General features: G+C 50.2%; 12 protein-coding genes and 4 long non-coding RNA genes across 52 annotated transcripts; 8 read left to right on the plus strand and 8 right to left on the minus strand.

The window, feature by feature from the left end:
* Nucleotides 1–824: 824 nt before the first annotated feature.
* Nucleotides 825–4,798, minus strand: LOC111853581 (uncharacterized). Its single transcript, XR_002840489.2, has 3 exons — nt 4,694–4,798; nt 4,335–4,470; nt 825–1,275 (listed from the first exon to the last, which is right to left on the minus strand). It is a non-coding gene; the product is annotated as an uncharacterized lncRNA (long non-coding RNA).
* Nucleotides 4,799–7,884: 3,086 nt separating this feature from the next.
* On the plus strand, nt 7,885–13,479 carry frg1 (FSHD region gene 1). The gene is made up of 9 exons (XM_023830607.2): nt 7,885–8,011; nt 10,268–10,335; nt 10,499–10,621; nt 11,807–11,864; nt 11,939–12,053; nt 12,277–12,381; nt 12,482–12,573; nt 13,025–13,135; nt 13,312–13,479. The coding sequence occupies exons 1-9, from the start codon at nt 7,950–7,952 to the stop codon at nt 13,346–13,348; spliced, it is 771 nt and encodes a 256-aa protein (XP_023686375.1). The 5' UTR covers nt 7,885–7,949; the 3' UTR covers nt 13,349–13,479.
* A 2,027-nt stretch (nt 13,480–15,506) lies between these two features.
* On the plus strand, nt 15,507–20,150 carry asah1b (N-acylsphingosine amidohydrolase (acid ceramidase) 1b). Its single transcript, XM_023830631.2, has 14 exons — nt 15,507–15,674; nt 15,913–15,959; nt 16,173–16,263; nt 16,382–16,468; nt 16,704–16,782; nt 16,889–16,963; nt 17,186–17,231; nt 17,392–17,536; nt 17,740–17,794; nt 18,019–18,100; nt 18,329–18,460; nt 18,618–18,741; nt 19,087–19,143; nt 19,263–20,150. Exons 1-14 carry the CDS (start codon nt 15,576–15,578, stop codon nt 19,350–19,352), a joined length of 1,209 nt encoding a protein of 402 aa, XP_023686399.1. The 5' UTR covers nt 15,507–15,575; the 3' UTR covers nt 19,353–20,150.
* An 85-nt stretch (nt 20,151–20,235) lies between these two features.
* On the minus strand, nt 20,236–35,945 carry pcm1 (pericentriolar material 1). Of its 11 annotated transcripts, XM_023830617.2 has the most exons (41): nt 35,820–35,945; nt 35,656–35,723; nt 34,391–34,526; nt 33,717–33,953; nt 33,099–33,353; nt 32,838–33,008; nt 32,506–32,601; nt 32,110–32,290; nt 31,574–31,683; nt 31,215–31,407; nt 30,951–31,116; nt 30,451–30,681; nt 30,194–30,363; nt 29,867–30,111; nt 29,680–29,783; nt 29,462–29,591; nt 29,235–29,384; nt 29,009–29,142; nt 27,397–27,567; nt 27,025–27,274; nt 26,714–26,859; nt 26,476–26,633; nt 25,977–26,154; nt 25,639–25,889; nt 25,245–25,403; nt 24,945–25,001; nt 24,270–24,442; nt 24,056–24,187; nt 23,784–23,904; nt 23,610–23,708; nt 23,417–23,517; nt 23,204–23,338; nt 22,926–23,123; nt 22,785–22,844; nt 22,484–22,616; nt 22,224–22,375; nt 22,059–22,125; nt 21,704–21,900; nt 21,290–21,382; nt 20,813–20,933; nt 20,236–20,743 (listed from the first exon to the last, which is right to left on the minus strand). In XM_023830617.2, exons 3-41 carry the CDS (start codon nt 34,496–34,498, stop codon nt 20,718–20,720), a joined length of 5,859 nt encoding a protein of 1,952 aa, XP_023686385.2. In that variant the 5' UTR covers nt 34,499–34,526; nt 35,656–35,723; nt 35,820–35,945; the 3' UTR covers nt 20,236–20,717. The 11 variants fall into 11 exon arrangements, with proteins under 11 accessions (XP_023686385.2, XP_023686393.2, XP_023686392.2 ...); XM_023830625.2 differs by having other exon boundaries at nt 30,194–30,339; nt 30,451–30,648; nt 35,656–35,869; XM_023830624.2 differs by having other exon boundaries at nt 30,451–30,648; nt 35,656–35,869.
* Nucleotides 35,946–36,094: 149 nt separating this feature from the next.
* Nucleotides 36,095–39,860, plus strand: fgl1 (fibrinogen-like 1). Its single transcript, XM_023830632.2, has 7 exons — nt 36,095–36,880; nt 37,244–37,415; nt 37,907–38,066; nt 38,140–38,237; nt 38,471–38,559; nt 38,787–38,974; nt 39,371–39,860. Exons 1-7 carry the CDS (start codon nt 36,812–36,814, stop codon nt 39,528–39,530), a joined length of 936 nt encoding a protein of 311 aa, XP_023686400.1. The 5' UTR covers nt 36,095–36,811; the 3' UTR covers nt 39,531–39,860.
* A 1,062-nt stretch (nt 39,861–40,922) lies between these two features.
* Nucleotides 40,923–66,104, plus strand: mtus1b (microtubule associated tumor suppressor 1b). 4 transcript variants are annotated; one of them, XM_023830729.2, is made up of 16 exons: nt 40,953–41,460; nt 41,687–41,799; nt 49,979–51,477; nt 51,770–51,968; nt 53,336–53,536; nt 54,946–55,062; nt 55,185–55,292; nt 58,652–58,845; nt 60,674–60,740; nt 61,111–61,325; nt 61,496–61,580; nt 61,661–61,713; nt 61,794–61,889; nt 62,041–62,157; nt 63,228–63,325; nt 65,277–66,104. In XM_023830729.2, exons 3-16 carry the CDS (start codon nt 50,077–50,079, stop codon nt 65,464–65,466), a joined length of 3,141 nt encoding a protein of 1,046 aa, XP_023686497.2. In that variant the 5' UTR covers nt 40,953–41,460; nt 41,687–41,799; nt 49,979–50,076; the 3' UTR covers nt 65,467–66,104. The 4 variants fall into 4 exon arrangements, 3 of the variants coding, with proteins under 3 accessions (XP_023686497.2, XP_023686498.2, XP_023686499.2); XM_023830730.2 differs by lacking the exons at nt 40,953–41,460; nt 41,687–41,799 and adding an exon at nt 42,991–43,291; XM_023830731.2 differs by lacking the exons at nt 40,953–41,460; nt 41,687–41,799 and adding an exon at nt 46,938–47,173.
* A 1,363-nt stretch (nt 66,105–67,467) lies between these two features.
* On the plus strand, nt 67,468–75,074 carry mtmr7b (myotubularin related protein 7b). 7 transcript variants are annotated; one of them, XM_023830611.2, is made up of 15 exons: nt 67,468–67,549; nt 68,193–68,396; nt 69,496–69,618; nt 69,999–70,161; nt 70,377–70,534; nt 70,795–70,923; nt 71,426–71,560; nt 71,654–71,786; nt 72,239–72,348; nt 72,492–72,617; nt 72,954–73,003; nt 73,421–73,621; nt 73,711–73,845; nt 74,010–74,139; nt 74,503–75,074. In XM_023830611.2, the coding sequence occupies exons 2-15, from the start codon at nt 68,373–68,375 to the stop codon at nt 74,773–74,775; spliced, it is 1,890 nt and encodes a 629-aa protein (XP_023686379.1). In that variant the 5' UTR covers nt 67,468–67,549; nt 68,193–68,372; the 3' UTR covers nt 74,776–75,074. The 7 variants fall into 7 exon arrangements, with proteins under 7 accessions (XP_023686379.1, XP_023686381.1, XP_072563605.1 ...); XM_023830613.2 differs by having other exon boundaries at nt 67,486–67,589; XM_023830610.2 differs by lacking the exon at nt 67,468–67,549 and adding an exon at nt 67,615–67,928.
* A 627-nt stretch (nt 75,075–75,701) lies between these two features.
* Nucleotides 75,702–80,385, minus strand: vps37a (VPS37A subunit of ESCRT-I). Its single transcript, XM_023830608.2, has 12 exons — nt 79,926–80,385; nt 79,620–79,694; nt 79,380–79,497; nt 79,152–79,252; nt 77,767–77,986; nt 77,543–77,613; nt 77,302–77,429; nt 76,895–76,953; nt 76,696–76,764; nt 76,388–76,531; nt 76,042–76,152; nt 75,702–75,971 (listed from the first exon to the last, which is right to left on the minus strand). The coding sequence occupies exons 1-11, from the start codon at nt 80,033–80,035 to the stop codon at nt 76,072–76,074; spliced, it is 1,176 nt and encodes a 391-aa protein (XP_023686376.1). The 5' UTR covers nt 80,036–80,385; the 3' UTR covers nt 75,702–75,971; nt 76,042–76,071.
* Nucleotides 80,386–81,210: 825 nt separating this feature from the next.
* Nucleotides 81,211–89,594, minus strand: LOC111853600 (zinc finger DHHC-type palmitoyltransferase 2). 5 transcript variants are annotated; one of them, XM_023830685.2, is made up of 13 exons: nt 89,496–89,594; nt 87,532–87,558; nt 87,043–87,137; nt 86,691–86,811; nt 86,487–86,556; nt 86,158–86,190; nt 85,584–85,704; nt 85,291–85,423; nt 84,874–85,000; nt 84,691–84,783; nt 84,423–84,541; nt 84,000–84,074; nt 81,211–83,631 (listed from the first exon to the last, which is right to left on the minus strand). In XM_023830685.2, the coding sequence occupies exons 3-12, from the start codon at nt 87,100–87,102 to the stop codon at nt 84,034–84,036; spliced, it is 918 nt and encodes a 305-aa protein (XP_023686453.1). In that variant the 5' UTR covers nt 87,103–87,137; nt 87,532–87,558; nt 89,496–89,594; the 3' UTR covers nt 81,211–83,631; nt 84,000–84,033. The 5 variants fall into 5 exon arrangements, 4 of the variants coding, with proteins under 4 accessions (XP_023686453.1, XP_023686452.1, XP_023686451.1 ...); XM_023830684.2 differs by having other exon boundaries at nt 84,477–84,541; nt 89,362–89,581; XM_023830683.2 differs by having other exon boundaries at nt 89,362–89,581.
* Nucleotides 89,595–90,031: 437 nt separating this feature from the next.
* On the minus strand, nt 90,032–107,278 carry micu3a (mitochondrial calcium uptake family, member 3a). 7 transcript variants are annotated; one of them, XM_023830677.2, is made up of 15 exons: nt 106,881–107,278; nt 103,030–103,177; nt 100,972–101,003; nt 100,714–100,792; nt 99,666–99,713; nt 97,997–98,079; nt 97,841–97,909; nt 97,246–97,287; nt 96,224–96,319; nt 94,593–94,687; nt 94,192–94,363; nt 93,376–93,484; nt 92,983–93,140; nt 92,459–92,524; nt 91,856–91,959 (listed from the first exon to the last, which is right to left on the minus strand). In XM_023830677.2, the coding sequence occupies exons 1-14, from the start codon at nt 107,145–107,147 to the stop codon at nt 92,459–92,461; spliced, it is 1,464 nt and encodes a 487-aa protein (XP_023686445.1). In that variant the 5' UTR covers nt 107,148–107,278; the 3' UTR covers nt 91,856–91,959. The 7 variants fall into 7 exon arrangements, with proteins under 7 accessions (XP_023686441.1, XP_023686448.1, XP_023686450.1 ...); XM_072707587.1 differs by having other exon boundaries at nt 92,459–92,527; XM_023830673.2 differs by lacking the exon at nt 92,459–92,524 and having other exon boundaries at nt 90,032–91,959.
* A 157-nt stretch (nt 107,279–107,435) lies between these two features.
* On the plus strand, nt 107,436–111,378 carry fgf20a (fibroblast growth factor 20a). Of its 3 annotated transcripts, none has more exons than XM_023830688.2 (4): nt 107,436–108,285; nt 108,742–109,692; nt 110,122–110,225; nt 110,432–111,378. In XM_023830688.2, the coding sequence occupies exons 2-4, from the start codon at nt 109,419–109,421 to the stop codon at nt 110,675–110,677; spliced, it is 624 nt and encodes a 207-aa protein (XP_023686456.1). In that variant the 5' UTR covers nt 107,436–108,285; nt 108,742–109,418; the 3' UTR covers nt 110,678–111,378. The 3 variants fall into 3 exon arrangements, with proteins under 3 accessions (XP_023686456.1, XP_023686455.1, XP_023686457.1); XM_023830687.2 differs by having other exon boundaries at nt 108,766–109,692; XM_023830689.2 differs by having other exon boundaries at nt 109,124–109,692.
* LOC111853603 (uncharacterized) lies at nt 111,062–112,309 on the minus strand. The gene is made up of 2 exons (XR_002840493.2): nt 112,194–112,309; nt 111,062–112,116 (listed from the first exon to the last, which is right to left on the minus strand). It is a non-coding gene; the product is annotated as an uncharacterized lncRNA (long non-coding RNA).
* A 130-nt stretch (nt 112,310–112,439) lies between these two features.
* On the minus strand, nt 112,440–116,792 carry LOC140583059 (uncharacterized). Its single transcript, XR_011985851.1, has 3 exons — nt 116,664–116,792; nt 114,774–114,813; nt 112,440–112,566 (listed from the first exon to the last, which is right to left on the minus strand). It is a non-coding gene; the product is annotated as an uncharacterized lncRNA (long non-coding RNA).
* A 28,256-nt stretch (nt 116,793–145,048) lies between these two features.
* tusc3 (tumor suppressor candidate 3) lies at nt 145,049–171,848 on the minus strand. Of its 2 annotated transcripts, none has more exons than XM_023830757.2 (10): nt 171,668–171,848; nt 157,445–157,614; nt 156,408–156,525; nt 155,332–155,472; nt 154,813–154,953; nt 154,254–154,343; nt 147,690–147,753; nt 146,716–146,790; nt 145,333–145,423; nt 145,049–145,200 (listed from the first exon to the last, which is right to left on the minus strand). In XM_023830757.2, the coding sequence occupies exons 1-10, from the start codon at nt 171,773–171,775 to the stop codon at nt 145,185–145,187; spliced, it is 1,014 nt and encodes a 337-aa protein (XP_023686525.1). In that variant the 5' UTR covers nt 171,776–171,848; the 3' UTR covers nt 145,049–145,184. The 2 variants fall into 2 exon arrangements, with proteins under 2 accessions (XP_023686525.1, XP_023686526.1); XM_023830758.2 differs by lacking the exon at nt 171,668–171,848 and adding an exon at nt 171,167–171,299.
* LOC140582823 (uncharacterized) lies at nt 171,762–172,588 on the plus strand. Its single transcript, XR_011985600.1, has 2 exons — nt 171,762–171,895; nt 172,346–172,588. It is a non-coding gene; the product is annotated as an uncharacterized lncRNA (long non-coding RNA).
* A 2,069-nt stretch (nt 172,589–174,657) lies between these two features.
* LOC111853580 (zeta-sarcoglycan) lies at nt 174,658–241,448 on the plus strand. 5 transcript variants are annotated; one of them, XM_072707274.1, is made up of 10 exons: nt 177,128–177,344; nt 200,665–200,843; nt 202,553–202,656; nt 217,078–217,272; nt 223,705–223,806; nt 229,580–229,667; nt 231,662–231,784; nt 232,165–232,237; nt 235,746–235,869; nt 240,361–241,448. In XM_072707274.1, the coding sequence occupies exons 4-10, from the start codon at nt 217,078–217,080 to the stop codon at nt 240,550–240,552; spliced, it is 897 nt and encodes a 298-aa protein (XP_072563375.1). In that variant the 5' UTR covers nt 177,128–177,344; nt 200,665–200,843; nt 202,553–202,656; the 3' UTR covers nt 240,553–241,448. The 5 variants fall into 5 exon arrangements, with proteins under 5 accessions (XP_072563373.1, XP_072563377.1, XP_072563375.1 ...); XM_072707273.1 differs by lacking the exon at nt 202,553–202,656; XM_072707272.1 differs by lacking the exons at nt 177,128–177,344; nt 200,665–200,843; nt 202,553–202,656 and adding an exon at nt 174,658–175,238.
* Nucleotides 241,449–253,790: the final 12,342 nt, after the last annotated feature.

The raw sequence follows: 253,790 nt of genomic DNA on the forward strand, positions 1-253,790 counted from the left end.
CTCAAACCCTAGAGGTTGCCAGCAGTGATGTCATCAATGACTAATTTCAACTTCCTGACAGAAAGTGACCGAGGCAGGCATCAGCTAGACTGATGATTCACCCCAACCACCATGCACCCCCCCCCCCGACACCGCCCTTTACACCTCCGTTTACCTGGGAGCATGCTCACACCAGAGCTCCCAGTTTCCACCCAGTGGCAGAGACCGCCCTGTAACCAGCACATTTTGCCTTGCAAGTCGCTGAGTGCAGAGTAGAACATGGGGTAAAATAAGGGAGAGCCACAGGTGAGGCACTGGAAGATGATAGGAGGCCAACTCCAGTAAGGCGTGAGGAACATCTCTGCCTTATATTAGCAAGCATAAATATTCATAGAGAGTATAGGGTGTCCCGAGTGAATAAAGGAACATGATGTGGGTGAACCAGAGGCTGTAGCAACTAAGAGACTGACACTGGGTGGTTTATGCATGTTAAAGCAGAGTGAGAGTGTGGTCACATACGCCCTCAATCAGTATTACGCAGGAACGTCAGCCGGTTAAACTGCAAAATGGCCACAGAGTAAATTATAGCTGCTGTCGGGACCAGGGTAACAATTAATAGAGGAACTTCAAGGTTTGTTTTCCTGAAGACTTGATTACTTGAGACCCGGCCTTGCCGTCTCCATAATAAATGTTAAATGTAAGAGCCGTGCTCTGAATTTGTCTGGGAAAGGTTTTGGTTCCTGTCTGACATTTGATCCTGCAGACCTCCAAAGCTCTACAGCATAAAGATCCAGGCCTTGATAACATCAGAAGATCATTTAAGGTATTAAAGAAGACAACACAGCTTTGAAATGCCTAAGAAAATGGTATAATTTTGTTAAAACAATAATACAAAACAATAATACAAACTTCTGGGCAGCTTGTTTTTCATCCTTACTGATGTCAGCAACATCGCAGCTTAATTTAACCAAAGTGAGACAGCAAGCGGGTTTGAGTGACAGCACGGCAAGTGGACGTGGTCTCACGGCAGGTGATAATAGCTCTGTTCTGTGGAAAAGCAACACTCTGGACCCCACACGCAATGTATAAGATGCCTCCACGGGAGCAGCGGGTGGATCTTTGTGTCCGAACCCCACGGTCACCGTGTCCCATGTCGGCACTACGGAAGTTTGCCTCGAGGTTAATTGCTTTCTCAGATTCCCGTCCACTTCCGCCAGCTCCGCCAGATAGATCAGCGACCGCCGCCTCAGCGTCGCTTGGGGTCTCGCTGTCAGGAGTGTAACAATCCAGACGTGTCTGTGGTAAAGCGAGCGGGCAGCGTGGTTAGTCTCACGGGGTCAATAACAGCGCAGCTTTTTTCATGTTTTGAGGGTGGGCTGACCATCTCTTTTCTCAATACTGGAAAAGAGTCATTTCAGAATCTTCTGTCAAATGCTTTCTCTTAATTAAAACCATCCCTCCTTCTCTCCTGTGGAAAGTGCAACACAGCTCAAAATGATGACTGACATGTCTTTGATTTGAAGATGATTACTTTGGTCACATTCTGCCGTTTCTTTTTAAATTTTGTTCTGGAACAATCTAGTGATTTCCCTTTCTCACGATGGGGAAGGGGGAGTCAGATGGGGCTGTTAATGCGTTTGACCACAGCACGACCGCAGAGCGTATGTTTATTCATCATCGCAAGTACTGTCAATCAGGGAAAGGCAGTCTAGGTTTTTGCTCCCTCCTAGCTGTAGACTGTCTGGTAGGAGGCTGGGAGGGAGCAAAAACCTAGACTGTCTGTAGGTCCCCGAGGACTGAGTTGGGAAACACTGGTCTATTGTATCACAGGGGCCTACCGCTTCCAACCAGAGGGCTCAGGAAAAGCACAGCCTCAGACACAGGACAGGAAGAGCACAGGACAGATGCACACACAAACTCACATGTTAGCACAGGTTCAGGACACACCTCTGTGCACACTGTGTACAGTGCTTGGAGAACTGCAGGTGGGTTATGTAGAGGTGTAAATAAGCATGCGTGCATGCATTTTTTTGGGGGGGGGGGGGGCTGCAGCCCATGGTTTTGTGTCAGATGTGGGGATTGCAGCGCCATCCGCTGAAACCTCTCAGGACTGGCCAGGATGCTTTTTAAACATCCATTAAACCGAACTGGCGAAGGCGATAAATGATTTACCTTCATCCCAGCCTGCTAGGAGGTGATCTTCACATACACACGTTACTGAGGTTTAAAAATACCCCCCTTGTGAATAATTCACCACAGCTCATTCACACGTGAGCAGGATGGCTGCCCTTCCACTGCCTGGAAGGAGACAACATACGTACGTGTTTCCATCCCTGTAATCCTTCACTTACGAACACTGATGAATTTTTAGGGGACTTTATTAACGAGATGAATGCTGTTTTCAGGCTGGGCCAAAAAAAGAGGTCTGCAGCCCACGATGGTTGATGGTTCCACAATTCGCTCAGTCTGAGTCTGACGCAGATAAAGGATTTCGGTAAAAAGACGCACTAAAATCCCACCTTTCTTCCCTTGACTAGAGAGCTACAGTGTCTTCTGCCCCCAGAGCCCTCCACCCCACACCTGCCTCCCCCTTGTCATTCCCAGCACCCCCATCACGTTGCCAATCCTGTAGTACTGGCTTTCAGATGATACCTAAATGGACAGCTTTACTGCCTCCTTATATGATACATTTCAGCATATAATACTTATTCCTGGTTTTAAATGGTCTCATCAGTTTTAAAGATTTAATTAAACTTCTCATTCTGTGCCAGCGCCAGTATAACTATTGCCTTAGTAGTCTTCAACATGTATACATACTTCAACATGTATACAGTGCCCCCTGGTGGACACTTTCAGTTATTTACACGAAAAACATAGGTTCTGGGAAACTGAAAAAGGGCGCAGAGACATAATTCAATAGTTTCTACTGTAGAGGCTTCATTAGAGTTGGAGCGAAATGTGTAATTTCTGTGAAAGATGAAGGGACTTTAATATGTGCCACTGATGATAAGAAACCACAGCCCGAAGATGCTTCTCTATTACTTTCCTCGAACAAATCACACCAACAAGAAAACATATTATCCCGAGAATGGAAACTGTTTTCCTTTCATAATTAATGCTGCTCCCCATTCGGTGCGCGTTCACGCAGCACTGAACCTGTGTCAGCGATCATAATTACCGCAGCCAGTCCCCCAGACCGCGCCGGGCTGAAGCGCGGCCCCGCGATTACAGATACCGGGTAAAAAGCGGAGGGCATAGGGAAATGGAACACGCATGGGCACCATTTAGTCTGTAATGGATGCAGACGCTGCTTTCCGGAATTACGTGCATGGAGTGAATTCTCTTTTTTGAGTCGGTTTTTCATTTGATTCGATTTATTTGTGGCTGAAATATGACAGGGGAATATGGAGGAAAAACTCACCGGATGGAGGAAATAGCATTATTAACATGAACAGGGAACAATACCTATCCGCTTGTAGCAGGGTAATACTCGGGGCATGCAGATGGGGGTCGGGGTAAAATCTAACTCTTAGGAGGGAGATAAAGAGACAGAAATACAGCGATTTCAGATGGAGAGAGACAGATGGGGAGAGCGGGGGGCGGGGGGGACTAACAGAAAGACACAGATTGACGGGGGTTGTGGCCAGGGGTGGACTAACTTCTCTGGGGGCCCTAAACTGACATAGAAGGGGGGGACATAAATGGGCCATTTAAGCTATTATTTTGGAACCGAAAGAGAACTGAGAGAGAATTAAAGATGGAATGGAACATGAGTAATATGCTAATCAGAGCGCGGGGTGCACGTGGTAAAACTTACCGATCAGGGTGGGGGCGGGAGAGCTGTCGGTAAAAGTCGCCGACCGGGGGAGGGGGTTTCGCACCAGCGGATCGATCGGACAAATTTAAGATATATGATGTTATTATATATTATAATAGTTTAACCAAAAATCGTAGGTAAATGGTTTGGAATGGATCTGAATTTGATCTGTGTTTCGTTACTAAAAAAAGAAAAACGACTGGAAACCAGCAGGGGGCTCCCTAGAGGGCGGGGCCCGGGGTTTTTCGCCCCTCCCCAAATACCGCAGGTATGCAGGTATGTCCTCCGGGAAAACAGTAAACTAAAACAACACCCTCTTCCAAAATGCCATATTATGTTTTCACTAACGACTCAAAACAGTTTAACTTAATGTGGACGTGAAGCCATGGGATTGACCGAGGGTCCCTCCAGGCAGCACGAGATGCAGGCGACCCCACAGACCAGCTGGAACGCGGGGAGAGTCCTGCTCGCCCGAAGGCTAGATTTCATTGCCCATTAACTGCTGCCTAACATGTCAGCGGTGAAGATCTTTCTGTACCTATGCTTGGGAACACGAAGTCCGGCTTGTACCCATTTGTCCGGAGGAGGATAATGACTGGTCCTCATGCCGAGGTCCGACAATCGGGGCCAAAGATAACACCACCTCTGCTTCTACTGTTTCTTCGAGCGTAAAACTGTTTAAATACAAATGTGAAATAAATTAATGGACACTGAGCCATAATAGATCAGGTTCTTTAAGATTAGTGACAGATTAGAAGACACGGATAGGTTCGGCTGTGGTGTCCAGCAGCAAACGTGTCCGGTGTGAAATGACCAAAGCGCTTCTCTTCGAAACACTTTCGTCTTGAGAAGCCGTTTGCCATGATGATATTCCAGTGCGTTTCACACAACACTGACCGGTTCCGAGCATCCACCACCGTCATTTCAGCGGGATGATGGAAAAGCGGCCGTGTGTTAAACCCGGGCTTCACCCTTCATTTTCAGCAGCTAAACGCCCGCGCGGCTCTCGCGCCCAAATTCAGCTCACGCGCGCAATCCGTGCAATCACGTCCGCCTTTCTCAGTGCACGGCTGCCTTCATATCAAGCGCCGGCCCAGGTTCCATCACAGATCCGTATGATCCGCCTCTGTGCCTCCCTCCAGATTTTTTACGCATGATCGTTTATTAACTACATGCTGTATTTTATTTTATTAAAGTACAAGGCATACACATTCAGCCCCAGTCGTGGGTTGTTTCCCGCCTCGTGCCCGTAGCTTTCGGGATAGGCTCCGGACACCCCAGACCCAGAAGGATAAGCTGGTTGGAAAATGGATGGATGGATGGCATACACATTCATGTTGAATGATATACTGTATATATTTTTTTTAATGTGGCTTTGTAACATGGGTGGTGCGGTGGCACAGTGGTTTGTGCTTCTGCCTCACAGAATGAAGGTCCTGGGTTCAGTCCTGGGTCTTTTCTGTGTGGAGTTCGCACACTCTTCCAGTTTCTGCTAGGGCCTCTGGTTTCCTCCCATGGTCCAAAAGTGTGCAGGGCAGGTTGGTTGGTGAGTTTAAATTGGCCATGTGGTGTGTTGGTAACTGCCCAGTTGGTTCCCACCTGTGCCCATTGTTCCTGGGTTCTACCCCTCCCCCCCCCCGACAACCTCTGTCGGGATTAAGCAATTTCAGAAAATGGATGGCTTTGTATCATATTGTGACATGGTTTTAAGCCTATTACATTCAGGCTGTGTCTGAATTAAGGGGGCATTTCTGGATTTCTTATGGGTCCCTGGACAGGGTCACCGTCAGTCTCTGTGGGAGCAGTCGGATTCTCCATGCTAAGCTGCCCCTGGTGACAAATCCAGGCACCAGGATAAAGAAGCTGAAAATACGATTTTTAGACACTGGCATTTTTCAGACTCCCTCGTACGGACTCTGAGGTCATCGCTCACACGCCATGTTTCTCCTCAGCCAGGAACCCGAAACAACATTATGTGCTGAGTGAAACTGACACAGGAAACATCTTACCTTCTAGCACCTTCTGTTATGCATAACTCCTGCCAGATGAATCTGAGTTCCAACGCCGCTTTCCATATGTGGGCGAATTTGTCACTTTTAAAGTGTTATAGTGCCCTTAATGAATGCCGTTAGAAACACATGCAGGATTATATTCATTCCTGCTCCGCTGATTGAGGTCTGCACAAGAGACAGACAACCCCAGTGATGGCACTTCTGCGAGGGGCCTGCTTTGGCCCTTTGCCCAGAGTGCCCAAAACCATCACCAGCTCCCTTAATGAGGACACACCAGTATTACAGATTCAAGCAGACTTTCGGCTTCACTGATGTTTCAGCCCCTGTTGTGTGAAAGCAGAGGGTGCTGCTGCTTGGCAGGTCTTATCCCCTGAAATGTAACAGGCTCTGTGGGTATAAACGTGCCAACGCGCTGCTTTGACGCATTCCGCCAGTGAACGTCTCCCACCATGCATTAATCATGAGGCCCACACCGGCACTTTGAGAACCTTCATGACTTTCAGCTGGAGCACCTTTGTGCATTCAGCCACCTCGGTAATCCTGTGATGATGAGAGAGGCTGGGGGTGGATGGGGAGGGGACACACACACACACACACACACGAAGTGGTGAAGTATTCAGCCCTTCAAAGAGGAAGCTTTCAAGATCTGTTATAGACGTCTTTCAATGGCACTGCCTAATTCCCATTTTTGCACGGGGCGGCACCTACCCATCTGCTCTGCCTTTCCACTGCATGCGCTTATTTCACGCTCTGCGCTGCGCTGGAGAACGTCACCCTGTGGCCACGACATAAATACATCTTAATTTCTTATTAATTACAGTTAAAAGGCGGGAGAACAGCCCTAAATCCAATACATCAGCAATTAATGGAATAGAGGGAGCGGGGTGAAATCTGGCTTGTGTAGCCGTCACCGTTCAACGCAAACCCATTTTATTACGGCGCGTTTATTAGTTCATCCCATAACCCTGAAGCATAACACGGATTTAATCATTCATAAGCTGTCGGTGGCTCTCATTCCCACTCGCGATGTCAGTTCTGCTCAGTGTGAAACGAACGCCGGTACAGTTCATTATTAGCGACAGATCCTGCTCCGTTTCATTCGTTTAAACTCCTGACAATGTCGCCAAGTGATTTATTGCAGCCTATTCGTTGCCTCCTGATGGGACCAGTCCCCGCTAATGGGGGATTATTAGAGGAGAGGTTTCAGTCCACCTACACGAGGGAAGGTGCTTTCAGCAGAGCCGACTAATTGCTTTGGCGATGACACAGAAAAGTCTAATCTAAGGCTACTTTTCAGGGGGTCTTCCAGAGAGGCCGGTTCCTAGACCAGCGGATCATCTTGCTTGCTGGAGATAAGTCGTGATCTATCGCAACAAGACGGATTCTGTCATTCGAATGGAAATGACGTGGGGGCTTGAGAGTGGATGGGGCCTGACAGAGGACACACTCTCAGGCCCCTAATGCAGCCAGACACTCGTGGAGCTTCGATCCTCAGCTGCTGTCACACTGGCACCGTGACACAAATGCCGCACCAAGCCGGAGGGACTCCAGAGTGACAGAGCGCATGGTGTGAGTCTGACCCAGGGGGCCATTTCAGTCCTTTTACTTGATAGCAGTGCTGGGCCGGCTGATGTGTGATTCATTGCTATATATTATGGCTCCAGGTACAATGTCCTTCATATGTTTTTACTAGGGTGATTAGATAATCCATGTCATCCCAGGCACCATGAGCTAGGACAGGGTTTGTAAACTACCATTTCACTTTAAAAGACCTAGATTTTATATAAGCACCAAGTTCTTGCTGTGTTCTGATTGGTCAGTCTCCTATAATCATGCATGTGTCACTAATATTAATGAGTCTTTCAATCAAGGGAACAAACCAGTAAAAGCAGAAGAAGAACTGAACTATTTAGTCAAGCACAGAAGCCTTAGTAGTTTGTAAACCCTGAAGTAGCTCAAAGTGTCTTCTCTGACATAGATTATCTGGTCACCCTCTCTTTACAAAACTCATGGTTAACATGAAATGGCGTGGAAGCCCTTTACTTTTTTGTATGCGGCCTCCGGGCACACGGGGGCGCTGTGATCCGACGAGTTTGACCATCTCCGACTAGCGTCGCTGTCCTCCGCACTGAGAGCTAAACATGGCGGACTATTCGAGAGTAAAATCGACGAAACTGGTCCTGAAAGGATCAAAGGATAAGGGGTGAGCTGAATATCTACCCGCTGTTGTTTGTTTAACAAGAATACCCCTGCTTATAGGTGTGCCAGTGAGGTAATAATAATCGAATGTTAATCAGTGGTTTGTTGACCTATACAATTACTCTTAGCAAGGCAGCCGTTACCCGTTCTCTGTTTCTGTGGTTGCTTTGACGAGCATGTTGCTATCAGGCCAAAACAAGGCTTATGCTTATTAAGGTCCGCGTTGTTCAGCTTTTCGGTAATTATTGGTTTTAAAATCAATAGAGTCACAAGAACGAGTGAGTTGGGTTATTTACATTTACTTATTTGAATATTTAGTTAGTAGTTGATGCGTTTCATTCAGTGGATTTTACTGTTTTTGCATTCCTAAATGTACATCCATTAAGTCTCAACCTTTATTGGTGGTCTTTAAAAAAGACTTACAAATCACTGAAATTTATAGGGGGAACATAGAGATTGCTGAATATTAATGCTTACTTTAAATTTATTTAGAAGAGGCCCCATAGCTTTTTTTGTTTGTTTGTTGTGTGAAGGTCATAATTATGTTTACATTCCGGGAGCCTTTATTTTTACATCGAGAGTCAAGTTGCTGAGATGCTGCTGATGGACCTGATTATCTTTATCAGGTGTATCTTGGGTATGACGTTAAACTGCATCCAGCCTTTCAAGCGGCCCTCCAACTTGTAGGGTAAAATTTTGGGGTTGGTGACAAGGTTGGCACTCCAGCCACCATACAAATGTTCACGCAGCTCCGAAATGGTAGGCAGGATTCTTTTCTGCTCTCCACGGGAGTAGTACTGCTGCAGCTGCCCACACCCACTGTTGGAGGGGGGGCTCACAGGAGCTCTTCCCCAGAGTCGTCATCGGGAACTGCATCCTTGCACTGAGGATTCTCATCGAGCGCAAACACAAATATCAACAGGGTTTCTTTGCAGCCTTTGTCGATTTTCGTAAAGTTTTCGCTTCGGTTGATCGAGCTGCCTCGTGGGGCATCCTGAGACTTCGCAGGATCCCCGCATAGTTGCTGGACATCATGGCCGGCCTGTACACTGGTACTGTTAGTACTGTGCAGATTGGAGGCAGAACCTCTGTGTTTTTCCCAGTGGATTATTGGATTTGCCAGGTGTGTGCTTTTCCTCCTGCTCTGTTCAGTGCTTACATGGATGGGGCGATGGGCAGGGTCGTGGCATCCAAATACTGTGGGGCATCTCTTGGTGAGGAAAGATTTTCGGATCTTGACTTTACCAACGATGCTGTGATCTTCCCATGGTCAATGGAGGCTCTAATCAGGGCTCTCGAGCGACTGAGCGAGGAGTCTGAGTACCTGGGCTTGCGAGTGTCCTGGATAAAAACCAAGATCCAGGCTGTTAATGACCTCTTGGGCACAGCCATCAGCAGTCTGTCTGTCTGCAGAGAGAATGTCGACCATATGGAGAGGTTCACTTACCACGGCAGTGACATTTCTCTCTCTGGTGACTCTTCCTGTGAAGTCAGCAGACAGATTGTGAAAGCATGGAGGGTCATGAGGTCTCTGGAAAGGGGTGTGTGGCGATCCCAATATCATTGCAAGGTCCAAGGTTTTAGAGTCCTGGTGCTCCCTGTCTTGCTGTATGACTGTGAGACATGGATGCTATCCAGTGAGCTGAGACGAAGACTGGACTCCTTCGGTACCGTGGCTCTTCGGAGAATCCTTGGGTACCGCTGGTTTGACTTTGCGTCGAATGATCGGTTGCTCAGGGAGTCCTGAATGAGGCACATTACCTGCATTATGAAAGAGCATCCATTATGGCACTATGGCCATGTGGCGCGTTTCCCTGAAGGGTCATTGCTGAGAACCTGAGCGGCTGGACCAGGCCAAGGGGACGCCCACGTAACACCTGGCTGCAGCAGATAGATGGATATTTCCAGAGGGTGGGAGTGGACCATGTGTTGGCCTAGGAGGGGTGCCAGCTTGGATGGCGATGTGATTCGTCGTGTGGTGGGTGTGGCAACGGGCTGTACCAGTCCATGCTCCTCAACCTGACCTGTGTGTTAAATTAGAGATTTAGCTAAGCTCTTCAGGGTGGTAGATCTTCAGGATCAGCAATGAGGAGCCCTGATCTATACACACACCGCAGGAGGAGTGCATCAGGGACCCAGATGTTTTGAGAATAAATGCTTTTATCAGAAAATATCAGCATATCCTGATTGTGGGAAAACCTCCTGTATCACACTAGGGGTTGGGTATTGAGAAGTATTTTTTTTACTGTTTCAATTGCAGCAAGAAGAAGAAACACAAGGACAGCAAGAGAAAAAGGAATGATGATGCAAATAGAATGGACATTGTTGGTAAAAAAGACTTAGAAATATTAATATTAATATTATAATATAGTTTTCTCTGTTAAACCTGACTGTTAATATTATCAGAATCTTGTGTCCTGTGCATATTTGAATGCATTCTGAAGGTGGGTACAGAAACCTTTCATATATTTTTTTGACTTCTTCACTCTAGGAGGCTGGTGGGTGGTTGGTCACTTCGGAGAAATCAGTGGAACCGTTTCCATAGAGATGCATGACAGCTCATACGTCCACGCTTTGGACACGGGGCTTTTCACTCTCGGGGCACCACACAAAGGTACAGCAGTGCATTCCAGCCGCTCTTTGTATCACACATCTGGGAAAGCGCCCTCTGTCATGCAGTACCTGTAACTACACCGGGCCTTCATCCTGGGCAAAAAAAACAAATCCTGGAAAAAATATTTCTGTTCAATAAAAAAAACCTATTTGACATTTTATCTGTTCAGTACATAATTGAGTGTGAAAGGACTTTTAGCCTTGTATTAATGTTCTATTTCTTGCAAAATTGTTGAGTGTGGAGCAGAAAATGCAGGAAAGTGAATCAGCCAGGTGCATTTTGAAGTTAGTGATTGATTTTGCATTGTTAAGAGCCAGTATTCAGACCCATGTATGAATGCGGGGAAAAAGTGCCACTTTTCATTTTCCAGCCCATTATATCACTTTTATAATGGCATTGTCATGGCAGCCAGCAGGCTTCCGTCTTGCCGTGGCCTGTGGGGCTCGCAGTCTGGGCCGCCTGAGCGTAATCAGTGCCAGGAGCCCAGAGAGTCCCGTTCCCGTGTGCCGGCAGACGGCGAGAAAGGCGCTTAATGGACATGTGCTGTCAGGACCATTGCGTCGCGGGATTTCAGGAGAATTTCCGGACCATTCATGTAGGGGAACTGATTGTGATAATTGCTTCCCCCACCTAATTGTCTGCTTGTCAGCGCCCTCGCCACGCTGCATGGCAGGGATAATTGGGTACGCTGCTGGGCAAGGCAGGGTGGGAGACTGCAGGAAGAAAAGGCATTTTCTTTGTAGGACTGATGTATAAGCTGGGAGGCCTCTGCAATGGAGAGTGGACGTGGCTAATGGAAGGTGACTGGTAGAGTTATTGTGGACCCCTGAGACTGCTGGGAGATTATTTCTTTGCCACTAGGGCCGAATTGATTCCCAGAGAGATTTAGAGTGCGCCCCTGCACGCCGCTGCCTGCATTTCAGGTGTTTAATTGGACTTTAGCGGTGTTTAGCACAGCAGTTTGTCACATTGACATTGTTTATCAGTTATAAACCTCTGTATCTTTGTTTCAGTGTGACATGTATATTTTTTAAAAGGACAGTGAACGTGTCCAGCAATCTGGATGTTAATTTTTGAGACCCTGGCCCTTGCCTTTTCCGCTACGTGAGCTTGAACTCCGAGGTAGTGTCTGAATTTCATGCCATGAGCCTCCATCTTTTAAAGCGAGTCGTTGTGCCCTTCCAGGGGAAGAAGGACCAGTCCCCCCAGAGCAGTTCACAGCCATAAAGGTGTCAGACTCCAGGTGAGACCTGCTGGCTTGTCCTCGTCGCTGTGCATGTGCCAAAGGCCCTTGACATACCTCCCTGTCACCTTCAGGATCGCCCTCAAGTCAGGCTACGGGAAGTACCTAGGGGTGGACGCAGAGGGCGTGGTGGTGGGCCGCTCCGACGCCATTGGGTCCCGGGAGCAGTGGGAACCCGTCTTCCAAGATGTAAGTCCTCAGTGTTTTTTAAAGGTGGTTGTAGTTTCAACAAAATACCTCTAGGTGGTATATTAGCAATAATAATAATAATAATAATAATAATAATAATGGATTGTCCTGACAGCAGCATTCAGAACTACTCACGAATTTGTCTGGCTTTACAGCTGGATGTTTTTACAGGACTTTTGGCCGTTTGATTACACTCATTCTTGCTGCTTTCCTACCTTTTCAGGGTAGGATGGCTCTGATGGCTGCCAATAGCTGTTTCATCTCCTACAGCGAGGACGGTGACATTGTTGCCAAGAGCAAGACTGCTAAAGACGAGGAGATGATAAAGGCAAAATGTTTTCCTGAGGGGGGAGGGGGATGGGGGCCACTCTATCCAGAGGGAGGGCATGCAGTAGGTCTGTAAACACATACCCTTTTCCCCCAAACAGATCCGCTCCTGTGCTGAGAGGGAGGCGAAGAGGAGCGACGACATCGCAGATGAGGACCGGGGGAATGTCAAGAGCTGCGAGATAAACTACGTGTGCGTACATCACTGTAGCGGGCTTGGAACCAGCACCCTGCTGGGCGTTTCTCACTGCTGTGTGTGGCCAGCCAGCCCCAGTGGGGTTCCTGGGCACCCTTAGAAACTTACCACCGACTGGCTACTCCTGGGTTTGTACCTAAAGGCAGTCCAGTCCTCGAGGAACCACAGACAGTCCACATTTTTGCTTCCTCCCAGCTCCCGGCAGGACAGGGAGGGAGCAAAACCGTGGACCATCTGCGGGTCCCCTAGACCGGGATGGGAAACTGCCTTAGGGTCATTAGAAAGAGCAACGGCTTCCATGTCTGCTTACCGTGTTGCCTCCTAGCCACAATGACCACCCCCGGGGTACTGGCCTGTTCCTGTGCGCCCCCCCCCCCCCTCACATTTCAACGGGGCAGTCACATAGAGTATGGGGCAGGCCAGACTAACTGAGCCTTCTGATTTGCAGGAAGAAGTTTCAGAGCTTCCAAGACCAAAGGCTAAGGATCAATGAGGGACACAACAATGAGCTGAAGAAGGCCAGGCTGGACGGAAAGTTCCACGAGACAATGCTCGACCGGTATGGGGATGACTCCCTTTTGGGGTGGGGCAGGTGCAATACTGATGGCCCTCATGCATATTAATTACGTCAGATGGGCGGCGGTTTATGTTAGACTGACCTGTCGGGTTGTGCTGATTGTCCAGCAAGGTGGGCCTCCTCTTGTCCTGATGTAGGTTTCTCTTTGTCATCCACAGGAGAGCCAAGATGAAAGCTGACCGATACTGCAAATGAGATTTCATGTTTTTATTTTTTTGTGTATGTTTTTTCCTCTTAAATGTTGTGTATTTTTCCCTGCAGTTTCTTTAAAATCTATAGTCGATGTTCTTTTCTTTATTAACATTAAATCTTTCAGAAAAAGTGAATTGTATTTAATGGTATTTATAGATTTTAAGTGGAAGTCTTTTGTGCTATATAATGTGAGCTTTTACTTATATTGAGGGAGGCTGTCTCTTAACTATTGGCAAAGAGCTCTGATTTATTGGTACATCTAAATGCAATTTGGTACAAGGAAGGTATTCAGAAAACATTTAAACCGTTGAAGACTTCGCTTTTGGGAATGTTTAGTTCATTAAATTCAAGTCGATACGTATTGACAAAAAGTGTGGGTCACTTTCTCTGCCGGATAATGGTGGGTTCTGTGAAGAACAGTTAAATAACGTGTTGTAACAGCCCAGATCGATTCGCTGATTTAAAGCTGGTTCGGGGGGGTTATCAGCCTACACATACAGGCAGCCATTACACTTAGATGGCAGCTCCATCACAGCCAAACCCCGCTGCAATCAGATGCCGTGTTTCCGCGCGCTGGGTTGCTTGCTCCATTTACGCTCCGCAGCCGGATCAATGAGACGCCCCCGGGGGGGTGGGGGTGGGGGGGGGGGCTGGCTCCTGTGTCAGCAATGGCTCCCGGCAGACGGCTGTGTGCACTGGCTCCTTGTGAGTCATGATATTATCGAAATATTCCCTGTTTGCAGGCTGCTGAGCAGTAAAACATCATTACATTGTAAATGTATAAAAGGCAATCGATGCCAATAGAGACCTTTACGGTAGTAAAACAATATGGGAATTATGTTACCATCTCGGTACAAATCTATTTTATAAGAGCCTGTTTAAAATTGTCCATATGAAACGTTAACGTAGTCTTTAGTTTACCTTTACATTACATTTATTTAATAGACATGTTATTCCAATTGACATACAAGCGAAGCAGATAAGCTTAGGTTCTTATCCTGCAGTTCTAGTCCTTAAATAGTCTAATTAGGTTCTTGCTTCTTGTGTAGCTCCTGCTCCAAGATTGCTTACGCTTGGGCATTCATTGGAAGTTTAGCCTAGCTGTACCTATGCCTAGCTGACCTCTTGACAACAGGCATGTTTACAATGTGCTATTTGCCTCGCTTGTGTGTCGCTTTGGCCAAAAACATGTAAAATGTCATTTGAGTTGCTATTATTAATTCCTTGAGTTGTGAAAAGGAGAGTCAAGGTGAAGTAGCAGCGTGTGGTTCAGAGGGTTACGTCTCTGCTATCAGAAGGGTGCTGGTTCACGGCCATCTTTGGCAAAACAGTTATGTCTGTGGGCCCATGAGCAAGGCCCTTAACCCCCCAGCTCACTGCATCACTGAAGGTGGCTGCCCTTCACTGCAAAGCTTGTTCTCACCTATGTGTGTGTTATGGAGAGCAAGATGGGGTAGGTGAAAAGAGAATTTCCCCACAGGGATCAATAAAATGTCATTGCAGTATTACTAAAATTATATTGTTCTATGATCCGATTAATCGACCAAGTATATTAACTGGAAGCAGCAGGTAAGTTTCACATCTACTTATATCACAGCGACTGTAACCTCCTGAGACCCGACCTATTCATTTATGTCCATTGTAGTGGACATTGTATTTTTGCATTTATTTTTTCACTGATGTTGGGAAACGTATTTATTCTTGTTGTGTACTAAAGAGGACATGCTGTGAAATTAAAATAAGAATAAATTTGAAAAAAAATCTAAATTCTAAGATGTCTTATTTCCTCCAAAGACAAATAACCTACAATTGAAGGACACTTTTTTCCTTGGGTCTCAGGAGGATATAACCGCACTTCCCCTTTGGATAGGAGTGCCCAGAAAGTGAAGTGGTGTAAACACAGAAATCTCGTGTCACATGATCAGATTTCGCTTCCGGGTTTCCTCCCATTTATCTGCTCCAGGAGGGGGGAATGTACACTAACGTTACTTTTTATTACAAACTACACCCATAATAGCAAAATAAATAATTGTGCTCATATTCAAACATAATGATTTACGTGGAAACTGTCATTCTACTCCACTATTTGTGCTTATTGTACGATATACTCGTGATCATGCGCGCTCGATGCCCCCCATTTCCGTATGGTTCAGTCCAGCACGGATCACTCCCACGGCAGATTTACGTGAAGCTCTTCCTTGTTTAGGTTGAGCTTCATCTGCCTGCGAAGATGGATCCTGCACATCGGCGTTGTCTGCATATTGTGGCGTTTGTCTGCATTTGTCTTTCGTACGCAGGCTGCTTCGTTTCCGCGCACTTAGCGCCTCCGGTGAGTCAGATTTAATCTAGTTTACGTTACTAATCAGCTAATCCTGTTGCTCAGCACCTGTCCTATTACCCACAAAGAAATCAGTTGAAATGATCAAGGATGTACTGTATTGGTCATTGTGCCCAGCATGGGCGTGACGCTTCTAGATTTGTTGTTCACTTTGGTTTTATTCACTTTATTTACTTCATTCGCTTTTTTAAATATATTTTTTTAATAACTTATTTTTGTTTATATGCAGTTTACGGAAGAATGCCGCACCGGCATGTACCCACCTAAAGGTCCAACGTAGGTATTACTTTTGCATTCCGTTATGTGAAATATGAGTTTTAAAAAACTTTTCTATAAGTCGACATGACTATGTTATAATAGTTACTGGTTAACTGCGTCCAGCTGTAACTCATGGGAATGGCCATGCTGTGTCATTGACCCCCCCAGGGTTTGATGGCGTTTGATAACCTTTTTGATGTGTTTTCTGATGCCTGGTTATTTGTTTATTAGGTTCAAAGGTGCAGTCACCTGGTATACAGTAGACCTCAACTTACCTCCCAGCAAGAGATGGGCTGCAGTGATCAGTGACAAAAAAGCTGAGGTAAGCATGTGTGTTTGTGTTTTCCGCCTTAGCAAGGCTGGATGCAGGCGTGATGGCTGCCTGAACACGCCCAGACAGTGACCTGACTGATTTGTCACCCCGGCCTCATCCCCTACAGCTGGTCGCCATGATCCAGGTGATACGCGACTTGGCCAACGCTTTCGTGCCCAGCGGGAAGCTCATCGATATTGTAGACAAGGACCTGGTGAGTATTATTGATAATGGTGCTATTTCTCATTCTGGTTTTTAGTTTGCCATCAGTGCACAAACCCATCATTACTCATGTTTCCTCGTCTCTGGATTACTGATCTGTAACAATGTCTAGTTCTCCGACTTTACTTTTCAGATATTTCCAGATCAGAGCATTGACTCTTCCCTTAAGCGCCCTTGAGAAAGTGCACAGTTGCGTTACTGATTGCTGCGCCTGCTTCTGTCGACAGCCGCTTCTTGTGGACACGCTGCCGTATCCTTTCAACGAGGAGATCCGTGGAATCGCAGCAGTTTCTGGGGTGCCTCTCGGTAAATGGAACAGAAACTGTTTCTTGCTTTTATAATCTTAGGACAAAGCTCACACCTTCCTGTGGTGCTCTGCTCATTCTTGACAGCATTCCTCTTCTGTTCACAGGAGAGGTCGTGCTGTTTAATATCTTTTATGAGGTGTTCACCGTCTGCACTTCAGTTGTGGCAGAAGATTCCAAGGGTAAGTACAGCCTTCTTACTGGAAAGGGCAAAGATTTCTTCAGAATGTTGGAAATAAGTTGTCAAGCGAAGATGAACAACATTACTTTCATAGATAACTGAAAAGGAGTGTTAGACACACAGGTAATAGTACTTGTATTTGCATAATTGAGTTGTAGTGTTTGTAATAATTAGATGTAATTGGAAAATTTGGCATTCTTCTTGATTTGCTCTCTCATTTCAGGAAGTTTGTTCCATGCTCGAAATCTGGACTTTGGGTTGTTTATGGGGTAAGTGGGGGTGACTTGTGCTGAAGATGTCATTACAGAATCCACCAAACCTGCTTATGGAGAAATTTAAAATCTCGAGAGCTACTGGTTATAACCTGGTCATGTTTTGGTCTCGCCCTCTCCAGTAAGACGTACTGATGTCAGTAATGTTGTTGTTAAGGTGGGACGTGAAGAATAAGACGTGGATCGTGACAGAGAAGCTGAGGCCACTGGTGGTCAATGTGGACTTCAGGAGGAACAACCAGACTGTCTTTAAGTCGACCAATTTTGCTGGCTACGTGGGCATGCTAACAGGCATCCGTCCTGTAAGAGCTCCCCTCCCCCGCTCTCAGTGGGTTTTGTGCATGATTACCTGTGCGCTTGGTTTGATGACTGTAGGGTGGGAAAAGTATCATTCCTATAAAGTGGCCTACTGCTTTCACATAAAGTTAAATGAACCTCGAGGACTATGAGCACAGTGGCGATGCATTAAGAAGTTGGCTAAAGACTTGTGTCCGGCCTCTTTCAGCACGTCTTTACCTTGACCATGAACGAGCGCTTCAGCCTTGATGGGGGCTACATCGGTAAGCTGTCCATGTCCTCCATACATCTTGCTACATTCCAGCCCATCTGTGACACGGTTTCACTTTCGTTGAGTGCTGTAAGGCTGATGAAGCAGTGGCGTACGTGCAGGACTTGTGGGAAATCCTTTCTGCATAGTGGGCTCTGCTTTAGCTGAACAGAGGGTCTCTAAGCACAGTGACCATGTTCTGGTAGTCATGACCATAGCCTCTTCATTCCCCATCAGGGATCCTGGAGTGGATCCTAGGCCAGAGGGATGGGATGTGGATGAGCTTCCTCACACGGTCTGTGCTGGAGAACGCCACCAGGTAGCCTCTCATCACAGTAGTACTCCCTACATGGGGCATTTGTTGTAGCTTGTGTTTTACCTGTAAACCTAATTTTGACCAGTCTGTCATAGTTCTCCTGTTGTATAAAGGCAATCACTCTTGGTTTTCTGTACAAGTTGTTTGTGGCTCAGGATAAAATCTCTGTAAGAGTGACAGACAATGAATCTACAGTAGATCGTGACTGTGAACTTCTGCATCCTGATTCAGCTACGAGGAGGCCAAGAAACTGCTGTCTCAGACCAAACTGCTGGCACCAGCCTATTTCATCCTTGGTGGGAACCAGACTGGTCAAGGTTGTGTGATAACCAGGTCCAGGACCCTCAGCTTGGACATCTGGGAGTGAGTAGCTCCACAACTGGCACTGTTTACCCAAGGGTATAATTTGGATAGGATTTACAACCCTTGCAAGCTTGGATGTTTAGAAAGTGATACCGGGATGCATCAGTTCCATGCTGGTAGCTACACTTCCTGAAGTCTCACATGCATGTGCTGTTAGGCTTGACCACAGCCTAGGAAGGTGGTATGTGTTGGAGACTAACTACGACCATTGGAAGGAGCCGCTGTTCGTGGACGACCGCAGGACCCCAGCCATGAAATGCATGAATCAGACCACACAGGCGGTGAGTGTTAACCATGCCTGGGAGGAGATTTGAGGTCATGGAGCTGAGATCCGGAGGTTTAAGAACCTTGAGGTCAATTGTTGAACCATTTAAAACATGATTATATAGGTTGCTGGTTGAAATCTCTGAATTGGCAGAGTAATTTCACAGGTCTTTAAGCAAGGCCATTAACCTCCACTTACTGCAGGGATCGCCGGACCCTCCTTTCTGTCAAAAATGTGTTTTAGGTAAAAGCACCTGCTAAATAAGTGTGCATGTAAAATTTATTTAATGGAGTTAAATGGAAAAACCTCCAAATAAACTCTAACATTGTGGTGACCTGGAGATCCTTACCTCTGTCCTTAGAATATTTCACCCAAGACACTGTATGATGTTCTTTCAACAAAACCAGTTCTGAACAAGGTAAGGGTGAAACTTACTTCTCAGTTTGGCGCAAATGTGTTAAGGACTACGTTATTAACACTATGGTCACCTTAAGTTTGACTGCTACCTATTTCTGCTTGCTTTGCCTTGCAATGCAGTTGACCACCTACACGACGTTGATGGATGTATCCACGGGCCTCTTGGAGGCCTACCTTCGGGACTGCCCCGATCCCTGCTCGCCGTGGTGAAGCACCCTTTGACAAATCTGGTCCCAGAGCAGCTTCAGTCTTGGGCAGATCATGGACTAGTGCTTTGGGTAGCTTGCTCTTTACTAACGTACCTCTCCCACACCTCAGGCTTGTGTACTGGCTGCTGGGACAGCCTCAAAGTGCCATGATGAATATTGTCTGAATTGTTTCTTTAATGAAGTCTGGCAGCAATCTATAGGTGGATGTTTTTCTGTCACTGAACACAATGAATCACCCCATATCCAGTTTTTACTATGGTTCTGCTTTCGCACATGGTGACCACAAAGGCCTTGAGCTACATCTGGCACTGGATACCTTCCATACTCATTCGCTGTAAAAAAAAAAAATCTCCCAGAGTCACATTTCCACAAATGGAGTATAGTTGGACATTTCTGGGTATATCTACTCATTTCCTTTTCAATTTGTTTAACATGCACTAAATATTATACTAATACAAATTAAACTTAAGTTGGACTGAGTAGGCTGGTTTCATAACATATCAAGCTGCAATAGGTACAGCACCTGGAAGTATCTGTGATCCATGTGCTTGTGTCCTTTGCTCTGAGGGTCCAAATTAAAGTTTGGTAGCATTACGGAGTGAATTAACACAGGTGTAGGGGTTGTCTGGAGTGTGATCAGCCATCTACAGTAGGTCAAAATAGGTCTTGTCTCACTTAAAATTTAGCCCATAGCGGAGTCTAACGATGTAGGAAAGCACTTATTCATGATGCAGTGTCTATGGAAATGATTGATTTATTGCACATCAAGATTGGAAATAAATTCTCAGCCACGTTGTAACTTGGTGTTTTCATGGCCATGGGGTCTTGGGATTGAGAATTAGATTAAAACCTTTCATGTCACACACAACCACAAAAGACAAGGGTCCATTTTTAAAACCGTCAAACATTTTAATTTCAAAAAAAAGGGAACAAAGGGTTTCAGTCCATCAAAATGATTCTACATGTTGAAAGCAGTACATTCAAGAGAAATGACAGACAACCCCAGGAAAAGAGGGGAGGGGGAATGCATCTAAAAATGTTAATTTAACTGCACGAATAAAACACCTTCACACTGCTGTGGGTATCGTGCCAGAGCAGCAAACGAGAGCAGGAAGACCTCAGAACCGTAGGTAACCATGAAAACGCTCTAAATAAACCTTGGAATTGAAAATGCCACGAGCTGCTTGTAGACGGCCTCTTAAACTAAGGCGGCAAAGACTATTATGAACCGTAGCAAGTAAAAACAAAGCCAACCTTCAATATTCGAGCCACATATTGGACCCTGGCCCTCCAGGGCTGATGTTCACCCCAGAGAAGTAAGCTGGAGATCCAGCTGTTGCCAACGTCAGTCCGGGGAGCCGAGGCTTCACGCACTCTGAGCGCCGACGGTCTCTGCGGGAGAAGCTTTTTGTAATACAGTTCAGAAAAAGAAAGACTGCCGAAAACCAGTTGTAACAGTACCTGGCTCTTTTAGTGCTTGAGAGTTTCCAACAAGAACGGTTTCCCCAACAGCTGTACTGAGGATTTCTGCTGACAGGTTGTTGTTTAGCTGTTCCTCAGCTATTCTTTTCTGAAGCTCCTCCTTTAAAAGATTAACGCAGATTACCACCCTGTCCATTCAAAGCTGTAAAGTAGCAGCAAATGCCAGTGTTCTGAAGGATGAACACACAGCTGTCAAGTCCACTGGAGAATGTAGATTTGACATTTAATCTGAAAGCTTTCAGCAAGTATCTGACTAAACTAAAACTCATCTATACAATGCAACTGCTTTGAGGTAAAATGCTGAACAAGATTTATATCAGCAATACTTTGTTTATTTCCTAACTGCTGCTTTCGGGAACAGGATATATTAGCAAGAAAACATCCTTTGTGACACAATGCTGGTCATAAGATCGGCATGTATACAAAGCCACATCCCGCCTGCGAGTTGGTCAACACCTTGCACATGACTGACAGCTGCAGGGGAAGATCTTCCACTTTGACAAAGTCATCTTCATCTGACTTCTGGCTTAAATTTCCAGACCCAACTTCCTGTTTGGGATTAGAAATAAACAGTTAGCTGAGCTTGTTCCACATGAACTCAGCCTCTTTACCCCAGGGGGTGAGTGGGGGTGGCAAGTGGCTCAGTGAGTAAGTCTCTGTGCCTGTGATCAGATGATCTTTGGTTCAAGCCCCAGCCTTGGCAGAACAGTCATATCTGTGGGCTATTCAGCAAGACCCTTAACCCCCAGCTCTAGGGGTGCTGTACATTAGCTGACTGGTAGCCTTGCTCTTGCTCCAGCTAAATTAGATGCAGGTGTTCAATCAGGTGACATGAAGGCCACCCCCCTGACCAAGGAGCCGCTCACTCACATGCTCATTAATGATGACAGGAGAGTCTGTGTCTGGGCTGCAGGTGGGCGAGCTCCAGGGTGACGTCCCCCCCAAGGCGGCCGGGGCGCTGCCGGCCACAGAGGCCCCCTCACCGCCCACCTGGGAGGCACCCCCATCCTGCTTCTCTTCCATCACTGGAGAGACTGTAGTCAGCTCTATGGACTCGGACCTTTTTACTTCAAGAAACAGAGGAACTCATTGATTCTCTAGGAGTTGCAGATAAAGCATGTTTTTGCCTCAAACCCCTAATGAAGTCCCTGTGTCATCTTCAGGGTGAGGATCAGCATGCCCCCCTCCCACCCTCACAAGTACACGTTCCTCTCTGGCATCTTACCAGCATCACTGCAAATGCTCTCATCCAATTTTTCCTGGCTGCTGTTCTCTGGGACGTCATTTGCTCCCTAAAAATGCATCTGTCAGTTTCAGATGTCCACGTCTCAGGTATTTAAAGTAACATTGTTATGAAAGCCCTCATGAAAGGTCAGAAGGTCCTAGCTACCTGCTCTTGGCCACATGACACCTCGTGGCTGGCCTGCAGAGATGTCTGCACATCGACAGGCCCCGTCTCAAACTCCTCCAGCTCCTCCTCTTCACCCTCATCTTCTCCACTGCCATAGTTAGTTAGGGGCTGGGTCTCTGCCTTTGACAGACCTACAGGGGGAAACAGGCTCAGAGTGACTGCTCAGACTACGTAAAACACAGCATTCATCTAAGCGCCTAAAATGGGTCACATGACAAAGAGGGGCAGGGCCTGCTTACTTATGGAGAGGGGCAGTCCAGTGCCATCCTCATCCTCGTCTTCCTCCTCCCTGTCTGAGGCTCCTGCGCTCCCTCCACACTCATTTGGTTGGGGGTTGTTGGCTGGCCCCTCCCTCTCAGTGTCATCTTGGTCCTTATGAGAGAAGATAGCAGATCAGGACGTCTGCTCTGCTACTGAGCCAGAGCCATAATGCCAAACAGGCTACAGCAGACATTGTTTGTACGGCAACAGGACCCAAGCACCCGGACCACAAGATAATCTATGAGAACACTGATGTTCAGACGAGGCAATGGTCCTCACTTTGTCTTCATCATGACTGGCAGGTGAGTGGGGCTCATCTGCTTCCTGGGGCTTGGCTTCCTGCAATAAGATTTAGCATGTTAGCATCCATAAGCAGAGCTGCTCGGTGAGCAGAGGAACGAGCCTGGTGCTACCGCCCACCTCCGCCTGCGGGCATTTCCTGGCTGTGGCCTGGGCTTTCATCCTGGCCTTCTGCTTCCCTCCCAGGCGGCTGCTGGCGTCGAGGTCCTGCATGAGGCGGAAGAAGGCCAGCTCATTGAACAGGATCTCTGAAATCTCCACCAGCAGGTCCTCGCCACACTCCTTTAGCGTCTGTCCAGCAAACTTTCTTAGGGAGTCCTGTGAGAGAGGTGGCAGGAAGTCACATGACAGACAGGCAACATCAGTTCACAAAGGAAGCTCTGATGGTTGCAACCTACCTGTAGTATGCCCCCTAGCTGGCGGTGGAAGAAGCGCACAAACTCCTTGCTGTCGTCATTGTGCTGGGTCAGCTCCAACACCATTCGCCTGACTGAGGAGAGCAGCTGGGGGGAGCACAGCTCATCCATGTGCTCCTGGAGTTGGGGGGTGGAAGAAGCCATGGTGAGAACACAGAATCATGGCGCATGCATAGCTGAGGCCTCATTGCTCACCTTCAGAAAGGGTATGACCTCCGTCATGATGGCCTTGATCTGCCTGTCCAGTTGCTGGGTGTCAATGTGGGGACAGTGGATGTCAGGGCTCTCGGAAGCACCTTTGGGGGGATGAGAGAGAGTTCAAAAAGTCTTGGCACTTTTAGTTGTTGAAATGTCTCATTAGTGTGAGGTAAACGCGGGGGTGGGGTACCTTCCGTTAGCATGGCCGTGGGACCCTCGGCCTGCTGCTGTGAGTGGTCCTGCACTTTCATCCGGGCCAGCGCCTTGTCCAGGTGGATCACCGTGGTGCCTGCACACAGGACAGGGGTCACGCCAGTGTGGGTCTCAGCAGGCAGCCTCCGCCACCAGCGCAGGCCACACTCACCTAAATCATTCTTGGCAAAGTGGTTGGAGGGGGTTGACTGGTTACTCTCATTATCCAAAGACTCGGCGTCATTCCGCTTTGTGCTCAAAGTCAGCTTGACGCCATTTTTTTCAGAGCCATCCTGCAACACGCCATTCGGCAAGAGGCATCAGGGAGAGACGATCTAAATACATCAAGACGACGACGACGACATCTAGCTGGGCTACGCCAACACACAGGCCCGGGAGCCATGGTGGCTCGGGCTCCCGTGGCTGTAGGGAACAGGGACTGACCGTGTCACTGGTGGCCAGGCTTTCGCTGGGCGTGAGCTCCAGGTTGGAGGTTGCAGCCCAGTCCACGGGGCCCTGGAAGAGGCTCCGCTCCTTCGCAGCCTTGCCTTCAGCCTGGTGCCTCCTGAGTATGTCCTGCCAGGAGGAACGACAAGCACTATACACAGGGCCGCAGGCAAGAACGTGCACCACGCTTTAAGGGCAAAGATCTCCTTACCTGTATGGAGAAGAGCGCCCTCTGCCGCAGGTAGTCAGTGCTGAGCTGCTGCAACTCATGGAACAGCTCGATGAGATAGTGTGGTCGGGACTCGTTCTGGGATATCAGAGCAGCCACCTCTGAATAGATGGTTTCCCGTAGTGCCTCGAACAGTGAGAGATCGCTGCTGGTATCTATGGGATGGAAGGTCACGTAGGTAGTCCTAGGCTGCCACAGCACGCTCAGAGCCTCCTCAGCTGCCTTGACCACAAGCTATCGCTACACATTCATTCTTACAGCCAGGCTGTTTTAACGGCTTTTGTTTCGAGTTGTTACATTTACCATTGACTGCCATCTAAATTCTGGCCGTGATTTAACTTGAATTAAAGAACTTAACTATAAATTGCAAAATTAACTGCCAACGATGAGTAGTCATTATACATTACAGCTAAACTAACGAAATTAAAGTCCACCAATAGACCGTGTCAAGATGATGAACACACTGATGCACACAACGAACCGTGACCAATCAACATGAGGCCAGGACAGAGCTCATTATCTCGAGGCAAACTCCTAGCTCAGTGGGAGAGCGGGACACAAACGGCCAGGGCGGCTCACGGCACTGAAGCCAGGCACAGACAGCAGGGAGCGCGATGATGGCGCGGCTCGCCTCAGACACACGTGGCGATTCATTACCTTGAGCTTCAGCACATGCAAAGCTGTTAGAGTGGACTGATGCTCTCCAAGAACATGCTGTGTGGAGCCGGATAGATACATGACAGAGAAAATAAAGATGTGTAGAAAACAAAAGGGGACCATTAGGGCTTGGGAGGGGCCAGCATCAGAACACCTAGACACTACATCCACTGACCACCCTAACATTAGCAGCGCTTAAACCATAACACAGATGAAAAGGGATTATGAGAAACTCCACTCATCTGATGATCATAGAACAGCTTTGGCACCGTGGCTTGGATCATGAACAGAAGTGTTTACCTGAGGAGATCTCGTTGGCCTTGAGCTCACTGGATTTGCCATCCAGTTTCTTTCGAGTCAACCTGTCCAGCAGGTCCTGATCGGGCTCCTTGGACCTGCTGTGCGAGGCCAAACCCTGGCTGAGCTCACTGCCACTAGAGCCTGCATCACTGTCCGGCCCTGAAGAAACAGTGCAGTCAGTCAGACTGCCTGCCCAGTAACACACAGACACCATCGTGAAACAGCATCTTTCCGGAGGATAAGAACATAAATTTACAAACAAGAGAAGGCTATTCGGCCCATCAAGCTCGTTTGCAGATTTGTTCAGCGGTGTGCAAATGCTGCCATCTGGTGGATTTTTAAGGATATTAAATTTAAAAATCCCACATGCATCCTTATGTTTCCTCACACCTACCCTTGATCTTGGTGTGTCCCTTGCCCCTGCGCCGCCTGCCCTTGGAGCCAGGAGTTTTGTCCCTGGAGGCCAGGCTGGCCTGGGCTGAGGCCTTGCCACCTGAGCGGAAGGTCTTGGTGACTGTGGTGGGGTCGCTGGGGTCAGGCATGCTGCTGAGGCTTTCCAGGGAGCCATGGGCCATTGGCGCGTGGGGATGCGGCTGCTGGCCGCTCCTCTGGCTAGGGGTGCCACCCTCGCCATCCTTCTGGGTCCTTCCACCGCAACGAAACAGGGATAATCATTAAGACCGCACATCTCATCTGGACCCACGCAGACAGTAACGCCGAATCGCACAATACCAGGTGTCCATGACACTTGCAGAAGCCCTGTCAAAGGCCTGCGAGAAGCCCATGTAATCCGTCTTGTTGGAGGCGTTGTGGTCAGCCGGCGTCTGCTGCTGCTCGCCCCCAGCCTGCTGCACAGGGGTCTTCGTGAAGCTGGGCCCCCCTGGTGGGAACGTCGGGTCGAAACCAAAGCCTGTCGCAGGGAGGGAGGGAGGCTGGGTGGGCCTGTTCACAGCACTGCAATGCTTCGACCGGCCTGCCAGCTTATAGCATCATCCCACCTGGCTGACATCTGCTGTATCCACCCCCGTTTTCCCCAAGCTGATAATATTGGAAGCCGTTACTCCAAATATGGGAAAGATGGTAAATGCTCAATGCAGGTTTAATTCCAAGAACAAAATGAACCAAATAATGAAAGTCTAATATCAGTCAGGTGTGCAGAGGTTAAAAAACAGAACAAAATGCAAACTTTGTGCAAATCTGGTATCATGGCTGAATGAGCGGGGATGCATACCGGAGGGCAGGGGAGAGAAGGGGGCCAGCCCAGGCATGCTCAGGAGGCTGAAGGGCAGGAAGGGCCCCCCGGACGCAGATGGGGTGCCTTGCTGGGGTTGCTGGGAGGGCTGCGGCTGCTGCTGTTGCCGGAGGAGCTCGTCCAGGGCGTGGCGAAGCCTGCAGGAGGACAGCACAGGTCAGGGTCCCACAGCACAGCCCCGAGGTCCTGTCCCATCAAACGGAGGCACGCCCCTTACCTCTGCACGTTGGTCTGTTGCCATGCCAGCTGCGTGTAGCACTGGTTTAGCTGGTGCATGAGCAGGTGCACCTGCGGCGAGCCCAGGTTGCCGGGCAACATGTTGTAAGGGCTGGTGATTAGGCTCTGCAGCATATAGGACAGTGTCTGCAGAGGGGGGGGGAGAGAGGGGCACATGGCTCATACTGACTGTGCCTAATGTCCCTGTAAAAAAGGGCGCAAAGTCAAAGCCAGTCTCAGCACAGCAAGACGGCCAAGCTCTAGGTGACGGGGCTCCTCGTGCCCTCCTCCGCCCCCCCCCCCCCAGCTCACCTGCTGGTCCTGCATGAGCGTGTGGCACATGCTGGTGCTGAAGTCCAGTTGCTTCTTCAGCTGGCCCACCTGCTCCTGCCAGTGGGAGCGGCCCTCCTTGAAGGAGCACTCCGAGGCCCAGCGCAGGTTCTCCTGACGCCGAGTTCCCCCGGGGCCTCCGGCTTGCCGCTGGAGCCGGGGCTGCGACCCAGAACCAGAGGCCGGATGGCCAGAGCTGTGCACAGGCGGAGGCTTGGAGGCTTTTGGGCCGCTGGGAGGCAGCAGACATGCATCTCATTAAAGGCATTATGTTATGGGCCACACTCACACCATCTCAGATGTCCCGTGTGAATGCAGAACAGCGGGCAGCCCCTCTCCCCTGCTCCCTGGTACCTGTTTCTAGATGTTCTGCCATTGTAGGCCTTGCTCTTTCGACCAGGGTACGAGACGTCCTCATTGGAGCTGTAGTCTCCCTCCTCCTCCTCATCTCCCATCTCAGAGGGGTAGCCTTCGTCATCCTCATTGAGATGACTGGGTGTTGATCCCCCCCAGGTGGCCATTGTCCTGCAGAAACGCATTTGGTGAATTACACTGCTCCAAAAGCAGGGCTCCAGACTGTGACCGTTTAGTCATATTTAGCAACCATTTTTGCAGACAGTGTGTGTAAATCTTATAACGAGGTGCACCAGTGCAACTCGCAAATATGCCACCATTTTTTTTTAAACCATCGTCGTGTACCACATGAAACACCTGCAGAGACAGAGAACTTTTCTTTTGGTTAAGGTTTAAGTCTATAGAAATGAATGGAGTTCCCAAAAAGATATGACTATATGGACTGTGTGTGTGTGTGTGTGTGTGTGTGTGTGTGTGTGTGTGTGAGAGAGTGAGAGAGAGAGAGAGAGAGAGAGAGAGAGAGAGAGAGAGAGAGAGAGAGAGAGAGAGAGAGCGCTTTCCCACGGCAGGAACTTTTTTCTCAGAACCAGGAATTTGTCAGTTTAGAAACTCTGTCCAACTACTTTGGAAGCACTTATAGCGACACCTCGCTGACTGGTTGCCCACTAGCACTACCTTTCCACAGAAGTAAATAAATAAAAATGAAAAAAGGCAAAAACTGAGCAGATGGAATTGTTTTTGTACCTTTATCATATTTAATACATTAACAAAGACTTTTTTGGTTGTGCCTCCATATTTCTACATTGGAAAATTTGCTCCATAACCAATATACTTGTCTAATATTGCCGGTGCTGCCAGTGAAACTTGCCAGCGCTTGTTAGTGGGATAAAGTTACATTGTTCTTTATCCTGTGGAAAATGACAGATCGATCTGCTGGCCAGATTTAATAATGAAATTAACACGTCGTGGATTGTAGAAGTAAAATACAAGTCTATGTCCCCATATGTTTGCGATCAATCCTCCCAATAACTAACAAATAACCAACAAAACTTGTTCATCATCCATTCTTTTGTAGTGGTGGTGTAGTTTCCTATGAAATTACATGTGAAGTGTAAACAAGCTTTTTGTGTGTCTCATGCTTGTTTAGTATAAAGGTCCCAGCTCCTGTTGTGTGTTTGAAAATGACATGAAAGTGACATGAAAGTGCCTAGGAGCTACAAAAGTTCTTGGTCCAGACAGCTCAGGAACTCAGAAGCGAGAACTGAATTTCGGTGAGAAAGTGCCACATGAAACACTCAAAGCACTACAGCAGCTGACAGAATAGCAGCTGAATCCCTTTGTACATTTATTATCCGGCGTTTACGTTTAAAAAAAAAAAAAGCACGATTTAAACTTAATGTTTTTTTCCCCTTCATAAGAACTACTTCACTAACTTTTTCCTTTAAAATAAAACACCACCATTGTTATTTCTGTTACCAAAGCATTTACCAGTAATACAGTTAAGATGGAAAAAAACATTAATGTGTTGCACTGAATGTCGATTTAAGTAGCACACCTAAATTTAATGCTAGTTAATCTGAAGCCCTGAAAAGGTTCTGACACGCACACGCACCTCTCATCCGGCGGGAGCCCGGCACGGCCCAGGCCGCTGCGGCGTTGGTGCTCTGCCATCAGGGACTCGAGCTGCTTGCGGCGCTGCCTCAGCTCCTCTCTCTGGAAGCGGCGGCGCTGCATCTCTGACCACAGCTGGGTGTAGGGAGACATTGACCTTTAGATATACAGACAGACACAGACCGAAACTGTATCCCCTTCGCAGGCTCAGAGGGCAGGCATCCTACCTCCTTGTCTGGGGCGGATGCATCCGTCTTGGGCTTCAGTAAATCCAGGGTCGCAGTGGCTGCTGAGGAGGTGGTCGGACCCACGGCCGGGGTGGAGGCCGCAGCAGGGACCTTCCTGGGGCCTTGATCACTCGTGCTGGACACGGATGACTGTATGGGGGAGGGACCCATTCAGTACAGAGAAGCATCTGATAGAAGTGCATCGTCAGGCACCCGTAAGCAAGTACCTGCAGGTCAGGACAGGCCCACTGCAGGTCCTGGATTTTCCCCTGAATCTCCATCAGCCTCAGCCGCTCCTCCTGCAGCCGTCTGAGCTCCTGCTGTTGCTCCCGCAGCCGTGCCTGATACAGCTCCTCCCTGGGAGACACGGGTGGAGGCCTGGCTGAGCGGCTGAGGGCCGTCACAGCCGCTCAAGCACCAGCACACGACAAGGCCCCCTCCTTACCTGGCTACCTCGGGAGGAGAGACTTTCACAGATTCGGGAGCATTGTTGGGCCGCTGACTTGGCCCCTCGTCCTCATTGGCCACGGTGCCATCAGTGTCATCGCTCTAGAACAAGCAAGCTCAAGCATCACTGATGACATCAGCAACCGCCCAGAGCCCTGCCCCCCCAACGGCACACAGGACCCCACCTGCACCATGGTCACCAGCTCCTGCAAATGTCGCAGCTTCTCCTTCGCGGTCTGCAGCCGGTGGACCTTCTGTGCAAACTCTGCATCCTCGTCCAGGCTGCTCCTGCGACTGGAAGCAGAGCCCTCACTGTCGCCATGCCGTGCGACCTCGTCGTCCTCGTCCCCCAGGGCTTCGTCATCCTCGTCCTCCTCCTCATTGCCATCCTTCACCTCCTCAAAGGGGCGGTCCCGGTTGTACTGGCACTCTGTGACACAGAGACAGTATGACTCAAGGGCAGTGCAGAGACCCCTGGATGTGACAGTGCTATGTCGGGGGCGGCGGCCCACCTATCACAGAGGGGATGTTGAAGCTCCTCAGGTTAGCTGCTGAGCGGTTGTTGATCTCACAGTCAGTGTTCAGCCGCCCATCATGGTTGTTAGAGGCACGACCGTTGGTGAGGCTGTTCACATCCATCCAGTTGCCAGGTGGGTTTCTGCTGGTAACAGAACAGCTTGTCCTACACACAGAACCACACAGATGTGTCACTGCTGCTTCAAGAACAACCCCATCCATCTACATTTACCTGTGTGGAAAATCAGCACACCTTATGTTGGTGACTGGCTCGTGGTTGTCATGCTCCGAATCAAATATGGTCTCAAAGATGGAGCCGTCCTGGCTGTCTTCCTCATCCTCATCACGGATGTTCTCGTTGACGGCATCCACCATCATGTCGGACGTCTGTTCGTAGTACTGCACCAGCTCCCTCAGCTCATTCAGGCGGGTGTGCACCTCCTTCAGCTTCCTGCTTGCACAGTAATGCCAAGAGCTGTACTTCCTGTGATGTCACAGGAAATGCTGCCAATTCATCTCTCTATGCTTATTCGCATTCAACGTGAGAAATTCTGCCTAACATTCTTTTCAGCAAATACCAAAATTACTAAACCAAACTAAACTACTTATACTAACCATTTTAATGACACATCTTTCCTCCTGAAGGTTTAATACAAATAGAGCATTTTCAGACTTCACTAATAAACTTTGCTCTTGGTATTCTATAGATATATGAGCAAGGAAAGTAATTTAACCAATTTCAGGTCAGTGTACCGGAGTTTGGCGCCTGGACTGATGTTGCCTTCAGCATAGGAGCCACTGGACTCCAATCCAGAGGTCACATGACTGCCGCCATCCCGGCCGAAGCCCATAGAGCGTCCCCCAGACAGTGAGGTTCTCTGGTCTGTGCTACGTTGAGACAGAATAGGGCCCCCTCGACCTGAGTGGGACGCCACAGAGCAAGTGAGAGACCCAACACCACCAGAATGGACTGCCCAGACAGCTACTCCTGGAAGAGCAAAGGCCTCGGCCTCTTACAAGGGTTGTTGTTCAGTGTCTGGTCTCGGAGCGTGTGCAGTTCCTGCAGGATCTTGTCCATGGTCTCCTTCTTGTCCTGGAGTTGCTGCAGAGTGGCACGCTTGGCACTGGCGAGTGTGTGCCTTCCCCGTGCTGCCTCCCTGGAAAGCGACAGGCTCTCCGCTTGCCTCCGGTTGTCTGGAACAGTCTTTGTCTGGGTGCAACATAACATGAAGGGTGAACATAACACATTATTCACACCGTCTACCCGTCAGCATCAAAGTCTTCCTGCAGAGAGCTAGACTCTTAAAATGTTAATTCAGCAAAAAACTAATTGCTTCAAACATGACAAGCAGCAAGAGAAAGTTCCTCCATGATACCTGTGTGTCATGAAGCTGATTGTGGAAACGCTGTATAAGGTCATTCAACTCATCATTCAGCTCTGATGTGATGCTGAGGCCAGACACGCTACCCGTCGTCTCAGTCACAACTGTAGGAGATGAGGAGAAGAAAAAAAAAAAGAGACCAACAGTCAAGGATAGAAGAAGGAAGATCAACTGGACAGTACTGGTGTCACAAAGAATCTAAACTGTATGACATTCTCACATCACCCTGGACCAAAGCACAATACAGTAGACAACATAACTGAGAACCCAGATATGTAGAATATTTGGACTGATACCTGGAATACAAGACATCTATTAGCTAACTTCATGCATCTTATTAATTGCTGTTAACCACTGCCTGAATGACTGTGTTTACAGTGTCGTGGGGGCTCTTCTGCAAAATTACAGATCAGGCGCATAAAGCAGACATAACAAGACTTCTATTAACCTAGGAAAAAAACATGCTTGCTATACAACAGAAAGTGTACTGGCCAAGACACGCAAGCTAGTAGTGAACAAACGAGACTCACCCGTGTCGTCCAGGGGTGGCATCTGCGGCATGTTGCTCTGGATGGACATAAGAGCGGTCTGCCGGCTCTTAAGGGCCCGCAGCTCCTCATGCTGCTCTAGATACTTTTTCAGAAGGTCCTGCTTCTTGCGGGGGTTCTCCAGGTCCTCCTTTGCTCCTAGCATGCGGAGGACATCCCGGCCCTGCAGAGTGAGCAGCAGGCATTCAGATTATCACGGTGAAGGATGGAAGGCTTGTGCTACTGATGACTGAGACCGTGAGGCTCCATTATGGGGTTTAACCCCCTAATGGGCTCCTAGGGAAGCATTCATATAACAGACCTGAGTGTCATTTTCACTAAAGGAAGAACTGCACAGGCAGATCTCCCAAGTGGCGGAGCCAGTTCAGGTGTACTCACCGCGGAGTGTCCGCTCTCAGCGTTCAAGGGTGTGAGGTCTGCCAATAAACTGGTCCCCCCTGGGGATGCTAGGGCGCGAAGGTCATCCTCCCTGGCCTGGGGGGTTAAGGGAAAAAAAACAAGCCATCGTTTACAGTATGCACACATGCCGTCTTCAGCACACGACTGGCTGCATGCGAGCCTGCTAGGTCACACTCACAGGCAAGGCAGTGCAGTTGAAACCCAACTGGAGCAGGAATAAAAATAACTTAGCCCAGATTTAGGTTATTATTCTGGGATAAGGAACACTCGCTCCTTAGACAAAAGACAATGGAAAAATCCCACATACTGACCAATGTTTTCTGCAGAAATCTCAAATAGGACTTCTCTTCTTCCTTCAGGTGATCGATGAGATGAGACAGGTGCTCGACATTGGCTGGGACATCAGCTTTCTCTGCCAGGTCATCTCGCATGGAGCTGGCCTTTCTGATGCAGTCCCGAATCTGAACCAGCTTGGTCACAACCTGACAGGGAGAGTGAGGCAAGATGCATTTAGAAGAGGGATGTACACATGCGAGCACCTGCACACCACCATGCACACACTCTGCCCTTACCTGACGGCTGTCAATCCCTGCTTCGCCCCTGCCGTCAGAGATGGGTGACCCTCGCTCCAGGCGAGAGGAGTCTTTGCGCTGCACGGATGAGTCTTTCCCCACAGAGGCAGTTGCCAGGGTGGCTGAAGTTGGCTGCTTGCTGTTGTTGGTGTTGACACACAGTGGCAGGAAGTTGAAGGGCTTCTTGTTCTCAGCCAGCTGCCTCTGGTTGTTTGCCGCCGTGACTCTGCCCTGAGAATCGCTCCCGATGCTCCTCTGCCAGAAAGACAGGCGCTTGTCAGCCGTCGAGGATTCGGAGCGCGGCGGTGAAAGGCTCTCTGCACTCACAGAAACAGCCTTCCTGACTGCAGCAGGCACCCTGATACCGCCTCACATTTTATACGGGTCTCGTCTAGGAGACCTAGATTTGAAAGTTCTCAACAGATGGCCACAGGTGGCCTGGAAATGTCCCACAAAACATCCCACAAACACTGAATATGCTGCCTTTTGTCCCCCTTCCATGAAAAAAAATTGTGTTGTGGCAGTAAATGAAGCACGGAGAGAACAAGAACCCTGACCTACATATTACAACGAGATTCCTGCTGTATGTTGGCCAGTTACTGGACCCTATCCCCCCACCTGGTCCAGGTCCGTGAAGTTGATCCGTTGCCGCAGCCTCTCCAGTTCTGCTTGTTCCGGAACAGACATCTGGGTGGCATATGAGTGCGGGGTGCGCGCTCGCTGGCGTCGCCCAGCTCCCGGTGTGGACTCTGGCGAGATGCTATTGGTCAGAAGGCTCTCTGCCGCCTCAGCAACCTTCTTCTTGTTCTTCTCAGAGGAGCGGTTGGCTTTCTTCTGCTGCTGTGTCCCCCAGTCCTGCCAAAGAGCATTCATCGATTCACACATACAAGCTTCAAGCACAGCTACCCACAGAAACAAGGTTAATACAGCTGGGCACAGATACTGGAGAAATGTAGGTCAAGTGCTTCACCCAAGGCTATGAAGGAGGACTCCATCTAAAAGGGACCTTCTAGTTGCTGTGCCACCTGCTGACCCATCACCCAGTTGGGGGGGGGGGGGGGGGGTAAAGGTGAATGAATTTCCACATATTGCAGCACTCAGTCAATAACTCAAAGTCCAACTTCTACATCAGGCAGGGAGTGACCCCTATGTAGTCCCACTCTCCAAGGAAACCTTATGCTGGATACCAACACCATAGACACAACACTGGCTATTTAAAAAAAAAGGGATCACCAGCCACATTGCTTGACCTGTTTTACCACCACCACCCCCCCCTTTACATTTCCTCATACCATGTTGTTAAGTCTGTCTTCCAGTCCCAATCCACCATTGCTGGTGGCCCAGTTGGCCAGGTCTTGGTCCTCAGCACTGTCATCAAACAAAGCCCCGCCTGTAGCCATCTTCAGAGTGCAAAGTTAGGAGCCAAGTCTGCAGCAACACACACACACGCACACAATAAGCATACAGGGCACCATGTTCCTGTATGACATATAGACCACAACTAAGTTCACTACCACAGTTTAACAGCAGGTACCATAAGCAATGTAAAGAAAAGCAAAAACACAGGGGAAACACATTAAGTTACCATATGCAAGCTTTAAAAAAAAAATGCTTAAAAAACGGAAACGCAGCTTGGCGTTTAGGTAATACAAAGGACAAAGAAATCAGAAGACGGCGCCGTTATGCCGACTTAAAGGCTCCCAGGACCACGAATCAAGTCATCTAGCGCAACCGCTGAGTGGGTTTGAGCCCATTAAAGACGCCACCACGCTCCTTTTGTTTACGTGCACCATGGTACCCAGAACGGAACCGTTACCTTCACAGTACAGCCAGACAGCAGAATGAAGGCGGACCCGGCGCGGCACCAGCTGTCCCTTCGCTCCCCGCGTCCCGTTTACCGCGGCAGCGACTCGTAACCCGCTAAAAGCTCGGCGGGCCGAGCGTCGCCCCGACGGGTAACGTTGGAGAGCCGACGCGGGCTTCGCGAGGCGGGGCGTCGTCATGGCAACACCCCCTCTACCCGCTAACCAGTTAGCTAAACGGCTAACACCCCAACATCCAAGCTCCCCATGTACTTCACGCCCCAAGCGTCAAACAACACATGATAGCTGGGCAACTCTGACCTAGTAGCACCGGCACGCGGCCCACATCCCGAATCTGACCCTCTAAACCCACCACGGTTACCGCCGCCTCGGCTTTCGCGTAACGCAAAGCTGGTTATCCGCCAGTGTCACCTATCAACATGCTGAAACTTACCGGTGGTACGTTATAATTGCTAAGTTGCTGAGCGAGGCTTCACGCGGCTATCGCGCGCCAGCAGCCCCGACTCAAACGGCCGGCTAGCCCAGCTAGCCTGTTAGCTAACAAAGACAACAAAGTAGCCAGCTGCCGCGCAACACAAACACACACAGGCTAACTCGCAAGGAAACGTGTGTAACCCGCCCCCTGCACCTACAGCCCGAATCAGTTATGCGTAAATTAATCACTCTGCTGAGAGATTGCGGACACATAAACACCGAGAAGTGCAGCAGTACACAACCACCTGAAACAATATTACCTCAGCAACTCTGCTTGTGATTATTTAGACCACCTCCTGTCAAGCCGGGGAGGATCGGCGCTGTGTGCCTGTGTCCGCGAAACAGAAACAAAGTCGTCAAATTACAAAGTCTTAAAGTACTAAACGTAAGACTGAATTTATACACTGTGGATAAGGGTCCGAACCCGTCGGGACAGCCGCCATCTTTCTGCTCAGGCGAGCCCGCGGATGGATTCGTCAGCGCCACATTGCCACCCCCCCCCTTACCCCCGATGTGGCAGTACACGTTGGGAAGAGGCACAGTCGTATGTAACTATCTCTAAATATGACTTTTTAAAAAGTGCACACGCAGATACATTGATCAGATGTAGCCTACACCAGAAGGGGTGCCGCTGAGGCCTGGGACTAGTTATGACGTCGGATGGATATCGGGGGTAATGCGGCTGCTTATGAAAAATATTTGAAGAGATTTTAAATATAAACGGGAAAAGTTATTTTAGGTTACTTAAGTATTAAAAGTGACCAATACTGTTTTACCAGCACTCAAAATTATAAAGCTTATAACTTTAAATATGAAATTTAAATTAAGTCATAGCAAAGTAGTGCGGATTATTAATATTAACTTTAGTAGTATCATCAGCCTTTGGCTATTTGTTATGTGTACAAAAATAACGGCATTGGGGTAAAGGTATTTAAGCAATAACGATTTGTCTTGGTGTAATCCGAAGATAAGGGCATAGTAACATTTATTCTTCGAAGTAAATTACATACTAAGAAAACTGCATTCTCGTGTATGAGCATTTCTTAAATGTGCCTTTATCCCATTAAATCACGCACCGCCCCTTACAGAATTCGAGCACTACATGTCACCTGTCTTATTTTAGCTTATATATTAAAACTGTCGGACACGGTACATAGAGTTCATATTGGATTGATTCGGACGGTCTGCTGTTTACGGACATCATTTTATCAGATCCATCTGAGCATTCCTGTGCCATGATTCACTGCTGGACAGCACCGCTAGAACATTACCCGATCGGCGGAGGGGGGTTCCCAGTGTATTACTGGGAGAGCTGGGAGAGCGGTTGGTGCGTGTTTTTTCCGTGCTGTCGATGACAAGTTCCGAACCGGTTTGAGTCTCGCAAAGGACAAGATCTGTCAGGAAGCCGCAAGGACCATGGGGATCTCCGGGATGTGGACTGGGCAGGTTCTCACCTTTATTTTCTTTGCGCAAAGTTGTGTCTCGGTAAGGAACTATTTTCAGTTCTGCTTCAGCTTTTGTTAAAGCCAAACTGTATTATTTGCATCTGTAACGCTACAGCGGTATTTTTGTATTAGTATTGCGAACACGAAATTTGCGATGCATTTGTAACCGGAGGGACAAATCGATAAATAGTTTTAAAGAAATTATTTTTCAGGTTGGACTGAGACAAAAAATAGGGCTGTCAAAAATTATATTATATTTTCACGTTTTACTGGCTGTTTAATACTTAATTTGTTCTTTGTTAATCATTTACAGGTCATGTATATAAATTTTACCTCTGCTCCCTGCCATATATCTGCCTTCCCTCATATGTCTATGCACGCCTGCTCGTATACACGTCTGTAGGCCCCAGATGAGTGTCTGCAGGAGACCATACGTCTGCGTGCACAGCTGCGCACCTTGCAGGGTCAGGTCGCTAGGCAGCACATCCTGCTGCAGCAGCTGCGTGACCAGGGCATTCAGACGTCTACAGTGGACAAAGATCCCATTGTCCATGGGGGGCCAGTGGAATACATTGGTAAGGGGGCGCCATGTCTTTGACACAATTGGTCCAGGAGGGCTGGTATCCTCGAGATTTTAGGGAATACATCTTAGTGAATGTCTGACCAACACCTGAAATGTCAGCCAGGGATAATATTCTATCCGAATGATTACTAGAATACTCAAATAAAATCTAGGATAAAAGCAGGAGAGGGTGGAGGGTGGTCCTGCTTGCCTGCGAGTGCCATGTGGGCTCTGGCTTCTTGCAATGCCCTTAATTCCGCTGTCCTGCCTAAACATACTCAGTCGGGGCTCCTTCCAAATCATTAGTTGCTCAGCCCGCAGCACTGACCTACATTCACCCAACAGCGGTAAAGAGGGCAATTAAAGAGGGCAATTAACCAAAACCGCACATGTAATTGGTTTCTGCTGTCCAGTCGGAATTTCCGAGGCCCAGATCAACTTGAGGTGTATGTGACCAATGACAATGAAAGCAAACCTGTGCCTTGTTTGTCGATGGATGTTCAGACTGCGCTCAGGCCTACAACGACGGGAAAAGGCAGAGCGGGTCCTATGTGCTTAAGCCCCTTCGGTCATCCTCCAGCTTCAATGCCTACTGTGACATGAGCGATGGCGGAGGTTGGACCGTTTTTCAGAGGCGATCGGACGGCAGTGTGTCCTTTGACAGGTGAGAGAATGCGTCTCTGTTTTTTTTTACGGCAGCAATTTGCTCTCTGACCATAAGAAAGCATTTCTTGTAGGGCCTGGGCGGAGTACAAAACAGGTTTCGGAAATCTGGCATCCCACACAGGAGAATTCTGGTTGGGAAATGATTACCTGCATTACCTGACATCTCAAGGTAAGATGCAATGACTTGGTGTAGGGTGTGTGTGGTTCTAGCATATGCTCCGAATGGGACCCCGTATTCGCTGTGGGTAGATCTTAGCGCACTCGTGCATGATCTTCGATATATGGATCAAATCACAAATATTTCAGTGTCTTACAAAAAGGCTCAGAAAATTAGTTATTTGCTGTAAATTGGCACAAATTCTCAGAAACACAAAGTAAGTAAACAGTTTTTCGCCTTCGCAGGGGATTACGCCCTCAGAGTCAATATGGAGGATTTTGATGGCAATCAGCGTTATGCAGTGTACAGAAACTTCAAAGTGGCCAGCGAAACGGTGAGCCTGTTTTCTCCCGCTGTCTTCATTTTAAACAGTATCCATGCTGCCCTGCATGCTGCTCCTCTGCCGACTGACATTGTCCTTCTGCTTAAGGTTCATGGTTTTTATAAGGTCACGAAAACTGGGACGCAGTCCCAGGCCAGGGACATGAATCAAAACATTGCTTCCATTTTAAAGCCTTAAGACAGAGTACATGTTCGGTAGTAAAGCCCCACTTTCCCCAGAACGGGTACCAGCTGCAGTTCGGTGAGTACTCCGGGACGGCGGGCGACTCGCTCGCAGGCACTTACCACCCAGAGGTGCAGTGGTGGGCAAGCCACCAAGGGATGAAGTTCAGCACGTATGACCGTGACCACGACCGCTATGAGCGTAACTGCGCCAGGGAGGACAAGGGCGGCTGGTGGTTTAACAGGTTTGCTCTTTTTAAAAAAAAATATATATATTTATGGTTAGTTGCTAGCCAAGGTGACCTCAGGTGAATTTAGCACATTTATACATGTCAGTGTTTCACAGTGAAAGTTAACACATAGCACAGGTTAGCTGGTTTGGCACTAAATCCCACAACCTTAAGATAAATGCAGAACATTATGGTTTATGGATACACAGTAGGCAGGGAAGCAGACTTCGTATGTGAATGTAAGTGAAAGTGTCATAGTACTAATATTATTAGCTGTCAGTATTATTATATTGCTGATTAGCATGGCTAGTTGGTTTTAATTCTGTAAGATTACTCATGATAAGAAACCTCTTTCATTGCAAGAAACAGTCTGGAGGTTGATCCTTGTGCTGTTGTTTGATTATCCTCTAGATGTCACTCTGTGCACCTGAATGGTTATTACTATCAGGGTCCCTACAGCGCAGCCACTGACAACGGCGTGGTCTGGTACACCTGGCACGGGTGGTGGTACTCCTTGAAATCTGTGGAAATGAAAATCAGGCCTATGGACTTTGAATCGGACCAATCATGAACCAGCATTTTATGTAACTCTCTTAATTTCATGATTCCTTAATTACTTACTGTATACTAATGATTATATTAGCAACACATATATAGTATATATTTTTATGTGCTAAAACTTGCTATAATTTGTGCTAAAACGTGCTAAAATACATCCATGTGTCTTTGTTCTAGTAGCAAATCATGTTATTCATGTTAGCCTAATCTCTTGGGAAGGTTATAGATTGTCCGTCATGCCCTGAGATCATGTGTTCTAGTTGGGCCTTCCATGCAGTGATCACTCTGATCGTTTGTATTTTGAATGTGACTCCTCTTTCTAATAAACTTGCTAAAACGTGAAGATACTCGTCACAGACATCCATACCTCAGATTCCATGGAGTTTATTCCTAGCTGTAGGATATTCCGTCAGTGTTTTAATAAACAGCCATGGTTTGCATGTAAGGACCAAGCGTGGTAGGGTTAGCTGAGCCCCAGGGAGCAGCGTAGTGCAGCATGGAGGGTGGGTGGAGGTATGAGGGTTGGGGGGGGGTGGGATCTAGCTGCATGGGGGAGGTGGTGTAAGCCAGAGTGACTAGTAAGGCAATGGGCATTTAAGCAATGCAGGTTAAGTGTGAGGTTTGGAAAAAAGGGACATAATGAATATATATATATATATATATATATATATATATATATATATATATACATTTATTGGAAATGTTCAAATGAAAGAAGGGCTGTTAACAGACACCTCATGTCAAAGTAATGTGTGGCACAAGGTAGAATGATGGTCAGGATGAGATGTATTATGGTACGATAAACCCAGGAATGCATCTCCCGGGAAACAATGACACCCAGGTGTGTGTTTGTGCTACAGCGGATGGACATTTATCATCACAGGTGCCAGTATCCTGATTATTATGTCGTCATGGAGAGCAGTCCTGCTTTGCACAGGGACATGACTTTTTGTCACGCCCCGTGATCAGGGGTATGGGCGATCTCGCAGTATCCGTCAGGCCAGATGGGGGACGGGGCCAGTTGTAAGGCTGGCATTTGGGAAATTTATTTTGTGAAGTTTTATCAAAGACAGCTGAGTCTTGCTGGAAGGTAATTGTTTTCCTTCCTGGACCCAACACACCTTTTCAGAGAACATATCCTTTCAGTGGAACAAAGGATGAAATTCAACACGCCTCTGCGCCTACATGTTCTACAGACTCTGGCTGGACAGTCTGATGGGGGTGCAGACAGAGGAAGATGGAAAGCAAAAACACCGGCCTTGCACATCCGATGATAACAACAGACGTTTTCTCTCTTACTTTTTGTGCAGTCAGTCCCTGTAATTAAAGCTTTTCATGTGTAATTACTGGGATAACAAAGAAAACAGTTTCGTTTAAAAAAAAACAAACTACTTCTGCTTGTCGTGAAGTGTGGTGAAAGAAGTGTTAAAACAATTTTGATGTCAGGATAGTTTAAAAAGTGCTGAACGATTTTGATCACGTAGCTTTCTGGCACTGATAGTATATGCTTCTCCTATACGGTTCGATAGTGTTTGCTTTCATATTCGTCCCTTGTCTTTGTGGGACGAAAAACGGTCAGTGAGGTTAGATGGTGCCGTTATCTACACAAAGAGGCGCTTCACTGGGGGACGGACTTTTCTCGTTGTCTTGGCAACTTGTGACTTTTGTTCATTGTTATATCCGCTTTGGACTAACGTACCGGCAAGACAAGGAGCACAGGCGCGACACAAAGAAGCACAGGGGACGCGCACTGTGTGCGCGGACCTAAGAGCATGAATGCGCGCGACTGACATACGGCCGTTCTGACGATTAGTCACAGTTGCCACTGTTGTATTTTGTATTTATATTTAAGTTCGTGAGTAGCGTTAAGTGTATGCTGACATTTTTATTAACGGAAACAAGGTAGACAGGGTTCATGCATCATACGCCATTAAGAATAAGAAGTAAGAAATGTGTTTTAAGCAGGGCTCGAGTTATGGGATATGTCATGTGATACAAGTATAAGGGCATAAAAAAAACAAAAGAAAAAAACAAGTGGAAGCCATTTCCACGGAGGGAAAGATGTGAAAACCATCTCTTTTAAAAATATATATCCCCCCTTCCCGCCTGAGTACCCCTAAATTGTCCTGTGTAATTTCACCCACTTAAAAAGTCTCTGGACTGTTTCAGGGCGGACTCCTACGTGAAACAGCCTAAGGATGCACGGTGACGTCACACAGGTATAAAGGAGGCTGGAAAACGCGGTGCTGTTTTCCTCCGCCGGACAAGCTGCTCTGATTTCAGTAAGTAACTGTCATACAGGCGACAACTTAGGCCTAAATCATGCTTTTCATACCATTGCCCCCCCTCCTCTGCAAAATGTATCCCGGGCCGCCGAATTGAAAAGTAATGACTGGGCGCTCCACGTGGTCGGAAGGGTTGAAAAACATCGTCTTAACCTTAACGATCAGATATACTCGCGTTGCCGGACTCGGTGTGTTTATGATGCGTCTCATGGTGATTTGCGGCGGTCCATGACAGATCGCAGCTGTCCAGTGGTGTATAGAGTGCCTGAACACCGGACATTACTAAAAGAGGAGATACCTAACTACTTAAATGACTGATGAAATTTAAGGCGCCCATTAAAGTACCACTTGAGTAAACGTCTTGAAGTATCTGATATTAGCGGCTTAAGTACCTTAATACTTAAGCTTGTATTAAATGCAGGTTTAAGTAAAATAGTACTAAACAATCCGCTGTATATATAATAGCCTTTTATATTGCAAAAGATTAACTAGGTGCTGTGAGAATGACAGCAATGTATTCCTCAGATGGCCCTGTCACTCCCGTTTAATCCCTCCTCCGCCCACATGCCCCCATACTCCACAATCTCTACACCACCACCACCACCCCCCCCCCATACAGTCTCCCCACTCTCCAAAAAATCTTTATAAGCAGCCCAGCTTTGTGTCACTTGTCTCAATGTTCTAATTTAGTTAACCAGATTTACATTTATGATTGACCTTTCGTGTGCCACCACTAAGACACACTGCTTCAGTTTTTGTACAATTTGTCTCTAAATTAAATAGCCCCCCAGATAATTACTTATATAATGTTACTGGGAAATTTCAAAAAGATTCATAAAATAGTTTTAGCGTTACTCTGCCCTCGAGATCCTTCCTTTGCTGCCGCTCAGCACTGTTGCTTTAAATTTGGTACGATTTGTCTTGAAATGAAACAAGCTGCAGATCTTCATCCATATAATTAGGGATGCACAGATGATATTTTCCAAATCGAGTACGAGTACCGATACTCGCTTCCTGGTACTCATCGATAGCATATAGGGCTGTGCGATGTCTAAAAAAATAATGACCTAAAATGTTTTTGACCGGAGCAGAAGTCTCAAAAATGCTTATAATGCCAAGAGAAACTCACATTAGCATGTTTGTGAGCGCGAGTTTATAATTCGATTTTGTTAATCCGTGTAAGTAAAGCTTTTAGAAACTGGTTTATGTTTGGTTAGCATCTCGTGACTGTTAGGATGTAAATCACACTATGTTTGTGTGTGTTGTGCAAACCGTTTAGGTGTTATTTAGCGTTCCATTTCAGGATGGTCGTTTTTTGTAGTATTTTTTTAATGGGGCACGCAGGCTGGGGGCTACCTTAAAAATATTGGGATAAACGATAATATTTTAATCCCTCCACTGATTACCGTTTTTTAGTCTGTGGACTGTGGTAGATCGGCGGGTTAAATACCTCGTACCACCATCACGGCACCGTTCCTGATCTATACTGGTAAGCGCTTCTGTTGTCACTGCACGAGGTTTATCGCTTGGCATTTTCTCTCCGTGCTCGTGTTTGCTGCACGTTTTGTTGTTGCAGAGTTTTGCTGCTGGTCGCAATCTCGTCGAACTCTGTTTGGTTTTTAGATGTTTAATTAGATTACCAGGTTTTGGGTTTCGTTGTTAACTTTGAAGTATTTCCATTCTGCATATAATTCGTCCCGTTTACTCTGCTCTTTAACTGGTCTCGCTGATACGTGGTATCGGTAATGGGTATCGGCACACTGTCACTCGGACGAGTACTTGTGTGCAATGTTAGTAAGATCCATTAAATATTTAATCGAATTCACAAAATCAAGGGTCTTTTGCTGTCATTCTTCCCTTTGCTGCCACTAAGTGGCGTTGCTTCAGTTTTGCTGAGATTTCTCTCAAAATAGTGACAAAACTACTATATGGAGTTCCATCCATCAAATGCCATTCTGCCTTATCACCAGTGCCAAAGTCATATGTATTCCCAGTTATTTGTGTTTTTTACTATGCTACTGTAGACAAAATTAGGTTGACCTTGCGAAATGTAATCAAATAATGGTTGTCAATAGCCATAGTGTATAAAGTACAGATTTTTTTTATAATTGAAGGTGAGTAGAAAGTGAAAGTTGCTAATATTGTTAATTGTCAAAGTATAGAGTACGGTAACAAAGTACAGTTACTCAAGTTGTAGAGGCTGCTTTCGGAGTGGGGTACTCCACACTGCGGCCCATCTAACCACCTGATCCGCTTAGTGACTCTGGGCTGGGAGTACACCAGTATTTGCTCTTTGTACTAATGTGGGATCTTCGGTGTGCATCTGATGGCACTATGTGTCGCCATGTAGAGTGCATACAGTTACATCAGTAATGCAGTGCATCACTGGCAGTTTGTTGGCTGCTGCGCCTCTTGTTGTATTAGAACAGGCTTTTAGGGCAGCGTTCCCTGACCACACTCTCTGCCTGATGCATGTGTGTGAGCCGCAGCCCTGATTAACCCTGACAAAATGCTGGATGCCATCCAGAGGGAGCATTTTAATTAAAGATGGGTGGCCCTTGGGGGGCACTTTCATGCACAGGGTTACCCAGCCTGAAGCCCAGGGGCCTCTGCCGAAAAGGAGCCCTGACCAACCCCGTTAATCAAACTTTAATCCTTTACTGAAGGCTGGTGACGGATGCAGGTGCAGCAGGACTCGGTGGGGGGGATTTATACCACGTGCGGCCTTGCCAAGTTCACCCTTGAGGGCTGTTTCTGGATCAGTTGCTCTGGCATGTGAACCTTGCGGGTCAGCTGGAACAGGCAGGGTGCAGTGTGAGCAGCAGGAGTGATATATAATGCACTTATTCCTGGCCATGTCGGTGCCTGCCGTGTGTTGCCTGTTCACTACGGCCATGTTGTCCAAACCATTCCTCCGGAACCCACAGACTGTCCACGTTTTCGTTCCAGCGGTAGCAAAAATGTGGACCGTTCGGCATGGAGCTGGGAAAGGGCAGAAGCGTGGACGGCTGGGGGCCCCTGAGGGTTGGGTTGGGGACACACTGCCCTGCTGGTTCCATCACACACAGGGTCCTGCTGGAGTGTGTGCAGGGGAAAGCTGATCTGATGTAACCGGACCTCAGTGCACGACCCGATGGGCTGCGGGTGTCTGTGTAGAGTTACCCTTCCCTCTGGGGTGAAGCAGGTTCTGCAGGTGAGTGCGATCTGGTTGTTAGGGTGCGTGAGGTGCTGTGTGCTGTCGGCTTCCTCCCCTTCAAGAATGCCCAAGCAGAGGCACAACTTCCATTTCTGCTTCCCGGCGGGTTCTTGAATGCAGTGATGGATCATTATTCTGCTCCAGGCTGCTAAGTGCTTGGCCTCAGAGGCTGTCTGGAGACTCCTGTAGTCTGGGTCTCCCTCTGGGTCCTGTGCTAACTTAGGTCTGTACTCCCCAGGGCCAAACAGATTCATTCATGTTGCTCCACCCCCACCCATCTTCCCCCAAAGTTTTATTTAACCACTGTTAATTAGCTAGCACCCCCCACCACTGAGCCACACTCGATCAAAACCATTAGGCAGCCTTTCTTACTCAAGTGCCAAAGGTTGTGTGTTGGAACAAGGTCTCCAGCTGGTTCACAGTGTGGGGCCAACGTGTCCGTTTGATGGCTGTGTTTAGGTTGTTCAGCTAGCGATGTTGGTCGTGTAGATAAGAGCTGAGCTCCCATGCCTGACTTGGCTGATCTTTGTCCAGAGCTGTCCTGGGGGCAGTGAGGGGGTCAGTCTGACCTCCATGTTCTGTGATTACTCTCTCCCGGTCATATTCAGTACTCCCATGTGATGCTCTTTGGCGCCCCCTAAAGTGAGGCTCAGTAGCCATCCCCCACCCCAGTGAAAGGCTTTAAGGTTCCATTTCTCATGCTTAGAAGTTCTCTTGTCAAACCCTTCATTACTGGTAGTTGGCGTCACTAATCCACCTGAAGGGGCAAAGTCTCATGAAGGAGACAATAGATTATTTTGGCTTTTAGCCTCCCCAGTGACTGCCCACTGATTAGCATTCGTTTCGCTGCTTTGTGACCATGAGCTTGAAGCTAACGGTTTAACGCTCTAGATCCCTCTGAGCTGGACAGAGGAACACCAGCCTCGCTGAGTAAGTGATGGCCAGGAGTATTAATCACCTTCATCAACTGACCTGGCATCAGCTTAACTTCAGACTCGACAGTGAGCTGGTTCCAGTTACTAGGGTTATTAAAGTCACATCTGTGTTTAATGTGACACTTTGGGCTAGAGGCAGAGGCATCGTGATTCTAGTGATGAGTGGCGAGACTTTGGAAGAGCTGTGGGGGGTGGGGGGGCATCTCATGGCAGTGTGGGTCTTCAGGCTGAGCTGGAGATCCTCCGAAGCCCATAGGTAGCTGAGGGTGAAGCTGTGTACTGGCCGACTTTACGTTTCACCCTTTAACCTGTTGCGCGGTTAAATATTAGAGATCGCTGTGAAGTGACACTGGCTACGGCTGAAACTGGACTGAACTGCTTAGGCTCAGGAGCTCAGGAGCTCATCACGACGCTGTGGTTATGTGTCTCTGTCCGTGTCAGATGTAGTGGGCCACCACACCCTTGAGTCTGCAGACATTCCTTGAGTCCAGCAGATGCCCTTTTAGGACCCGAGCTCGGTGAATGTTTTGCAGTGTGCCGCCTACCCGGTGGGGGGGTTAGGGGGGCAGCAGGGCTCTGCCACATTGTGGGGGTGTCAGTCACTGACTCAAGGTCGTCGAGGTGTGGCGGGTTCTCTCCTTTGAGAGCAGTGTGGCGGGTTCTCTCCTTTGAGAGCAGTGGCACAGTGCAGAGGGCCTGTGCTTGGATTGGACTGGGTTAATTTGTAGTTAAGGGGGGGGGGGATCTTACACCTCTCAGGTTTTCCAGGATTAATTTAATCTTCCCTGTTCTGTTGGTTCTGCCTGCACTCTTCCCCTGTATCCTGGTCACTTTCCAGACAGAGCTGCATTGCTGCTGCTCCACTGCCCCATTACAGAAAGGGCTGGGGGGGGGGGCTGTTCCCCGCTGCTTAGCGACAGTGAATGCTGATTCGCTGTGATGGCTCCAGGCCACTCCCACTAGCCGCCTGCCCCGGATCAGGTGATTGTTTGTTCTGCTCAACCCCGCAGAAAGCCGGGCTCCACTGGACCTTGAACCGTCGTGGCTGGCTGGGGGAACGGGCTGATCACAGCTGGCAGGTCGTAACCGTGTGCCGTGCAGACACAAGCATCCCCTATCCAGGGGCCCTTGCCCCAGAGATCTCGGTCTGTGTGCGCCTCGGAGGGTGGCCGGAGTGTCCCGAGCTGTGCCGGGTGTGCTCGTCCAGCCGCGGCCCGCCATCTGAGTCCTCTGCAGCCCGGTAAGTGTGTGTCGGGCGGCTGGCTGCTTCAGTGTGCGTGGCGGGTTCCTGGCTGTGCCGTGAATCAGCAGGAACTGCCGCACCCCCCTGCCCGCTGTCTGAGTTCCACTGGCTCCAGCTCCTTATTCCGTCTGTTGGTCTGGGTTTTTCGACACCAGTAATGGCTTCCTCCCCCGCTTCGTGGGATCATTGCAGTTTTCCGATTCAGGTTCCGGAATGCTTAGGGCTCGGAATCCAAACTGCAGTGGTCTGCCTAAGCGCAGCCTAATCCCTAAATCATTTTGTGGTTTGCGGGAGCCTTTGCAAGCCTGACAGCGTTGCCGGGATCTCTCAGGCTGCTTAGGGCCCAAGTGCTGATGAAGGCAGTGAGATCAGCCTCTGGCATCCAGCACCAGGTGTCCTTCTGATGCCTGTGACACCCAATGCCAGGGATACTGAACCTGCCATTTGTGTTTTTTTTTTTCCTGCCTTTTGAACCCTCATCAGTGATGGCTTCTCAATGAGGAGGAACCCAGCCAGCTCTCTCTGCATCTGATCGTGCTTTTTGCTTCTTTAGGTTCCATGCTTGAAGTGGGCCGGTACTCACTGGTACTCAGTACTAGCACCTCTTTGTTTTTGTCTTCTGAGTACCGGCACCTCTCAGTATCTGCTGGTACTGAATACCAAGGGGAGTTACTGGGTCCTGGTGCTGAATACCAAGGGGAGTACCCGCACCTGTTTTTCTCCACTTCAAGTATTGTGTAGGACTAGACAACTACCTCCTCTGAGCCTGTGTCTGTGACTCTCTGACTCTGCCAGCCTGCCTATACCCCTCATCATGCTTTTCTCATGACGTGTAGGCTCACACAGCTCGTGTGTGTGTGTGTGTGTGTGTGTGTGTGTGTGTGTGTGTGTGTGTGTGTGTGTGTGTGTGTGTGTGTGTGTGTGTGTGTGTGTGTGTGTGTGTGTGTGTGTGTGTGTGTGTGTGTGTGTGTGTGTGTCAGCCAGCAGAGTGGCCAATTTTAAACCCGCTAAAAGATTAATGCATCAGTCACCAGCAGGAGCTTCCAGAGGTCATGCGGTCTGGATGTGTTTCCCAGACCATGCCGTCCTGCTCACCATAAACGTGCCTGTGGTCATTGGCGGTGGGGGAGGGGACAGAGAATCGGCAACAAAATTCACACAGGTTAGGTAACCCTGTGGCAGGAAATGGCCGCTTCACTGCATCTGGAATCTTAAATTCTTAAAACTCAGTCTGTTTATTCCAGCTCGATGTCTCCAGCCCCCCCAGACCCGTTTGTACACTTTGGGGTAGATTATAAATACGTTCTCACAGCCTCTAAGTAGTGTTGTGTTAATATTTACACACCTGTGCAAATATGAGTACAGTTAAGTTTCTGCCCTCCCCCCCCCTAGCCTGTCTTGTATGTGAACTTGTCATCTTGTTGCTTAAATTCCCAGCTGATTAGATACTCAGGAGCGCCCCCTGGAGTCTAATGGTAGTTCTCCTCCTTGATGGCTCTTGGACATCTGCTTTTGTCATGCTCGTTTTCCTTTGGCTGAGCATGAGCATGTCGGCGATGTCGGGTCCCCGAGTGTCTGCAGAGTGCTGAAGGGCTGCCTGTCCTGTCGGCGTGTGGTTGTCGTATTTGGAGAACTGGTCACGTCTGTCATGCTGCCTATCTCCAGTGGGTGGCAGTAGACGTTGCTTCTGTGTGAATTTTCCGCTCCGGCTGCATAAATGTGCAGGCTACGTACTCATGCCCCTGCCCTCCCCAAAAACGCTGGAGCCTTGTCGGGGGTCTGACAGTTGTGTGCTTTATTGCACTGTCTGACAGTGACCGGGTGCATTAGGCTTGCTAAGGAGGGGAGAGGAGCTCTTTCTCCCGTCAGGGGGTGTGTAGTCCAAGCTGCCCCAGCCTTGCATGACCTTACCTCCTGCATCTTTGATGGAGTGCTTGGTGTCTCATAAAGCGCATTAGGAATTCATCATGGGTATCATGGCTCAGCTATCAGGGCTGGTGTGGGCTTGCCGCACTGACTGTAACCCGACAGCGTGGCTGTGACGGCCCCTCCCATTGGCACCTCGGGGATTTGGCGCGTCGGTCTCGTTACTCTCGCTGATGCAGTTAACAGGACAGAAATGGCTGCTTCCCAGTGGGCCCCACCCTCACCGACTCCAGTGTTTATCTAAAGGGCCGAATCGTCTTGGTAAGGCTTAACAAAGTCAGCTTTCTCAGCTCTCTGAATCAGAGTACTGTTTGCCAGAGATGCTCTTTGGAAATCACCACGGACTTTGACATCGTGCGACTTTAATTACAGGTTCGGTTTACATGCTGATTTTTATCTTTTCGCTTTATGGGCCTTGCTGCAAAAGCTGACGGGGGAGGTGGGGGTTTAAGGCCCGCCCCCTCAGAAGAGGCCCCGCCCACCACACCCCGCCTCCCGGAGATCAGACTCCTATTGTATAAAAGTAGTGACGTAGAAATTGGCCCGGACGTCATGCCAAATGAACATGGACACCCTATGTCCCGCTCAGATTGGGGTAATTGGCCCTAATGAAACTCCTTAAGCAGACTGAGGGGCTGTGCAGTGTTGCTTGTGGCCCTGGTGTTGCAGACAGGCATTAGCTAATTCAGCATGCCAACAGTGCGGCTAATTCTCTGGTTAGTTTAGCGCCCTGTGGCCTACCTGGCTTATCCATAGGTGACTGACAAACCCCTCATACAGATTAGTGATGTATCCTGTGTACATAACAAACCCACACAGTTGATTCCTGATTCATGGCTTTTTTTTTTTTTCCCCTCCCCCTCCTCTGCCCCCCAGATTGCTACATTTGCCTCCAGCCCTGCAGCCAAGTGGATGAATCCATAAAGCAGGCCTTCAAGAAGAACTGAGGATTGTGGGCAGAGGTAACTGTGAAAATGAGCCAGGTCCCATGCAGAGGCTTGTACCTGCCCCTGAGCCCCGGCAACCCGAACTGCGACGCTGCATCCTGTGAGGAGTCGGACTCGTTGAAGAGCATCAGCAGCCTGAGCGAAAGCATCCTGACCAGCCCGCTGGATGCGGAAACGTTGGAGTGTGAGGAGGGAGCCGGGCTGGGATCCGCAGCCTTGTCCTCGGGTCCTCGGGTGCCGTGGAAGAGCAACATCACTTTCCTGAAGACCGATCTTGAGGCTTGTAATGGCAACCAGATTCATGTTCTTCAGTTCGACCGTCCTGGCCATGCCGAAGGGAGCCCTCAGTGCCCACTTGACCATGTCCTGAATGAGGAGGCGGGAACACGGGCCGACACGTGTAACAAGAGCTCCGGTGAGGTCCATGGGGACTCTGCCATGTCCACGAGCTCTGAAGACATGGTGATGCGGAGGAGCGGCCAGAGCCTCAGCGACTCCGGCAAGCAGCTCAGCGACTCCCTGCTGGGCCGGTCCACCTGCTGCCCGGCCAGAGCCCCCCACATGGGGACGTCCTCAGCGACGCCCGACATCTGCGAGGGCCTTCTACATAAGACGCACATCTGTGACGTCCATAAAGACCTAGAGACTGGGGCGCGGCAGGAAAGTAGAGATGGGCGACTCCGCAGGGGCTCTCCTGCGAATAAACATCCCTCCAAGATGTCCTTTGAGAACAAGGACGATGGTGATCTGGCCCTTGACGCGGCGAGCTGTTCCTCACAGCCTCACGGCAGCTTGTCAGACATCCTATTTGGCGAGACCTTCGTATTCTTTGATTCAAATTCCGACTCCAGCTGCAATGCTCAAACCTCTACCCCCGTGCTGGGGTCAAGCAACAAGACCTTCTGCATCCCGCCTTTCGAGTGCCGGTCACATATTAGCCAAGCCGGGTCCAGCAGCCCGGCCCTGGGGCCCAGAGGGCCGCAGCGCGGGACGCCTCCGAATCCGGCCAGAGGCTCCAGGGTGCCGGGTCCCGCCCAGGGAGGATTGGCCAGGCTGGACTCGCGGAGGTTCCCCAAGCTGCCAGACCTCGAGGTCGCGAAGCTCAGGATGACCGCGAAGCCAGTCCCGGCTGGACCACCGAGCAGCGTCTCCGTAAAGGCTGCTGCTGCGGTGTCTGTCACAGGCCCTAAGAAGCCGCCTCCTGCGTCTTCAGCCGGCGCCGGTCAGTCGAGTGCCGGCGGGCCAGATCGGGGCAAACGGCGCCGCTCCTCATCTAGCCAGAACACTGCATTCCCCAGGAAAGCAGACGAAGCTCCCGCCACAAAATCCAAGCGGGGGGCGGCTTCCAGCCCACGAGGCTCCGGCCGGGGCCCGAGGAAGGAGGTGGGGCAGGCGGTGAGCGACAGGAACCCGGTCCGCCGGACCTCCGTGAGTAAAGGATCAGCTTTAAGAAACATGCAACGTTTACTGAACATACTGAACGTGGCTGGAGACCATGAGCAGTAATGAATGTAGCAGTTTCCACTGTGGGGGGCAGATTCCTGCGCTGTGAGTTGGGTGGACCCCCCCTGCCTCCACTGTGTGTAAAAGTCACCGACTGCTTGAGGCTGTTTACTGAAGGGGAGGAGACAGATCCATATTCTGGGGGTGTTTGGGCGTGAATGCAGTGTGACCGTTTACACTGCATTCCTGCTCGCTAACAGTGAGCCCCCTCCTGCAGGTGGTGTCCACAGATGCGTCTGGTGGGAGCTGGTCACCCAGCAGGTCCAAGGCCGTGTCGGCCAGGGGCCTCCAGGCGCCGCACCCCTCGCCCTCTGGGGCCCGGGCCCGGCCTCGGCCTGGAGGAACGCCAGCCAGGGAAAGGCCAAGTGTGGGAGGGGGACTGCGCCTCCCAGTGGGCAGTACTGCGCTCCCTACAGGTGAGTAGCTGACTGGAGGTCTACCTTTAGACATGTCCACGAGAGGGGTGGTTGTGTCTGTGAGAGGGAGGGAGGGAGAGAGAAGGAGAGGCATGGAGGGGGGTGGGAGAGAGAGAGAGAGAGAGCGTGCTCTCAAGACAGGAAAAGCTGCCCACACTGTGGTGTGTCTCGGGGGGGGGGGGAACAGTGGTTGAGGGAATGCCTTCAGCAGCATTCCACCCCCCAGCGCTGAGCGTGTGCTGAAGCCAGCCTGACTGCAGTGAGCGCGGCGCTCAGCGTGAGCTGCTGTTAACGGCGGCAGCTGTGCGTTTGTGTCTGGGAGGGAGCAGAAGCCGGTTATGTAAGCTCTCCCCGGGGCAGCCATGGTGGAAACGGCATGTGCTCCGATTCCCCGTTCTGCCCTCACGGTGCCGCTCGGCTACGGTAAGGACCTGCTCCGTGTGCCGGCTCAGAGTCTCTCTTTCAGACTCCCTTTTCCCCACGTCTCCTTCCCTCCACTTTTCCCATCAGAAGCCGTGTGGAAGTGCGGCGCCGTGCGCGGTGCCGTGCCAGCATACCTAGCCTAGCGGAGCCTGTAACCCAAGCCGCTCCTCCTCCTCCGGGAGGCTATCATGTTCCACAGAGCACATCTCCTTTGCACAATCGGCTGCTTGTTTCCTTCCTCTTGCACGGAAAGGGCCGGAAAGCTGAGCCCGTACTAACTGCTCCGCATTGTGCCACACGGCGGATTTCTGTTAAGTTTGTGCGTATTCTGCTTTACCGTGACACGAGCTCCGGCCGTGGGCAAACGTACCGCCGCAGGGGCGCTGTGAGGGTGCTTAAAATGTGTGAATCCACCATGTTATTCCCATACTGTGTTTCAGACATGATTCAGGGAGGATGCCAGTATTACTCGAGCAGTGAGGCAGTACCAAAACTGGCCAGTGAGGGGCAGGGGCTTGCAGAGTGCTAATCTGTGCACGACAGCCTTCCTGTTGCTGATGAGCAATGCTGGTGTCTGCAGAGGCCTTGGGGGGGGTTGCTATGGGTACACGTCTGTGTTCTAGAACTTTCCAAGCCACGTAGTGTGAGGGGAAGAGGCTTGGGGCAGGATGGGGGTGGGGGAGGGGGTTTTCCTCTGATGGCGATCCAGTAGTGGCGCCGGGAGGAGGGAGGGGCTGCAGGGTTAGGGTGTTGTAAACACTCAGCTGGCTGGTGCGCCGTGTGCCGGGGCAGCTCCCCTCACCTATTTAAGGAACAATGCCTGTGCTTCAGGATCACGTGGGGGGGGGGGGCATGTTTGTGTATCATCGCATAGAGGGAGGTGGGGAGGGATTGTCGTGTGTGGCGGAGAGCTGGGGCTCTGAGAACTAACATGTGCTCCTCAGGGACGCCCAAGATGCGTCTGATGGAGCGTGTCGGTGTCGCCGTCGCAAGCAAGCTGTCCACGAACCCAGGCACCGGGCCAGCCCGACCCACCTCCTCCTCCTCCAGGCTGCCCTTGAAGGGACCCCCGAAAAGCCCCAGCTTCTCGTCCCAGACCAGTAACCGTGGCCCCCAGCCCCTCGTGGCCTCGTCCCAGAGTCCAGGTGAGTGCAGTTTGCAGGAGTCTCTCACTCTAAGGGGAAGGGTCACGGCAGCGAATAGGGAAGGACATTAAAGGCTTCTGCCCAATAGGACCCTGTGTGGTTTCCCAGCCCTGTGCGGGGTGGTCTGCATGAGCACAAGGTCCTGCTTTAATAGCTCTGCTCCTACTGCTCAAATGCAGCTATGTGTTCTCGTGTGTACACATCTTATGCTTGCTTTTTTTTCTGCTCACCTCCTGTGCGTCTGCCTCTGTGCGTCTGCCTCTGTGCGTCTGCCTCTGTGCGTCTGCCTCTGTGCGTCTGCCTCTGTGCGTCTGCCTCTGTGCGTCTGCCTCTGTGCGTCTGCCTCTGTGCGTCTGCCTCTGTGCGTCTGCCTCTGTGCGTCTGCCTCTGTGCGTCTGCCTCTGTGTGTGAAATCGTTCTTCGTATCCCTGTGATCTGCTTCAGCGTCCTGTGGCTCAGACTGATCGCTTTCTCTGGTGCTGAACCCCACATCACACTACCATGAGGTACTGATCCTGACCAAAACCCTCTCAGCCCCACCAGTAATTCCTAGCGGTTTCCATGGCATCTTGCATTTACCTCTGTGTGTCAGTGACAAAAAAACACTTTTTCATGACTTTTGCCCAGTTTGTACTTTAGTGTGTGTGTGTGTGTGTGTGTGTGGAGGTCATTTGGGGTCCATGTAGCGCCCACATGAATATTGGGGAAAGGCCACAAGATGGACATTGTTAGGGTGGGAGAGGGTGATCTTAAGCACAGGCGGGAGAGGCTGTGACCCCCCTCACTGAGGACCTCTGAGACTAGAACTTTAGGTGACAGTTATCCTTTGTAACACTACAGTCAATTTATTCTTTGTTCCCATTTCTGCTATGGCGACGGTCAAAGTTCGGATTTCAGAATTCCTCTAGCAGCAGCAGAAGGCGGCCATACAGTGGAACCTTATGGCCCGGGGTCTATGCAAATGCTGCTTTTGGATAGACGGGCATTCAGAAGGGTGGGAACATTTCAGCCCATTAGGAGGGGGAAGATGGTATCCTGCAGCGCCCTGAGCCGGCCAGCCTTCCTCATTTGGCCCCATGTGATCCTGCTCTAGGGAAGTGAGTCTCCAAAACAAGCTGTGTGTGCCTGTGTCTGGCCAGGCACAGGCACACACCACGCCAGGGCGTCCCGGAGGGTGTCGCTATGGAGACGGGGCTGGCTTTCAGTCTCCAGTGAGTGAAGGCCGGCCTGCAGACCAGTTTGAAATGGGGGTGCTTTTTGGATCACAGCTGCATATAAAGGTGCCCACGGCCCCCAGCCAGAAGGGTCCCACGCAGATTTGGGCCTGATGGTTCGGCAGACAGGAGTCGGCTGGCTGCCTTTGGCGTCTTGCCCCGTTCTGTAAATGTGGTGTTTGCTTTCTGTTACAGCTCCCCGGCCTGATGAACGCGCCCCCTGCCCCGGCATCACTAAGGGAGCCTTCAGTCCCAGGGCTGGAACCAAGCCGCTCATCGCCAAGCCGATATTCAGGCGGAATGCAACCCCAGGTTGTGTGTGTGTGTGTGTGTGTGTGTGTGTGTGTGTGTGTGTGTGTGTGTGTGTGTGTGTGTGTGTGTGTGTGTGTGTCCTTTCACACAGGGATCACTAATGGCCGTTCCCCCGTTTCCAGTACTCCAGACAGCAGCCGGTCCCAGTGCCCTCCCTCCAAGGCCGGCCACAAGCCCCATGCCAAGGACAAACTCCACAAGAACTCAGCACCCCCCCACCCCTACACAAGGTAAACTGGAGCAGTGCCACAGTCAGCCTGACACCTGCTCAGTTTGCTTATGATGGTCTTGGAGACAGGTCCACATCTTGGGTGGTTGGCCTTGTTTACTGGTCCTTCTCCGACAATGCTGTGCAGTACCACTGTGTGCCAGACTCCTGCCATGTTTGCTGATGGAGGTCGTGCTTAGAGGTCTGCATTATGGGGCATGAGCCATGTTTTACAGTCAATTTCCCAGAATGCCCAGGAATACAACCGCAAGCCCATCGTTGGAAAGGGGGACAGGATTTGTTCTGTGTTCCTGGGCTGTGCAGCCAGGCTGGAACTGGGGGGGGGGGGGGGGTGCTGTCACGCTGCTTGTGTGCGTACCTCTCTCTGTCTCTGCTTCTGTCTGGTGTCTGTGGGTCCCTCGTTTCCCAGACTATGACCTCGCTCTGTGCTGACGTCACAAAGCCCTCACAAAAGCCCCCTGTCCTGCATGCAGGATGTGTGGGGGTGGGGTCTCAGTTCCCCCCCCCCCCCAAACATCCACCTCAGCCCCCGGCGTTCCCTCTCCATGCTGTGGACCCCCATACACTATGTCCCATATCCGTGTGAAGCTGACCTCCCAGAGGCTGCTTGGGAGGCTGCCAGCATGCGGCAGGAGCACGCTGCTGTCCCGTGCAGGTCTGCGATCGCTGCCGCCGCTGCATGCTTGCCCTGCGTGCCTGTCTGCAGTCCCGCTCGGCTGCAGGGATACGTCGACACTCATGTAGGGAAGGAAAGGGGGTGTTTGGCTTAACCCATAAGAATCCCAGACTGTAGTATATGTTGGTGATTAGTGCTCGTTAATTGCCTCATTAATTCCCTCTATGAATTTACCCCCCAGCCCAAAATGCATCTGGTGCTGTTTGAAGCACTGATCCGCTTTAGCGCCTAATCACATAGTTACAGACAGACCCCCCCCCTTAATCTCTTCATGTGGGTAGGGGCAGTGTGTGCCCCGAGGGGGCGGGGGGGAGGCTTCCACTTACTCTCATAATTCACATCCAAAACATTAATGGTGGGAATATGGACCCCACAGTCTGCAGCCACACGGCAATGGCCATTTAGGACATGCCTATATGTAGCCTGTCTTTACACCCAGGGGCCAGCAGATGGTGCAGTGGTTGACTAAATTGCATTTGATTTAATGGTTACTGGCCCCTGGGGGTCTTGCTCGGAGGGCCCATGATCATGGCCGACTATCTCGGTGCTGGTCTGCCCTCTGAGTAGAGCCCCCACCCCAGCAGGGCCACTGGCCTCGATTTCCCCTCCTCTGAATCATATGTAGGCCTGCATGTCACATGGCAGCCTGTGACTTCATGCCTTTGTCCCCTGTTGTCACTGGTGACATTAGGTGCGTGTTCCAGTGTGTCTCCGAGCACACGGGCCGGTCGCCTTCTGTCTGCACCCAGCTTGCACCCACCTGAAAGTGAAAACGGGCCAGAATGGGCCCCACGTGTTCAGTGTGTTTTGCTCAGAGCAGAGGCAGTGTGACCCTGGGGCAGTACACGCCTCAGACCAGTGGGGGGAGCCCTGGGACCTTGGAAATGACATGTTGGTGCATTTGTACGTTGCCAAACAGATGCGGTTAAACTGTGAACCCTTGTTTAAATGTGCTAAGTTTCCAAACTGCTTACAGAAAATCTGGCTCGCTGAGTTACTAGCCTCCACATGCTGTGATTTCCTGTCCTATCGCTTTTCTTGGCGGTACCTATACTCCCGCTCAGATAGTGCCCATCATTCTGGCCAGCCCGACAGCAAAGGTCATGATTGGATCAGCGTGTCATGACTTCCCATGAGTTGATTGGTCCTTTCGAAGAGTCTTCTACCATGGTGATTGGTCCACCAACCAGAGTCCAGTGTCATAGTCAGTAGGCGAGTCTTTGTGCAAAGACATAAGGGTCCCACACCAGAGACACATTCAGTACCGTTACATACACACTAAGAAAATCGAAATACTGTTTGACTTTTAAATTACATGTAAATGTTAGTACAATTTCAGTTGGACTAAATCGAATTCCGACTCCAAGTCTGACTAAGACACCCAGATAATGCGATTGGGAGTCGATTTACTCCTGCATGTATACGTTCAATTGGACTCAAACCGGCCTAGGCTCTCTGCGCATGCTCCACTGCGCATGCTCCACAGTTCCCCCCGAACTTTGACCCAGAAGAAGCTTGAAGCACAGCAGAGGTTGTGTTGTTGGCTCACTCCAGCACCATATGGTGGTGTTGTCACAAGGAATAGCGTGCATCTCGTTTGTTTGTGAAAAAGCACAAAATGTACAGCACTGTAAAGTTGCCCAATTCACCACTCCCTAAAGGGCGCAGCTGGTACCATACTTTTCATACTTCAAGAAGGTACCAAAAGTAAAAATGGCTGTAGTAGGACTGGACGACATGCGATATTAATACCAACATTGCATGTTATGCACATCCATTTCTTATATCGCTAATCAACTAGATTAAGATCAGGCTTTTTCTTACCTTCAATTCGGCACGGACATTATAGCGCAGGGAGTCTCGTTAAAACATTTTTACTCAGAAAAAACCTAGGAAGTTTTGAAATCTTAATTATTCATTTTCAAGATTATCTAGTATATGTTTAAAAATCAGTTTAAAGTTTACCTCTGCTGCTTTTGCATGAGCGCTGCATGCATTCTGAGACAATCGTAATCAGTATAATCCTTGCTGTTTAAATCACTCCTAGATAAGTTCATGAGAAATTTACGTTGGACACCTATTTTGTTTCATAAATACGCCAATATTTATTACCATGAAATCACATTGCAATATTTGAAAAATAACCAATACCGTGATGTCATAGTATATTACACAAAATACTATGTCTTGTTATGCTATCCTGATCTTATCTGTTCTTCTGACCAGATCGTAATTAAAGCTTGTCACTTCATTTGTCCATGCACCCATCATTAATTTTACGTGACGTAATAGGTCAACCAGAAATAGCCTGATACTAATAAGCTGAAAGGAGCCATATTGCCACCTATTGTAGCGAAGTTGGACATACTTTGGGCAGTAAATCGATTCCCTTCCTGTGCATGTTTATTGGGATAAGGACAGTAGTCCGATTAAACGGTGTAGTTGAGTTATAAGCATAGCTCAACTTAGCTGTGCATGTTAACCTACTGAGTGTTCCATCTGACACGCAACGATGGGCATGCGATCGCTTCGGATTGGCATGGAGAATCAGTCTGTTACCCGCAGGTTACTACCATTTTTTTTTGTTTGTTTTGTCTATTTGTATATGCTTTCTTGGTGCACTTCTATGGGTGTGTCCCTATCCGGAGGGACTCCCCGCATTAAAGGCTGCGTCTCTCCCACAGTGGATAGGAGCCGGCTGAGGTCTGCCCTCAGGAGCCCCCGGGTACAAGGCCAGCCGAACCCCCCCTTGGCTCAGCCCAAGCTTTCCGGGCCGAGGCTTGCCCCCCAGCTCCAGCAGCGGCTCCAGCAGCAGCTGGGGTCTGTGACACGCGTCATGGAGGCCCTGACCGTGGTGGTGCAGCACATCTCTGCTCAGGTAGGGTGCCAACACGCCCTGACCGTGGTGGTGCAGCACATCTCTGCTCAGGTAGGATGCCAACACGCCCCGGCCCTCGGGCTCTTCATGGACCTTTAGCACGTCTGTGCTGATGTGGCTGGAGGTGGCACTGATGTTCCACTGACCCGGCGAATCGGTTTGTTCAGAGGATGTGTTGATGGAGCCCTAACGTTTTCTTTGTCACCCTTGCCAACTGCTGCTCTCTGCTGTGGCTGTAACTGGTATATTGTTTTTATTGCGAGGACACATCTGTTTGCTTGCAAAGTACCCCATGACCTGGGCTTCATATGGCAGTGCGCAGCCATTGTGTGTCTGCTCCTGAGCTCCTCCCTGAGGCAGTTTCCGGTCGGTCTTTGTCAGCAGCAGGTGTTCTGCGCGGCTCGTCGCTGCACGCGGCCTGTGGGGGGCGTGGTGCTCGAGGTTCTCACTTGATGGTGAGTGTAGGTCCTGAGGCTGAAATGCATCGGTAAATAAAGCGTAAACAGCAGGGCCGTGCTGGAGCGTGTTGTTCCTGCTCGTCTGCATAGTTAGCAGAGAATTAGTCAGTGGGGCTCCGGGCATGATCTGGAATGTGGCTCTTCCCAGCGAACCAGAGCGGCCGCTTGCCGGGGGGGGAGGGGCTACAGGTGGTTTTTCAGCCGAAGACCGTCGTTTCCATGTGTTTGTTTATGGCCCACGGTATTGGCTTGGCTTGCCCCCAGGGGTGTGGCACAGCTGTTCAGTGTGTATCTCCTGTGCCCAGGGGTGTGTATAGATATCACCACTCTCTCCCTATTAGAGGGACAGCGTGTTTTCCACCTGGTCACTGTCTAGCTTAATGGCTGGAGCCATGAAACTGTATTCATACAGTCAGCCCCTCTCAGATTCACACCTAAAGAGTTAATGCACGCCATCTGATTTCAACCTGGTTAGGTTGGGATTATTTCTGGCAAGCCAAACAAGGATGTTTATCTTAAGTTGACAGTGTTGTGCAGGTGCAGCTCTTAGGTGGAGTACGGTTGCCGAGGGTGGTGGAGGGAGGCTGGGCCTCGTGCTGGCCGTTTAGGGAACAGGGCTGCCTCACGCATGCCGACAGACGACTTCCGAGGGACCTGGAGGCAGCAGCTGCTTTCCAATCGGCCGGCCACCTCCCCTCCGGGACGATGGGGGTGGCAGGCAGCAAAGGCTGCCGCAGGAGGCACCCGCGCAAGGGCAGGAAGGTGATTCGCTCTCCCCGTTCCTCTTGGAGCTTCTGACTTTGTTTTTCTTGGGGAGGGGGGTGTCCGAAAGATACTTTTGAATGTGTTGGATCATCTGAGGGGGGGCATCTTTAGGCCCTAAAATCTGGGCAATTGACTGGTTATCTGGCAGTCACTGGTCCGCCTCTCTGTCTCTATCACACACTCTTCTCTCGTTCTGTGCCGGTTCTCCATGCGTCTCTGTTCCACGGTCCGTCTGTTACTGCCATCAGTGCTGATGCTCTGCGGTCTGCCTTGAGAGGTGCTTGTCTCTTGCTGCGTCGGCCAGCCAGATGTGCAGGGTTCACGTGGGGGTGACTCTGCAGTCACCAACCCCCGAAGCTGCACACGCTAAAAGCCTGACTGAGCGGGAGGGCAACTGGGTCCAGCCCCCACGCGGGTCACAGGTGGCTCGCTTGAGGGCCATGCTGAGTTTATACAGGGCAGGTGTGTCGCTGTATCTAATCTCTGCGCAAATGTTTGGCTTGACACAGAGAGCCACTTGGCTCTGTTTGGTTCCTCGCTCCAGGAGCGCGTGTCTGTCGACCCCGTGGTAACACACCACTCACATCACTCTCTGTCGGTCGCAGCATGAAGAGGACCTGAAGCAGAAGAGGCAGCTTTCTATGGAGCTCATGGATCTGCGGGTGGAGCTAGGTGAGCCCCCCCCCCCATCCTCATCACGATGCTGCTAACGGGAGTCACACGTGTGTCAATGGAGCTGTATGACTAGGAGCCCACCGCTGATCTCCCTGGGCCTTGTTCCTCCAGAGTCACCTTAACCAATTAAGTCACTGTTTGGGGGGGGGGGGGGGGGTTATAATTGCTGACAGGGCTCGGGACTGATTAGCTCTGTTGGTCAGGGGAGGGCCATTCAGGGACATCCCGACTCCTGCCAGCACTGTTACAGCGCCCCCCTTGTGGAGGTGATGGTTAGCGTGGGGATTCTTAGATAATCAGCCAGGGATCCTTGGTGTGTGTCGGCCTGCCCGCGTGTGTGTCACCTTGTGCCCCCCCCCCCCCCCAGGCACCCGCACTTCCCTATGTGAGCGTCTCCAGCAGGAGAAGGAGGAGGTGCGTGTGACCCTGGAGGGTGCCCTGAAGGAGGCGCGGGAGCAGTATGAGTGTGAGCTGGCCGGGCAGAAGCGGCAGTTGGAGGAGCTCTTCAATGTACAGTGCGAGGAGCAGACCAGGGCGTACCAGGAGGCGCTGGACCGCTACCAGGGCCTCATGCAGCAGGAGGTAGGCTCATGACCTCCCCCCACCTCTGAAGCTGGCTTGATTTTATATTTTAAGACTTCAGGCTGTGTTTTTAACTACTGAGCAAAGTAGTTTTTCCCTACTGAAATATGAAGCTGCAGCCACTACGCCCCCTGCTAGCTGTTTCTTTGACTCCTGCACTCCCTTCACAGATAGAGGCACAGAAGAGCAGGATGGAGGCCAGTCATGGCGAGGCTGTGGAGAAGTTCACCCAGCACTACGAGGCAGTACTGGAAGGTGGGTGTGTCCTCTGCCGGTACGCTGGCCTTCTGCCTGTCTGTACGGTGCTGACCGGCCACGGTTCCTCTGCCTCGCAGAAGACAGGAGGACGCATCAAGAGGACATGCAGGTGTTGAGCCAGACGCTGCGTGTAAGCCGATCGCCGCCGCACCACATCACGGCCCTGTCAGCATGGCTAGGGGGCACGCATCACAGAGCCTCTCCTTCCAGGAGCAGATTGAGTGTCTGATGGTGGAGAACAACGACCTCAATGAGAAGCTGAAGGCCCAGGAGGACAGGAGGAGGAAGCTTGCTGAGAAAAATCAGGTGAGCGTGCGAAGGGGGGACCCCCTGTGAGCCAGGTCAGTCTGTGTGCTTGTGTGTCATGGTATTCCTCAGAGAATGATGCTTACACACAGTCACCAGGACTGGCTTGGATGGCGCTGGCCTAACTGGAACCGGATGTGCTGCTTTGCAGAAGGACTCCCACACCATGTACCTGGAGCAGGAGCTGGAGAGCCTCAAGGTGGTGCTGGACATCAAGAACAAGCAGCTCCACCAGCAGGAGAGGAAGGTGATGCAGATGGACAAGCTGGTGAGGCAGGACGCAACTGAGGATGCCCCCCATGTTGGGCCCAACACAGTAGGGGTGTTGAGCTGACGGCGGCTCAGCCATGCTGTGTGGACATGCGTTCGAGTTTATGGTGCTTTTGCAGGGGTGAAGTGGGAACAGTCTGAACCCTAATGCAGAAAGGCTGTGCACAGTGTTCGTGAAAGTGTTTAAATCTGGGCTGAGCTCTCAAAAGCCTCGTTTCCACCAATACAGTGCCAGTGCTGGTGCCAAACTTTCTCTTTATCTGACCCTGGTTCCACACGTTTCCACCGCAACCAGAAGAACGGCTCCAGCAAGGCACCACAGAAAAGCTGGGCTCAGAATGTGACACTGTAACGGGCTATGGCATCCAAACCTTCCTTATACCCGGAACATTCGATCCATAACCGATATAGTCCAATAACGGTGGTGCTGGCAGTGAAACCACTTAATAGCTTATTAGCTGAAGAAGATTACATAATTCTTTATTCTGAAGAAAACAAAAGATTGATCTGCTGGCCAGATTTAATAATAAAGTATAAATATGTTTAACTATAAATATGTCAGGTTGAATATGTAAAATATTGTGGCATTCGAGTGGCGAAGAGATGAGGCGGACTGCAAAGTTTAGTTTTTAGCAGACTCTTTTTATTGTGCAATCCTTAAAAGGACAGCGGTAAAACAGTGAGCGGGAATAAACTCTCACAGACACGGACAGGGAGCCTTTACGGAGACCAAAGTGAATACAGGGAATGACCAGGAGCAACAAGTCATACTCTGGAACCTTTTTTTTTTCCTTTCCTGGTTCGGCAAAATAAATCAGAAAAACGAAATACAGATTAACTTTCACTTTCACCTACATAACATTTCTGTTCTGTTCTTTTTTGAAACCGATGGAAAGGCAGGCTGGTTCTCAAAATGCACCAAGTGAGAAACGAGTGATCAGTGTGCCTGCGGGGGGGGGGGGGGGGGGGGTGTCTGCAGGGGTCGCACGGCCTTCAGGTCCAGCAGAACAGAGATGGCAGCAGACTGCTGGATGTATGGTAACTGAAAGCCTTGATTATGCATGGCAGGTCGAGGCCAATGTAAAACTGGAGGAATCCCTGAAGAAGGCTCAGCAGGAGAATGAGGACTACAGGGTTCGGATGGACAAGCATGCGGCGTTGTCAAGGTAACGCAACTCTCCCTGCAGGCTGCGTGTGTGCGTGTACGCCACACGTTCTTGCTCGTTCAGTCCGCATGATCTTGGCTTGGGCTCAAACAGCTTGCAGCTATTAAACCTGGGTGGAGTGAATTCCTCTCCGATATCCGTCTGACGTCAGCAGTGTTTCCCCTGGAATCTGTTGCTCTGAGCTGGAGTCTCCCTCACTCATCCATCGTGGGTTTCACTCGCTCGTTTTGGGAGTCCCACACACAGGGAAACCAAGCTGGGTTTAGACTTCGCTAGACAGTCAGCACCTCCAACCGTGTCCCCAGGAGGTGACTTAAGTCATGCCCGACATGCCAGGACCTATAGCTCTGATGCATACCAGATACGCAATTGGACTCTTTCCATTTACGTAAATATACTTTTCCAAAGAACTTGTGAGCAACACCATGGGGAAACTCCCATTGACTTTGTGGTGGCTGCATGTGTCTAGGTTGAAAATGCTGCCTTACAATGGCTCTCGCTGTTAATCCTGTGCTGGATCAGAGTCAGAACCTTCGATTACTGCTCAGTAGCCTGCAGCAGCAGAGCATCGCCATCCACAAGTTTGCTTCCACTGCATCGTTATGAATAAATCCAGTTAAATTGGCTGCTTCTGTAGCTCAACAAGTTGAGCATTATGTGGGTTTGATTCCAAGGGAGCGCATACACATTGTAACCTGATCCTTTACCGTGACTCGCTTTCGATAAGTCTCAGATAAATGTGAATAATTAGTCAGGACTTGCTGTTTACTTCTGTAGCGGTCTGGACCCAGTAAAGTGTATTTTTAGTTCTCATAAGTAATCAACAATTTTGCATTTACAATCCGTCCTGCTACAACGTGACTAATGCAATCCTGAAAAACCTCACATTCACGAAAATGCACATATCCAGTGGGAAAAATGAGGTTAAGGGAATGTGGCTCCATAAATTAACTTATGCCAAAGAAAATGAATTGAATAACAGTGATAGCAGTGGCCAGTAATGTAATTAAATGCACTTTAAATCATGAATTAATAAATTACAAACATCTCATATGGGTCTTATGAGTCTTACGAGAATTTCCTAGTAACCGATTGAACCGCACGTGCTAAACTTGTTAACTTGTCGATTGCCGACAGTCAGGAGTAGTGATGATCAAAACAACACTTCATGAACCATTTGCTGTATTTTATGACCCCACTAGGTGGTGCTCTTGGTTTACTTTGGGGCATATTGTGAGTCCTCTTTTGAACATGGAGCACCATTTAGAGTGAATTAATGCGCCACAGCCACCATGTGGTCGGGCATGCACGCAGTACAAATACTGTGCATTATGGTATGCAGAAGAGCACTGTCAGCAACATGGCTACATTCTATGACAAGCAAATGTAAGAACTTGCTGTCAACTGTTTTCATATAATAATTTGTGAAATATTTTTACATTTTCAGAATCTAAGACTTTGACCTGTGCAGTGCATGGATGTACAAAAAGTTGGATTCTTTTAGATTTGAAAACTGGTTCAACTGATTCACTGAGAAGAACTGGTCCAAAAGAACAATTTTCACAAATCAGACATCAATATCATTCACTTGGATAGCTGTGTGTGCAAGTCGTGTTTCTCGCTATGACTGTATCATGTTGTAGTTCACCTGGTGCTTTTCTCTTAGATGGAAAATGATGCAAAAACAGAGATTCCACGCTGTATTGGACTTGGGTACCAATCATGATAGATTTACTGTGTTATCATGCACTGTAGCATGACTGACTGCATTTTGTAGTACATGTGAGTTCTTGGTACCCTAGAAAGATGCAGATCAGAAAGCATTTGTAGGCTGGACTACGCTCTGCCCTGCTAGGCATACAGCATGAAAGCATGTCCACCTCAGGTAGCTTAAGCAAGGGGTGCTGTTCGGGGGGGGCAGCATGCACTAATGCTCTGCTCTGATCCACAGGCAGCTCTCCACGGAGCAGGCCGTCCTGCAGCAGATCCTGCAGAAGGAGTCCAGTGTGAACAAACGGCTCTCTATGGAGAACGAGGAGCTACTATGGAAGCTACAGAACGGGGATCTGGGCAGCCCCCACAAGCGGTCTCCCTCATCCCCCCTGCAGTCACCCCACAGCTCCATGTTATCACCCAGATAGCATCACTGGGGGGAGGGGCGTGCCTGAGCTCACCATGGAAGGAAAGGGGAGGGGGGGAGGGCAGTGTCTGCCACAGATCCATCCATCTGGAGTGTCTGACTGCAACATAAGACATTGTTGCACAGAAGCACTTACAAAGCAAGGACTACCTTGTCCTTTGCCTTTCTGTGGAAAACCACCATCCCACATCATTTCTCAGGGGCCCTTACGTAGCATCCCACTGTTTAACTCCTGCATACTTTTTTTTTTTTGACGAGATTAGAAAAACCGTAGTGGGTGTGGCGTAAATTTTATTTTTTTCTTCCCCCTTCGTTCCCCCCTCTCTCCATTTGTAATTTGAAATGGGAAGGTTCTCAGGACTGAAGCTCCCTCCAGTGGTCAGTTTGCGTAAGTGCAGTGATGGTGTCCTGCATCCTTTTACCATGCCTGATGGGGAACTATATGAAGCGCCGTATGAGCTGTAAAATGACTTTGTGCTTCCTGCTCTTGTTTTCTACATGCATTGGAGATTTCAGTATTGCTCCCTGAGTATGTAACCTGACACTGAATGCAATGTTCCTTGTACTTGTGGTTTGACCAGAATGATCTAGCTTGCTCCTTTTTTATTTTTGAAATGAATAAAGGTAAAATGATTGAGAGCTTCTGACTGAGTGCATCACCATGGAGGCATTTAGCTCTGTGACTTGGTCTTTTAATCACAGGACCCAGCCTGTAGTTCCCCCAGCTGTGGTTCTGGTGCTGTTGGCTCCCATGAGTTCAGGTACTGCTGTTTTTGAGAAGTTCTGTCTTTGCACCAAATTGCTAATGATACACAGAGATTAGGCAGAGGGCCCATTCAGAGGAACCTCAGCCTGCATTGCATTAATCTGAACACTGGGTGCTGGCTTGTGTGGCTGTGGTCTACTCTGGTTCTCAGTGGGGCTTTCCTGCATGATCATCTGTAGATCTTTCCAGAATGACTTGAAATGAGTCTGCTAAAGCCTCATTTCCCTTGTCCATAATCTCATCCTCAGAGTTTGCACTGCCCTTGCACAGAGTGTGTCTCACCCCTATGTTAAATATTTTACGATTCCCTGTGATTGCCCCCCCCCAAACTGGGGAACAGCTGATTGCTGTATGTTTCGATAATGCCTCATGCATGACCCGGGAGGAGGGGAAGTGTGTTGAAATGAGACCAAAGAAATAAATATGTGAAATAATGTAAAGACTGCCTCTCTGTGCTCATTCGGCAGTCTAATTCCTTTTCACCATCTTTCTAGAATGACTTTTTAAGCACTCAAAGTTTAATGTGATTCCTCAAGATACAAAGCAACATTATTTTGCAGAAAACGTGTGAAGCTTCTGTTAACACTTCGGTAATATATAGAAGGAAAAATTATCAGATCGTTTCATACGGTTTCCAGAGAACACAAACCATTTCCATGTTTCACTGTACAGCCTGATACCCCATTCAGGAGTGATGACAAGGTATGCCTAAGTCTTACCAAGTTAAGGCCAGGATGCTTAGTGTTTCAGTGAAGGGATCACTGGCCCATCTGGACACGATCCCGGTCTTAAAAGAAAACGGTAAATACGGAGCAGAAGAAGCCTTTTCGAGCATGGTGTCACGTGATAAATGTCCCAAAAAAGCACTGCAGTGTCGAAATTACTTTCAGAAGTCAATTTAACCTTGAAAACAGAGGGGGCAATTTGTCCCTTCAGACACTGATGACATAACTGCGGACCGTGATCCCAGTATAGACCGACACTGCAAAGTTACCGTGAATGGCAACGACAGAAAAACGGCTGGCTTCCGAAACTACATAAAAGGGAACCATCAAAAGACTGTGTTCACCAGGTGTCGAATTGTCTTCCGACAAAATAACATAAAATGCCAGGTCGGTGAAGTCCCTTTAAATATGCTTAATTAAAGGCGAGATTAATTTCCCTCTGCCGTCCCCACACACGCCCTTCTCATTGGCCCAGCTGCCACACGTGACTGGCAGCATCAGCGAGACGCACGTCCGCCGACACGGCGAAGGGAAAAACAACGCACCGATGCGATCCTAGCCAATGGGATGTGTTCACAGGGAAATCGGAGAGGGTTGTGATTTATTATCATTTATAGTTCAAATCTAATTTAGGTATTTTTTGTGTTCTGTGTCCCATTTATGTTAAAAATCTGGTTTTATGACGTATTAGAATCCACGTATTTCCATGTAAAACCAAATCGGGTGAAACTAGTTTGCGTTTCATTTTTGTTGAATTTCAAATAATTGCGAATGAAACTGAACGTGAATAAAAACGGATATGCAATTGAATGTATTGTAAATCACTACAGTTGCATATTAAGCCGGGAAAATTATAAAACTTATATAAACTGACCCATCTGACATTAAATAACCTACACTGATCTGTCTGGATAGATTCGTACATAACAGGTAAAATGCAAAACAACACAATTCACAAATCCAATTTTAAAGGTAAGCTAATTACAATAATTATATATTCATGGACGAGCCAGACGTCACAGCAATACGTAGAGGCTAATGCCGTTGACGTGAAGGCAATATCTGCTTCTATTGTATTAACGGGTGAGCGGTACTGATACCGCTAAAGAATATATATGTTATATATAAATAAAAATCATTATCCACGAAATCGAAGTTCTCCGAACGGCATGGACGAGCAGGATTAAGCGGCGCTCCGCATAGAGCCGGCTTCACGGCGCGTTTATTCGCCCGCAGAGCGGAGACCTGCGGTTTGCAGCATCCAGCACCCAGCATCCATGGCTTGACTTCGCATCCGGCTCCTCCATCCATCTATCTATCCGTCCATCGCGCAGCTCTTCGGCGCTTCTCTGATCTCCATCGGCACGTCGGGTCGATGTGATCCTGCCCAGACATCGCTTCGCCCCCTTTATTCCGATGGAGCACATTAGGACACCGAAGGTAACCGGACCGCAGTCTTGTTGAGGGAAGAGGGGCCGATCGGGCTCCCTGACAGCTGTAAAGGTGCCTTTTCTGGGCGTCATGCCGGAGCTGCCGTACTCACCATTTAGGCTGATAGGCAGGCGCGCTTTCACGTTCAGCCTCCTTTATACAAAGGAAATCGCGTATTTGTGGTGTTATATTTTAACATTTTATATAATATACGTGAGTGCGTTGCATGATATTTGCTGACGTCACAAAATGTGTTTATATATATATATATATATATATATATATATATATATATATATATATATATATATATATATATATATCCGTATTGATGATAAATGTCCCAGCTGAGTGTAATAAAATACCTAACGTAAGGTATAGCCCGGCGCAACATCCTGGGTTGTTCCCTGCGACCCTGAATAGGACAAGCGGTTACAGAAGATAGATGGATGGATGGAAGGAAGGTGTAGCCCGGGTGGGGAGCGTGTGGTTCAGCCCAGACTCAGACACTACGAAGCATGGATGGAGGTTTCCTTCTCAGCCACCTGATCGGTATCGGCTGGAGGCGTGTGCCGGTGTTCTGTCGAGATGAGCTACTTTGTCGAGTTATGCTACCGTAGTGCTAATCGATAGCCATAACCCTAACTCTTACCCTTAACCTAACTCCCCAAAACCCCACAAAACCCTTACCTTAACCCTAACCCCTAAAACCTAACCTTAACCCCTAAACCCTAACCCTAATCCCAAATCGGTGGAACTGCACATGCGCAGAAATAGCGCATCTCGATAGGTAGGATTTTATGACAGAACACCGGGCCCCCCTCGTTGCACAAGGGCTCTGTTAATGTGCGCCTAGCTGAAAAACGCTGAATTTTAAGACGGTATTGTGTTAAAATGATAGCTAACTGGAGATCTGTAAAGGTGTCGGTGTCGTTAGCTTTGCGGAGCTCTGGTCCCCTTTCCGCCGGAGTGGCTGCGGTTCATTATAATTTTACTCTGTTAACCTTGTGCTGAAAGCTTCCACGCGTGTCCAACGTACCGCAAATGTTAATGGTGTATTAGGGTGTACTAGGTTCGGTCACCGATCCGACCCCATCCATGTCCCCAGGTGGAGAATGTCAGCCTGATTGACAGGGCGTCCGGGCGCAAGCCGTGTGTGGGGACACTCTACCTGACGGCCACCCACTCCATTTTTGTGGAGCATGAGGCAGAGCGGCACAGAGAAACTTGGGTGAGTAAAGGTTCTGGCCATAACTTGTGGTCTGGCTCACCTGTGCTTCTATAAAGTGTAGGGGGACAGTTAGATCCTAGCACGTTCTTCAAGAATAACCAATAAAGAAATAATGGTGTTTTTTTTTTTAGGAAGTAAAAACAATATGGCAGGTAAACACATACAGCCAAAGACGTCCTGTGCTCAGCACTGCTGGCCCTAATTCTGTTATCTGGAGAGAGATATTCCATCGCTGACTGTCTCATTCCTGTAACCCTAACCCTTTGTCATTCATTAGCTGATGAGTTGTAGTCTTTCCCAAACTCTGAGGCTTATCGCTCTCGTAACCCCATGCTGTGGCTCCTGACGGGGCCCTCGGCTGTGGTTCCATGGCCCTGCAGGTTCTGCACAGCTTGGTGTCTGCTGTGGAGAAGGTACCCGCTACGCCGGCGGGCTGCCCGCTCCTCCTCCGCTGCAAGAACTTCCAGGTGATCCAGTTTGTCATCCCCCAAGAGCGGGACTGCCAGGACGTCCACACGCTGCTGACACGCCTCTCGCGACCGGGTGAGGAGCTGCGCCTGAATTATTTACACGTTGTTCTCCTTACCCTGGGGGGTGGACACTTCCTGGAGTTCTTCCAGACTAGCAGGTGTCTCAGGTATAAATCAGCGGGGCCCCCCTGCTGGGAGACCAGAGCGTCACAAGTTTGGCAGCTCTGCGCTCTCAGCTCCGCACCACCTCCAGGCCTGACGCTGTCTCTTTGCCTCCTCCGTTCACAGAGAGATACACCGAACTCTACTGCTTCTCCTTCAACCCCAACCTGGATGCAGAGGCTAGAGAAGAATCCTGGAACTTCATCGACCTCAAAGCGGAGTTCGTCCGCATGGGGCTTCCCAACAGCCTGTGGCAGATGAGCACAGCCAACCGGGACTACCGGGTCCGTCCAGACGCTCGGCTAAGCGGCGACGTGCTGTAGTTACTCTGCTCTTACTCTGCTTCTGTTTTACGTGCTGGTTATAGGCTCATGTATTATTGTTACGTTTCCTTGTCCATTTTGGATTTCCACAGCATCAGTGTGTTCAGGGATGTAGGTTTGGTTTCAACATTGTTGGTTATAAACCTACTTCAGCTGCTCCACGGCGCCCCCGAAGGCCAGCATTGCCTTTCGCTCATGCTATCTCTCGTCCCTTCGCCCAGGTGTGCGACACCTACCCCAGCGAGCTGTACGTCCCCAAGTCGGCTGCACTCCCTGTTGTGCTCGGCAGTGCCAGGTTCCGCAGCAGGGGACGCTTACCTTCTCTGACGTACTACCACCGAGACAACAGCGTGAGCATATACACCTGCAGAACTAGCCTGCTAGCCGTCTGTCCCATAGCTGGGCTTGGCAGTCTCACCTGTCATGTGCCTGCAACTGTGTAGCAACATCCATGGGTGCTAACATGCTAGTGTATGTTCCATGCTATCTAGCCTCTAAGCTCTTTCAGCCCTGTTAGCAAAGCTAGGTGGCTATACTTTAGCTTGTAAAGCACCAGCCAAAGGTTGTAGCATGCTAGCATGTTTTGTAGCTTGTAAGCTGTTTGGAACCGCTAGCTGATTAGCAGACGTGGAAAGTTTAGGTCCAGAAAGTACAAATCCAGACCAAGAATTTGTTTCAACCTACCAGTTGAGTACTCTGTGACTGACTCTTTATATTCACTTGGTTGGCTGAAACAAAATCTTGGCTTGGATTAGTACTTTCTGGACCTTGAACCACGTCTGCTGATTAGCAGATAGCAGCTAACTGTATGCTACAGTGCACTAGCGCTAGCGTCTCCTCCGCTCTGCGCAGGCCGCCATCTGCCGCAGCAGCCAGCCGCTCTCAGGCTTCAGCGCTCGCTGCCTGGAGGATGAGCAGATGCTACAGGCTATCAGCAGCTCCAATCCCGGCAGCCCCTTCATGTATGTGGTGGACACCCGGCCTAAGGTGAGCCGCTTCCGGGAAGGGCCAGCGTTGAGGACAGTTCTGCCCCCTGCTGGCTCACAGTGAAGCTTTGTTGCTTGTTGTGTTGCGTTTCAGCTGAACGCCATGGCGAACCGGGCTGCAGGAAAGGGCTACGAGAGTGAGGATAATTACGCCAATATAAAGTTTCACTTCCTCAGCATCGAGAACATCCACGTCATGCGGAGCAGCCAGCAGAAGATGCTGGAAGGTACTGGTGCTGTTCTGTGTTCACTATGCTTGGCTTTTCTTGCTGAGCTGGTTACATGCTTGATAATGACCCGTTACCCTGAGGGGCAGAGCTCAGGGGCACCACAGGAGTTCTGTTTGTCTGGCTCGCCGGCTACAGCTCCATAAGGAGATACTGGTACTCTCTGCTGTACCAGTCATCTCTCCTTTTTGTACTTTTTATTTGTTCTTTTTCATTCCTGGTGGTTGGTTGTGCAGAAATTGAATTTGATCCTGCAAAAGTAAGATCGGAACACTGGCGATGATGCTTTCCGGAACCTGCCGGGCTAATTTCTCTGTCAGAGTGCGGCCGGTGGAGCAGAATTCGCTGTCCGCCTTCTCCAACGCGATTGATGGGAGGCAGAGCGTAGAGCCGCTCTCACGTCACTGGGTCAGCCGGTGCAGCGTGGAAACCGGGCCTCTGTGTGTCCGCAGTGTGCGAGCAGAAGTCGCCCTCGATGGCGGAGTTCCTCTGGGGCTTGGAGAGCTCGGGCTGGCTGAAGCACATCAAAGGAATCCTGGATGCTGGCGTCTTCATCGCCAAGGTGACCGGGGCAGGGGGTGTGGCACATGCACCGCGCATGTGTGCGGAGGATCAGTATTACCACTGTGCGCGAGAGATTAGCCAAGTGCTGCAAGTGTGCCTACGGCTGTGTTTACGTTCCTGTGTTGGCATGTGCTCCTGCAGGCGGTAGCAGAAGAGGGCGCCAGCGTGCTGGTCCACTGCTCGGACGGCTGGGACCGGACCGCCCAGGCCTGCTCTGTGGCCAGCGTGCTTCTGGACCCCTACTACCGGACCCTGAAGGGCCTCATGGTACCAGCCTGTTGCTCCTTAAACCCGTGTTGCCAACTCTCACACATCTAACCCCCTAAGGGAGAGCTCTTGTCTGCAGTGGGGGGGGTCAGCCATAGCCTATGCGACCAGGCAGTCGGCACACATGCCTCAAAAGAGCAGATTCAGGACACGCATGTAGATTGTGTTGAGTTGAAACAGCAGCAGCAGTTGATTTAAATAATTTGTGTGACTTGGGGCCATATAAGTGACCGCAGTACCGAGGTGCACACGGCAGACTACGTGTGACGTGTATGACTCCGTATATTTCCCTCCTGACCACGAGCAAATAAAATTGCTTCTCCGCCCTGTGTTCAGGTTCTCATCGAGCGGGATTGGGTGTCGTTCGGGCACAAGTTTTCCCACAGGTGAGTGCATAGCCTGCGGTCTGCTTCGGTCGTGGGGTGGAGCTTCTTCGCCACACCGTGTGACCAGGTCTGCCCCAGCCGTCGCCACGGAGACCAGCACACACAGCGTGATTGGCTTATGCTAAATGCCAAAAGCAAGCAGCCAATTCAGTGAATTTCTTGGAAAAATGTGCAGTTTAAAAAAGCAGCTTAACGTTCCTGTGTGACAAAGACTGAACATAGAGGGGCCTGAAGGGATGAGAGATGGATATTTATCGGAAGGGTTTTTTACGAAAAGACATTGGCGCCTTTATTTACCGTAATCTACATGGTAAAACCTGAAACTCAAGGACAGAGCTGTTCATTCACAGCATGCCTGTGTGAAAGCGAAGCTGCGGGGACGCGGTCTCAGGTCCCGGACGGTCTCCCCTGGCACAGGTACAGCCACGTGGACGGTGACCCCCGTGAGGTCTCCCCGGTGATGGACCAGTTCCTGGAGTGTGTCTGGCAGCTCTCGCTGCAGTTCCCCTGTGCCTTCGAGTACAACGAGCGTTTCCTGCTGCACCTCCACGACCAGGTCTACTCCTGCCAGTACGGCAATTTCCTGGGCAACTGCCAGAAGGAGCGTGTGGACCTCCGGTGGGTGCTGGGCTTGGGGCCTGTTGATACGGTGCCGTTTCTATGGACCAAAACGTTCCGGGTCCGAGATGCATTTTGCTTATTGACAGACTCAGGGAAAAGACCCACTCAGTATGGTGGCATCTCTGGAAGAAGCGGGCGGACTACACCAACCCTCTGTACAGGCCGGACCACAGCCAGACGCAGGGCGTACTGCGGCCCACCACCGCCCCCTACTGCTTCAAGTAGGAATGACAACGACCGCTGAAGCATGTTGGTGTCTTTAGGCAGCTTGAGATTTGTTTAGCATTCCTGACAGAACTGGGAGCAGGTGGGGGGTGGTATGGTGTGTCAGGCTGGGTGGGGGGGGGCACTGTCATTGACCCAGCACGCTTCCTGTGTGTCCCAGGTTCTGGAGGGCCATGTACTGCCGCTCAGACCCAGGGAGGCAGCGCCCTCCCCCCTCGGTGACGGACGTCCTGACCGCTGTCAGGGAGGAGTCCCAGCAGCTGGAGGCGGAGCTGAGCGCCCAGCAGGAGGTACCGCGGGGGACGGCCCGGCCCGACGGCGAACAAGGCACAAGCAGACACGGCCCATGGCAGCGACACGCCCCTTTCTAGACAGCGCCCCCTAGCTGACATCCAGTTAGATTGGAGGTTCCTAAGAATTCCAGCAGAGCTGACTGAGCGGCTGTGCTGGTCGTCCTCGCGATGTAGCAGTAGATTTTAGAGCAGTTCCGCCGTCCATTAGCCTGTTTGGAGGGCGCAACCCTGACTTTCATAAAACCTCGTGAAGCCTGAGCAGATGTGGGCGTGTCTAAAAAGGGGCCGATCCTGCGTTTGCTGGCTCACGCTCGCAGGCGGCATCACCCCTAACACCTCTCCCTCCTTCCCCTCCCTCAGAAAATAGCCAATCTGAACAAGATCCTGGCGAGGAAGGCGGGGCCCATGATGAAGACAGCGGATGAGCGTGGCGTGGCATCCGCCCCCCCCCGCCGCACACAGATTTGTCTCCGGGGGGAGTCGGAGAGCCCCCTCAAGCGCTCTGACCCCGACCTCTCGGCCAGCAGCGACCAGGAGTCTGGTGTGACCGACTTGAGCTGTCTGTCGCCCAGCAGCGGGGAGGAGAGCGCCAAGGACCCTGATTCGGACGAGGCCGCCTACTCCACTGCCTGAGCGGGCTGGCCGGCAGAGGCCATATGATGCGGGCGCTGCGGGTGAGCCGCCATACCACACTGCAATGTCATCGAAAGCGCCATCCTCCTGTCGGCACCCCCTCACCACCCAGCAGGGGGCGCCAGTGTAAATAGCGGCATCCTACAGCACCACTTCACATACCTCAGTGCATGCTGCCTGTCTCTATAACAATGAAGAAGCCCCGCCCCTTCCTAAGGCAAGAGTGTGGTCTCCTGCAGCCTCTCAGTGCCAATGAAGAGGCAGGTAACTGGGCTGACAGTGTGGGGCAGCCTGCGCTTCATTGGGGGCGGGGGGGGGGGCGGTGTGGAGGGAGGGGCTGCTCCTTTTTCTGACTATAGGCACTTCCATCATGTGGTTGACAGTGTCGCTTTTAATAAGCCCGCCCTGCACCAGTCCTTTACAGTTATGTTCGTAGTTTAAGTCCACTATTTATTGTCAAGGGGCTGACTTTTCTGTGCAGGAACAATTTAAAGTCTTATCAGGAGAGGTTCTGCCTGGTGAGAAGCTCCTCGTATTGTGGCGGGGGGGGATGATGGCCCACAGCACCCCTATCTGGGGGGAACACACCCCAGGACATTTATCGGCATTTTAATTGTAATAATAGTAAGTGTACAGCGCTTTTTATGTTATTTGATGTGTGTGCTGTCGTGCTGTAAGTAGGAATAAAGTCGGCCGGCATTTTTCTGAATCGGTGCCATGGTGACTGTATTAATCCGCTCGGGGGGTGACTGTATTAATCCGCCACCCCTCCCAAACTGTAATGTGTCCAAAATATCCTCATTCAGTGGCTTAGTAAAGGACATTTCCTCAAAAGCATGTGTGGAGCCTCCTTTGTAGAACAGCTCACCCCTGCAGACGTCTGCGGGCCTCGCGACTTTGTGCTTCAAGAAAAATGCATCGCTGAATGATTTTCATGATTTATTAGCTAACAAATGAAATAACATATAATACACTGTCTGATCATAATAAAGTCTATTATTAACAGAGCTTGTACAGTATGTCTCACGGGCAGGACAGCATAAACACAGTCAGAGGGAGGTCTCCCAAAGCTGGCCCACGATACGGATTCTCCACACGGCCAGCGGCGGGAGCAGCTCCACTATGCGGTCAGCAGGGGGCGTGGCTCCTCTACGTGGCTGCAGGGCTGGGCGGGTCCGGCTCGGCCACACCCACACCTGAGGGCAGACGGGCAGTTAGGGCCAGCATGGGTGGGGGCGTGGCCTGAGTCCGGGTTGGGGGACCTACCTCAATAAGAGAGGAAGCAGTGCTGGGGGGCTAATGGGCACTGTGGAGGGAGCCCGGCGAGTTGATGGAGTGCTGCAGCTTTTCCTCTTTGGCTCTCCTGCAGTGACAGAGCTGGGGAACGGAAATCCGGCAGCCGTTACCCACGGCCAGTGTGACAACCCAAACCCAGCCCTAACCATAACCATAAATCTCCCCACAAGTTTTTTTTTTTTTTAATCACATTGTGTGACATTTGGTCCCTACAATGTGGTAAAGCACAAACCCACAGTCTCACACACACAGACAGACATGCAGACGCACACAGACACACACAGACAGATTCACGCCGATGTAGACGACACCTTACCGTCCTCTTCTCCATGAAGCTCGCCAGGAAGTCATCGATGTCCGTCTTGCCTTCCAGGAAGTGCTCCGCCGTCTCCTCAGACTCCTCCTCGGCCTGGTGGGCCGCCACCTTGAGTCGGGCCTGCAGGGCACTCAGGCTGCAGCTCTGGGGGTGAGGGGCACAGCTCAGCAAACATGGGGCCGGGGGGGGGGGGGCATTTTTAGAAAACGTTTCCTTTCTCGTGCTTAAAGGTCAAAGCACCGCTAACACCTTTCGGGACCGGGGGGGTGGGTTGGACCCGGCCCCCCATCACGCACCCTGAGCCTCACCTCGCTGAGCTCATGCTGCCGCTGCATCTTGACCTCGAAGGCTGACTTCATCTGTGTGAGCTCCTCATACTGAAGATGGCAGGGGAGCCAGCGGGACAGCAATCAGTGCCCTTCGTGGTCACCCCCTTCCCTCTGACAGATACCAGCAGTGCTGGGCCCTCGTTTGGGATGAGCCCTTTGGTCCCCAAACGGCGCTTACCTTCTCCAACATCTCCTGCCTCTTCCCCTCCAGCTGGGGCTCCAGCAGCAGGTTCTTCTCTGTGAGGCAGGCAGAGGGACAGAGAGAGGAAGAGACAGTGAGGGAGATAGAGAGAGAGACAGGCAGGCAGGCAGGCAGAGGGACAGACAGAAAGAGAGACAGACAAAGAGAGAGGCACATAGAGAGGGGCAGAGAGAGAGACACACGGGCAGGCAGAGAGAGAGAGAGAGGCAGAAAAAGACAGACAGGCAGAGACACAGGCAGGCAGAGAGAAAGAGACACACAGCCAGACAGAAATAGAGAGGGAGAGAGACAGGCAGGCAGAGAGAGAAGCAGACAGACAGCTTTTCAGGGTGGAGGAGCGAGGGTATTGGCACCCATGTGACTTCACGGCATGCCCTACTCACTGGCTATGTCCACGATGCCGGTGACCAGCTCTTCCTTGTCCGACGTGACCTGCTTGAGCTGTGGCAGCCGCACGAAGTAGTCGAGCAGCAGGTCCTCCTGTTCGCTCATCTCCTTCAGGCGGGCCGCACTGCCCAGGGCAAGTCAGCGTGGTCACATGATCACCTTTAGAGCGTCACACCACTTTTTGCCAATGACAGAACCGTGGCCTGACAGCCCGGGAAAACGTTGTGCGATCCTTACCTAATTTCCGACAGCTCTGGGAACATTTCAGGAATTTCGGGCATCTTGTAGATGTGACCGTTTAAGCCTGCCTGCAGCACAGCACAGGGGGAGAGGCAGGCATCAAACTACAGGCACAGACTAATTATTTATTACAGTCATTTCAGCACATGCGTGCATGAGCGCTGACCCAGCATGCCCTACGTGCCACAGCCTGGATTGCCCACGATCCCAGTGACGGGTACCTGCGTGTCAGCTGTGGGCACGGGCACAGGCAGCCCCGTGATGAGGCCGTAGGCAGGTGCGGCAGCCCGGGGGGCCGCATGGGGCTCTGTCCCCGGGTGGGGGACGGGTGCAAGGGCTGGGGCCACAGGCCGTGCCGAGCTGTCCTGGAGTGGGAATGCCGGGATGTAATGGAAGCCTTGGGGGGTGGCGTATGGCATCCCTGGGGGCTTGTACATGCCACTGAAACACAGAAGCAGAGAGGGCAGGAGAAATGAGGCAGGTATGAGAGAGAGCTGCCACCGGGGGCATGAGAGAGCACAGTCAGGCTCCAGCCTCTCTCTGCAGCCCCCAGCTGACAGTCTGATGAATAACCTCACACTGGTTCCCAAACTTTCTCTGCAGGGCCCCCCTTTTCAAGATAGGAACCTTATTGAGCCCCCCCATTCAAATTACACAGGTTCAAATTCAAACTTTATTTGAAATACAACTCCCTTTTCTAATGGAATGAAACAAATGCAATTATAAAATACAAACTGTGCAATTTCACCACTGTGGGAGAAAAAAGAGCAATCAATTAAAAAAAAAAGTCCAGAATAAGTTTGAAATTATGCAAATAATTAACATTCCTGTTAATATTCATTCTCGTACACAAATTAAAGTTTGTTTTACAATTACCGCATTTTGTTTTTAATGATAACCGCAGGTTTCAGCTTATACTATAGCACAAAACAACACTAAATCATACCCATTAATTAATAATGTCTCCCTGCACTTCATGTAGAAAATTTTAAACCTCGTTTTTCATGATATGGTTGGATTTTTTTGTCCGGCGCTGCAAAACGTCGTTACGTGTCACCATGTCACATGGTACAAAAACCTTGCAAGAGCAAGACGACTTAAGACGGATTGTACACCACCTCTCAGCTGGCTGAACAAACTGGAACTGCCTCCGTGACGACACAACTTTGCCCTTATTGGCTGAAGAACGTGACATTCGTATGACGTTTGTATCCCAGGAAGTTCCGATGCGTTATCTGCTATTTCTCCCAAATATCACGTAAAGCAGTGAGAACTGGTTTTCAGTTAATTTACCTGGTAAAATAAAGTTTAAATAAATTACAGAAATGCTCTAATAGTACACATAAGTTAGTGGTTTATTTATTGTTAGTTACTGTAATGTTGCGCCGCTTTATTTGTTTAATCGTCCAGTCTGTGAAGAGATTATTTGCCCCTGAGGCTATCCCATTGGTGCCCCCCCCCCTGCAATACCTCTGTGGTTCCCAAACTGGGGGGCGCGCCCCCCAGTTTGGGAACCACAGGGCTGGTGGGTGGTCAGGCTGAGCCTGGAAAGAGTGCAGGACAGAAAAGAAAGGTGGGAGAGGAGGGGCTCCGCCCACACACTCACTAGGGAAAGCTGCTAGGACCCGACGTCACCACGGGCGGATTCTTCCAGAACTCATCCATGAGGCCCTGTATGGTTTTCCCCAAATCTGAGTGCATTCCGAACTGAAAAAGGAACAACGACATCATAGCTTAAAATCCACAGCATCATCCCACAGCTCCCACTACCTGATCCAGCCCAACGTTTGGACGTCATGACCACTTCAGCTCCAGTACGACAGGATGCACTCACGTTGGTTATGAGGGGGCTGGTCACCATGGTCCCACTGGTGGCATCCACTAGGTGATGACACACCGGGGGGAACACACTGACGACCGGCTTCTCCTGTGGAAACTGGGGTGGGAGCAAACTGAAGGGAAGGGTGGGGAAAAGGCAGTGACATAATCATTTTGTACACCCTGCAAAAACCCTGGGAAAGATGGCTGTGTGGAGAAGTGCGACTAGGGGCCACAGCCCACGACAGGTACCCACATGTTAACGTTGATGGTGGTGTTGTTGACTGTGAAGGGTATTCTGTACTCCACATCCTTCTGGATCTCGGCGATGCTGAGGACACACATACGCGGGCGCGCGCGATCAGCGGTAAGTCACACGCACACCGTATCATTTCCAGCTCACGGGGATTTCCCCACAGTAAAGTCTGGTCGCCAGGGAAGGATCCATATTAATGACAGTGACAATTTCAAACGTAGTGGCAGACGTAAGAGGCGAGCAGAGCCAACGGCCGGATGGATAATACGTGGTAATGCTTTAATCTGGGCCCGGGGCCGAGCTCACCTGGAGTGGGCGGCCCTCAGCGACTCGATCTGCCGCTGTCGCTGCTGTTGCAGGCTGGTGAGAGGTGGTAGCGGCCCGGAGCCTTTGGAAAACGGGAAAATCCAGTTCATCCTCTCCCGGCGGAGCCCGACGGCTGGCTGAAGACTTAGCGGTGAGCCTCGACAGGGGAGTCCGGCATGGAGCAGGAACCGTGTCGACGATGGGATTAGCCGGATAGCCGACGTTAGCACGCGGAAAGCCTACGAGCTGCTCGGTGACAGGTCCATTCTGCGGCGCAGGACCTCCCGTTGGTACTCCCTCTAACCAACACTCTGCTTCGGAAGCCCTACTGTCATTTACAGTGCGTTAAAACTGTCAGACGCGCACAGACTAGCACCCGAGAACAATGTAAGGCGAAAACAAGCAGCGTATACGTCAGTGGTCACAGGAGCGAGCACGTCGAGCGTGCGCGTCAGCGGTCACGGGGCTGCGCATCATCTATGAGCTTCGTACGTCACGTGTTACTAACCAGATGTTCCTCGACTTAAATTTTTAAAATTGAATTAAATATACTTATTGCCGGGTGTTGAATATATTTTAATATCTTCATACTGAAAGTGTAAATTTATACGAGGCTTTACGTTCATATGATATATTAAATTACTAGTTGTGGGGTAGTGGCATGTCATGTCGCCAAATTTGCCAACTTTGGTCAGCTGCATGGCATAATATTTTCCATTCATGACAAGTCTTCACACACATGCACACGTATTTAAATATACTTAACGGTTTTATTAGCTTGTAAATAGTCTGTAAGGTTTGCAAAGTGCCCCAACGCTTTTGATGTAGCTAATTTTAGCTTTATAATGGAATAATTTACATTTACTGTGAGATTTCTTGTGTGGGCGTGTGAATCTAATAGCGTGAGTGTCATGCCAGATGCATAAGAGCTGGCAACGCAGGACTGTGTTCTTCACATAATAATCCCGCTTTATAAAATATCCACTGAGGAACAGCCCAAGTTGATAATTGTTTATTATTATGGGATCACTGCGATTAAATAAGCTACACCTAGATGGCGCCAACGCATTTAATTTGTATTTTGGGGGAAAGCCAGGGTTTCACTTTTTTAAAGCCCCATTTAAAGTGTCCTATGCGTGCCGGCTGCAAAATCGGTTCCGCGCATGTGCCGCCATGTTGCTGCACGATCGTTCCCACGAAACGCTTTCCGGCAGATAGCGCGTTCTCGGACCCGCACATAACAGACGGTTCATAGCGAAACTTTATTTTTGTGTGTGTGTGTGTGTGTGTGTGTGTGTGTGTGTGTGTATATATATATGTGTCTGTATATATATAGAGAGCGTTTAAAGACAGTTACATTCATCTGTCCAAAATGGATAACACAACAGATTATGGCCAAACATTATACCTATATGAGAATGGCAGATTTTTAAAGTGATCAATATCTAGGCAATACAAGTAATCATAGATAACTGCTGATATAAATAAAAATGCTATTTGTGTATACAGTCTATTTTTTATGCACAAACAGTAAAACTTCAAACTGTAAAATCAAAATTAAAAAATATATATTCAACGTTTAGATTTAGAATAGATTGACAATTATGAAACATAGATAGGGTGACCAGATAATCCATGTCAGGGAGGACACTCTGAGCTAGGACAGGAATTGTAAATTACCATTTCAATTAAAAGGACCTGGATTTCACTTGAGCGCCGAGTTCTTGCTGTGTGCTGATTGGTCAGTGTCCTATAATCGTGCATGTGTCACTAATGGTAATGTGAAACAGCTGGATGAGTCTTTCAGTCAACGAAACAAACCAGTCAAAGCACAAAAACTGAACTAATTAGCTGAGCACAGGAGCCTTTCAGTTTCAAATTAGTTTGTAAAACCCAAAGTAGCTCAAAGTGTCCTCCCTGACATGGATTATCTGGTCACCCTAAACATAGATCATGGACAAATATATGCATTGGACTTTTTTTTTTGGTGCCACTTTACAGTAAGGCTACCCATATACAGGGTTTATGAATGGTGTATTATCTGGTTATTAATTAGGTTGTAACACTGTAAATTATTAATAGACAATTTTAAACAAGTTATAACACAGTTTTCTTTTTATTAATGAGTTACTACCATTTACAAGGCAAAAGGGAGCCTTATTGTAAAGTGGTGCCTTTTTTTGTCAAATATGTCACACCGATGAAGTACACATTGAAAACTTTTGAAACCGATAAAGTACATGCTACTTTGTTCTCTGTGCATGTGTCACCCCAACCATAAATGGCCTAAGAGCGGCGGTGCCTGAGAGCAGCAGGGCCTGAGGGTTGCAAGCCTGAGAGCAGTGGGGCCTGAGAGCGGTGAGGCCTGAAAGCAGTGGGGCCTTAGAGCAGCGGGGCCTGAGGGTTGCAGGCCTGAGAGAGGTGAGGCCTGAAAGCAGTGGGGCCTTAGAGCAGCAGGGCCTGAGGGTTGCAGGCCTGAGAGCGATGGAACCTGAGAGTTGCAGGCTTGAGAGCGGTGGAGCCTGAGAGTGGTGTTAACAGTCTGCAGCAGTATATTATTACCTGAACCTGGTCCAAAAGCCTGAATGGCTGCTCCGGAGGAAATATGACAAGTTCTTCGGTTGTTAATAACCTGTCCTGCCCGGTGAATTAACTCCCATATATGACACGACTTTGCACGCCTTAATACTCCTCTTATATCATTCGGAGCCACACTAAGACATCCAGTTGTGAAATTTCTAATGGAATGTCTTTCTCTTTTATAAGATAACTGCAAATCCTGGAACCAAAAGCCTATCTTGAGGTCATTGAGTCCAGACATAAAGAAAGACTGTTTAAAACTGAATCTGTTTAGGAAAGTCCTCACGCTGCAGTCTGCTTCCCTGTCATAACATGGTAACATGTTTCACTCATGCTGAATAGAAATAATCAGTGTTGATCTGGGTTAGTTTGTATGTCACCAACTGAAATTAAGCAAATAATACCATCTAGATGAAGAAAACGTTTAAACATTTGTGTTTACGTTACGTTAAAAAATGTTGCTTTGTGCACACTGAAGAAGGCATTACGCCGAAATGTCTGTGTTTTGCGCAGACTTATAATAAAATTGAATTGAAGCAAAGTGCAACCTTTTTTTGTTATACTTGATTGACTCTCTTATTGCAGTCCATCACTCAGACAATTATGTTATAGTACTAGGAGTGAAATAAATGTGAAATAAAAATTGGTTCAGCAAGCAATTGCTGTCACAGGCAAGTGAAGCTTTTTGAAAGCAGTTTATGGGTAGCTTGCGAAACCCAGGATGTTACACATGTTAGTGTGACATACTTTGGCGGTTTAAAAACACATTCTCATCAGAACCAACTCCAGAGCCTCTTGCATCTTCACAGTATCCTGAAGTCCAAGCCATTTCCAAGGCCTGGAAACAGTCATTCCATCTGCCTGCCCACTATGTGTAGCCAGACCATTGTGGGTCAAGCCAAAAATAAGCAAACACACATGAGCACATATGACTCCTGACTCCATGCGATCCACGGCAGACAGTCTGTGGTACTGGAGAGTAAGTAAGGAAAAAAGAACCAATGAGCTGCTTGAGTTGTTGCCAAAACAATGACAACATCCTCTCATTGGTGCTTGCATCAAGACAGTGTGGGTCAATAGGAGGCTCCTTCCTTGTGGGCTGGTTCTTCTCCAGTGGTCTCCAACCCTGGAAAATCAGAGGGTTAGGTTCCCTTTATCCTCCACCTTGTTTTACAAAACAAAACAGCAGCAAGTTGTTTTGTTTGGAATAATATGGGTGTTGTTAGGAATAAAAGCTGGAACAGCAGAGCCGATTGTTATTCTGCCCCAGCTGGAAGCAGAATCCAACACAAGGCCCCAAAATGGACCCAGCCTTGGGCTTCTATGATTCTATGGCCTCTTCTGTCCCTAAAGTTGCACAACCCACATCCTAAGACCTGTAGCTCAAATCATGTCACTTGCACAATGGTGTGGTCACATGACCTCCTTGTTACTGCAATGTCAGAATGAATGGAACAGGAACATCTAGCTAGTCCCAGGCCAGGGAGCCCTAACCTGCATTCCTGGGTCTGAGAGCCCCTTGTTTGGCCTAGGCCTCATCCTCGGTCACCACTGTAGGAAGGTTTGCTTCTGCAATACAAAGCAGGGGGGACAAAGGGCGGGGTTTACATGAGCTGGGCTGTTTTTAGAAGAGGTCACGCCATGAAGCAATACCGCTCCCATGAATGCAATGCATTGTCACTGTTCAAAGACAGCAGCCCCATGCCAGCTCAGTCCTGTGACTGGGCGGCTGTCTGATGGAGTGCCTGTTATCAGTGGTGTGCTGGTCTACCAGTTACTTTCAAAATGTACATGATAATAGCTGCATTACAGCACGATGCAGCCTGTCACTGTGACAGCAGGAAGTCCCAGGGGACCAAAGGATGACGGCAGTGTGCTGCAGAGACGCGGCAGAACACGACCAGCACCATGGCATACCTCCCCTTTCCCGCGAGCCCCTCTGGCCTTCGCCCGCCTCCCAGGCAGACTCACCCCCCAGCAGCCATGCTTGCGACTCCCGCAGCGGCTTGGCGGGTAAGGGGCGGGTCCTGCCAGGCCTGCCAATCAAAGGAACAACACTCACCACACTGGCCGGTGTCTCAGGGACAGATAGGTCACCTGACAGGATGTTTACCAGCCTCCCTTCATGTGTGCCAGTCCTTCTTGTAATCCCTCTGCTGGCCCCCGGCTGGGAATGCGCCCTTACCGCATGCTGGGTTGGTGTGGAGCAGCCGGGGAGGATGACAGCTCAGGATCCTGGGTGACCAGGCAGGTCGGGAAGGAGCAGCCATCACCAAGGCTACGGGCAGAGGATCGTCATGGAAACACCGTCAGGGTGGTGATTGAGCTGGAGGGTCTGGCACAACGTGCGCGGCGCCCTCCCCCTCACCTGGAGAAGATGGGCAGTGGCCAATACCTCCTCTCGTCCCCAAAGACCTGGCAGATGTTCTTCCTGACTCCTAGACTGAAGCCATTCTTGTTGGGTCCGTGTTGAAACACCGGGGGCCGGAACGCCTCTAACAGCACAAGGAAAACAGCGTGAAGCAAATTTTTGCTGGCCAAACGAAATGTCATGTGCTCAATGGTGGTCAATCTCCCCCCAATTAAAATCAAATACACGTTAAGCCTCAGACTCTGGATATGAAGGCTTTCCTCTGCAAATGTTAGCAAACGAAACTAGACCCTCTCAGTTCAGCAAATCTAAGAATGAAAGGTGGCCTTTGAAAGCAGCAGATTACAGGGAGTTAGCAGAAAGATGCTAGCCTGGAATCTGCCCCGAACCCGGGCTGGGGGGGGGGGCACTCACCCAAGGTGGAGCGGTTCCTACACACCAGCCAGCAGTGGTAGCCGAGCAGCGAGGACAGGCTAACGGAGAACATGGCCGCCGTGAAGAACAGGAACATGATGTGGAACTTGGCCTGGCTCTCTGGCAGGCTGTTCTGAGGAGACAAAAGCGGGTCACCGTGGGGCCCAAGGGGGCCGGGGGTGGGGGGGGTATGCTCACAGAGAGGGTCACAGAGAAAGAGCCGAGCCTCTGCAATGTGATACAGTGTCACAAAGCTTTGGTCACGCTACGGTCAAACACAGAGAGAAACTCACAGTCCAGAACTTGATGAAGTACTGCATGTCCGTGGCGGTGATGAAGACGCAGTAGAGGAGTGAGTAGGCCAGAAAAAGCAGGAAGAACTTGTAGTTGGAGAAACCCACACAGTTGTTGACCCTGAGGAGAGAGCCGAGAGAGTGTGTGAGATGCTGACAAACACAGACACACACAGCGACACACAAACGCAGACAGACGGACTCACAAATATGCAGACATAGACACACACACACACACATACACACATCCCGCAGTGCTCAGTGAGGGGGAGGTTCTGTAGGGCCTCCCTGGTTCCTGTGAGGTTCTTTCAGGTTCCCGTATTCAGGCTCACTGGTATCTCAGGAATTTGATGGAGCATGAGTGTGTATGTGCCCTCTGATAGCCCGGCACCCCCCCCCCCATGGTGTCCTTCTCCCTCATACACCCCCTACCGTGAATATGGATGGATGTGTACTATTTCACAATATAAAACATGAGTTTATATAAAGACAAAAGTTTCATTCTTCCAAATGAAATCTGCAATCAAACTTGAAACATACAGTCTGTGGTCGTTCCGTGTGGCGCCATGCTTACCAGGGACAGTGGTGATCCATCTTCAGGACACACCTGTGCAAGAAGGGCAGCAGGAGATGCTGTTCACCAGTCAGTATGTCACCATTTAGCCGCCCACACATCCCTCTAGCGTCACACGACCTTAGCACCCACCCCTATCCCGGCTGGGACTGTATCCCCTCACGGGGGTCTGTGCTAGTCTGACATGTTACTTGGGGTGTCTTGCGATCAGGAGTGATATTGGCTGTAATTGTGATTGACAGCCCCAGCTACTGGGGGTGGGGCTAAAGTTTTCATCCTCCAATCACCACGTGCATGTCAATGACACATTCACAGAGGGGAGGCCCTACTTGTCGCAGACAGAGCAGTGGTGGCATCGGTCCGGCTTCACTAGCTGGCATCTATCGCAGTAGCGAATGGCTGTGGGTGAAAGGCATTGTGGGACGTCAGGGTTAGCGATGGTTTAGCAGGTTCTTTCCACGCTTCAGCAGCCATTAAAGGGCTGGAGGCGTGTAGTTTGGGATGCGAGCATCAGAGCGTCAGAAGCCACAAACCTCCAGATGGTGTCCTGGTGCAGATGGGCAGATCTTTGGCGATCCTTCGCAGGAGCTCCTGCATGGACAAGCCCCGGTCCTCCCGCTCCAGGAGCTCCCTGTCCGCGTGGGACAGGTGGAACTGCAGGGCGAGGAGGACACAGGAACCCAAATTAGTGGGGCACCTCCTGGGGGGCTGAGGAGTGTTTGGGCAAAGACGGGGCAGATTTAACAGATGAGCGGGGTTTCTGTGAGTGACACTCCGTCTAGCGTACATTAGATAAAGATTATAAATGAAATTAATACTATTAGGTTTAGAAAAGCTGGGACCCAAACTGCCCGGCATGACAGAGGGGGCCCTGTTCTCTGTCACCTCCTTCAGCGGGGTCATGGGGCTGGTGAAGATGGTGCTCCAGTACGCCCAGGCGAACATGACCAGGATCACGTGGTAGGTCAGCAGGCAGACCACTGTGGGACAGACGGAGAAGCTGAGCGTGGGGGGGAGGGAGTGGGGGGCAGAATATGCTGGGAAGGCAATGTGTAGCATCAGCATTCCTGACAGCTGGGCTTGAGAAGGGACAGGAATCTCAGGATTAGACAGGAAGTGCTGGATGGGACAGGACAGGGCAGGGAGCACTCAATGGGACCAGAAGGGACAGGAAGTGCTGGGTGGGAGAGGAAGGGTTGGACAGAACAGGAACTACTGGATGGGAGAGGAATTACTGGACAGGACAGGAAGGGACAGGAAGTGCTGGAAAAGGCAGTAAGCACTGGAAGGGACAGGAAGTGCTGGAAAAGGCAGTAAGCACTGGAAGGGACAGGAAAGGGCAGCACGATTCACTCAGGGTTAATCTGAACATACCTTTTTCCCCGAGATTCTCGATAGACTCTGAAAGACAGGAGAGGCAAACAGGAGAGTCAGGAGCAGGAAACACTTTTGCTATAGTTCAACTGTACAGCTACAGTCACAGTGTATGACAGTATGGTCACTGTACGGTCACAGTGTGGGTACTACTGTCATCATGCATGACTGTATGGTCACTGTACAGTCGGGATGCAGTCGCTTTACAGTCATAATGCATGACTGGATGGTTACTGTACAGTCAAGGTGCGATCACTGTATGGTGACAGTGTGTGAGTGTATGGTCACTGTACAGTCAAGGTGCGATCACTGTATGGTGACAGTGTGTGAGTGTATGGTCACTGTACAGTCAAGGTGCGATCACTGTATGGTGACAGTGTGTGAGTGTATGGTCACCTTACAATCATTACTTTGTCACTCAGAGACCAAGCACCCCAAACCTGCTCAAAGAAATGTGCTTTCCCGTGCTGGCCATGCCATGAGCCGCGCTTCATGCCGAGACCTGCTTTAATCTGAGCCCCTGAGCCCAGCACAAAGAAACGATTCTCCTCTTTCGGCTTCGGAGGTCCTGCCTCCTGCTCCGGCAAATGGCCAGATGCTGAATGTTTGCAGAAAGAACTCCATTTAAGGGACAGGGAAGCTTTAGGCCATCAACCACACAGATATCTGAGGTCATATCCGAGTCCATTTCGCTCAGATGCCGCATAAACAAGGGCAGGCAACTGAGCAGGGGAGGGTCGCGGGGCCACGGGCGGCCAGAGCCGGGCAGCGGCGCACAGCGCTGTTAAACGCCCATAAATAATTAAAGAGCGCAGCCGGTCAGGCTGAGGCACATGCGGAGCTGCTTGTGGTAAGATGGCTTATGGGGCTGGGCTTTTCACAACAGTCGAATTGCGGAACTTCCTCAAAACTAGAGGGGAACATGACCTCCAGGCCAAAGAGGGACGCCTGTGCATTCCGCCGTCACCTGCAGCACACTATCCTCCCGAAGAAGGTGTCAAGTGGAGGCGGGTGTGACGGCGAGTGCAGGCCGCGCAGGCGCGCTGAGGGGGCCGGACTCTTCCCCCTCCAAAAGCGGTTTGCCTACGGGCGCGAATGGAGCGGCGCGACCGGGGGGCTGTCATCACCCAGTCGGCGCTTTTCGCAACAATCTGCGGCCATTAACTCACCGTGTCATGGTGATTTGGCTTCTCAAAAACGCTAAAATAAAAGCAGCTACTAAAGACTAAAGACATGGAGCGGCAACGTGACATAATTACATATAATATGCAAGTTTGTCAGCTTACACTCACCAGATCATGAATGTAAGCATTGCCGTGTATATGACTACGAAAAATACATAATGTAATATATAATTTACAACTAAGCAGATACACTATTTACTAGAATAGATATATTAAACGTGGAACAAAATGATTATCGATAACAACTACAAACAAACCCAATCCGCCCGCGTCGACAAGTCCGGTTATTACCGTGACAACGGGGTAGCCCTGTCATTTAAGTTTAAAAAGTTTTTAATACGTGATTTTTAAAATCACAAATTCGTATTTATTTGCCATTATATTATAAAAGCATGCATTTTCCTTCCAGGACGAGTCTTGTCAGTGCCCCACTGATCGTCGCTTTTCTTCTATCTTATTTCCTTTACTTATCCCTGCGCCCCGTGTGACCCGTATGACTGTAACGTTGATATTAACCTCGCCTCTCTTGGGTAGAAAGTTTCGTCTACGTTACATGCATGTTTATCAGAAGCGCTCACGAACAGGACGCCTCGGCAATTGCAGCTCGGATCCCGGAGAAGCGCCGATCGCAGCCCGGATCCCTTACCTACGCAGAGCTGAATCACGTACGCGTAGTAGGACCAAGCCACGATTAGGGTGATGAAAAGAACGGGCACCCAGTACAAAACCCTCCGCAAGCCCGTCCTGATGCCGCCCGGGCCCCACGGCGCCATGTCCCACCCGGATGGTGATCGCAGGCTGGTGCCGGAGCCTCTGAGGCTGCAGCAGCGACGTGAAACCCCGGACCGCCTCCTTCTCACCCGCACCGTGACGTCCGCAGGACGCCTTAGTACTTTAATGGATGTAGGCTGTCGGCAGTAAATCAAACAGTGATATGCAGATTGATTTGGGAAATTATTTAATAAGTATCACTATGTAAATTAAAATACATTCAGGAAAGAAGAAAACAACATGTAGGTTTATTTGCTCTTAAAATAAACACCCATTACTCACACGTCCCATAATCTTTAAATCCACTTATGTTAATTCTGTTAGACAGTGTTGTGGATAATCGTGTGAAGTACTACCGTCCTCTATTGTCAGCCACACACATCAACACCAAAACTCTGCCTTAAATGAAGGTGTCGAAGTCGCGACCAATGTCGTCGTAAATCTGATAGTATCCTGCTCAGCATGAATTATCGGAGGACAGACTAGGTATGACAGCTCAGAATCGCAGCAGGTATATGAGAACAAATAAGACAGCGAGACTGCTGTTTGCTCTCACATTGATTTATTCATGCGCTCACACAGATGTGGGGAGAAGCGTTTAATCTCCGGCTCTGTCCCATGTTGTTGTGTTGTGTAATGACGCTCTCTTTTCGGGATCATGGGTTGCACCCTGCCCGTCAGGTCAGTATTCAAGGGAACCTAAACATCAAGCACATACCAGGCTGGAACCCAACTTTTTGGACATGCAAGCAGACGCACATGTGTAAATACATGTTATCTGGTAAACCAGGTGGCGTCACCCCAGTGGGCCATTTACTGTAAGGCCACACACTCCCAGCAGCATTCTCCTTATAGCCGATCTCCTTTCTAGAACATTCTCATGCAGTTTTAAATGGGAGGTCCACCAGACACTGGATAAAGACGCCAAATCCACTGATAGAATGAAAGCAAAGCAAAAAAATATATATTTGAAGAGATTATAAATTATAATGTTTTGCCACGAGAAAAGTATTGCCCATCAGCTTGCTCATACAGATAAATACAATTTAAATCTCCAAAACAGACGGTAAGGTACAGTACTTCAGATGCGGCTGGGTCATGCGTTTAGGCAGTGAGGAGTACACATTAAGCGACACTGGAACAGAATACAGTAATATAGTATAGCATAAAACATAATAATTATAATAACTTATCACTGTCATTAACATTGCTAGAGGTGACTGGGGTCATCTAGTGTTGATTTTACCTTTCTTGTTTTAATGAAATATATACTGCAAGATAAATATTCTCTAACATTAAAACTCAGGGTAAGCGTTTGATTGGCCAGGCAGTTCATTCCAAAGCTGGCCCCCTCCTTCTCACACTTCATAGCGCTGCTGCGGACAGGGGGGGACCTGGGGACTGTTTGGGTGTTCCGGTACCTGTCCATAAGATTGAGCTTATTGCTTTTGTAAATACTTAAACGATTACATCCAACATTTCCGGATAATTCTGCACCTTACAAAGGCACTGCAAGCAAAAAGGCAAACAAAAAAGCAGGAATAAATATAGACTGAGGATATTCTATTATAACACACCCATTATGATCAAAAGACATGCAGACAGCGCTGTTAAGGCAAATGTTCAGTGACGTGAAAAGTTTCAAATAAATTTACCAAGATTCTGCATCTATTTCAGATTTCAGTCACTCTTCCCTGTGATCCCTAAGACGAAATCCAAAGTCGTGTTAAAGACACTGAATAAATTAAACATAGCAAACCATATTCCTGTTATCATACTGTCAAATAACGCTTCCACACCCCTCCACTAGAGGCACTATAGAGGTCACATAATAAATTGACATCCCTTCAACTTTACATGATAAATATCTGAACAAAATTCAAAATTCTTTTATAAGGGTGACTGGAACTACAACAATTCTGCTGTGGTATTCCACTGTATCTGCACCCATCTGTTCATCGCGGATTAATATTTTTATCTTTGTTTCACGAAAAAGCTACGGTTTCCATATTTATCGGTATAAGGACGTGTCTGGGAAGGGGAACGCTGTAAAATGGCGAGGATGAGATGTGGCCGGCAGGTTACGCTTAGTGCTCCTTTGTGTAGCGGTGAGATTTCCCAAGTTGGACGGTGCTTATGAATATTTATAAGGGACTGAGTCTTTGGTGGGTTATAATCAGTGAAGTGCTGAGAGAGTCTGGCGCCTTAAAAAGGCAACATCCAGAAATGCCTTCATTCTCAGCTCCCCCAGGCTTCGCTGCTTCAGGATAATGTTGAGCATTGGCAGAGCTGTGTATGGGGGCTGAGGTTGGGAAGCTGGCGCTCTGTGTCCACACCAGCAGATGGCGCCACCCCACCCCACCCCACCCCTCCTCCTTCCCGCTCACGCCTTCTCCTTGAACCTTCTCCACAGCTGCCGGAGATGTTTTCCAGCCTGGACGTGGACACAAGTGAAGAAGGACACCCCGCTCACCTGGAGGAGGTCAGGAGACAGGGGTCAGGGGTGGACAGGGACCATCACCACGGAGATGTGTATGCATACAGTGTATACCTCATTTGACCATTGACCTGCCCTGAACATGCAGAGTAATCAGCTGTCAATAATCATGACCACAGCTGAGATGGAGAGTCATTGTCTATAACACAATATCACATAAACAGACAAACTTAAAATGGCCTAAAACAAATCTTTTTTATAATATTATACGATTGTGATGAATCTCAACAGTTCATGTTAACTGCCATTGACTTTTTTGGCTAAAATACTCTATAAACCTGAGACAGTTTTACTCCTGGGGCAGCCGTACCGGAAACAACCCCCACCACATTATAAACACAGGTTTACAGGCTTAGAAATGTGTTAGGTGGCGTGGCACAGCCAGTAGGTCCTCTGGCCAATCAGGGGAGGGGGAGGGTCCCGTGTGAGCGTCAGCCTGCCCACCGGAGGGCGACGTGGCGGGGTGACGACATACTTATCTGTTGGACAGCTCCTTCTTCAAACAGGCTCTGAAGGAAGTGAACTTCTCTACAGTTTTGTACTGCTGGTGTTAGACGGTGGAATTGTGGGGCACAGCAGGGGGGGGGGAGCAAGGTGGGGGTGGGGGGGTGAAGCCGTCAGATGTGGTGAAGCAGGGTGACCAAGCACAGTGCCAGGTTACACAGAGAAAAGACAGGAAGATGTGAGGTTAATATAGTGTGTTAGCATCTGATGGGCTTCCAACAACACTGTTACTCCTGTTAGGCTTCAGACCCAGAGGCCAGTGTGGGTTAGAAATGTGTAACGATCGCCTTTACAAAGTTGCCCTTATAAACCAAAAATGAAATATGGCAGAAAATGTGTAAGCTACGTCAATACTTACATCTACCACTAGATGGCAGAAACACATTCCAGGTTAAGGTTTACTTTCTAAAAATTCTAGCTGCACTTCATATTAACCCGTGCGGCATCATGGGAAATGGCAAAGGCCTGACAGCAGAGTGGTCTCCTCTGTCTCACCCGAGTCCCCCGGTGGAGCCGATCTTTCATGATGCCGATGAACTCCTTGTAGCTGAGCTGGTCGTCGTGGTCCACGTCGAAGATCTTGAAGATGGTGTTCACCAGGTGGCGTGAAAGCTTCAAGCCGGTCGCCACGTAGACGGCACGGCCAAACTCATCTGCAGGGAAACACACGGTTATCGCTGTGGCTGTCCGCGTCTCACAGCCCATGTTCAGAAAAGAGGCCCTCTATCTGAGATCTCCCCCTAGATATTTATTGGTATGTTCCTAAACCTGTGCCCCCCCAGTGATCAGTGGCGCAGTCCATGATCTCAGCTCCCTGACAGATGTTTAGTTCACAGCCCTGTGTCTCTCGTACCCTAAAGTCTCTCTGAATGGCTCAGGGAAGCAAACCTTGTCCAATGGAGCGACTTGCAAAGTTGTACATTTGCATGGCAATGGCGAAGTCCTCCAGGTTGTTGAGGAACTGGAAGAAGGACCTGAACTCCTCAAAAGTGATTCCCTAAATGGCGACAGTAAAACAACAAATCAGTTAACTACCCAAAAAAATGTACAAATTCAAGTGATGGGGCTGATCCCGCTGCACCCGAAGCCACCCTGTCCCGGAGCACGATCGCCATTAAAAACCCCCCAGCAGGGGTCACTGCTGCTTCAGCTGACAAGACCCTCGCTATTGATAACTCACAGTGATAAATGACACCCCTCCTTCACCTCCCATGGGACAGGCTATGAGAGGTCCTGATGTAGGTCCCGGGACAGATTCCAATAATGACAAACCCGTCCTCTTTTCCCCAGCATGAAAAATCATCAGCAGGGCGAGAGCCTTTTAGAGAACCGTCCCCCCCCCCCCCCCCACACACACACACACACACACACACACACACACACACACACACACACACACACACACACACACACACACACACACACACAGGGCCTGGGGAAACAGCCAGCAGGGGCTGCCTGAGACCCCGAGTTAACGATGACGTTCACTGAATGGGCTCTCAGATGGAAACTCAACGGTGTGTGTCGTTAAAATGGCAGCACACTGGAATGCGTGACCCATCAACGCTGTGACCCGGCAAAATTTATGGTGGATTGGCAAAATTTGGGTGGTGAAGTCATGGGTGTGTATGTGTGCACCTGTCCATTTTTTAACCGTAGTCCAGCCCATGGCTACCGAGGATGGGGGGAGAGGGGGCGGCATACCTTCTCATCGGGGATGCTCTGCCGGACGTTCTCCAGGTAGCTGCTGATGTTCTCCACGGTGGTGTAGCGCAGCAGGATGCGAGCAAAGTCTTCCTCGCTGATGGTGGTCATCCCTTTGGAGTAGGTGAGGAACTCGATCTCCAGCACCTCAGTCTGCAGATTGTCCATGAACCTACATGGGGGGGGGGGGGGGGTGTGGTGATGGGTGTCATAGTCACTGGCACTGGTGGTGTCTTCTGCTAACCATCACCAGGAGGCCATGCAGGTCCTTCAGGGAAGCAGCAGGTTCCTGGAACAGCTGCTATCTTTCTGGCCTTGGTCACCCAGTTAGAACGATTGCCATGGCCGGCAATCTGACTGAGGATCATTAATACCGCGTGGCGCGCATGCGGACGGCTCACCTGTAAAAGTCATCGAAGGTCAGCTCCGCCTTCCCCTTCTTCCCAAAGAAGTGCACCAGCAGTGTGGTGTCTACCATCATGCCTTCATCAGCACGCTGTGGGGGGGGGGACAGGGGCAGACGCTAGGGTTTCCTGAAGAGCGGCACCCCCCCCCCCCCTCACATGGCCCGGGGTGTGCATGGGGGGGTGGGGTGACGAGTCAATCGCAGCGTGCGGCAGCAATGGGCGGCTGGATGCATGCGCACGCACAGATACACAGACAGCAGGGGGCGCCACAGTGACACACGGCGACAAGCACATGGACAGTAATCTGACATGCAGCGCCGCACATCCAAGGCGATATAATCGCCTGGCAGCAGATTCTGGAATTTTCTATAGAATAACAACCACGCGCCTGGGGGGCGCGGCGTCGCCGGACCAAGCCTCACGTTTTCCCCAAGTTGCGGCTCACTCATGATAATTTGCTGTTTGTGCTCCAGCTGTTATGGAATCAGTCATGTGATCACGTGTGCGTGTTTGAAAACAAGACACAGGCTTGAGGTCCGGCGATTAGTCCCGCCCCCGTTCCTCAGAGACTAGGCGGGGACGAGCTCTGCAGCGGGACAGGTCGGGAGACGCTCGCCCTGTTTGTGTTCACATGCCCCCCGGCCGCCATGCAGAAAGATGCCGGCCAAACACAGTCCTTTTCCACGAGCTGGATGCAAACAAGCTCCCTGTAATCATGCTGCCTCTATACCTCCAGTCTAAAATCCTACCAGCGCAGGAGGGGTTCAAATAAAAAAAAGAGAGAGATCCCATTGTTCCAGGCTACAGAAGGGAACACGCACTCCACCACACAGGGCCTCAGCGCACTCACAGCTCTCGTCACGCGTGGCTCAGGCACCGCTCACGCCTTTCCCTACTTCACACGGAAGGTTTCGGGCAGAGAAAACACGCATTTCTGCTCTCATTCCAAGCACTAACAGCACAGGTGTGCTGACATCAGATTCCTGGAAGCCTCGCTGCCTCGTGGTGATGAAGGCCAAGCCAGCATCATTCACGCCGGCTTTCAGACAGCTTTGATCTTGGTGGCGATTACTAATGTGACGAAAGCCTTTCCTGGGCTGAGTAAAGCCTTAGTGTAGCCCGCATTACGCAAGGAGAAGTGAAAGAAAAGCTGTTAACTGTGAGTAATCTCTCCTCAGTCATGCTGGCCCGCTCATTACTTAACGGCATGTTCACGTGAGTCTAGGCATCTGCGCGTTTGATGTGAGCGCCTACGGTCACAACACACAGCGACAGCGAGACGGTCGAGTCACATGGGCAGACAGACAGAAGGGCGGCGATTGGGGGGGGGGGGGAAGGTAAGATGGACCTTAGGAGACGGGAAACGACGGATTACGGCATGAAAACAAATTCAAAAATAATGCTGGTCGAGTAAGATCTGGATGGGGGAAAAGAGACGGAGGTAAAATGGAAGGCAGGTAAAAATGAAGGGATGATGTACCCTTACGAAAGAGTAACAGCTGATAGGCACGTTTCCGGAAGAATCCGGCGCAGGACGCTGTCACAGCTATGAAGGAAGTTTCATGGAAGCGGGTTACTGTCTCGTAAGAGGGGTGAGGGTGATGGGGACAGGGGGTGGGGGGTACCTCTGCGAGGTCTGAAAACAAGGCCTGACTGGTGCAGTGCCTCAGAACATCCCAGTAGCTCCGGGGGACAAACTCCTGGGGATCTTTCTGAAGGACCTGTGTGAGGTTCGGAAGCAAACCGGTTAGCGAGCGGGACAGAGCCAATGAGAGGCTGTGCTTCAGACCAGCGTACGCGGCTCACCATCAGTTGTCACGGAACAACAGCAGAGCCCACACAGACAACAGCCCCTCCCCCCACAGAGTTCTGAAAGTCCACACAGCAGAGGGCAGCTGAGGAGAATCCTTCCATGGGGGGGAGGGGTCTGCCCATCCCTGAGGGCTGCCTGGTTGAGGGGCACCGACCTCCTCGCCTTGGGGAGAGGCCCTGAGGCTGTCGGCATGCAACTCTGGAGGGGGCGTGGTAACTAAGGGCGCAGTGCCATCGGATGCCTGAACCCACCCAACTAAAGCAAAAGGGTGAGACTGCAAGTCACTGGTGATACGGGGAACAACTAAATATGAAAAGAGAAGAAAAGAAAGTTCTGTGACTCTCCTGTGGGCTGTGACTCTCCTGTGGGCTGTGGGGCTGACATTTACACGCAATTCTCCCAGACTCCACTGCTACTGTGGTTGGGGGGGGGAGCTTTAAACCCTGAATATGAGCTTGTGGCCCGATGGATGTGGGTTCGCAGCTAAGGAAGAGATTCTGTTCACTGTGATACACTGAGCAGACACACACACTACAGAGACATATACAGACACACGCAGACAGACCGACATACAGAAATAAAAAGACATACAGACACAGACAGACAGACACACACTGCAGACATACACAGACAGACAGACACAGACAGACACATACTACAGACATACACAGACAGACAGACACACATACTACAGACATACACACATACTACAGACATAGACAGACAGACACACATACTACAGACATACACAGACACGCACAGCTCTCCCCACCCTGCTTATGCCCCCCCCACGCCCCACACACACACGGCGCTGACTGGACAGTAGATACATACGCTGTTCACAGGTGCAACCTGATATCCATACAGTTGCAAAGTCTACAGACAAGGGGATGCAGAGCAGCATGCGGTAAGAGAGGAAGAAGAACAGAAGACAGGAGGTTAGATCACGGTCACGACAGCGGGCGCGTTTGTGACGACGGGTAGACGCGTTCATGACAGCGGGCGCGTTTGTGACGACGGATAGACGCGTTCATGACAGCGGGCGCGTTTGTGACGACGGGTAGACGCGTTCATGACAGCGGGCGCGTTTGTGACGCCGAGTTCACACGTTCATGATGCCGGCCGCATTTGTGACGGGGAAAGATGCATTCATGACAGCGGGCGCGTTTGTTATGGCAAGAAGACGCATTCATGACAGCGGGCGCGGGTGAGTTAAAGGACATCAAGGGTGGGAATATTTCAGTTATATTGATATACTGCTATTTAAACTGCCTGCTTTTGTAGAACAATGTGCAGGGATGTCAGCTGTTATGTCATACTAGAGAATCCCCAAGCCACAATGGCAGGTACAGGGTTTCCCTCGAACCCGCAGCACCTGGCCTTTGCTCCTCTCACGAGGTGACATCAGGGCCATTCGTTTGCTCCTTACCAGCTGGGCTGACTTCTCCGCGTCTCCCTTCCTTCCCTTCTCGTTCTTCTTCCGGAATATTTCCTGCAGCTGCAGAGAGGCACAGAGCAAAGGGTTGGCCGAGAACCCAGCACCCCAAACGTCAGCGCCCCCCTCTGCCCAGGAGGTCATACCCACCACCAGAAACTCCCGTTTGTCCACCATCTGATTGCCGTCGGCGTCGAACATGTTGAACGCGATTTTGAAGCCCGCGTGCGGCTCTGAAAGGTTCCGTAAACATAAAAAGGGAATCAGGAAGGCTGTTTGTCATCAGTGGCAGCAGACATGAGTAAGATGTGATGGTGGAGAATGAGAAGTGGCACAGTAAACAGTGGTGAGAGTGGGGTGACCAGATAATCCATGTCAGGGAGGACACTCTGAGCTAGGACAGGAATTGTAAATTACCATTTCAATTAAACGGACCTGGATTTCACCTGAGCACTGAGTTCTTGCTGTGTGCTGATTGGTCAGTCTCCTATAATTATGCATGTGTCGCTAATGCTAATGTGAAACAGTTGGGTGAGTCTTTCAGTCGAGGAAACAAACCAGTCAAAGCATAAGAAGAGCTGAACTATTTAGCCGAGCACAGGAGCCTTTCAGTTTGAAAGTAGTTTGTGAAACCCAGAAGTAGCTCAAAGTGTCCTCCCTGATATGGATTATCTGGTCACCCTAGGTGAGAGTGGTGAGAAACAGTGGTCAGGTCCCTGAATGTAGCTTTACACTCTAGACTGACACTTCTTAACTATCAGATTTGTTTAAAGTTATGGCGCTTTTCCACTGGCATAAAGCTTGACCCTATTGTGCCACACCATTCGCTTAGTCCTACAGTACTGTTCATTAGCTTCACCCTACAGCACAACTCTATTAGCTTAGCCCTACAGCGCCGCTCTATTAGCTTGGCCCTACAGCGCCGCTCTATTAGCTTGGCCCTACAGCGCCGCTCTATTAGCTTGGCCCTACAGCGCCGCTCTATTAGCTTGGCCCTACAGCGCCGCTCTATTAGCTTGGCCCTACAGCGCCGCTCTATTAGCTTGGCCCTACAGCGCCGCTCTATTAGCTTGGCCCTACAGCGCCGCTCTATTAGCTTGGCCCTACAGCGCCGCTCTATTAGCTTGGCCCTACAGCGCCGCTCTATTAGCTTGGCCCTACAGCGCAGCTCCATTAGCATAGCATACAGCGTCTCTCCATTAGCATAGCCCTACAGCGTCTCTCCATTAGCATAGCCCTACAGCGTCTCTCCATTAGCATAGCCCTACAGCGTCTCTCCATTAGCATAGCCCTACAGCGTCTCTCCATTAGCATAGCATACAGCGTCTCTCCATTAGCATAGCCCTACAGCGTCTCTCCATTAGCATAGCATACAGCGTCTCTCCATTAGCATAGCCCTAGTGTCTCTCCATTGCCTTAGCCCTACAGCATCTCTTCATTATCTTAACCCTACAGCGATGCTACATTAGCTTAGCTCTACAGTGCTGCTACATTAGCTTAGCCCTACAGTGTATCTCCATTACCTTGGCCCTACAATGTCTCTCCATTGTCTTAACTCTATAGCATCTCTCCATTAGCTTAGCCTTACAGCATCTCTCCATTAATTTAGCCATACAATGCTGCTATATTAGCTTAGTCCTACAACGCTGCTGAATTAGCTTAGACCAACAGTGTCTCTCCATTAGCTGGGCCCTACTGCACCACTTCATTAGCTTAGCCCTCTTGATTCCCCCTGTGGTTAGCTCTTGGAGCCCATGAGGTCACATGGAAAACTCTGTTAATGCCCCGCCCCCCCCCAACTAATAATAAACACACTTACTGGTCAGAATGCAGAGCAGGAAGAGGTACTCTGTGTAGGCGATGATACCTGCAAGAGGAACACACAGCATTTTTATGGGTCCCCTATTGCGCCGGCCCCCACCCCTAAAAAGTTTACATTGATGGGGGCCCGTCTGGTGCTCCCAGTGAGAGCAGGACTCCACCCATCCCCCCATCGACAGTGGCCGCAAACCCAAACACTCTGAGGCCCAAGCCGGGTGGATCCACTCAAAGGTGGGGGGGGAGGGGGGTTTGGGGTGTTAAAATTCGCCTGACCCCCTGTGGAGGGACTTATTTTTCTAAACTCCTTTGTTCATTTATGAGTCCTGTTACGATTTTTTTATATGCGGTGATTCAACATTTAATGCCCTGATTAATGGCAAAAATGCCCACATCTTTCAGCTGGAATGGGAGGTCTGGATAAAGGAGATATGTGTCTGGGTGAGTTTGCCATGTAGGAGTGAGCCCCCACAGCGAGGGAACTGGGGGGGGCACTTCTATGTGAATGCTGAATCCTTCCTGTACCAAGGGATTGCCGATTCCTGAACATTCCTCCCATTTACAAAGAAACATTAAAGGCATTAACTGTTATCAGATTTACATCCCCAGTATAACTGGTACTAGTACTGTTTATATGAGTACTATTTTGTGTAAATATATCTTGCAATATAATCATTCTAATTACTGCCCTTTTGTTTCATCCAACATTTCTATCAACTGATGATTCAAGTCTCATGTGGCACATTTTTAAAAGCTGCTTTTTGGAAGAGGCGCTCTGCAGATGATTAGGATGATTAGGAACAATGTCATTAATCTGTGGGAATTAAGTATCTAGCAGAGTAGTGTCACTGATCTGGGGGAGGAGGTTGCTGGTACAGAACAGCTAGTGCATGTTTGATTGGTGTTCAACCACGGGGAGGCGGGAAGCTTGATTCCCATTGGCCTGTAAATAAAATCAGCTTTATCTCTGAGCTCAAGCTCTAACCAGACACATGACTCATGGGGACATGTGACAGGGAACACCGCTACCCAGAAACTCAAATTCTCACCCCGTTCACGGAGGTTCCGGAAAAGTTTCGATGTCCCCTTCCAGACAGGAGGCGTCTCAGACAGGATCTTCTCCAGCTCCTTTGGGGAACGTGAAGCAGAGTCAATGACAGTGCAAAAACCTCCAGATAGACCAAACAAACCACAGTAACTCCCCTCTGTCATCAGAGAGAGGAAGTGAGCTCATCTGATGGTCAAGACATGTATGGCTGGGCTTTTTGCCAGTAGAGTAAGCGTGAGGAATGTCAGTGTGACCAGACCTGCTTGGTGAGGGACCTCCATGGCTTCCTGTCTGAAAAGAAGAACAGAAACAGCAACCATGAGCACCTAGGGTTATGTTTGTATTTGGGATCTCTGAGCTCTGCTATGAATGAAGAAAGATGAATTAGCCATAATCACTATGCATTCACGTTAGCGCCCTCATCCTGGGGACTTGAACCCAGACCCGCCGGTCAGAGGCCCAGCACCAATGAAGCAGGCTGGGCTCCGTAAATGACATGGAAGTTCAAACGTGAAACACACATATCGGACGATTAAATCATCAACACGCCACGGGAATGACTCCAGGGTGTGTTATTAATTTGTCCTGATGCACTGCGAGGAGGTGCTGTGCTGTCCTACCAGCCTCCGGGACCTGGCAGAAGGCATGGAAACAGGAGACCTGCTCTGCCTACACACACATCACACACACACACACACACACACACACACATCACTACCAATGGCATCATGTCAGCAGGAATTCAGTTTTTACCCAAGCCCCAAACAGAGACGGACACGTGGACAGAGACAGATGCAGAGACAGACTCCGGAACAGATATGGGGACAGACACATAGACAGACAAGGAGAGAGGCACTGTGACAGACACAGGGACAGACACATAGACAGACAAGGAGAGAGGCACTGTGACAGACACAGGGACAGACACATAGACAGACAAGGAGAGAGGCACTGTGACAGACACAGGGACAGACAGGGATATCTGGGTCTGTCACCATCCGCCAGCATCTCCACACTGCTTGGGTACATGTCTGCTACATATCACAGGAGTCAGCTACAGATAACTGCTTGCTGATGATTTCAGAGAAGAATGCAGTCTATCCTGCATCCTGTGATCCAACACCTGATCCCCCGCACAACAATACAGAACCTGATTACCCACCCAAACAGCAGAAATGGGGCTTAATATTTAAGATATACAAGATCCCTCTGGCAATTGGTGCCATTCAGGACAAATGAAGCAGACCTGTTCCCTCCAGCACAGTGAGCCATCCCATAATGTACGCCACCCGGACGTCATCGGCATTCCCGGGCAGGCGGCCAGAAAGTGACATAAACACCATCATAAATAGTGAAAAAGTCTGTTGTATGAGCCGCCTGTTCATCCCTAACGAAGGCCCACTTGTAGCCCACGGATATTCCCCAGCAGTCCAAGCACTGTGCTCATTAACCCGTATTTACAGCGCCTGCCTCACAAGGAGAGAGGGGGGGAGAGAGCCTGCGAGGGCGAAAATCAAGACCATCCCTTCCCAGCGATGTGGAGGGGGGGCTTTCACCGTTTCTCACGGCCTCCTGAGACTGGCACACATCATCTAGGAGGACTTGCTTTTCAAACCTAAAAATCTCTCAGATCCTCTGTTCCAAGCATAAAATCTGATCAGTTTCCAAGACTGTTCCCATTATTACGACCTTACTGGCCACACGGAGCTCATATCTCATAACTCTGCGACTGTCCCCTAAATTCTACCCGATCAATCACATACGGGCCTTCGGTAATATTTTCACCAACCCAGCAGGACTGTCTGTCCACCAGCAGATCCACACGGGCGATTCAGCCCTCAGAGTCACTTCGATCACTTAGGAAAAGCATGCAAACCACGCAAATAGGCCTGGACTGTGAGGCATGAAGGAAGCATTTTGGATCTTTAATGACAAAGCAACATTACAGCAGCCTACAGGCCACTCCAGCATGAACACAGAGTGCAAGCTAACAAAATAAGTCATATAGAAATGTATAAAGATTATATGAAGACAAAATAGAGAAAATATGTAAAGTGCAAGTTGCAGTTATAACATATGTTAATCAGTAGTGTTAATGATCCCAATAGCTGGGGGTAACGTGTCTTCTCTGAATAGCTGCTGCCCAGCGGCGTGGAAAACAGAATCGTGAGCTTGCGGCAGTATTAAAGTACAAGAGAGGGCTCAGCACAGCACATGCCAGCGTGCTAAAGGCAGCTCAGCACTGAGAAACATGCCAGGAAGTCTAGCGGCACAGATAGTGCCCAGCGGATCAAAGCGCCCTGCTTCTGATGCTCACTCTTGGGCTCGCTCATGGTGACGGACTCGATGAAGTTCTGCGGGGTCATGTACAGCTGTCCCTCGTACTCCACGGAGCTGAACAAGCGGAACCGCTGCTCGTGGGAGGACATGTACACGTCTGTGTCGTCCAGCTCGATCGTTCCGGCCTGGGAAGAAACAATAGGGTTTTCCGGCGTTAACCTCCAAGCCAGTGATGGGAAAACAGAGCCAGCTGACTCACAAGCTCTATGCCTGAACCTAGAGGAAACCGACCAATGGGAAGACAGGGAAGCATGCGATTGACAGTTCGCTATGCTCCCACCTCCTCACCATTTCACCCATCATTACAGACAGCTTCCATTCGAATGTAAACATTTTTAAAGCATAAAACAGAAATACAGACGCTCCTCTACTTACAAACTTTCAACCTACGAACTTTCAGACATATAAACGAAGAGGACTGTCCAAATTGTGTTCATTAGTCTCCCCGTTTCCTGTCCGCAACATCAATTTTTTTTTCCTGTGCACCAATTCCGGATAGTAAGACTTCTGGCCGCTACTCCCGCCCCGCAGCAGCGTAGCCTGCGTACTCCCAGTGTCCTAATTCTTTGTACTTGCGTATGCCCTTAAAATGATGTTGAATAACGACTTACGAACATTCCAAGTTACGAACGGCCGTTCGTAACGTATCTCATTCGTAAGTAGGGGAGTGTATGTAATTGTTTTTATGTGCTTAAAAGGTGCGTTAACATCTTACAAGCGAGATGCACAGCACTGTCATTATCCGTATCTGTTCAACCAACAAAATTATCTTTGCCTGTATCTGTATTCGGACAAAAGATCGGAAGTAGGTGTGGTTTATACAGGAAGTTCTATTTAAAATTGTATTTTCAAGCCTAATATTCATTGACAATACAATTGTTGTGCCTTGACTAAATTTTAACCAGAAACTGAAACTTAATCAGAAACTAAATCAAAAGATTCTCTAGATTTTCATTGGAAATAGAAACTATTCACAACAAAGATATATAGAAAAATATCTTCCAGCTGAAGGGGAGAATCCAGAATCCCAATGATGCGACATTCACATTTACTGATGTTAAGGTTACTGCCCCTCGCCAGGGAAACAATTACTGCTGTACAAAAGTAATTACAGCAATATAAGGTAAAATGCCATTTTTTTCAATATTTCGCTTGTTTTTTTAATGGAAAGAATTAACACATACGCTAAAAACAACGAATGATGCATAAGTTTAGGGGTCTGAAATAAATCTGTTCATGACATTGACACATAATTTGTAGTAAATGAAATTACTGGGTAGTGAAAAAAATCTGTGTTTCAAACAGAATGGACTTTTATAGCTTGTGATCAACCACAATTATATGAATTGATGTGAAGAATGCGAGTCATCGAGCTGACTGTTTTGGATGGAGTGAGCAGGGGCCGAGGGTCCCGCATCCGGGGGGGGGGGGGGGGGGGGGGCTGCACCATACCTCATGCTGGGCACCCCCTGGTCCCAAACAGATACACTCACTCAGAAGGTCCCTGACAAAAATAAAAATAAAAAATCATATCCGATGACTACCTCTCAGGGTTCCCTAACCTACTCCAGACATTCCCCTACCTTATCTGTGGCCCAAAGCAACCATTCAACCATTCACCAAGTGGCCCATAGGTGGCGCAGCAGCCAAGGCAGAATAATCCTGACCTAAACATAACTGATCAATCCCTCTTGAGAGGAGTAGACCGAAAAGGCTTCAGGCTGGCCACATTTACTACAGCGCGACATTACTAGCAGGCAAAGGTGGAAAATGAGGCGAGGGGTTTCCCAGAGTTTTACGGAAGCACTGTGGCAAGCGGCCAGCTAGGCCACGCCCCTCTGCTCCTGCGGGCATCCGCATGTGGGCTCCTGAGCCCAATCATGCTCAGGTGTGGCCAATTAATGAGCATCTAATAGGGCTGCGTGGGGGGGCGCGGCAGCAGAGGGGCGGTGCCTCGCTGAATCCGCACCTGTTTTCGTTAAGGCGTCTAAGGCGGGGCTTTCTGGTTCGGCTCGTCCAAAATGATGAACAAGATGTGCAAGCTGGCAGCTTTAAGTCGTAAACTACGGTTTGGCCACACAGAATCTCTCTGGGGAGGATATGCATCACGCCCACCGCAGTCTTAAACGATCCCTTAAAAAAAGTCTCAGTTGGTCAAAATAGCACCGCAAAAATATGCAACAATAAATGAGCAAGAGCCTCGAGAAAGGACCCGGTTTACTGACAGCTTTAAAAAATTAAAAAGCTCCCTATATTCCATTTAACGCATTACCCTGATAACATCGCTGAGTAATGCGTGACTGTGCAGCGCACTATCGCTTTAAATACCAGCGACTATTTGTTCATTTTCAAACATCGCTCCGCTTCACCCAGTCTATAAATAACCCGTCCCCGGTACTTTAAACACGATGTGCCGACATCGTGGAGGAGCACACCGACCGGATTTTCTGGGTTTGTTTACAGATGGCCGTAAAAAAAGATGTCAGCCAGCTGAAAATATGCGTAACACTGAGGAATTACGAAACTCTTAAAAAAAAAAAACTCGTGAGTTAAATGATCAGTGTTGTGTCATTAGTGTTAAATCAAGGCACGTGAAATTGCTGCAAAAAAGAAAATCACTGAGGTTAAATGTTAAGTGTCATCTCACATATTACGTACAAGTATGCCGGGCGGATAGGCCTATTCCTAACTGGTCCTGTTGCTGTTTTGAAATCGTTCCGAAAACATAACCAACCCCACCCCACGTCCGTGACTTAAAATGTACGGTGTGCACTGCATGACACTGCCTTTCCAGTAGCATCACTATCACGTGATCAGAGAAAAAAACTATATGAATATAATTGCTATATATGCTACACGTCAAATCTGGATTCAATCCAGAACAGTAGTGTCTGAAATAACATATAAAAACATACTCCAGACAATGCGAAGCTGCTCATTTATATTTATGTCACTGCTAATGATGCCATGGACTCGCCTGAGGAGACGGCGGGGCGGATATCAACATTTTCCAGCGTCAGACCCAGAAAAAAGGCGGAGGAACAGTGGAATACGCCATTTAGACACGATATCGGCTTCATTTGACGCTTATAATTAAACCCAAAGTCCTCGATAAGATCCTGAACTTGTAACAGGAGAGCATCTGTTGACGTGGAATGAGTGAAAGCCTCCGCGGCGGAGTATTTTCCGGCGCTGTACGGCTTCTGGCATCTGATTCGTTTTACGAGCAATGGGCTCGGTGCTTTGCTCTTCTGGCCGGACCGGAAAAAGAGACGCGAACCCCACTGAGTTTCTGCCCGCCGCAATCGTGGCAATAAAAGCGAACGAAGTGTCGGAGCACTCATATATTCAATGATATTTAATACCTATATGTGTTATGAATGCATACGTTCATTTCTGTGCATCAGATCGGAAAAGATGTGTCCCGATAACGCGGGATGACAGGGGACTGCTTCAGCACCTGTCCGCCGCGGAGAGCGCCTGTCATCGGGACGGTACAGATACGGGAGGATAATAGCAAGGCGGGCACCGTGTTTCCCGGAGACCAATAAAACGCCAAGGCGCCTCCCGGCAGCCAGGCATACAACTAAAAGTCGCAGATGCCAGAACTTGGTGCTTCAGTTGCATACACCCCTTACAGATATTCCAGATATTCAGTTATAAAGCAACAATTGAAGTAGACAATCGTTTCTATGGTACCCAGAAACAAAACAAAATAGTTGTTGCATCGAAACGCTTCCGGAAATGTTACAATGTGTTTTATGGGGAGAGGATACAAATTTCGCGGCAAAAAAAAAAAAACTAAATAAAATTCGGCGTTCGTGTTACCTTTTCTTTGGCGACCACCGCGGGGAGAGAAGGCAGCACGGCTCGGCCGGTCATGCCGTACACCAGCCTCGATCGACGCCGCTGTTCATACATCTGCCCGCAGCAGTAATACACCAAGGCGCCCCCGGCAGCCAGGCATATCCCGGCCACGACGCGCCCCCGGCTGCTGGCCGCGAAGCGATCGCCGGGCCTCGTGGAAGCGAAGCGAAGGTGCGGGGAACCGCTCGCTGCTGACAGCAGCCTGCGCAGCGCAGCCATGGTTGTCATCGCCGTTTATGGCTGTGCACAGGCTCCTTGTCCCCGCACATCGCGAGACATGGGGTTTGCCCTGCCGCATGTGAACCAATGGTGATGAACGGTGTCATGGTTTGGGACTGACCGCGCAGCGCGTTTTTAAATTGCAAAGTAATCACTGCCACCCGCTTAATACGCCTTGATAAATTGCATATGCATGGTTAACCCGCTCTTAGTGTTTCTCAGTCGTAATGATGCCTAAAACCGAAAAAGTCGCCGCAATGGTTTGCAAATTATTAAGCGGCTGTTTGTCGCTGCTTTGCGCGTCTTTCTCTTTGGTTAATCGTTGTTCAGGCTGTCAGAGGAAAATGGGATTTTTTTTTTATTCGGCATGGTGTTCTTGGGAAACCGCCTTCTTGAAATTGCTTAATCATAAACCACTTCGAACCAAGCAGTATAATCATTTCAACGTCCCCTAAAGGTTGGTGCGTTGACAAAACAAGCCATCGGGTTTAGATCGATGGTTTTTAATTAGTTCAGTTACGCTGCCTCAGCCTTTCCTACGGCGACGGGTCAGTTAAGGGACCGGTATAGCCTGGTGTCCGAGGTGCACGGCGGAAAAGCCTCTTCATTCATGACCCTTTTGTTAAAAAAAAAAAAAAAAAAGTGATGTTAATGTTCAGAAGAGTCCAAAGAACAAAAATTGTGCACAAATTAACGATATATCAGGGCACTTTCATCCCAGAACTTGGCATGTAATTGACGCCTTCATTGTCGAACATCAATCTTCATATGGATTAATGGCCAAATTGATCTTGTTTTAAAGCATTTTGGGAAATCATAAATACTAATGAGCCCGGGGGTACCGGGGAGGGAGGGCCACAGTCCACAGAGACAGTCCGTTTGATGAATTACCAGGGCAAGGATGTGGTACTTTGGGTTATTTGCTGTTAGTCGATCGCTTTCAGAGTCACCGGTTGCTCGCCTGCTTTGACAGAATCAATGGCCCCAGAAACGCCGCTCTTTCTCCGTTCACGAGGAGGTCCCGGTGCTGTGGTTTTCAGTCACCGAGTCTGAAAATCTCTTCTTTGCTTTGACTACGTAACTTGGCGGATTTACGGGAAACGGTGGTTCTGAGCGCCTGAGCCGGAGGTCCCTCTCCTTTGTGCAGGTAATAAGTCATCTCGCCTTGAGCAGGCATAGCTGGTATTGCCCCGAGTTTCTGTACTTTGATCGCTGGCTCTTTGATTCTTACACCGCAATTAAGAACATGGTGTTCAAAGCGATGAGGGATCAGTGCGCGTTTGACGCTGAAGTGACAGCGTTTGTACAGATGTGGTGTGATATCTTTATGATGGTTGTTTTTGAGTGTACCACATAACAGCGTTATGACAGAAATCGTAACACGAATCACACCTGCATGTGAAGTTAGGCTAAAAGGGGAAATTTCTGTTATTCTCCATAGTTTAATCCGGCATATTGATGCTGTTGGGTCGTTGTATAGGCACGCTTTCTGTATTACACCTTATGTAGATATTAACAATGTGCATTGCTGGGCGCTGGCTTGTGAAGCGATTTGGCTTCTTGGTCAGGTATTATTGTCGGATTTTCCTTCACATTGTGGTAGTGCGTTTCGTCTTCTTCCGTCAAGGTTTACTGCGTCAAAGTGCAGTGTCAGCGACTAAGACGAGCAGTTTGGAATCGGATCTGATGGTGGCAGTTTCAGACATACTCGTCCTTTGAGGGATGTCCGCGCACCGGAGCGCCGCCCCCCGGCTCCTCTTGCCTCCTCCACCTGCCGGACGTACGAGAGGCTCTCAGCCAGCAGCGCGGTCCACGCGGGCTGCAGCAACCTGTCCAAGTTCCCTAACCAGCACCGCAACGCGGTATCGAAACCCCGACACTTAACATCCATATTCTGCAACTCTTTGACTTTTTTTTTTTTTTTTTACATGTATCGACTGCTTCGCTTTTGCTAATCCGCCTATGCGATGGACTGTGTGATCCAGGTGAAAAATTAACATCAAAGCCGCGAGCGCATCAAGGATCAAGGAGTACGGTTTCAAAAGGGAATCTATAAAGAGAGTCATTAGCATATGTCAAGAGCATATTTACATATGCGATGTATATAAACGGGAGCAGAATCTGAGCTGTGCATCTCACTGGCCGGGACATCCCGCGGGACTGCAGCAGGGGATACCGGCTCCACGGACAGCTGGCATGCGCTAGGAAGCGGCTCTCATCCGTCACGACGCCTTTTGACGACCTACGAGACTTCACTTGCTGCAACTTTCCCTGTTTGCCATGGCTGCCGTAGCCGAAGTGGGGAGCTTCTTCCCCGGCTTAGATGGCTTCGCTCAGGGGTCCCACTTCGCGATGACGCCGGCCACGGGAAGCGCGTCCCTGCTAAGCCATCACCTGGTCCCGGCGGAGAGGCTGTCCAGGAGTGCCCCCGCAGACCTCACGCACCTGAAAGGCATCCTCCGGCGGAGGCAGCTCTACTGCAGGACTGGTTTTCATCTGGAAATTCTACCCGATGGTACCGTGCAGGGGACGAGGAAAGACCACAGCCGATTCGGTGAGCATACGGACTAGATCTAGGCTATAACTGGTGTTTTTTTTTATAACTTAATTATTTACGTATCAGTGCTGATATTCGTTATTTATATTGCATTGGTCGGTGGTACACAATGTGAGCCCCAAATTGGAATCCTCTAACTAGTGTCACCCCACACGTGGCTAAATCGTGCTGTATTTACGTCGGATTTTGGAGTCCCGAAAATAAAACGGTAAATAACGAGGGATATTATGAAAAAGTTTTATTACAGCGCGCGCAGCAGCCGGCTGTGTGGCTCTAATTCGCAAAGCTTTAAGCAATAACATTAAAGCCTGAACTAAAATTTTAGTAACTTGACTCCAGATTTCTCATCTGTTTCTCATTTGATTTGTTCGTTAGTTCTGTTTAATATAATGCGCAATTGAAGCTATAGTGTGCGTTTGCCGACAGGTATCCTGGAGTTCATCAGTCTGGCCGTGGGCATGGTGAGCATGCGCGGGGTGGACAGCGGCTTGTACTTGGCCATGAACGAGCGGGGAGAGCTCTACGGATCCGTAAGTGACCCTTTGAAGTGAATTAAACATGGAATACACTCAGCACGTCATTAATAATTACAGGAATTTGTAAGAAGTTCTGATAGCATCCACATAAAATTACATATTTTAGGTTACAAATCGGTGATGTCGTTGTGGAATCAATAGGTGGCGCCAAATTGCCCATCTATGTAACGCGTGTAATCTTGTTTGTTTTTTCTTTACAGGAAAAACTTACTGCCGAGTGTGTCTTCAGGGAGCAGTTTGAGGAGAACTGGTACAACACGTACTCCTCCAACATCTACAAGCATGGAGACAAGGGTCCTCACTATTTTGTGGCTTTGAACAAAGATGGTACGTCGCGGGACGGTGCCAGATCCAGGCGGCACCAGCGCTTCACGCACTTTTTGCCGCGGCCCGTGGACCCAGATCGGGTGCCGCAGTTGTACAGTGAGGTTCTGGGTCCCAGTTGAAGTATCGCCAGCAGCACTGGAATTTTCGAGACTCTTCTGGAACGTTCCCACATTTTCGTTTTTGTAGATCATCTGATGGCAGTGGCGGGCAATGATCGGGGTGGTAGGGCTCTGTGGTAAGGGTACCAGCGTGGGGAATTCTGACCTGCGCACCATGTTGGCTGGTGACACATGAATGTTTCGGACCCCCCTTAAGGCTAGGGTTCACTCACATGGGAAGAGGAGGAAGAGGAGGACCCACCCAGCTGTCCTCATTCAATTCCTTTAGTCCGGGAAACTGAGTGGAGTGGAGTTTTTCACGGAGGTATTCGACTGAAGGGTCTGCCTTGAGAGACTGAGCAAAGGACTCTGGGAAATCTCCCTGAGAGAGCACATTGCAGCTGGTACCATTTCAAATGACTTTATTTATGCATTTTTGACATATATTTATTTTAGATCATTATTTATTTGAGAATATATTTTTCACTGGTAAATATTCTATATAAAAAGTAGGTCAGTTTTGGGACACCGTCTCCATGGGTGTCAGAGAGGTGGAGACCTTGTTTGGTCTTGCTGGAGGCAGTATTTTCTAAATGATCCCTTGCATTTCAAACTGTGTTACTGTGCCACCTCCACTGTGTGAGGACCAGCCTGGCTTGCTGCTTTCTAGGTGTTGTGAGAAGTGCAGGACACTGACTGTGGAATAAAACCATTTCAGCAAAGCGAGAAGCAGATCTGTCATCTCTTTGTATTTCAGCCATCCAGTATGTCTCAGTAAAGTGCGTGCATGTTGTATGTGACCCTAGCATGTTGTGTGTGATTCTAGCGCACTGTATGTGACCCCAGTGTGCTGTGCATTACTTCAGTGTGCCGTGTGTAACCCTAATGCACTGTGTGTGACCCCACAATACTGTGGCTGTTTGCTAAAATGAAACTATTTTTATTCAATGCTGTCAGCCAGAAAGTCCGATAAACAAAATTAGATCTGTTTACTTAAGCAACCCTCAGAGAAAACAAAAGTATTTCCATCCCCAGAGGGCAGGGCTGTGCTTGTGTGGCGCCCCCTAGAGGTCACTGGGCTTCTTTCGAATTTCCAGGGATGTCAGAGCCCTTCTGCTGGTGGGGCAGAGTGATGTGTGCTGACGCTCACATAGCCGGTCTGTAAATAAGGTGTGTGTGTGTGTGTGTGTGTGTGTGTGTGGGCGGGGGGGGATTGAAAATGCGTTTTTTTTTTTTTCAATGATCCCTGACTGAAAGCCCCCAAGGTGATCCAGTCATAGTACAGCCAGAAAGAGAGAGCTTCACGTAGATTTAATCTCTCCATCTCCCCTGCATCTCCAGCTTCAGTCCCACCGCCTGCTTCATCCAGATACACGTTCCCTGTGAAGCGGATAGTTTACAGGAAGCTGGAGTTTCCGAGCGAGTGACCAGGATAGGGGCTTTTCCCAACAGGGCAGCACCTGCAGGGGGGATGGGGCGGGTGGGTTGGTGAGGGAGGGAGGGGGATTTCTCCGAGTGTACCTGCAGAGCTGTTTACCTTTGTGTGTGTGTGGGGGGGTGTTTTATACCCTCTGCTCTGTGTATCTCCTCCCAGCCAGATGGATGGTTGGATCCTCTGCTCCTGTGATCTTGCCGAGCCTGTGATGGTGGGCCAGAGCCTGTCTCAGTCGGGGGAGGGGCAGGGTGTCTACATCCGCCGTGACCCGCCCGATGCACACGGGGTTTTCCCACCCCAAAAAACCCCCCATGCGGGGGAGGGCCGCACGGCATACCTTGGGGGGGGGGGGGGGGTGCCTCACAGTAGTCAGCCCAGTTGGTTCCCTGTGGTGGGCCCTGCACGCTGCCTGTCACCTCCAGCCGGCCCAGTGACTGGAGGGGGGGCAGGTACGTAAGCACTGGGGGGCTCCAGGCTGCAGAGGCCAAGCACATTCAAAGTCAAGACCCAGAGTAATAAAAACATTAGCCAAGTAGCTATTAGCATTTAGCTGATAATTAGCTATTGGTTTTTGTCCCCGAAAGTGCAGCCCAGTGGGGACAGCAGCCAGCAGCACTGAGCTCCCAGTGCATGACGGCACTGACCTGCTGCCCGTGACGTCACAGTGCCAAGCTGCTCTTGCTGCAGTGATAATAGCACCGTCATAAAACTATTAGCATTGACCAATGATCTGTTAGCTTAACAATGACTGCCAGGAAAATGGTCAATATGATGACAAGGTAGAACAAATTATATGGATAAACAGATAAACATATAGATGTAGGTTCTGTATGAAGGATAAATATATCAAGATATATTATATGGTGATATGCAATGATATTATTGTCTCTTTGCAATTTTACACTACAAAAAGTATAATAAAGTATTACAAACCAGTATAGGTCTGTGTGTGTGTGTGTCTTCCCACTATGTTATAAAAACCTGTTATTTTGACGTTGTGGGGACCATTTTCTTCAGTCCCCACAAGGGGAAACACAATTTTAAAAAAATCTGACTGCAATCAAAAAACTAGAAATGCCAAAACTTGTGTTTTGTTTGCTTACTTATGGCTAAGGTTAGAGCTGGGTTGGGATGAGGGTTTTTCCCATAGAAACGAATGGATGGTCCCCACAAAGATATGAGTGTAGGTCTGTGTGTGTGTCTGGGTGTTTGTGTGTGTGCGTGTATGAATGTCTGAGTGTGTGATTGTGGGTGTGTTTGTTGTCATTGATCTTTCCTTGAGGTGATCCCGCCTACCTCCCGCCCTCATTGGATCTTCCCCAAAGAGTGCCCGCCCACCCCTCATTACACTCGTCCTATTGGCTCCTTGACAGTCCAGCCTGTGTTCAGCGTGCTGAAGCTTGTCTGCCTCTATGCTGTGATCCACCCCGGCTCTGACAGGGGGTGGGGGGTAAAGAGCCCACTTGTCCCCAGGCAGATGGGGTGCTCTTGTTTGATATCTGCCCTCTGATACCACCGCAGCTTTTTACAGTGTCTCTCTGATGCACATTACCAGGTCCCTTGTGCTGAATTTGTCATAAAATATCAGAGACCTGGGCCATGTGGAGAGCCCACCACCTGTCCTGAGACACATTACTCTCAGCATACTCTCAGGATAACAGCTTAACTCCCCTCTGCTGTGAGAGAGTTCATGTTACTTTGCACTATTCATAAACGGTCCAGTGATTGCAAATCATACAGCTAGATGTCAGGTAGGACAGGCATTTTTAGTTGCGATGGGATATGATGAGCTACTTGGACCCTTTCAGGAGACTGGTCCATTTGAGGCTGCGCTGTGAAGCCTGCACTCTCCGTCTGAGACACTGCGAATGTGAGGCCAGCGGCTTTCCTTACAGAGTACTGCAGATTGCGTCCACACCGGCCACATACTGGCGTGCAAAAACACGGCTCTCTGGGTGACCGCCAGCAACTGGAATCCACTGGAATTACTCAGTTGGATCGATGGTTTCACTGCAGTTTGATCAATGTTATGTGAGGTCTAATCAGAGCTCTGTAGTTTGGGAGCATGGACAGGGAAGAAAGCCCTACGTGACCAGGAAGAGCAGTGGACCGGACTCAGGCTCTTTGTGGATTACATGGTCTTCCACCTTCCCAGCATTCTCTGGCCCTCTTCTACATGATTGTAACTGATCAGCCAGGGTTTGTTCACTCCAGACGACCCCTGAGCCCAGAGACACTGCATATGAGGTGCACAAGTTTAAAATGTTTAAAACGGGCTCACTGCTGTTGACACAGTAACCCAAACGGGCTCACTGCTGTTGACACGGTAACCCAAATGGGTTCACTGCTGTCGGCATGGTGACCCAACCGGGATCACTGCTGTTGGCATGGTGACCCAGATGGGCTTGCTGTTGTCGGCATGGTGACCCAAACAGGTTCACTGCAGTCGGCATGGCTTGGTTCGGAGTTACATCACCGCCAAGCAGTGTGAGGAATCCGATGAGTTCACGCTCGCGTCACCATGCGATGACACAAGCCGCTGAGAGGGGTGGATGTCTGCACGCTCGCCAGCGAGACGACGGCCGTGTGGGGCAGCCTGATGAGTCACCGCCAGTTTCGGGCGTGAGCCATGCTTTACGAGGATGTTTGGTGTGACATCGGGTCCAGGTGTTCTGCCCTTACCTGGAGATCACAGAGCTGGGGGGGGGGGGGCACACCTGTACTGCCTGGCGGGAGCACAAACAGACGAGGGAGGCAAAGTGTACTGTGCTAAAGTGTTAAGCAGTCGAAGGAAATGTTTACGGCTATTTATCTGGGTAGTATGCTCACAATAAACAGAATTTAACATTAGAACATATGCAAATGAACAGGAACAAAATAGAAACAAAGAAATATTTCTTCCGCTGTCCAAAAAGTCACTGATATCTTATTGGAGAGGTAGATGAACGTCGCTTCGGTTCCCAAACCTCTTCTCAGGGGCACCCCAGACATTGCATGTATTTGTTAAATCTCAACACCAGGTCAATGAAGTAAATCTTATTTTGTTAAATAACTCAATGATGTATCAATTAACCAAAAGTAGTGAAGATGATGGTCATGTGAGAAAATTTACGGGTGTATGGCATAGTTACTGAGATACTGAAGTGACTTTAGGAGAGGTGTTGAAATGGCTAAGCTGACACAGTTTTACACCAAGATGAAGATCATTTCAACATCATTATCTTTGACTGTCTAAGACGTCTGCAGTACCATACTCACAGACACTTACACATAGTCACTGACACACACAAACACCCACATTAAAGCACTGAGACACGCTCACACGCACACAAACACTCATACACACAGACACACATACCTATCTAATTCTTGGACTTTAACATTTGTGAAGTAAAGCTTGGCCTGAAGGAGTGTGGAGGAGCTCACGACGGGTCCACCTCCTCAGCCCCTCACAGAACCTCAAAACCCTCATCGCCTCCCTGAGCTGCCCCCTTCTTTTTATTCTGCATCACGGCAGTTTGCTTTCTGGACAGCAGATGGAGAGGTGGTTAAGGTGTTGGACCCACTTCACACTGTATTAATTGATTAAATCACTGATTAACAGTCAAGCTGTATCGGGGTCTCCATGGCGACGGCGCAGTTGCTGGCAGCGCGATGCAGTGCTGAGCATTATGGGCCGTATCTGCCAGGTTGCTCTGCAGCTCAGAGTGACCTCAGGGCCCTCAAGTGTGCTGAACCCCCCCCCCCCCCAGCTGGGGATTACACAAGTGCTGGGGGCCACAGAGTGCACTTTGAAGAAGGTGCAGAGCACAGCCACATGACACACCTGCTGGCCGTGAAAAACACGCCGTCGTGCCCCCCCTGCCCCGGAGAGTCACTACAGAGGAATTTGTGGGTGGGGGGATGGTGAGCGGTGGATGACGACAGGCCATCTCCTCGCCGGGGCCCCAGTGGGGGGGGGCGGGCAGGCACACTTCAAAGCCCTGGACACATTATGGGGAGGGAGTGGCCCACATCAGCCCGTCACCGCGGCGATGACACGGCGGGCCGCAGCTGTTATCACATCCTGCCACCTGAACGCCGCACTCCCGCCATGGGGGGGGGGCTGCCCTGGGGTTGCCATGGTGACAGCCATGTTCAGGGTCCAGAACGCTGACACCTTCATGTGTTCAGGAGTCAGACGGCAGAAAAATTGCAGAACATGCTGAACATCATGAACAGTTCTGACCACCCCCTTCTGGAGGCACTATGTTCAGCATCTTTAGCTGCTGACTTATTCCAGCAGTATTGGGGGTCATTCATGCCGGCTGCTATCGGGCACCACAGCGCCTTCTGCTAACATGCCCCCCCCCCCCCCACCCACCAAATCACGCCAGGAAGCAGCTCATTATTAAAGCATATTGCACCACACTTTCACTCTGTTCATTGCACATACGCTAGTCATTAACTTAGTTATATTTATTATTATAGTAATTTACATGTTTACTTCACAGTATTGTTACACTGTGGGTACTGTGAAATATGTGGCTTATGTTATCTCATCTTATTTAATCTTATACTCTTAAGTCATACTTGCCTGGGATTTCGCCCAGTCCTCTGCAGCGCTGACTGCAGGGCTGATTACCGCTGCCTTATCCGTCGTCTTGACAACCCGTTCGGTTGTTACTGACACCTTGAAAAACTCCATGAGCTGGATTGAGCTTTAGCTGACTGAAGTTAGACAGAGCCGACGAGGTCAAGGCAAAGGACCTGCCGATCACTCCTGATTGGTCAGTTTGTGACTTGGCTCTCTTTCAGATTGGGTGTCAGATGGTCACCTGACATGCTCTGATTGATGGGATTCTATAAAAAACTTCAGGGCAGGCAGTTCTTGCTGCCCTACAGCATTTCTGCCTGTGCAGTGTCCTGTGAGAGTTCTGAGGGGGGCTGTCTTTTTAAATAACAAATAGGTATCTCCTCGTACTCCAGAAAGCAAATTAAAAAAGGTATCTGTTGGTGAAAGTGCTCTGAAACTGGGGAATTCCAGAACCATCTAAAATGACTCCAGAAGGAAAAGTGTAGCGCTCAGACCTCTGAAAGCAACATGAGAAGAGATTGGGAATGAACTTGCAAATTTACCCGAGATGGCCAGCATGTGGCATAGCGATTAGGAAACAATATTGAGTGACTGAGAGCTTCAGCATAAAGTTCTCCATTGGTTACACTCTCTTGTGAACTGCTAAGCTGTGATGCTGCCCCAGTTTTAGTGAAATATCCAGTAATGTTTTTTATTGGGGACAAAATTAGAAACCAAGTTAATCGCTGTATAGAGCAGGGGTGGGCAATCTCATCCAGAAAGGGCTGCTACGTATGTGGGTTTTCGCTGCAACTCCCTAATTAGATTACTAATTAATGGACTGATTGGCTGAAGAGTCCTCGCACCTGGGCTTCAACAGCAGACCTAAAGGTTATCCCAAAATCCTGCATACACACCGACCCTTTGCGGATAAGATTGGCCACCCCTGATATAGAGTGTCTGTTAAGCGAAGCTGTGATGTATGCAGAGGCAGGGGACTGAGAATGCAGAGGCAGGGGACTGAGAACACAGAGGGAGGGGACTGAGAATGCAGAGGCAGGGGACTGAGAATGCAGAGGCAGGGGACTGATAATGCAGAGGGAGGGGACTGAGAATGCAGAGGCAGGGGACTGATAATGCAGAGGCAGGGGACTGAGAATGCAGAGGCAGGGGACTGATAATGCAGAGGGAGGGGACTGAGAATGCAGAGGCAGGGGACTGAGAATGCAGAGGCAGGGGACTGAGAATGCAGAGGCAGGGGACTGATAATGCAGAGGCAGGGGACTGATAATGCAGAGGGAGGGGACTGAGAATGCAGAGGCAGGGGACTGATAATGCAGAGGGAGGGGACTGAGAATGCAGAGGCAGGGGACTGAGAACGCAGAGGCAGGGGACTGGTGGGGGGTGGGGACACCCTCAGCTGGGACTTGCTGGCTTCAACAGGTCCCACCAGGAAAGGTGCCCCCTGCTGGAGTTTGGGGAGCCTGCCAGTGTGGGACGCTGATGGCTTTAAGTGAGGCTCTTTTATGCATAATTCACTTTGAGAAGATGTTGGAGTGGAAGGAGAGGTCCAGTAGGCATGTAGGTGCCAGTGCTAGGCGCTTATTCTGAGGCTTCATCTTCATTGTGTTTTCTGGACAGAGCGTGTCTGCATGCAGGAGGGCAGGCGGCTGCATGGGAAAGGCTGTCAGAGGCTTCACACCTATGTCACGCGGCCTGTCCTCAGGATTACCACATGAACAGCGCTGACGTCCGGCTGTCCACGAGGGGAAGCAGGGAAGGCCTGCGGAAAGCAGGGAGTGAACACAGGGCCGTGAAGGGCGGCTAAATGAAACGCGGCATCCAGATAAGGAACAGAGTGCTCCTTCACTGGACAGCCACTAGGGGGTGTTACAGCTGGCCCCTCTGTGTAAGGCCCTATAGGTTGGGGAAATGGGCATTTGGGTCTCATGCTGACGTCCTGTGATTTTCGGCCTGATATTCTGCCAGAGGCCATGAAGGCTGATGTGTCTCCTCGAGATGTTTCTGCTGCTTTTGAGTCTTTTCCTGCCTGATCACGGGCCGATATACCACAGTGCTCACATGTGAAAAACAGCTCAGTATTAAAATCCCCAATAAATCAGCCATAGCACAAATCATTACGTGTGTGGTGACATCACCCTGTGAGTAGGACACTGCTGTCTGTCCAGTGGCATCATGAATGGCCTTGATCTCATGTATGATGGACAGCCACACTGTATGGTGACAGCTGGATATTAAACTGCACTATAAACCATACCCTATTTACTGACCCGCTATCCCAGCATTCCCGGTGGGGAGACTTGCTGATGAGGGTGGGGCACTCACAGCACACTGTCATGACTTCACTGTTCCTGGAGAGTTTTCAGCAGGACACACCTTCATCAGCTTTCATTTAACACAAAGGTGGGAATGAGACATGGGGGGGGGGGGGGAGAGAGTTGGGCTGAATGTGAAACAGCCTCATGTCCTGCCAAGCTGTGCGGCTACAGACAGGTGCTAATAGCGCCGTCTTTGTGTGGACAGGCACTGGCCTACAGGGCCCCCAACCGGGCCCCCACCCGGGCCCCCAACCGGGCCCTCATACGGGCACTGGGCCTACAGGGCCCCCACCCGGGCCCCCAACCGGGCCCCCACCCGGGCCCCCAACCGGGCCCTCATACAGGCACTGGGCCTACAGGGCCCCCACCCGGGCCCTCATACGGGCACTGGGCCTACAGGGCCCCCACCCGGGCCCCCAACCGGGCCCCCACCCGGGCCCCCAACCGGGCCCCCACCCGGGCCCCCAACCGGGCCCTCATACAGGCACTGGGCCTACAGGGCCCCCACCCGGGCCCTCATACGGGCACTGGGCCTACAGGGCCCCCAACCGGGCCCCCAACCGGGCCCTCATACGGGCACTGGGCCTACAGGGCCCCCACCCGGGCCCCCAACCGGGCCCTCATACGACCCCCACCCAGGCTCTTGGCTTACAGCATCACCTAAGACCCCCTCTCTCTGGCAAAGCCCTAAGCCAAAACACCTCCTCCCCCACATGCAGATGCGTAACCCCTTCACTCAGAAGGGCATGATCATCTCAAGCGGTAACAGGTCGGAAGGTTCTGGAAGGTCTTCGAGGAGCGCTCGGCAGCATCTAAGACAGGGTGAGGGCATCGAAGGGGCAAGTCAGGCAATGCTGTTTTCATCGCCCAGTGGCCTGCTCCCCCACCGCGGGCTGGAGTATTACACGGTATTGGTTGTACTAGACCGTGTTTTTAAAAGTTTCATAATAGTTTTTGGAAAGACGAAACACTCAGTGAGTCACGTAATGGCAGCCGCTGATTGAGGACGTCTCTGATAACCCCTAGATCGGCCGTCTTCAGTTACTCACCAGCCGCTGGCTTCCTGCGGCCTCGGAGCTTGGTGCTGATGAGAAGCTGGAGTGTGCCAGTGCTGCCCGCAGGCTGTCATTTGCCCGTCCGAAGCCGCTCGGGCATGATACCTGACCGCGCATTACATCATACCATTATGCCGATTTCTGCTTTTGGCACCTTGATCCAAAACAACGTCGCAGTTTACAGCTCTGTGCTGCTCGATTATGTCATTCTGCCCTGGAGTACCATTGTTTGACTCATTATCCCCTTTGGCTCATTGTTGCCGCCCTGCTGGAGGCTCACTGACATTGCCCACGTCGTCCATATTACAGCATTAATAACAGCAGTGAATGTGTCTGTGGCTTTTATCCCCAGCATGACACCATACTACAGGGCTGTCCTGAATGAGCAAACTCTTCTCCGTCCCAATCTCGTTGTACTGTCAATGACAATAAAGAATTGACTCTTGACTCTTCTTGGGGTCTGTGCTGGAGAGCAGACCCCATGGAGGGAGGTGGAACACCCAGGAGATTTTGACTATTACTTCTTGATGCATGAAATGAATGGTTACATTTAGGAAGTGGGATCCCGCCCTGAAAGAGGTCCTGGGTGATGCACGCAGAGGTCAGGCCCCGCCTCTTTACCAACACGCATCCTCAGTCTGCGAGACGTTTAGCCAAAAGATCCACAGTGGGGGGTGTGAGGGGAGCAGTGTCCCTGGGAGACACACCTCCTGACAGGACAATACTGTCCCCTGCTGTGTGTGTGTGTGTGTGTCCCGGCTATGACCCTGCGGATGGTGAGATAGGCTGCAAGTCAGAAAGCACCAAGCATGGTGGAATAATATCTGGCTTTGCACTTCGAACCCGAGCAGATTAAGCTGATGCAGAGCTTAGTGTTAGGGAATGAGGTGAGGAGGAGTGCCTGTTCACACGCCATTTAGACCGGGGGAGGGGGGCACAGGCCCCCAGCTGCAAGGAGGGGGACACACCGCCATTTGAGGGGAAAGATTCAGCTGAACGTGAGAAGGACAGAACTGTGCCCTCCCACCCCACCCCCAGTGTCTCTAGGACAGTGTTATTTAACCCCCCCATGCAAATAGAGGGAGTGGTATCAGCCTCCTTTGGGAGGAGCAGCCGGGAGGCAACAATCTGCGATTTACACAAATGACCCGCAGTATGCAAAACGGCGCCCCCTTCAGCACTGGCCCAGCCGGGCAGGCGGCTCAGTACCAGCGTGAGGAGGTGTTTGGATCTGAATCACTCCAGGTATTTTAGGAACTGTAGCGACTTGGATTGATAACTGGTTAACGGATAGGAAGCAGCGAGTAGTTATAAGAGGCTCGATGTCACAGTGGGCCTGCGTTCATAGTGGGGTACCGCAGGGTTCAATTTTAGGACCACTTTTGTTCCTAATTTACATAAATGATATAGACACCAATATATACAGTAAACTGGTGAAATTTGCAGATGACACCAAGGTGGGTGGTGTAGCAGATACTGAACTAGCGGCTCAGCAGCTACAGCGGGATCTTAATTTAATTAGTGACTGGGCTGACACCTGGCAGATGAAATTTAACATAGACAAATGTAAGGTACTCCATGTAGGGAGCAGAAATATAAAGTACAGGTATTTTATGGGACCTACTGAAATAAAGGTAGCTGATTATGAGAAAGACCTTGGTGTGTATGTTGATGCTTCCATGTCTCATTCTCGCCAGTGTGGGGAAGCAATAAAAAAGGCCAATAGGATGTTGGGGTACATCTCCAGGTGTGTGGAGTTTAAGTCAAGGGAGGTAATGCTAAGATTATACAATTCCTTGGTGAGACCTCACCTAGAATATTGTGTACAGGTTTGGTCACCATATCTTAAAAAGGACATAGCGGCCTTAGAAAAGGTGCAGCGTAGGGCCACAAGAATGATTCCTGGTCTTAGAGGAATGTCATACGAGGAAAGGTTATTTGAGCTAAATCTGTTCAGCCTCAAGCAAAGGAGACTGAGGGGGGACATGATCCAGGTCTATAAGATTCTAACAGGTTTGGATGCTGTTCAACCGAATAGTTACTTCAGCATTAGTTCAAATACAAGAACTCGTGGCCATAGGTGGAAATTAGCGGGAGAACATTTCAAACTGGATTTAAGGAAGCACTTCTTTACACAGCGTGTAGTCAGAGTATGGAATAGTCTTCCTGATAACGTAGTGCAAGCTGAATCCTTGGGTTCCTTTAAATCAGAGCTAGATAAGATTTTAACAACTCTGAGCTATTAGTTAAGTTCTCCCCAAGCGAGCTCGATGGGCCGAATGGCCTCCTCTCGTTTGTATAGTTCTTATGTTCTTATGTTCTTATTTGGTACCTGCCAGAGTGATGCCGTCCTGCAGAGGTGAACCATTTGTGCTCTGAATGCTGGGGGACTAGGGTGAAGGTGTGAGCGTGCATGTGTGTTTGGAGTGTGTGTTTAGCATCTTCTCACGTGTCTCCGTGTGCCTGTCTACACACGTGTGAGCCTGAGTGAGGAGTCCTTCCTGATAGGCCAGCCTCAGTGAGGAGTCCTTCCTGATAGGCCAGCCTCAGTGAGGAGTCCTTCCTGATAGGCCAGCCTCAGTGAGGAGTCCTTCCTGATAGGCCAGCCTCAGTGAGGAGTCGTGGGAGCGAGCTGCTTTAGCAGCCTGCTTCGAACTTCTGACTCCCTGTGTTTGCGAGACCCCTCTGTAAATATCAGCTCTAATATATGCTCTCTTCTTCCGCTAGCTGACATTTAGCGAGCGACGAACGGCCAGCCTGTCAGAAGGCCCGATTTCTCCATGCGGGCCCCTAACGCTGCGGGGGGTCATGGAGCTGAGGAGCGACGGACTGACTGACGAGACCCCCTGACAACAGAGAGAAGGAACATCAGCTTTATGTGGGCAATGTCGCCCTCTGCTGACAGCAACAGAACATTACTGCCTTTGCTTCATATGAGGCACACTTCACCATTCCAGTTCTGTTTTTCAGCATACACTATATGGACAAAAGCATTGGGACATACCTCTTAATGACTGAATTCAGGTGTTTCATTCAGGTCCATTGCTACAGGTATAAAGTCAAGCACTTAGCCATGTAGGTTTACAGATGTTTGTGATAGAATGGGTCATTCTGAAGAGCTCAGTGAATTCCAGCGTGGTGCTATCATAGGATGCCACCGTTGCAATAAGTCAGCCTGTGATATTTCTTCATTGCTAAATATTCAACTGTAAATGGCATTATTGCAAAGTGGAGGCATTTAGGAACAACAGAAACTCATGCCTCTGGCATTAACCTCAGCACGAAAACTGTGTGCCGGGAGCTTGATGGAATGGGCTTCCATGGCAGAGCAGCAAGCCTCACATCGCCAAGCGCAATGCCAGGCATCGGATGGAGATGTGAAAAGCAGTGTTTCTCAAACCAGTCCTCAGGGGCCGCCAGGCCGTCCACGTTTTTGCTCCCTCTCAATTCTCATGAAATTTAGTGGGAGCAAAAATGTGGACCACTTGTGGGGGGGGGGGGGTGCCTGAGGACTGGTTTGAGAAACACTGGTGTGGAGTCACATGGACACATCACACAGAAAGGCTGTCAGCATGTAGTGACGAATCACGCTTCCCTGTCTGGCAGTCTGATGGATGAGTTTGGGTTTGGCAGATGCCAGGAGAATGTTACCTGCCTGACTGCATTGTGCCAAGAGTAATGTTAGTGGTGGAGGGATAATGGTATAGGGTTGTTTTTCAGGGGTTGAGCTTTGCCCCTTAGTTCCAGTGGAGGGAACTCTTAATGCTTCAGCAAACCAAGTCATTTTGAACAATTTTATGCTTCCAGTTTTGTGGGAACAGTTGGGGAAGACCCTTTTCTGTTCCAGCATGACCTTACCCTAGTGCACAAAGCAAGGTCCATAAAGACACAGATGGGTGAATTTGGTGTGGAAGAACTTGATTGGCCTGCACAGAGCCCAGACCTCAATCCCATTGAACACCTTTGGAATGAACTAGAACAGAGACTGCGACCCAGGCCTTCAGTTCCAACATCAGTGCCTGACCTCACAAGTGCTCTTCTGGAATAATGGGGAAAAAATCCCACAGACACAAGCCTTCCCATAAGAGTGGCCCATATAGTATACCTTTAATCACAGGAGCACAAATTACATTACTGAAGTAATAGATTAGAAATAAGGCGAAATCCATATATAAGCACAAAAATATTATATTTAACAGCTGCAGAATCATCTTCTGGCCAAAAAGAACTGTAATCAAACATCACATATGAATAAATATGGCAGCTGTAATGTTGTACGTTTTCTTTGAGACTGTCTCTATATGTCAGTGGGAGGCTGCGAATTTCGCTTCATATGTGTAGAATGTACAGCTAAATGTACTGCTGTCTTTTCCCCCCGAATTGTGTGGGCTTTTAAAATGGGGGAGGGAATCAAAGAATATAAAATCCACTAATATAGGTAAAAAACTGAAAGTGTCAGAGAAGGCAAATAGAGGAAATACTGATGAGAAATATATTTAAAAGGTAAAAAACATAGAACCTCATATGGAAAATGTCTCTGTCGATCACAGCTAGGGGACTAGCAAGGCTGAGACACATCACATAGAGAAGCTGTCAGCCTGTAGGATTCACATGGACACATCACACAGAGAAGCTGTCAGCCTGTAGGATTCACATGGACACATCACACAGAGAAGCTGTCAGCCTGTAGGATTCACATGGACACATCACACAGAGAAGCTGTCAGCCTGTAGGATTCACATGGACACATCACACAGAGAAGCTGTCAGCCTGTAGGATTCACATGGACACATCACACAGAGAAGCTGTCAGTCTGTAGGATTCACATGGACACATCACACAGAGAAGCTGTCAGCCTGTAGGATTCACATGGACACATCACACAGAGAAGCTGTCAGTCTATAGGATTCACTTGGACACATCACACAGAGAAGCTGTCAGTCTATAGGATTCACATGGACACATCACACAGAGAAGCTGTCAGTCTATAGGATTCACTTGGACACATCACACAGAAAAGCTGTCAGTCTATAGGATTCACATGGACACATCACACAGAGAAGGTGTCAGCCTGTAGGATTCACATGGACACATCACACAGAAAGACTGTCAGTCTATAGGATTCACATGGACACATCACACAGAGAAGCTGTCAGTCTATAGGATTCACATGGACACATCACACAGAAAGACTGTCAGTCTATAGGATTCACATGGACACATCACACAGAGAAGCTGTCAGTCTGTAGGATTCACATGGACACATCACACAGAAAGGCTGTCAGCCTGTAGGATTCACATTCTCATGGCCACTGGTCTTCTCACTGCATCCATATCTGTATAATCGGAAGTTTTCATTTCACTCCATTCTGCTAAATTAGAAAACCGTATCACATAGAGTTATCTTGCTTACAAAGATGACAACCTTTCTTGCACAGCACAGTGGTTCCTGCGTCTCGTCTACCTGCTGCCTCCCTAAAAAGAGGACCCACTCTGTCTTCTGCTTAAATGAATAACATCTGTTACTGAAAAATGGGGAGCAATAAAAATTGATGCAGACAGATTTTGAATACAACCTACAACTTACAAACCTGAGCGAAGTTCAAAGAACAAAAAGTATTGTTTACACCTGCCTGGTTCTGCAAAATGGACTGGATGGGTCTGGTCCTGGCTCTGCGTCCACCTCCCAAGCCCCGACGCTGGCCCTCTAACCAGGAGTGTGATGTGTATGAACCCTGGTGTCCCAAACCAATTGACATTTGTGTTTTCAGGTTGAGCAAGGTGCTCCTCTGTGGGTCCTGTGAGCAGCATTCATCATGGTGCCGAACGTGACCTGAATGCAGAGCTGGCGGGTGCCAGCGACGAGACACGGCTCATATTTCATAACCGCAGTCCATCAGCGGGGCTCGGGGGGTCCGAGATGGAAAGGTCAGCCTCGCCCGCAGCACCCCAAGCTTCCTGAGGTCCTGCTGCTCTGGTACAGCCTGATTGACCTTGACAGCAATTAAAGGTCGTTATCCTGTGAGAGGCGCTAATGGGTCTGGGCTTTGGGCCTGACTATCCCAGTGAGCCCTGCCCCCTCCTCCGGGGCTCAGCGCCCCTCGGTTCTGCCACGTCCCGGATCTCATTAAGACTGAGGAAACCCGACCACGGTAAATGGCAGCAAGGCCCCCGTCAAGCATGCGGCCTTCACGCCGACCGGGAGATCGGCCGGACTGCAGGAAGACAAGCTTGTCATATCAAGTGCCTCTCCTTGCTGGAGCCAGGGGGAGAGAAGAGGAGCCATTTGTCTGCGCCGGCATTTTATCCGCTCCTCAAGTCCAGGCCAAGACATTATATTATGGCTTTTAGGCTCTTTCAAAGAGAATGTCAACTTTAAAAAAAAAAAAAAAGATCTGAATTTCCAGCGGCATCCTGGACGTCTGGGCAGGCGATGGCCATCAGGCGCTGGACTTCAGCTCATGGATGGTTCCGGAAAGGTCTGCAAACCCAGGTAGAGAGCTCCAGCTGTTAGTGTGGAAGCAGAGCCGCACATCAAACAAGGGCTGCCTTTAGCTAGGCACTTCATAAACAGAGTGCTTGGTTTTATTTCCCAGCCCGAACCAATTACACTGCTGCTTTCAGTCACCATAATTATCTCATCAGACAGTGTCAGTATCATGGATGCCTCTCAGTTACATGTATGTTATAAGGTGCTCATTTGAATCACTTTATTGCTTGTTTAACTAATGGATTCATCCACTGTTTGTGCACCTGGATATTTAATGATGAAAATCCAGGCTGGGTACTTTGCTAAAATAGACCCCCCACACCCTGGAGAAAGGGAACCCTGTCATCAGTCAATCTACGAAGACAAAATGACAGGTCAAGGACATTTTTACGCTGAAGCGCGACTACAAGAGAATCATTAGGAGAATCGGAGTGAATAACGTAAATGAATTCAGAAAGGTGGCATGTGCGATTGAATCGGATTCATGTTCGGAGCCTCTGGTGCGTTTGTGGAGCCCTTGAGGAGGTCTGGAAAAATGGGCTCCTCAGCCGAGAAAGAGGCAAACGCAGACCTGCTGTAATTGAAATGCACCCATCTGGGGGCAGGAGGAGCATCTTGATAGAGACGGAGTCCCAAAGACGCCACGGCGGGTCTGATTGTCGCTGCAATTAGAGCCGCTCTTCGCTCTGCATTCCCAGCCTCAGGTCACAGTGTGCATTAACGCGCGTTAATCGGCATGTTTGCGAGGCATCATTCAGAAATCCTCACTAAACAGGGAAATGAAAATATGCACGGGCTGTGTGGACTGATGAGTCTCTGTTTAGCCCAGCTTGATGATCTCCCACGTGAAGCTGTTTCATGTGGCAGGAGCCTAACTATGTACTGACACAGCCCCGTGGGAAGCGGGAATGCACATCAGCAGAGGCCGATAAGGAAAACGAGGCCACGCGAGAGCAACGCCACTAATTAATACCTGCAATTAGGGCGGAGGTGACAGGCTGCTTCGTGCGCTCCGCAAGATATCTACAGAGGAAGGGGCTTGTTAGAGCAAGTCCCCCTTCTGAATCCTTTGTTTGATAACGATAACTCAGCTCAAACAGTGGGGACGCACTAAGAGATCAAGTTGTGAACAACAGTAGGATGAGGAGCGTGATGGTAAATTTGCATAACGATGTCAAGGCCACACTCGAGTTTTAGAACGTAGCCTTTAAATCCGGAATAAGCTGTCAAGCTGGCTGCTTAGCTGGCTTTGCTGAGAGGGAATTGTCTGCATAGCCCTGCTACCCCAGTGCACCGTACCTGAGCCAGTGCGGTTATCTCTATGTGAAGTCCCAAGTCCCAGATCTTATTACCGTGGATGTATCAGCTGATCCTTGGCATCCCAGTGCTGTCTGTCAGCCCAGGGCCTCTCTGCTACCTCCTACAGTCCTGCTGGAGGCCATGGTACCACTGTGAGCAGGTGAGCTCTGCCCTCCTAGCTGTCAGCTGCGGAAAACTCTTTTTCATCTCCCACCGCTAGCTTGCTTTGAAGACCGACCCCAACGGAGATGGAAAATAGAGAAACATTTGCCTGCGTAAAAGGCAGAGAAAGATAGGGAGAGAGTGCTTACGATGTGGCTGTGGAGGAGCCGGAACAGGGAGGGCAGGAGCGGTGCAGCAAATGGGGGATTGACCACCACCAGTGAGCTTGTCGCACAGACCACGGAGGACGTCTTCAGATCCCTTCATTTGTGATCAAACTTAACTGATTCCTCAAATCTAGAACTGGGTCCATGTCCCAGTTTTGTCTTCAGATGGCACTGTCATGCCACAATGTAGTTTGAGACGGTCGCCAAAGGACACCTCTATCCAGACCCTACAAATGGCTGCAGACAGACTAATACACATACCCGTAAAAGGCAATTCGGATGGGTAAAGTCCTCTTTTCTCAAAAATAATAAAACACAGATCCCCATTCTTTGTGACTAAACCAGATATGAAAGCCAGCTGGTCATGGTCGTCATGCTAGAATAGTGAGGTTAGCACCAGAGCCACATATCAGACCTTTAAGTAAAAGAATGATCTCAATTTTTAATCCATCTGAGAGGCTCTGGGGACTGAGGCCAAAGTCAAATGTTTAGGGTCCACAAAAGAGAATGAAGTGCCTGAGGTCTGTAACACACGTCTCTCTCCTTTCCTTTCTGGAGTTAGCCTTCAGTAGCCAGTCATCAATTCTGTGATTCAACCACAGGAGAGGAAAAAGTTCAAAAGTACGGGAAGATATTGCAGCATTGTCTCGGGGCTTGGAGGGGGTGGAGGGAGGGGGGGGCGACCCCAGCCTGAACCTAGAGACACTCACGCCACAGGAAAGCTCATTATCGAACGACGGTAAGCCTTGGTCCCTCAGCGAGGCAGCAGGCAGAGTGTCTGCTAGAGCAGCACGGCTCACATGCTCTCCTCCAAACTTTTAGGTCATACAGAAACACTAAGAGGACATGTCCTGTTCCTGTCCGGCCCCCTTCAGTTGGTCGGGTTCCCTGTTTGGCCAGCTGGGGGGCACTGACCATCCCTTTCTGTGTGTTCCCTGAGTCTTACATGTTTCATAGTCCCTAGTGTGTGTTCTGGTCCCCAGGCCACTGTGTGGCTCAGTTGCCCAAGTGGGTGGCTCTTAAGCACATTTTTGTGCCACAACCATGTCATACTTAACAATTAAGTTCTTGTATTATATGTGTTAATTATTATTACAGTGTATCTCTGTACGTTTCCTCATTTTGCTCCCTGGTTGCCATTAGTTCAGTTTTCCTCTCTGCATCTCTTGATTGACACCACCTGCTCCTCGTTGCCCGTAGTGTGTTGTTTGTAACAGCCCACACCTGTTCCTTGTTACCCTTATTATCTGTGTATATATGTATATGGTATATATGTACCTGTCCTTGCCCTGTTTCCTCAGTCAATCTTTGTGGTAGTTCCATTGTCACTGTGTTCCGCTCCTTGCTCGGTGCCCACATATATGAATTGCATGTGTTTTCTTAGTTGTATTCTTAGCGTTAGTTTAGCGTTACTGATCCCTTTGTTTTCCAGTTACCCGTTTGTGCGTCACTTTTCAATAAAACCCCTTTGCCTGCAGAGCTGCTACGTGGGTCACCCTTTCCTGCTGTAACAGTTAGTGGGTGTTAGTTGATGTCAGTGGGTGGTGGTGGACGTCAGAAGGCATTAGTGGGAATCACTTCTTGTCAGTGTGCTTCACTTGGGGCTCTCCAGCTACCCTTTTCATTTATGCACATTTAGCAGACTTCACTTTCAGATTACTTCTTTTAAAGTGGCTCCCTCGACACAGCAAAGTGCTTAATATGCATATTTTTAATTACAAGGATATTAAAACAATTCACTGGCTCAGAGAAGTGGGAGGAGCCAAGAGACAAACTGCAGCAGCTGTTTTATTCATTGCAGAAATTATGTGAAATCCTGTTAGTGAAGTGTGGACTCGGAACACACACAACAACAAGCCCGATTAAACCTTCCTTTTCATGGCATATTCCTGTATCAGTGTCACTAGATGGCAGCAAAGAGCAGGGCTGCCGTCTGCCACTGATGTCCCTGCTCATGTCACCAATGTTGTCAGGTATCATTAAGGCTGGTGTCAGGCTCCCAAATGATGGCCTGTCTGGCATTGAGAGAGGGGTGCACTCGATAGAACTCAGAGGTTACAGGAGACCCTGTCCTTCCCAAAGGGGCCCTGCCAAAGCTTTGAGCCACCAGAGTGGCCTGGGTTTGTCACACGAGGCTGGGTCACCTGTCCCTCTACACTGAAGAACCCCAATCCAGGTGAGCCCCCCCAAACAGGAACGAACACAGTGACTAACCACCCCCCCCCCAAAGACCCTATGCATCTCCGCACAGCCATGCCTCATCAAAGCAGGAATTGCAGCCATAGTAATCCAAGCTAAATGGAAACAAACCCACATACAGGCAGAGGCCTCGGTGATGGAGTCCTCTCAGCCAAGACCTATAGACCAGAGTCTGTGGGTCAGAGTCACAGGAAGAACAGCCCAGAGTCTGTGGGTCAGAGTCACAGGAAGAACAGCCCAGAGTCTGTGGGTCAGAGTCACACGAAGAAAAGCCCAGAGTCTGTGTGGCAGAGTAACAGGAAGAAAAGCCCAGAGTCTGTGGGTTAGAGTCACAGGAAGAAAAGCCCAGAGTCTGTGTGGCAGAGTAACAGGAAGAAAAGCCCAGAGTCTGTGGGTCAGAGTCACAGGAAGAAAAGCCCAGAGTCCATTGAGCAGAGTCAGAGAAAGAGATAAGCCCAGAGCCCATTGGCCAGAGTCACAGGAAGAAAAGCCCAGAGTCAAGCTTCCAGGTGTGATGGAGTGTCACTCCCCTCGGCTGGACCCCATAAACACGCAGCTCAGCCAATCACACGGATGCATCATCAGGGATACGCCACTCAGCAAGGTCCCCCTAACAAAGTGAAGACACTGCAGATCCACACGGGCCGCTGGTGACCCGTCTCCTGGCCAAAGACACCCGCCCTACACTCCATCCCATCCAGCCATGTCTGTCCGCTGTCATGCCACTACAAGGCTGATGGCTCCAGACCTGAGCTGCTTGCTGCACGCTGGACAGACCTGCTTCTGGGGGCCATCCTGCGTGCCACACCACAGGGGCCCGACGTTGTCTCTGAAAGGTCACCATGGGATGGTCTCTGATTCGGGCTGTCAGCTCTGTATCTGGTGGCCTGCAGCTCCACGGAGCCCCGGGTGCGAGGAGACCTTTAAACTGCAGGCATGTGGACTTTTGTAATTACATTGTGGGGATCAGATTTCCCTGCCTCGTGCCCCCACGACCCAGAAGGATAAGCGGTTTGAAAAATGGATGGATGGATGGATGGGATCAGATTTCCCCACAATGTGATAAAAACCTGTAACTTTTTACCTTGTGGGGACCATTCTTTTTAACTATTCAAGGGGAAGTTTTATAAAAATCTGTGAGTGTAATCACAAAATAAAAAGCCTTGTATTTTGTTTGGTTACTTATGGTTATGTTTTTATGTTTTCCTAGATATATGAATGGAGAGACCCCATAATGATATGAATATGTATATGTGTGTGTGTGTGTGTGTGTGTGGATTACGTTTATATTACATTGTGGGGACCCCATGTTCCCCATAATGTAAAAAAAAAACTTTTATTTTGACATTGTGGGGGCTATTTTTCAGGTTCCCACAAAGATCTGTGAATGCAATGAAAAAAAACTAAAAATGCCAAAGGTCTTGGATTCTGTTTGGTTACTTATGGTTAAGGTTAGGGTTGGGTATACATTTAGAGTTTTAGAGTATTAGAGTTTTCCCCATAGAAATGAATGGAGAGTCCCCACAAAGTGTGTGTGTGTGTGTGTGTACTTCATCTCTGTGTCTTGCTGGTATCTCCTCTAACTGAGCTCAAGGAGCTGTATGTGTGTGCTTATGTACCAAATATTATAAGAAAGAACATAATATTAATGAGATTTAACAGTAATCATGATTTTCAAACAGCAGGACGTGCGGCAGTACAGGTGTGGCTGGACAGGAGTAACCATAACATGTGTGACAGTGACAGGAGTGACTGTGACGAGTGTGACAGTGACAGGTGTGAAAGTGACAGGAGTGACCGTGACAGGTGTGACATTTACAGCTGTGACAGTGACAGGTATGACAGTGACAGGAGTGACAGTGATGGGTGTGACAATGACAGGTGTGACAGTGAAAGGTATGACAGTGACAGGAGTGACAGTGATGGGTGTGACATTTACAGTCACATGTCTGTGTTCACAGGAGCAGGTGGCCTGATCTGTAGTTTCTTGATACGGTAATGGCACTTTTAATGCCAAACAGGAGACTGAATTCTGTCGGAATAAGAGCCAGGCCATGACAAAGCTGACCACGTAAAGCAGCGGGTGGCTGATAAACGGGGGCCACCGTGCGTCAAAGATGCTCAGCATGGGGCGAGCTGGCCCTGCATGCGGTCCTCCTGTTTCTGTTTTTCTCCCTCGACACCTGAAGTGGTGGGATTGATCTGAATGCAGGGGAGACATTTCAGTCTGCAGTGATCTCACAAAATGCACGCTGGAGAAGCGCGCCTCTAATGGCGGGGCCAGCCGATTGGCCGGATTAGTCACCTGACGCTTAAGGGAGCTGGAACTTAAATGACACCAACAGGGTGAAGGATCATAAAACGGAACGTAGAAATTCCTGTACAGGGGAGACACAAATGAATCATGAATGTGTGCATGTGTTCAGAAATTAATGCTTAAAAGACCCTTAAATTCACTTTTCCTATTTTGTGTAGCTAATTAAATCTGGTCATTGTTTCCTGAGCTTTCTTCCCTAAAGGTCCATGTTTGCTGGTTTTATTTAAACTTCTTTCAGTAATTGTGCAATTAGCAGAACCGTATTTGTGGCTCTTTAAAGGGACCAATCACGTCTGAATAGCAAAGCTGCATTTGCTTCAACTAAATTCAAAACCAGCGTTTTACAGGGAAAAGACTAGGGATATTAAGAGGTTTGTACTAGGCAAAAAAGAACAACTATTTGGAATGAGAACCAACCCTAACCCCTAACCCTACCCATCCCATCCCAACCTCAACCCTAAAAAGCCATCAGATCCCACCGTGGGAGGGATCATAGTGAGCTGCCAATCACAGCCTCAGGAATACTCCGTTGTCATTGGTTACTCTGCTGTTTGCCCCCTGGTGACTGACAGCCCTGGGCAGTCCCGTCCCCTGTGGGTTCGGTACCTCGTCTTTCCTACACGCCAGCGACCTGCTTCACTGCACTTTCTTGTTGACCCATGTTATTTTTAAATAGCAGATATGGGTCCAAACTGCTGATGGCGGTGTTTTTCCGGAAGCTTGTTAACTGCGATAAACATGGTCAGAACGGCTCATTTGCATGCAGTGCTGTGCACCAGCCCAAATGAAGTGGCTCGATATTAAAGGAAAGCACTGATTACTCCAGGAGCCGGCCGGGTTATCAGAGCGCTCGGAGCGCCGGGAGAGCAGCAGAGCACGCTGGTGCCCCCCACCCCCGAACGCTTTATTCCCTCATTTCACTGTTTTGTCCATTTTCTTTCACACTTACAACTGCCAGCATTGCTGCCAGTCTCTAGAGACGGGGGGGGGGGGGGTGCATGGCTATCTTGTGTATGGAGACTGTGGGGGGGGGGGGGGGTGCCACCCCAGGAGAGGGGGGGTGCAATAAGGAGTCTCAGCATGGGTGGAAGCAGCTGACTTTCTCCACATGCACCCTCCTGACTGGGCATCAGGTCATCGTCTTGTCTTGCAGGGATCATCCAGCTGAGCTGTGGGACAGCAGTAGGCTGTGGTCCGATCGTCCGGAAAGCGAGAGCATCACAAAAGTGTGACTGAAATCCCAGGTCTCTGTTTATCTAAATGTCAGAGATGACCATTTTAGCCCATTTTCACACGCTTTCCTTCACCTGAAGGGGCCACATTTCATACATTTGCCGGACGAGCGTGTGGCAACCCCTTATTGGTGATCAGGGATATTGTTCCCACAAACCGTGAGCACTGAAGGCTCGACAGGGAGGGACAGGCAGCAACCGTCCCAGGAGCATTCAAATGAATTACTAACCCTCTGTAGATTGTTTTCTTTAAAATATTGTTAAATATCTAGCAGATTGTCTCACTTCCACGCCAGCAGTGTGGATAAAGTGGATCTGTGCAGCCTTATAGCCAAAAACGCTCTGCCCGGAGCCTATCTGCAGTATCGATTCCTGAAAACTTTCCGTAAAACTTCACTTGAGCTCAAGAAAAAGGGATCTCTTTTAAAGACAGCAGCTGTATTGGAAGAACCTTGTTTTTGAGTTTCGCTGTTATTTTTCTCTAGGTTGGTATGGTGTGCAGAGGCTGCTCTTCCCTAGCCCCCCGCCCCCCCCATCTGATGCCCTCAGCCCCCCAATAACCTCAACCCCCTCGACACCCCCCCCCGCCGCCGCCGCCGCTCACAGAGCTGTCCTCACTCTCAGTCTTCTCCTCCCATCTCTCCGATTATAATTAATTATTCAAAACGGTTCTGGCAAATTAATTATGTTTGGCTTCATATTCCGGCTAATCCCGTGAGGTCTCTGTGAAGTCAGCCATTTCAGTCCCTGGAGAAATTTACATCCTTCATTTCTAGGACAAGATATCAGTAATGTTATTACATATTTATTTATTGCTATGTTGTTTTTTTTTAAGATCTACTTGCTTGATAGCAGGTTCATGCCTTATATCCCCAAAGGGAAATCATTATTCCTCTAAAGTAGCCGTGTTTATCTTCATGGGCAGAAATGAAGTATCTGTGATATTGCAGGTTCCTCACCCGAGGCTCCCATGGAAAATCAGCAGCTGCTGGCCCATAACATTTGCCCTCCGCCTGCACACACGAGAGCGTCCCGTCAAAGGCCAGTCTGCTTATGGGTTTCACAGCCAGGCCTGGCAGGGAGTGTCCATTGTACCTTTCTAACTGGCTCAGAAAAGCTGGAAAAGGAAGCAAGAAAAATGGTCTGTTAAAAGCACTGTGCAGAAGAATCATTTCAGAAACGTCTTTGGCAAATGAATAACATAAAGAAAGGCATAATAGGGAGCCTATGTGAGCTTGTGCTGAGGGGCACAGGCACAATCCATCATCCCGCGTGGTTCAACGCTTCATCCGCGACCATGTGACAGGTCGAACCATTTTCCCTTTTGGCGCGGGGGTGCCCGCCTCCAGCTCTTCACCATTTCAACTCCCCAGCTTTCGCTGGTCTTCATGAAATTCGAACCTATAATATTCATAAAGGAGAAATATTTTATTTTAATTTGTTGTTGTTATTGGTGAAATGAATATAAGCATATACGTTTATTTAAAAATCAGGTGAGGTGCAAAAAGCGGAGGTTTCCCTGTGCTGTCTCTGGGTATGGATTCTGGCTTTGCTGCTGCTTTTCAGGCGAGGGTCACTCCTTATAAGGAGCCCTCAGGGCTTCCATCCTCTGTGCCCGCTCCCTGTGCGGAGCCCTCAGGGCTGCCATTCTCTGTGCCCGCTCCCTGTGAGGAGCCCTCAGGGCTGCCATGCTCTGTGCCCGCTCCCTGTGAGGAGCCCACAAAGCCACCCTCCTCCATACCCGCTCCCTGTGAGGAGCCCTCAGGGCTGCCATCCTCTGTGCCCGCTCCCTGTGAGGAGCCCTCAGGGCTGCCATCCTCTGTGCCCGCTCCCTGTGAGGAGCCCACAAAGCCACCCTCCTCCATACCCGCTCCCTGTGAGGAGCCCTCAGGGCTGCCATGCTCTGTACCCGCTCCCTGTGAGGAGCCCTCAGGGCTGCCATGCTCTGTGCCCACTCCCCGTGAGGAGCCCACAAAGCCACCCTCCTCCATACCCGCTCCCTGTGAGGAGCCCTCAGGGCTGCCATGCTCTGTGCCCGCTCCCTGTGAGGAGCCCACAAAGCCACCCTCCTCCATACCCACTCCCTGTGAGGAGCCCTCACAGCCGCCGTCTTCTGTAGCCATTCCCCGTGAGGATCCTTTATGGCTGCCATCCTCTGTGCCCACTCCCCAGGAGAAGCCCTCCGTCCTGCCCTTCTCTGTACCTATTCCCCTTGAAGAGCCCTCAGAGCCGCCCTGCTCTGTGCCCACTCTCTGTCCTACCTTTGCCCATTCCATTCTAGCTCCAGACACACTTCAGCTTGCTTGCACAGCCTGTGCTCTGGGCTCATCCATAACTGTACATCAGCCCCCCTACCTGGTCTTTCCCAGCATGCTTTGCTTGTGACACATGGGGCCGCACAGCTGACCGTCGTTGTCAGGCTGGTGTTCAGAGTTTTCGGGGTGTCAGTTCCCCGCCTGGCCTTTCCCAGCATACTTTGCTCGTGACATGTAGGGCCACACAGCTGACTGCCGCTGTCAGGCTGGTGTTCGGGGCCTTCGGGGTGTCAGTTCCCTGCCAGGCTTTCCCAGCATGCCTTGCTTTGATGCACAGGGCAGTACAGCTGACCGCCGCTGTCAGGCTGGTGTTCCAGCAGCCCTCTGCGCTGCTTAGCGGTGATGGATGCTAAGCCGCTAAGCCTCCACTTCAGCACAGGTGGGGCTCATTATTCAGTTTCATTCTGCTTCTTCCTGGCGAATGGCACCACAGAGCCCAGGGCCACTTATCGTTAAATATTAACCACAGTGGAACGATTTGATCTGTTTTTTAATCTGGAGTACAGTTCACAAGGGCAACGTACCGTTAGCAACAATGGACCTCAAGATGCCCTGAAATACTCCTGCGTTCCTTCAGTGATGTTCTTAGAGTGATGCTTTGGTGCTGATGGGAAGCACCAGTTACCACAGCAACCAGCTCAATAGGAGACTGAACCTACAGCAGGAAGCCATCCAATCACACCTCCCAGTTACAGTCCAGCTGTGAAACCATCCCTCCATCCATCCATCCATCCATCCATTCATCCCTCCATCCTTCTATCCATCCATCATCCATCCTTTCATTCCTCCATTCACCCATCTACTGTATCAATCCACCTTTTAACTGCTTATACGCCTGTTTAGCTTCTTCAGTGGAAACTGTTCATGTTTTTTAAATGGCACAATTTTTGAAATCGAGTAAAGGAGCCATTAGGAGGAACACAATGCCCATAAGGATCCGTCAGCAGGAACCCAGTGTCTGTTAGGATCCATTAGCAGGAACACAGTGTCTGTAAGAATCCATCAGCAGGAACCCAGTGTCTGTAAGGAACACTGAGTCCGTAAGGATCCATCCATTCATTTCTGCTGACAGATCCTTACAGACTCTGTGTTCCCTCCTCCCAACATTAATGTGTGAAGGGGGGGTGAGGACAGTTATGAAACACACTATCTCCCCCCCCCCCCCCCATTTGTGACACTCGACTTATTTTTAATGAAAGTGACCCGCCTGCTGCCCGAAGTTGTAATGAGGGTAAGTGGCCAATAAGCATGAGGAAGCGGAGCCATTGTAGAGCCGTGGTGATTTCCCAGACGTTTCCTTGCTCAGATGTGCTGGGAGCTGCCTGGACCTCCCTGTGGTGATCATCAGGATGTCTTCTTAATATCTTCATCACCCCTGTGTGGCTGAACAGTCTTTTCACCAAGGAGACCTTCTCCACCCAGGTTCTCCAGCTGCTGGAGTGAAAGATGATGATGATGACGCCTACGTCACATGCAGGAGACGAGAGTAAAACTGAGGCACAGCCATTTCTCCCTGATGATGGATGCCTTTATTTTGGGGGGGGGGGGGGGAATTTGACGTTCGTAATGGAAGTGATGTGTCACGCGCCCTGGAAGTCAGCAGCAGCCGCTACCACCCCCAGCACCCAGCACCGCCCTCAGGTCTCTGTACCACGCTGTGTGCCCACAGCCAAGAAGTGTCCGGCCGCCTCTGCGTCGGAGGCTGCTCCTGTGCTCCGTCTCACTGACTTTTCAGGATCCCTTTTAGAAGGCCCCTCTCTTCATGCTGACAAAGACTCTGCTGGAGGAGGAAGCGTCACGCAGCTGGCTGAGTCCCTCCGGCTCGCGCTGTACGCCGCGTCGCAGTAACCTGAACACCGCGCCAGGCTCTGCCCCTGCTGCGCTCCCGTAGCGGTAAATATGGCCTAACAATCAGACACCTGTCCTCTCCTTCCTGTTCTGTTACTGGTGACAGCAGGTGACACTTTTAATTTGGGCTGCGAGGACCAGGAGGTGACTGTCTGGGGGAAATGCCAGAGCTATAAAGCGCCGGGGTTGGAAGGTCGCTGGTTTGAATCCCGTGCTCGGCAAAGTAGCAACATTTCGATTGGGTCCTTGAGCAAAAATGCTTTAGAGGTATTTGTGAATGGGTACCCCTGTGCTCAGACTGCAGGCTTCGCTCTCACCTCTGTGTGTGTCTATTAAAAAGCAAAGCATGCTGGGATGTGTGAAAGCGAACACATTCCAATGTAGCTGCACTGGCACCAATGGCAAATATAGCTGTGTTTCATTTCATAAGCAGACTGACACGAAACCCTGAATGAATGCAGTCAGCTGCACATGTGAGCTGAGGCGTAGCGACATTGGGGGTGACCAAATTCGCCCTAGTGGGGTGGGGGCCATTTGATGTATATCAGGACATTGCAATGGGCACACATGGTGAGAGGATACATATGCAAGAAAGATATAAAAATTATTTTTGAATAATTCCCAATTTCATCATTCATTCATTCATCTCTTTATGGAACAGTTCCATCCATCTATTACCATAACCACTTAATCCCAACTGGGGTCACAGGAGGCTATCGCGGGAACAATGGCCACAGGCAGGAACCAACCCTGGGCAGGTGCCAACACACACTCACACACAGAGCCAATTCAGACTCACCAATCAACCTATCCTGCACGCTTTTGGACCGTGGGAGGATACCAGAGCCCCCAGCAGAAACCCACACAGACACTGGAAGAGCGTGCAAACTCCACACAGGAGGGGCCCAGGACCAAACTCAGGACCTTCTCGCTGTGAGGCAGCAGCGCTAACGACTGTGGAACAGTTTTCACAACAAAACATAACCAAAAATATAACTGATCCATGCGATAAAATGACTATAATCCTCATTGGGTATAAATCCCGTCCTCGCACTCTGCATGTCAATTGGCCTCAGTAATGCATGAATTCATAATGAAAGACAAGGAACGTGCTCTTATTGGCTGTCATTGATTCCAATGGCCATGCATGTAAGATACTTGAGTGAAGGTGTAGCCAGGGGTGTAGCTAGAAATTCTGACCCCCCTGAAAAGATGTCAATAGCCAGTGGACCGACACATTTCCTGTGTGCAGGGGCCCCTATAAAGTGGCAGGGGGTCCAGGCCCACCTGGCCACCCAGGGTGTGGCATGCGCCAGTGTGCTCCATCTGCCTGAGAAAGGACCACCATGGGTCCTGTACCCCCATCAGCCACTGCTGACGCAGCCCTCCGCGGCATCAGAACCCTCCGGCCCACTAACAAGCACTGTGATTTGTAGCCGCGCTGATCATCCCCGCGTGGCACTAAAACATTACTGCCCCTGTGCCGCAGGGCTGGATATCTTTGGCTGAAAGTTGGCTTTTCCCTAAAAAGCTGACTGAAGTAGGACTCAGAAGCAGAGGGAGCACATGACTGCAGTGTAGCTATAAAGGAAGAATAGCAAGAAAAGGGCTGTCACTCAGGGCTCAGCAGTGTCGACCACAGGGCTCTGGCCTGGTCTTGAAAAGTTTTACCGCCATCGCTGTCCCTCACCTCCATCGCTGTCCCTCACCGCCATCGCTGTCCCTCACCTCCATCGCTGACCCTCACCTCCATCGCTGACCCTCACCGCTATCGCTGTCCCTCACCTCCATCGCTGATCCTCACCTCCATCGCTGTCCCTCACCTCCATCGCTGACCCTCACCTCCATCGCTGACCATCACCGCCATCGCTGACCCTCACCGCCATCGCTGATCCTCACCTCCATCGCTGACCATCACCTCCATCGCTGACCCTCACCTCCATCGCAGACCCTCACCTCCATCGCTGACCCTCACCTCCATCGCTGCCATCGCTAACGTCACCTCCATCGCTGACCCTCACCTCCATCGCTGATCCTCACCACCATCGCTGTCCCTCACCTCCATCGCTAACCGTCACCTCCATCGCTGACCCTCACCGCCATCGCTGACCCTCACCGCCATCGCTGACCCTCACCGCCATCGCTGACCCTCACCTCCATCGCTGATCCTCACCACCATCGCTGTCCCTCACCTCCATCGCTGACCCTCACCGCCATCGCTGACCCTCACCTCCATCGCTGACCATCACCGGCATCCCGTGATGGGAGGCAGAAGAGGAGCACGACACCTCAGACAGAAGGTGGTGGAGGAGCAGGACCCCTCAGGCGGGAGGTGGTGGTGGAGCAATGTCAGGATTTCCTTTTAATTATCCAGCAGCAGCTCAGTGATGACATTCAGTCAAAAGATGAACATCAAGTGTGGGGATTTACTGAGCGATGTTCAGCGAGCAGATCCACATGTTCTTTACACCTACATTCTTTATACCCATATGTTCTTTATATCCACATGTATATTATGTTAACATGCTCTGTATGCAGGTTTCCAGCTTGAGGAAGATCCTGGGCTCTGATAGAGCTACAGTAATGGACTCTGGACATGCCCACGCATCTGTCTGCCATAGCACGTGATTCTGAGCCATGTTAACAGGATTCCAGATAAGTAGGGCATTATTCCTGCATTTAACATGCATTTTTACACATGCAATGTGGGCTGGCCTGCAGATTCATATCACTGGTTTAAACTAAGCAGCCCTGATACTGGCCTTCTGGAAGTCACCTTTAAGCACCCATGTAGGGTTTGGGCCATCAGTCACAGGAGCTAGAGGAACACATAGGCGACTCTCACGCCTGCAGAGAGACCATCCACTGATCTGCATCTGGGAGAAGGGAAAGCTTCACAGCAGAGATCAGAAACAGAAGCTTGTGCTGGGGGTGTCAATCGTGACGTGACACTTGACGAGGGCATTAAGGGTGAATTAGCTGCTTGCGAAAAGCTGAGTCTCGTCGCGGGTCCTTCAGAACGGCCCCGGGGTCCGATCTGATGGCTCTGCGGAGCACAAACATCGTCGTTCACCCTGAAAAATGGCTCCGCCCGCGGTCATCGAGCTGCTCCATCAGCTATACAGCCCTCCTCGCTGAAGACTGGCCCTGAGCTTATTCACCGCGACACTGATGACTGTGGCTCCGGCTTTGATATATGGCTCAGAGCCACTTCTGGGTTAGTAGGGAAGCATCGACTGACTATTAAAACTGCCAGTAATCTATGCAGTCAGTGATCCCTGCAGGGAAAATGAAGGTATCATTTTTATTCCAGCAGAATGAGGTTTGTACTTTTTCCCATTAAGCTAAAGAAATAAAAACAAAAAGCGAAATCCAGGTCAATAACAGTTTGTCATCTTACGCCGAGACTGGCCGCCCCAGCATGCAGAAGATCAATTAGGCACCTCTGAGAGGAAGAGTAGCCCATTCCATAGGAGATACCCTAGGGTCTGTGGGATTCAGCCCAAAGCACTTTGATGGACATACGTCCCATGAATGTTTGCCGCCAAAAGCCTGTTTTACATGGAAGGATCTACTAGATGTGCACCATGTCCTTCTGGTGTCATTCTGGTTTCCTCTCACAATTCAAAGACATGGGCTGAATGTCAATGTGCATACTTGACCATACTTGTGTTCTCCTGTACCCATTTCACGTCATCTTCCATTGCTAAAGACCAGTTCCAATACTATGATCACTAGACCAGAGGATGGTAAAAATCTCCATATGTTGGTCTTGCTCTGCCCCAAATATCAAGGATACATCGGGTGCATCCTCACCAAATGAGAACAATCATGTGATTCTTTGTGTGCGGTTGCAATGGCTGTTGAAACGTTTCCGTTGTTCCTGTCCAGACTATTTTCCTTCAGCTTTACCCTTTTTTGGCTCATGAGACCGCTGAAGGGGAATGGTGAAATTACGAATATTTTAAGTGTAAACTTTATTTGTGAAAAAAGCACAAGTAATCATACCAGGAAAAATTAGTCATTTAGACTGAACATTTCGATTATGTGTCACTCTGAGTGGTGTCTCTAAATTACCCACAATGCACTTGCCATGTGATGGACAGGCACCCTATGCAGTGTGTATGTGCTGCCTGGGAGGGGCTCCGGCATCCCTCTTGCGATCCTGACTGCGATAAGGGGAGAGAAGATGAATGGATGGATTGATAGATGGATGTTCCACATTCATTCCTGCGTTGTCAAGGATACGCTGGTCACACCACCAAAGTGATGTTTGTCCTGCGGCCCTCACATGTGCCCCCTTGTGGCTGGATGTTGCATAGTCCCACACCATCCCCTTCCTCTGATTTGCTCTATATCAGCTGTCATTGTCATTTTAAGACGTGCTGAAATTAAATTTGTATCTATGGTTACAGATTTTTATGGGTTTATGATCAAAATAAATAGCATTTTAGTAGCAGAGAATAAGTCCATGGGGGGGGGGGCGGGGCAGAGAGCGTCCTGTGTCCTCAGTGCTGGTTACAAGACCGTTTGATGGGAATGACCGGAATGTTTCTCTGTCTCCGCCTACTGAGGCAGACCGAGGTGCCGCTTTTCAGTTTGGGGTCAGCTGCACTAATTAAAATCTGTTCATTTGTGTAACGGAATCCGAGTGGGAGGGGGAGTGCATCCCAGACGCCGCCGGGAGTGAACATTAAACTGGAAATCCCATTAGGAGGAACAAGGTTGACAAACACTGGGATCACGGAGAAATCCCCTCAGAGGCGGGAAGCTGCTGTGGTATTTGGGGGGGGGGGGGGGGTAATTAGCCAATACTGGAGACTCTGAGCAAATGGCTAGGTCCTCATGTGCCTTTGTCTGGGGGAGTTGTCTGTCCATCCAAGTTAATAAGCCCAGGTGACACGCCCTCAACGCAACCTGAACACCCCCCCTCTCCCCGAGAGCTTGGCAGCCCTGCTGAGTGACAACAGGTGTTGGGGTCATGGAGACAGCGGCCTGTAAATGAACAGCGGACAGTAACACAACAACCCTAATGACCATTCAGCAGCCAAATCATCAGCCAAATCATCCTCAGGGAGACCCAGCCGTCAGTCCCGTCCTCTGGGTGGGGGACGCTGTTGAGCGTCATTAGTGAAATGCTGTGGGACTCAGGAGAATCCCAACAGAGCGAAGACCGACAGGGAACAACCTGGTAAAGTGAAAAACAAAGGAAATGGACTGTGGTGGAGAGGAATGAGGGAGCGAAAAATAGAGGAGAATGGAGTCAGAACTTCTGTGCTGCACGTATGGAACCGGGCCTGCTGAAGGGCGGCTCTCAGTGGAGGTCTTCCTCTTCCTCCTCATCATGGCTGAGCCCCTTGTGTGTTGGTGCTGGAGGTTCAGCTTTTTGAAGGAGCGAGCTGGTCACCGTTATAGCCGTAATGAGCATGTCTCTGGCTTTCTGGGGGACAGGCACTCATTTCCCCTTAGAAACACGGCCGCATGTCGCTGGCCGCCTCGGAAGGTAATCAGGCCGTTAGGATACTGCTGAGTCGCCCTTCCCTTAATTGGCATGGCGGCTCTCTGGCGGCTCCCTGCCTCCCTCCCTGAGCCAGTCCAGCTGGCCCTGGATCGCAATGGGCCACTGAGGGAGATACAGCACTGCTCAAGTACAGAGCAGACAGAGCCAGGGCGTGTGATTGGATGGCAGCTCACATGCATGCTGTGATTGGATGGTAGTTCACATGCCTGCTGTGATTGGATGCCAGCTCACCTGCCCGCTGTGATTGGATAGCAGCTCCATGCCTGCTGTGAAAACTTTGTGTCAAGCCAACCCTACAGAATCTGTTGGTCTCCTGCTAACTTTTATTTACTCTTCCTGTTTTGCGGTTATTCAAGGCAGTGCTATCTTACCCCAGCAGCAGTAAATGCTATGAATTCTTGCATGTTTACCTGCTAACCCTGTGCTTTTTTTCTATGCTTTTTGCTGATGTTCCTCTTCTCGGACAGTAGTGCGTGTGCAAGGGTGCCCACATAGTATCAGGGCTCCCCTCTGATGATGGCTGCTCTCCCGCTGCATCTGCAGGACCCTCACTTTCCTCCCCCGTGTCTGTAGGACACTTGCAATCTTCTGGTGCACCTGCACAACACTCGCCTTCCACAAGCTAAACAAACTACGTCTTAGTATAAACACTCTCCACTGAGTAGCTCCCAGTAACACAAACCACTTTTAAGGAGGATAATAAATGAACCCGAGCAACGAGCTTCTGAGCAGGGCTCTGAAATGCGCGCCCTATAAATCCTGTCTCTTCAGCACTACAGCATCACATGCCGTAGAAGCTCTCCAGCAGCCTTGCAGGAGCCCCACCAACATCGCTGACAACGTCAGAATCCGGAAAGAAACTATCCGTGAAAATTGGCCTCCCGCGTCACTCGGAACAAGTGACATACCAGCCTCATAATGGCTTTCGACAGAGAGTGAGGGATCGCCAGATGGTCCGACCCCTCGATCTGACAAACCTCAATTTGATGTGAGCGGCCTTCATTTACAGAACCTGTTAAAGGCTGATGTTAACAGCGCAGTGCTCGTTGGCTCTGCCCTCGGAGCGCCACTGCCCATCTTGCCAATCCGGGCCAGACTTTTGGGTCTGGCCGCTCCGTCCTCTTCTCTTGGTCCATCACCTTCAGCTCACCTGTCATTACCAGCCGCCACCTGCTATGCACTACTGTCCCCCAATTGCATCGGCGCGCCTGGCGCTGCCGAAAGGCCGAGCGGCAGGCTGCTATAACCACAATACCCACAGCACCAGGATCTGGCACAGGGACGCCGGAGCAGGCAAAGGCCTGGATCTTCTCTGCTTCAGAAAGGGGGGGGGTGGAGTTTCTACACAGGGGATGTTACATTTCTAAGACTGTAAATCTGGCATGGCAAACAGAGGGGTGTGTGTGTGGGAGACGCATAAACTATTCCAGCCAATCAAAACGCAAGGTAGTACAAAGATGGTGGAACAGGAGTCAGCCAGATGTTTATTAGGTGTTGAATAACGTTACACGGTTGAAATACAAACATAAACTGCTTCCAAAGCAGGTGACGCAGGCAGCAGGTAGATGGGACGTGGCTGGATAGCGCCTCCCGCTTACTTAATGAGGAAACTGCAAACAGGAAACAGGGACATTTAACCACAAGCCTTACACTCCTAAAAGAATGTCATGTTACACCGCCTGTCGGATATATAAGCTACTGAGTGGCGCTCAGCTGGATGCCGTATGTATATGACAGCTTACCTGTACGGGTATCCATGGTACTTGGACCTGAAGATGGAGAGCAGGAAGCTGAAGAAGAAGACCACCAGGCCCAAACCGACCAGACAGATAACTGCAAGCAAACCATAAATGGTCAGAGAGGAGGCGCTGATTCACAGATGGGGACACAGATCCATTCTCATAAACGGGAGGGCAGGTGTCCGGTTTATATAGCAAAAGGAAGAATGAGGAGAAGACAAATGAACAACAGTGGGATGTGGAGAGACGGGGAGGCCCCTTCTGCGGCATGAGAGCCTAATTTTCCCTAATCAGGCCTGTCCATCTCTCTGCCAGCAAAGGCCAAGCCCAATTACCAGCTGGACTTCGCTGTCCTGACTTCGCCGCCCCGTTTACTGGGTGCCTTCTTGTACATCGCCCACCTCAGAGCAGCCACGAAGCTGTCAGCCAGACAGCCGGAGGGATGCCGGGGGATGGGATTGATCCTCACGCAGGGAGGGGCCTGAGGATGCCATCATAACGCACAGAGATGCCCTGCCTGTCAAACCCCCCAAGGTGGGACTGGAGCATGAGTCTTGGTAAACTGCAGACTCATCTCCCATAATGCATAGCGTGAAACATCGTTATGCATTTGTATAATAGCATTAAATCGGCTCTGTGTCAATGTTACCATTCAAAGAAGCAGCAGAAAGCAGCTATGATCTACGAGGCCCTTCACTGTGCTGTGGGGTCAGGCCCAGGCTCGAACCCGGGTCACCAGCCCCCTTGGTGCCACAGTCGCTGCACTTTCAGGTGCTAAAAACAGCAGCCGACTCCCGAGTTTGTCATCGCGGCGGAATAAACAGGCAAAAATACCACATCATTTACATAATAGGCATAATTCCTCCAATTTGCATATTAAACAGTGCAAACGGAGAGGGAACGGCAGAAAGTCATTAAATCGAGTGACAGAGCACAGAATCAGGAGGCGACTGACACGGAAACAAAGCCGACATCTCTGCCCGCATGACGGGGCACACGCAGACTGGGCTTCACTGTCTATTCAGGATGATCCCCTTTCAGAGCCTCTACACCGCGCAAGCACTGGGGGGACGGACCCCCATATTCATAGCTGATCCATCACTCCCTCCATCTGAGCCCAATGATAATTTGCTGGTCCGTTTTCGCTCAGAGCTGCACTATGATCCCATTCGTTAAATGGCTTGTATCCGTACAGCTGTATGTGATTCTCCGTCGCTAACGACGCATAGCGATGCATCGCTACTGTGACAAAGGAACAATAGGAAGGAGTGGCTCCAACTCAGAAAAAACAGTGTCCGGGGCTGGCGGGCTGCACGAGAGCCCGTTTGGAGCCACTCCAGAGCTCAGTCACAGCGGCACAGAGAGCCTTGGTTCCCCAGAACTCACTCCTTCTCTTTCCCACGTCCCCTTTGGAGGTCGCCGCCTCGTTCAGAAGAACCATCCCCATGGTAATGGCAGCATCTGTGCTCGTTGTCAAGGAAATACAGGCAGCCATGAAGCTGACCTCAAGATTTCACATTTTTTTTATCTCTTTAAGAATTCAGCTCACAACTCTAAAAACCGTAACTGTTTTAGGTCTGATGTTCGTGTTGTTTTGAGGACGTCTTGGAATACCTTACCGTGTTTCCTGCAGATCTTGAAAACTTGTTTGCGGCTGCTGTTTTAAGACTTATCTGAGTTCAAAACAGCTCAGAGTTTTCAGAAAGCAATTACAATATTGGTCTTCAGGCAGTGGTACATGACAGCAGCCTTTAAATCTGCCACGGTCTGGGCAGAATGGCACTTTGAAGGAGATGTACCCACAAACCACAGAAGCAGGAATGATCACATGAAGTGGGGCCAGGAAAGCAGCACATTGTCATGTGGACAGAAGCACCCCCCCTGCTGGATGGAGGCTGCAGGAACAGGTCGCATCAGCATGATGACAGGGTTACGTGTCTGAGCTGGTCACCAAACCCCAGGGATCACTGTGTGGCCAAGCTGTCCTGCTGTCTGTCAATGCTAATCTACAAAACCTGCTCGAAATATCCTACACACACTGAGGTGTCTGGCAGCTGCACTTTCCGGAACAATCCTCGCCAGGAACCGCAATACGGGCAGATTTCAAGCAGCCTCCCTTCTGCTGAAAAGAAAACTCAGCTTCTGGCACCACAGTTTGTCGCGAAATAAAAAATCTGTGTGAGAACGCGAACCGACAAAGACAATACATCAGTGGAAGCAGCGTCACAGAGACAGCGGTTCTGGTTCGGGGAGCTGTCCATCACGGTGACAGGAGGCCCCCAGTGAGGAAGACTCCGACACATTCAGCGGGGCTGGGACAGGGGGACGACCCAAGCAGCCGGCGATGGCGGGAAGGATACTGAGCAGCAGGATGATGTGGGACTCGGCCACAAACTGGGCCTGGCTGCTGCCGTGGATGTAGCTCTGTGGAGGAGAGAGAAGAAAGGCCTGTCACCTCCGGCTGTGCTCGTCATAACTGTAATTGTATTAATTTGGGACACATGGTGCAGTAGTCAAATGGGGTTTTGTAACTGAATCTAGAGATAAAGTGAAATACGCGGAATGCTGCTGGAGAGATGGATAGAGAACGAGAGAAAAAGTGGTGAGAGAGGAAAAAGTGAAGTATAGAGGGGGAGGGGGACAGGAGAAAGAGAGAGAGCAGGATATGGTTTGGGAGGAGTAGGATAAAGAAGAGGAGAAAGGAGGGGCAAGGGCAGCGAGGGAAGGAGAGGGAGACACAACGAGACAGAAAGACAGTGGGACAGAGACAGCAGCAGCAATACAGAGAGAGAGACAGACAGAGGGAGAGAGATAGACAGAAACAAAGACTGGCAGACAGAGACAGCAGCAGCGATAGCGAGAGAGACAGAGGGAGAGAGACAGACAGAAACAAAGACTGGCAGACAGAGAGCAGCAGCGATAGAGAGAGAGAGGGAGAGAGACAGAAGAAACAAAGACTGGCAGACAGAGACAGCAGCAGCGATAGAGAGAGACAGAGGGAGAGAGACAGACAGAAACAAAGACTGGCAGACAGAGAGCAGCAGCGATAGAGAGAGAGACAGAGGGAGAGAGATGACAGAAACAAAGACTGGCAGACAGAGACAGCAGCAGCGATAGAGAGAGAGACAGAGGGAGAGAGACAGACAGAAACAAAGACTGGCAGACAGAGAGCAGCAGCGATAGAGAGAGACAGAGGGAGAGAGACAGACAGAAACAAAGACTGGCAGACAGAGACAGCAGCAGCGATAGAGAGAGGGAGAAAGTAGGAGGGAGGCCAGTGAAGGAGGTAGTGGGAGACAGACAGACAGACAGACAGAGACAGAGAGAATGGTGCTGAGCTAAATGAGACTTCTGCAGGAATTTAAGTGGGAAAGATCCACGACGTCCCTGCAGTTGCGAGGGATTGCCCTTGTACCCCATAAAAGGCGAGGCCTGGCAGCCCACACCAATCACACCCTGTTTTGTGAATAACTGAGCATTAAAAGCACCAAATAAAACAGGAAGGTTACCCCGGAAAGCGGGCCCTTGCTGTCATGGCCGCAGCCAATCAGCCGGTCTGAGGGGCAGGAACACGAAGCGGCTGTTCAATATGCTGCGATGTGAGGGAGGGGCTGCGGGGCCCAGGGGTCACTGTGAAGTGTCACACATCCGCTTTTAGCATGCATGTGGGGGCGCTGTGTGTTCGTGACGGCCCGCGGCGTGAGGAGGCGGGGTTATTCACGGCATGGCCTGCAGACACCCACGTTGCTATAGCACGAGCAGTACTACAGGCACCAAGGTTCTGCTTAAATTATTCATATTCCTCAATGACAGGAGCATCTCAGCAAAGATTACGGACAAGATATTGGTGCTTTATGGGCGATAAAGCCGCTGGAGTGGAAATGACCCCCAGTGGCGTCAGCTCACCAGAGCACCACCACGTCTGCTTTGGGATTGCCTGAGTTTGTTTAAGTAAATAAGGAATAGATACTTGCTATTTTAAGAGATGGGCTCCGCGCGTGACCCCACGCTCCCCCATGTGGTGGCACATAAGCATCTGACAGGTTTAACAAACTGAGCGGTGAGGAAGAGCCGCATACCAACTGCTAAGGCCACGTACAACCAGACCAGAGCTGTCCACAGGCCCCCCCAGCCCCCGATGAAGACTTTATTCGTTCACAGGTCCTCCCAGCCTCAGATAAAGACCCACCCATGTGCATCCACAGGGTCTCTCGCCCTGGCTCACATGGGCTCTACAGCATCTCCTGCTGATGAGAACAAACAGCCAAAGAGCTGTTTTACTGGGCTTATTAGAATTCGATGAGCTTTTAACGACAGACCCTGCACACACGTCATACCTGGCCTGCCTACCGGCCGGCCTGTGTCCATTGGCAACCCACTACGCCACGTCGCCACCTCAGGGGACGCTCTACCAGCTTCATCAAGTCGTGACACAGATCTCCTCCTCAGCCCGGGCTGGTGGGTGCACAGACCCCTTGAAGGTTGCGTTAACTGGCTCATCAAAATGTGCAGATGTATAAACTCCAGGAGGTTCTTCAGGACATAGCCAGTGAAACGTTTACGTTGCTGATACTCTCAATCTGCCCCCGGGGTTCTGTGGTTTGTTAAGGGAGCTTCCAGCGGTCTGGCTTACTTTCACCCCCGTTAATTCAGGCTGATGCTCCCCACCTGCACCCCAATGACCCTGGGGAGGAGGGCCAACTCTCCCAAAGACTCACTCATTTCCTGCAACACATAAATCGGAATGGTGAATCGCGTGATCGTTAGCGGGATGAAAAATAACATAATATGTCCAAGCTGTGGATCCAATTAAACTGATAAATTGGACTGTATGTTTCAATTTGTTACCATAAGCAATGCGCAGCCTCACTCCCTTCTCTAAGAGAGAAGGTTACACCTCGCTGACTTGCACTTGGTGCGTTTGGCAACTCGGACGATACTCTGAAGATAGATGGTGTGAAAGGCACCCCCCAAAAGGTACACGGTGACAGCATGGGGAAGGGGACCAGGTCCCCCATATCCCGTGTTCCCAAAATGTAGTGAATTTTTAAACACAGTCATCCTCTGTAACATGTTCTCGGTGACCCGTCCTCTGTGACACATCCCATCACACATCCTGTCACCCGACACGACCAATGGCACACATCCTGTCACATGTCCATTGTCTCATGTCCTCCGTGGCACAAAATCTGAGAGTCCTGTTTTCTCCTGGAAGGACATACAGATCTTAATGCGGCTGCAGTATGACCATCATCAATTATTCTATTAATTGTTATATCCGCGTTTCTGCACTCCCATCTCAAATGTCAGGAATTATTCAGAGAACACCCGCATGGATGGGTGGGGGGGCGGTGGGGGGTGTGGGTAAATGCTCCAAATGTTATATGAGGGCACTGGCATGGAGGTCCGAGCCCGAATCGTTTCATTACTGCACATTACAGCTTCTTAAAGGTGATTACAGTGAGCAGAAGAAAGAGTGAACGAGGGTCATGGGGGGAATGCAAACCCTAGCCCAGGGTGACGTGGGGGGATACAGGCGGCGGCCTGCCCCGGGGAGACGCGGGGGGAACGCAGGCGGCGGTCTGCCCCGGGGAGATGTGGCCACGATGTGGAGGAGTGTCACATGATGCCACTGAGGACACAGTCTGCCGGTGATGTCACACAGCAGTCCACAGCCATCACCCTAACTGTCATCGGGGAGTCGTGTGAAACATCTCTAACAGCAGCTCTGCTCACAGGCAGCAGGAATGTTACATGCGATCATTACTGTAAACAAAAGCATCTTCACTGCAGCAAATCGTGGCTTTGTTTCATGTTTAAACCATATACCTTCGTTTAAAGGTTTGTAAAGTTAAGTCTTTTAAACCAACCAGGAGAACAAGCAGGCAAGGAGGCGGTGAATCCAAACGTCATGTGACGTGATGTAAGGATGCAGCACTGCCTCAAAAACACAGATTCCTACTTCTTAGGCTCCCAAAACAGAACACAGACGGGGTATTTTTGTGAAGTGTCAAAAATAATATATTTTTCAAAGCCTTGCCATGTTATTGTGCTTCTCCCTGAATCAAAATATATGTTTAATAATGCTGAATAAACTGGGGGAATGCTCGTATGTTTTGACAAAAATGAAATAAACATCACAGTTAATATCATATTTCATAACCCGGAGCCCAAGGCAACGTCAAAATGGATATATTTGTCACGAGAAGTTCAACTGTCGATGACTTGGATTAGCTGGGGGGGGGGAGGGGGCTCAATCTGTAAGCAGCCTGTGAGCAGCGTTTGCTCAGGCTGATTCACCACAGCGGCAGCATTACAGTGTCAGTCCGAGTGGGGTGGGGTGGGGGGGGCACACCCGTGACCTCGCTGTTATAAGGATGGATGCCGAGGCCCATTAGCCCTGCCAGTGAGGCTTCAGGAACTGCCCCCCACCTCAACCCCCCTCTCCCCTCGCCTGCCCTCCCTCCCTCCCTCTGACCTGCTCCCCCTCCTCCTCCCTCTCGCTCACCCCCCACCTTGACCTCCCCCTCACCTGCCCTCCCTCCTCCCTCTTGCCCACTCCTCACATCAACCTCCCCCTCGCCTGCCCTCCCTCCTTCTCCCTCTTGCCCACCCCCCACCACGACCTCCCACTTTCCGGCCCTCCCTCCCTCCCTCCCCCTCTCCCACCAACTCCCCTGCCTGCCCCCACTCTTACTTCTGATGAGACCCCCTCCCCAACAGCGTGATACATTATCTGTTAATCAGCATTCAATCATTTTCCGGTGTTTCTCATAATCTGGCTTATATCCCCGGAACTCCATTTCATTAAAACTGTGTGCTGCAGTGATTCAATTAAAAAGTAGGATCTTCTGGGACATCCCAGCGGACGCCGTCTCCGTGGCGTCACCGCGCTGTTCCCGATGACCCTGTGGTGTTGCCATTGTGGCCGGTTGCCGTGGAGCGGGTGGGTGCCGGCACTCTCGGCCGAGGGCGGAGTACGGGGCGGAGAGGGATGGGTGTAGCCTGCGGATCCTCCTATCACACGATTGCAGGACGACTGTGTTTAAAAGTCCTTCACCTTTTCCACTTCAAGAGCATTTTGTGCGCATACAGTATCTCAGGCAGCAAAACATGTCAGTAACTGTTTTCAAAAGTTATGTTGCACCAGACAGATCTTTACAGATAAAGTCCGGATCGATTCCATAAGCATACGGAATATTCCGCCGCCGCTGAAGCCGTCATCTCCGCGTAATTACAATGTGTGCCGGGGCAGCGTTGAGGGATTAAACTGCTGAGCCTGTGTCATGTGGCTGAGTGTGAGAAGCTTATCTGAAGCCCAGACGATGACAGTCGGACCCGGCCAGAGATCCTGCCCACCCCCACTCCCGGGGGGCTAATTGTTAAAGGAAACATGAGAGACATGATGACTTTTGGGGCTAGGAGTCTTGGGTGGTGGGGGGGGGGGTGAGCGTAGGATGTCACTCTGTCAGGCGCTGCTTCCTTTGGGAGGCTTCTGCTTATTTATTTGCTTATTTATTTTAATTTCACACCTGGATGCACATCCCCCAAATGCAGCCAGGTGTCCTCCAAAGCTACACACCCCCCGTACCCCCACATGTCACTCTGTGTGCCCCCTCGCCCCAGTTATCTGCATTCCACCTTTCCCAGCTTGAGCTGGACCCCCTTTTAAATAATGTGTCTGATTCGTCCCTGGTCACCCATTTAATAAATGAGTGTTTGTGAACACTGCCCCCTACTGGGACGGCACAGGAGGTGAAGTTTACACTGACACCGCTGACCACGCATGCGTCCCCGGCCCTGATCACGATCTCAGAAAGGTCCTTAAAAATGATACGGATAATAAGGCCACGGACAACGCTGTTTAAGCCATTAACGAGAGACTGAGTTCTTTATGTGTCACTCCTTTGTTGGTTTGGGCTCAGATTCCCGGTCTCATAAATCCACTTGCTCTGCTGTCGTTCATTATGCATTCGTTGGTTGGTTTGGGCCGACGCGGGCCGCACTTAACCAGCTTGTCGAGGTGCTCGACGCCTTGCCGACCATCTGGAGCAGATGTCAATGGCCTTCAATCTCCAGTACCGGCATTGTTAGAGGGCTGTCTGCATCTCCGAGATCGATGTTCATGGCTGAATTATTCATGAGGTGCGCGGTATTTTGGGCGGATGGGCCTCCGAAAAGGGTCCGGAGAATCGGCCCACCGCTGCAGATCGTCAGCGGAGCACCATTAAGGAGCCGACTGATGTTTCCAGGGACATGTCACGCAATATAGACTCCACATCCCTCTGAATTCGCAGTTCACGGTGCACTTTTCTCACGTTTCTTTGTTATAGGCGTGTGATTTATAGATAATCTGATGTAGAAGAAAGTGAAGTTTTTTTCCCCCGTCACTGTTTTTTTTTTCTTGCATAGTTACATGCTGATCAATATCGTCAGAGTGTCCTTGAGCGGCTCGCTGGACAAGCTGCCCGGAGTTATCACCGCATTCAGAGGGCGGAATAAATCTTGGGAAAAATTCAATTCTGGCTCGAAAATGAAAAGCAGAGTCACCCCCAACCGGGAGGTGATGCTGACGAATCGGTTGACAGATAAGGACGGGTGCACCCATCCAGTCAAGTACCCTGTTAATACTGGGCACTGGCCAGCAGGGGGTGCAGTGATTAAAAACCTGAACTTTCACACTGAAGATAGGTATTGGCATAAACACACCACTTTGATACATCTCCATTAAAATTACTTAAAATCCTATTCCTAATACAGCTACTAAATATGTAATACAATTTGTCCCTCTAACTGATGGATATTTGAGGTACTACTGTTTTGCACATCACCTATATCCCTACAACCTATAATGAAGCTGACATCGATATGATAGGAATTATCCTGAAGCAAATTCACAAAGAGCGGAGGGGAGAGTCACTCACCACCTGTCCGTTCTGGGGGTTCTTGTGTGCATACGGAGGCCCACGGATATGATTCCACATCTGACCCGAGGTCATGGCAAACACCACGCACTGGGGACAAAGGGAGGGCTATCAACCAATGGGAATGCCCCGTCATGCATCGGGTAAAAAGCAGAGGGCTGTCAACCAATGGGAAACTCCCAACATGCACTGGGGACAAAGGGAGGGTTGTCAGCAAATGGAAATCCCCCCCCCCCCCCCATCATGGAATCCTTCCACCTCATTTCCCCGTAATTATAAAATACAGTGTGGCCTCTTTCACCACTTCAAAATGGAGTGTCGGTGGGAAGGAGGGATCTTTGCTTAGGTAGCATATCCAGACAGGGTTATAATTAACTACCATGTCCTCAGGATACAGTCTGTGGTCACATGATTAGTCTTGACACCCCCCACCCCTCCAGGAGTGCCGCCACCATGTACTGAATAACAGTGTGGGTGGGCTTTTCAAAGCCAGTGCTTATGCTGTCTGTGCAGAGGCCCTCGCCCCCCCCCCCCCCCCCCACGGCCCCGAGGGGCTCACCAGTGCTGCCATGGCCCAACCCGTCTTGTTGTAGATAAACTCCAGGTTGTTCCTCCGCAAGTAGAGCAGGCCCCCGACCAGGGACACCAACAGAGCCAGGGCGATGGTGCCCGAGTAGTTGGGGGGCCTGAAGACACGGATCTGCCAGCCGAGGGAGCCGGGTCAGAAAGCAGACACTCAGAACCCATGCGCTAACGCCATGGGCTCACAAGCATAAGTGCAGAGACATTTTGTGGGTTCTGCAGTCCTGGAGTTCTAGTCTTCCATGTAAAGCAGGGAAATCTAACCAAAAAACAACATCTGGAAAACATCCAGCAGTGTCGGTTCAGCCAGCGGGGTGACGTCACAGGTTCTGCCACATGATGGAGGATTGTGCTACAGAACACTTTCACTGTCTGCTACTCTGCCGGTGACGATTACTCTCAAAATACTTTGAGTGTTACCCTGCAGCTTTTTCTCGAAAATACTACCCTTGTTTACGACCCGGGGATACTTCCATTACTCCGGAGAGCCCCCTACCTGTACGTCGGTGCGGTCAGCGATCCACTTGGCCAGCTGCTCGGAGGCAAAGCCGATACGCTGCAGGTCGAAGGTGTCCGCCCTCCTGGGCTTCCCCTTGGGGGGGAAGTGCATGAATGTGGGAGCGGAGTTCATGTTCAGCTGTGGGTTGGGGGGGGGGGGGGAAAGCGGCTGTCATCAGACGCTGGTGTATGACGAGGCGGGTGACTCGCTGCAGCCACCGCAACTGCTGCACTCCACATCGCCATCATTAGGTGTTACGAAAAATGAGAGCCGCTTCAGGGACGGCTGTTATCCCCCCCCCCCCCCAACATACACCTTCCCCCCCACGGCTGAAAGCTACAGAAAAGTGGAGGGGATCATTTCATCAAAGAAGCAGACACGTCGTTTTTATAAGCGTGTGAGAAGCGAATCGTCGGCAGGAATTCAGAAAAAGCAGCTAAAGATCCATCTGCGTTTCATTACCTGTCGCTATGTCGTAATTATACCGCCGACGCCAAAGCGGCGCGCTTTTTATTTACTCAAAAAAATGGCAATAAGCCTCCCTAACCCCCTCCATTTGCTCCCAGCGAACAGCCCTAGCTGCACGCGCACTTTACGTTTCCGGTATAATGCCATGTTTTTCCAGGTTTTTCCAGCGGTAGCCTGGACGTTATGTGCCGTGCAGAAACATGCCTTACTTAAAGGCTTTCCGTAGTGGTGTTCGAGAAAAGAAAAACACTGATTGAACAGTAAACAGAAACACACACAGCTGCAGACACGGCGAGGGAAAGTGCGTCACTTTGCTTAATTTCCGATCAGGCTGGTATAGTAGGTGCTGCTGGACAGTCAGAGTGGGAAACAGTGAACGCAACCCCTACAACAACATCACAGTTACTGTGCATTTACTATGTGTGAATGACTACGTGTGTATGTGTACATGCTGGATGCACTGTGTGCAGGTACTTGCTGTCAGATTTGAGGCACCTTTCAAACCCAACAGAGATTTCAGCGCTTGGTGAATTTTCGTTTCCCACTGTGAGTGAGTCGGGGGTGTTGAGAGATCGGGGGGGGGGGGTCATCCCTGATACAGGTACCTGCTGAAAGACGTCGGCGCCCTCGTCATAGTCCACCACGGTGAAGAAGAGCTTATTGGAGAAGGCGGTGGAGTAACGCCAAGAGTTGGCCAGCACCTGGTACTCCTCATTGGCCTGCCTGCTCCGGAAGATGGAGACAGATGGGGCATCAATTACCAGAAGAGAAAGCCATCATCAAGATACCACTCCTGTAGGTGAACCTCTTCTTACAACAAACAGGCAGGTACACTGGGGGTTACAGCACAAGAGCCAGCTGAATGACACAGAACCCTAACACTGAATGACATAGAACCCTAACACTGAATGACATGGACATGGAACCCTAACCCTGAATGAGCTCATTAACAATACCGAGAATTAATCTATTAAACTATAATGTGAAATAGCAACCTTTCTGTGGATGAGCTTATTAAACTATGGCTTGCATCTGCATCACTGAGTTACCTCATCTGTGCAACAGTCTGTAGGTAACACAGTGCAGGTTGGGCTTACCTGATTATTTAGATTATTTTTGTTTTGCTTATTAGTTAGCTATGAATTTCATTATAAAGGTTCTCTAATCACAGCAGGGACAGATGTAGTGTGTGAACTGGACTCTAATTAAAACACGACCTCATGCGGTCATCAGTCTCCCTCACTAAAGGTATCTGTCTGTCAGGCAGTAACCTCACCCCCAGGGGGGTCCTCAGCCCTGCCTCCACCCAGCCCACATGGCAGCACCCATTGGCTCCCCACAAAGCGCGAGGTCACGTGTGGGTCTGTGCTGGGTTATCAGTGTGGGAATGGTGAGCAAAAACACAGCTTGCTTATCAGACAAGTGTGTTCATTTTGTGTCTGTCCCAGTATATGTTCCTGTGTGAGTGTTACTGTGTGTCCATGTTTCTGCTCCAGTATCCATGTCTCTGTGTGTCTGTCCCTGTATATGTCCCTGTGTGAGTGTTACTGTGTGTCCATGTTTCTGCTCCAGTATCCATGTCTCTGTGTGTCTGTCCCTGTGTATCCTTGTGCGTACGCGTGTGTGCAATCGTCTGTCGCACCTGCACACGGAGCACTGCCTCTGCGGCTGCAGTGCGGTGAACATCACCACCACGGAGTAGTTGCGGGGCGGCGCCTTGACGAATCGCCGGAACTTGTCGCCGTTCATGCGGATGACGGAACGACGGGAACTCCACTCCATCATCTGTTCCACCTTCTCCGACAGCATGTTCTGCTCCGCCATCAGTGTGTAGGGGGTGGGGGGGGGGGGGACAGGAAGGCATCAGTGTGGGGAACCTGGGAGGTTGAACTTCCCAATGAAATTCAAATTTTAAATATCTACATAATCTCTGACCTCTGCTGGACAGGCTGGTGTGGTTAAACAGGGGTGTTCACACATACTGTATGGCTCCCTGCTAACGCTCTCGAAATGTCAGGGAATGAGTTATATAATAAACATCCAGAACGCTGCAGGAATGTTAAAACAGTACACTGTGGGCTGAGGATCAGCGCCTGTGTCCGCAAGGTCATGGGTTTGAATCCTGTAGCCGGCAGAGTAATCATATCATGGCTGGGCCGCTGAGCGAGACCCTAAACCCATCTGTTTGAGGGGGGCGTTGCATGCTGCTGGCCCTGTTCTCTGCCCCCAAAACATCAGCTCCCTCCAATAAATCAACGTGTCTCTCAAGGAGGGAAAGGTGGAAAATTCAGCCTGGATACCATGGGGATGAACAGAGCACCTTTGCAGCTTGGCACATCATCCCTTAAAGACCCATGGATATAAGAAGGCAGACAGCAGGTGGCGCTCTGTTCCCACATTCAGGCTCCCCCGACACCCCTGCCCACGACCCCCGACCCAAAAGGAGCCCTACCTTCATTACCCCACAAAACAGGATTTAACTGCAGATCTTTAAGATGGCAGCCTGGAGCACCATGAAGGACCCTGAAAAGCCCATAATGCACCAGCACAGCCCCGCTAGACCAGGCCGCTGCCTCCACTTCCTACCCCATCCCCTCCCCATCATTTTTCCATGCCGGTCACATGTCCAAGCTGCAAGGCCCACTGTTGATGTCTCATTTATAGCTGGGAGCAGGCAGCAGAGTGGCCCTAAGCCCAACCCCCCCCCAACCTGAAACAGCATGTCGATCTTTAAAAGCACAAAGGTCCCAAGAGCTCAGCTTTGAACTCTATCAATATCAGGGTACTCTCTTTTTTCATAGAGGAAGGGAAAACAGCAAAAACAGCATCCTGCATCGGCACAGAGGGAGTTCACGAAGGCCATGCTTGTGATAAACTGTGAGGTCATCTCATCCCGACAAGAGAGGCCTCCTCTGCTTTCTTCTGACCCATCGTCTCATGCTTCAGTGACTCATTCACAGTTATGCCCACACAGGGGTGTGTAACTCACTAACAAGGGCGCATTAGTTACTAATACACACTCAGGGGTGTATAAGTCACTAACACATACCCAGGGGTGTACAAGTCACTAACACACACACAGGGGTGTATAACTCACTAACAAGGGTGCATTAGTTACTAATACACACTCAGGGGTGTACAGGTCACTAACACACACACAGGGGTGTATAACTCAGTAATACACACTCAGGGGTGTACAGGTCACTAACACACACACAGGGGTGTATAACTCAGTAATGCACACCTAGGGGTGTACAAGGTCGCCAACTTTGATCACCTGACTGGCATGAGATTTTCAATTTGAGACAAGTTTGCACACACATGTACATGCATGCAAGATTTTTGTTACCTTGTAAATAGCCTGCAGGGTTTGAAAACTACCCCAACTCTTTTGAGGTACAGTAGCTAGTTTTAGGTTTATAATAGAATAATACAGATTTGCTGTAAGATTTCTTGTGTGAGCACGAGACTCTGAAAGAATGAATGTCATGTCAGATGCGTGAGAGTTGGTAACCCTGGGTGTTTAACTCACTAACGCACACACAGGGGTGTATAACTCACTAAGGCACACACAGGGGTGCAAAACTCACTAAGGCACACACGGGGGTGCAAAACTCACTAAGGCACACACGGGGGTGTATAACTCACTAATGCTCACACGGGGGTGTATAACTCACTAAAGCACACACAGGGGTGCATAACTCACTAAGGCACACACGGGGGTGCATAACTCACTAAGGCACACACGGGGGTGCATAACTCACTAATGCTCACACGGGGGTGTATAACTCACTAAAGCACACACAGGGGTGCATAACTCACTAAGGCACACACGGGGGTGCATAACTCACTAAGGCACACACGGGGGTGCATAACTCACTAAGGCACACACTGGGGTGCAAAACTCACTAATGCTCACACGGGGGTGTATAACTCACTAAAGCACACACAGGGGTGCATAACTCACTAAGGCACACACGGGGGTGCATAACTCACTAAGGCACACACGGGGGTGCATAACTCACTAAGGCACACACTGGGGTGCAAAACTCACTAATGCTCACACGGGGGTGTATAACTCACTAAAGCACACACAGGGGTGCATAACTCACTAAGGCACACACGGGGGTGCATAACTCACTAAGGCACACACGGGGGTGCATAACTCACTAAGGCACACACGGGGGTGCATAACTCACTAATGCTCACACGGGGGTGCATAACTCACTAAGGCACACACAGGGGTGCATAACTCACTAAGGCACACACGGGGGTGTATAACTCACTAATGCTCACACGGGGGTGTATAACTCACTAAAGCACACACGGGGGTGCATAACTCACTAAGGCACACACGGGGGTGCATAACTCACTAAGGCACACACTGGGGTGCAAAACTCACTAATGCACACACTGGGGTGTATAACTCACTAAAGCACACACGGGGGTGCATAACTCACTAAGGCACACACGGGGGTGTATAACTCACTAATGCTCACACGGGGGTGCATAACTCACTAAGGCACACACAGGGGTGCATAACTCACTAAGGCACACACAGGGGTGCATAACTCACTAAGGCACACACAGGGGTGCATAACTCACTAAGGCACACACAGGGGTGCATAACTCACTAAGGCACACACAGGGGTGCATAACTCACTAAGGCACACACAGGGGTGTATAACTCACTAAGGCACACACAGGGGTGTATAACTCACTAAGGCACACACAGGGGTGCATAACTCACTAAGGCACACACAGGGGTGCATAACTCACTAAGGCACACACAGGGGTGCATAACTCACTAAGGCACACACAGGGGTGCATAACTCACTAAGGCACACACAGGGGTGTATAACTCACTAAGGCACACACAGGGGTGTATAACTCACTAAGGCACACACAGGGGTGTATAACTCACTAAGGCACACACAGGGGTGTATAACTCACTAAGGCACACACAGGGGTATATAACTCACTAAGGCACACACAGGGGTGTATAACTTACTAAGGCACACACAGGGGTGTATAACTCACTAAGGCACACAAAGGGGTGTATAACTCACCAACACACTTCCATGCTTTGTCTTAAGAACCAATATGTAAAGCTCAGAAGGTTCCAGAAGAGAGCAGTGCCACACACAGGGGTAAGGCTAGTCGCCTCAGCCTCCAGTTTGCAGCCGGAAACGTCCCGATGCCAATCGTCATAGCAACAGCTCCCACCTCCATCTCTAAGCTTGCCTCCTGTGGGTGGTCAGCGCTGCACGATTCATGAAAGCGTTGATCTTTAAAGCACTTCCTTATCTTTAACACATCTCACTGTCTGCACAGGGTGCAACTTGTGGTATGTGTGTACAGACTGACGGTTATTACTGATGTAATCATCCCACACTCCTCAAAGGCGTGTCCGCACCTGCGTGTGTTCTAATCAGACTGAAAGGTGTCCCTCACATGCTCAGTGCTGCCCCCCGGGGCACAGACACCAAGCCACCCACTGCCACAATGATTCAGTGTTTCTCAGTTTGCGCTTTTTGTGTATAACTGAAATGCTAATCGACAGGAGATCAGTGCCACTGCCTGACGATTCAGGACGTGCAGAATATTCACCCAAAAGCTCAAGCAGTGGACAAAACTTAGTGTAATGTTTTAAAGAACTTCACAGGGAAACGCCCCGTATTCGTATTTGGGAAATAACATCCAGGGGAAAATGAGGACTATTCTGATCACACTGTCTCCAAGCACTCAGCAGCCCCTATGCAAGCAGCCCCGCTGCTCTCTGCTGACCCTTAAGGTGAGATGCTGGCAGATGCCCTTTGCCGAGCCTTTGAAGGCCTCCCTGCTCAGAAGCAGTGATATTGTTTGTGGAATTCAGAGGACTAGGGAGACAGAAGCTGGCTTTGGTGGGTCACGGCAGCTCTGATCATCCAGCACACTGACCTCCGTCACCCCCCCCTCTGCATTGAGTGCGTCAAACGGATTAGTTCGGTGCTAGGTTTGTGATGTCTCATTATGCAGTTTGATAATGTCTCATTATGCAGATCAGGGGACAGGGACCATGGGGGACAGGGGCTATAGGGCATAGGGGCTACAGGGCATGGAGCTACAGGGCACGGGGGCCAGGGGGACACAGGCTATGGGGCTACAGTGCATAGGAGCTGCAGGGTACAAGGGCTACGGGGGACACGGCCAATGGGGCTACTGGGCATGGCGGCCACAGGGGACAGGGGCTATAGGGCATAGGGACTACAGGGCATGGGGGCTACAGGCCAAGGGGGCCATGGGGGACACAGGCTATGGGGCTACAGGGCACGGGGGCTGCAGGTCAAGGGGGCCATGGGGGACACAGGCTATGGGGCTACAGGGCACGGGGGCAGCTGGCCAAGGGGGCCATGGGGGACACAGGTTATGGGGCTACAGGGCATAGGAGCTGCAGGGTACAGGGGCTATGGGGGACATGGGCTATGGGGTTACTGGGCATGGCGGACACAGGGGACAGGGGCTATAGGGCATAGGGGCTACAGGGCATGGGGGCTACAGGCCAAGGGGGCCATGGGGGGACACAGGCTATGGGGCTACAGGGCACGGGGGCTGCAGGCCAAGGGGGCCATGGGGGACACAGGCTATGGGGCTACAGGGCACGGGGGCAGCTGGCCAAGGGGGCCATGGGGGACACAGGTTATGGGGCTACAGGGCATAGGAGCTGCAGGGTACAGGGGCTATGGGGGACATGGGCTATGGGGTTACTGGGCATGGCGGACACAGGGGACAGGGGCTATAGGGCATAGGGGCTACAGGGCATGGGGGCTACAGGCCAAGGGGGCCATGGGGGGACACAGGCTATGGGGCTACAGGGCACGGGGGCTGCAGGCCAAGGGGGCCATGGGGGACACAGGCTATGGGGCTACAGGACATGGGGGCTGCAGGCCAAGGGGGCCATGGGGGACACAGGCTATGGGGCTACAGGGCATAGGAGCTGCAGGGTACAGGGGCTATGGGGGACACGGACTATGCGGCTACTGGGCATGGCGGCCACAGGGCAAGGGGGCCATGGGGGACACAGGCTATGGGGCTACAGGGCATAGGAGCTCCAGGGCACAGGGGCCATGGGGGACACGGGGGTGATGGGAGATGGGGGCCACTGGGAACAGGAGCTGCGGGGGACTGTCCCTAAGGAGGGGCCTTCTCTTGAAACTGACTCTCCGCCCCACTGTGCTAATGGAGTAAAACTGCAGGTTGTTTCGTGTTAAAATGTCAATGTAACCTGAGTGTTTTAATGGAGATGAGGGGAGATGACACAGGCAACAGGAGGCGGGTCTGCGTGTAGGGAACTGAAGGAGAGAATGGTGGGGGGGGGGGATGATTATCCATCTGTGATTATCCATCAGAAACTACCTACAAATGTTTCAGGTCTGAGTGTCATACAGAATGCAAGAGTGACACGAGAGGTGACTAGAGGGGTGACAGGAACGCCCCTTCAGCCATTCGCTGACAGCGAACGTGACAGGCAAGGGGGCAGGGCCAGGTGGTCAAAGGTGCCTTTTTAAACAACACAATCAGTGAAACTGCAAGGTGAAGGAACATGGGAAACAATGACCTTTGTCCCCAGTATCTAAGGGCCAAAGAAACTGCGTTCAGAAGCATGACAAGCACCCCTTCTCCCCCCAGTAGCCTGCTCCTCTTACTGCTGTGGTGGGGGGGGGGGTGCTGTCAGCCGCCTGTCCACCTCACCTGTGCAGACGGGGGGTTTGGCGGAGTGCTGACACGGCCCGTTCTCTGGTGCTGGATCCGCTCCATCGCAAACAGCCTCAGCTAAGCCCAGGCTGCAAACTGACGTCCATCTGTCAGCACAGGGACGTGACAGCAGACAGCAGCGAGCATGCAGCGCCCTGCTGGGAAGGACTTACAAGCTAACACATCTACAGTGAGATTCAGCCTGAATTGGTTCCATTTTTCTTGCGGTTTTCCTTCCTGTTCAGCATGTCGCTATTCCATGATCCAGTTGGGAATTTGCCCCTCTTTCCTGTTTGTTTCCAATCAGGACGTGAGTCTGGCTCCCGCCCCCTGGCATTGCCCTCTGAGGTGATTCGGCAGTGCCCCCTCTGACTGACACGATCAGCACACATGTGCAAACCACTTCCTGTTAGCAAGCCCTAATGACAGCATCGGGACAAAGGATTATGGGAATGTGTGGACTTGACCATGTGACCATGGTGACCATGTGACCCAGGGCAGCCGTATGAATGTGTAGGAAGGCCAGTGAAGCAGGAGGGCGGAGCTACACGCGCCCGGCCAACACGGCGAGGTCGTTGGGGTCGTTGTCCCACGGGTGAGACATCATGTCTCAGCGCCAAAGTGTGAAAAAGGGCCAGATATTAATGTTCAGGGACAGATGAGTGTTTTTCTCAGCCTATAAACTAGCGCCGAGCTCAGATTATGTTTCTGCTGGTGTTAATGGTGCGGCATATTCACTGTTAGTGAGTTGCTGTGAGCCAAAAAGTGGTAGAATTTACTCAAAGACACCACATTTTTAATGACACCAAAAGTGCTGCCTGCTATAAACTGCAGAAGATCTCGCTTTGATAATAAGCACTGTATATGTAATATCTAATCATTTTTGGGGTTTCCTATGACAAATGGCTGGATGCAGAAGCCCAGCCGCAGGAATTAAGCCGCTGGCCTCCCTTGAAAGGCGCTCCATGCTATACTCTGAGAAAGCCATGGAAGCCAGAGGGCCTTTCAAAAGAAACACTCGGTCAATGTGAAAATGCCTTTTAGGAAACAGTTTGGTGAGAGTGAGAAGGGGCCTCAAATACGAAGTAAATAAATAACTGTCATCATGAGGATGCCCTCCCGTTCAGCTGCAATCTGATAATGAGTCAGTTGACCCCCCCCCCCCCCACGAAACCCCCTACATTTTAATGGGGGCCTGCAGCCAAACATGCAGAATAACAGATTGCGGAGAGCTTAAGCTCATCCACGCAGGCTGGCACGCCAATGCTGTGCTGAGCCAGTGCAAGGCCTATGCCGACTCCGTTCTGTGCTATGTCTGTGCTGACCCGGTGCTAGGCCTGTGATAGGCTTGTGCTGAGGCAGTCCTGAGCCCGTGCTGACCTGATGTTGACCCTTGCTGGGCTTGCGTCAGCAGTTAGCTCACAGATTCCTCCATAACATTTAACCGTTCAGCAAGCAGTGAGTGAGTCAGACACTTGACTATGAGAATCAGTCTGAGCAGCACTCTGATGTCATCCCAAGGTCAGTGCGATGAAGAGCCGGCCTCATCCTGCTGAGGCAACCTCGTGCCCACAGCCCTCTGGAGCCCGGAACACCGTCGCTTGGCCACTTACTTCATGCTTCCATCCGGCGTGACTCATGGCGGCACGTAGATCACGAATGGGACGCATTTAATCCTCTGGCATGGAGCTCACATGATGTCAGGGTGATCGACCTTCTCAAGAGGCATTCAGACCTGAGAACCCAAAGGACGGTCCCTGCAATTCCACTTACGGAGTACTGCAGAGGTCATGTGACGTGGCCCAGGTCACAGGTGAGTTAGTGTAGGTCATGTGACATAATCCAGTAGCCTGTACTACGAAGCGGGGTTACTGGCTTATCAGGGTAACTTGTCGGATTTAAGGCAGCACAGTTTAAATGGACTTCATGTTCACTTACATTTTGCCCAGACTACCTTAAATACGACATTGTTACCCCGATAAGCCAGTAACCCCGCTTCGTAGTGCCGGCGCCAGGTCACAGGTGTTAGCCTGCACTGACTCCCAGGCCTGGGAAGTGACTCTGAACACCCAAGTAGCTTTGCAGTGTCCATATTTTTGGAGCTGTCAATCCAGTTCGGAGGGAATGGTTTTCTCATTGTCATGGTGACAGATATGATGGGATGGAAAGCGGTTTTGCCCGGGGGGAATTTGAAATTTGACTTGGGTTGTTAAGCCTGATGATGCCACATCACCCTGCAGGACTGGCTCTGTCCTCCGGAAAGGGGGGGGCTCTCTTCCAGCCCTCGGAAGGGCCCAACAGGAATGTCACCGTGACATGGCTGTCTCGTCAGCGTCATTCTGCCAGCTCAGAGCCCGCAGGCCGCCTTTGGCATGGTCTGGCACAGCAGCCAATTCTGTTCAGGTAGCCCCACGCCCTCTGCCACTCTCAGCTTTCTGGAAGCAGGGGTCTGTCATGGCATCTTCTGGGAGCCCGTCTTCCTCTTTCTCGTCATGTTCTTGTGCTGTCGTCCCAGCAGTTCCAGTCTCTGTATCCCCCCACACACACACTTACTGGTCCCATCTTCTGCCACATTAATGCCGTCTGTATGTTGTCCCTCCCTCTCTGCAGTGTTCATAGCTGAAGCTGAGGAAACCGTTCTGTACTGGCTGGCCACCAGCCAGTGATCGGGGGGGGGGGGGGGTGGTCTTTGATACCCACTGCCGAATCCCTCACCATCACATCTCAGAAGATCTGCACACCTCATCAGCACTGCTGACAGCTGCTGCAGGGCGCACATGATCCAGGGGCTGTGTCCAGCTTCTCCTCCGTAACACAAACACACACACACACACACACTCCCTCAAAGCCCAGACCAGCTAGAGATCCACACATCTTTCTGTGACCAGCACCTGAGCTCTGGACACTGTCTGCTGACCCTGCCGGGATCTCCATCAGCAAGGCCAGCAGCCAGAGTTTTCCAGTGCTCACAGAGGAACCTACAGTGTCTACAGTGAAGTCACAGCTGAGGTGTCGTTGGTGGCCCTGGGGCCGTGGTGAGGCCCCTCCATGCAGGACTTGGGAGTTTCCGGCACGGCAGAACCCAGAATGTCCGTGCGCTGGTCCGTTTTCGCCTCACGTCGCAGTAAAAGTTGGCCACTGCGGCCTGTTATTCTGTGTTTATAACAAAATCAAACTGCGGTTACGCTCAGTAAGCACAGTGGTACTGAGAACACAGTGCACTTTTATGGAAAAGTGGGGCCGCATACGGCGCAGGGCTAATGGGCACACTGCATTCCCTGGCTTCCCAAATGCACACAGCCCACCCAAAGGTGGGCCGCTAATGCTAATGTAGCTAAAAACACACCTTCACTCCCCACAGGGAGAGTTTGGGGCCCTGGGCCTCCTCCACTCTTTCAAATGTTAAGCAGAAACTTCCATTTCATACATTCCGAGTGTTTCTTTAATTACACACAGTCCTCCATAGCTGGATTCCATTTTCCATTTATGAAAAACTGCACTTACCTTCCACTGAGCCTTTTCAACACGAAACCGGTTCAAATAATTTGAAAATAATCCTGGAGTACTTATAAGAAAACAATCGGAGTTACAGTGCCTCAGAAAGCATTACGGGAGATTAGCATTCTGCTTTTACATCGATTTCTGGCGATAGATTCTGTCAGCATGATGTAACTGAGCAGCTGCCATGCTGAGGAGACACATCGAGCTCAGAAATATGAAGACTGCACTAAACAAGTGGGGCATCTCCTGGCTCATCCTTCTGCAGTGCGACCTGTATGTTTAACAGGCTAATCTGCTCACGGTGACGGCCTGACCTCCTTTTCTGACCTTCAATCCGTGGGCAACAGCATCACCATCTTCATCCTCACAGAGACTGGCGTTACAGCCCCTGCAGCTAATGACAAGCTTCCTGCGTGTTTTTTGATGTCTGAGCTTGTAACTGTGCGGGGGTGTCAGGAGATAATCAAAGGTATAGCCCCACCCACCTCAGAGATGATCATGGTGGATGATCTCTCCGGAGTTGTAAGGTCAAAGACCCAGGAAACAAGCAGTGGTTTGTGTAGATGAGGGTATGGGCGAGGAAGACGGGGCACGAGGGCCAATCAGGCGAGAGACAGGCACAGTAACATGGAGGGAGCAAAGGGACCGCGTCCGGACCTTCAACATCCTCCCAGTCTGCAAGCTCCAAGCCACCCAGGCTCCCAATGCGAAAACTGGAGCCATCCGGGACTTTCCAAACGGACTCAAGCTAAGAAATGAAGGATGGACTGGAGAAAAAGGAGGAGCAGAAAATACAGAGGGAAGTGTGACCCTGGCTGGATGGTGCAAGCGGCCGCGGTGAGCCCTCTTCTCATGGTCGAGGTGGAGTTGTACAAGGCCACGTAGGCCCAGCTAATGAATATTCATGGTGGCGTGGCAGCGGCTTTCTGCTTCCCTGTGTGAAGGCCCGTCATGGAGCGGATGTGGGGTAATGAGCTCCCCAGTGCCACTTGGCTCATTAGTTCCCCTCTCAGGGGCCCCGTTGTCCTTGATCGACCCCGCCGGGGCAAGTTTACCCCATCCCAGTGGCCTGACGGGAGAGATCAGACTGTCAGGCCAAGGGGGCCGGTCTATGGGGGAAGTTATTGCTTAGCATTTAGCTTTAATTGGAGAATATTTACTTCAGCGGTCTCCACATGAGTGAGGCCACCGCCAGGCTATCAGGCAAAGTGGCAGGTCTCACATTTGGCTGTGACACACGACAGAAACTGGAGCCCCGAGCCGCAAGTCCCCCAGCCTTTTGCTGACCGCACCCTGCTCCATCAAAGCTTCACATCAAACATCAAACCCAGCACCCTCCGGTGTCTGGCTGGTGCCGTAAGCCTCTCAGAGCCTCCATGGCGCTCAGGTTCAACAGGAGGGCCTGCCGGGAGACCCGGCCCCCCACCCCCCGACACGCTGCCTGGAGACAGAGGCGCGGCCTGTACCAGTGATTAATGTGCGCCTGATGTCCTCAAGTCATATTGCTGAAGGTGTGCACAAAAAAGATCACCCCCCTAGCGAAGGGAATGCAGTCAAGGGTGGGTACTGGTCTCTGCCACAGCTACACTGCCGAAGGATAAATCCATTATTAAGATCATCAAGAGGTTCATTAAAGAAGGACAAATACAGGACAGTCTATGCATCCACAAAAACACACATTTAATGATCCAATCGGCAGGTCACTGTAACCAAGGATTCCTCACACCGCACATCGTCAGGTACTCAGAATCCCATGACAATCCTGAAGACATTTCTGAGCTCAGACAAAAGGACAATAAACGTTAATGTCTTGCTGTCCTGTGGGAACCCGTGGCATTTTGGCAAAGTGAGATTTCAAAGGAAGGGCAGGTGGGACCGGGGTGGTTCTGGGACCGTGTGAAGCGGGCTGCGACCTGTTTAGCAGGCAGGCACTGACAGCAAGCTCTCGGACTCTTGCAGGCCGAGCCCTGATACATGCCAGTGACTCTGCACACCCCGAAACTTCACTGAGGCACCTGCCATTGGCCCCTCATCATCCCAATAGTGTGTAGCAGCAAACCAACAACATGGAGAGGGATGGAGAGACCCACCAGTGCTCCCAGTTCCCTTTGCAGAATAAAGGTGATGGGTGGGGGGGGGTCACAGTATAAATATGATTATTTAAAGAGGCTGCTTCCTTTTCGTACAGTATCAAAGGGTCCAAGCACGTGCTGATATTCCGGGCAGAAGCAGCACAAAGACAATGTTGACCAAATGTGGTCCGGAGCTGGGTTAGGGTGTGGTCCTTGTGTGTAGAGCCCACAAAGCAGACTCTGTGACCTCCAGCGCAGTAAACGGTCCTCCTGCGTGGGGCTAGGGGGCAGTTCTTAGGCATACAGACCACTGAGCGGACTCTGTGACCTCCGGAGGGCGGGAAAGGGTCATCCTATTTTGGGTTAGTGGGCGATTCTTAGGCATGTAGACCGCCAAGCGGACTCTGAGACCTACCGGTATGATGAAAAGTGCTCCTGTGTTGGGCCACTTCATGAACCAAACAGCTGCCAGCGCCTCACCATAACTGTGATTATGTGCTGCTCACGTTGCCCATGGCAACCATGGCATCGCCTAATGGCATCTGTGCTCATGATGGCCATGCTCCCATGATTGCTTCCCAGTAATGAGCCAGAGCACAGAGTGTGGTGGCCACACCACAGCTGAAGACCACCCCCAGCACACGACACTGGTACTCTGGGTCCTTCCTGGTTCTCAGCCCCCCCCCCCCCCCCCCCCCCCAAAAAAGGCAAAGTGCTTACCCCATCCTTTTCCCACTTTTTGATTAGTCAGGCACAAAGTGTTTTTTGTCCTAGTGATGAATAAGGAATATTGAACGGGCATAAATATTCCTTATGTGACTTTGCCGCTGCCCATCTGTGGTTTGCCGCTCCACGCCGGGATTCGAAGGAACGCTAAATGCAAGGACAGCGATTTGGGAAATGCCGGGCTCAGCCCCCGGAAATCCCCTGGGGGGGGGGGTGCATCCTGGGATTGGCGGCTTGTAAAGCTGGGAAGCAGGTGTGGGCTAATGATCATTAAATATATATATATATATATATATATATATATATATTTTTTTTTTTTTTTTTTTTTTTTTTTTCTTCCCCCAAGAAACTCAGCATAGGATCCTTCCGGACCTCCCAGCTTGTGAACAGATCTCTGTCGGCTTCAGAAACAACAGTTTTGGAGCTTTGGACAGTTGACCCAGGTCTCACATCTTCATGAGCACCAGACTGCATCTGAGAGCTTCTAAGTATGCCACAGGCATGAGCAGCACCCGCAAGGACAGTCACACATTCGCCTAGCTGAAAGGCTCCTTCAACGGCTCAGCTACTTAATCTACTCGGGACCTAAACCTTCACAGGTTTAGGTTCCCCTTGGAGCAGCGCTGGTCCGTCTGTTTAAGGAAAAGGACCTACACTGTAACCTCTAATCACCAGTCCTCAAATGCACTGCAAGATATTTGTTTTACAAACCATTCTTTATTCCTATCAAGAACCACGTGCTATTATGCTACATAAAATGATTCGCAATTACAGGCCCACGTGGCCTCCTGATTAAATCCGGTCATATCAATCTGAACTAAGCACTGGAAGCAATCCTCTTTTGCGCTGTCGAAGGCTGGGCTCTAGCAAAATGTGAAATGTGTTCTTATCATAGGGTGCCCAAATGAAGCCTCACCCGTCATGTTGAGCGCGTCCATCAGCCCTGCCAAAAGTCCTCTTTGTTATCTGTGCCGCTTGCAGACCCTTGCAGCAAATTAAAGCGGAAGCAGGAATTAAACTGCGTTTGTGGCACTTTCAGCCAAACCCAGTGAATATCCAACACCCAGGCAGCACAGGCAGGCCAGACCGGCCGGCAAATGCCCGTCAGTCCACTGTTCATTCAGAGTGTTTTTAATCAACAATTTCTCATATGAAATGTGTCTTTCTTTAGGATGAAATGCTAACAAGTCAATGTGAATAGCTGCCGTAAATCCCGCAGAGTTCAGTAAACATTCTAAACAAGTTGCTTTCTTAAATTTCAACAACCTGTAAGGATGTTTGGTCTAAAGCTGCGGCGATTTGCTCCTTATAATCAAATACCGTCCCCCGACCTTATTAGAAACGTCGTCGCCTGTCTCGGATTTCCGCGTCTCCTCCCCAGATGACGGCGTCGTGGGGCGTAACGTGAGCTTTCATCCACGAATTAACCGCAGTCTTTCATATTTAGAGTTACATATTATAGTACTGCATAAACATGGTACAGCGGTGATTAACACTGAACCTGTAATGAGGACAGCTCCAGCCACACAGCCGCCGTGCCGAAATCAGTAGACGGGGGGGCGGGGGTGCAAGACGCGCGACAAGCTACACCTGCCATGCATAGCAGCGGCCCCCGTCCTTCGGCTTTTAGGAAATCGGCCTTAATGTATTCGTTTAAAAAACCTTAAAATGAGGAGAAAACATGGAAAATGGAGGAAAACACGAGACGGGCAGGAAGCAGGAAGGAAATGCGGAGGAAACGCGCAAGGTCGGGGGGGAAGAGGGGGGCTGCGTCGCCGCGCGCGGTTTCAGCACCACCGCCATCGTCCCCGGACAGATACGAGCATCCATACCTCTTTCTTCTTTTGACTCCCCCCTGGCTGCACGCACAGCAGCAGCAGCACCAGCAAGAAGCAGGCAGGTGGAAGGCGGCAGGGAAAAGCCGATGTCCTGGACGCCATGTTGGAGGATGCTCAGCTAAGAGCGACAGCTCCGGAGCTCACAGCTGCGCCAATGGGGACATACGGGAGGAAGGGGACTAGTGGGAGATGTAGTTACAGAGGACATGGCGGGGGCAGAAGGTAAAGTTTTCGGGGAAATCATATATGCATAGTATGTATTTGGTGCGAAATTACCTGCCATTAGGTTTTATTTTATACAGATTACATTATATATCAGTATCAGCTTGTTATAGATCTCCGACGTATACACATTTTATAAATAAATGCTTGAACTGCTTGTAAACTTGACCGAACATTCAGGATGACCTGTCTGATATGTGGTTACATTTACAGAATGATTGAAATGCTTAAAGTCGAGATAGTTTTGTAAGTCGATCTTGTGCAGGCCTGTAGGCTATATAATGTTATTCAAAATCGCAAAGAATATACGTCTTATATAGTCTACACACTCAAAAATCTACAAATGAAATAACAGGTCACATTTGAATAATATTAATTGCAAAAAAGAATAGATGTGTTGCTTTATTAAACACTGTCTTGATTTGGATTTTATATATCCGTCCGGCGCAGCTCCGCCCCCCGCCGGCAGGAGGCCGGCGTCTCCTGTCGCATTCAGCGCCGGGAGCATCGCGGAGCCTCGGAGCTGGATCCTGGTCCCCGTCCAGGGGGCATCATAAAAGGCGGCATGAAACAGACGATTCGTACGGAGAATCCATTTGCCCTTTTCTGAAAACGGCACTCATAAATCACATTAAAACGGCCTGAAATTTTATGGATTTTTTTTTTAATAAAATACGTTGCCTATTAAATACATTTATGATCTGTTCATATTTGTGTTTTCCCTCCAATAGGCCTATCAGAAATATCTTTCATAGTTATTACTATGAATGCTTTAAATAAATGTATACCTATGCGACGTGTTACGTATTTCAGTTATAGAAAAAAAAAGTACAAACCGTAATCATTTGTAAATGTCGTCTACATAATATTCAGAAAGTCAGGTCTGATAACTAAAGCAAAGGCAATTATGGATAATGAAACGATGAACTGGGTTTGAGGGACAGGAATCTCAAAAAGTATTTGTCAATAATAAACCTCGAAGGGAAAAGCCCACAGTGTCTGGCGGTATGGCAGTGAAGGCTTCGGGGATGTGAGAGAGACGGCGCTCGGAGCGGCACCTCAAATGCTCAGACAAGCTGTCACGAAGGGTCATGTAGCCTAAACCCCGCATGTTTATGGCGAAAGCTGCGTTATTACTGCACGCAATCTAGGCAGGATATTAACATTTATATTAATTTTCATATAATTATAGTATCCATTTTCCTTCTCATTTACGGATTTGACAGCTTTTTGTTCTAAAGCAGCAGAGGTTAACAGCATGCAAACATTTGAATAAAAAAATAGCAGTAATAAACACACCCGCAAGAAGCAGAAGGACAAATAGCACTTAATTATAGCCTTAGTCCACATAGTGCATTAAAGGACATTACACCCCAGCAAAGCTGTTATGTTAATAATACTTAAATCAACGTCCTCACAGAGCACATAGTCATATCTGACAAAATAGGACCCTTGTTTAGTATTACGAAATACCCACTGCAGTATGTCCAGCTTTCTTCTGGCAGACCCCTTGCCTATCTCTCTGGACCGTAATGACTCTGCTCTCAGGATCTCCTTGCCTCAGTGCTCTGTCTGCACCTGTCAGCCTTGTACCCCTAATGGAGATCCATTGTGGCACCTCAATGGGACCCCAAATGAATCACACACCATGCAATCCCCCTGGCCCTGGAGAAGGCGACCGCAGGCAGGCATCACAAGCGGCAGTCAGGTCCCCCAGAAAGCTGCCAGGCACCCCCCCCCCCCCCATCAAAAATAAGGCAAGGGCCTTTACTATATCAGCAAAATAAAATATAACATCAAAAAGTCCTAATAAAGTGGTAAGCTACACACAGAAACAATACAAGTACAGTGAGCAGGTCCTGTTTAGCTGTTTAGTCATGGCATCACGACTTATGTACGCATCGTGCTAGAAGAATCTGATAGCAACGACAGTTTGTGAGGCATGAAGTGCGTCGGCCATCTGGGACACAGCACCCCCGGATGCTGCCAGGATGGAGTGCAGCCCCCACCCGCCCACCCCACGCCCCACACCCCACACTCCACGCAGCCGGGACCTTACCGGTCCAAATTCCTAGCGACCTGTGGTTGACGTCACGGGGCCTGGCACGGACTATTCTTTTCGGGGTCGGCTTCAAGGATATACATCCATTAGGCTGTAGCATACGCGTTTATGACATGAAGTAAAAATCAACCGTGACGCTGCTTTGCGACTGCTACGGGGTTGTAGATTCATAAATGTCAACTGAGACTTCTGTAGGAAGAAATTATCAGGCGTCAGGATTATGTTTTAATGAAAAATCAAGCTGTTATTTTTAATGTAACCACATTTTCCAAAATGCATGCAATAGTGATGGTGTGCCGCGTATGGTATTCAGTAGATTTAATATCTTTTAATGATTCTTGTTAACAGACGTCAAATTAAAAAAAATTAAAAGCACGCACACGTGTTAAAACTTAAACAGCACTGCGGTTCGCCAGATGGTGTGCTGTCTGGTTCCCGATTTCTCTTTTTTTTTTTTTTAACTGAAGATACCATCTAGGACCAAGGTGAAAAACTGGCAAGGAAAAGAGTGCCGTTTGGGTGGATAGAGACAAATTATACTTAATTAGTAAGAGGACCCGGGGGGAGGCAGTCACCTGGTGTCGTCGAACCTGTAAAACAAGATCAGGAGAAATCCCTATGCACTAGCAGACATCGACCTTCCTTCCCCTCCTCTTCCACTCTCTAAACCCCCCCCCCCCCCTTGACGGGCGGAGGGTGTTTCTCGCAGACCTCACTGACTGTAGCGTTCAGATGCGATCGCGGCCAGAGCCAGCCGGGATTGTGTTTACCAGAAATACCATATATACATAATCACGCTTCTTGGGCGTCAGATACCAGAAACGCAATTACTAGGCGAAGTAATTGTTGGGATTAGACGGAAGATTGGTCATCTAAACCCCGGCGCCTCCAGACCGAAAACATTCCTTGCGTTTGCCGCATGAAGGTGGCCAAGGAACTGGGTTTCTGGGGTTGCAGCAATTTCTCCGGTCCCTCGATCGTTTCGGGAGCCGGCGTGTTTTGACGTTGACAGGATGAGCTGTTTCTGATTAGCCCCACGGGTCGCCTGCTTGAGGGGAAAAGCCTGCTACCTGATTGCTGGGAAGTGCCGAGCGATTTGTTATCAAATGTCCTCTTTCTGCCGGTGGCATCGTGATCGGTGGGAATGAGGAAATCTGCCGGGGGAAAGAGGACTGGGCTGAGTTTCGCTGGCGGGCTGCAAGTTTAGATTTTACAACTTTTGCCGACACTTCATCTTTGTATATGGACCCATCGGCGTCTTTGGATATAGAAGCCTTGAAGGTAGGTGTCTGCAAAGTGTGCCGGCTCGCTGGTTTGCGTAAAATGAGCGCACCGTCTCACCTTCCGCTCTGTCGGCGTTTCGGCGACCAGCGCTGCCATTGCTAAGTATGCTTTCCATATCACGTTTTAGATTTATATAGTGCATTTATGCTGAATTCATTTTCTGGCCAGATCCTGGCTTGTATGTGCGTGTGACCTAAATCGCGTCTACGCTTTAAATCTGCCACACTTCCCCGTCCGCATTGTTCCTGAGAAAGTTAGGATGGGTGTTGGATGGCAAATCTCCTCCTCTCTGCTTCGCCAGTTTCTCTTCGTTAGTTCTTAGGATTGGGTTCTTGCTTGCTGAGAGAATATGTGATCAGTGCAATGATAAATAAATGAAGACGTCTGAGGGCATTTCAGGGGGTTCTTGGTGGAGATTAATAGTGGAGGAATGGAGTGATTGAGTTGAAGTGTTGCTCTGGGATCGATTTGGCGGAGACGTTCAAGAGGCTGTTGAATTTCTTCATCTTTTTTCTAGCTACTCTGATTTGAGTTTCTGTCAGATGTAGCATATATTACGTGAAGAAAAATAACGCGTATTGTGCCGCAGAGCCGGTGATATTTTCTAGCGGCGGTGTTGTCCGTAAAACGCCAACAACCTCTTTAAAATCCGCTTTTCAGTCAGACTACAGATTTGTGCAGAACCACGGGGGGATATGATACGACGTCGGCTATAAGAGCGACACTTGTTTTAGGCACAAGCTAGGGTTAAGCCATTGCGTTGAAATAGTTAATCTGAAGGTGTGATGACTAAACCCCTTGGTGTTGTCACACCATCCATTTCTGATCCGTTGTCAGCCCCACTTAGACGTTATGAAAGTTCATTCATTCCGACGCATTAGTTTTAGTATTATGCTAATTGATAGCTTTTTTTTTATTATGGACATTGAGTATCTTTAATAACGCATTGACCGATCCTCTGACCCATGAATTACAATCCCCATTTCCCTGAAACTAAAGAGTAAACCTTTTAGAGTTGTAAATCCCTTGCTCTTTTTTTTGTACAAAATCATCACTTGGTAATAATAACTCAGCAGAAATGAATTCGAAAAGCCGTTTTATTGTTGATAATGATAGACTGTCCGTACAGGTGCTTATAGTTAACGTTGGCATTTAGGTTACAGTAAGTGTTTGTTTATTAAGTGTGAATCTGCTGATTTAACTTGCACTTGCTTCTTGTCTGTCTCCCTTTAAGATGGTTAATATAGGAATCCCTAGGGATAACGTTAATAAACACAATCTGTTTGCTTCAAAGTAAGATTTAGGTGCAAAGAGAAACAGTTATTATATTGGAAGTGGTGCCAAACCGCACAAGATGCAGTTTAAGTGTCTCCCAGGTAGGTGCTGGATTCTCTTATGCTTACAGATTATTCCAGGTCAACTTGTAATCCGTTGAAGTTCAAGGCAATTTTATTAAAAAATCATATACTTGCTTCAGCGGCCTGATTTTACGATGATATTGTGAGAGGCTACAATAGTGTGCCGTTTCGCATTAAAGTGCGTTATTCAGTGGGGCTTCTTTCTGCCTGCCGAGGGCTGGTGTGGAGTATGACTTATTTTCTGCAATGCAATGCGGTGGAGCAAAACCAGTTATGTAAGTGTCATAGCGCACAGACACGCGGGTCGTCAAGGAAGATGGGCTATCGTTTTGGCCCGCTTAAATTTTGTAGTGCCTCTATCAGGAAGGAGTATGTCTTTAACGTAAATACGTAGTCCCCTGTTGTTGTTGCTGTTCTTGGGGGGTCTCCCTAGGGGGCAGCATGGTAGGACTGTAGGACCCAGAACCCGGCGGTTGGCGCTATTTGATAGGCCATTTGGCGGGCTTTTCACTGTCTCGAGCTGCCGTTTGGTTGGGGTTGCGGCGTCGCTGTGGCCGTCAGCAACCGGTATTAAAGTGTCATTAAAGTAAAGAAAATGGTCTGACTTATTTTAGTGGCGAAACGCTACAGTAGGCTATGTCGTAAAAAAAGGACCTCGGTGCAGCTGTTTACCACACAATCAGCACAGTTCAGCCGACGCCGGTACCACTGCCATGGGGAAAGGATTAAAAGAATTGGAAATACGGTAAAGCCGAGTAACGAAGAGCGTAATTAAAGGATTTCCTATTTATCTGTATGCAGGCTTCTGCCTGGTTTAGTTTGTTTAGCAATACTGGGGATATGTTAGCCTGCGTAAAATTTTTATTTAAACTTTCATGTCTTTCATTGTAACAATTGCTCTGGATAACTCGGTGTATGAAGTGAATTTATGGTTATGGTTTTGGGGTCGTAACCTGCCGAGTATTTGAATATGTATGAGTGGGCGGGGCTTAGACATGCAGCAACTCTTCTTGGAAGCTGCGAATATCATGCTTATCAATAGCGTTTAGAATTAGACTGTAACGTAAACCCGTTAATGAATATTCATGAGCACCTGCTGCCACAGCCTGGTCCTAATATTGGTGTACAATGTTCAGCCACACGTGAACATTAAATACATATTGTAATTAAAAAAAAAACACAAAAGATACCATTCACATCCTGATAACAGGATGTGAATGGTAATTATTCTTTCAGAAATAGTTCTTGTACATTTATCTCTGGATAAATGCAGAGGTTGTTTTAAAAGTACTTCCCGCAACGTTTTGGATAAGTAGTTGGAAGATGCATGGATGGAGTAACCACCATACTAAAAGGTCCAGCTACTATTCCTGTCCAGGGATTTCTTGGGCCAGAACTCCTGAAGGCCCTGAAAGCTGCCTCCACAACACGCCTTCTCTGCCTTCCCTGTACCTTGCTTACACTTAATTAGCTCCTCTGGCAGAGTGGGTGCTCTATACACACGGTAAGACACGCGACCGCAGTGGAGTGATTAATGCAGGTCCAGTCAGGCGTGTGCTGCCAGGTGTATGCTGTCGGCACGTGCAGGGCAGCCCCTCGGTCAGCTGCATTCAGGAGGTTAACACAAGCCTTTCTGGCTATTTTTTTCCTTATTGATTTTACAGTGTTACTGGCAGTACGGCTCGGGTGGGTAATCAGAGTTCATATGCTTCGCTTTATAGCAGAGTCACGTTGGCACCAGTGAAGGATGCATGAAGGCGGGGGTGATCCTGACATCATGTTTTTGGGCTGCTCCCCCCACCCTGGTACTGTGAGCCCCTGTCCGGCCCGGCCTGTATTACCGTCTGGTGCTGTCTTGAGGCCAGACTGGCAGACAGAGGACTGATGACTCGGCATCCATGCACCATGATGGGTGGGGATAGCATATGTACCAGGGAAGTCACTAGAAGCTGGGATTATCGTGATAGTTATTCCAGTTTACAGACATGCCGGGGGTCTAGACCATGGGTGGATTAAAAGCTGAGGATGTAGAGGTTTCAGAATCCCTACAGCTAGGCTGTGATGGCCAGGACATCGTCCCAGTGAAACATGTTGTTGTATCTTGAGAGGTTCACCCTGCTATTCCTTTTTCTGTTTACTTCTGCTTCTGTTTGCCCTCATTTCCACCTCTCTGTCTCGTTTGAGGTCCAGGAATCCCCGTGAGGGCTGCCTATTCGTGATGGCCACCTGTTAGGTCTGGTTACCACCATAGTTTTCAGACTCTGCTTACAAAGTGAACATGTGTTAGGGATTTGGTGTTTGTAAGCCAGGGATAAGTGTAGAACCATATCCCGACAAGCAGATACCAAGCTTGGGATGTCTGCTCGCATTAAAGCAGATCAGGTCCTGTGAAAACAGCACTCTGTGAGACAGTTGTTTGTTCTTTGATGTGCGATTGGTGCCCCTCTGTACCTGACCAGCACACTCTCAGCTGAAGTGGTGCTGTTCTCAGCTTTGTACATCTGTGTCCCATGCTGCAGATGCATTTTCTCGCTTGAGACGCTGTTCATTGTATATCAGTATCTTCCATTGAGGACCGGACCCCTTCACTCCTCCTGCCTAAACGTGACCTGACCATCTCTGGCTTCTGATAAGTTATTTGGGTAAGGTGGAGTGGTTGTGGTCAACAGACAGATCCCTTTGCTGTCCAGATACCAGAAGGCCAACTTCCTGCAACAGGCAGTGATATGGAGGTGTCTTCACAAGACACCGGTAATGTGACAGAGGCAGGCAAGCAGGGAGAGGTGGCAACGACTGTGTGGGCGGGAGGGGGCGGGAGTGTGGGGCTGGTGGGAGACAGCTGGTAGCTCTGTATGTGGGGAACTGGGAGACACCATGGGGAGCCCTGGACAGGGTACTGGAGGGTGGGTAGCTGAGAGTAGTGGGTGGAATGCAAAGGCAGCATGTGGTGATGCAGAACTGTGTGTGTAAACAGAGTATTATGTGTGGGAAGGTCTTCGGGGAGGGGCTAGAATTGAGAGGCAGGTGGGAGGGGTGTTCCCTGATTTGCTTAGAGGTGTTCATCGATATGCATACTTGACCACTTTTGTGTTGCGTACCTGTTTGATGTCATCTTCAATTGCTGAAGTACATTTCCAAAACTAAAGAACAGAAGTACGGAGGACTGTAAAAATCCTCGGATGTTGTTCTTGTTCCGTCCCCAGTATCAAAAATGCATCGTCTGCATCCTCGTTAACGAGAACAATCTTATGATTCATTGCATCCCAAGTTAGTTGTTGGGAGGCAAGTTAGCAAGAATGCTTTTGGCAAGATCACAAGTACGATCTTTGCGTTCTTGGTGTTGAAAAACACCGTAGCAATCAGGCAGGGGGAAGGCATGTCTTGTGGGAGGGGCATATGATTAATTGCTTACAGTTGGACACAAGTTGAAAGTGGGCATGCTTTAAGGGAGGGGCTTGTCCTGAATGATTACTATCCAGGCAGTGCCAGGAGCTGGGCTTGTCTTGATGGAGGATGGATAAGGTGAGAAAGGTAATATTTCCTGTGGCCAAAGAGGCACAGAAGGAGCGGGGGTGTAAGCAGTGATGGGGGAGATGGGACCTGTGGTGTGGTGGGGGTCAGTGCGGGGGCGCCATGCAGCATATGGGCAGCCCAGCAGGGTGGTGCACGTGTCTCTCCTGCCCCAGCTAAGGACCATAATGACCAGAGATCTGAGGCTTTGGGCTGTTTGATATCTGCAGTGTGAGTATCAGGTCACTTGGAACCAGGAATGGTGGGTTATTGGTTCAAAACTACCAGGTAAATGATCTAAACAGATGTGCAGTGCTTTTGGTTTGGTTTGCGTCCCACTCACTGCAGCACGATTAGGGGTGGGAACCTCTGGGTCACCAGCGAACGGCTTGTTTCTTAGTATAGTCGCTCATCATACTTGCATGTCATAACAAGAGATGAAGCCGCCAGGTGCTGCTAACTTCCCGTGATGTTCTCTGACCTGCTGCCCTGCCGCTAAGTGGCGTGATGACTGTAGGGCTGCTGACCCAGCCCAGCCGATTCTGGCTAAGAGCCTCAGACCGTGTGCCCGGCTGGTCATAAACCAAAGCATCCCCATGCCAAGCTCCCATCTGTGCTGCTCAGCACGAGTTTTCCAGCTCGTGATCTACGGTGCTGCGGTGCGCCGGTTCTCCTGGGGAAACAGACCGGTGACCAGCAATTAAGGACTCTTGCATTCAGAGGACGATTAATCAATTGCCGTAGGCTTACTCTGCCATTAACCAGCCCTGAGTGTGTGTGGGACAGTTTACACGCCACCATGAACTGTTTGGTTAAACACTTAAACATCAAAGTCAGCTAGTTATCTGACTGGCCTCTATCTTTAAGGGTCCTTTTAGTAGATTGTGGTGGGACTTGACTGTACGTGAGTCGTTGTCTGACCCACGGTGATGTGGTCCCGCCTCCTTACGGCTGGCTGATTTTCACCACCTCATTCCTCAGTGTCCCTCTGAATCTGCTAGCATGGCCTTGCTTTTGAGGTCCCTAAATGTCTTTTTTTCTGTGTTTTAAGAGATGCACTTGATCCAACGGCTCTTACTAAGATAATGGCCATCTAACGTTTCCAGTTTGTCTCTCGGGACACCTCTCTGACCACTGGCCTCATTCCCAGACAGACTGTTTGAGCCACATTGGAGCGAGGGCTTCAGTCCTGCTCTCATACTCTCGTCGCTGTGTGATAATTGACTCGTTTCTGACGCATGTCCTCCCCACACATAGACATACGTGCCTTTCCTATTTTTCCTCTGTCCTCCTCTTCAGTTTGTTTTCTGTTTTCACGGTATGTCCTCCACAAGTGGCACTGTCACTAACAATCTGGAGGACTTCAGCTGTCCTGCTGATGTCTGGCCTCTCTGTGCCTCTGTGGGGTTCCGGTTCAGGATCCGGCCGCCTGCTGGTACTATCCTTCTGCGTTTTCTGTCCCCCAGCTTGAAGCAGAATCTCGCTGAAGCAGGTTACAAAACTCTGCGTGGCCCTCAATCCGCTGTGGGCCTCGATCCTGTGTGAGTTACTGCTTCTGTCTGTGGTCTGACATGCACGTGGTGTCATAGGCCTGCTGTGTACGCTCCATCTGCAGCGATTTGTGAAATATGCGTTTGGATGAGAGCCCGTTGACTACTGCAGGAGGTGCCATAGCAGGAACCTGGGTAGCTATACCCCTTACTAGTGACAGGTGGAATCACAGTGCTCTCTGACAGCAGCGGGGCCCCTCCCAGCTGTGTTTGTGTTGCCCCTCTGGATCTGCTGGCGGTGAGGTGAGATCTAGGCCCACAATTCACACTATCTTCTTAATTCAAGCCTTGTGGGGTGCTTCCTGTGGGCTGAGGTGGCAGTGCTGTGGAAGCACGTAGAGGTGCAGGCGATCCTGGGCAGCCGTGGAAGCCAGCGTCCTGGAATGCTAAGTGGTGTGGTTTAATGACAGCGCACCGTCCCTGTGTTAACGCTGCTTCCCTTTGTCAGACTGGGAGTCTCGCTGCATCGGCCGGCTTCTTGTCGCTGAAGCTGATTCTGGTCGGATCGCCTCTTAGCTGCTAGCTGCTTGTGCCTTTGTGTTTTCTCTGCATGACGAACGATGTTTCAGCCGACGTGGTGGAGAGAGAGGATCAGATTGGGGGGGGGGCGTGTGCATCGATGCTGTTTTTAGGGCAGCGTTTGTGTGAAAGCCCACAAACAAGCTGCACCTCTCTGAAGATGAGACTCTGATTAATGTTTCGGGAACCCAGTGGAAATGAGCTCAAAACAGCATCATGATTCAGAAGCTGTAACCCCTGAGGACCTTCACTGGGACCTTGTTCCAGCAGCCCTCATTTTCTATGTTGGACCTTCATCCTGGCATCGCTGTGCAGATCCACCTGTGTCTGAGGTGGCTTCTGTTGCTGTTTTTCCCTATGGAGACTCGAGTCTTACATGCTACCAAGCAACGTACCTGTGTGAACCCAGGTCTGGCTCACCGTGGTTTCTAAGCTGTCATGATGACTTGGCGACATGTGGAAAACCTTCTCACAGGGATGGTTTAATAGGACAGAGTGATTCTGTACCTTAAACCTGATTCTCGACGGGGCAGTGCTGACTCGCTGTGCTGCAGGGTCATTATTTCCATATTTATTTATAATTAATTGGCTATCCCGGCCTCAGATCTTGCATATGATGTAACTATCTGCTTTTTGCCACACTGGGAGTATTTATTTTAAAAGGTTCTTTGGAAATGGAAGATGTCCTTTTTTAATCCTGTTTCAGTCCCAGCCCAGTCGTACCCTGGGATCCAATCAGTATGATGTAATCCTCCCTCTAACCTCCCACCCAGCTTGTGGGACTGAACCCATCCTTCTGACTGGCTGGTGTTGGTGGCCACGCTTTAAACTGTCTGCGGTGTGTATACCCACAATGCCTAATACTGATATTTCAGCAGAGCTGTGCTTGATCCCTGAGCGCAAACTTTGCTAAAACACCAGACTCTCATGCCCAGAAGTAATGAGACCTTCCCTATACTCAGCACTTCCGCTGGGTCCTTGGGTTTGGTCTTTCGTAGACTGAAGCTCTTCCCAAATGCACGTCTTCAGGGCTAAACCCCAGAAGACAATCGCTGTACTGGAAAAACTCCGAATGAGGCCTCCTGCACCTCCGTCCTATGCCAGTGATGGCGCTCCCATCCTCACTGTAAATAATCATCGGCGGTAAGGCTTACCATTGTCCCGTCCCATAGCAGTGTCCGCAGTGTGACAGAATCCCAGAGCTCCTCAAGAAGGAGGCTATGAGTCCGGCCAGACGGCCGCTGTTTGACGGAGAGTGGGCCGGCAGCTGGAATACCTGGGAGAGGGCCTCCCACTGGAACTGGGGCGGGGAGACTGAAGCTGAGACTGACCTTGCCAACCTGCCTGAACCCCCTGCCCTATGCTCTGTGACCTTTTAAAACTTGTTTGCTGTCCACATTTTGAAATGAAGTTGCATATTTATTGTTAAGGATGTCACTCTGAGGTCTAACAGGGTTTCCTTCACCACCATGCCACCTGCTGGCCATGGTTCAAAACAAATGTACTCAGTGCAAATCAGCATTGGTAATCTAATACATTGTATATATGCAGTCTGAATGTATATTAATGAGGTGATGATGTATTTCCACTTATTGTATGATGCAGCTGGTGAAAATCCCCTGAAACCAGTAGACCTTCTGTTTCTCGGTTTGCTGAAGCCTAAACTGGTTGTGCTTGCTTACCAGCACATCACCTAAACGCGTGCAGCTGCTATTTCTAAACCAGGTCACTAGCTGCACTGGTGAGTCACGCAGAACTGCTGCAGCGCCCACTAGAGGCTCACGTTAAGATCTTTTTTTCTTTTTTTTTTTTGTCTGTGGGCGTCATTTAAGTGTGGAAGAATGCTGAAGCAGCTTTAAAAGTAGCTTTTTTTTTTCAAGTAGCTGGGCTGTTGAGTGTCAAAGTCACCCCTTCTGTCACTCCAGGATGGTTGGGTTGGGGGTGTTGTTGAAATCAATTTGGCGGGTTTCAGGGAGGGGTAAGGGTGTCTCTTTTCAAGCCGCCCACCCTCTGCTGTGCGTTTCATGTATAAACCTGCTCTCAGGCTGCTGTGCTGATTGCAGCGAAATATTAAATAGGGGGTTTTAAATACCTCTGTGGGCGGTACTGTAACTCTAGGGTTATGGGTTTGATTCCACCCTCCTGACTGTGTGTGGAGTTCGCGTGTTTTCCCTGTGTCATGCATGTTTGCTCTGGCTGCTCTGGATGGATGGCTGGGTGACTGGGTATATGGACATCAGTATGATGTAAGTGGTGTTTTGGTTCTTACTCAGTGCCTCAGGAGCATTTTGGGGTTATGAAAGTGCACTAATTTAGATAATCTCTATGCATCTCCTCTGCCAGGCACGATGGGCTCTCTGTGATCTAAGCAAGTGCCATTTTCTTAAAAGCTGAGTATTAGTTTGGGGTAATAAAATATAATTTGGGTATAAAAACATAATCACATCTTTTGCTGGCCATGCTTCTATCGCCTTGTTTGCAATGCTGCCACAGTGCAGTGCCTTACGGGTTACAGAGGCTGCTTCCAGTGGCGTCCTCATCAGGTCTGAATTGCTGGAGGTTCAGTTTACTCAGCAGGCTGTGCAGCACAAGGATCATGTGCTGTAAGATGCCCCCCCCCCCCACCTTCCCCCCCCTGTCTTTATACACCTCTGCCTCCACAGTGTCGGTTTAGCTACCACTTTGGATCATTTTCTCCTATTTTTTTCTCTCACAAAAGCATACTCTCGCTTCACCAGAAATGGTAAAAGCAGAAATATGACTAAATAATTTATAGATTGTGCTAAGTATGGTTACCTTCATCACCAGTGATGCCATCTTTGCTCCATGTTTATTACCTGACAGCATGGTGGGAACTCGCCAAAGTTCACTCAGGCCGGAGGCTGATAAGGCCCACAATTATATGCCATTTGGAGAAACATCAGCCTTGCTGTGAGCGAACTCCTCCTGGGGTCTTCAACATCTAGGTGTACATTTAGGAGAGACCGCACCTGCAGTGCCGGATGCTGCATGCGGTGTTGAAAGGGAAGTCGACCCGAGGAGGCGTGTTTGGCGAGACTGAAAGGAAGGGTTGGGGCTGGGGGGTGGCCTGGTGCCACAGCTCACAATATCAGGATGTGCCTCTAAACATCACTCTGTTACACGTCAGTCAGAAAATGGGTTTTCATTTTATAGTGCTTAGTACTCCTGTTTTAACACATTTATGTGTCCTGTGTGTCTGTCTGTGCATGCTGGGCTGTTTGATGTTTGAGTATGTGGTATTGTGTGTGTTTCTGTGTCGTGGGCTGTCTCTCCCTTATGTGTGGGGCACTCTGACAGCTGTGTGTGTGCGTGTGTGTGTGTGTGGGGGGGGGGGGTTTGGCACGCTTATATCTGATGTCTGCGAGTGTGTAAAGCTACATTTGTGTTTGGAATCAAAACACCCCCCATACCCACAGAAGCAAATAACTGTAGATTAATTAAACTTTTCAGGAGCAATAATTATACTAATGAGCCCACATGAGGGTGGGGGGGGGGGGGGCAATAGCTTCCTTGGTGATCACCTTTTGGCTCCAGTCATGCCCCGCCTCAGAATGCACCAGGAGCAGCAGAAAAGCCATGTGTGCGTGAATTTCGCAGCTGAAGGGTGTGAAGAGCCTGTGTGTTGGTGGAACAGCTGGAGGACCTATCATCATGGCATTGGGGTTGTGGGCAGCAGTCTGCCCCCCCCATGCCCGCAAACCCATCCCTATTTATAAACCCCTGTTAAAAAAGGCCATTACTGATTGCACATTCCTCGTTATCTAACTAGCCTAAGATAAGGTCCCGTGGAAACTTCATGGGGGGGGGGGGTATTTATTTATCTTAATCGATCCCACCTCCTGCTGACGCCAAGCTCATTTGCTCCACTGCTGTGCTCTCCCACCTCCTCCTTATTGGCGAGCATCTAGCGGGCCCTGGTGCCGAGGGGGTGCACACCGCGGGTCCGGCCGGAAGAATGGTGCCCCCTGCGAGTCTGGGTGCCTCTTTAAAATCGGTGCTCTGCATTCGTCTCGTTGATGTGGGTACAGCCTTCGCGGATTGTGTGCATGAAGGGGACTCCCCAGTCACAGCTGTCCTGCCATGACTCGCGCTGATGCCCAAGTTACCGTGAGCAAGAAGCTATGCTGGAGAGTGGCTCCACTGCCCCCCTTCCCCACCCAATGGGCATGGTCTGTCAGTGTCTGCTGGGGTAGGGACACACCTCCAGGGACTGTCTGCTCTTAAGGGACCCCTCCTGCTTTTCAACAGGTACATCTCCCTGGCAGTCATGTGACTCACCCCTCCTGTTCTCTCTCTGGAGTGGGGGATGGGGGGTGATCATTCAGCTGGAAGATGCCCCATTGGGTTTTTCTGTAGGGCTCAAAGGAGGCCCACAGTGGGTTTGGCTGTGTGGCTCCCAGCAAAACAAAACCGAATGACATGCAGAGTTGACTGGGCTGCCTCAGATCCATCATGTCCCGTACCGCCTGAGCACCGTGAGGCATCTGGAGAGGGATCTCAGTCGGGGGGCTTTATCTGACAGCCTATCATGGCCCGATCCATCTCTAGGCCTTCGTGAGATGGGGGCACGAGGCAGGAATTTTAATTAAACTTGGCAAGCCCATTCAAACGGGCAATTAGAGGGGAATGGCATTTGCGGAAGCGCACGGCAGATCTGTGGACGTTTAACAGGCGAGGCGTGGGGTGAATTACCATAAAACAAGTCTGTTAAACGAAATAACCCCATTATCAGTCTCTCTCTTCCTGGGGGGGGCGTTTCACCGTGGTGTCTGGAAGTCCAAGGTCGCAGCTGTTTTAGTGGGTTTCACTGGGGGGGGGGGGTGCTTCCCACCACTTGCAGGGGGGCACCGTGTGTAAATAATCTCCATGGTGTTTCCCACCACCTGTGTGTAAATGACCTCTGCGGTGCTTCTCGCCGCCTGCGGGGGGCGGTGTGTGTAAATGACCTCTGCGATGCTTCTCGCCGCCTGCGGGGGGCGGTGTGTGTAAATGACCTCTGCGGTGCTTCTCGCCGCCTGCGGGGGGCGGTGTGTTTAAATGACCTCTGCGGTGCTTCTCGCCGCCTGCGGGGGGCGGTGTGTGTAAATGACCTCTGCGGTGCTTCTCGCCGCCAGCGGGGGGCGGTGTTTGTAAATGACCTCTGCGGTGCTTCTCGGCGCCTGCGGGGGGCGGTGTGTGTAAATGACCTCTGCGGTGCTTCTCGCCGCCTGCGGGGGGCGGTGTGTGTAAATGACCTCTGCGATGCTTCTCGGCGCCTGCGGGGGGCGGTGTGTGTAAATGACCTCTGCGGTGCTTCTCGCCGCCTGCGGGGGGCGGTGTGTGTAAATGACCTCTGCGGTGCTTCTCGCCGCCTGCGGGGGGCGGTGTGTGTAAATGACCTCTGCGGTGCTTCTCGCCGCCTGCGGGGGGCGGTGTGTTTAAATGACCTCTGCGGTGCTTCTCGCCGCCTGCGGGGGGCGGTGTGTGTAAATGACCTCTGCGGTGCTTCTCGCCGCCAGCGGGGGGCGGTGTTTGTAAATGACCTCCGCTGTACTTCCTTCCGCCTGTGGTTCCCACTCCTCTGGCTGTTTGTTTACTTGGAGTAGAGACACAGCCCATGTTTGTGGTCTCCCCATCCTGCAGTGGTATTCCTTTAGTGTACGGCGCCCCGCCAGATGTCAGCAAACACCAGTTGCCCGGTGTTGACGGGCGGCAGCTTCGTTAATGTGCATGCGCTTGTGCTCGTCTCCCCTGGGAGCGGCCTGCTGCTGGCCAGGCATGGTTAGATGCCCATAAAGATGCTGTACAGGGTCAGCACTGAAAATAGAGCAATACAGAGAAAATGAATTGTTACTTACATTGCAGTTTGTCAGTGGGCCGGGCTGTCAGCTGGCACCTCCTGGAGTTCATGGGTGTTCTTCGCGTGTCACATGGGTTTTACCTGGGTGCTCTCACAGTCCAAAGACATGCAGTTAAGACTCTCTAAAATCTCCAGATGTTATATTTCATTGCTACTCCACTCTTTGAACAATGAATGGCTCCGCTCCAACACAAAGAGGATTGCTAAAGTTGTCAATGTGGATTTTAATTGGGTGTACTAATTAGGGGTTAATGCATTTCACTTGACCGCACGGCGTACTGGTCAGCCTGGTCGCAGCTTGTTCATGGCTTCCTCATCTGCTTGCAGATGGCTGGAACTCGCTGCTAAAGGTTGCAGCCTGTGTACAGTTCGCCCTTAATGCTGGAGTAGGGACCTCCTACCCCAATCACACAATTCATGATCTCATGTTGTGAGCTTGATTTTATTACACGTTTATGGTCACAAGTAGGGTTCTTGCTTCCACCGTGTGTTGGACCTATATGTCAGGTTCAGGAGCAGTGATGTCTCTTGTGGATGGAGGTTGAGGATACGTTAGGCTCAGGCTCCAGCTGCTGTTGTACCTTTGAACTGTTTGGATGCCACACTCTAAAATGTAATGCCATAGGTACTGGCACTGATCCCTGGAGCTCCTAATCAAATAATCTAATTCTTGGTTTACTGGCCCTGAAAACCATGTGGGAGGAACAGCAGGACTTCCTGTAAAAGTTTTGCTTTTCATATTTAGATTTAATGGCCAATTAATGTGCTTTGTGTTGGTTTCTGGCAACTGGCTGCCATAGTGATATTGGTGAGAGTGACTCTGATAGCACGGCTTGTGTCAGTGCCGGCGTGAAAGCATCTTTTCCCTAAACCCCGGCCTAAACCCCCCCCGCCCAAAGCTGCTGAAGGAATGGTTCGATAATCGGGCTCCATCATGCAGCATGCCAGGAAGGAGCCGTGACACACATGAATCTCACAGAGCGTGCTGTAAGTAATAGGTCAGCTGCTATAAAGCCAGGGGCCAGCAGGTGGCGTAACGGTTAAACTGAATTCAGAACAGGAGGCAGCCTGCTTAATTCTCAAGGCTCTGTCTGCTGCAGATATTGACGCGGTTCTGCATGCAGACACGTGGGCTCTTGCTGGCTGACAACGTGATAAGCTCAAGATCAGGCTCCGACCCATGTGGTCCCGGCTTGTCATACAGCACTCGGGCACCCCAGGATTACGGACCTCCCCACTGGTGATCTAACCTGACACTCTTTTCCTGGAGGGGCTGAAAGATAAGACCTCAAATCAACATCATGAATAATTGAACATTTTACCATGATTACAATTAATGAACAATTATTGTGTTTTGTGTTTTTTTGCCCTCATATTTCATTGACAAGGTCTGTACTGCAGAGATGCTCAACTGTTAAAGCTGGGATTTTTTTTCTAAAGATAGACTGTATATCGTTATGAAATAATGGAAGGAAACACACACAGATGAACCATTCATGGTTATTGAATATTTCAAATAGCTGAAATCAAAGCACGAATCACTTGAAATGAAAATGTCTTATGAAAAAGGTCACATTTTAAAGTAAACGGCAAGTTCCCTAAAAAAGTAGAAAATAAATAGTTTGCATTTCTTGCAAACAAACAATTTAGTGATTACAGTGAAATTGATCACTATAAGCTGATTATTATAACCATTTTTTCCCCTTTTTCTCAGGCAGAGAAATTTAATTTAATTTACCATTTAATTGACATTTGCATATTTATTACAATAATATAAGGTAATAAAATGGACAGTGTCACTATTTACAGAATGTTAGTGAGTCTTTCAAAGTACAGAACAGCTGTTTCAAATGCTTTTCAAATTAGTGCTGTACAAATTAAATTACTGAACTGCGTAGTATTCAAATGCGCTACAATACAGTACTGTACATAAAATATAACATGATTTTCTTTTTCCTGTCACATTTCCTGTGCAACATTAGTCTCAGGTACAGTAGCTAGCCAGAAGCAGCCAGGTTACCGCAAAGTATAGTAGGCAAATAAAGAAGAATGACCGTAGTTATTCCATATTTTATGTATAAAAAGACCCAAAATGAACACTAAGCGGTCTACTTGATTAGTATAAGTGAATTATTTAAGCAGTATTTGTACAGGAATGATTCTGTCCTGAGCTTTTTCATCCATACATCACTATAACCGTGATCACTATAAGCTGTTTCCACTGTATTTTAAATATTGCCAGTGTTGAAACTGACTGGTGGTATTACCTTTGGTAGCTGAAACTGTTTTTTCCAAAGTGTTTACATTTGACCTTGTTTTGTTCGGTGTCGTCTTCACTAAAACCACAATGTGTCCAAATGACGGACACAGTATTTTACAAGCTGCTCATGTTGCTCAGTCGGCTCGGTGTTTGAGTTCTCCTCCGTGCTGCTTCCATGTCGCAGACTGGATGGGCCGGTGTCACGTGACAACACATGGTAATATGTTTTTACAGGGACGGTACATGTACACACACTGGGGGAAGTATTAACAGAATAATTTTTTAAAAGAGAAAGTAACAGACATGGGCAAGACTACGTCGATTAGAGGTTCTGAGTATCGGTTTTGATTCATTTTCGATTAATTGCTCAGCCATACTTCCTGGGCAGGGAGGGCATGGTTACCTTTCCATGGAGTTAGCAATAATGAACATCAGAAACAGGACAACATGTCTCCTCCATCTGAGAAATGGCCTCTTAATAAACCTTCCTCACCCCGGCGGTGTTAACCCCGCCCCCATCCGCTGTCATCTGCATTGGCTCTCCTGCTTAATCCTTGCCCAGTTCCCTGGGATCTAAAGGGCCGTCATGCCTGTCATCTGTGTGTGGGATTCGCTTCTGAACGGCGTGAGTCAGTGGGAGGGAGATAGAGACCCTTGACAAATCACAGCTGCTGCCCTCCCTTTTTTTTTTACTGAGAGCTTTCCACCGATAACCTCCTCCATGACGCTGGGCTGGGGGGGTGGTAGGTGGCTGTTGTGGGACAGGACTGGACAGGACCGTGCCCGAACTGTCCTCTGGGCGATGCCAGGGGCTTGTCCTTACTCTCGTTCCTTCTTCCCCTTGACTGAAGCCTCCTGAATCTCACTGCCCCTCTGCCTGTTGGATCGCTTCCATTTTGTTCTCCTCTTTAATTATCTTAACACACTGTAATAACTTTTTCACTGCCAAGCTGTCATTTCCGCTTCTCCAACCTTCCCGATCTCAGACCGGCTGTTTTCTTTCCCTGGAGTAGTCATGGAGATGTTAGTGGGGTTAGTTGGTGTGGAAACGCACGTAAGGGGGCAAATGTGGCGGCTCAGGTGCTTTGCGATGAAATGGTTTGACCTTTGACCCCTCTGGAGTTCTCCCCAGACCCACACGCTCCCCCCCAGTTTATGGAGCGCCTAGTCCGGCCCCCACCTTCCGTTTTCCATGCTGATAAACGTCGGGTCTGTTTTAATTAGAGCCCTTCACAGGAAATGCTTGGCTCTGCTGCCTGGGCAGAAATGAGCTTTCGAAAGCGTGATTAAATTGGGGAGGGGGGGCTACAGAAGCTGCTTCTGCGCCCGGGAATGTCCAAGGTGCTTTGGATTAATTGTCCTCTAGCACTGAGCGCTGCTGAGCGGCAGGGGGTCTGACCGCTTGTCCGGCGAAGACAGTAGCAGTATCTCCCGGTCACATGACCCCTGAAGAGGCGGGTTCTGTACTTAATCAGTAACCAGCTAACTAGCTGCCACCCAGGCTGCTGTGGGACCCCATGAAGCTGTGGATTTCAGCTCTCTGACCTTCTGCAGCGTCTCTGGGACCCCCAGCCACGCCCGACGCCTGTGATACTCCACACATGCCCACCCCACGTCTATCTGCAGCTGACAGCTCGAGCCAGAGGCAGTGTGATGGGTGTTAGCATTTTATAGATGTCTCACTCCCCCCACCCCAAGCCAGGAAGTCTAAAGAAGAGAGTGTTTATGGATATAGCAGGAGGGTGGGGTGATGCTTTTGAAGCTGCTCTTGTAAGGGGCGACATTTAGGGCAGAGCCGCTGTAAGCTCTCCATCTGTGCGGACTGCGTGCGGGCACTCGTAAAGCGGGCCTGTTTATATGATTAACGGGGAGCCCCCCAGCTACCGTCACCTGGCCTGCAGCAAACAGCCCATGGGAAACAAAGACCAGTTTATACTCTGCAGACCGCTTTGCTGTTGCACACACAAGCCCAAACTGCCAGCATATGTCCAGCGCCTCCTTAAATATGCCTTTGGACAGAAACCTGTGATTGGCCAGTACCTTATTTAATATGCCCATGGATGGAGGCCAGAATGATTGGTCAGTGTCTCCTTAAACATGCCCAGTGACAGAGGCCAGTGATTGGCTAGTATGTCCTTAAATATGCCCAGGAACAGAGTCCAGTGATTGGCCGATACCAATTCCAATACCAGTGATTGTCCAGGGGGCAGTGGGCTAAGCCTGTGTGCCTGAAATTAGAAGGTCACCGGTTCAAACCCAGCCTCAGCACATCTGCTGGTCCTTGAGCAAGGCCCTTAACCCCCAGCTCCCTGGGCGCCCCAACAGGTGGCTGCCCTTCGTGGACAGCTTACTCTACAAAGAGCAAGTTGAGGGAGGCGTAAAGACAATTTCCCCACAGGGATCAATAAAGTATCAATTATTATTTTATTATTATACCTCTTTAAATATGCCCAGGAACAACAGCCAGTGATTGACCAGTACCTCCTTAAATATGCCCAAGGACCAAGATCAGTGATTGGCCACTACCTCTTTAAATATGCTCAGACAGGCAGACTAGTGATTGGCCAGTGCCTTGGTATCATGCGAAGCAGGGAATTATTGTTCCCATCTGTAAATGAGTCAATCGCACTACTGGTGATCCATCGAGAGGCAGACGTGATATTCCACACTCATGAAGCAGTGACCTGTTCTCCTGCTATTGGCATCCATGCGAATGTGAGTAGGTGTGTTCTTTCAAATTTCCAGCTTGGTGTCAGGGCCTGTGCTTTCGGATGGGTGGGGGGGGGTCATGTGCTGGTTACTCGTCCTTAGGTTGGAGGTGATGGTCGCCTTCTGGTAGCTAGTGAACCACAACCCAGCCAAAATCAACAGTGCCACCCACGCTTGCTCTTGTCAGGGGTGAATATCCCTGGGGCCCTCAGAGATCAGAGGTCAGACACTGAAGAGGGATGAATCATTCCCTGAAAGATGGTTTATCAAGGCAATTTTGCCGTGTCTTCTCCTCTGTGCCCCCCCCCCCCCTCCCCAAGAGGAAGTTCTTAAACCCCACCACCCCAGCCCCACAAAACCATCATTCCCTTACGTCTGTGAAGTAAACACAGGTAGGCTTTGCTACTCTAAGCTTGATTGTCCAATTAGATGAATAGTCTTTTCTGTCTTCTCTTGCATTGGCCAGTTAGGTGATTTAGACCTTGCCATCTTCAGGCGGATTGTCCAATTAGGGCTTGGGAATGGAGTGTGACTCAGAGTTATAGGTGAGATCTACAGTCTCACCTGCGGCCTGGCCTTTCAATGCGGCCAGGCCTGCCAGCTGGGTGGTTGGTGGGCCAGGAGGCGTCCATCCTTCCTTCCTCACAGTCCATAAGGAGCTCAAATAAATTTTTCAACATTAACCATGTTACTGAGCACACCTACCTTTGTGGTGACAGGTTCAGCGTGTCAAATGTCACCGTACGTCTCACGTTCCATAAAACCCGTGTTGCGCTGTGCTGTGGCCACATGCCCATGTTCGTTTCTTCCCCCAGCCCCCACAGTGAACCTCTGGCAGAAGTTTGCAGTCATGTGGAGCTCCGGACCTTGCTGGATTTATTGCCGTGCGGCCTCCTTGTCGGAAAGGGCTTGTAAAAAAGTTCACCGCCATCTCGGCTCGCAGAAAAGGGCATTTGGAGGGAAACTGAGTGCGAGAGAAATGAAAACAGTTCAGGGTGCTGACCTGCTCTGGATTATTGATGATCCCGCACCTAGGAAAAGCAAACACACTGGGATTATGGCTGTGAGATCATCGCCTCGGTGTATTAAAGAAACACATTCACCCTCCTGCTTGCCTCCCCACTACCACGTTGCTGGGCGTTCAGGGAGCACTCATGGAGCTGACTGTGGTGCATCATAGTCCAGGTTTGGGAACCCAGCCTCTCCCACAGAGCCTTATGGGTGGAAAGGGAGAGTATAAAACACCCCAATATGTTTGTAAACATAAACACAAATCTGAGTGTGTCCACACTCTCACTGCATGCTGAATAGATCACTATACTTTTCATTGTGTGTGACATTTTTCCTGCTATCCCAAATCTAATTTCACCAAGTCCAGCGGCTTTGCCTCCCACCCAAGACTTTGTGGGATTAAAGCAGATTCCTGGGGGATTTTGCGGTGCCGTTTGATGTTTGTCTGTGGGCTCAGCTGAAACACACCCGTCTGCTCTGAGAAGGTAATTACACACAAAGGTTCTCTCCCTCCATCTTATGCGTGGCCCAGAACATTAGTCGCTGTCACAGGTCTGTGGATCTGCTGTTTTTTGAAGGCATCTTGGGCGTCAGCAGTGTTGAGATGCAGGGCGGGTGTTGGCTCTCCTGCTCCACGCTAATTAAATGTGGATCATGCATCGTTAGCTTGATGCTGGCTGCAGTTTTTCACGCCCCCGTTAAAAGGCCACTCTTGGCAGGACAGGACAGGGGGCCCGGCAGCTCCTGCTCAAGACCCTCGCCCCAGCTCTCTGTGTGGATGGATTTGCCGATTATTTCTGAGCTCCTGTGGCCACGGTCCCAGTTCACAGTGGTCTGATAAACTGGGCACTTTAGAAGGCTCATTAGTATGTGGGTTGGAGTACCTGTATATTCATCCTGGGCATACCCTGCTTTCAGCTTTCCTGGACCTTTCCTTTTCCTGCTTCACATCAACACAGTATGGATGTTTTTGCAATGTTGATTTTATATTAGCTGAAGTTTAACAAACATTTAAAGAACTCAGAATTAGTGACATTTGCTATTATCAATAATTACATTGAACTTATTGAATTTTGCACAAAGGTTCCTCACTGGTTAACCGTATTTGTTGGTTGTTTCAAACTGGAATAGGAAAGAGTTCTGACTGGCACGACTGACCATTGTCTGAATTGGTTGCAGAAATGTGACCCAAGGAAGTGGGATTTGATTATGCACTGATACCTTAAGGCTCCTGGTCATGTGGTCTCTTCCTGAGGACAAACTGAGCAGGTATCCAGACCCGTTCGGAGGGCTTTGATGTCAGAATGAGTTGCCTTTACTAGAATTGAGGAGGAATCCTCTCAGAGAGTGTGCTGTACCTGCCTGTCTCCCGTACCTGCCTGTCTCCCGTACCTGCCTGTCTCCCGTACCTGCTTGCCCAGCACAGACCACAGGGCAGTGGATACCATTTATTTAGGCCATGAAGCTCTGCCGTGAGCCACTTCTTGGGGACAGGAGCACAACTCTTCCCTGTCACCGTGTGCCTATGCACTCAGAGGGAAGAGTTGTCACATGTGAGTCATCATATGAGTGGGAGTGAATGTCTGCATGTCTGTGTATGGGAACAAGTTTAATTTACGCTCAGAAGGGTAAATTACATAAAAATAGGAGCTGAATTTCTGACATATTGAAATGGGGATGTGCTTGTGTGGGGGGTGTATTGGGATCAGCTGCAGTTGTCCTCACTAGCTGCCCCCTAGTGTCAGTGGCAGGCTTTTGAGACAGGGGGAGATGGAGGTGGTATTTAGGGGGGTATTTAGGCAGAGTGCCAGGGCTGAGAGGGGGATGCGTGAAGGAGATCGATGCCTCACCAACATAGCAGATCTGGGTGGTCTACCTGGACCCTCCCCTACCGAATGGGTACCCGCAGATAGTTGCTGAAACGGGCGAATTTTAATGTTCTGGAATTTTACGGGCGGGTGTGCGGGCAGGTAATTCATTACACACGGGCGGGTAGCAGGTCAATCAAAACAGTATTGTAGCCTGCAAAAATAACATATAATCGAAAATATCTATGTATTAGACTATCATGTACAAATTGTCATCATCACAGTGTGTTCAGTATGTCGGAGGTACCTTATGGTGCTTTCGATTATTTCTCTCCAAGTCGGCACTCGGATGAAAACGTCACGAAACGTGACGAAAAACGTCACTTCCTGCCGGAAACACGCCTCTTTATGTTCGATTTAGAGAATACCATATCATGACCGTAAACAGTATCCTTATCATGCAATATCAGATTTTTACCAGACTTGTTAGTGCCTTTGGTTTGTTTGTAGTTTGTTTGTCTCTCGAAAAAAGAATATTGCTATGAATGTGCCAAAATATTTTATAAAGCTTTTAATGTGGTTTGACTAGTTTGTGTTTCTTGTTTGTTTGTCTCTCGGAAAAATAATCTCACTACAAATCTGCTAAAATATAAAGCAACAACACAGCAGCGTGTTTATGGAGGCAGCCATGTTTGTTCCGAGATGTGGTAGCTCAAACGGGAGATTGTCGGACGTGATGTCACTCAACTCGGATTTTCCAAGTTCCGAGAGAAAAACGAACGCACCATTAGGTAGCCGCCTCGACAAACATTCACATACACGTCTGAATCTTTGCTGAAGCGTGTCGTCGTGTTCTCTCTTTCACGCTCATCACAGTATGGATAGCTTAGATCTATCTGCTTTGATTTTGTGTTAAACGGACTTTTTTGTTTCAATTCAAAATTTATGTAGACCTAGCGCTTGTCACCTTGACAGGTGCGTAGAAAAAATAATTGTGTGTAATTTATCACGGGTATGGAGGGTAACGGGCGGAATGTTAACGGGCCTAGGCGGGTGCGGATTTAACTTTGAAATAATCATGGGTGCACGGGTGGGTGTGGTGCTGTACTGTGCGGGTGCAGGTCTCCAAAAGTGGACCCATGCAGGACTCTGATCCAAAGAGAAAGTTTGGTATCTTCTTCTGGCCTGCAGTGTCTCAGACTTTTATCTTTTCCTTTGCTCAGCAGCTTTTCAGTCGTCAACATGTAGTCGCATCCCTTACAGGGAAATCAGAGACCTTTTTAAAATCTCAGCAAACGCTGTAGCTCTCGTTCGTCTTTTACAAATCCCCAGTCTGTCCTCACAGAACTCTGTTAAGAGAGCTCATTAGCAGACACAGGAACAGTACGGAGAACATAAGCACCATGATAACCTGCTAAAAACGGACAGGTCAGTCCTGGCAGTGTAGTGTGCACTGGCGTGTGTTGTGCAAATAGCGTGCCGCTGTATGTTTCAGTGTGAAACCAGGGTGGGATGGAGCCCATAAGATCTTGGTGTGATGTCTGTGTGTCTTGTGCTTGCTTTGAGGTTTGCATTTGATGAATGACTTTTCTTCAAGCCACATTTTAATTGAGGTATTCACATAAAATTATGGATTTTTTAAAATAGTACTCAGCTGATTAATTCAGTGATAATGTGTGTGGGGGATGGTTCCACATGCATCTAAATGACTGTGTGGTTCGCCCTAAGTGGATTGTGGGAGTCCACACACCCTGCACAGACTAAACAGTTTTCCTAGAATTTTTTGTGGTGCTGTGGTGCAGTATTTGCTGTCAAATACTGCCGATCAGGGATCACTGACCCCCCACAGGTGGTTTGTGATTCGCCCATCCAAATAGATCGATCTGTGATTGGCCTGTTTGACCTGTTCAATCTTGTGTAATCAGCCAGAATAAAATGCAGAGCCACAGGGTCGGGCATGGGGTATTAATTTTTCGGAGGAGAAGGTCTGGGGTCAACACAACGGAGCCGGTGCTCGTACACAGTGGGATTGAAGAAACGCTGATGCAGTCAGACAGGAAAACTGAATGCACATGAGCTAGACAGCAGGGGACAGAGAGATGAGGATGCAGGGGATGGGCTGGACGTCAGATCCAGTTCAGGGAAGAAAAAGACAAACGGGGAACTGGAAACTGGGAAGAGGCAGATTGAATGGAGTCCTCATGCCCCTATGCTGATCTAGTCTCTGTCAGGGGGCAGCTTGTGGCTCAGTGGGCTAAGCCTCTGTGCCTGTGATCGGAAGATTGCCGGTCCGAGTCCGGCTTCAGCACCTCTGTGGGTCCTTTAGTAAGGCCCTTAACCCTCCATCTCCCAGGGTGCTGCTACGGGTGGCTGCCCTTAACAGCCATCTTGCTCTCACCTACAGGGAGCAAGTTGGGAGTGGTGTAAAGAGCATTTTCCCACAGAGGTCAATAAAGTATATGTTTTTTTTATTATTATTTCTCTTGATTCCTCTCAGGGTTGTATCTGCTTTGGTCTCAGATTGTCACTCTGAGGAGATGGTGGTGGTGGTGGTGGCCCTGTGTTCCCGTCCACCTTCTGGGCCTTTCGGCCCCCTTAAATCACAGCCTTGAGATTTTATATATTCAGCTTGGAAAAGCCGATCAAAGCCCATTACCTTCATGGCATTTGGACCATCAAGGGTTGATTTTCTACTTTCTGTGCCTTCCGGTCAGGGCTGTGAGGATCTCATCAAGACACATCTTTCACCCTCACAGGGTTACTGACCCTAAAGCTCAGCCTTTCTGCAGCGCCCTGAGAGCTGTGGCAGAGTACGGAGCTCTGTACAGCATTCACTAGACCCGCGAGCCTTTGTATTGCTGAGCGGTGACATAGAAGGGACCTCAGCAGAGGCGGTAGTGAGTCCTGCTGTGGATTTATGTGACACGCTGGATCACTCCAGCCTCCATCCTGGTGTAGAGGTCACAGTCCAGGGGCTGCTGGAGGAACTGCTTCATCTGCAGGCCCCAGCTGAGAGGCGTCTGTGCTCCAGGTCTGCTATGCCTCCCACACCTGCCACTGCCCCGCACGTCTGTGGGCTAAATTGGCTCCATCTGCCTTGCTGCGTAATTCAGGGGCTCCTCAAGGTGAGTAGACGCCCCTGTGCTTTGGAGGTATATTTAGAGCTTTTTAAAATAGTGTTTTGGGGCGGTGGGAAGGACAAGGCGGCGGGGTAGGCTGTCGCCTGCTTTCCAGCGAGGAGGTGGCTGTTTTTAATCGCAGCTGCTCATGAAGCCTCAGGGACTGGCTGCCTGAGTCCCTGGATAGCAGAGCCTTGCTGGGGCAGGAGGAGAAGCATCTCGCTCCCTGTCAGCTGGGTTGTCCTGCATTCCATGTCACTCCCCTCTTCCGTCATCTTTTACCTTTTTTTCTTCCTCACTCTGATGCGCTGTCATTCAGACCCTTCTGGATCATTCCATGCGGGACCACTTCCCAAAACTTTAAGGGCCTGCAGCGAGCTCTGCCCATAGTGTGGGCAGCAGTGGGTGCCCACCGTCCTCATGCCAGTTACTTTCCTGGCCTGTGGGGAGGCCCAATACTTGGTCCACTGGTCTAATTTTCATTACCCAGTGCTGGGGGCATGAGTCTCTGATGGATGGAACAACACCAAGCAGCTAACGCAGACAGTGATGGGGGGTCAGCGCCGACCTGTGGTGCTCATCTTGTGGCTCTCAATGACCACAGACGCCACCCTGCTTAGGTCTCATGCCTGTTCATCAGCCCACCATCGTAGACATTTTTCAGATGCTGTTTTTATCCCAAATCCACCCCAAGAACTGCCCTGTTTTGACTGTCATCCAAAAGCATCCTGAATTTATGTGATCAATATTCATGTTCCTCTTCAAATGTAAGATGAATCGCTCTGCATCTTGGGAATGTGCTTTTCACTCAGGAAATATGCTCCCTTTCAGCTGGCACTCAGGGCTTCATGGAGAGTCTGATAAAAAGCCAGAAGTTAACTCCTAACTTCCCCTACAAACTGATCTCCTTTTCCTCTCTGTCATTGTCCTTTGCCCATGCTGCATAATAAGAAGCTTTCGGGGTTTGAATCCTTTGGCAGTTTTGCACAGGCAATGTCATCACGTTAAGAAATCATCTTCATCAGGGACATCAAGTCCAGCTACCGAAGTTAGTTTGCTAACTCGGTAAATAAGTGAAACATTAGTCTCTCTATACGTTTTCCTTTAATGATCCATGTGAATAATATTTTGCTTTTTTGATCTGTGTGAAAGCATTAACTTTTATTGGTTTTAATCGTGTTGATGTTTCCAGTGCCGGATAATGTTTTGAACTCCTCAATTTGCTTTGGCCATTTGTGAGGCCTGCGAGAGGCTCTCTGCTGTCTGCTCCGGAGGGAAGCACCCAGCTGAGAGGCTGATCAGAGTTCTTGGGTGATAAGACTTTCTTTGCCGATGGTCTCATGCTAGGGTTTTGGCAAATCTGTTGCGCGCCTGCTGAGAAATGTAGGTGGACAATGGTAAAGAAACTAAGAAACGCCTCCAAGCCTGGAATTTCACCTGAAAGAATGGAGCCATTTTACCTGATGGGACAGGATCACATTTTATTAGGGCTGGGAAATCTGATTAGCCTCTCCTGTGATTCCCCACGATGCTGACAAAAAGGTTAGATCGGCTAGAGAAACATGATTTCCTCTGTCGTTTTCATTTGGCACTTTTATTGGCTTTAATAATTTGGAATATAGATGGACATCCTCATAAAACCACAGGAATTATAGTGTGAAAATTCTAATTAAAATGGTAATGAGTATCTGTGATTTTTCTTACTGTATTGATGTATAGGTTCACTATGGCAGCATTTTCAGGGAGGGTGTCAGAAAGGAGCGCCTGTGGGCTTTTGGCTGAGAGCGCCGGCGACCCTGTTTCTGCATTTGATCCACGGCACTTGGCCTGAAGAGGGCGCTCCAGAAAGCTCTGAAAGGCAGACAGAAGCACTTCCCTGGTGCCTGAGTGAAGTGCAGGTGAGCAGTGACGTGTTGCTCAGATCAAACCAGGCTGCCGCGCATGTCAGAGATGACATCTCATGGATAGCAGGGTGCAGACCAGTGTTCATTTTGACACCATGATTTGATTTAGTCTTAGGCTTAGTCCTTTGATGAAAATGCAATTTTGTTTTAGTCATATTTCAGTCATCTGATTATTATTATTTTTTGTGTGGTTTTAGCCAATGCAAATTACTGGATATGTAATTGACTGTCCACACACACACACACGGACACACACACACACACACGGACACACACACACACAGATTTGTTATTATCCATTCATCTCTATGGGGAAGATGCTAATCCCAACATGACAACCTTAACCCCTATCCAGCCCTAACCTTAACCATAAGTAACCAAACTAAATACGAGGCTTTGGGCATTTTTAGTTTTTTGATTGCATTCACAGATCTTTGTAGGGACCTAAAAACATGTTCCCCCAGAATGACACAAAAACTTTATTACATTGTGGGGAACATAATTGAAACACACAGACAGATTGGCCTACTTCTTTCCGTTCTAGATTCCTGAAGAAACATCTGTAAAGCTGTTATCATGGCATGCCATTTGGTTTGACATTGCAGTTCTAAAATTCTAAAATGGATTTACTGTATATGAACTTTACCATGAAATAAAATATAAATAAAACCAACATTTAGTCTGAAACAAATTACTTACATTGTATTATAACAAAAAAACAAAACTGAAGTGTCCTCTCTCAAAACTGTAAACAAGTATCAGATTATTGAGAACCAGCTGGGCAGTGTTTATTTCTGCCCCTAGTTCAATTCATGACAGTGAACTTTTTAAACACATAAAAAGAAAAAGCAGTAATTTATCTCTTCATTTCATTGTGCTTCATGTTTGTGGTGACTGTTCTCATTATAGCTACTCCGCACTGAGTCTTGTTTTTTTCCTCATCAAATGTGAAATTTGTTCCTTATTAGTATGTTGTTTTTTCCTACCTAAAGGCGACTGGCACAGACTTCCGTCATGCCACTCAGAAATTACACAGCAGTATGCAGTATTTTGACAATCTTTTCAAAAGCAGTGCTATGCCAGTATTTTTAAATCTTGCAATTAAAATTTGCTGAGGAAAGCGGGAGTCCCCATAATAAAGTGGGTGGCTCCCACAACAGACTTCTCCCAAGCCTAGCACAGACGTAAATAGCTTACAGTCAGACTTTAGAGGAAGAAGTGCATGGTTTATGCGTCTGAAGCCGGTTAGATCGACTTATGACTGAATCAGTTTCAAATTTGTGTTTTCCTGACATTTTTGTCATGTTTTTTATTTGTTGACAAAAGTGTCAGTACATTTCATCAGTTTTTGGCATCATAAATTAAGTTTTATTTTATTGTCATCAATTAAAAATTTTCATTGTTGTATAATTTTTGTCATAGTTTTCATCAACAAAATTGACACTGGTGCAGATGTGGTGTTTTGGAGTGGTTAGCGGTGGCTACACTGGGACACGGGTCAGCGCACCTGCGACTGTCTGCATTTAGTCCTGCCGGGATCATTGTGGTGCCCCTGTACTCTGTGTTCTGGTAGCCTTTATCCAATTTGCTGAGCCTGGCTTCACAGACATGGAACAGCAGGGGGGGCTGTTATTGTGGTTCTTTCCAGTTTATATGTTTTCATGCATCGGTCTCAGCTGGCCCCTCGTTCGCTTGCCTTCCAGTCCGGCTTTCTGTGCGTCGGCTCCTTCATGGCTGCCCACTTTGCATGCCTGCTAGGCTCGCCCCCTAGCTGCCAGGCTGACCCATCACGCCTCAGGATCCCGCAGTGAGTATGAGGGGTAGAGCGGTCTTGTAATTATGGGCAAGGCGGCAGAACTGTGGCAGGTTCCCTATTTCTGCAGACGTGGCTGGAGGCAAGCCTCCCTGTACCGTGTCCGATTCGGCTGGGTTCACCCAAGCCGAGTGGCTCCAGGTAGGATACCAGGTTCAGAGGAAGTGCACCTGTTATCTGTGCTTCGGCGTAGGCTGAGATTCGGCACGAGGTCGAGCATGAAAGGGCGGGTAGTTTGCTGGGGGCAGCGAGTGCTGCCTGTGTTCCCTGTGCAGGGCACTGTGTGATGGCTGCACATAGAGACGCCCTTTCACATGTCTGGTTCTTTATTCCCTCAAACCTGGGCTTTATGTTGGCTTTGGAGCATGTAACATGTGTGGAGGTTACACTCAGATATTTTCTGCAGATATGCGTCTCTCCTCTCAAATCCAACATTTGAGAACATCCTGACAGCAAAGTTAAAACTGTGAGGGGGAAACTCCCACGTTGCCTGAGCGGAGCAGCGTTTGAAGCTGCAGTCCGGCCTGTGGCTCACTGTCCTCCCATGTGGGCTGATTTCTTGCTTCGAGGAGCTCAGACAGCTACTTTCAGCCGTGATCTCTGCTTGCGTTACTCAGACAGGGTGAGGTGCGCGTTAGCCTCAGTGAGGAAGCCATGAGGTCATCCATCAGTGGGAACAGTGGGTTGCCATAGAAATTACAGAAGGCGAATTGGAGAGGAGAGAGTGGAGTTACCCATGGCAACAGGAGCTTCAAATAGCAACTCACACTGACCGGCTCTTTCTGGAGGGGTCAGGGCCTGGGGTGGAGTCTGTGGGAGGAGGGCCTGAGGAAGGTGTGCCTGGTAGGAGGAGGGGAGGGGTCAGAGGCAGAGTTTGTGGGAGAAGGGCCTGAGGAAGGTGTGCCTGGTAGATGGAGAGGAGGAGTCAGAGGTGGGGTTTGTGGGAGGAGGGTGGGAGGAGGGTGGGAGGGCCCTGAAAGATGTATTAGTAGTTGTTGGGGAGCTGGAGGAAAGCGCCGTAGCTTTGACCCCCTCTCACCTTTACCTATGTGGAGGAAGCGCTGTCGCTTGCCACTCCACACATGCACTTCTTGGACTCAGGACTTAAAGAGACAGCACACTTCTTATCTTTTACTTGCGCAAGGGTGCCCACTCACTTAGATGCAACAGACAGTATCTGCGCCTCAGTTCAGTGTCACACCGGGCAGTCCCTTGGCTTCTTTATTTATACTTGGCGGGAGGGGCTTACATGGGGCGTAGTTTAAACTGTTAATACTGCTAGTACCTTTACAGACAAAGGTTTATCAGGAAACGCTACACAACCCAGGGTAGGCCTCCTTGGCCATGTTGACAAGCCTATCCCCCACCCAGAGTTATAGTTCCTGTTCTCTCATCCTTTGGCGTCTAGAGACCACTTCGTTCTGCCCTGTCTCTAGACGCAGGGGCTGATACATATATATTACATATTGCTAACACACATACTTAATATGATAAAAGTAATACATTTTCCACTCTAACAGTAGTACTTTTTTGACCCCGAAGGAAATTCCAAGTTTCAGCAGCACACACAAAAAGTGACATCACTGTAATACTGACATATACAAAAGTCACAATACTGTACAAAAGACACAATATTGTACCAAACAGTACAAAACTAAATTGCAATGTCAAAAATAAAGTGTGCAACATTTAAATACTATACTATTCTTGAGGGCTGGTGACTGAGTGGGGAGAGGGGTCTGGGGGGGGAACCTTATGTAGCAGTTGATGGCCCCTGGGAGAAAAGACCTTGGATGGGGCTCACTGCAGCAGCACGGCTGTGTGTCTGTTCCTGAATGTGCTTCTCTGCTTGACCAGGGTGTGATGCAGGGGGTGTGAGGCATTGTCCAGTATGGAGAAAATCTGTGAGAGGGGAGGAGGAGTTTGGCCTGTAAGGGGAGGAGGAGGAGTGGGGCCTGTCATAGGAGTAGGAGTAGGAGTGGGGCCTGTGAGAGAGGTGTCTATGGGAGAAACCAGAAAGATTGCCCCAGATGCAACTTGAAAGAGGGTGCCTGCTGTTTGTGGCCCCCAGCTGAGCCTGACAGTCTAGTGCCTTGTTCCATGCAGGGCTCCAACCGCCTGTGCTGTTCACTGGACCATCTGCCCTCTCCAATGGGCTTTGGGCTTCCTGTGTCTCTACAGATGCTAGGTAATTGCGCCCTTTCACACATTTTCTTTTCCGGCGGAAACACTAAGGAGATTTTATCCCAAAACTATTTCGCTGGCTGATTGCAGGCTGTTGGGTGGAAGGGCCCGGCCTGGGGGCTGGGACAGCCGCAGTGCTGTCAGATGACAGAGCAAACCAGCAGATGTGCAGGGAGCCTGGCTTTACACAGTGGATGCGGGCAGGATGGCTGGGAGGAGATTACCCAGCAGGCTTTGGGGCTTTAGCTGCATGTCGATCAGAGGTGGGCTGGCCTGTCCCTCTTTCTCCAGCTGTTACGGCTGGTTTGCTGAATGAAGTGGCTCTGTGTCCAAACCGCTACATTGATGGTTAAGCGATCAAGGTTGGCTAGCCGTTACTCTCCAGTTTACGGACACCCAGTGTCAGTCCACAGTCCTGCGGAGGATCCTTGGCCCATGAGCGTCGTCTCCCGTCGTCGTGCGGGAGCAGTGCCTTGGACTCCAGTGATGCCCCCTTCCTTCATATTATTAAGTGGCCCTTTTGATCTGATCACCTTCTCTGCTTGCCCAAAGTACACAAATGATTAGAATCCATAGCGGCCTACATCGCTCCTGTTTCCTCTGTCAGGTGGTGCAAATTGGATTTCTGTTTGATTTACACACGTGCTCAGGTGACAATGAATCACCTATTTTTTTGGAGTGGTAGAATGAGTGTGCCGTACCTCACAATCCAGCGCTCGCTTGCAAATAATTTAACGGTGTGTTACGAAAGTCACGATAGCTGGAGGCGTTTTCAACCATGATCCAGAATGAGCCCATTGAATAACATATTCATCTTTGCACGCTTAGAACATATTCATTAGATTTTTATATCCTGATGCTGTTCTGTCTGGGTTTTACTTTCCATTTATTACTTCCTGAATTTATGGTTGTTACTTGCTGGTTTGTGCTCGGACCTTCGGGTCTCCTAAGTGTGGCTCTGGGCTGTGCTGATCCTCCTCTAAACTGCCGTGGAGGTGAGTCCAAGGCATTTATCTCAGTGACACAAAAAATCATGACATTTCGTGTGCATGGATTTGGAGAATGAGCATCCATTCTTTTCCGGATTTCTTCTCTTTTCCGGACACCGCTTTTGATTCCTTTTTGGTCTGATTAACTTTTATTAATTTTATTTTTTATGTAGGGCCCTTTACTGCTTGACCCATTAGGCACCGATGCTCCTTAAGTGCTGGATGCCGTAAGTCTTTAATGTTGGACGCTATAGGCATCAACGCCCCTTTAGCACTGGACACCATAGGCACCGACGCCGCTTTAGCACTGGACACCATAGGCACCGCCGCTTTAGCACTGGACATTGTGGGCACTGACGTCCCTTTGGCACTGGATGCCATAGGTACTGACGCCGCTTTAGCACTGGACATTGTGGGCACCGACGCCCCTTTAGCACTGGATGCCATAGGTACTGACGCCGCTTTAGCGCTGGACATTGTGGGCACTGACGTCCCTTTAGCACTGGATGCCATAGGTACTGACGCCGCTTTAGCACTGGACATTGTGGGCACCGACGCCCCTTTAGCACTGGATGCCATAGGTACTGACGCCGCTTTAGCACTGGACATTGTGGGCACCGACGCCCCTTTAGCACTGGATGCCATAGGTACTGACGCCGCTTTAGCACTGGACATTGTGGGCACCGACGCCCCTTTAGCACTGGATGCCATAGGTACTGACGCCGCTTTAGCGCTGGACATTGTAGGCACCAACGCCCCTTTAGCGCTGGAAGCAATAGGCACCAACACCTTTTTAGCACTGGACACTAACTAGATGGCTGTATATTGGGCTGCAGGCCGGCCAGCATCACTGTGTTTATCTACAAACCATTCCCCAAGCAGTGTGAGTGTGATGCGCTCTCATGGCGGGGGTGACGGGGCTCAGGGGACCTCTCTTCAAACAGTTTGATATTCAGACAGCATGTCCAATGAAATTTTAACCACTGTCAGGAGAGTATTTATTATTCCAGTCTCCAGCCCTGTTCAGCAGTCCACCATATCCTCAGCCTCTCTGTTCAACATCTTCCTACAAGTAGGAAGGACCGAAATGCCTTCATGAAATCTTTATACGCAGCATCCAAACATGGAAGCCTAATGAGAAAACCAGGACCACGGGCTGTGCTGTGAGTGAGTGGAAGGGGCTGTGAGAGGCCCTACTCCCCCTGCTGTGCAAGTGGGGAAGTGTGGCAAGGCGGTGTGTGAAATGGGCACGCTTGGCTCCTTCTGGAAATAGCTGCACGTGTCCTCCGGAAGGTACTGCTCCGTGCCACCAGTGAAATGCCGCAGGGTGTTTTTGTCTGTTCCCGGAGGGAGTGTGTCTCCCGCTCTGCCTGAACCTGGCGCATTTGCCTGCATGCCACCTGCCGTATACTCATGAGCCCGAGGCCCCTGTCATGCTGGACTCAACCATCTCATTCGCTAAATGAGGCTCTTTCTGAAACAGAGCAGAAAGATGGAGGGGCTTTGTGAGTTGAGAACGCCCACTGGCAGCGTTTCTCATCCTTCATTTATTGGTTGCTTCTCCCTGGCAGTGTGACTCTTCGAACCTCTCATTGGCTGCTTTCCGGTTGTGCCGTAGTTCGCTCTGCTTTCATTGGCTGCTAGAGCCTGCTAAGAAATGGGCCATCAATCTGTCATGCTGATGCCCAACCAAATGCTGCAGAGTGACGATGGGCTTTGAGACGCTGATGACTCGAGGTATTCAGACACGGCCAGATGAGGCACCGTGTTCACCAAGCCTGCCCTCCACAGGGGAGAGATCAAAGGTTCGATTAAAACACAATTACACACAGTATTATTTATTGTTTATGATGGCTTTGGGAAGCCAGCAATGCCTGTCACAGTTTGCATCTACAGTGCGAGCATTGGAATCCCAGTGTGACCTTGGCCCGGTCTTCGATGCCTTTGTGCTATGCTCTGACGTTGTTTGCCTATCAGTGCACTTACCCTTTCACAGTGGAAATGCATTGTGGGATTTCCTGCCAGTGGTCCAGAACCCCAGTCTGACAGATATGCTGGGTGCAGTGTGCCTGAGATGATGACAAGTGCCTGGGCTTTGGATCCAGGAGCTTGGTTTGCAGCCTATACCTTTTGGGGCAAACAAAGCCAGTTACGTTCCACCACTGGGAAACTTGTGGGTTGAATGGGGAAGATGAGTCGATCTGGGACGTACCATGAGCACACCGGGAATGTTTTCTTTTGTTTTATATAGCTTTACCTTGGAAATAACAAGAGAGAGCCCGCTGGCAGGGTGTCACCAAATGCAGCTCGGTAACGGTTAAAGTTGCGACTGCGTAGGCTTGTAACCTGCAGGCTGTCTGCTCAAATCCCTGGAGGGGGTCCGCTGTCATCTGAATAGGGTACTTAACCTTAACAGCTCCTGTAAAACATACTGTGCCGTGACTGTGAGAAATCTTTGTGTCTTAGGGTACAAAGTGTTAGCTAAGTATCTGCAGGAAGTAGCTAAACAGCTAAGTCTTCATTAGGATATTATTTCAGGTCCCATAGCACATGAAGTACAAATTCAGTTCAGAGGCTCAGGCCATGTTGTCTTTCCAGCTTAATCACGGGTTAAATGAAGCATAAAGAACAATAAAAATCATCCTCTAATGGTGCTCACTCTCAGTATGAGTGCCTGATGGGCAGGAGGGAGTCACATAGCATCAATGCATGTTTTTTAGTTTTCATAATGGGCCACAGTGATTGTTCATGTAAAGGAGCAATCTGCACATGAGTGGACATATCCCTCCCTTTAATTTCATTTCTCACTGCTATTCCTTGTGAGACGGGGGGGGGGGGGGGGGCACCAGACAGAGAGCCCTTTAAGCTTAAGGCTTAAGGCGAGAGCTCGTCTAAAAATGGCACAAACCTCATTTGATGAGGCAGTCATTAAAAGTTTGCCTCCGATCATAAGTAGGAAGCTTTGGGCTGCTGACAGCACAGCAGGGGGATGCCCCCTGCCCCCCCCCCCCTTCACAAGGTTCCTTCACAAGGTTACACCAGGAGAAAGGGAATTGCATCCAATAGTCCAGAAGAACTAAAACTCATTAGCTTCCATAAGCAGCAGGAGGGTGGGGTTGGGGGGGGATAGAACTTGGTTGCCATGGTAATAAAGGGCTTCAGCACTGAATGACTTCTCACAGTGCTCCCAACCCACACTGTCCCATAATCAAAAATACATCAAGGTTCCTCTCCTGCTCCTAAACCCTGCCTCTGCTTTAAATGGGATTTTGTCAGGGGACATTGAGAAAGGATGACTTTTGAGAGTGTTGCTGTTGAACCTCTGGCCAGATACATCCATGGTAAGAAGATAACCCACCTCACTGAGCAGAACTGAGCTTTCAAATATTCCTGAGTGGGTTCGGATGGAGGCCCACAGCCGCCCTAAGGTTTAAAGACCCTCCATGTGCGCAAGAACCTTCTGCGGCCCACTGGCTGGGAGCTGGTGTCTTACCTGCATCTCTGTCCGCATCTGTGCTCCTGCAGGAAGATGTTCAGGGCAGGACTGAAGGAAGGTCAGCAAGATCTGCTTAGGGATGTCAGGCCAATTTCAGCATTTATCACTTCAGTCTGATAAATATGATGTGGTTCAATCCCTGGTATCTTTATAGATTCTTTTACAGACAGTGGCATTTCTGGGTGATTTCCCTGCTCTCCAGTGACAGCTGCCTGTCAGCTGTTACAGTCCTGATTGTCAGTGTACATTAAGGCTGTCCTATTGCTACAGGGCCGCCTGTCGATGTTTTGCCTCCATAATCACATGTGAATGTATTAATGACTTTCTCTGGGTTATTCTGCTGTATCCCCTGAAGACAGCACGGACAATCGGCACCAGAATGAGATGTCTTTGCAGATAAGGCTCTGGTGCCGTGCTTGGAATTAGTGCTATTTGTTACTTGCTTCCTTGTTTGTTGATATGCTACGAACAGAGTTACTGCTGCCATGCTTATTCAAAATATGAATTACAGCTAAAGACAGCCATTACTGTACCACTGCTATAACAATGTTTTAGTGCTATTGCTACATAGCGGGACAGTCATCCATTGCTGTACCACTGCTACAATATAATGTTTTAGCGCTATTGCTACATAGCGGGACAGTCATCCATTGCTGTACCACTGCTACAATATAATGTTTTAGCGCTATTGCTACATAGCGGGACAGTCATCCATTGCTGTACCACTGCTACAATATAATGTTTTAGCGCTATTGTTACGTAGCGGGACAGTCATCCATTGCTGTACCACTGCTACAATATAATGTTTTAGCGCTATTGCTACGTAGCGGGACAGTCATCCATTGCTGTACCTCTGCTACAATATAATGTTTTAGCGCTATTGCTACGTAGCGGGACAGTCATCCATTGCTGTACCTCTGCTACAATATAATGTTTTAGCGCTATTGCTACGTAGCGGGACAGTCATCCATTGCTGTACCACTGCTACAATATAATGTTTTAGCGCTATTGTTACGTAGCGGGACAGTCATCCATTGCTGTACCACTGCTACAATATAATGTTTTAGCGCTATTGTTACGTAGCGGGACAGTTGGCTCACACACGTCACTCCCAGCCTTACCGTCCATGAGTAGTGATTCAGTAGTTAGTAGCAAAGTATCAGGGCACATTCCGATGCGTGACTAAGCGCTCTTCCTCTGAGGATGAGTTCGTACTCTGGCCTTTATTCCAGCCAAGCAGAGCCCTTTACTTGTTCCTTCTCAGGCTCCCTTCAGACACGCACTGACGACTAGGCTGAACAATCACAGTGCGCTTTTCTTAATCACAGGTTTGCGTTTCACAGTATGTCACACTGCCAAATTAGCACTGTCACTGCACGCGCTTCTCTCATTCCCCTGCTTTAATGAAGCCTCATGCAGAATGTCTCATAAGTTGGATGCACAGGGTCTGTTTCCAGGAGTGTGATTACCCAGGTTAAATAGCCTGTTAAAAATAAATGGGTAGCTGGTTGACTGATAAGCACAGTGATAGACTTTGGAAAAGTGAACGGTAACCTTTGGATGGGCCTTCCTTGGTGAGACCCAGATCTCAGAACAGACCGTATCTCTGCAGGAGAATAGACATATATTGCCCCAGTTAAGGAGATTCACAGCTGGGATGTGAAAGTGTCCTCTGTGGGCTCGTGACTCCCCTCTCAGTCAGGAGTTGCAGCAGATGTTTCCAGAATAAGCCCTGAATGACACCCAGAGGGGGACCCAGGTCACGTGACTTTTGATAAAACCCTAACTCAGTTGAGTGTTTCACTGTCTTTTGTTAATATTGCTCTGCAGGGAGGCTGTTTGCTGCTTTCCAGCACTCAAGCCCCAAATGAGGCTGTGATTGGCTCTGGGGGTTAAGGAGGGGGGGGGGTGCATGATTTCACCTGGTAGCTGCCAGCCTGCTCAGTGATGCCTCCCCCCCCATTCAGCTCTGTGCCCCCCTCTTTGTCAGTATATTGCTTGTGTTGGCCTGTAGGCTGTAGACCTGCTACCTGGTTCCGTTCGTGCAAAGTGGTGCTGAACGTGCACTGCAGTATAAATATGCGTATTTTATGCCGTACTCATATTTTGCTTCTTGCCATGCTGACGTGCCTCTTCCTGAATAAATGATTACTGAATGATTGGCCATTTTTAAAAGTCTCTTTGTTGCTCTTGCAGGATATGCTAATTAATTCAAATAAGGCAGGCTTCTGAATGAGAGGCTGGATTCCCTGGAATAGAGGGGGGGGGGGCTTCTTGGGTAGGGGTGATGAGCAGAAGCAGAGTGGGCTTCTCCCATCAGTGAGGGTCAGCGAGGCTGGTGTGTGCCTTGAGCGTGTTTGTGTGGTTTCTCACATTTCCCCCGACAAAATGTCCTGATGTCATTTCATGTTTGTGTGTGTATCTGTATGTACGTGCTTGTGTGTGTGTGTGTGTGTGTGTCTGTGCATGTGTGTGTATCTGTGTGTGTGTGGATTAGGTTTATATTACATTGTGGGAACCAAATGTCCACCGCAATGTAATTAAAGCCTGTTATTTTGATTTCAGGTCCCCAAAAAAATCTGTGAATGCAATCAAAAAACGAAAAATGCCATAAGTCTCGTATTTTGTTTGGTTACTTATGGTTAAGGTTAGCGCTGGGTCGGGGTTAAGGTTGCCATGTTGGGGTAAGAGTATTCCACATATAAATGAAGGGAGAGTCTCCACAAAGATATAATTACAAACCTGTGTGTGCGCATGTGTGTCTGTGTGTGAGTCTGTATATCTGTGTGTTTTGTCTGTGTCCTGGCCATGGGGCTCCTTTCACACCCCACACTTCTGTGATGAACCTCAGCTTGCCTGCCTGGATATACAGTTAGGGGGTATAGGCTTACAGGCAACCCAAATATTAGCATGATGGCTTCTTGTTGGGAAATTGAATTTGAGCTGTGGAATCCATCCTGTAGGATATCATGAATTCACTTGTGTTAAGGAGGCCAGGGGGGAGGATGCGGGGGCCGGGCCAGGAGGATGCAGACAAACCTGCACAGCCCATCCTTCAGCTGCAGTGGATGCCGGTCCCTTTAAACCAGCCTCGCAGGCTGCGATGCACCGGGTGAATTACTGTAACAAAGCCGGCGTTAGCTGTGCATTTAAAGGCGCATTAAGAGCGGCGTGGGGCCGAGCTGCCCGGGATGCAGGCACAGGTGGTGCTGCTGTAAGGAGGTGCTGGCCGTGCCCCGAATGGGTAAATAAAGAAAGCGGCGCTGCTCTCGCTTCCAGCACACAATAGTGATGAAACAGCGCTGCAATTCAGCCGGTCCATGCCATCCTAACATCTCCATGCAATATTCATCGGGCCCCCCGCATGTCCCGGGAACCGGCCGACTACGTGTGTGACTGTCCACCCCTCTGCTTTCATATTCGCTTGGGGTAACAAGTTGCAGCTCCTGTTGACTTGTAATCCCATCATCAAAGTCCGAGAGGATGCTGTTTTTCTTAGAAGGAGCGTGGACGGATCCCCTTGGGAACAAGCAAAAGGGGCGGGAAAGGGGGGGGGGGGGGGGGGGCTCTTCTCTGGCTGCTGATACTTCTGTCTGCTCAGCTGCTTTCCCTTCTCACATTTTTGTGCAGTGCTTCTTACATTTGTTGTTTGTTGACAGATCTGAAAGAAATGATTGGAATGATGGGTGCAATTCTCAGCAAGGACCCCTGCTGGCCTTCATAGAGCTGTCTACAGTACTGCCTGCCAGCCTCTGCCCTGAATCACACTCAGCTAGTGGGCTGTGTGCTGAGACATGAATTTGACAGTAATGGGAGTGGGTCTTTGATTCCCAGACCAGGCTAAAGGAGGCCCTGGTTTGTTTACTTCTCAATGTCATGGTTAGTTAGAGTATTTACTGTGCTCTTATTTGGTTTGTGGCCAGTCTGGTACGTTACCATGGGCAGTGGGGCCCTGAGTGACAAGCCACCAACCTTGCCACGCCCCGCAAAGCCTGTCTTGGTACAGCCTCTGGCCTCGCCACGCCCCGCAAAGCCTGTCTTGGTACAGCCTCTGGCCTCGCCGCGCTCCGCAGAGCCTGTCTTGGTAGAGCCTCTGGCCTCGCCGCGCTCCGCAGAGCCTGTCTTGGTAGAGCCTCTGGCCTCGCCGCGCTCCGCAGAGCCTGTCTTGGTACAGCCTCTGGCCTCGCCGCGCTCTGCAGTGCCTGTCTTGGTACAGCCTCTGGCCTCGCCGCGCTCCGCAGAGCCTGTCTTGGTAGAGCCTCTGGCCTCGCCGCGCTCCGCAGAGTCTGTCTTGGTAGAGCCTCTGGCCTCGCCGCGCCCCGCAGAGCCTGTCTTGGTACAGCCTCTGGCCTCGCCGCGCTCCACAGAGCATGTCTTGGTAGAGCCTCTGGCCTCGCCGCGCCCCGCAGAGCCTGTCATAGCACAGACCACTTTTACCACCAGGTGTAATTTAAAGCAGGGGACGAGGGGCTTCCAGCTGAAGGAGCATCTCGATAAGGACGCCACGAATCCCATGGAGGGGCTGCACACAGACCAAGGCTTCAGAAGAAGAGGAGCCACATGCTGCAGCGGGGACTTGTACCCTGATAAACCCTGGAAAAAATGTGTACTGTATAAACAGCACCTGCCAGGGGGTTCGGCTGGCATCCTGCTCTCAGATACTCACACGGCATCGTTAAGAGGCTGCAGGTCACAGGTGGAAGGCCTGATCCTGCTGGCCATTTCAGGTACATGCAGCTGTGGGCAGTGCGTGGGGACCTTTAGCCCTCTGCTGGGCTCTCTGGAGGAGGGAAGTTCAGATGGCTGCAGCTTGACACACATCCACTGAAACCGTTAACGAGGACAAGGGGAACAGCCACTTATAGCCTCTGTCATTCACACTTCTGACTTTGTGTTTTTGATTGACATCCTTTCTCCAGCACCCACCCCCCTCCCAGCTGGCCAATACTGGCGAGTGAGCCGTTTCCCCGGGGGGGGACTCCGCTGTGAAATTACTGTCAGTACTAGGGGGTGGGGGGTGTTCACTGAAGCATTTCCTGTCGGATGGAGCCTGTGGGTGCGGGTGATATAGAGCTAAATTTGGAGTGTCGTGTGTTTTCCTGGCTTTTTATGCGCCTGAGCGTGTGGGTGTGCGCTGATATTTACTGTCCTCAGCCTGTAGGCGGTGAGAGGTCATCTGCGTGTTCATGTGCTAAATTAGAGAAGCCGCGATCGGACGGAGGAACGGAGGGGAGGGAGGCCGAGCCGTGAGAAGTGTGAGGGCTGAGATCTCATGCTCACTCACAGAGACTCCCCCCCCCCCCCCCCGCCTCTGTCTTTCTAATTCCCTTCCCAGGGGCAGTGTTTATATCTGTATTCCCTGCTGCTGGTGTAACGCTCCTTGTGTGGCTTTACTGTTGGCGTGAGATTGTTCAGGGATGAAAGCCATAGAAAATGCAGACTGCTTGGATCAGGAAGTGGGTCCTGGCAGGCAGGAGTTAGGGAGGTTCTGGTGCTGTGTTCCACTAGAACCAGGCCCTTCCCTGAGCCTAGAGGCCGTCCGGGTCTGGGTGACTTAGTGAGTCAAGTGAATGGGTGGCGGACTGTGAAGCGGGCAGGAGTGATAATGACAGCGCCTGCCCCTGTCCGGAGTGATTTCTGTCTTCCATGTGGTCACATGGTACTGCTGCTACCTTCAGCCGATCGGGGGCCTCGATGGGGCCGTGTCAGAACCAGCTGCCTCCATGACTCACAGCTTGTCTAAGAAGTATGCAAAGAAAACTGCCCTGGGAAATGATTAAGTGAAGTGATGATGTCACACTGGGGGTGTGGCTTCAGCTTTTGCACCGCCCTGTTACTTCCTGCAAGAGCCCTCACTTGAGCCGGCTGAAACCTGGGATGTATCTGACCCAGAATCCCATAGGCATGGTAGTGTGGCTCTGTACTGAAAGGGTGCTGCCCGTACGTAGGATCCTCTACCTGAAGGGGCATACCTGAGAAGTGATCATTGTTAATGGAGGAAACCAGAGGCCTGTGGAGAAGCATAGCCCAGAAAACACCCAGAAAGGCAGGCAGGCAGCCCAGGGCCCCAGCCTCTCAACTTCCTTCATGACGCTCTGTCTCAGGATGTTTTTAGTTAAGTTCAGTCCCCACAGCACAGGTAGCTTATCAATGCTGCTCTGCCTGCCTGGGGATTGGCTGCTGCCGACACTGCTCTCCCGTTCGATTGGCACTTGGGGAAGCCTGTCACGCTCCGCTGATGTTTCACGCCAGTGCCGGCCATGTGCATCGCTTTTAAACGGCGGGGGCACCGGGTGAAGGGGCTTCTCAGCTTCACATGCCATTTTTTCGGCTCTCATTGCTGTCCTGTCAGATGCCTGATGACTAATTTTAGAGCTTAAAACCCATTTTGATCTCCAGTTTGGTAATTTACACTTCTGATCTTAAAATAACAGTAAGTTATTGATTTTGAGCATAAAAAATAGCGTGTCCTTGAGGAGCGATGGCAGTGCAGCCATGAGGTGTCTGCCTGCCGCATAATGAAGACACGGCTGATTTATAAACTGTCACCCGCACAGGACGGTTCTGTCTGGCCGGCCGCGCTCAGTCACACCTCTTCAAAAGCAGAGCTTGTTCTATAATGTCAACATTTAATTAGCACCGATCCTCGGCACGTCAGGCACGCCCTCACGCGGCATTAAGAGCCGGGGTGACCTTTAAAAAGCGATCGATGGCTAGATTTCATTTACAGTTCAGGCATACCAGCGGCCTGCGAGAATTTCACACAGGCTGACCGGGAAATCCAGCAGAGCGAGGCCTGAGCTGCAGGCAGGCGTCAACCCCGGTTATGGGTCTCTGTGTTGCCGACGTGGTCACAGTGTCTGGACGTTTCTGGCCCTGATTTAGCGGCCAGGTTGTGCTGAATGGATTTGAGGTGAGGAAAGAATGCACTTAACAGATGTGAAGGCTTGTGAGATGAATGACCTGCGTAGAATTATGGGATGCCCACAACGACTTGTACTTGTTTACTGCTTGTTGACCTGACTTGTGCCCGTTTGTGCGTGTGGCTGTCTGCGGTTTTGATGGTGCCATGACAGCCACTGCTTTCTGGGACAGATGCCAGTCTGCTTTTTTGCAACCCATGGATCCTGTTTATAGCAACGCCCTGGAGACGTCGAGCTGTGGCACAGCCGGGCCGTGGTAGCCGTTGCTAACCCCTGCTCCCGTACGCGATCTCCGGGGCCGTTTATTTCCGCAGACAGTAGCATGAAGCGAGCTGAGGCAAGTGGTCCCACCTCGCAAAGAGCTGGGCTTGCGGCAAACATCCATGATCGTGCCCGTAGTTTAAAAACAGCAGAAGGTGCTGCTGTGAGAGGCTGGCAGGTGGACCTCTACCGCCCGGAATAAACGTTTCTTTTCTCCATGGCAACCAGTAGGACTTTGGTGGAAGGCTCTTTGCATCGGTGTGAGGTGACGTGTAGGTCTGGCTGAGGGGCTGATCTCCTATGCCTGGTGGGGCAGAGGGGCTGTAGTTCAGGGGAGTCCAGCTCCTGTCCTGTTGACCACAAACAAAACATCTGACGTCACGGTTTGAATAATAAATCGCCTAACCTGCTGCTGTCGCTGTCGGCCGGGCGCCAGTGAGACTGTGTTCTGTTAAGCCTGTAGGAATGTGACCCTCCGTGTGCCTGACTCTCCCTAAGCACTGAGCCCCTGCTGTCCCTATTCGTTTATGTGCTCTGTGTCTAACCCGCTGCTCTCCCCCAGATGACGCAGGAGCAGTACATCCTGGCAGCCCAGCCCGGCCCTCCCCAGAAGCCTGGGGCGCCCCCCTCCTCCACCGCGGGGATCTACGGCTGGAGGAAGAGGTGCCTGTACTTCCTGATCCTGCTTCTGCTGATCACCATGATTGTGAACCTGGCACTCACCATATGGATCCTCAAGGTCATGAACTTCACCGTGGTGAGCAGCCCCCACCCCCTGTACTGGTGCACGTGGCCAGATGGCTGCTGCTGGTGGACGAAAGTTCAGATGGACTTTAGCGGCAGAGAGCCGCTCTGCTGAGGCTGATATATAAATAAAACAATAAAACTAAGGAAGATGAAAGGCCCAGTGGCCGGGCACATAATAAAGGTTAATGTGAGTCTGTGTGGGTTCCCATGCACTGCTGTGCTATCGCAGCCTCGCCTTTTAATTCTACTGAAAAAGTGTGGCTTTCCTGCTTGATGAAGGGTTTGGTTTCAGAGGGGTGCGCTGCTGGTGTTCAGGTTCGAGGCCTGCTCTGTGCTTGGGTCCCGCTTCTGTCCCGACCGGGCTGCTGGTACTCGGCTCGCAAGCCTAACCTCACCCATGTCCCCAGGAAACGGCCGCAGCCCGCACCCAGCCACACACACCACTTCCGGAGGGTCCAAGAGGAGCAGAGAGCACACACAGCCCGTCACCGAGTGCGTTAATTACTCTGCTAATTGTGTTCTTTGTCACAGAGCCATTAATAATTGAGGATGATTAAGGAAGGACATGTGAGCGACTCTGCGATGCGTATTAATCGTGCCGTGTACCTGGGGGGGGTAGGGGTAGGGGTGGGGGGGCATTTCACTGGGCGCCGCACCTCACCTGTCACTGAGCTGAGAGGGAAGTCGGGGAGAGCAGAGAGCAGGCTGTGTGTGAATCAGGGAACACTAACACAGGGCTTCACTTGCAGTGCAAGCTCACGGGTGCAGAGTGAAGGAGGAGCTTTAAGGTTCTCACTCCCTAACTGGAAAGGAACGATGGTTCCCAGTGATGTGTGATCCGACTGCAGTGCAGGGCCTCGCTCTGGACTCAGCCGGCGCTAACGGGCACTTTCTCCGCTGTCCTGCTGGGTTTAGTGTCCAATTAAAGTTTTATTGTGCAAATATTTATGTACGCCCATCCACCTGTAATTAACAGAGGTGATCTGTCTAGGTGCGGGGAAGATCCTGGATGTTCAAGATAAAAAAAATAATAATAATAATAATAATAAAATCTCAATCTAGAGTAGGGTGGGGGGGAGACAGCTGCTGTGTAATATGATCAGTTCTCCACATTACCCAGACTGCCTGCTAAAGCTGGAGCATCAAGTCTCCCTCGCATTCAGTGTTACGGTTAAAAAGGTGCTATATACACCTAGAACTCGAATTTCTTGAAAGTCGAACAAACCAGTTTGACCTAGAACTCGATCTGAATATCAGAAGTCAAACCATGAACGCTGACCTAATATAAATTGTACGCGCCAGGAAATGAGTCATACTACAATGCAATTCTTACTTGAATGCCTTCTTCACAGACTGGACCAAATAAAGCAGCACAACATTACAGTAACAATAAATAAACCACTAACTTACGTGTACTATTTACACTCACCTAAAGGATTATTAGGAACACCATACTAATACGGTGTTTGACCCCCTTTCGCCTTCAGAACTGCCTTAATTCTACGTGGCATTGATTCAACAAGGTGCTGAAAGCATTCTTTAGAAATGTTGGCCCATATTGATAGGATAGCATCTTGCAGTTGATGGAGATTTGTGGGATGCACATCCGGGGCACGAAGCTCCCGTTCCACCACATCCCAAAGATGCTCTATTGGGTTGAGATCTGGTGACTGTGGGGGCCATTTTAGTACAGTGAACTCATTGTCATGTTCAAGAAACCAATTTGAAATGATTCGAGCTTTGTGACATGGTGCATTATCCTGCTGGAAGTAGCCATCAGAGGATGGGTACATGGTGGTCATAAAGGGATGGACATGGTCAGAAACAATGCTCAGGTAGGCTGTGGCATTTAAACGATGCCCAATTGGCACTAAGGGGCCTAAAGTGTGCCAAGAAAACATCCCCCACACCATTACACCACCACCAGCAGCCTGCACAGTGGTAACAAGGCATGATGGATCCATCTTCTCATTCTGTTTACGCCAAATTCTGACTCTACCATTTGAATGTCTCAACAGAAATCGAGACTCATCAGACCAGGCAACATTTTTCCAGTCTTCAACTGTCCAATTTTGGTGAGCTCGTGCAAATTGTAGCCTCTTTTTCCTATTTGTAGTGGAGATGAGTGGTACCTGGTGGGGTCTTCTGCTGTTGTAGCCCATCCGCCTCAAGGTTGTGCGTGTTGTAGCTTCACAAATGCTTTGCTGCATACCTCGGTTGTAACGAGTGGTTATTTCAGTCAAAGTTGCTCTTCTATCAGCTTGAATCGGTCGGCCCATTCTCCTCTGACCTCTAGCATCAACAAGGCATTTTCGCCCACAGGACTGCCGCATACTGGATGTTTTTCCCTTTGCACACCATTCTTTGTAAACCCTAGAAATGGTTTCGCGTGAAAATCCCAGTAACTGAGCAGATTGTGAAATACTCAGACCGGCCCGTCTGGCACCAACAACCATGCCACGCTCAAAATTGCTTAAATCACCTTTCTTTCCCATTCTGACATTCAGTTTGGAGTTCAGGAGATTGTCTTGACCAGGACCACACCCCTAAATGCATTGAAGCAACTGCCATGTGATTGGTTGATTAGATAATTGCATTAATGAGAAATTGAACAGGTGTTCCTAATAATCCTTTAGGTGAGTGTATGTCATTTATTTAAACTTTATTTTACCAGGCAAATTAACTGAAAACCAGTTCTCACTGCTTTACGTGATATTTGGGAGAAATGGCAGATTACGCATTTGAACTGCCTGGGATACTAACGTCATGCGTGTAACTAAACTCTTCAGCCAATAAAGGCAAAGGTGTATCATCACAGAGGCGGTTCCAGTTTGTGCAGCTGGGTGAGAGGTCGCAATGCATCTAACCATAATGCATTGCGCCAGGATCAGAATGCATTACTTTAACACAGCGCTGTAAGCAAGTCGAACGCACCCAATGACCGGACTGGGGAAACAAACTGAAACGCGGACTTAATACAGAGGACTAATGACAACAATCAGAAACAGCTGATCACATGGGGATCCCACACGAGGTTAACGAGGGGGCGTGGCACAAGGAAGGAGCGGACAATCGGGGCAGGACAGGGGTAATGTTGGGATAAGATCTTTATCGTTTTGGAAGCCATTAAGAAAAAAATTATCTTCTTGTTTTATCCTGTTAATTTTGTGTTTAAATGCTAAAAAAAAAAAAAAAAAAAACATATTTAGGTGTAATTTCTCTCACATATTTAGGTGTAATCTGCAGAAAATCTCTCAGGGTTATTCAAATCACGGTTCTTGAGGTCCGAGCACTGCTGGTATTCCAGCCTTTCTCTACCTGTGAGCCAGGTGTGAAACCTCTGACCAACCAGAATCAGTAATTATTAAACCTGGGGGTACTGAAAACGAGGCCTGGATTTGGAATCGAGGTCCAGATTTGAAGAACCCTGCTCTATATATACCCCAACCTTTCAGAGTACCAAGAGCACCCCTGCCACGCACTCCAGCCCGCTGCTGATGGGAGCCACGGGTATTGATGTACAATCAGGAGAGATGGAACGCGAAGGGGTGCATTCGTCTGTCACCATGACTGCATGCTTTTGCCCCCCCGGGGCTTACGGCTCTATTAACGCAGTGAGTCCCAAGCCGGGCCTGGTCAGCTGGAAAACGATGTCAAAAGCGTAAGCAGGAAATATACAGCTATTTCCTGCGTATAGATAAATGCACTGCACCGGTCATTAAAGAGGAGAATTATGGGGCGTAATCGCGTGCGCGGTAAGTCAAGCAAGAGCAGCGGCTGAAATCGTCTGGAAAATATGGATTATGTTTGTTATGCAGAAGCTTTGTCTTCACATGCGAGGAGCCCAGCGAGCCGCGGGCGGCGGAGATGCACAGAAGCCGCCCCTCATACAGGTTAAATCAGAATGTGACCTGGCCGGCGTTCCCTAATGGCGTAATTGAGTGCATCATATATTTCACGCTTTGTTATGCAGGACGGTGCCCGGAGCTCTGGATTTATGGCGGAAAGTGCGGATAATCAGCTCAGCTTTGGGCGCCTGCACCACGAGACTCGCCTTTAATAACACTCTGGGCTCCTAGCTGAGCTGGAAGTGGAGGGAAAAGTTAGCTGGAATTCCTGTTGGGTGACGGAAGGCCAGCCTGCTTTTCTCCAGGAACCCGTTTTAATAGCGATGAGGAGATGACGGTGTGGAGCCATGTCTGGATCAGACGCCTATCACGTTTACATACGTGTTGACCGCGGCCGGGGCCTGTGACGACTCACGGCTCACCACTGCCCCATACTGCTGGCGCCGCTGCCAAGACTGAATCGATGCGGCTCCTGAGTGCGAGGCCACCCTGGTCTGGGCGGCCCGCGTCACACTGACGCTCTTCTGCAGGGGAAGTTCATACCCCATACATCATTTGCTCAGCAAATTAACTGCTGACCGATTGCACCCCCAGTGGACATGCTCCTTTACCACATTGACCAATGGAATTACTCTCCTGTTAGGTATCAGCCAATAGAAATGTCCCCCACCGGGACTGTCCCACTTTGCCGTCCCAGTATATCAGGTCTCTTTGGTTGGAGGAATGAAGATCCAGAGGTGGCCGCAGCTGTGTGGCCCTGTCCCGTCTGCTTAGCGTAATTCATTCACGCCTAATCAGTTTGTGTTAGACGCGCAGGCTGGCACACGCCCGTGCTTAGTCATCAAGAGAGCTGCGTAGTTTAGTTCCTCATAAGCAGAAGTGACCTTCACACAGCAAAAAAGAAGTTCTGCTGTTAATTATTCCCGAAGAAGAGGAACTTTGGAAGAGTCGTGTCTTGCCCTGGGTCCCGTGTGTGGGCGTCTGGTCAGGGACGGAGGGCCATCGACTTCCGCGTCTGCGGGAGCCGTCCGTGACCTGCTTCGGTGTCCTCATTGTACTGAAGCCCCTGAGATGCTGCGGAGCACATTTGGAAACGCTCCGGAAAATGCCATGTGCGTCCCAGGTTGCCGTGTTGCTTTCGGACTTGTTCTCCTGTTAATTTATGACTGCCTGGTACCACGATGTATACTAAAGTTTAATTCATCATTGTCTAGCCGGGGAAGCCATCCCAGAAGGTTTCCAAACTTAGCACAGTCACGTCAATCCTCCTCTGAGTTCCCTGACAAAGGCACGCGTTGTGGTCAAACACTGGCTCAAGTCCTGGTTCCCCCCCTCATAGTGGGGTCTTACTTGCTCATATGTCTGCAGGATGAATGTGTAAAGGTCACACTCACTGAGGATCCATGAAATTCAATAATAAATTGATAGATGTGGGTGAAGAAATCATTAATTGAGCAAATGGGGTTGTGACCCCATCTCCAAAGGCGGCCTGGCTGATCCCCCAGTCTACCCCCCTGGTCCTGCTGTTAAACATGTTGCTTTGTCTCATGGCTTCCTGAAGTTCCCCTTCCTGCTCTGGCCAGGTCATTTCTGCATACTCATCAGGCCCACGCACCTTCTCAGAGAGCTGCCCATCACGCCTGGGCCGTGCGAGGGGTCCGGACGGGATCTACCAATATTCCCAAGCGTCACGGGATCAGGTGTGAGGCGTTTGGAGGTGCATCGGTGTTTTTTAGTGTGGGGAAACAGCTTCTCTTTCTTGCGTTACGAACGACAGACAGACATCTTCTCTGTTACACGGTTAAACCTGAACAAATATACAGAATGTCAGGGATGTGTGAATGGCACGGGAGACCTGGAGACAGTGTGCTGACTTGCCTCTGGATGGACAGGGCCAGACTGCTGAAAGCATGTCACTCAGGGAGACGTGAGATATTAGGTTGGCACATAGAGATGTGACAGCTTCTCTCAGTGAGAATGACGCTGGGGAGGGATCTGAAAGTGCCCCAGTGTATGTATGTGTGTCTTTGTCTGTGTGTGTGTGTGAAAGAGAGAGCATCACCTTATATTTACTGGCAGAGGCTCAGATTCATGAGCATCTAGTTGACTTTGACAGAGATGCTGTGGCTGCCTTTCACTCCCTCTTCCGGGTCCCAGTCCTGCCTAATACTGCCAGGCCTTTTCCGGGTGACCTGTGCATCTCAGAGACAATCTACTCACATTCATCCACTCATACATCTGCACATGGGAAGTGAGGCCACAGGCCGGGGCAGGCGGTGCCAAACGGGTCCTGCTGGGTGGGGTTTCTGAGCTCCATTACTCATCCGTCAGGACTGGGTGGAATCTCAATAACCCAATGACAATTTAGCCGGTTCTACTACCAGAGCTAAGAAGGCCAAGAACATTCATGAATGAGATAGCGGTGCCTTTGTGATCATTACAGCCAGCAGACAGGTTACAGAGCTCTGGATGTCACCTGAAGCCAGGAGCGTGGGGGACGTAATGAGGCAGGAAGTGCACACGAGGTTCACCCTCAATGCTTCTGCTTTTCGTGGAGGACCAGAGCTCTCCTGACCTTTTCTCCCTCTCCACAGGACGGCATGGGCAACCTCCGGGTCACTAAGCAGGGCATCCGCCTTGAGGGAGTCTCCGAGTTTCTGCTGCCCCTGTATGTCAAGGAGATACAGTCCCGCAAGGTAAGGAGGACAGGCCTGTGTGTACAACATGTGCGAGGCGTGTGCGAGGCATGTGCAGTGTGTGTCAGGGCAGCAGGTGTTATGAGAGTCGCTCACCCTGTTGCCCACGGTTTGCATGACGCTTTGTATTCTGGTAAGAGCGTCTCAACCTGAAGGACTGCATAATGAAGAGCGTGTGAGCAATGGGTGATGCAGGACATTAGGGAGGCTTCACAGAGGGCTTCTGAGGCGTGTTTCAGCCTGAAATGGGTCAAAGCCAGCTCGCTTTGGCTTTACTATTATGGTGTTGATCCACAGTGTGGAGTTTTACTGACATCCTGGCTGTATGGATGGGCTCCCCTGACACTCGGGGGCTCCAGGTGGCCAGTGTGCCACCAGGCAGGACCCCCACACCCATCAGGGGACACCTCTCCAGGACGCACTTAACCTGTTTATCCAGCTGACCTCTTGACAGTAAAGGTTTCCTGTCATCTTCACCCAGAGCATTCTGGGAAATGTCCGTGCCCAAGCCCTGTCTCCGCTTCGCTCCGCTGACCTGTCCTGTCGCTATCAGCCCCACTTTTTACAGTACATGAAGTATTGAAGAAGTGAAACAAACCCATTGGGTGGGGGGTTGGGGGGGAGCTTTTACAGAGGGATTTCACGCCCCATCAGCACTGTCCATGAACTGAAGAAGCCACTCTCTCTGGGAAATGAAAAGAGTGGCAGGCGTGCCGGGGTCCTTCCCCTGCGAGGGCGGGGCATGGGCCTCCCACTGCATGCTGGGAAGGCCCCCCTGTGACCCGTCATCCATCACAATGTCACACCCTTTGCAGTTACTGCTCTTGGGATCTGGGCTGGGTGTAAACTGGGGAGTGGACTGTTGGAGATCTGCAGAAAAGCCGGACTGCTTTTCCCACCATCGCAGTGCGTCTGAAGCTGACCTCCATGTTCATTAGTGCCCATGCCACCTCCAGGTGATTCTGTTGACCTCGCCTCCCGAACACACTGCGACTGTGACCCCTTGTTGTCCCCACTGTGTCACTGCTGTAACGGGTTTCATGCCCCCCCCCCCTTCCCCCACAGAATATAATGACCCCCCTCAGGAGTGAGAGAAGCTTATTTGTGCTTCGCGCACCCACTGCGCCGGATCCCAGGTGGCCGGAGCTTCCAGCGAGCTGCCTCTTTATTAAAAAATGCTCCCAGGATGCATTTCCTCCATCTCTAATCTCTTTATTTATTTCATACTTCCTTGGGCACCTGCTGATGTGCGATTTTCCATCTGAGGGAATATTTGACTGACTTTCCCCCATTTTCGTTCTATAGAAGAAAGGATCAGGGAAGATTAAGTGGAATGGAGTCTGGCGGCGGCACCGGCATTCCCAGGAGCCTCGGCGCCTGATGCCCATCTGAACATCATCTGTGTCCGCTCTCAGGCGAGGGGGGTCCTGTCAGGGAAATGGGTGTCAGCTCTATGCTCTAAGATAGGGATAGTTATACACAATAGACCAAAATGCACCTGGATAGCGGCAGGTTGCAGGGGGAGGGGGGCAGCAGCGTATCCCCCAGTGGACCCTGCTTAAGCAGTAACTGAGCAGCTCGTCCTGCTTGGCTCACCTGGGTTTATCACCTTACAACGCTGTAGAGCCGGTGATCGATTGCCAGGGAGATGTAAGCGATCACCAAACCCAGGCACTGCCCGTGGTTCCGTGTGCCGCTGGCTCACACTCCGGCTGCCCTCCCCTTCCACCCTCATCACTTATCGCGGCTGGGATCCCAGCCATTTCCCGTGATTTACTGAGGCGTGGAGGAGAACCTGACCAGCGGCTTCATCGAAGTCCTTCACCAGTATTAGTGCTTTATTAGTAAATCTGAGCAATTCCAGCAGAAGGCGCTGCTCGTCTGCCCCTGCTCGTCTGCCGCTGCTCGTCTGCCGCTGCTCGACTGCCGCTGCTTGACTGAAACTGTGTTCTGTGAATGTGCTGTTGGGGTTAAACTTCCCCATGGACTCTTCTATCTGTGCCCATGTTCCCTACCTTTCTGGAAAGGACCTGTTTTGGTGCTACAAGCATGTTGATAGTAATGAAAATCTGTGGTTTGACAAAGCAGGCCATAGTTCCCCCATCTAGTGGAACAAATGCCTATGGCAGTCTTGGGCCGAAAGACAGGGCTGTGAACAGAGGTGGGTAGTTCAGGTCCAGAAAGTCCAGACCAAGACTTTGTTTCAGCCAGGCAATTAAGATCTCTGTGACTGTATACTTAAGTGGTTAGTTGTTTCAAATCAAATCTTGGTCTGGGCTTTTACCCTCTGGACACGACCTGCCCACCTGTGGCTGTGAAATCAGGTCTGCACACTTCCAAACAGTCGACCGCGAAGCGCCACCACGAAAACAAGTGAGGCAGCGAGATGGGGTGGGGCGTCTTTAGCGAGTTTCTGGAGACGCTCGGAGCTTGTGTGGCTCGGCTGGCGTTGCCGCAGGCACTCTCATCACGGACAGGCTGGGAATGCACAGTAGAGCGTTTTAATTACAGGCTGCGCTCCAGCTGGCGGTGGACGGCTTCCCCCTGTGTCCTGCAGCTCGTATGGCCTGGGTGTGATGTCTCCTAGGGTGGGGCCCCATTAAAGGGGGCTGTGTTACAGCTCCGATCGTCGCTGCCGTTAGTGAGACATGCAAAGCCGACGGTCCGCCTACATACACAAGCACTGTTATTCATGCTGATTAAATAAATAAGACAAGGCAGTGTGGACACTGTAAAATCTGTTTGTGGTGATTCATCTGATAGATCATGTTCAGTAATTTTATCCCAAGACGGAGATTAGAGCAGTCGAGCATATGTCGATAACATGAGGAAGATAATGCCAGAATGATTTGATTCATCGGAGTTCCATCCCTGCCAGGTCTCATAATCAGCGGGATCTCATAAGGATGAATCTGTATAGTCGGCCAAACGGTGATCTGTTGTGAATTTGTCTTCACAGTTGAAGGAAACAAGGTGTTAATATCCATAGTTTAGGTTAGAGGATGCCAAGGCAACAGAAGATCATATGAATAGCGCATGAACAAGTTTCATCCTCAGAGCACGGAGGGTGTGTGCGAGTGGTTCTGCTGCTCATTTTCCGGACTCGCAATGGCTGTGTCCTTTGCCTTTCATCTGATACTGTGGCACAGGGGGCCGGGGGGGCAGGGGGGTCACGCACTGGAGCGGTCATCAGTGAGTAACCGCTAATTCATTAATTAAATTGACTTCAGATTTACACTGCCTAAGACCAGCCCATCTCCCATTTGTCTTCATTCTTGTACAGTGAGATTTAATCAGCACCCTAATGACTGTAAAGGGCACTTTGGGGCTAATACATTTCCAGAAAGACATGATGCTTCAAAAGCTAATTTTGATTGGTTGGTGGTTATTTTTGGGGGGGGGATGTGTCCGTGTCAATGGAAAGGGGACCTCACTTTGTCTGATTCCTCACCGTGGCTTGGTTTTGGCGATAACCCGGACCTCTGCTGTGTTGTTAGTGCAACGCAGGGAGCAGTCTTGCTGCCCTTGGTAGATGACGTGCTTCTACGCCCCCATGTCGACCAGTCAACATTTATTTTTTTATTGCTACCTCATTGCACAACCAAACTTATAAGTATTGGGTTCATTGTGCTGTTTGTACTCGTCGGTGGCAGTTGTCCTGTCCTTTTGCACTGTCCTGCAATGTTTGCACAGTTTTTGCACACTGTGCACTCTACATTGTTATGCAATTGCCTTGTTTTAATGTCATTAAAGACCTACTTGGCTTGACTTTAGTTGAAGAGTGAAGGTAACACACACCCAGGGACTGGAGAACTGTGCTGTCTGTAGGGTCCACACTGTGTTTGCAGTGACGAGGGACCCGTACTGTCTCTTGGGTAGGCCCTACCTTTGCCGTGATGGGAAGCCCGTTCTGTTTGTAGGGTCTGTGCTATGTTTGCAGTGATGGGAGACACATTCTGTATAGGGTCTGCACTGCGTTTTCAGTGATGGGAGACACATTCTGTATAGGGTCTGCACTGCGTTTTCAGTGATGGGAGACTCATAGCATCTGTAGAGTCCAGGCTGCATTTGCAGTGACAGGAGACCTGTACCATCAAAACTTAATGAGATTGGGAGGCTGTATTTCTTGATCCCTTGATGATGTCTGCTTGGCGTGTCCTCCTGGCTGCTCCTGCAGACACAGCCGTCATTCTTGGCTAAGCTCACGTCAGGTAGATCACAGGCTTTGATCAGAGGGAGTCACTGATTAAAGGGATAGGCCAGAGTTTTCCGGAAAGCAGTACATCTCTCTGGTGAGGTTCAGGAGTAGTTGATGTAATGAAGACTACAGTGTGAATCGTGGTGGGAGGGTTAGCAGTCCTCTTGTTTATGAGCCATACGATCATATCCCCCCACATTCATTTTTGTGGCCCACATCCTTCACTGGTCCAGGCTTGTGGGAGGAGCCCAGCTCCTCAGCTAATTACTGTCCACTGAGGGGGGCTAGAAAATGGCAGACTGAATTTAATCGAATTAAACTGCCCCTTGTGATGGGGCTTTCCTCCTCAATCGAGGGATGGAGTTTACACAGATTCAGTCCTCGACGTGTGATGAATGTTTGTTTTGAAACCTCAGAGAAACATGATGATGATGATAAATGGTGACACCTCCTCCACTCGGACGCAGCCTCCAGCCTGGCTCTGATGTTCCCTGCGGCATGGGCCGTTCACGCTCTCCGTTGTGCTATTAATTAAACTCATGGCTTTGTTTGGCTGAGACACTGCGCACACTTCTCTCGGGGTGCGATGCGCCAAGCCTGGCCAGAAGAGGGCGCCGGCAGCATCGATCAGCTTCCCCAGCAGTCAGTGGGAAAATTTTTGCCGTATCAGTGGAGAGATTGACGCTCAGAGGGGGCCGTGGATTTGGGGCTACTTCCTCAATGCTGGTGAAGGGAGGCATCCATTTGCGAGGATATGGCTGGTTATCAGGGGCAGGTTAGCGCTGCTGGTTAGTAGGGCGGCTAATAGGGAACTGAGCAGACCCCCACTGGACATAATGGCGAGACTGCAGACGAGTCCCCCTCCCTTGGCATGCTGGGCCACCGCAGAAAGATCCGGACATGCCAGCAGGGGCGGAGATGGGATTGTGGCATGGGGAGCCATGCTGTCACCCCCCTAGCTGTGGGGCCCACTGTGCCGGGAGATTAAGCACCCTGTCGAGACTTAACACACACGGGGCAAGGCTGGGGTAGAGCTTTCTGGATGAGTGTCACAGAGCTGTTCACGAGTAGCTGTGTCACTAATTAGATATTGTATCTTACTGGTGAAGTGACTGCATATCATGTACAGCTGCAGCCGGACGTCTGCGCTAAGGGGGTTGCTCGTGGGGTCGCAGAGCTTGTCACCAGCAGCAGGAGTGTGGTGACAGGAATCGGACGTGGGCACGTGTAGAGAACACATCCTCCTGGCTTCAGTGGGGCACTATCCTGCAGTGCTGCGAGTGAGGTGTGGGGGTATGGGCCGCCGAGCTAAGGGGAACCATGAGGCAGGTGTGACCCTCAGCAGCTCCCTCTCATCACATGGACAGGATGCCCTGGGGCTCGAGGGCTGTTCCTCTCTCTGTCAGACCTTCTCCTTCAGCAGGAGGATGACGAGAAGAAGCTGGGCAGTGTGATCATCTGCCAGCTCGTGGCAGACTGACAGGCTCATCCTGAGAGCGAGGATTCACCTGTCTGCCTCCCTCTGCCTCCCTGCCCCCACCCCCCCCCCCCCCCCCCGTCTTTCCCCTGCCCCAGGACAGCCCACTGGTCTTGCAGTCAGACCGCAACGTGACCGCCAGTGCCAGGAACGAGCTTGGCCAGATCACAGGCCGCGTGACAGTCGGTGAGTCCCTCTCTGGGCCCCCACACTGAGCTGCTGCTCTGAGGCCTGCTGACATTGGGGGGGGGGGGGTTGCTCAACGTGTTAGGAACCTGTGTCCATGTCCTGAAGGTTGTGGGATTGAATCATCATTGCTGTGTGATCAAAGTCCTTAACGGCACCTGCTCCCAGAGCAGGAGATCCATTCAGATACGGCTTGGACACCTTGGTGGCACCAGTGTGCTTCCTGAAGGAAGCCGATAAACCCCAGACATTCATCCGTCTCAAAGCGAGGGGGTGGCTCAGAGGCCCCGGCCTAGAATACGGGGGGGGGGGGTGGCGGCCTGACAGCTTCCCCGTCTGTGCAGCGCAGCGAGTGTGTGAGGGCTGACCTGTACACCATAAACCAAGAAGAGTTCACCTTTGCAGTCACAGGCGCTCAAAGTAAATCGCTGACCCGACAAGCATTCGGTCACGCGGTGCGCGAGGGAGGTCAGGGCCTACTTAACCAGTACCTGGGGGGGTTCACGTGTCAGGTACGCAGCAGGGCTCAGGGTCACTCTGCCACAAAGACCTTCGCTCTCGCTGATATTGCTTATGAGAGAGGCTACCTGGCCCCCTGCCTTTCTGTTCCATTTCTCAATGCAAGCATGTCAGAGAAAAATGGCTTTTGTTTTCTGTCCTTAACAGTCACTCTGGACATCTATATCCTGGACTATATGATTCTGTGCCATCCAACCAGTTGCTGCAGCTGCTCAAATCAGCATCTATGTTTTTCTAGCTTTGGATCTAAAGTTGCTGCCTTTTTCCTGGTATTTTTTAGGATGGGGGCGGGGTCACGATTGGGGTCTAAACCCTCTGTCCACCCCTCCTCCCCCCCTCACTACTCTGCTGGTACCCTGGCCCGGCAGTAAGTGCCTCAGAGGTGTGTTAATGTAGGCTCAGAGGAGCAGGCACCATGACGCATCGCAGTCACATTTCTGGTGACTTTAAAATGATCTTGAAGTCGTGCTGATGCTCTGCTGGAGAGTGTAAAAAAAGGGAAGCAGAATCAATTAATAGTCAAGCAGGTGATTCATCCTCATGTGTTCATTCATCTTAGAAACTGCTTTGATAATTAGCTCTCAATGACGTCTTACGGGGGAGACGCACCGGCCCGCGCTGGGACAAAGTGAGCATGTCCTTGTGGGACAGGCGACTGACGGATTCATGACGAGACCAAATGTAGCGGCACATATCCAGAGAGGCAGACAGACCTTCCGATGCCATTCAGGGACATTCAGGCTCTTTTCACCATTTGCCATATATACTATATTGTGGCCCAGTCCAGCCTATGAGGACGAGGCCCAGCCTGACATGCGTCCACGGAACTGGTCCTGAAGTTGGTAACCTGGCCAACATTTTCAAAACTGTGTGGAGCTGAAGGCTTCAGCTTTCAGTCCTAGAGAAAGTATGCAGAAGCTGAACCGTCTAAGCAAGACGCAGCGAATGCAATGAATTCCAACGAGCCCGGAGCAGTTCGCAAAATGGCAGTGATTCGCAGTGATCCCAGCGCAATCCGCAGGTGGGAGTGATTCCCAGTGAGATCAAAGCGATCTGCAAAGCGGCAGCGATTCCCAGTGAGATGGGAGCGATGGAGAACCGCAAGATCCCATCAATTCACGGGCAAGAGTGTCTAGACCTGTGCAAGGTCAGGAGTTATTTTTCCCCATCACAAGGAGGAGCCATTAATCAGTCACACACGTTAAAGGCTAATGCTGATCAGTCCCGGGGGGGGGGGGGGGGGGGCTTGAGAGGCGATGGTCCTACCTCTTATCTGTCATCAGCTTGAGCATGTGTGATGATTATGGTGTTTTCATTTCCTGTCCGCTCTCATCAGCTGTCTCCACACCTTAAAGTTTGATATCATATTAAATGGTACGCCCCCCCCCCCCAACCTTAATGCCCTTTTGCTCTTTATCTTTTTGGTCTGTATAGACTTGAAGTGAGATAAATAATACACCCCCCTCCCTCCATAGGCTCGGAGATGGTGGATGCTCAGTGCCAGCGGTTCGAGGTACGAAGCAGTGATGGGAAACGCGTGCTGTTCTCAGCTGACGAGGAGGAGGTCACCGTCGGGGCGGAGAAGCTGCGGGTCACAGGTGACGGCCGGCCATCCCCACACTCTGCCCCCCCCCCCCCAGGATCCAGACACACTTCATAATCACTACTTACCATCTGCATCCTTTAGGCCTTTTTGTTGAGACATTAAGAGCTGTAGTTTCCCTTTTGGGAATTTCAGAAGAAAATACTGAGATGTTCCAAATCCAGGTGTGTGTCAGTCAGCTTCTCAGTCAAAGAGGAGCGAGGGCTGCATTCCACTCCCCACTGTTGCGTGTCAGACCTGGTAGAGGTGATGCTGACGCGTGGGCTCATCGCTCGCCGGTATCAGTCGTGGTTCTGCAGTGGAGCGTGACCTTCAGCACACACCTACTGCTGAAGCCCCACCATAGAGTAACCAGGGCCCCGCTTGTCATTTCAGGCACGGAGGGGGCAGTCTTCCAGCACTCGGTGGAGACGCCCCACGTCCGAGCCGAGCCCTTCCAAGACCTGAAGTAAGGGCCGCCTGCCGCTGACACCAGTAACTGTACTGCCTATGGTACCGCTGCATGATACAGCCCTTTTAATGGGAGGGCAGAGCTTCACAACTTAGCAGAGAATCCCGATTCAGAGATGCCTGGCTGTGAGGGAGCCGTCACTCATCTGCAGTCCACTCTGCAGCCACAGGCAGACGTTTTTGGGTCACTCGTCCGGCTCAGTGTACCTTTTGAACATAACTTAGGAATGATACTGATGTTTATGTGGCATCTCATTCAGGAAAACGTGGCTTCTGGCTCGATACGTCAATGGCTGCCATTGGCTGTCAGGGTCACCATGGCTGAATTTTATTGACCAGTTTCCAGTAGCCAGTGAGGTTGGCATTTGAGCTTGTGCCACTTTGATCCTGTCAGCCTGGTTTGTGTGCCGGGGATGCCAACAGGAGGCCCCTGTCACCAGCGCTCGCGGTTCGGTTTGTCTTCACTCCGGCTCTGCTTTTGTCTCAGTGGATGGTCACAGTTGTGTCTCCCATCCTCTGGGCGTCGCAGAGATTTTGCACAGTGGCCCACTGTTTGGAACTGCGCCCATATAAGCAACCAGGGAGAGTCGGACCATTCATAGTCACGTCTGCGTGGGACTGCAGATCCAGAGGATGGGAGCCCCCCCCCCCCCCCCCCAAGCGGGAGCTGCTGCTTGTGTTCAGCTTCTTGGGGCCAGTTCAGCGTAAAGGCGGGAGTGCAGCAGACGCCGACCTGACTGGCTCCCCGCTGCTCCTGCGCAGTGCATGGGCCTCACACCCGACACACAGGGTGTCCATAACCATCTGGGCTCATCTGTCCTCTGGCCTGCAGGCTCTTGGCCTCCATCCTGCTGAAGCTAAATGGGACATGTAATGTCCCACTATCAGTCTATTAAAGGCTAATGACATATGATATAGTTTTACAGACAAAATTCAAATGGCGCCTCACTGAAACTCAGATTAATATTCCCATTGCAGAGGAGTTATTATAGCGGCCAAGGGGGGGTCAACTGCACAGGGTATTTACCATCTTTAGGTGTGAGTCTTGGTGGCAGTGGTGACCGGGGGGCCTTTTCTCAACGTCTTCTAAGATAAATTGGTTCCGCTCCTGCTGGATGGCTGTGTGCTTATTATTAATCATCGTACCTGTCTTTAACACTCTGTCATCCAAGGTGACCAGCGGCAGGAATGGCAAATCGCAGGCTAGGGGCCTGAGCCGGGACCCCGGCTGCTGAACAGAGCAGTCAGATTCAGCGGACAGACAGCTTCTCGTGATCAGTGTTCTGAAAGGATGGAAAATGACACCACTTTACGGCCATCTTAGAATCTCAGGGACCGCAAAACGGGGTGTGGACCAGCCCAGTGTCTCCCACACACCTTGCCCTTACTCTGCTCGGGCTGGCCTCTCCTATAAACTATAGACTGTTGTACCAGATTGGCATTCCCCAGCACTAGCTCTGCCATCTTATTCGAGGGCAGCAGCCGCAGATCTTGCTTACTTGACACGGTTGTTGCCCCTCATTCTTCCCTCCTCTTTCCCTATTTTTTTTTACGTTGCCCAACTGGTGCTCTCTCTTTAGCTAGAGGTAGCCCCTCGGATCTGGACCCAGATCGCCCTAAAGCCAGAGGTGTTCCAGCCATGCAGTTGGGAGCCTGTCTGCCACCCGGGCTCTTTGGGAATGCAGCATGGCTCCTCCCAGCCGGGTTCCCCGGGCGCATGGTGTGGCTCCTCCCAGCCGGGCTCCCCAGATACATGGTGTAGCTCCTCCCAGCCGGGTTCCCCGGGCGCATGGTGTGGCTCCTCCCAGCCGGGCTCCCCAGATACATGGTGTGGCTCCTCCCAGCCGGGGTCCCCGGGCGCATGGTGTGGCTCCTCCCAGCCGGGCTCCCCAGATACATGGTGTAGCTCCTCCCAGCCAGGTTCCCCGGGCGCATGGTGTGGCTCCTCCCAGCCGGGTTCCCCGGGCACATGGTGTGGCTCCTCCCAGCCGGGTTCCCCGGGCGCATGGTGTGGCTCCTCCCAGCCGGGTTCCCCGGGCGCATGGTGTGGCTCCTCCCAGCCGGGTTCCCCGGGCGCATGGTGTGGATCCTCCCAGCCGGGTTCCCCGAGCGCATGGTGTGGATCCTCCCAGCCGGGTTCCCCGGGCACATGGTGTGGCTCCTCCCAGCCGGGCTCCCTGGGCTTGCGGCACGGCTCTGCTGACAGAGGGATTTTGGTCCTGCGTGGCCGGGGCAGCCGAGGCAGATGGATGCCGTTTTTTTTCGCCTGATCAGCCATCTGTATTTCACGTGCTCCCGCTGGGGCCTGCGTCCTGAAATTCCCCCACTGGTGCCGTGATTTATCAATGGGACGAGTCAGTGTTTGAGAATCGCCTCCATGGGCCCATGGGTCTACTTTACTTACGTTGTGGGAAACCCACCACCCTGCACCTTTACACTCTACCATCCACCCTCACTCTGTACCTTATTGTCCATTTTTTCTTACTGACATTTTGTGCAGAAGTGGTAGGACCCCTGTGCTGCTCCACTGGCCTTAGTCCTGATGCATAGAGCTGTTAGCGGTGGGACCATGATGGCGTCAGAAATGACTGCCTCAGGGATGACTAAACGACGGGATGATCTCCACCTTCGCATATGACATCTTATGCCCCCCCTGGTTTTTCCAGGGTTAATGTTTTTACAGCCGGTGGAGCAGCAGTTGTTTTGGATGCGTCCCTAGAAGCGATCAGGGAGAGCGGAGGTGGAGTCCCACCAACATACTTGGGAAGTCCCAGCGGAGGAGCAGGGCTTAAAGTCTTCGGCTGACAGTGTTTAAATTGCTCCTGCTCACTCTCTTTTTCCGCTCGAGTGGCCCCACGCTGCATTGGGTTCTGCTCTCCGGCCCTCCGAATCGCGGCTCCGCATCCCCACAAATCGTGACCTTCACCGCTGAAAGATGGCACTGTGCTGTTGCTGACACCAGCAGATCCCGTTAATGACGAGTGTTCGGGGTGCCCTCGCCATTCGTCACTATGCCACGTGTAAATGTATGTAAATTCTGAGTTGGCAAATTGTTAATGAAACTCAAACTGATGCATACTTCAAGTATTTGTTCCAGTAAACAAACACTACAGCATGGAACACTTCGTTCAGTACAGCTAAAGGCCAGATGTTCCCTTCACAGAAGATGTATGGGTCCAAGCAGACTCCACTGGTAAATAAATTTCAAAAAGTCCCATTAAACTTTCTTGTCGAGTGGATGAAAATTAGAGGAAGTTAGAAGGTCTGGCAGTGGGATTTCCCCGGGCAAAGCAGAGACATGCTCCGGTTCTGAGATGAACAAAACGTCAGCTCTTTCTCTCCACGTGAAGAAGCAGGATCCTCACGCCTGTGTATGCCCTTCCATCAGTCCCTAAATGACTCCCCGGGGCTGATCTTCTCATGCCTGAGGGTATTTCCTGGGAGCGTCTCTGAATGATGCGACCATGACGGCCTCTTGCAATTCTTACTGCTGACACCCTCCACAGGCTGGAGTCGCCGACTCGAACCCTGACCATGGAGGCTCCAAAGGGGGTGGAGGTGAGCGCCACCGTGGGCGACCTGAAGGTGGCATGCCGGAAGGAGCTGCTCCTGCAGTCCACAGAGGGAGAGGTAAGCGCATGTCCACCATAATGACCGCATCAGTCACAGCGCCCATGTCCCGCTGTCCCCGTCATAGCCGGCACAGCTTAATTAAAGCCACCATGAAGCCTTGCGTTGTTGTTCTGTGCCATCGAGCTCTGACAGCCATGCTTCAGGGGCCACAGTCTTGCTGCCAGGCCACAGTACTGCTGTAGGTCCAGCTTCCCAAGGTCCTTGTGACTACAGGACCACAGGGACCACAGTCTTGCTGCCAGGGGTGCTGTCGGCCTCCTGAAAACACTGGCTGACATTGTCAGCTGCCCATGATGCTCCTGCTGTGAGCATCCCCTCTATTGGCCTTATTTCCCGTCACCTGGATTTCAGTTGATCGCAACATTTGAGTCATGTGACTCTGATTACTCCATGACTGTTGGCATCATGACGGCTGCCTCTGATTGTCTGCGGAAGATGAGGGACACATTAGCACTGACTCTCACTTTTGCAGACCTGCTGCCATGTGCTCACATCAGCAGCCTGGATGCTGTTTCTTCGTCGGAGTGCTTAGGAAGCAGAGAGGTACTTAATTAACTTCCAAGCGGCTGGGAAATAAATCATTATGTCTGTCACTTGACTGCAAAAATGGGCTATTTTCACTTTTTTGACTCCGGGGATAATAGAAGTGTACCCTCAGAGCAGATAATGGCTGCTCAACAATTAACTGGGGCTGTGACACGCAAGCAGGGGCAGAGCAGCACCATTTCTTGCTGAAGTGAGGTGTGCTTCCATGCAATTGTAATCCACTCTGGGGCTGATCAGAGATCAGGTCACTTAGCTGACACCAGGCGTGTGATTTATGTGCCTGTAGAAGAAATCTGTGAATTCCCTCATTAGTGATGGGATTGCAAGGTCGCTGAGAGAAGGCCCTCCCTGCCCTCTCCTTCTGTCTGCTGTCATCATTCCTCCAATCCATGGGAGGAGGAGTGACCGGGTCACCAATAGCATCTGCTCCACCCCTGAAGTAAAACCTCTTAACAAATACCCACATGCAGCTCATGGGGGTATGCTGTGTGTCTCTACACTGTGGGGATTTATATTATTGGGAGGTCTATGCAGTGGGGGGGATCTACATGGTTGGTTGTCGGTGTAACTGGGGGTCTACATGTTGATGGGATCTAAACAACTGGAAGTCTATTTGAGGGGAGATATGCATCATAAAGGTCTGCATGGTGTGGAGTCTACATAGTAGGAGGTCTCTGTGAGGGGAGACTGCACCATAGAGGTCTCCATGGTGGGGAGTCTACATGACGGCAGGTCTGTGTGAGGGAGGGTCTGTACCAAAGGGGTCTCCATTGTGGGGAGTCTACATGGAGGGAGGTCTATGTGAGGGGAGGTCTGCAGCATAGGGATCTCCTTGGTAGGTAGGTTACAAGGTGGGAGGTCTACGTGAGGGTGGTCTGCAGCATAGGGGTCTCCTTGGTGGGGAGTCTACATGGCAGGAGGTCTATGTGGGGGGAGTCTGTACCTCAGGGGTCTCTATAGTGGGGAGTCTACATCATGGGGGCCGGCTGCTGCTCCATGCCGTTGCTCCGCACCGTGCTCTGCCAGATGTCATGTGGCGCCATGGCCTGGAGGAGAGCCAGGAACCTGCGGGCATCTCAGCAGGCTTTTCTGCAGTGGCCAGGTGATGATCCGGGCAGTTTAAACCTGTTAAGTTTGGGGTGGAGCTCATCCAAAAGCTGCTGCCCCAGCTGTCAGAGTTACATGTGTCCTGCTGAGCCGCCGAGCTCCTGCAGCTAAATGCTGCACTGTGGATTTCAGGGCCCGTTTTGCCCCCCCAGGGAGGGGCCCCATCCGCTACCCTGGCTTAGTCACAAGGACCTTGGGAAGCTGGACCTACAGCAGTACCTGCATATGCTGCCCCCCCCCCCCCCTTCCACCCCGCACTGGGATACATCATGCATGAAAGATGTTTTGAGTGGGTATAATTGCAGGTCCCAGGAGCGACTAGGAACAGAGCTGCATAAACACCATGAGCCGACAGACGCTAACACTCAGTGGCGTGCTCCTCTGCGCGTGTGTCTGCGCTCCTCTCTCACCACGCAGGGAAATTACCTCCACCAAGCCCCCACGTTCTCAGACCCCCCTCCCCGTGTGTTCGTTTCCAGACATAACTTATTATGAGGTGCTCTCCGGGGTCCTTAGATTATAACCTGCGGCCTGTCTGCAGCATCCACCTTGTGGTTCTGCTGGGGCTGTGCAGTGTGATGCTGCTTCCAGGACTGAAGTGTGCTGGAGACTCTACTCGCAGTCCCTATGGGAATGCAGGCTTTATGGGGAATCTGACGAGGCAGAGAGGAAAGTGTCAGGAGAAGGGAGCTGCTGCCTGGTGACACGACGGTGATGAGGAAGGATGAAGATCTCCAGCATTTCATGGTGTTCTAAGAGGGCGAATGAAGTGTGAAGGGTGGTGTGTTACTTTGGGAGATTTCGGTCGTTATCTAACAGCCAGTTCTCAGTCTGACCTGCAGCAAGTGCAGTCCGTTTCCCACTGCGCCCCCTCTGTTGTCCGCAAAATCACCAGGGGTTAGACTGTTCTGACGGCTGAGTTGACCTTCCTAGCCAGCACCTTCCCTCACACCCTGAATTTTGTCAGCCACCAGTCAGCTCCGTTTCTCTGACATAACGCCATGTGTGCTGTTGCCTAGCGGCACTTAATACTCTTAATGCGCCACGGCAACCGATAAAAGCGACTCACATGGGGTAATTATTGATGTTGGGTGGCCGCTAAAAGCGGATTGTGTGGGGTAATTAGCAATGACAGGCGACCGCTAAAGGCTGGTCGCGTGGGGTAAGTAATGATATTGGGCAACTGCTAAAGGCGGGTTGCATGTGGTAAGTAGTGATGTTGGGCAACCGCTAAAGGCGGATTGTGTGGGATAAGCAGTGATGTTGGGCAACCGCTAAAGGCGGATTGTGTGGGATGAGTAGTGATGTTGGGCAACCGCTAAAGGCGGATTGTGTGGGGTAAGTAATGATATTGGGCAACTGCTAAAGGCGGGTTGCATGTGGTAAGTAGTGATGTTGGGCAACCGCTAAAGGCGGATTGTGTGGGATAAGCAGTGATGTTGGGCAACCGCTAAAGGCGGATTGTGTGGGATGAGTAGTGATGTTGGGCAACCGCTAAAGGCGGATTGTGTGGGGTAAGTAGTGATGTTGGGCAACTGCTAAAGGCAGGTTGCGTGTGGTAAGTAGTGATGTTGGGCAACTGCTAAAGGCGGATTGTGTGGGATAAGTAGTGATGTTGGGCAACTGCTAAAGGCGGATTGTGTGGGATAAGTAGTGATGTTGGGCAACCGCTAAAGGCGGATTGTGTGGGGTAAGTAGTGATGTTGGGCAACTGCTAAAGGCAGGTTGCGTGTGGTAAGTAGTGATGTTGGGCAACTGCTAAAGGTGGGTTGCATGTGGTAAGTAGTGATGTTGGGCAACTGCTAAAGGTGGGTTGCATGTGGTAAATAGTGATATTGGGCAACCGCTAAAGGCTGATCATGTGGGGTACGTAATGAGGTTGGGTAACCGCTAAAGGCGGGTTGCATGTGGTAAGTAGTGATGTTGGGCAACCGCTAAAGGCTGATCATGTGGGGTACGTAGTGAGGTTGGGTAACCGCTAAAGGCGGGTTGCATGTGGTAAGTAGTGATGTTGGGCAACCGCTAAAGGTGGATCATTTGGGTAATAAGTGATGTTGGGTGGCTGATAAAGGCAGGTCGCGTGGGGTAATTAGCAATGGTGGCTGGCAGGGTGGCTGCTAATTTGATCTCCCCATTGCACCCTGAGTCTTGACTCCTGCAGATTAGGCACTTCGATAATGGAGACAGCCTAGTGAAGGAGTGAAAAGGCGCTTCGTACCATTAATCAGGCAGCTCGGGTCTTGAGCCTTGCCAGCAGGGGGCACCCCATCAGACTGGGACACAGCGCCTCTCACCTTAATTGCTTCTCTCCTGCTCCAAATACTTTTAGTCATCTTTTTGTCCTGACTTATAACCTGAATACATGCTCGACAGAGAAACCACAAACAGGCACAAGCAAAACATGACCGTTAGTGAACAGAAACGCCCCCCCGCCGTCCTCTGTTCCCTTCTCGTAGCCTCGGCTTGATCTGCCGTTAACGAGCTACGAGCGCACACACCTCTCACACAGGGAGGAACTACAGGACGGTAATGAAAGGCCTGAAGGCTGGGCTGTTTTACATATCCAAGCCGGGACAGAGGTGCTGTGGCGAGGGACCCTTCACATCGGCCCTGCAGGCCAGCAGGAACCTGAGAGCCTTGTGCTAATTGTTCGCGGAGCTGGCGCTCCTGAAGTAAATGGTTGTTTTTGCCATGAAGTGGATGTACTAACCATGTGTGTCTCCCCCAGGTTTCATGTGACCCCTTCATGGCTGGGCTGACCAAACAAACAGAACAGAATCTGTTACTTTCTACCAGCCAATTAACTTTCCCACCCCCCACCATCTTCCCCTGCAGATATTTTTAAATGCAAAGACCATCCGGCTGGGGAGTATTCCACACGGCACGCCGCCCAGCTCGCTGGGGACCCCCTACCCCCGGCAGACTGTGTACGAGCTCTGCTCCTGCCCCAACGGCCGGCTGTACCTGGCCCCAGCGGAGGCCGGCTCCACCTGCCAGGCTGTCAGCAGTGTCTGCCTGTGGAGCTGAGGACCACCCCCCCATCCCAGTACCAGAGAAGCCTTCCTCACCCACCAGTCCTCCTCCTCCTCTTCCTCACTCGTGGACAGAAATCAGGAATTGCGTATGGAACTCCTAGTCGGCACGGGATATGAAAATGCTATTTTTCATATCCCCCAATTAACGAGGGGGGGGGGGGGCAGAGCAGAGGTGAGAGAAGCCCCCCACCCATGAAGAAGTGGTCATGGTGAGCTTGGGTTGGACGTGCTTTCTATGGAACAGAAATGACAAAAAAAAATTACACGGGTGCCTTTGGTGTTGGTAAAGCACATAGTCTCACATGAACGGTGTCAGGAAGCGCCTCAACACCTCCCTCTGCTGGCGAGACGAAGGACAGACTTGTGACGAAGTATGCATTTTCTCTACTGTTTTACTAAAAGCACAAATTATGCCATGTATATAAGAAATGAGATGTATGTTAATAAATGAGCGGGTTTTTAAAGACTCTATGTCAGATTGCTCTCTTTAGTTAGCACAGTCATGTCTGTTTCGATGTGTTTGTTTTGAGGTGCCAGACCGTCCGTCCCCCCAAGTGTACAGGTGTGACATGTTGGCGGCTGAGTGCTGGGGGGTGGGGGTTTAAGGTTAGAGGCCTCCTTCCCGTACCTCCCTCGCTTCCCTCAGAACAGAAGTCAGCTACTGCTGTTTGTCTCAGCTGTCCATCTGAGGATTTACACACTTAAATAAGATGATATTTGTGTGATCGGCGCTGGCTGACGGGTTGTGAGATGCTCCGTTTGGGGTGTTCTGGTGGTTCCGTCTATGGAATGCGACGTTACGCACTGTCACGCCTGCGCCAGGTGACAGGACCCCCAAGTACCCCACCGGCTGGTTTATCCATCCCGGAGCAGGTCTCGCTGTCAGCCTTGTCGGGGTTGGGGGGAGGGGGCGGGGGTGTAAATCCAAGCTGGTATTGAGCTGGCCACTCGGGGTGGGCTCATGCTTAGGGCGGGGTCACGCCTCACTTCAGTTTCTCTGTTCTCACCACCAAATGATATTTATATGATATTTATTGTCCTTTTTCTTACTGAGACCAGTATCCATTGTCAGACATGTTCCGCATGACTACAGAGATTATGATATCAATACTCTTGTTTGTAAGAGGGCAGGGTTTGAAAATAGGCTCCTTATTCCATCCACGGCTGTTAGCATTGTTTTTCATATTGTGTTATTTATTTGTAAAGTATTGTACATTATCGATTTTAAAAGTAAAGAATGATATATTTTCTCACACATTGTTAACGAGTGTTTTTGTATAATTGGCTGAAGGTTTCCTCTCAGCATGTTCCCCTATAGCAGTGTTTCCCACCCCAATATACATTTTTGCTCCCTCCCAGCTCCCTGTCACAGTCCACATTTTTGCTCCCTCCCAGCTCCCTACCAGGGTCGGGTTGGGAAACACTGCCCTATATGGATGATTGCACCCTAACCTTTAAAGCATTAGGGATGTGTTTACTGCTAGCCCTGCATGTGTCTTTTTCCACAGTCCCTTAACGTTGGAATGTACTGGTGATGCTGTGTGCTTCATGCCTGCTGGAGGTGGAGTCTTTTAAAGGGGAAAGGTCAGGGAGCACATCGCCCTAGAGCAGATCTTTCACACAGATAGGGAGAGCTTTCCGGTCCCGGCCTGAAAATCCCAATCGGGTTCCTTTTTTCCTGGAAATCATTGAGTGTTTCAGATGAGCACATTAGCATTCACTAAATGACCATTAAGACAGACGGTTAAATTCCTCCGTTTCTCCGTAAAGGACAGCCGAATATGTCAGGCTGACGTGCGCCAGCTAGCGTGAAATGTCAGCGCTGTTCCTGGAACCCTGTTTCTCAGGAAAGGCTGGGTCTGGTCTGAAGAGCAGTGCGGGGGGGGGGGGGCTGGACCAGCCCTGGGTGGGAGCCGCAGAAACACTCTGCTGTTTGGGTACAACGGCTGGTTCCATAACCATCATCCTGAGGCCTCCTGCCTTGTGGCTGATTAACGTGAGACAGACACTCTGTCAAGTGTGCCCCCCCCCCCCCCCCATCAGTCCAGGGAGCCAGACCTCGGGCCCCCACCCCAGAGAGGCCTGGGTCGGTTTTGTGAGTCACCCCCAGAGCACGTCAGCTATTTTCCAAATTTAGCCAGTAAGACAGAGCTGGGTAGTTTGTCAGTGCCAGCCTGCGCACTGGAACGCACTCCGCTTATACCTCGGGGTGTGAAGAGTGCGCGGAGTGTGTCTAAGGGGTGGAGGGGACTTTAACCTCATTTTCAATGACAACATTCATAACTGTCAGTCACACACAGGCCTCAGGCATAGATATGAGATGTTTCTGATAATCTGCTACTATATATGGTGATATCAAAAAAGGAATAATATCATGAGAGGCACTAGCTGGACAGTTGCACAGGCGAGTCGGGTGGTCAGTCTCACAGCAGGACAGAGCTGTGCTGTACAGATTCTCATGTGTCAGTTCTGTTTACCTGCTAAATAATTTCATTAGTAACTGTAACACAGCTCATCAGCACCAGTGCCACTTTTAATGAGATTAAATGTCTGACCTTTCACGGCATCCACTTCCAGGACTTGAACTGGAGCAGCTCATTAGTTAATTGAGTGATGGATGATTCAGTTGTCTTCCTGCCGGATGATCTGATGCCGTTTACTTATGATGACAGATCACTGGATGGACTATTACTGTGGCTTCAGCAAAATTTGACACCAGCCCGGTGCAGCTAGAGATCGCCGATCGGTTGCCCACAGACTGGACCTGATGTGACGGGATCTGATTGGAGATTCAGTGCTGGACTGCGGAGTTTCCATGCCCTACTGACCCGGACCCGGTTTCCACGCCACAACGGACTGGCACTTTTACAAATTATACCATGGCCACAAATGTCACAATATCCCTTGGCTCAGCCATTTCCAAGGGGGTTGCCACGGTGCTTGACAACAGTCTCTGTGCAACAGCATCCCTGCATCACCAGTCATTCCATAACCAGTGTGGGACAGGAAGAGGAACTTTTGAGCGTAACTCAATGGGCTAATAACATTTTCCAAATCTTCTACCATATTGTTCCTCTTCACCCTAACCCCAGCAGGTGGCGCTTGTCTGGTCAGGTCCAGTCTGCTCAATTAAAGAGCCATGAAAGCATAGGCGGATGGTTCCTCTTCAACACAAGCACTAAGAGACGTATGGTGATGATGTCAAGGTCTGAGTCTGTGTGTGAAATTTATACAGACCCTGGGAGCATCAACTGAGGGGATCGTAATTCTTCTACAACAGGAGACGTCAGACACGATTCCAGAGGTGGAAAATTCAAGTTCACAAAGTATAAATCCAGACCACAATTTTGTTTCAAGCAACCAGTTGCGTCACTGTCATTGACTGTCACGCTTTACGTTCAGTTGGTTAGTTCGAACAAAATCTTGGTCTGCATTTGTACTTTCTGAAACTGAACTGCCAAGGGTGATGTTCCATCAGGACAAGCAGCCGGTGCTCATATCTGACCTGCAATCTCTCTAGTTTACTTACTAGGATCATTAAGGCCAGGTTGGGTTTGGACCAGCACAATGAGAAAATGAGATACTTATTAATGACAGACTGATGCATAAATAACGACAGTGGTGATGCTTTTCCTGAATCAATGTCAATTAATCTTTGGTGGGTAAAGTTCAATTTTCAGGTCAGTTGAAAGCTCCCAGTGGAAACTGTTGCTCCAAGGGGAGGATCCCCAGATCTCCGCACCCCGGGAGGAGCAGCGAGAGCTCCCTAAGCAGAGGAGCAGCTCCAGGAGGGAAGGCAGGGGGCGTTCGGGTCCTCAGCAGCCAGGCAAGATCTGTGTGCCATGGGATGCAAAACTGCAACTTCCTGATGAGGCTTATGTGGGTCCTACATGTTAATATGGCCTCAGAGCTGCTGGATTGTGGGGGTGTTTGTTCGGGGATCTGCCGTGATTCTCATTGGGGGGGAGGGGCTCGTCCTCCTGCAGCTGGGGGCTGAGTGGGATCTGGGTGTCTGTACATTCTCATCCCCGGCGGAAACCACCTAGGGTGTCTTCCGTGAAGCTGCTACAGAGGCTTCTGGTTCCTGCTGCTCCCTGCCTTTGTAGGACAGGTGGGACGTTTCAGGTTCTAAGCAGAAGAGGAACCCAGCAGTTAAGGAGAGATGGGAGCCGCAGCCCTCGCGTTCCCCCGGCCGACAGGCAGAAAGCCGTCTGGTGTCTGGGCCACACTGTGCTCAGGCAGCGTGTCTGGATAATGATCTGTCTGCAGACTTACAGGTTTGTGTCTGTGGGATGCAGCTCTGCGGCCCTCAGCTTCCCTTTAACCTGTCGTCCGTTCAAGCATCAGGAAGCGGCCCGGCTCTGACGCTGGATGAGACCCAGATACTCAAACCCAAGTGCTTACTATATAAATGATCTTCAAACTGCTCTGGGTGAATGTGACTAATAAGTTAGTCCTCTAGGGCTTATCTATGACACAGGAGTACCAGTGAGTGTAAACTCTGACAGAGTGCATTTTAAGACAGGCAGTGGTGTGGATGTTCCTGAGCAGGGCAAGGCTAGGTGGTGAGGACCCCAATTCACTTCCTGTCATTCCCGTTCATTCCTGATAGGTGTGATTTCTTTCTTCTCTGCGCCTGAATAGACACTCAGACCCTGATGCTCCTGCTGTCACTCCTACTAAAATCGACGTCCCTGTCACTTCCTCCTGCTGACTCTAAAAAGGCACACTCTTACCTCCCCACCTCACCCCCCCCGCAAAGTCCCTGTCCCCTCCTGTTCCACCCAGCGTTTCACACTCATCCTGATGTTATTACATAGGCCCTGATAGTGCAGGCAAGGTATTTCAGTGCTGAGCTATAGCACAGCACAGATCTCAGATTGAAAGCCACGAATTGGCCTCATTACCTCAAAGAACCAGGTAAACACTATGGTAACGTCTCATGTGCTGATCATTCGGCCCGTGGCTGATTCCCACCGCTGGGAATCTCCTGGCTCTTAATGTCTGTCTGGCACGTTGACCTTTCACCCTGTCCACTCTGAGCGTCAGCCTGACTGTGACGGAATCAGAGACGACCGCTCACACGTGGCTACAGTGGGCAGAAATGTATCTGTACTTGGGCTGTGTCACCGTTAACCTGCAATGGAGCAGAAGCCATGCAAAGGGCTGTTAGCTTTGTTGCAGTGCATGTCCATGGAGTTAGCAGGGATCTGAGCTCCTCTTTGGTTACCTGGTATTGTGAGAGTACGTCAAGATTGATGCGGATTCGCCTCAGTCAGCCCTTTTTGGATAAAATATAGGTGAGCTTGTTCACGGTGGACCGCAAACGCCGTTTAATAGGCTAATGGGCCCCCGGCCGTTAGCACGCGGCTGACAGGAAATCGTTACCACGCAGGTCCATCTGCCGCTGCCCACCCCCTCCATGTGCATAATTACTGCTCTTTCTTATGGATTTATTTACTCATTTAAGCAACACATCATTTATTTCCAGTAGAGCCTTTCCCACCAGCTCTGTGATACTGACCTCACAATGCTGCTCGGAGGGGATGTGGTAGGGGCCATGAGAATCTCACCTCACCCCCCCCCCAGGCTGCCATGGGATCACACCCCCTCCCCTGCGAATGACTTATGTGTTTATTGGTATTTACTTATTGGCACATAAGGGGAAAAGGCGCGACCAGTGTGTGTCTGAGAATGGATTAACGTACCAGACGCCCCTTGAGAGTCTCTTACAGGCCGGGATCAGCGTGCACGAGATTCGCCACAGCGCACATGCCTTTGTCAACGACCAGGATGGTGCACGCTGACGAATCAGACGAGAGAGCCTGTTCACACGCTGCTCAGACGAGCTTCGCACGATCCTGTAATACTTTGTAAACATTTGCGAATGCTCTGTGACGACGAGACACATGGTGACTGGTGATGCATATCGGGCTGGTCCCCAAGCCCCGTCCAAAATGACGGCAACCTGCAGGGAGGAAGGGGAAGCGGGAGGCATTCTGGGTAATCTTTGTTTAAGATCAACCCAGCCGACGGATGTGTGTTCTCATTCTCAGCATCACACTGGAGGGGTGGGGGGGGGGGGTGTCAGACTGTTTATCATCACCCTTCAAGCCGCCTCACAGACACACATTCTGTTAACACCTCGCAGACGCTCCAGTACAGATGTCGGGGAAATCGGGCCAGCCTCTCATCGCAGATTTGCCGTCAATATGAAATTACTTTCTGTTCGAGTGAAGAAATGCAATTAGCCACAGTGCAACCAGAATTAGCAGTAATCATTATCAATTATAGTAATTTAGGAATGATAATGGAATGATGGCACTCGTGACCCGGCGGGAAGGGAAATGCCCTTTTGTTGAAGATTGGTCCAGGTTAACATTAGTTTAACTTAGCTGGTTATTTTAGCACTGACCTCCAGGAGGGAGTTCTCTGTAGGTCGACTCTGTCTGATGGATCATGATGATTCATGATGATGCCCGTGCCCAGAGCATGTAGGGGCCTGGGGCTGGTGTGTCAGCGCTTTTACCCCCCCCCCCCCCCACTTACTCCTGCCGGTGAGATCCTTTCAGGCCTGCAGGCAAACCTGCGCCCTCTGAAACCTCTGTGCTCAATTTGCTGCAGATTCGATTTCAGATCGCATCAGCCAAACGGGGGGGGGGGGGGGGGATTCCAGGCTGGTGGCCAGCAGTCACACCCATGGCCCCTGCTTCCTGCGCATTACAGCACTGCGCTTGACATCTGTTGCTAACATTACAGTAAGTCTTCTGGGATTAAACCACGCTAAAAGCTTCTAAGTCTGACAAATGGACTCACCTGGTTCTCTGGGATCTGATCAGGCCTCTTCAGGACTACCTGGTTCTGGTTATGATTATGGGACATAATCTGATGTACGAGGGGGGTAGGGGTACAGGGTGGCGTATATTTTGATGTGCGGGGGGGGTTGGGGTATGGGGTGGGAAGGTCTCTCCCAGGAATACCCCCTGCGGCGTCTGTACCAGTGAGGAGTATGAACAGTACCGAACTAAGGACAGCTCTGCAGCGTCCGCACCAGTAAGGAGCGAGAACAGAAGCGCACTAAGGACAGCTCTGCAGCGTCCGCACCAGTAAGGAGCGAGAACAGTACCGAACTAAGGACAGCTCTGCAGCGTCCGCACCAGTAAGGAGCGTGAACAGTACCGCACTAAGGACAGCTCTGCAGCGTCCGCACCAGTAAGGAGCGAGAACAGAACCGCACTAAGGACAGCTCTGCAGCGTCCGCACCAGTAAGGAGCGAGAACAGTACCGAACTAAGGACAGCTCTGCAGCGTCCGCACCAGTAAGGAGCGAGAACAGTACTGCACTAAGGATAGGCGAATAAATATTGATGTTGTCCGCCAAACGTTATTGCTGTGTGAGGAGGGATGGAGGAGTTCAATGGGTGGGAACACAGGCAGCGACCAAACACTGGCGCGCTCACCTGGGGCTGGGCACCATGCTGCTCATCTGATGGAATGGTGTCATTGCACTCACAGACTGCCGCATGTGTGAGGTAGCGATGAATGACAACCACGTGCAGAACTCTGAGTGCAATATAATGTGGCCTATTTGCACTTGAGTGTTATCAGTGTGCTGTGAAGAGAGCAATGGGTCCATTTTAATTAGAGCCTCTGACACGTTCACGGGCCGTGGAGAGAATGACATGCCGGGGTCTGAGGGCGCACACGGTCCTGAGGCTGGAAATGATCTTGAGGCACATGGTTCCAAAGTGATGTGGGAGCTTGCATGCCTTAACCGTCACTTTATTTCTGCTCTTCGTTGCTGCCTTTAATGTTCTCCTGCCGCACCTTTGATTGTAATCAAAGGAAAGCTGCGTGTCATACTTCATCCTTCCACCAGGGAGCATAATGGTTAAAAGAGCACGACCGTGTTCCTAGTGCACGAAAAGTACCTTGGCAGAAATGCCTCAGTTAAACGTGGGGTGGCTGAAAAAATCAGGAAAAATCCATTAAGTCATTTTCTTCTGCTGTGACGGTCGTCTGGAAGCAAGATTTACGCCTAATGAAACGGCTTAAAGTTCCTTAAACTGGAAGCTGTGGCTGAGGAGATTTAACCGCTTTACAGAGAATTATGACTGATTGCAGAGAGCAATCAGACCGTAAATGATGCCATATTGAAAATTAAAAATGGATATATATCTTTATGTCTCGAGGGCAGAGCTTGGCGGTGAGAGGATGGTGCATTTGGCTGCTTCAGCTATACTGCTGTTTCACTTTGCTCTTTCCTGTCTGATGGGAAGTTTGGACCATCTGGGGAAGTTTATTTCCGGTCTGGTTTTGGTTTGTTTTTTTCTGCATAGTGTATATCTGTGTGCACCTCTCTTGCCGCAGGGCCTGTATCTGCCTCACTGAGGCTTGACTTCCCACAGGGGGCGCCTTTCGCCCTTTGAAGCAGTAAGACACACCGTAACAGAAAAGAGTGCAAGAGAACTTTAAAGTTCATGGAATGGCGGCGGCAGTGAGATGCTCAGAGGCAGCAGGTTTGCTGGTGTCCGTGGTCGCTGTCTGGTGTAGGGTGAGCCGCCTGCACTGTCTGCGGGTCTGCACAGCTGCCGTCTGTCTGCTCAGGCTGCCTGCAGTGATTTGCATGTTAGTGCCAGCTGCAAATCCGCTGCCTTTCTGTCAGAGTAGGCCCGAGTTTGTGCCCCCTGCTGGCCGACCTCCAAGCTGACACCTGAGCAGAGACGCATGCTTTGAGCCGGTGTCCTGACTGTGGCTGGGTACCTAATCACGCTGCTCACACAAATCCGGATCCCAGCCCGCCAGTGGGCGGATGGACCTGCTAGCTGCCGATTTCCTCTGGGCCTGGCCGTCTCTGCAGGACTGACTTCAGGTTAATCCCGGTGACCAAGACAGCGGAAAATTCAGCGTAGGATTTGCAATCATTGTTTGTTACGATTCTGCCCACGTCTGCCGATACATCCGCTCTGCAGTCCCGATCAGAGAGCACGGGCGGGCCACCGGGGGGGGGGGGGGGGGAGTGCTATCTGGTGTTATCCGCTATTTGGGGTGCTGGCAGGGGGGCTGTCAAACTCCTATGATCAGAAATGAAGGGCTTGGAAGAAACTAAGCTTAAAATGCAGTTTGTGGTGCCTTTGAGAGAATGAGGTGCTGGAAGCGTCCGGAGAATCGGTCTCCGCGGCTGAGCCCTCGTTCAGGCAGCAAGACTCTACAACTGTCAGTTTGATGGGTTAGACTCCCAGGAAGAGGCTATGTGACTCATCATTCACCCAGGGGCAGCGCAAGAATGCAGGTTATGCCAGCCACAGCCCCACCGACCCCCCAGGGAGACTCAGGACGTCTACTGGGGGTCAGACTGGTATCAGTCAGTGGCACCTGGCTCCCCCGACTACCAGGCTCCAGGTGCTGGCATCCCGCCTCCAGAAACAGTTGCTACCCTTCTGCTGCTGCTGGGTGGCGCTGTTTCACTGTGACAGTTTATGCGCATATGAGCAAGCATGCAAGGCAGGTCCCCAGGGGCCACGCTGACTGCCAGGGGCCTCAGAGTCTGGTCAGGGGAAGCCAGCCACTCAACCCGCACCTCCTTTGATTAGCGAGCAGACAGAGTGATGGGGGTGTCGGGGGTGGGTTGATGTTATCCTCCCCCCAGAGGAAGCAAACACAGCGGGGGTCCTGTCATCATGTGGGGGAGCTTTTCCCTCCAGACTGAACCCAGACGTCTCACTGCTAGTATGGAATTCTGATCAGTTTCAGAAAAAGGAGACAAATGGAATTAAAAAAAATAAATTCCAAGTGCCCCCCCCTTGAAATAAGATAGAAATTAATTAAAGCCATAAATAGATCTGCATCACAAGCTTCCAGAAATGCGGAGCACACTCATGTATACATCTGTACACGTGTGTACACATGGACAGCCCCTGTCTGCCTTGCTGTTGAGGTAGGTGGGGGGGGACATAAATGCCAAACTTATCTCCCACTGCTCACAGTGGGTAAGGCCTCACTCATGCCCCTGTGGGGGCTTGCCTTTAATGTACCACTGCACACTCACTGCAGTCCCGCACTCGCGTGACCCAGCCAGCAGGGCGACAGGCCATTGCATCACAGGCCTTCGCTGTGCTGATCTTTCCCATAGAATCAGCATCCAGTGGATTCCACTGCGCACACCATGTTCCCTGCACTGGCCTTATGCCCTGTTCCCAGGGTCTGAAAGGGTGCATTTCTGAAGATGGCCTCCAGAGGGACTCGCCCATCTATTTTTATGCAGAGAGTAAAATCTTATTTAGCTGTTTATGCACTGTGTTTAAAGAGGGTTTGTATGCAGGCCATCACACGTATATCTTTCTCCTGAGCCTTGGGTTATAATTACTCACAGCTCTACAGATCTACTCTTACGGAATGAGTCTGCTTCTGATTTATGGGTTATTGATATGAAATGTCCCGCTGTGACTGAGAGGGGTTCAGTGCCCCACTGGGACTGTGAGGGGAGGGGGGGGGGTCAGTGCCCCGCTGTGACTGTGAGGAGGGGTCAGTGCCCCGCTGTGACTGTGAGGAGGGGTTAGTGCCCCGCTGTGAAAATGAGATGGGGTCTGTGCCCTGCTGTTACCGTGAGGGGGGGTCTGTGCTCCGCTGTGGCTGTGTGGGGGGGGTCAATGCCACACGCTGACTGTGAAGGAAAGGTCAGTGCCTCGCTGTTACTGTGAGGGGGGTCAGTGCCACAGTGTGAAAATGAGATGGGGTCTGTGCCCTGCTGTTACCGTGAGGGGGGGTCTGTGCTCCACTGTGGCTATGTGAGGGGGGTCAATGCCACACGCTGACTGTGAAGGAAAGGTCAGTGCCTCGCTGTTACTGTGAGGGGGGTCAGTGCCACACTGTGACTGTGAAGGGGAGGTCAGTGCCCCGCTGTTACTGTGTGTGTGTGGGGGGGGTTAGGGTTAGCGTTAGGGTTAGGGGGGGGGGGGGGTCAGCCCTGTGACTGTGAGGGCTGATCCATCCAGTAAGAATCCTGGAGCCAGTGTTGCCCCCAGTGCTGTGTGCTGTCCGTGTCTATGGTGCTTTTTAGGGAACATAGTGTCAGAGGAGTTGAAGCCCCACACACATACATACGGTTAACTCTGCCGCACAAACATGACATGGCAGCTCTGATGTAATACAATGAGCCATTATATGAGGCTGTTTAGATCATTGTGCGGTCGGCTGATCTGGGACCTGCTAGCCCACACCAGTGACGCTCTGTGCCAGGCATTTCCTGTAGTAACGGTACCCAAGGACAACAGTGGCGCTGCCCTGCATGTGATGGGCTGCTCGCGGGCATGGGGGCAGTGGCGACTAATCTGACACTCGCCTGCTGTCCCCTACATCCTCCTCGGCCTAATCGGCACCCTGCTCTGCATTGGGATATGAGAATAATTTTCCTAATGCTCCTTTCACCGATTTCTACCTTAATTACAGATTCTTCATGTTCCATATGGAGTGACAGCAGGCTGGTGGAAAACACCACTTGTCTCTCCAGCACCCACCCCAGCGAGAGCACTGCATGGACTAACCAGTGATTGATGAGAAGTTGAGAGCAGGTACCTGCCTGTGGCCTGTTACCCCTGATGGTCAGTCAGGCTGTCACCTAGCAACCTGGACATGCTGCTCCCGTGCCCCAGACCTGCCTGCGAGAATCAAAGCAGCCACACCGCGAAAGCCTCACTGGAAACGGGTAGTGGAGTGTGTGATTGTTGGCGTCTGACTCTTTCCACCTGAGAGAGTCTGGCCAAGAATGGAGGGCTGATATATGTGAAAGCAGAGCAGGAGCGTGCGGGTAGCCCTTTGGGGAAGACTTCATGCCAGGGCAGCAGTGCTGGGCACCGTCCTCACGCTTACGCCGCCGTCCCAGGCGTGAGGGGCTCTTGCCGGAAGTATCCCAGCAGCACAAGGAGAAAAGATGAGATCGCTTCTGGGTCGAATGTGTCGCAGCTGATCTTTGCTGACCCCCACATCCTGTTCCCACACTCACAGCACTGCGTATGAACTCGGGCACACCCACACACACCCACGCACATCACGTTCTGATGACGCAGTGTTTCTAAGCCTGACTGTGAAAGTGGTGGTTACAGAGCGGCCCCCCTGTCAGTGCGTAGCAGTCTGTATTAATGACACGTCCTCACAGCACACTGTGTTATCTTAACACAGAGATGGGAAACCCAGCAACCCTGGTCCATCAGAACCACCGAGGAGCAGTGAGTAACACAATCCTAACATCACTACACTCATTCCAGTGCACTGTATTCTAAGCCTTGTACACTGTACATTCATTCCAGTGTACTATATACTCAGCCCCGTGCACTGTACACTCATTCCAGTGTACTATACACTCAGCCCCGTGCACTGTACACTCAGCCCCGTGTACTGTTAGTTATTTCACTAACAGGATCCTGTGAACTATACTAGGTTGTTTGCAGCCAGTGCTCATTAACTCAGAGCATGTCCTGACATGGATTTTAAAGACTTTTAGGGTTTAACTTCCTCTAAACAGCTGATTATGTCGGACATTTCAGATATGGCTCTGAATGGCTACTGTTAAAGAAGGGGAATCCATTACTCTGTACTGGATTTTGTACTACATTTTAGTGCTATTATGGGTTATGACTCATAATTTAAATATACAATTTGGAAGGTTTTTTTTTTAATTTTTGGCCAAGTGTGTGTGGTGACTTCATAGCCATAGACATTTCCAGGATAAGCAGAATAAATGTGGTTCTGTGCCTTCACGCAGAGCACCACTTTCCTGAAAGATCTCAGAAACATACAGGCTTAGTCAGTCGTTGGCCTGCTCTGCTACTGAAATGTAATTTAATGAGAGTGAGAATCAGCAGCCAGGTGATTAACTAGCAGTTAGGCAGGTAGTCAGGGATACACAGACGGGAAGTAAGCAGAGTCGCCATGGGTCCAAGCGCACACAGTGTACTCAACTGTAACACACATTTTTATGTCCGCTGTACCGAACACATCCTCTGGGGGCGACAGTGAGCGGCAGCTCTCCAGCATGCAGTGGAATTTTCCACTAATAAATGATGTAGGTCAGGAATGTGAGGCCACTTCCTGTTGAGCCAGCGAGGGCTCGTGGGGCCGTGGTGAGGCCGGGCGTGAGCACGAGTGCGAGTGTGCTCACGCTCACTGACTCACGTGCCGGAACATGGCCCTGCGCTCTTTTGGCTGGCAGGACTATATCTGAGGGACCCCCACC

The sequence above is a fragment of the Paramormyrops kingsleyae genome, chromosome 25 (genome assembly GCF_048594095.1).
Source record: "Paramormyrops kingsleyae isolate MSU_618 chromosome 25, PKINGS_0.4, whole genome shotgun sequence".
Taxonomy (NCBI): Eukaryota; Metazoa; Chordata; class Actinopteri; order Osteoglossiformes; family Mormyridae; genus Paramormyrops; species Paramormyrops kingsleyae.

Bases quoted from the DNA above. Each gene is read 5' to 3' on its own strand.
- LOC111853580 (XM_072707272.1), top strand. From the start codon at position 175,200: ATGGACCCATCGGCGTCTTTGGATATAGAAGCCTTGAAG. The intron at 229,668-231,661 runs GTGAGTCCCTCT...CTCCCTCCATAG, and splicing joins CACAGGCCGCGTGACAGTCG to GCTCGGAGATGGTGGATGCT. The intron at 231,785-232,164 runs GTGACGGCCGGC...TTGTCATTTCAG, and splicing joins GGAGAAGCTGCGGGTCACAG to GCACGGAGGGGGCAGTCTTC.
- asah1b (XM_023830631.2), top strand. From the start codon at position 15,576: ATGGATCCTGCACATCGGCGTTGTCTGCATATTGTGGCGTTTGTCTGC. The intron at 16,264-16,381 runs GTAAGCATGTGT...CATCCCCTACAG, and splicing joins TCAGTGACAAAAAAGCTGAG to CTGGTCGCCATGATCCAGGT. The intron at 18,101-18,328 runs GTAGCCTCTCAT...ATCCTGATTCAG, and splicing joins GTGCTGGAGAACGCCACCAG to CTACGAGGAGGCCAAGAAAC.
- LOC111853600 (XM_023830683.2), bottom strand. From the start codon at position 89,488: ATGGCGCCGTGGGGCCCGGGCGGCATCAGGACGGGCTTGCGGAGGGTT. The intron at 85,705-86,157 runs GTAAGCATGGCG...CTCTCTCCTCAG, and splicing joins ATGGATCACCACTGTCCCTG to GGTCAACAACTGTGTGGGTT. The intron at 85,424-85,583 runs GTGAGTTTCTCT...TTGTCTCCTCAG, and splicing joins ACTTCATCAAGTTCTGGACT to AACAGCCTGCCAGAGAGCCA.
- fgl1 (XM_023830632.2), top strand. From the start codon at position 36,812: ATGGGGATCTCCGGGATGTGGACTGGGCAGGTTCTCACCTTTATTTTC. The intron at 38,067-38,139 runs GTGAGAGAATGC...CATTTCTTGTAG, and splicing joins GGCAGTGTGTCCTTTGACAG to GGCCTGGGCGGAGTACAAAA. The intron at 38,238-38,470 runs GTAAGATGCAAT...TCGCCTTCGCAG, and splicing joins GCATTACCTGACATCTCAAG to GGGATTACGCCCTCAGAGTC.
- mtus1b (XM_023830729.2), top strand. From the start codon at position 50,077: ATGAGCCAGGTCCCATGCAGAGGCTTGTACCTGCCCCTGAGCCCCGGC. The intron at 53,537-54,945 runs GTGAGTGCAGTT...TTTCTGTTACAG, and splicing joins GGCCTCGTCCCAGAGTCCAG to CTCCCCGGCCTGATGAACGC. The intron at 58,846-60,673 runs GTAGGGTGCCAA...TGTCGGTCGCAG, and splicing joins TGCAGCACATCTCTGCTCAG to CATGAAGAGGACCTGAAGCA.
- frg1 (XM_023830607.2), top strand. From the start codon at position 7,950: ATGGCGGACTATTCGAGAGTAAAATCGACGAAACTGGTCCTGAAAGGA. The intron at 12,054-12,276 runs GTAAGTCCTCAG...CTACCTTTTCAG, and splicing joins GGGAACCCGTCTTCCAAGAT to GGTAGGATGGCTCTGATGGC. The intron at 12,574-13,024 runs GTGCGTACATCA...TCTGATTTGCAG, and splicing joins AGCTGCGAGATAAACTACGT to GAAGAAGTTTCAGAGCTTCC.
- fgf20a (XM_023830688.2), top strand. From the start codon at position 109,419: ATGGCTGCCGTAGCCGAAGTGGGGAGCTTCTTCCCCGGCTTAGATGGC. The intron at 109,693-110,121 runs GTGAGCATACGG...GTTTGCCGACAG, and splicing joins GAAAGACCACAGCCGATTCG to GTATCCTGGAGTTCATCAGT. The intron at 110,226-110,431 runs GTAAGTGACCCT...TTTTCTTTACAG, and splicing joins GGGGAGAGCTCTACGGATCC to GAAAAACTTACTGCCGAGTG.
- mtmr7b (XM_023830611.2), top strand. From the start codon at position 68,373: ATGGAGCACATTAGGACACCGAAG. The intron at 71,561-71,653 runs GTGAGCCGCTTC...GTTGCGTTTCAG, and splicing joins TGGTGGACACCCGGCCTAAG to CTGAACGCCATGGCGAACCG. The intron at 74,140-74,502 runs GTACCGCGGGGG...CCCCTCCCTCAG, and splicing joins AGCTGAGCGCCCAGCAGGAG to AAAATAGCCAATCTGAACAA.
- pcm1 (XM_023830617.2), bottom strand. From the start codon at position 34,498: ATGGCTACAGGCGGGGCTTTGTTTGATGACAGTGCTGAGGACCAAGAC. The intron at 33,354-33,716 runs GTGGGGGGATAG...TCTTTCTGGCAG, and splicing joins ACTTCACGGACCTGGACCAG to AGGAGCATCGGGAGCGATTC. The intron at 22,376-22,483 runs GTAAGCAGGCCC...TTCCCCCTGTAG, and splicing joins TGGACTGCCCCTCTCCATAA to GTCTGTCAAAGGCAGAGACC.
- tusc3 (XM_023830757.2), bottom strand. From the start codon at position 171,775: ATGGCGTCCAGGACATCGGCTTTTCCCTGCCGCCTTCCACCTGCCTGC. The intron at 154,344-154,812 runs GTGAGCCCCTCG...CTTTGTCCCCAG, and splicing joins GTTGGGCCATGGCAGCACTG to TGCGTGGTGTTTGCCATGAC. The intron at 146,791-147,689 runs GTATCCTTCCCG...CAACGAGCACAG, and splicing joins CCACATCATCCTGCTGCTCA to ATGCTGCCATTACCATGGGG.
- micu3a (XM_023830673.2), bottom strand. From the start codon at position 107,147: ATGACAACCATGGCTGCGCTGCGCAGGCTGCTGTCAGCAGCGAGCGGT. The intron at 98,080-99,665 runs GTAAGTGTGTTT...GGAACCTTTCAG, and splicing joins CCTGCTCTGCATTCTGACCA to AGCCGCACGCGGGCTTCAAA. The intron at 94,364-94,592 runs GTGAGCCGTCCG...CCCCCCATGTAG, and splicing joins ACCTTCGATGACTTTTACAG to GTTCATGGACAATCTGCAGA.
- vps37a (XM_023830608.2), bottom strand. From the start codon at position 80,035: ATGAACTGGATTTTCCCGTTTTCCAAAGGCTCCGGGCCGCTACCACCT. The intron at 77,614-77,766 runs GTACCCGTCACT...GCTGTGCTGCAG, and splicing joins TGCCCACAGCTGACACGCAG to GCAGGCTTAAACGGTCACAT. The intron at 76,153-76,387 runs GTAAGGTGTCGT...TCCGTTCCCCAG, and splicing joins GCTTCATGGAGAAGAGGACG to CTCTGTCACTGCAGGAGAGC.